Source organism: Eurosta solidaginis, chromosome 3 (assembly GCF_040869045.1).
Source record: "Eurosta solidaginis isolate ZX-2024a chromosome 3, ASM4086904v1, whole genome shotgun sequence".
Lineage (NCBI taxonomy): Eukaryota > Metazoa > Arthropoda > Insecta > Diptera > Tephritidae > Eurosta > Eurosta solidaginis.
Window position 1 is genome coordinate 71,428,393 of NC_090321.1, and position 256,262 is coordinate 71,684,654.

General features: G+C 40.7%; 5 protein-coding genes, 1 long non-coding RNA gene and 1 pseudogene across 11 annotated transcripts in view; 1 reads left to right on the top strand and 6 right to left on the bottom strand.

The window, feature by feature from the left end:
* ppk12 (pickpocket 12) overlaps positions 1-12,901 on the bottom strand; it is a 16,641-nt gene extending 3,740 nt beyond the window's left edge. The window contains exons 1-6 of the mRNA XM_067777099.1: positions 12,820-12,901; positions 8,211-8,394; positions 7,952-8,152; positions 4,592-4,715; positions 3,098-3,246; positions 2,830-3,037 (exon numbers count right to left, since the gene is read on the bottom strand). Of these exons, the coding sequence (XP_067633200.1) occupies positions 2,830-3,037; positions 3,098-3,246; positions 4,592-4,715; positions 7,952-8,152; positions 8,211-8,341 (813 nt within the window). The 5' untranslated portion in view covers positions 8,342-8,394; positions 12,820-12,901. The remainder of the gene's footprint in view (positions 1-2,829; positions 3,038-3,097; positions 3,247-4,591; positions 4,716-7,951; positions 8,153-8,210; positions 8,395-12,819) is intronic.
* Positions 12,902-22,717: 9,816 nt separating this feature from the next.
* On the bottom strand, positions 22,718-23,509 carry LOC137245909 (eukaryotic translation initiation factor 3 subunit I-like; annotated as a pseudogene).
* Positions 23,510-29,147: 5,638 nt separating this feature from the next.
* On the bottom strand, positions 29,148-143,504 carry rad50 (DNA repair protein rad50). Its single transcript, XM_067772231.1, has 12 exons — positions 143,293-143,504; positions 142,457-142,838; positions 142,210-142,395; positions 63,149-63,362; positions 61,904-63,082; positions 61,768-61,834; positions 51,301-51,657; positions 51,052-51,221; positions 50,731-50,991; positions 50,401-50,503; positions 47,327-47,555; positions 29,148-30,112 (listed from the first exon to the last, which is right to left on the bottom strand). Exons 1-12 carry the CDS (start codon positions 143,359-143,361, stop codon positions 29,403-29,405), a joined length of 3,927 nt encoding a protein of 1,308 aa, XP_067628332.1. The 5' UTR covers positions 143,362-143,504; the 3' UTR covers positions 29,148-29,402.
* On the top strand, positions 106,139-110,622 carry LOC137243912 (uncharacterized). Of its 2 annotated transcripts, none has more exons than XM_067772232.1 (2): positions 106,139-107,540; positions 109,932-110,622. In XM_067772232.1, exons 1-2 carry the CDS (start codon positions 106,415-106,417, stop codon positions 109,991-109,993), a joined length of 1,188 nt encoding a protein of 395 aa, XP_067628333.1. In that variant the 5' UTR covers positions 106,139-106,414; the 3' UTR covers positions 109,994-110,622. The 2 variants fall into 2 exon arrangements, with proteins under 2 accessions (XP_067628333.1, XP_067628334.1); XM_067772233.1 differs by having other exon boundaries at positions 106,140-107,540; positions 110,224-110,621.
* A 33,424-nt stretch (positions 143,505-176,928) lies between the features above and the next one.
* LOC137246440 (succinate--CoA ligase [ADP/GDP-forming] subunit alpha, mitochondrial-like) lies at positions 176,929-185,433 on the bottom strand. Its single transcript, XM_067777534.1, has 4 exons — positions 185,346-185,433; positions 184,742-184,947; positions 184,440-184,670; positions 176,929-177,375 (listed from the first exon to the last, which is right to left on the bottom strand). The coding sequence occupies exons 1-3, from the start codon at positions 185,392-185,394 to the stop codon at positions 184,554-184,556; spliced, it is 372 nt and encodes a 123-aa protein (XP_067633635.1). The 5' UTR covers positions 185,395-185,433; the 3' UTR covers positions 176,929-177,375; positions 184,440-184,553.
* Positions 185,434-230,949: 45,516 nt separating this feature from the next.
* qkr58E-2 (quaking related 58E-2) lies at positions 230,950-239,896 on the bottom strand. The gene is made up of 5 exons (XM_067772235.1): positions 239,455-239,896; positions 239,279-239,397; positions 238,721-239,214; positions 238,514-238,617; positions 230,950-234,657 (listed from the first exon to the last, which is right to left on the bottom strand). Exons 1-5 carry the CDS (start codon positions 239,666-239,668, stop codon positions 234,422-234,424), a joined length of 1,167 nt encoding a protein of 388 aa, XP_067628336.1. The 5' UTR covers positions 239,669-239,896; the 3' UTR covers positions 230,950-234,421.
* A 2,922-nt stretch (positions 239,897-242,818) lies between these two features.
* On the bottom strand, positions 242,819-246,246 carry LOC137243918 (uncharacterized). Of its 5 annotated transcripts, none has more exons than XR_010950673.1 (6): positions 246,120-246,222; positions 245,301-245,551; positions 244,432-244,660; positions 243,961-244,357; positions 243,777-243,894; positions 242,819-243,715 (listed from the first exon to the last, which is right to left on the bottom strand). It is a non-coding gene; the product is annotated as an uncharacterized lncRNA (long non-coding RNA). The 5 variants fall into 5 exon arrangements; XR_010950672.1 differs by having other exon boundaries at positions 246,095-246,221; XR_010950674.1 differs by lacking the exon at positions 245,301-245,551 and having other exon boundaries at positions 242,822-243,715; positions 246,120-246,207.
* Positions 246,247-256,262: the final 10,016 nt, after the last annotated feature.

Sequence of the window (256,262 nt, forward strand, 5' to 3'; positions counted from 1 at the left end):
TCATTTATGACGCTGTCGGAATGCATGAAGATTCCGACCAGCACAGCTCAACATATAATGTGAGGTTGAGAAGGACGTGTTTCTAATCCCCCTGTTCCAAATTTTGTTTGGCCTTATTTTATTTTATTATGAGTGGTACCTCAAAATGATGAGCAATGTTTATTGGAAGGTTGGAAAGAACGTGTTTCCAATCCTGTCCCGAACCACGCTGAAAGGACATTGTGTCCCATCAACGCAGCAACTGTCGGTCTGAGACTGCGATTTCGAGGTTTCGTCCCAAATCCCTCGTTTTTTTACATGATTTGTTATGAATTTTCTGTCGGGCGCTCCATTTTCGGTTAATCAGTCGGCAGCTTAAAGCTTAGCTGGTTGTGCATTCTATCTCTTTATATAGTGCAGTAGTGTGTGTAGTAGCTGTAGTACAGTTTCTCGCGGATAACTCTTGAACGGATAGTAGAAAAACTTTACCTCCATTTTTGGATTCTTTATATTGATATAACTACGCGTCTTTACATACCCGATTCTATGACTTTTGTAAAATTTTGGATATATCATATGGCATATGCATTGTATTTTATACCCAATTTGTCCAAAAAAATTTGCCATAACAGCAACCTATATCTGCAATTATTACATCCCTGCCATCGGGCAGCAACCCCGGTAATTTAGACACTTCGCTTGGCACTTAACTCCACCATCACTTCATCTAAGGTCGTGAGCAGCTGCAAGAGGTCGCTTCAAGCCGCCGCTATTCGCAAACATAACCCTCACATGGGTACCTGGTCACAAGAACATCGAGGGCAACGAGAAGGCAGACGAACTTGCAAAGGCAGGGAGGCTGCGGAGACAGTGGTGATGCATCATCCACTTACATCAATTAAAAGAAACATACATAGCAGATTTGAGGAGTTAGCTGTCTCCAGCTGGTACTCCTCGGACACTTGCAGGATAACCAAGCAAGCCTGGCCGAATTACGACAGTAAAAAAACGGAGGGTCTACTAAATAGGTCAAGGAAAGAAATATTTATGACCACTGCCACAATAACGGGACACTGGCCGCATGGCCTGCGTGCTGAAAGAATGGGAATCCCTTTTAACAGCATTTGCAGGAGTTGCGGCGAGGAGGGCAGCAAATAAACACTTGTGTGAATGCCCAGCTGTAGCACACACAAGGTTTGTAAGTTTTGACATTTATGTAATGCCGAAACTTAAGGAAGTAGCTAAGTGCTCTGTAGACGATATCAGCAGGTTCATCGTCCGCTCCAAATGGTTCGAACGGAGTACCGACTAGCCATACGATATCAGCAGCAATTTGTTCCAGGAGAAATGTGGCGATCCGCGCGCTACTTAGGGTAGGATCTTTGGTATCCGTCCGGCAGAGCAACGAACCAACCAAGCTCCTGTGTAATTAGAATTGGACAAGCTCATATTTTACGGACCATTCCCGAAAAGTTTCGTCAATTACATTATTCTACACCGCACCGCTCAACAAATTCTACATTAAGTATAATCCCAGAGAAATAGGAATGTGATGATAGCTCTACTTTAGACCCTTATTCAATGCCCATCTAGACGCTTGGCTTCTACCTAAACGGCCAGAGGCCACTCCTTAGCTGCTTTCTAAGAATCCACCATCCGTGTCAATTTTCTCTGAAAATAAACAGCGACCAATGCCCTCCAAGGCAAGTGATATGGGTCCCAGGTAACGGTAGTGTACCTGCACAGCTGACGAAATAGCGAAAAAGGACACTTAACCAAATAAGGTACATGCTGGTTTGTGTATACTTTCAGTGAGAATGTGAATTCCATATCGACACTGGAAATCCGAGGTAGGTCCCTCATTTATTTTAAATGCCAGTTTATTTGAATGCTATCGAGTCACAGTCTGATGGGTGCCAATCTACTGATATCTGTCGGACCTCTAGGGACAAAGAGCAGGTAAAAAGTGTTGAGCACGGCTCACTTTTCAAAATTGGTCTTCGATTTTTATTTACCAACAACGGACGGTGATATTGGTGCATGGTGATTCGGTAACCGGATACACAAAATCACCAGTCGCATCGGTAAACAGCGAACGGTATGTTTATTCACGCCTAGTCTTTGGTTATATTAAAAGTAGTTGGCAACCGAAGTCGTCAACCGGATTGTCAAAAGCGGAGGGCCGTGTCAGGTGTGGATAAATGTATGGAACTCACCTTCTCAATTGAAGTCGCGTCTTTGATACATTTCTTTAGTGCAAAATATTTCCCTTTAAGTCTAAGGTGAGCTAAACAATTTGAAAATTTTAAGCATAGAAAGCCTCAAGGTCAATGTGGGACTTTAACCAGCACTTAAACTCCTATCGTCTAAGCACCATTTCCCCCCGGTACTGGCGTCAAGTACTCCGTCGGACGGTAGGTGGAGCACCAGGCTCTACGTCCGTTGGGATCACGTTGCAGTACTTTCTCAGTCACAGGGCGTCGTATTAGCTAGGGTTGAAACACGTATACGTATTCGCCGTATTCTTCCCGCCCTTGCTAATTACATCTGTGTCTTAAAGGGTAAAGGACCATGAAATTCTTCCGGTAGGCGAGTGTGCCGTGAATGAAATGCTTGCAAGTGATCACTTGCGTTGTCTCCGTACCTTTCATTCGCTTATTGATCGCGTTTAATGTTAAGGCTTTTGTAGAGTCCCCTATAGGTATGACAGTTTGGAATAATGCTGAATCAGTGTGAGGTTGCATTGTTGGATAGGAAAGTAATTGCGCTGCAGTGATGTTAAGAACAAAACTTTAACGAAAAATTCACAATCCTTTGAATGATTCAGTGAAATTCGAGTCATATACTTACCTTAAACCCCGGCCCATTAGTTGTGGAACAGTAATATTCATCAAGGGCTGAATCTAATACCAATGACAAACCCATCGTCACGCCTGTTCCGGATGCTGCACGTGGTGTGTATTTGGGTGGTAAATCTGATGGATAACCAGTTTCTGGATTCCAATCGATCGGTTTTCTAGCTTTATTGGGTTTCCGCATATTTGAAGTTCTAACGGTACTGAAAATAACAATAACATTAACAAAGTTGTATGAAAATTAATTTCACTTATTCAGTCACCTGCGCGTTAATAGGAAATTAGGCTGCAAAATATTGAAAACGCAACAAAAACCTTCATCCGAAATAATCTCTTGAAAGAGATCTGAACAGTTTCCTCCATCCGCGCCATACGAGCAGGATAGCAACATTTTCGAACATGGTTGAGCGTGCTTGAAATGAAAAGATAGAAATTACTTCCAGTGTGGTGAGAGTGGAACAAGAGGGTAATATCGGAAAGCTGAAATACGTTCGTCATTTATTAGTTCTTTCAAATAGCTCATTCATAAAACTGGGTACAGGTTAAGTTCAGAATACGAATCAATCGATCTAAGTAAAACTTTATAAACTCATTCTTAACTGGACAGTCTATATAGTTTCTCCACATGGGTTGCTATTATTTCATTTATTACTTCCGACGGCAAGGCGGATATCGGGCCATTAGCAGCAAAATAGCGTTCACATGGACAGCGGCACATAAGGACAATTTCTTGAACTAAGTATTAAGTGCACTTGTCACTTGTTAAATCTAGTTCAAAGTTCACAAGCTGGGCAAACACAACTTTTGGATTATTTTGCGATAATTTGGTGACCATTTCAGGATTGTTTTTGGGGATCATTTCGGAAATGTTTGGAAGTAGGTTAGGTTAGGTTTAACTGGCCGGTCCATCAGAACCTCACATAGAGTGAATGAGTCTGTAGTTTTACCAAAAATTTATTTTAACGACAAAACTGAAAACCCCTATGAAAAACCAGGACCTATGTTATAAAATAACTCCGTCCTCTTGGCAAATACTAGAAGCTTCTTAGGACTTAAGCCACTTGCTGCTTCTAGATCTGACAGCTGTATCACTCCTAATATCTGGAGTCTTAGCCTGGCAAGTACAGGGAACGTGCACAAAACGTGTTCGATCGTTTCCTCCTCCAACCCGCACTTCCTACATCTGCTATCACTGGTCAAGCCTAATTTAAAGGCATGTGACAACAGGAGGCAATGTCCAGTCAGAATACCCGCCATGAGTCTACAGTCCTCTCTTTTTAATGATAGAAGCAACTTTGTTAGTCTAAGGTTGTAAGACCTACACATAATCTTCGACACTTTACAGCCCCGCGCTTGAACCCATGCATTTGCCGCTTGGCCGATCATTTGCACCTCTCGCCTTCTCTTAATCTTGCCGAATCTAATTGGGACGTCTACGGAGCAAGCCCTTTTTAGCTAGGTCATCTGCTTTTTGTTTGGAAGTAATTTTGACACAATTTCTTAATTAGTAGTTTTGAGGATAAATATACTCGGAGTGTGTTTGCCAAATCACTGCCGAGGGGTGACCCCGCTTATGTTTTTCTAATTGAAAAAACTTGTTCTAAATTTTTGATGGTGGTTTGCCCTATAGTGTCAAAGTTTTCGAATATTTCGGAGTCGACCTTGTTAAAATCGACTTCCTAGTTTACTAGATAAACTTTTCCCGGTCATCTCCGAAAATAAATACTTACTTTAATTTTGAACATTATGCAACTTACCTCGTTCAAAAAGTCCTCAAATTTCAAATTATTGTTCTTAAAGTTTGGCGCCTCCCAAACTTTATCCTCTGAAAACACTCCCGAGTTGCAGAAAATTTTGAGTAAGGCCCCTTCTTCCGACTCTCTGCAAAATAAAAAATTGTTTAAAAAATCACTCTCATATGATAGACTATAAACGAATAGCATGTTCACACTTCAGGAGTGGGAGCGTTCTCGGATGGTACTTTCTCATACAAAATTTTTACACTGTCAATGAATAGCTGTAAATATATGTAGGTCATACAAGGAACAAAGGAACGGGAACTCCTACCATAATACATGAGATAGCTAGAGTTGATTAGCTTTTTGCCTTTATTTTAAAGAAGGGTTTATGTAACTGCTACAGGGGTGATGACCCCCACCTTTGGTATCACGTTTACGGTAGAGGTTTTGGACGTGTCTCTGATCTATAGCCATCTGGCCTCACGTGTAATGGTTGGAATATTCTTTCATCACTTTTTTTGTGACTATCGCTACGTACAGTTCTCTCTTGACATATCACGTCCAAGGAAAATCTTTTAGAAACCCTAAACGAACCAACTGGGATTTGTTGCAAGCTCACTCTGGCTTATAGCAGTGCTTTTCTTTACTGCTTGCCACTGAAAACTCGTGTAGATAGGTATGAAAGTTCGTGGTGGACGGAGACAATATGTGACGTTTGTGACATGACAGTATGACCAAGACAAATGAACTTACCTTGCACTGGAAGCTCTTTAAGGTGGGGTTGGGTATCTTTAAATCTGAGATTACGAGAACCAAGCGGGACTGTTTGGCAAGCTTCCCTGAAAACTTGCAACAGTGCAATGAGCTGGCGAGGCTCACGAAGATGGTTATGAGTGTTCCTGTTCCAATGTGGCAGAATGGGCTATCGAAGCTGGAGGGTGAGGAGTCCCTTGTGTTTAATGGACACTCTTTTTCCGCGTGCCCCAGTTGTGCAGGAATCTGATTCGCTGCCGGTTATTGCCTGAACGCCATCAATTCCTCTTGGGTAACACTAACTTGCATGGGCCATCAACTCTTTTAAGCCTCGGAGCCGGATGGTATATTTCATGCGCAACTCTTAGAAGTTTTTGGAGATATTTTGCAGTAAATAGAATACTAGGTTTCATTCAAGAAAACTATCGGCAAACGAATAATTTCCCTCTATTCCTATTGTTGTTTTTGTAGCGATAAAAACACTCCACGAAGGTTTTGGGGAGAGTTATCGAGGTTGATGGTCCTCTGCCGGAAATACCGGTACGTTTCGACAACAAGCACCATCAAGTTACTAGCCCGATCATCTTGGCAACGATCTAATATGACCATCTTCAACCTTCTGAGGGGGTCATCAGAGCCTCGCCTGCTAAATTTGTGTATTATACATTTATATGTGCAACAGGATTTGCCGCGCGTAGGTGATTTGCTGAAGCTGGGAGGTGCACCTATCAACCCCTTTAATCCTTTCGCTTCTATTTCTCGAGACCTGTGGTAAATTAATAAGTTGTGGCTCATCTCAATGGTCCCCACGTACACATAAACTATAATATGATTTGAATGAGCCTGCATCGATTCTTCCTTGGAGGTATAAAATATTTACACCAACACGAGACTTCGTGGCGCGCTTTAAAAATCCAGGGAAGACTGGAAAAGCAACATATAAATTGCCAAGCTTCTTTAAAAAATACAACATTAACACAGCATTCAAAACATCGAACAATCTAGGGCGAAAACTAAGAACTAGCACTAACTCAGAGGATCCGTTTAGAAGCCACGGCGTATACAAGCTTACCTGCGGATGCCAACATAGTTACATAGGACAAACAGGACGGCAAATAAGAACGAGGTTCAGAAAACATATTAGAGATTACAACAAAAAAATACGGAATCCAAACATTATACCAGAGACTAACTTCGCGAATCACATGGTCTAGAATGAATGTTCCCCAGAAAACATCAATAAAACAGTTATGGTTCTTCACATACAAAAAAGGCCGACGTCTCGACGTACTCTTGCCAATAAATGCTACTTTGGACTAGGTAGGCAATTGAAAAGTAAAGTCCTCTCTCGGCGAACGAAAATCATACTCTACAAGTCACTTATCGTACCCGTCCTGCTATATGGGGCAGAAGCATGGACCATGACAACAGCAGATGAAGCGGCTTTGGGAGTGTTCGAGAGAAAAGTTCTTCGAAAGATTTATGGACTTCTACGCGTTGGCGATGGCGAGTACCGAAGAAGATTTAATGATGAGCTGTACGAGCTATACGCAGACATCAACATAGTCCAGCGAATTAAAACGCAGCGGCTGCGCTGGCTAGGCCATGTTATGCGAATGAAAGATGATGCTCCGGCCAAGAAAGTGTTTCTATCGGAACCCGCCTATGGAAGCAGAGGTAGAGGGCGGCCCCCACTCCGTTGGAAGGACCAGGTGGAAAACGATTTAAACTCCCTTGGTGTGACCAATTATTACACAATAATCGAGCCTTTAAAACTTGTTTACAAGAAACAAAGTAATCACATAGGTACAACGGTCAAGCACAAAACAACAAATAAACCCAAAACAATTAACGCACCAAAACAACAAACTCAAAAAGAAGGTCAAACGACTAAAATTACGGATTTTTAGCTGCCTCAGCTACACAAATCGATCAGTAGAAACCACCCTCAATTCTGAATGAACACACAGCACATACACATAAATAAATATACACAAGCATCAATTCTGACAATACCTGCTCATGTACCTACGAACTATAAATACAGGACAAACGACAACAACAGATCAGAACGAAAACGACACTGATGATGACACAACGCCGAAATCGGTTTGTCTCAAAACCAAATTTGACAAGGGATGACGGAAAATCGTTCCAATATACATCATTTATCCACCCTGTCGGAATATCAACAAAACAAAATAAGTCAAGAAGTCATGTTCCTTTCCCAGACGGGATGCATCCGTCGAGCTTAAGTATCTGAGAAGCTCCTCGCGTTTCATATACTTAAGTTCTGAGATGTTTCCTGAAAGGGATTTCTAAGGAATGAATGAATTATGAGAACGGAACTAGACGCTCCGGCGCAGAAAGTATTTTTGTCGTTACCCATATTAAGAAGCAGATAAAGGGAGAGAACTCCACTATCTTGAGAGCCGCAGGTGGACTTGAACTCCCTCAGTGCTCCCCATTGTAAATAGCCCCTTAAGGTACTAGACCGCTTGTCGCGAGACACATTTGATTTGGTCACATCAAATTTTCTAAGTCAAAAAATTAGTTTGAAGCTTAAGCTTCATAGTCTTAAGTATTCGCCCGTCTACTCAACCAGTCACACATGACCCTACTTACGGTGTATAATTTGCTACACGGCCCGCCAGCACTTGGTTCATATTACAAACGGTAATTGCAGGAAATGGTATATTCAATATGGATGTAGCATGTGGGCTTATACCAATGATAACTGGAGTACTTATCCATTTGGCATAAACATTGACGATCAAGTTGGCCGTTGTTATTATTGCAGCCAGAAATGCACACATAAAGAAAGATCTACAAAAATAAACAAGTTTTAGTCAACAAAACAAAATTTAGATAAGAGTTCACCAACTTTTCCCAGAGGGTAATGCTATCATCTGCCAAATATTTCAAGCCATGTAGTGTGGTCTCTCTGAGAAACCTTTTTAAATTTCCTCTGCAATAAGTTTTAATTATTTTTTTAGTTTCCTTCGAGCTCTCCATCTGATTTCCGCGCTTGACCAGTTTTCACAGCACACTTGATGTAAACTTAAGTACTTAACCAATTTTGAGCTATTAATACAAGGCAGGTGGCTCTTGTGCAGTGTTAATTGTGTAGGGGTTAATTGATTACTTAAGTAATGAGATTTTTGGCATGACCTAAGTGACTTTTAATTGCCCTATTTTATATGAGATTTCACATAAGTCAGTTTCTACATCAACAATGAAGTAGTGTAAAATGATTTCACCTCTTCTTGATCGACTACAGTAGCCTCATTTCCGACCCTTGCGTCCTCGTTTGTGTACTTCTTTGTATGAGCGCAGCGGTAACCAGCCTTTGTGAAGCTGCTACAGACAGAAAACGAACTTGAATGGGGTTAACCCTAAATTGCGTACTGTGTTAAACGCACCTCACCCAAGGACAATTTGTATATAATACTTAAAATATCTTGCCTAGGTCTGATCTTTCCGAATAATGCTCTGGCTGTTTTTGCTTACTACTCCCATACTTACAGCAGTCAGCTGGCTTATTTATTGCTCATAGTAGGATGAATAACTAAGGCTGATTCAGTAACTTCTATCGATGTCCAAATTTTTCCAATTAAATGACTATATGCTGGCGGTCATGGCAATTCGTTATCTGATCATGCAGTTGTGACTACCTGGAGCAACGTTCATATTTTCCCTCACATTCCACGGACATTTCAGAGTTCGGACGTTTGTCTTGAATGTTGTTGTAGTGTGCTGTCGAAACGACAAGTTGGGAGCGCAATGGTTGAGTAGATGAGGCAGTCTCCATGTCTCTTCCGCATTTGCGACAACGCTTCTCCACGTCTGTTGGGCACCTTTTGTGGCGTTCAGCGACAGGATGTTAAGACGTTACCGGTGTACAAAGCTCGAAGATAAAGTGGTTGGATTCTGAGGCTTTTCTCATATGCCTTTGGCATACCTTGACATCACAACGGTCACTTTGGATTTAGATCTTCGACTCCGATGAGGACCATATTCAGCGTAATATTAGGATCTAGCACTGCTTAGACCAGAGCGTCACTGACGGTTGCAGAAGATATATATGAACCTAGCTAAATCAAATCATGAAAAATAAAGAACGAGGAAAGCTGGGAGTAAGATTCCTGTGAAAAATGATAACACTGACATGAAGCAACCGCTAAGTTCTTAAAGGCATATTAAGAGATGGCTGTGATACGTTACCTTAAAGCGTGTACAGCTTACTAAATTACAAGGAGTAGACTACGCCTCTTGTCACCAAGCATTTTGTATTGCTTTTCGGATAACAACAGAAGCCTGGACTCCCAACGTGTGGTTCAATAACAAGGCAATGAAGGGAAGTGGTTCCCTGTTGGAGTTAATAGCTCCGCTCTTTATTCGCAAAAATGGAAGAGCTATCATAGCTGGGGTTTGCACTAAAGATACCTTTTGCGTTGGAGTTGCTGCTACTTTCGACCGATACTGTAGGTATTACTTGGTGAAGTGTCAGAGTAGTCTGATCCATATGGTTTTGTCGTCAACTAGGTCAAGGTAGAGCTAATCCTTTACACAAACGAGTACAAAACACCTATGTTAACTCCAACGAGATCCGCCATAATTGTGCAGACAAGCAGCCCTTCCGATGCTGCGTTTGAGGCAATAGTAATAGTCGTAGCGTTTTTAACCAGAGGGAATGGTTGCTGCTGTGGCGCCCGGGATCAAATGAAGGAGTTTGTGAAAATCTCAACAACTAATATCTTCTTTAGGATACACGTTTTTTGCATGGTCCTCGAGCCTACAGTTTTACTATTTTACAGGCGAATAATAATCTATAGTCTTAGAAAGGAGTATATTTATCTCTAGGGATATCCGATGTACCAGCAAAGCACTGTGTGACTTTTTGTGTATGGCAAAGCTCTAAATATACTATCGCCTGATCTCTGCAAGAGATGGTCCTACCGTTGACTTCTTGCAAGGCTGATGTCCTGCTCCTCGTGATGGAAAACGCTTGGGCCTTTCATTCCCAACATAAAATCTGGCGCTTAAAGAGCCTTGGGACCGCCAGCGGGATATTGGAGACCTTCTGTCTAGGTCGAAAAGGTGGCCGCATACCTGTTGCTCCGCTGCCGCATTCGAAGCCGAGGGACTTAATCTATTCCCATTATACGACCAAGCTGTCGGCCTTTGATTCACTGCAGTATGCACAAATCTGCGTGAAGCTCGATAAATGCCATTGGCACCATGGAAGTGACCATAAATGTCCGGAGAACTTTTCCCTCGAATACTTCAAGGGTCTTCTCACTTACTTTTGATCGGAAACCTTCTGTCTAGGTAGAAAAGGTGGCCGCATACCTGTTGCTCCGCTGCCACATTCGAAACCGAGAGACTTAATCTATTCGCATAATACGACCAAGCTGTCGGCCTTTGATTCACTGCAGTGTGCACAAATCTGCGTCTTCTCACTTACTTTTGACAACAGTCACGTTTCTGCCAAAGCGAGAATGACAAATTTTTTCTTTGACAATGCTTCCTACGGCAGCCGGTTCTATGTACCGGAAGGATTGACCTGAGATGGTCATACTCTTACCAGTGTGTCACATGTAAAAGATGGTTACATCGTTCTGGGTTAGAACCCAACGTTCGCCGCCCACGAAATTTCTACAAAACCTTTGTGGCTCTCTGCTGTTCACGTCCAAGAACGTCCTGCGGTTTACTCTCAAGCGTACATCCGCCACTTTCTATCACAACGCTGCCCAGCAGGCCACACTAACTGTCCGCTGTTACTCGCGCCTCCAGCTAACGCGGCCGCTCCAACCCACCACTACAATTTGCCTACCATGGACAGTAGCAATTCCGAGCAACAGCTTTTACCACCATCCCATCCTACCTCTTCCGACATACATACGTACTCGCGTAAGGAGGAGTCATCAACTCCTATCGCCCCACACCATGTACTCCGTATACCAGCTAAGAATATTTATGATCGCGACATCGGTTCAATGCAGTTCATACCTTGGCCAATGCCGCCTTGATAGATGCTCCGGGATTAGAAATGGCAACAGTCCGACCGTTGCATTCGTTGCACCGTGCTGCCAAAACACAAGTACCAACTCATCGACACCAGATACTACAGCAGCAATCGGACAGCACACTCGACAAAGTCTATATCCTTAAAGGCGTATCCTTTCGTCTCTAACTCACAGAGTGACGACTGGCCCCCCATCGCACTTCAGAATTCTGAAACTTAATTGTAACGGGTTAAACGGAGGGATCGCGGAGATAGTTGACTAAATGAATAAAAATAATATCCGTATAGCCGAAAGTTAAGAAACAACGCTAGCCACCAGATCGGACCTCCGAACTTGCGATGGCTACAACATCCATAGGAAAGATGGTGGTGGCCTTGCCTTTATCAGCCATCACACCGTGGAATATAATCTATTTCAACCGAACATCACCAACAAGGTCAAGTGATGTTGACTTAGAAATAATTAACATCTATATCCCTCCTGCCACCTGCTGTTCAAGTGGCTATCGCCCTGATATCAGTACGCTACTATGTGACGAAAACCAGAGAATTTTTTCTCTCGAATACCTCAAGGGTCTTCTCACTTACTTTTGACATTGTCGATGCATCCGAGCCATACATCAGGGTAATAAAAGACTGGCACTGGGTTGGCACTGCTGCCGGTGTGTTCGAGCCGCCAAATAATAACAGCAATATTGCTAAACTGCTACTTAATTGATGGAATGTAGTTGCTACTCAAGCCTTGATTGCGCTGCAATAGCGCAGAGAAAATTTGTATGATGCATTTGATTTGCTGGTGATGATAAATAGATTTTCAACATTTTATTCAATGAACGCGCGACGAAGCACGCCCTGCTTCTACTCTAAACGCTGTTTCCGAAATAGACGAAGTCCTTCAAATTTTAGGCTTTATATCTATTAACAGTGACGTTGTTGCCAATGCGGGAATTAGCCGATTTTTTTTTAACGACAGTAAGTACTTCACTTCGCTTTCGTTCACCGCAATACCCTTTGACTCACCTCTTTATCCAGGCCAGAGACGGCAGAAACGTTCGGCAATTTTGTTAAGGTTACGCATGTAAAGGAACTTGCCTGACTGGGAGGTCGACAATAGTTCCGAAGAGATGAAACTGGAGGCATCATGGGACGGGAGCAGTGATCCTTACTAGTGGTCTAAACAGCGGTATGTTGAAATTGCAAGCCTTCGTCAAGTGAAACCCACTCTGGGAACTCGTGACTCATCTCAGCCTTGGTAAAACCCCAAACCAATATTTGGCTGAAGTGGGAGCGTAGGGCAGTTTCTTCCAAGAAATGATCAGCGTAGCTTATGTTTTTACATAGCAGCTCTACACACTCTGGTCTTGGAATCAAGTTCGCAATCGGAAATCTTTTCGAACGAAATTTTCGAATCTAGAAATTTTTTACAATCGTAAAAGTAGAAGCTAGTTCAAGGCTAATTCAGTACCAGGTGTTGTTACCCCATCAGATGATTGCTTCTTCTTGATATTTTCCATACAACGCCTTGGTTCAACAATATGTAAGTTAATCGAAACCAATGCAAATTTTCTGACATTCTTCTGCACTACAAATTGGTTGAATTCGCTTTGACATTTGCACCTTTTTACATTTGCACCTGCTGTTATAGTTCGAATCTATGATCTGTCGAATAAATAACTCAAATATTTACAACTCCACTGTAGCAGTAGTACTTCACAATTACAATATCCGCGTACTTCACCTGTGGCTTGTTAAAATCAAACTGATTGACCGTTCCTCAACTTGCGCTGCTTTTATACTCTCTGTTGCCCCGTTCGCATATTTATCCAAAGGTCAAACTTTTAACGAACAATGTTCTCGAACAGCTGCTTATTTATTTCGCCTTTATGTATCTGGCGTTTTCTTTTGCTTTCTAGCGATATGCGTATGTATGTATGAATTAATAACTTCTGGTTTTAGGTTATGACTACATGTGTGTATGTGAAATAATCTCTTCGCTGTTTGCATGTATGTGTGGCTGCTTGCTTTGATGTTTACATGCACATATGTGTGACCACTTACTGTGCTCTTGTTGTACATTTATTTACTAACAGCACAGTGATGTATCGAAATTGCTAACATTCGCCACAATGTGTTAAATTTGAAAAGGTGCAATACATTTTTGAATCGAAGTTGAAAATATTAAATGTTTTTTTTTTTTGGTTCTAAAAAATCAACCAACATTTCAAGTAATTGGTTATATTCCACATGAAAGCTTAAATGAAAATTTTTTTTTTTAATTTTAGTGTAGCTCGTATTTCAAATCATTATAGGAACAAAACGTCCAATAACTTTGGCCATCAGTAAACTTCTCTTGTAAGACGTGCAGGCGTTATTAATAATTTCGAACCTATATTATTAAATTAAGAAAAAATATTTTGCGGTTTAAGTTTCAGCTTCGATTAGTTAGAAAGTGTCAGGGTGGGTGTTCCCCACGTTTGGGCGTCTGCAAGATATACGCTACCTTGGACCGCTCGTGATGCATGGGGTGGGGTGGCCGTCATGGGAAAAACACCAGGTTGATGTTGTTGTCACCTCCATGGCGTCTTATCCACCACCCAAGACAACATGGTCCATAATTGAGCTGATTTCAGCCGAGTTTACAGGCCATTCTGTTTTATAACTCTTCAGACACATCAGTGATTCCACGTCAAATAGCTTTGATGCTGCATCTTTGGATGCAGTAACAAACAGAATACCATTTTTATTTACCTGCATATCGTTTTTAACAGCCGTATGATCACTTATTGATGTAATCTCACGACCGCCCTCCCGTATATCCCAAACAGAAATTTGGCCATTTTCGTGCCCTATGATTATTGTTTCATCCAAGGGTCTCCACAGCATAGATGTGATTGTACATGCCAGCATAGGTATACGTGGCAATGGGCTTTGCTCGGCAGTACTTTCATCGGCTGTGCGTGCATCAATTGCGAGCCTCCGTTCTGGATTTTGTCCCGTGTCCTTGTCCGGGGAGGGGCCGCTGGTTTGCCGGAGTGACTGAGGCCGCATGTCCTCGCCTGCGACTTTGTGGTGTTTTGCATGTTTATTTATATATTTTATTTGGGGTTTGTGTTTTTTGCCGTGAAATGTCAAAACAAATGACAGCAACAACTTTCTCACCACAAGTAAGTTAAAAGCTCTATGCCAGAAGGTTGCCATATGACGAAATGTAGGTACGGTGGGCTAGGGCTTAGGAAAAGGATGGATATAGGGAGACATGGTCGTTGTTGGCTGGAATGTAAAACAATAGAAACTGCAACTAGAAACGGTGTTGCTGTTTAGCTATTGCCTATATAAAGGGGTTAGTTACCATTAAAAGAATATAATAGCTGTGTCAATAAAGGTGATTATGTTGACTGTGCGCAGGATCGCGTAAACGATTTTTAATAATTTGTATAGATATACATATATCCCTGGCGCGAGGTCCAGTAAGGACAAAATCGTAGTGTTTTTTTTTTGTGGTGTTCAAAATTTATGTGCGGCGTGGCAAAACGCTCATAAAGAAACCCGCGGTCGTCCGGAAAAGCAATTTTAAAGGCTAAAGGCCTAGGATTCCGGCCGGCACGAAAATTACAGATTTTTTGGCTAATGCGCATGATGGATGTGGAATACGCAGGGACAGCAGTTAAACAGTGGTAAGTCGGTGGATTTAATTTTTTTTTTAGACATATTGTCCATTCTTCCTTTTTTTTTTTTGCGCCTTTTGGGGGTTCATGTACCTAAAGTTTTTATTGCGGTGGCTTGTCACTAAATTTCTAATGTCTTTCTGCAAGCCCCAGGCAAACGTTTCATAAGTGTCTTCCTGTAAAATTCTTTTTGGTAAAAATTTTTTTTTGATAATTTTATTAGTTGCCGGGGTCACGAAATTCCCAACAAACAATTTAGTTTAATATCGACTCGATATGCCCTTGAGATCAAATTCCTTCCTCAAATCTTTAACGTTAATTCTCTGCATCATCGCAAAGGCTATTCTCTATTTGGGATCGAAGGCCATTAATTTTCTTTGCTGGTATTCACTTTTGTACTTGGGGTATACTTATTTATGATATGCAGATTGTTCGAATAACAAGTGTACATATTTTTTTTTGGCAATAAAAATGAACGAAATATAATTTTATATATATGTATTACATATATGTGGAAGTGCGGTTAGAAAGTTGTTCAAAATTCCTCAACTTCACCTCTAATACCGCGTAAGGTGATAACTTATGTTCGAGAATAAACTTGGCTGTGTTTGTTGGGTGTCTTCACATATTAATGAGTCAAGTGCACCCTCGAAGACTACGCGAGGTGCATGAACGCCAAACGGGCGCAAAAGCACCAGCCTTTTTTGTAACAGTTTAAAATATAGTTTCTATCTGTTAGTTGAACACCACCTCGTCAATAAACAAAAGCCTTTTGGTCTGCGCCAGGGAAATTTTTTTCGGAAATCTACCATGATCACTTTTCACCAGCATACAGGCATACAACAGTGCCTCTAAAACCACGTGAGGTGAAGACAGCGAAATTCGTGTAAAAAAGCTTTTGGTTAATGTAACCCAACAAGCAAATGAAGGCAGTTTCTGTTAAGATAAATAAAAATATATATATGTATACGTAGTGTATTAATTGTTGTAATTTTTGGTATTTGATGTCAAATTGATGATAGTCGGACACATGAAATCTCCAAACCGGGGTCCCAAGATCGCAAGAGTGTCCTTATCGCTGGAATATCCAGCTGCCCCAAATATCCATTTTCCACCGAAGAGAGCTCTTTTAGGTAGGCTGTAGGATTTGGGTGTTGTATTCAAAGTAGAGCTCATCTTGAGCTAGGCGAAGGGTTTGGTTTTTTTTTGTGCTGACACAGAAGAAAACAAACGATTGTAATATTTTATATAAGTTTTCTTTTGCATGACCATGGGTGTAAAGTAATTTTTTGTTGCTGAGACAGCACTCATGGTTAATAAATCATATAAAGAAAATCCGTTGAAGAAATTTTAAAATAATATATATATATGCTGTAGGATTGTAGATCCACTTATACATATGTGTTATGCGTAGGCATTTGTGATTAAGTATAAATGTCTGTTTAATTTATAATTGTAAGAAGATAAATCTGTTAAGTATGTTTCGGGTCGTGTTAATATACCTGTTTAAAGCATGAAAAGAAATTGAAATATGGTTTGCTGATTTAATCGGTTGGGGATGGGGATGATGGCAAAAGGGTAGGTAGTGTGGAATCCCGAGGAGAAAAGGTAAGAAAGGGGACCTGCTGAACTCCGAAATAAACGAGCGGTCCGAGGTAGGGTGGGCTTCTGGTGGGATGTATGGAGGCGTATGAGGATGATGATTGTAACATCCGCCTCGCATCAATGTGGCTAAAGGGTTGAGGATCCCGCCTTTAAACTGAGCTAGCTGAGGGTAAATCCACATTGATCGCGCAAAGGGGCGGATGCACTTTCAAGGTGTACGTTACAATTATTAATTATGGCGCCCAAACAAAAGAAAAATGGTGTCATGTAGTATATGACACACAACCGGAAGTAGGAAATTTAGTATATACCTATATTTATAACTCCTAAATGAAACCATAGGGTACAACACCTGCGCCTTAGCTTGGAATTGGCGCCCACTAATGAGCAAACATTCCGTGGAGTTTTACCATCTAATCCGGCGAAAAGGATCAAAGCTCACTCTCTCAAAATAAATATTTCAAGCTAAAGGTAAAGTCACCAGATACACAATCATCCAACTAAACGGGTCTGCCTCTGTGTGCCCATCAGTCCCAATTGGTGACTCGGAAGTTGTGTTAGTTTCACGAACCCAATCGCACCGATACGGAAGGATGGAATCACATGGGTAGATCCTATCAATAGCCCAGAGATGACATAGCCAAACCAAGAAGGTCAGGCCATTAGCATCTAAGTAAATTTTTTCAATTGATTTTTTTTTTTTGCTTTTTTTTAAATACAAAACAATCTACATAATTTTTTTTTGGGTTAAAATCAGGAGAATTGGAAGTGCAGTTTTTAAAATGTTATGGCCACAAGCATTAAGGCATGTAAAGCTTCTGCTGCATAACGAGCCCCCGAATTACGATGTTTTCATTTTTATATCCTTTTTTGGTAGCATATACAATTCTATACATCCTCACCGGAACGTAACTGTTGCTCCTTGGATCCCTCACAGAAACCGAGTTTTTTTTTTATTGCCCTCGAGTCATCTGAACCTGCTCCCCAACCATATACAGTGAAATTAAGAAAATAAAGAAAGTAAATTCGAAACTATTTAGAGTTGAGTCATAGATGGTGAAAAGTGGTATAGGAAAAAAATTGCGTAATCTAATGAATCGTAGACCAGCCCCTTATAATTTCCGATATACAAACAGAAATAAAATCATGTTACAGCCTAACGAACAGATCCCCAACCAGCCTAGTAGAAACGACCCTTCTTTTATCGATCTCTCGGATCGCATAGGAGGGGGTAACAATGCAGGAGCTATGGGCGGGGATACAAGACAGGAGGCAAGCTCAAATAGCACACAGATAGAAACCAACAAAAATACAGGCACATTGCCAAAGCCACCAAAAGAGTTCCAGCCAGCACGGCCAATAGTGGCCCCACCGCCCAACCTATCCTTTCCCCCACCTATCGTGTCCAACAATGGCGAACCCAATCGCTCAGCTAAAAACGGCTCGCGTGATATTCGGGAAGATATGGAACCAATTTTGAGGGAAATGATGGCGGAGGCAAAAACCGCTATTGTTAATGCAATGCGCGATATCATACCGGATTTGGTTAGAACGGTAAGAGATACAGATGCAGGAATAGGGAGTAATGGGTCGCGTAATAAAAATAAAAGAAGGAGACATAACTCCAGTATGGAATCCTACGATTCCAGGCGTTCCAGAAATGGGTTTGCGATACAGGAGAACCCAACCAACGCTCAAACAATGAGAAGCAATAATAGGCCGACATCGTATACGGCAACACATGCCTTCACTCGCCATGACCCACGATCAATTCGCCAACAACCTATTGTGGATGCAGGGGCACCCGCGGCTATCGCTACAGAACATCGTGCAACAGTAGCACGCGAAAACAGGGAGTTCGTCAGATCAGATCTTAACATCGAGAAGTGGGGCATTAGCTTCCAAGGGAATCGTGACACTATGACGGCAGAAGATTTTATTTTTAGGTTAGGATATCTAAAAGAACAATACGGGTGTTCATGGGGCGAGGTCATACTACTGGGTGGCGAGGCGCGTGAGTGGTACTGGCTCTATATCCGGTCCCATGGTAGAAACGATTGGCCAACCCTACAACATGCACTCCGGCGTCAGTTCGCGTCGCAACAAACTGATTTCGAGGTTCTAAGGGAATTGACGGAGAGGAAGCAAGGCCGAATGAAACGATCGACGAGTATTTTCACGTCGTTGGTACGTTGCGCTCGCGACTCCGGAATCCCATCCCGGAATATGAAATAATACGGTTGGTAAAAGGGAACTTGCGCGAGTCCCTGGCTAAAATGGTTTACCCAATTTCCGCGTACTCGCTGGACCAGTTAAGGATGGAGTGTAAGGAGATTGAACGGGTTTTTCCGCGTCGCGAGCGTATGCCAGCGAATGTGTTTACGACACGTATACAGCGCGTCGATGAGGTTAGCCAGGCACAAGAACAAGAGTATTTCACTCCCGGTGATGAGGGTCAAGTCGCCGTGGAGGAAATACATCATTCGTCAAGCAAGCAGGGTGTGGTTCAGAGAAAAGTATCGTGTTGGAACTGTGGGGCGGATGGGCACTTTTTCACCGAGTGTATGTCTCTACAGCGTCGAGTTTTTTGTTACAAATGCGGGAAGCGAGACGTGATTACCCCCAAGTGTCCGTCGTGTAATCCTTCGGGAAACATGTCACGGAGCGCGGTTGCGACGGGGGAATCGCGCGGTACCCAAACCCTGTCAAAATAGATGCGGCTACGAACACGCCCTCCGATAAGGAGTGTGCATTAACAAACGAAAAAGAAATTTCTATTTTTAAAAACACTACGACAGGTAGGCAACCGAAGGCGTTTAAGGAAAGTACGCCATCCTACGAGGAACGGTACAGAAAATATATTGAAACTCGGGAAAGAATCTTTGCAGAAAGTATAGTAATGGGACGTCGGGCAGTGTCGCGAAGAGTTCAGAAGGCGAGGCAGCGATTTCGTCAACGAAAATTACTCCGGCAAAAAGTAATAGCTTCGGTCAAGAAGATTAGTAGCATTGACCCGCGGGTGTTCGCGGAGATTGAAATCTTGGGGGTACAAACACGCGGCTTATTAGATACCGGCGCGTCCGTAAGTATTTTAGGCCGGGGGTGTAGGGAGTTCGTTGACGAAATAGCTGTGCCGATCGAGCGATATGTGTCCTCCGTCAGAACGGCAGGCGGTCGCAGGCACAATATTCTTGGCAAGATCACGGTACCCGTTAGATTCAATAGTTTAGTACACAAAATCACATTCTTTTTATGCCCCTACCTGGAGCAAAATATTTACCTTGGCGTGGACTTTTGGCGTACATTCCAGTTGGCCCCGGAGGTAATAGCTGCCGATGAAATCGATCTTACCAAGATAGAAGAGGAAATGGTGTCTGAAGAAGATCGAAATGAGAGACGCGTATTACACAGCCTTACAGCTGAGCAAAAACAACGCTTAGACGAAGTTGTTAGTGGTTTCAGGACGTATGAAAAGCATGGGTTAGGGCGTACCAACATAGAAAAACATACCATCAAGCTGGTCGACGACGTGGTGCCAATCAAGGAGCGGCACTATCCTCTATCCCCAGCCATGCAGAAAATCGTATACGAAGAAGTAGACAAGATGCTGAAGCTGGGGGTGATAGAGGAAAGTGAAAGCCCTTGGAGTAACAACACGACTATAGTACGTAAACCCGGGAAAAATCGGTTTTGCTTAGATGCACGGAAATTAAATGGAGTCACGGTGTAGGATGCGTATCCGCTACAAAACATCGAGGGCATTCTAAGTCGCCTCGATGACACACACTTTATAAGTAGTGTCGATTTAAAGTTCGCCTTTTGGCAAATCGAACTTGATGACAGTAGTAAGGCATACACAGCATTCACCGTGCCCGGACGCCCTCTCTATCAATTTGTTACAATGCCGTTTGGGTTGTGTAACGCAGCCCAAATGTTATGCCGTTTAATGGACCGTGTCATTCCACAAAAGCTCAAATCTAACGTTTTTATATACCTAGATGACTTATTAATCATCGCACCCGATTGTAAATCACATCTGCGAATCCTACAGGAGGTCGTTATATGTCTAAGAGACGCGAATTTAACGATAGGGTTAGGCAAATCCAAATTTTGTTTTAAGGAGTTGCCCTATTTGGGTTATATAGTAGGAAGTGGGATGTTAAAGCCAGACCCCGAAAAAATTAAAGCAATCCAGAACATTCCTATTCCCAAGTCAGTCAAGGAAGTCCGTAGTTTCCTTGGTACCGCCGGTTGGTATAGGCGATTCATAAAAGATTTCGCCACTATGGCAGCGCCTCTAACCGACTCTTTAAAAAAGGGAAGGAAATTTGAAATATCCACCGAAGCTCTGGAAGCAATCAATGATTTAAAGAAAGCTCTGACGAGTGCTCCGGTCCTTAAGCACCCGGATTTTTCGAAGCGATTTTGGGTGCAGTGCGATGCATCTGACTATGGTCTGGGTGCTGTACTATACCAGAAGGAAAACGATGGCGCAGAAAAGCCAATCGCGTACTTTTCGCAAAAGTTTAACGAGTGCCAAAGGAAGTACAGCACGACAGAGAAGGAATGCCTCGCGGCTGTGATGGCGGTAAAGAAATTTCGTCCCTATATTGACCTGATGCCTTTTACGGTAGTGACGGACCACGCTAGTTTAAAGTGGTTAATGTCGTTGAGAGACTTAAATGGGAGATTAGCTAGGTGGTCACTGCAACTACAAGCGTTTAACTTTGAAATCGAACATCGGAAAGGCTCAGACAATGTTGTGGCCGACACCCTGTCGCGTTGCATTGAGGAAATTTACACTTCACCCATCGCAAATATGGAAACAGTGGAGTTCGAATCGAAGGAGTACAAAGATTTAATAAAGACTGTAGAAAACAATAAGGAACGGCTTCCTGATCTCAAGGTAGAAGACGGGATGGTATTTAAAAAATTTGTATCTAAAGACATGGAATTGGAGGAAAATGAATGGAAATTATGGGTCCCTGAAGCTTTGACTTCGACTCTTCTCGAAAAGGCACATTGTCCCGAGATAGCTGCGCATGGTGGCATGGCCAAAACGTTGCACCGCCTACGGAGGTTGTATTATTGGCCGAATATGGTGGTACAAGTACGAAATTTTGTGAGGGACTGTCAGACCTGCAAGGAAACAAAACCAGCGAATGCAGTTTTGAAACCGGGAATAGGTAATGAGGTAGTAACGATCCGCCCATTTCAGAAAATATACATAGATTTTCTGGGGAAATACCCTAGATCTAAACGCGGAAACTCTTTCATATTCATTGTGGTCGATCATTTTTCTAAATTTATATTTCTAAAAGCCATGCGCGAAGCTACAGCCGGAAATGTGGTTAAGTTCATCACAGATATAAGTTGGGGGTACCGGAAGTTATCCATTCCGACAATGGAAAACAGTTTACTTCGAGTCAATTCTCTGAACTGTTAGGGGGGTTAAGCACCTAAAGACAGCTTTCTATGCTCCCCAATCCAATGCAGCCGAACGCGCTAACCAATCCGTACTAGCAGCCATCCGGTCGTACCTTGAAAACGATCATCGTGACTGGGATTTATATCTCACAGAAATAGAATGCTCCCTTCGCAGCGCGGTGCACTCTGCAACAGGAGTGTCACCCTATTTTGCATTGTTTGGCTTTAACATGTTTACGAACGGATCAGATTATGCACTAGCACGGAAATTAGATAGTCTATCTGACAACGAAATGTTCATCCTCGATCATAGTGATAGACTGAGGATAATACGTGAGAAAATAAGAGAAAATCTACATGAAGCATATGAGACGAACGCGTCCCGCTACAACAAAAGAATACGCCAAACACGCTTCATACCCGGACAAGAAGTATATAAACGCAACTTTGTGCTTAGCGACTTTAAGCAAAACATCAATTCGAAGTTTTGCAGAAAATTTACTAAATGTCGCGTTTCAAAGGTGTTGGGGAACAATATGTATCTTCTTGAGTCTTTGGCAGGGAAAAACCTACATAGGTGCTTGGCATGCCAAAGATATCAAACAATAACCTAACCGTTACCTGAGATGTTTCTGTCCGTCGATGAGGGTCAAGTCGGCGGGGAGACAGCAGCCAGGGAGTATCAGTACCGGGTTCACCTACAAAGAACACCTAAAGTAAAAAAATTCTTATATGCAAACAAAGTATGGCAAAAACTTCCCGCAAGTAGTCGTATACCAATCGATTCGACACATGCCCGGCTGAGCTCTCGTGGCAGGAGACAATGTCAGGGTGGGTGTTCCCCACGTTTGGGCGTCTGCAAGATATACGCTACCTTGGACCGCTCGTGATGCATGGGGTGGGGTGGCCGTCATGGGAAAAACACCAGGTTGATGTTGTTGTCACCTCTATGGCGTCTTATCCACCACCCAAGACAACATGGTCCATAATTGAGCTGATTGCAGCCGAGTTTACAGGCCATTCTGTTTTATAAGTCTTCAGACACATCAGTGATTCCACGTCAAATAGCTTTGCTGCTGCATCTTTGGATGCAGTAACAAACAGAATACCATTTTTATTTACCTGCATATCGTTTTTAACAGCCGTATGATCACTTATTGAGGTAATCTCACGACCGCCCTCCCGTATATCCCAAACAGAAATTTGGCCATTTTCGTGCCCTATGATTATTGTTTCATCCAAGGGTCTCCACAGCATAGATGTGATTGTACATGCCAGCATAGGTATATGTACGTGGCAATGGGCTTTGCTCGGCAGTACTTTCATCGGCTGTGCGTGCATCAATTGCGAGCCTCCGTTCTGGATTTTGTCCCGTGTCCTTGTCCGGGGAGGGGCCGCTGGTTTGCCGGAGTGACTGAGGCCGCATGTCCTCGCCTGCGACTTTGTGGTGTTTTGCATGTTTTATTTATATATTTTATTTGGGGTTTGTGTTTTTTGCCGTGAAATGTCAAAACAAATGACAGCAACAACTTTCTCACCACAAGTAAGTTAAAAGCTCTATGCCAGAAGGTTGCCATATGACGAAATGTAGGTACGGCTTAGGAAAAGGATGGATATAGGGAGACATGGTCGTTGTTGGCTGGAATGTAAAACAATAGAAACGGCAACTATAAACGGTGTTGCTGTTTAGCTATTGCCTATATAAAGGGGTTAGTTACCATTAAAAGAATATAATAGCTGTGTCAATAAAGGTGATTATGTTGACTGTGCGCAGGATCGCGTAAACGATTTTTAATAATTTGTATAGATATACATATATCCCTGGCGCGAGGTCCAGTAAGGACAAAATCGTAGTGTTTTTTTTGTGGTGTTCAAAATTTATGTGCGGCGTGGCAAAACGCTCATAAAGAAACCCGCGGTCGTCCGGAAAAAGCAATTTTAAAGGCTAAAGGCCTAGGATTCCGGCCGGCACGAAAATTACAGATTTTTTGGCTAATGCGCATGATGGATGTGGAATACGCAGGGACAGCAGTTAAACAGTGGTAAGTCGGTGGATTTAATTTTTTTTTGAGACATATTGTCCATTCTTCCTTTTTTTTTTGCGCCTTTTGGGGGTTCATGTACCTAAAGTTTTTATTGCGGTGGCTTGTCACTAAATTTCTAATGTCTTTCTGCAAGCCCCAGGCAAACGTTTCATAAGTGTCTTCCTGTAAAATTCTTTTTGGTAAAAATTTTTTTTTGATAATTTTATTAGTTGCCGGGGTCACGAAATTCCCAACAAACAATTTAGTTTAATATCGACTCGATATGCCCTTGAGATCAAATTCCTTCCTCAAATCTTTAACGTTAATTCTCTGCATCATCGCAAAGGCTATTCTCTATTTGGGATCGAAGGCCATTAATTTTCTTTGCTGGTATTCACTTTTGTACTTGGGGTATACTTATTTATGATATGCAGATTGTTCGAATAACAAGTGTACATATTTTTTTTTGGCAATAAAAATGAACGAAATATAATTTTATATATATGTATTACATATATGTGGAAGTGCGGTTAGAAAGTTGTTCAAAATTCCTCAACTTCACCTCTAATACCGCGTAAGGTGATAACTTATGTTCGAGAATAAACTTGGCTGTGTTTGTTGGGTGTCTTCACATATTAATGAGTCAAGTGCACCCTCGAAGACTACGCGAGGTGCATGAACGCCAAACGGGCGCAAAAGCACCAGCCTTTTTTGTAACAGTTTAAAATATAGTTTCTAGTTGAACACCACCTCGTCAATAAACAAAAGCTTTTGGTCTGCGCCAGGGAAATTTTTTTCGGAAATCTACCATGATCACTTTTCACCAGCATACAGGCATACAACAGTGCCTCTAAAACCACGTGAGGTGAAGACAGCGAAATTCGTGTAAAAAAGCTTTTGGTTAATGTAACCCAACAAGCAAATGAAGGCAGTTTCTGTTAAGATAAATAAAAATATATATATGTATACGTAGTGTATTAATTGTTGTAATTTTTGGTATTTGATGTCAAATTGATGATAGTCGGACACATGAAATCACCAAACCGGGGTCCCAAGATCGCAAGAGTGTCCTTATCGCTGGAATATCCAGCTGCCCCAAATATCCATTTTCCACCGAAGAGAGCTCTTTTAGGTAGGCTGTAGGATTTGGGTGTTGTATTCAAAGTAGTGCTCATCTTGAGCTAGGCGAAGGGTTTGGTTTTTTTTTGTGCTGACACAGAAGAAAACAAACGATTGTAATATTTTATATAAGTTTTCTTTTGCATGACCATGGGTGTAAAGTAATTTTTTTTGCTGTGACAGCACTCATGGTTAATAAATCATATAAAGAAAATCCGTTGAAGAAATTTTAAAATAATATATATATATGCTGTAGGATTGTAGATCCACTTATACATATGTGTTATGCGTAGGCATTTGTGATTAAGTATAAATGTCTGTTTAATTTATAATTGTAAGAAGATAAATCTGTTAAGTATGTTTCGGGTCGTGTTAATATACCTGTTTAAAGCATGAAAAGAAATTGAAATATGGTTTGCTGATTTAATCGGTTGGGGATGGGGATGATGGCAAAAGGGTAGGTAGTGTGGAATCGCGAGGAGCAAAGGTAAGAAAGGGGACCTGCTGAACTCCGAAATAAACGAGCGGTCCGAGGTAGGGTGGGCTTCTGGTGGAATGTATGGAGGCGTATGAGGATGATGATTGTAACATCCGCCTCGCATCAATGTGGCAAAAGGGTTGAGGATCCCGCCTTTAAACTGAGCTAGCTGAGGGTAAATCCACATTGATCGCGCAAAGGGGCGGATGCACTTTCAAGGTGTACGTTACAAAAGGTCTCCCCTCAAACTATTGCAAATCTATTCGCCTACGCGAGACGAATCGTGTTACAAATTTGTATGTAAGATACAAATATTTAGCAGGCCAGGCTATGGGGACCCTGGTGGGGGGCGTTATGGCCTTGAAGGTTCAATGTGTTCATAATAAATCGTTCCCGAGATGGTCGGGCTACTACCTTAATTTTGCTTTTTACCGGAACGTTCCGGATCTCTATCTGGCAAAGGACCATCAACATCGATAACATTCCCCAAAAGCTTCGGGGAGTGTCCTTATTCCTACAACAACAACAGCACAAACTTCGAAATAACTCTAATTTCGAATATTTCAAATTTACATAGTCAAAAGCTTGATCCAAAATGTTTGCAATAAGCATAAAGCTAAAGCAAATGCGAAACTGTTTTCAATTAGAAAATAATCCAAATTTCATAAATTGATTCTAATTTTTTAGAATTCTAATCTTTGTCAGGTTTAGTTCAGAAATTTGCAATTAAAACTCAGAAAGATACAATTGAATTTTCTTTTCTGGACTACAGATATAAATTCTGAAGTACAATTTTTCTGAATGTTGTCATCATGATGAAATGAATATTCAGGTGTTCTCATCCCGTTGACGTTTTCCCTTATTCTGACAAGTTCGGCATGCATAATTTAGAGGGTTGTCTATCATACAGAACTGTCTTTGAGTTCTACTACGATCGTAGTAGATTTTACTATACGTTTAGAAATATTATAACTATATAAGCCGGTACTAGAATTGTTTAGCCAAAAAGATTAACGTAACTTTGTATTCCCTAACAGCATTTAGATAAAATTTTGAGAAAACTAATTTATTTGAAGAATTTGTACGAAAAATTAAGCAATCCAAATTTATTACTTTTGAAATACACGTAAATACTGGCATTTAGAGCTGCCGAAAAAGTGAGGTTATGTTGTTGACATCACCTTTATTATTTCATCATGGTTCAATTACTAGAGGTTTGTTCTTCAATGATGACAGAGCTTTGACACTCCCAATTAAAAATCTGGACGAGTTGCTTTTACGAAGCAAGGAAAACGGGGAATAATTCAATCCCCTTCAGCGAAAATTGTAGTAGAAAAGTACCTTTAGTATATATTAGTAGTGATAATAAATTTGTAAATTATTTGGGGGAAACAATTCATTTTCTACTAAATATTTCGTGTATTGATAAAGATTTATGTTGGTTTGGCCATTCTTTCAGAACTTGTTGAAAGAATGCCGCACGTCAGAATTTATTCAAAATACACTATCTTAAAATTTGTTTCAAAAACTCCCTATGTGAGCATAAGTTCAATGCATTTTGACAAAAGAGGGAGTTAATGAAAAGCATTCTGCGATAAGGCGTTCTTCAACCTAATTCTGATATAGGGCGTTTTTGTGCCAAATCCTGAAATGGGAAATTTTTGAAATATATTTTGAGATAGGACGATTTCGACATGGGTGATACTCTACTCAGCAGCCGCAATAAACTGACAAAAAAAATAAAAGAAAATGGCTTATTGTCTTAGAACTTTATATTCCGGCCTTGACTTTGAAAGAAAAGTCTATTCTGAATTTTCGTAAAGCTCTCTTCCGTTTAAGTATTCATGGAAGTGCTTCAGATAAACCGTTAATTTAGAATATTCGCAAAACGTTCGTTTGATGCTACCTCACGAAGTACGAATATTCCAAATAAGTATATACATCATATTCCAAATATAAAACGATTCCACAAATTCGTAAATGAAGACGAATGTTCCGAACATACTTAATAAATGACTTAACATGCTCAACGAGTACATTTCGTTTACTACTCGAGTTTTTGACGTTGAATGATGAATTTTAAATTGGGTCAGGTTCCGTGCGTTTATAAGTTTACGAAAGTGCACGATTCCTTGGTGTCGGTAATTTTCATAAAATTACCTATGTTCAGCCTCACTAATAGATCATGACATATTTCGTAAATTCATCATAAAATTTAAAAAAATTTTTCTAAGGAATAATGCAGTTCAGTACTTACCGGGTATTTGTAAACTGATTGCTTCCTATTTCTACTACTAATATTTTTTGAGAAATCGTAAGGAAACAACACAGTTAATGCTGTATACATATACATCATTTATCCACCCTGTCGGAAAATCAACAAAACAGTTAACGCATGTAAATTCGATTTGGGAGCAAAATGGCTGCAATTGACAAAAACTTTGTCAGCCGAGTAAACCTCCTGTGATTGAATCATGGGTTGTAGTTTTAAAAAAGTTTGCATTCAATTCGAAAGCAGCTGAAATGGTTTCGTGCCTTTAAATCAAAGTAGTTACAGCAACAATATCAAAAAAATATAAACAACGTGACATCAGGACGGACAAGGCGACAGCTGTTTCGATTATACCGTTTAAATCTCTTCAAAGCCTTTTCTCCCGGGAGTGGAATTTGAACCCGCACTCCTACGATGGTTGAAGTGTAACAAACGCATTCAGCCACGTCATGCCTTAGTTGTTGTAAACCTTATCCCAATTGCCTTCTTTGCATATTTTCTTTATTCATAGTCCATACTTCGTATGGCATCATATGTGACCCGGCCTATGAAAAGGTGGCTTATGACTAAAAAACAGCTGTTAACAGCTGTTTTTCGCAATTTCTTTTTTGAGTCATAAGCCACCTTTTCATAGGCCGGGTCACATATGGTAAAGTTATGCGTTGGTAAGGCGGTTTCAGAGAAACTTGGTGTTGTTGCTTTATTTCTATTTATAGAACTACAACGAATTAACACCAATGTTTTCTATTTGCATGAGTTTTTAAGCGGGGATTACCCTTATTGCTTTAAATGTATGAAAACATTTATTTGAAGCAATTTTTAATTTATATAAATAGAACAAAGCAACAACACCAAGTTTCTCTGAAACCGCCTTACCAAATCATAACTTAACCATATGTGACCCGGCCTATGAAAAGGTGGCTTATGACTAAAAAAAGAAATTGCGAGAAACAGCTGTTAAAATATGCAAAGAAGGCAATTGGGATAAGGTTTACAACAACTAAGGCATGACGTGGCTGAATTCGTTTGTAACACTTCAACCATCGTAGGAGTGCGGGTTCAAATCCCACGCCCGGGAGAAAAAGCGTTGAAGAGATTTAAAAGGTATAATCGAAACAGCTGTCGTCTTGTCCGTCCTGATGTCTTTAAATTTTTCGCAAATTATTAAATAAATTATAAATTAAAAATTGCTTCAAATAAATGTTTTCAAGCATTTAAGGCAATAAGGGTAATCCCCGCTCAAAAACTCAATATCAAAAAAACTTTATTCTTTAGAAACTTACATGGAAGGTGTAGTCCCGCACAAAAAGTCTTCTTAAATATAATATTTTAATAAATGTAGCAAGATCATTTTACTCTTGTATACAAATACTTGGAAATAGCAATTTTTAAATATGAAAAAATGCATGTAGTAAAACAAATCACTTTAAACTGCATCGACTCTGTTTTCATTTCCTTTTAGTGTGCTGACATTTTTCGTATAACCGATTTGCCTTCATCATTACGAAATACCCGATAGTAAGTGGTTATCTTGCCCAATGTTGATATAAAATCTTCATCGTGTGTAATAATAATTAACATAAAATTTGATTGAGCACGTCTTTCATCAACAATACGATTCAATGCTTCACACAATGATAAAATATTATTACGATCCAAATTTGTAGTTGGTTCATCTAACGCCAATACACCACAATTACTACTGAACGTCTCCGCTAAAGCCATGCGTATTATTAACGAGGCTAAAACACGTTGACCAGCACTACAGCGACCACGCATTTCTATATCTGAACCATTTTTCGATTGTACAACTCTATAATTATAATTACGACGACGATCTGCGCTTGCATTTAGATCAACTTCGTCGGTTTGTATTTGTATATGATCAATATCGTTGCCACGATATATTAAACGCCAATATTCGCGTATTAAACGATTAATATGTTCCATTTTTTCAGCATGAAATTTCATTAGAGACCATTCCAAACTAATTTTACTTTCACCCAAATCTTTAATCAATTGTCGTGAAGTGTCGACTTCATAGTAGGCGCGTCGATAATTTTCAAGTGAATCCTTAAATTTTGGTTCATTAATTTCGTTGTCCAATTTCTTGATTTGATTTTGAACTTCACCAATTTTGCCGAGTAGTTCGCCTTTGCGCACAGTGCCTGTAAATAGAGTAAAATGCAATAATTGCAAGCTGATTCTTCGTAGGAGGGGGAATGATTCTAATACATTTTAAAAGTTATATTGATGGACACAAGCGCGTAAACTCCTCCAAATCATTATTTTGCATAATGCTTAAAATTATGTATTTGAGTATTGTAGAAGCCATATTATACGCAGCCCATGAAACGGTCATACCTCTTTTTTGAACGCCTAATATTACATTCACATTGCGCCGTAAACTGAGTTTAAGGCCCATTTTAGAGTTTTAGAGTTTAGCAGTAGCCAAACAAATAAATAATAATAATGAATAGATCAAATCAAATATAATTTTGTGACGAATATTACCATTGTAGGGTTGCTATTATTTTCATTTAACTTTGTGTTTAAGTTACTTTGTAATTTTAATATTGTGACGAATATTACCATCTCTAAGGTTGTCAAATAAAGGCACAACAAAATTTAAGCAAGCTATATAAACATATTAATCATCATGTACACGCACATACTTACAAGCAGCAGAGAGATACTCACAAACGCATGTCATCATCGGCTACTACTTCGCTCTCATATACACCCGCATATGGTTACACACTACAAATACACGTGCGTATGGCTGGTGACCAGGTACATGATTCTAGAAGAAGAAACGTCTAGACATTTGGGCAGAGAGTATAAAAGCAGCATAAGCTCAGTAGTCCGTAATCAGTTCGATTTAAGCACGCTATCAGTTGCGAAGTGAAGTTTAATTGCGAAGTACCTTCAAAGTAGTGTAATAAAGACCATTTTGTGATACAGATTATTGCAGTGTTTTATTCAACAGTTTAGCGATACGAACGTAAGCAGAAGGTTGCAAATAAGCGGAATTTCACTGAATTCGTTACAATTGGTGTCAGAAGAGGAATTGTTGAATAAATTCTGAAGATTTCGAATACCACTTGGACATGGCAAAGTTAAGTGAATTAAGGATCCAGCAACTGAAAAAGGAGTTGGAGAACCGTGGATTGAATACAAACAGCAATAAGATCGAACTTCAAGCACGGCTACGAGAGGTAATGGAGTTGGAAGGAATTAATGTGGACGAGTATGTTTTTTATCCTGATGTGGAAGAATCAGCGACTAAAATGGAGGAGAAGATACAGACTCCGAATTCATTTGCAAGTGTTGACACTAACACGATACTAGCAGTGTTGAAGCAAATGTCGTCACAAATATCAACCGAAATGTCATCCCAATTTGTGAGGACCCCAAAGCCGAGGACTTTGTATCCTCACAACATACACATATCTATATATTTTTGCAAATAACATACATTTGGAAATAACTTGGAATTTATACTTGAATTTTTATCACTTTGGAAATAACTTGGAATTTATACTTGAATTTTTATCACTTATATATTTTTTGCATGAAGCACCAGAAATATACATATGTATACCTTTATGAATTATGCCCTAAATACATATATTCTGTTGTACATTGAATTTATAATTATTAAATTGAAGAATAAATTACACTTGCGCACTTTTGCACGCAAGCCAAATATTTACATAAACTTTGAATATAGGATCACCCTAACATGCATTAAATATTTGGAAAGTAGATACGCACAAAACATAAAAATGCAGCGGTCGATCAACCCTTTACACACTCAAAATCCAATGTACCCAGTTACAAATACAACATACATAATAACTTAAGTGAACGGAGATCAGCAGCAAGTCGTCAAAATAAGCGCCGCTACTAATTGAAATTTCGTTATACATATTTACGCACTAGCATACAACACACCAACGCACGCCATACAACAGAAGGCAGAAGCATTGGGCAAAGCAAAACACAACATTAGAATCAGGTGACCACAAGCAAATATACAAACACACAATATATAAATCAAAGCCTGGAAAGCACAGTATGAGCAAGTACAAAGGCATTGTATTCGATAAGGAGCATTATGGTGCATGGAAATGCATGGGAAGGAAATATTTACCGGATTAACAGTTGTTTTATATTGTTAATACCATTAGTTCAAAGTTGTTATTATAAAATAACCGTTTGCCTGCGTGCAAAAATTAGTATATAAGGGCGACGAGTTCGCATTGAAATTCAGAGATTAGGAGGCAGGCATACGAGTCGGTAGGCTTTATCACTACCGACCAAGAGTACACCTGAAGGCTTTTTCACTTCATTTGTACTTAGAGTATACTCGTCTGGAGGCTTTATCACTCCATTCGACCGCAGAGGTTGGCCGAGGGCTTTATCACCTCCGTCACCTCTTATAGAGCAAGGAAATCAGCCTAGGAGTAGAAAAGTAGAATTTTATCAAATAAATAATTTTTTATAACGTTTTGTATCGAACAAAACAGAGTTATTCTTTCAGAAGGACCGTTAGGAATTTCTACTTCCAGGAACCCTGGACGGACTGAGACCAACCCCGGCAAAGTCAAGGAAAAGTCGGTCACATTTTGGCGCCCGAGCAGGTTAAACAAATCAAATTTTAAAATATACTTTCAGAGCATCAGAAACGAAGAGGGAAACAAGATCCACACACTTCTGGGTTAATACGACGAGGATATAAAGCAAAACAATGGTAAAGGTATCGTGGGTATACTATCTCACTCGAGAGGATCTGGTAGCCTACAGCACGGAATTTGGGCTAGAGGATGGCGGAACGGTTGACTAGCTAAGAAAACGATTGGCGGCATTCATCCAAGAGGAGAAGGATAACGAGAATTTACGGGATCGATTCACAGAGTTGGCGATTCGGCACGCGCGGCTAACAAATCCACAAGCGTCAAAGACAAGCAACGAACTAAATTCACCAAGAAATGATAAACAGGCAAGTGGTGCACCCAATCAATTGGAGGTCGGACAACCGCCGGTACATTTTATTCAGCAGCCTGGTATGTACGCAACGACAAATTATATTCAACAGCCTGGCACATATGCAACGACCATGGACAGTGTAAGGAAGTGGGGATTAAAGTACGACAGAGGCAAAGATCCCCTAGGATTCATCGAAAGAGTGGAGGAGCTAGCAGATGGGTATGAAATCAACCGCAACACAATTTCGAAAGCGCTGCCGGAGTTGTTGAAGGACAAAGCGTTGGTATGGTATAGAATAACAACCGGCACTGGCAAGAGTGGGACGCCTTCAAGAAGGACTTCCTGAAGTTCTTCCTAAGCTCCCGATACTTAGAGCAATTGGAAGATGAAATTCGTATGCGCGTACAACGACAAGGTGAGCTATTTAAAGATTATGTCTTGGCACTACAAGGAATCATGCGTCACGCGGGCTACACCGAGGAGCAGAAATTAACCCGCATCTACAGAAACTCGCGCAGAGAGTACCAACTATATATAAAGCGAAGCGAGGTCAGAAATCTTGAGGAGCTGGTAAGTTTAGCTCAAGACTATGAAAATAGCCGTGTTTTTTAACACGCGTATATCCGTTTACGCTTAAACTTTATATTGACTGCTAAGAGACAAACTATAAATACACCTCTGAAATTGCTGCGCATAAATTTTGTCCTACTAAATTTCAATACGCATTATACTCAGATGTAACTGAAATATGTGTCTTTGTTTCACCCTGTACACTAATTTTATGTATTATATGTGTGTCCACAATTCATCGCAACTGATTCAGCTATATGTTATACCCTATGGCCATCAGAGCGTTGCGTCTCCGCTTTTCGGTACACCCTGCTGCTGTAGCTAGTTGTTTTACCACAGCCGCTAGATGGGTCTCCTAAGCATTATCTAAGCGAAGATAGGCGTTTTTTAACACGCGCAAACGAAACGTATACGCGCGTTTTAAAAAACACGGCTAATATTACTCCTGACAGGGAACCAATGCGACCAACCACAAGGCCATTCATACCACGGCGGCAAGAAGGTCAGCACCAGTGTCTCCAGGCAGAACAAAGACAGGAAGAGCGAGTAGAAATCCAACAACAGCAGAGGTCAGAGCCACAACAAGAATATGTAGATACAAGAACGGCCTGCAGACGATGCGGAAGAGGTGGTCACTTCTCATACGGGTGCCGAGGCATAAGAAGAGAATTTTGCTGGATTTGTGGTAAGATAGGCGTGCTCACTCGTGATTGTTGTAGGAAGCCACAGGGAAACGGCCAGAGACCACATTGGAACCGGGGGATGGGGTCTTCGGAAGTGCAACCTCGGAGAAATTAAGCATGTTCAAATACACAAACGGCCGCATATTGGTAACAGCGTATGTGAACGGAGAAGAAGCAGTAGCAGCGATTGACACTGGAGCGACGAGGAGCTTTATAAGTGATGCAATGGCGAGAAGATTAAAAACTGGCAAATTCAAAAAAGTAAAGACGCGAGTAAGAATGGGCGATGGCAGAGCAATAATAGTCAAAGAAGCGGTAGATGCAGAATTAAGAATGGGTGATAAAGTACAGAGGAACGAGATGCTAATCTTACCGGGACTGGGCGATGAGGTGGTAATTGGCACGGACTATCTGGCGAAGGTAAACTTTGAGATGAGATGTGGTGGTCAAGAAATAACGTTGAGAGTAGACGAACGGAAGCAAGAGGTAGTGACATGTACAACTATGGTCGAAACAAATAGCGAAGATTTCAAGGAACACAACCCAATGGCGGCGATAGCAACTAGCAAGACAGAAGATGCGGTGAGTAAATTTCTGAGCCAAGAATTACAGGTATTTGCAAAGATGTCAGGAGTATCCAACGTGGCCACACACAAAATAGTTATGAGGGACGACCGTCCAATTAAGCAAAGGTACTATCCGAAGAATCCGAAAATGCAAGAAATTATCAACAAGGAAGTCGACGAGCTGGTCGAAAAAGGTTGCATCGAACCATCGAATAGCCCGCACAGCGCACCCATAGTTTTGGCAAAGAAGAAGAATGGAAAATGGAGACTCTGCGTAGATTACCGCCAACTAAACGCAAGATCAGTACCAGACGCATACCCTTTACCACGTATACAACATATCTTGGACAAATTAAGAAGCGCGAGATATATTAGTAGCCTCGACTTGAAAAATGGATATTGGCAAATCCCTATGGAAGCAAGCAGCAAGCAATACACCGCATTCACAGTACCTGGGCGTGGACTATACTAATGGAGGGTAATGCCATTTGGCTTGCACTCAGCCCCAGCAACTTTCCAGAGAGCACTTGATCGTGTCATAGGACCAGAATTGGAACCATACGCATTTGCATATCTTGACGATATTATCATTACAAGCAAAACATTGGAAGAGCACATTGCACATCTAACAGAAGTATTTCGAAGGCTGCATAGAGCGAACCTGAGGATAAACCCGGAAAAATGTGAGTTTTTTAAGAAAAGGTTAAAATATCTAGGTCATGTCGTTAGCGAGGAAGGCATCCATACCGACCCAGACAAGATAGCAGCCATCAAAGAACTGCAACCACCGAAGAATATACGAGAGTTACGACGTTTTCTAGGAGTCGTGTCATGGTATAGAAGATTCGTGCCGGATTTTTCACAAGTATCACACCCGTTAACATCTATGCTTAAGAAAGGTAGTAAGTGGAGGTGGTCTGAAGAGCAACAATCAGCATTCGAAGCACTCAAGGCAGCACTGACGCAGGCACCGGTACTCGCTTGTCCAGATTTTTCGAGGAAGTTTAGTTTACAGACGGATGCAAGTGATTTTGGTCTTGGTGCAGTACTTACGCAAGGTTCAGGCGACGAAGAGCGAGTAATAGCATACGCAAGCCGCAGGTTAAACAAGGCAGAGATGAACTACTCACCAACAGAAAAGGAGTGTTTGGCAATAGTGTGGGCAATACGAAAAATGAGGCCGTACGTAGAAGGATACACGTTTACAGTAATAACAGATCACCTAGCGTTGAAATGGTTGAATGCGATAGAGAGCCCGACTGGTCGGATTGCGAGATGGGCGCTGGAACTACAGCAATACTCATTTGACGTACAGTACCGAAAAGGAAAGTTGAACGTTGTGGCAGATGCATTATCAAGACAACCGATGGACGAGCAGTTGGGTACGTTGACGATGGACGACGGAAAAGACGAGTGTAAGTGGCTTAAAGCTAAGATGGAAGATGTAAGAAAGACCCCGGAGAAATTCCCAGAGTACGTTATCGAGGAAGGAAAGTTGTACAGACGCATAGGAAGTCAGGTGGATGGCGAAGATGCAGTGCCATGGAAGCTGTGTGTCCCGACTTCACAGCGACGCAGAGTGCTAGAGGAGATCCACGACACACCGAGCGCAGGGCATATGGGCATCCGAAAATCGATAGCAAGAGCAACAACACGTTACTATTGGCCAGGAATATTCAGCGATGTAAGAAAGTACGTACAGCAGTGTCACACATGTCAAATTTACAAACCGAGTCAACAGCCAGCCGCAGGTAAGATGCTAACGAAGATTGCAGAGGAGCCTTGGGCAACAGTCTGTGCAGACTTTGTTGGTCCAATGCCACGATCGAAGCATGGAAACACAATGGCACTAGTATTCTTAGACAAATTTTCAAAATGGGTAGAAGTAATACCAATCAGAAAGGCAACGACAGAATGTTTAATAAGAGGATTTCGAGAGAGGATCTTGGCACGGTTCGGCGTCCCAAAAGTATTTATTACGGACAACGGAGCACAGTTTATCAGCAGACGTTTTAAGAGATTTTTAGAGGAACTTGGCGTGAAACACCAATTAACGGCACCGTACACACCGCAGGAGAACCCGACAGAGAGGGCAAACAGGAACATCAAGAGGATGATAGCACAATTTACGGGAAAAGAGCAGAAGACATGGGATGAGTTGTTACCAGAGATAACGCTGGCATTGAATACAAGTGTATGTGAATCGACAGGTTACAGTCCAGCATACATAGTACAAGGGAGGGAACCGAGAATCCCCAACAGCCTTTACGATGAGCAGACATTTGGTACAGGTGAGAAATTAGCGAACCCAGGAGAGAAGTCAACGAGGATGAAAGAAATATTCGCGATGGTACGACGGAAGCAAGAGACAGCATCTATGGAGCAAGCGAAGTATTATAACTTAAGACGAAGGCAATGGCGACCGGCGATAGGCGACCTAGTGCTGGTAAAGGAACATCAGCTGTCAAAAGCGGCGGATAACTTTGCAGCCAAACTAGCGCCAAGGTACAGTGGACCTCACCGGGTAATGAACTTTGTGTCACCAGTGATCGTAGAGCTAGACAAAGTCTTCAGAGGAAGGAGGAGGACAGCCCACCTAAGTGAGCTGAAAGCATACCACGCAGCCGATGCCGCCGACAACAACGAATCCAGGAAGCAAAGTCATAAAGAGAGATACAAAAAGGACGCTAGTGAAGATCAAACCGCGTCAACATCGTCCAATCGAACAGCAAACAACAAGCCCGAGGTACAACAACAGAAAAATAACAGCGAGGTAGCCATTTGCGGTACGCTCACACGAGTCAGCGAAGAGACCGAGAGACAACACGGAGAGAACCAAGGTACAAGTCAACAGCTGATAGCATACAGAGACGGTCAAGTACAAAACATTGCGGAGAATCAGGTACGAATATTTCCAGAAAACAAATTACAGATCGCCAGAGAACCGGCGCATGGAAAAAGATTACACCTGGGAAGGCAGTTCGCTATGGCAGCCTTAAACGAACACACACCCCGAGACAACTGCGGAATTACAGACTATTTTGTAAGATTCTACTTCAATCCGGATGAAATCGGTAGTAACGGACATTGCCAACCGAGACAGTGTCAAATTATACACGAAGAAATTTCATATCAAGAAGTACCCGGAAGTCGGATCAACCAATAAAAACTCGGTAAACTCTAACCACAATTACATAAATATCCCGTAAACATACTCTTTAACTATGCGCATGATATACCACGTTTTTTTTTTTAAATCCACCACACATGGTGGGAACACCCTGAGGAAAATCCACCAGTTTTTCATTTATTTTATAGACTGGCATCACACATACCGCCGACGGGAAGGGCAGCGAAACGCCAACCAACGACGACAGCAGAATAATAAGCCGTAAGGCCAGCGGGGTCAACGGCAGCCTCAACGACAAAAACAGCGACATATTGAGCCTGATGGCCAGCGACGGCAGCGACGACGAATCAGCATGGGCAAACACCACTTCCGCGTACGGATCACGCGCACCGACCTGGTGACGGTGGGTCTCATTGCGGCAGGTGAGGGGGGAGTGTGAGGACCCCAAAGCCGAGGACTTTGTATCCTCACAACATACACATATCTATATATTTTTGCAAATAACATACATTTGGAAATAACTTGGAATTTATACTTGAATTTTTATCACTTTGGAAATAACTTGGAATTTATACTTGAATTTTTATCACTTATATATTTTTTGCATGAAGCACCAGAAATATACATATTATGAATTATGCCCTAAATACATATATTCTGTTGTACATTGAATTTATAATTATTAAATTGAAGAATAAATTACACTTGCGCACTTTTGCACGCAAGCCAAATATTTACATAAACTTTGAATATAGGATCACCCTAACATGCATTAAATATTTGGAAAGTAGATACGCACAAAACATAAAAATGCAGCGGTCGATCAACCCTTTGCACACTCAAAATCCAATGTACCCAGTTACAAATACAACATACATAATAACTTAAGTGAACGGAGATCAGCAGCAAGTCGTCAAAATAAGCGCCGCTACTAATTGAAATTTCGTTATACATATTTACGCACTAGCATACAAAGAGAAGAAAAGAAGCATTGGGCAAAGCAAAACACAACATTAGAATCAGGTGACCACAAGCAAATATACAAACACACAATATATAAACCAAAGCCTGGAAAGCACAGTATGAGCAAGTACAAAGGCATTGTATTCGATAAGGAGCATTATGGTGCATGGAAATGCATGGGAAGGAAATATTTACCGGATTAACAGTTGTTTTATATTGTTAATACCATTAGTTCAAAGTTGTTATTATAAAATAACCGTTTGCCTGCGTGCAAAAATTAGTATATAAGGGCGACGAGTTCGCATTGAAATTCAGATATTAGGAGGCAGGCATACGAGTCGGTAGGCTTTATCACTACCGACCAAGAGTACACCTGAAGGCTTTTTCACTTCATTTGTACTTAGAGTATACTCGTCTGGAGGCTTTATCACTCCATTCGACCGCAGAGGTTGCCGAGGGCTTTATCACCTCCGTCACCTCTTATAGAGCAAGGAAATCAGCCTAGGAGTAGAAAAGTAGAATTTTATCAAATAAATAATTTTTTATAACGTTTTGTATCGAACAAAACAGAGTTATTCTTTCAGAAGGACCGTTAGGAATTTCTACTTCCAGGAACCCTGGACGGACTGAGACCAACCCCGGCAAAGTCAAGGAAAAGTCCGTCACAAATTGGAAGGACAGAAGACATATATGGCATCCAGGATGGAATCACAGGAGACACGTATTGCAGTAATGTCGTCAGAAATAACATCGAAGATTGAAGCACAAGAAGCACGAATATCCGAAATGTAGGCGCAAATTTCAGCACAGACCCAGGGGTGGACCATAAGGAAAGGGGTGTTAGAGGCGTTGGTTCCACATTACAATTAAAGAGATGGTTGGTGTCATGTGGGGACATATTGCAAGCGGGTCATACATTTTCTATGTCGGGGTTGATTCTGGATAGGTAAGAGTTTAACCTGTTACAGTATCCAGAACGAAGTTGAGCAAGAGTGACACGCGTTTCCCTGGGGAGTATGCGTTCCTCTTCTGCGAGTTTTGGATACTTTTCTTTAAGTACTGGATTCACCGGGCAATTCCCGGCATAAAGGTCCGACGCCTGTTTATGGAGTTCACCAAGGACCTGCTTGTGTTTTTTCGCTTCATACGGCTGGGTTCTCAGGTGCCGTATTTCCTCAAAATGCTTACGGAGATGACTGCTTAAGCCCCTAGGCGGTGCTGGTTCATCAATCAGATGTCTGTTGGGATGCTCAGGTTTCTGGGTATTCAACAGGAACTGTTTGGTCAGCATCTCATTTCTCTCCCTGATGGGGAGTATTCTCGCCTCATTATGCAGATGGTGTTCTGGGGACATAAGAAGACAGCCCGTGGCGATTCTGAGAGCAGTATTTTGGCAGGCCTGTAGTTTCTTCCAATGGGTAATTTTTAGGCTTGGCGACCATATGGGTGACACGTAGCACGTAATCGGCTGGCTAATTGCTTTGTATGCAGTCATGAGCGTTTCTTTATCTTTTCCCCAGGTACTGCCAGCAAGGGATTTGAGGATTTTGTTACGGCTCTGAATTCTCGGAACAATTGCGGCTGCCTGCTCACCAAAATGTAGATCCTGATCAAACGTCACACCCAAGATTTTGGGGTGTAGGACAGTCGGTAGCGTAGTGCCATCGACGTGGATGTTCAAAATGGTCCACATTTGGGACGTCCATGTTGTAAATAAGGTCGCGGAAGATTTAGTCGGTGATAATGCCAGGTTTCGCGAAGCGAAAAAACTGGAGAGATCAGGGAGGTAGCCGTTTATTTTATTGCATAGCGCATCTATCTTTGGGCCTGGGCCTGTGGCCATTATTGTGCAGTCATCGGCGTAGGAAACGATTGTGACTCCTTTCGGTGGTGAAGGTAGCTTAGATATGTAGAAATTAAACAAAAGTGGGGATAGGACACCACCCTGTGGCACCCATTGTTTAATTCTCCTTGGTTTTGATGTTTCGTTTCGACCACCCAGATAATTTGCGGTCCACCTTTTAAGACATGGGGGAAGGGTAGATCCTTCCAGGTCTTGCAGTAACGAGCCATGGTTGACCGTATCAAAAGCTTTTGATAGGTCTAGCGCTACGAGTACTGTTCTATGGTGGGGGTATTGATTTAAACCACAATTTATCTGGGTGCTAATGGCATTTAGCGCGGTGGTAGTGCTATGGAGTTTTCTGAAGTCATGCTGATGGGAGGCTAGCTGCAAATTTGCTTGGAAATAAGGGAGCAAAATGGCTTCAAGCGTCTTTGCTACTGGCGATAGGAGAGATATCGGACGATACGACTCACCTATGTTAGCTGGTTTCCCAGGCTTTAGTAGCGGGACCACCTTGGCCATTTTCCATTTCTCGGGTATGGAAAGAGACAGGTTGAAGACATGCGCTAAATATTTTAAACCCTCTTTCCCTAAGCTTTTAAGCATCGGCATGGCTATGCCGTCTGGGCCCACGCTTTGGATGGTTTAGCGCGACCAATGGCGTCCTCAACCTCTTTAGCGGTGATGGTGATTGGTGACGCGCTGAATTTGTGTTTATGTGCGTGTCTATTGGCTCTCCGTCTATCTTTGTCGACCGTATGATGCATTATATATTGTCGGCAGAAATCGCTCGCGCATTTTTTCGCATCCGACAGCACTTTGTCGCCAAAGGCGATGGAAACTTTGTCTTTGTGCTTAGTCGGATAGGGACTTTACGGTGGACCAAAGTTTACCCACACCGGTAGAGAGGTTACAACCTCTTAAGTGCTCCTCCTATTTCGCCCGCTTGTGTTCGTCCACAAGCAATCTGATGCGTTGGTTTATATCCCTTATTTGGGGGTCGCCTGGATCAAGCTGTCTTATAAGGTCACGTTCGCGGCCTCCGCCGGGGAGTGGGGCCGGATTTCGGGAATTCTCGCGGCGGGAATGAAACGAGCCGAGGCGGATTCAATGACCTTGCGGAAAGCACGCTCCCCTTGGCGGGCATCAGTCGGGATAGGGAGTGCAGCAAAGCGGTTGTCTGTAAAAGATTTATATTCTTCCCACTTTCCTTTTTTGAAGTTTATGAAAGTGCGTTTTTCGGTGACGATGAACTCGGCGGTACGCTCGACCGAAATAAGTATGGGCAGGTGGTCGGATGCCAATGTTACCATCGACTGGCAGTTGACGCAGTTTCCGAGTTCTGCGCTCACGATTGAGATATGTGGCGAACTGTGACAGCTTCCTACCATACGTGTGGGGGCGTCTCCGTTTATTGTGCAGAACGTCGTTTCTTCTATTTGATCCGCCAACATCTCACCCCTACTGTCCGCCGGCAAGTTTGAATGCCATAGATCGTGATGGGCATTGAAATCGCCTAAGATAATGCGATTGTTGCCAGTGAGTAAGGCTCTGATATTAGGGCGGTATCCACTGGGGCAACAGGTGGCAGGAGGGATGTAGATGTTGATGATTTCTAGGTTTGCATCGCCTGACCGGACAGATAGGCCTTGACGTTCTAATACATTGTCCCTGCGGTCGATACCAGGATCAAATATATAATATTGCACAGAGTGGTGTATGATAAACGCGAGGCCGCCTCCATTTCCGCTCTCGCGGTCTTTCCTGTGGACATTATACCCAGAGCAGGTCTGCAATGCAGATCTTGCTGTGAGTTTAGTCTCTTGAATCGTAGCAATGCGGATGTTGTGCCGCTTCATGAAATCGACTATCTCCGTAATCTTCCCAGTTAGTCCATTACAGTTTAACTGCAGAATTCTGAAGTGCATAGGGGGAGACGTGGCCACTCTGGGGGTAAGTGACGGGTGACTACGCCTGGGTTGTGGAAGGCCAGGACGCAATTGCTGTTGTGGCCCTGGGGCTGGGCGTCCTTGGGCAAGCATTGGGGTACCCGGATGATTTGTGTTTGCGACCTGGCAACATGGCGCGATGAAATCCGTCGGGGGGTTGCCGTCGCGGAGACCAGAACATCTAGGAAAGTGGCACCACCCAAGGCAGAAGCTGCATTGGGCGGATGTCGCAAACCTATTTATTCTGTGCTGGCAAACGGTGCAAACGGAGGTAGGGACTAAGAGTCTATTTCCCTGACCTACACGATTGCTGCCGGAAAAGAGGGGGGAAGAAGACGGGGGCAGGGGCTGATGCTCAGCATTGCTACCGACTCTACTACGAAGGTAGTAGTTATGAGTGGTAGCAGCTATTTGAGTTCTTGGCGCCGTGAGGCGCGAGCAGCAGCGGGTACTTGTTGTGGCTTGCTGAGCAGCGGGGCTGCTGGACGGTAGGGGGGGGGGGGGGGGGGGGGGGGGGGGGGCGCTTAGGCGTAGACTACAGGACGCCCTTGGGCGTGAACAGCAAGGAGCCACAAAAGAGTTATAAAAGTTACGTGGACGTCGGGTTTTGGGATCAAGCCCAGAACAACCTCTCCGATGCAACCATCCCTTGCACGAGACACACTGAACAGAGTATGACCGTCCTAAAAAGATTCTTTTCCGGCAGATGCAGCAAAACCATTTCTCAGGACCGGGGTCAGGAGACGGACCCGGATTGGATTCGATGCCTTCCCGGAGTAAGAGAATATGGAGCAGTCCTGCTGCAAGGAGCTGCTGGGAGGATGACAATTTGTGGGAGGGACGTAACAAATTAAATGGGGTCACACTGAAATGACAGTCCTTGGTCGGGAAAAATCGCGAGTCGCTCCGGTACATAGAACCGACTGCCTTGGGAAGCGCTCCATGGAGCTCACTGGTGGTACTTGTGAAGAAGGATGGAAAAATGAGGTTTTACGTGGACTACCGCAAGTTGAACGACGTTACGAAAAAGGATAGCTACCCATTGCCAAGAATTTACGATACTCTGGACTCGCTCTCTGGTAAGAAATGGATTTCCACACTGGACTTGAAAAGCGGCTACTGGCAAGTGAGGATGAAGGAGGAAGACAAAGAGAAAACAGCCTTCAGTGTCGGTGATGGTCTTTGGCAATTTACAGTGATGCCTTTTGGACTTTGTAATGCACCAGCCAATTTTGAGACTCATGGACCAGGTACAGAAATGACTACATTAGAAAACATGCTTGGTGTACCTGGACGACATCATCGTATTGGGCAATAATATTGATGAACATCTAAAGAACTTGGAGGAAGTTTTCCAGAGTAGCTGGCGCTGGTCTGAAACTAAGTCCCAAAAAGTATTCGCTGTTTAAAAAGGAAATAAATTATTTGGGTCACAAACCAACGACAGAGGACATCTGCACTGCGAATGAAAAGATAGAAGCTGTAAAGGATTGGACAAGACCATAGAACTTGCATGAATTAAGAAGTTTCCTTGGGCTGTGCACATATTACCGCCGGTTTGTACCAAACTTTGCCAGCGTAGCACATAGCCTCCATGAGCTTACAAGAAAAAATAAAGCTTTTGAATGGAAGAAGGAGCAAGAAATGGCATTCCAAACATTGAAAGAGTGGTTGTGCACTGCCCCAATGTTGGCATATACTATTCCAGGAGCAACATTTATTCTAGATACAGATGCGAGCGGATATGCTATAGGAGGCGTTTTGTCACAACTGGTCGATGGACAGGAGCCGATCAATTAGAAAACCAGAAGGGAACTATTACGTTACACGGAGAGAGCTGTTGGCACTGGTAGAGTGCATTAAACATTTTCACAAGTACCTCTACGGGCAACGATTCCGCGTCAGGACAGATCACGCAGCGTTAAAATGGCTCCATAATCCAGAAGGTCAATTGGCACGGTGGATCGAGCGACTACAAAGCTATGACTTTTCCATTGAGCATCGAAAAGGTAGTACCCATGGAAATGCTGATACAATGTCACGAAGACCATGTAGTTTGGAGTGCAAACACTGTTCAAAGGCTGAGGCTAAAGAAGACATTATAGATGTCTGGCTAATGACTATAACGTGTACGGATGAATGGGACAAGGAACAACTAAGGAAGTGTCAGCTAGAAGATACAGATCTGTCACATGTTGTGCAAGGGCTCGAACGAAACGAAAGACCAAATAGAGAGGAGATGTCAGCAGAGAGTCCCATTGCGAAGCCATATTGGGCACAGTGCAACAGTTTAGAGTTGATATATGGTTGCTTGCATCGAGTATGAGAAAGTTAAGATGGTCAATGTAAGAGGAACCTGATAGTGGTTCCCAGGAAAAGGATTCCTGACGTTCTCAACGAGCTACATAATGGTCCAAGTGGAGGTCATCTGGGAATCACGAAGACGCTCGAGAAGATTAAGCAGAGATTATATTGGGTTGGTTGCCGTCAGTCGGTCACTAAGTGGATTGCGAACTGCGAGGTTTGCAGCAGATCGAAAGGGCCCAAAACCCGAAGTCATGGCCAGATGAAGCAATATAACTCAGGTGCGCCATTTGAAAGGATCGCTATGGATGTCGCAGGTCCATTTCCTACTAGCAACTGCAGAAACAAATATTTACTGGTGGTTATGGATTATTTCAGCAAATGGCCAGAGGTATACCCAATCCCAAATGAAGAAGCGGAAACAGTAGCAGAAGTGTTCATAAACGATTGGGTTGCAAGGTATGGTGTACCAATGGAGTTACATTCTTTCCAAGGGAGAAATTTTGAATCAGCTGTGTTCCAAGAAATGTGTAAAACATTGGGCTTTCGAAAAACACGGACAACTGCATTGCATCCTCAGTCCGATGGTATGGTGGAACGATTCAATAGAACATTGAAGGAGCACTTAAGGAAAGTAGTGGACAAGCTCCATAAAGAGTGGGATACACGCATACCATTATTCTTGATGGCTTACCGATCGGCAGTGTCTGAGACAACGGGCCAAACTCTCGCAAAAGTAATTTTTGGCAATGACCTTCGACTGCCAGCTGATTTGGAGTTTGGGACAAATGCCGATGCGGAGAGAAATGTCAAGAAATCCAATGGTGTCTTGGAGGAAGAGCTGAGGGAAATACATGATCTTGTAAGACAACGAACCAAGATTAATAGTGACAAGATGAAAGCCAGATATGGTTCATTTGGAAAGGCTGGCACCGTTTAGATCAGGAAATTTGTCTGATCGGGACGATCCGACTTAGGTGGAGGGCAGTGTGACGAATATTACCATCTCTAAGGTTATTAAATAAAGACACAACACATTTAAGCAAGCTACATAAACACATTAATCATTATGTACACACATACATACAAGCAGCAGAGAGATACTCACAAACGCATGTCATCATCAGCTACTACTTCGCTCACATATACACCCGCATATGGTTACACACTACAAATACACGCGCGTATGGCTGGTAAGCAGGTAGAGGAAGAAGAAACGTCTAGACATTTGGGCAGAGATTATAAAAGCAGCAGAAGCTGAGTAGTCCGTAATCGCACGCTATCAGTTGCGAAGTGAAGTTTAAGTGCGAAGTACTTTCAAAGTAGTCTAATAAAGACCATTTTGTAATACAGAATATTGGAGTGTTTTATTCAACAGTTTAGCGATACGAGCGTAAGCAGAAGGTTGAAAATAAGCTACAATATGTTTTACCAATATTTTAATTTTCAATATTGATTTTGTTAATTATCAAAAATTTTCATTACATACTAAATTGGGTTCTATAGAAACGATTTAATACAAATATAAAAATATATTAACCAACCATGTTACTCATTTTACTACAACCGTCTTTAAAATGTTACTAAGTAAATGCACAACAACAAAAACATTAAAGAAAGCTACATAAACGCATTAATAATCATTTACACATGTACATACAAGGCAACGAAGAGATAACTCACACGCAGATGTAATCATCAGCCGAAGTATGGCTATGCGAGAGGCTATAAACTACAAATATAGATGTGCATATATAGATGGTAACCAAGCATGAATTTCGAGAAGTTACTAGACCTTAGGAGAAATGGGTTGACGAGGCAACAGAGAGTATAAAAGCAGCGAAAGCTGAATAGTCAGTAATTAGTTTTGATTAAGCACGCTATCAGTTTGTGAAGTACTCTCAAAGTAGTCTAATAAAGACCATTTTGCAATACAGAATATTGGAGTGTTTTATTCAACAGTTTATCGATACGAACGTTAGCAGAAGGTTCCAAATAAGCGGAATTTCCCTAAATTCGTTACAATATGCTAACCCCTTTAGCAGTATTAGGGGCGTTTTCTCATGTAAATTTTCGGGTTTATCCGCACGATAAAAATATTTTTTGTATACAGAATTTGTATTTATGGGAAAACGGCCCCTAGAATTTCGTTCCGTTAATATTTGCAAATATGTGAGTGGGGTTGAATGAGTATTTTAACGGTATCTGTCGAACTCGGCGATTATTTGTTCTAAAACATTCATATTTCAAAAACTCACAGCTCTTCAAATTTCAAGCATAATACATTCGATTAAAGAAGAATATTAATTTAATCCTACATTTGAAATCATTCTGCTCGCAAAATATATAAAATAAAAATATGTAAAAAATTCCCCATACCTTTCTCACGGTCCCTTATTAGGTTTTTCTTTTCTTGTGACAATTTTGGAAAATCCATTTTTCCCAGTTGCTTAGCTAGAGCTTCCACCTTAACATCAATGCCTGCTTTTTTCTCCTGCAATGTTTTCAATTCACGATTATCCTTTAGATTACGCTCCAGAGTTTCTTGCTTCAGGCATTCCGTTTTGATCTCTTCAAGTTCGTTTGATATTTTCGAAATTTCTTCAGCCTAAAATATGAGAAATTTTAAAGTAAAACATTTGAAAAATTAAATAGAAATAAAATGATAGATGCTGTTTGCAAACAAACAAACAATGGGATCCGCACAACGAAACTTTAGGTCCCCACATAAGCCATACACCAAATCCCCAGTGTTAACTTAAGTCTCTTGAAGTAAAACTATAAACTCTGGCTAGTAGAGCTAAGAATTTCACATACCCCTCATTAGCAATTTTAACAATAATGAGTTTTACACAGTAAATTGATCTCCGAGTCAGCTTTCATATAAGACGTTATTCCCAGCTTTAAAACTTTGCTCAAATGGTATTATTTCTCAATTTGATAATTTCTCTATCAGCAAAGACATTTTTGTTTCTAAAGCAAAACCCTATATCAGCATAGATTTTTATACTCAAGTCTAATTAATAAAAAATAAAATGCGCGATCACCTCCAAAGAGATATTAGGCCGAACTTCTCTTCCTATTTGCGTCGTGCTCATTTTAATTTTTCCTACAAATTGAAAAAACTTGTTTCTAAAATTTTGATGTTGCTTTGACTGGGCCGTGAACACAGGATCTTCGGTGTGTTAGGCGGAGCACGCTACCATCACACCATAGCGGCCGCCAGTTATGCAAATGTATTATAACGCTGGGGTGCAATGGTTTAAAAAGGTCGAGATATACATAAATTTCCGTGTGCCAATATTTTCACGACAGGTCAGTCAGTCTGTCCGCCCGTCCGACGTTAAATTTTTTGATAATACCTGCCTTGAGAACAAACGATGCGGAACTCTGGATCTTACCCACTATTACAAAGCATGGTTCAACATAAACCCTCCATCCAGAAAACTAATATTTTATGTGCTCTGCAAAAACCCTTTCAGCAATATTTTTTACAAAAATAACTTTCATTCGAGTATCAAAAAACTCCATCTGACTTTTAAACTAAATTAAGCTGAGTTTAGAACAAAAAACTGATTTCATCAACCATTGGGGGGCAATACTGTTTTTTGCTATTCTAAACAACTAGATTTTCGTTGTTGTTGTAGCGATAAGGTTGCTTCCCGAAGGCTTTGGGAAGTGTTATCGACGCGATGGTCCTTTGCCGGATACAGATGCGGTACGCTCCGGTAACACGGCACCATTCAGGTTCTAGCCCGACCATCTCGGGAACGATTTATATGGCCACATTAAACCTTCAGGCCATCCCTCCCCCCCCCCCCCCCCCCCCCCCCTTAAGTTCCATTAAGAGCTTGGGATCGCCAGAGCCTCGTCTGTTAGTGAAACAGGATTCGCCGCAGATAGGTGAGGTTGACAATTGGGTTTGGAGAAGCTATATATTGCGCTGGCAACCTGAAGGGTTGCGCTGCACAGCCCCTTGAATCTGGTATTTTAGTCGCCTCTTACGACAGGCATACCCGCCGCGGGTATATTCTGATCCCTAACCCGCTGGGGTTTTTCGTTGTTGTTGTTTTAGCAGTGCTTCGCCCCACCTAACAGCTGCGACCGATCACAAATTGTCTCAATATCCTCTAACGGGAGTCCAAGGAAACTTGCTGTTTCAACAGGGGTGGACCATAATGAAAGGGGTGTTAGAGGCGTTGGTTCAACATTACAATTAAAGAGATGGTTGGTGTCATGTGGGGACACATTGCAAGCGGGGCATACATTTTGTATGTCGGGGTTGATTTTGGATAGGTAGGAGTTTAACCTGTTACAGTATCCAGAACGAAGTTGAGCTAGAGTGACTCGCGTTTCCCTGGGGAGTATGTGTTCCTCTTCCGCAAGTTGTGGGTACTGTTCTTTGAGTACTGGATTCACCGGGCAATTCCTGGCATAAAGGTCCGAAGCCTGTTTGTGGAGTTCACCAAGGACCTGCTTGTGTTTTTTTGCTTCATACGGCTGAGTTCTCAGGTGCCGTATTTCCTCAAAATGCTTACAGAGATGACTCCTTAAATCCCTAGGCGGTGTTGGCTCATCAATCAGATGACTGTTGGGATGCCCAGGTTTCTGGGTATTCAACGGGAACTGTTTGGTTGGCATCTCAATTCTCTCCCTGATGGGGAGTATTCTCGCCTCATTATGTACATAGATGGTGTTCTGAGGACATAAGAAGACAGCTCGTGGGGGTTCTGAGAGCAGTATTTTGGCAGGCATGTAGCTTCTTCCAGTGGGTAATTTTTAGGCTTGGCGACGGCTAGGGGACGCGTAGAATGCGATCGGCTGGCCAATTGCTTTGTATGTGGTAATGAGCGTTTCTTTGTCTTTTCCCCAAGTACTGCCAGCAAGGGATTTGAGGATTTTATTACGGTTCTGGATTTTCGGTACAATTGCGGGTGCGTGCTCACCAAAATGTAGATCCTGATCAAACGTTACACCCAAGATTTTGGGGTGTAGGACAGTCGGTAGCGTAGTGCCATCGACGTGAATGTTCAAAATGGTCGACATTTGGGACGTCCATGTTCGCGAGGCGAAAAAACTGTAGAGATCAGGGAGGTAGCCGTTAATTATAATTTGCGATAATTTGCGATCCACCTTTTAAGACATGGGGGAAGGGTAGACCCTTCCAGGTCTTGCAGTAACGTGGTCGGATGCCAATGTTACCATCGGCTGCCAGTTGACGCAGTTAACGAGTTAACTCGTTAACTGGATGTTCGCTGATAGGGGGTATTGAATATAACCTGATGAATTTTTTTCTTTGAGTGTCTTCACCAACTTATCTTCTCCGGCTTCGCACGCCGATTTCACTATTACACTTCTGAAATGGTTATCACAGGCAAATCCGCAGTTTATCATGTAAAATAATAATAAAATATCCCAGACGCTAAACAAGCTTTACAAAATTACAATCTTACCTTTCCATCGACTTCAGTTTTGCAGGCTATGAGCGATTCTTTGAGGGTTTCAATCTCAGTGGCAAGATTTAACTGTTTAAATTCAATTACTTCGTTATTTAATCTGTGAAAAATAATAACATTAATAAATACATAGATAACTAAAGTATTTAAATATCGATGGATGAACATATCGACCCAACTGCTAACAGTTTTCTTGTCGCAAAGTATTTTATGATATTTTTTGACATTCATAAATGTTCATATTAGCTTGATAGTCGCTACCGAATTCCCCTAATGCTGCTCGGCATTAGTTAACATACAGTTTCAGCAAAAGTTTTCATTACATACCTTTGTATATCGTGGTCGATCTTCTTGTACGAATTCAATTCGGCTTGCAGTTTGGCAACACTCTTACGAGAAACATCCAAAAGACGTTTCTTTTCAGCAGTTAAAGTATTCAGCTTTTGTTTCAAAGTAGGAAGCTGAGTTTTTAATTCTTTAATTTCTGTAGTTTTAGTTTCAATTAAATTTTGCAATTCTTTCTGACGCTCTTGTAATTGCGCCAAGGATTGTTGACCTTCTTGCAATTTCAAACGTTCGTCCTGATAACTGAAAAAATATACAAAATTTTTCAATTGTATATTTTTTGCGAATTTTATTTGTACTTACGCATTTTTCTGCTCCTGCATCTTATTAAGCGCAGTCACAATTTTTTCAAGATTCGTTTGCTTCTCCTCTAGAGCATTACGCTCCGTATCGAGTTCTTGAGATATGCTATCTTTTAACATTTGTAGTTCATCTATATTTGCGTCTGATTCAAAATCGGCTGGTAGTTTCGCCTAACAATGGTTTTAAAATAATTAATGTGTTTGAAAATTGTTTAAATTTCTTTCATATTCAATTTTATATCCTACTAACATTCAATTTCTCTAGGTCATTCTTAAGACGTGTAACCTCGCGCATCGCCTCATCCAACAACGACACATCACCCATCATCGTATCGGCCAACTCTAATGATGTCGTCGGTTCAACCAAAAGCATTTGCAGAGATTCACTATCTTCAACACATTTAGCTAATTTCTCTTCCATGGCTTTAAGTTCCTCCTTTTTCTTAGGAATATCAGTTTCAAGCTTAGCCACTCTATCTACTACAGATTTTATTTGCAACAGATTTTCGTATTTTTTCTGTTCGGCTTTCAGTAGCTTTTCTGTACGTTTGATATTCTCTGGCAAACGATTTATTTCATCAGATAACTCCATTTTGATATCTGTTGCCTTTTTTAGCATGAAAAGAGTAGAATTTAATCAAATTATTTCAGAACTCCGTTGTGTAACACATTTCGGGACGATATGAAAAATCAGAATCATTCAAAGTCAGTACGAAAGATTTACAAACATATACATACATAGGCAATAAGTTTTAAATTAGACCGCATTGTCGAGTAAATTTCCTTTTAATAGTCATACAAAGCTGGAAATTTTTAGTGCCTAAAAAGTTCAAATTGGCTAGTCATTTTCATGTGTGTTCGAATAAAACGTCCTAGATGTTAACATATTTTAATATTATTTGTTCTTTAAATGTAACTTGTCCAAGGCGTTATAAACAAATCAAAACAACCGACAAATTCTAACATAAGTCGTTATCAAGGTAATTGAATAATAATTTGGTAGGGTGTATATACGGTCGCCGTGGTGTGGTGGTAGCGTGCTGCGCCTACCACACCAAAGAGCTGGGTTCACGCCCCCGGCAAAGCCATATCAAAATTTTAGAAAAAATTTTTCAATCAGAAGAAAGTTTTTCTAAGCGGAGTCGCCCCTCGGCAGTGATTGTGCAAGCACTACGAGCATATTTCTGCCATGAAATGCTTCTCAGTGAAAACTCATCTGCCTTGCAGATGTTGTTTGGAGTCGGCATAAAATATGTAGGTCCCGTCCCGCCAATTTGTAGTAAAAATTAAGAGGAGCTCGTCATAAATTGGAAAGGAAGCTCGGCCTAAAATCCCTAATTGCGTCTGAGAAGATTTCAAAGCAGAAACACACTCGTGGGCGTTGAAAAGCATTTTTAAGAGAATCCCGAAAATTTCTGAGATTTTTCTTGTAAGGTTGTCAATGAACCTCTACGTAATCGCTCTTAAATACTGTACTCAATACAGTGACTAAATTTCTGGATCTCGGTGTGCTTTTTGACTCAGGTTATTCTTTGTTGTTGTTGTTGTTGTAGCAGTGCTTCGCCCCACCTAACAGCCGCGACCGATGACAAATTGTCATCAATATCCTCTAACGGGAGTCCAAGGAAACTTGCTGTTTCATCAGGGCTGGACCATAAGGAAAGGGGTATTAGAGGCGTTGGTTCCACATTACAATTAAAGAGATGGTTGGTGTCATGTGGGGACACATTGCAAGCGGGGCATGCATTTTGTATGTCGGGGTTGATTCTGGATAGGTAAGAGTTTAACCTGTTACAATATCCAGAACGAAGTTGAGCAAGAGTGACACGCGTTTCCCTGGGGAGTATGCGTTCCTCTTCCGCGAGTTTTGGATACTTTTCTTTGAGTACTGGATTCACCGGGCAATTCCCGGCATAAAGGTCCGACGCCTGCTTGTGGAGTTCACCAAGGACCTGCTTGTGTTTTTTCGCTTCATACGGCTGGGTTCTCAGGTGCCGTATTTCCTCAAAATGCTTACGGAGATGACTCCTTAAGCCCCTAGGCGGTGCTGGCTCATCAATCAGATGTCTGTTGGGATGCTCAGGTTTCTGGGTATTCAACAGGAACTGTTTGGTCAGCATCTCATTTATCTCCCTGATGGGGAGTATTCTCGCCTCATTATGCAGATGGTGTTCTGGGGACATAAGAAGACAGCCCGTGGCGATTCTGAGAGTAGTATTTTGGCAGGCCTGTAGCTTCCTCCAGTGGGTAATTTTTAGGCTTGGCGACCATATGGGTGACGCGTAGCACGTAATCGGCTGGCTAATTGCTTTGTATGTAGTCATGAGCGTTTCTTTATTTTTTCCCCAAGTACTGCCAGCGAGGGATTTGAGGATTTTGTTACGGCTCTGACTTCTCGGAACAATTGCGGCTGCGTGCTCACCAATCCTAATCAAACGTCACACCCAAGATTTTGGGGTGTAGGACAGTCGGTAGCGTAGTGCCATCGACGTGGATGTTCAAAATGGTCGACATTTGGGACGTCCATGTTGTAAATAAGGTCGCGGAAGATTTAGTCGGTGATAATGCCAGGTTTGCGAGGCGAAAAAACTGGAGAGATCAGGGAGGTAGCCGTTTATTCTATTGCATAGCTCATCGATCTGTGGACCTGGGCCTGTGGCCATTATTGTGCAGTCATCGGCGTAGGAAACGATTGTGACTCCTTCCGGTCGTGAAGGTAGCCTAGATATGTAGAAATTAAAGAAAAGTGGGGACAGGACACCACCCTGTGGCAGCCCTTGTTCTTGGTTTTGATGTTTCGTTTCTAAATTGCACCGATGCCTGTCGACCACCCAGATAATTTGCGGTCCACCTTTTAAGACATGGGGGAAGGGTAGCCCTTCCAGGTCTTGCAGTAACGAGCCATGGTTGACCGTATCAAAAGCTTTTGATAGGTCAAGCGCTACGAGTACTGTTCTATGGTGGGGGTTTTGATTTAAACCGCAATTTATCTGGGTGCTGATGGCATTTAGCGCGGTGGTGGTGCTATGGAGTTTTCTGAAGCCATGCTGATGACAGGCTAGCTGCAAATTTGCTTGCAAATAGGGGAGCAAAATGGCTTCAAACGTCTTTGCTACTGGCGATAGGAGAAACATCGGACTATACGACTCTCCTATGTTAGCTGGTTTCCCAGGCTTTAGTAGCGGGACCACCTTGGCCATTTTCCATTTTTCGGGTATGACAAAGGTGGAAAGAGACAGGTTGAAGACATGCGCTAAATATTTGAAACCCTCTTTCCCTAGGCTTTTAAGCATCGGCATGGCTATACCTCTTTAGCGATGATGGTGATTGATGACGCGCCGAATTTGTGTTTATGTGCGTGTCTGTTGGCCCTCCGTCTATCTTTGTCGGCCGTTGTTGTTGTTGTTGTTGTAGCAATGCTCGCCCCACCTAATAGCCGCGACCGATCACAAATTGTCATCAATATCCTCTAACGGGAGTCCAAGGAAACTTGCCGTTTCAACAGGGGTGGACCATAAGGAAAGGGGTGTTAGAGGCGTTGGTTCCACATTACAATTAAAGAGATGGTTGGTGTCATGTGGGGACACATTGCAAGCAGGGCATACATTTTGTATGTCGGGGTTGATTCTGGATAGGTAAGAGTTTAACCTGTTACAGTATCCAGAACGAAGTTGAGCAAGAGTGACACGCGTTTCCCTGGGGAGTATGCGTTCCTCTTCTGCGAGTTCTGGATATTTTTCTTCAAGTACTGGATTCACCGGGCAATTCCCGACATAAAGGTCCGACGCCTGTCTATGGAGTTCACCAAGGACCTGCTTGTGTTTTTCCGCTTCATACGGCTGGGTTCTGAGGTGCCGTATTTCCTCAAAATGCTTACGGAGATGACTCCTTAGGCCCCTAGGCGGTGCTGGTTCGTCAATCAGATGTCTGTTGGGATGCCCAGGTTTCAACAGAAACTGTTTGGTCAGCATCTCATTTCTCTCCCTGATGGGTAGTATTCTCGCCTCATTATGCAGATGGTGTTCTGAGGACATAAGAAGACAGCCCGTGGCGATTCTGAGAGCAGTATTTTGGCAGGCCTGTAGTTTCTTCCAGTGGGTGGTTTTTAGGCTTGGCGACCATATGGGTGACGCGTAGCACGTAATCGGCTGGCTAATTGCTTTGTATGTGGTCAAGAGCGTTTCTTTATCTTTTCCCCAGGTACTGCCAGCAAGGGATTTGAGGATTTTATTACGGCTCTGAATTCTTGGAACAATTGCGGTTGCGTGCGCACCAAAATGTAGATCCTGATCACACGTCACACCCAAGATTTTGGGGTGTAGGACAGTCGGTAGCGTAGTGCCATCGACGTGGATGTTCAATATGGTCGACATTTGGGGCGTCCATGTTGTAAATAAGGTCGCGGAAGATTTAGTCGGTGACAATGCCAGGTTTCGCGAGGCGAAAAAACTGGAGGGATCAGGGAGATAGCCGTTTATTTTATTGCATAGCTCATCGATCTTTGGGCCTGGGCCTGTGGCCATTATTGTGCAGTCATCGGCGTAGGAAACGATTGTGACTCCTTCCGGTGGTGAAGGTAGCTTAGATATGTAGAAATTAAACAAAATCGGGGATAGGACACCACCCTGTGGCACCCCTTGTTTAATTCTCCTTTGTTTTGATGTTTCGTTTCTGAATTGCACCGATGCCTGCCGACCACCCAGATAATTTGCGGTCCACCTTTTAAGACATGGGGGAAGGGTAGACCCTTCCAGGTCTTGCAGTAACGAGCCATGGTTGACCGTATCAAAAGCTTTTGATAGGTCTAACGCTACGAGTACTGTTCTATGGTGGGGATATTGATTCAAACCGCAATTTATCTGGGTGCTAATGACATTTAGCGCGGAGGTAGTGCTATGGAGTTTTCTGAAGCCATGCTGATGAGGGGCTAGCTGCAAATGTGCTTGGAAATAAGGGAGCAAAATGGCTTCAAGCGTCTTTGCCACTGGCGATAGGAGAGATATCGGACGATATGACTCACCTACGTTAGCTGGTTTCCCAGGCTTTAGTAGCGGGACCACCTTGGCCGTTTTCCATTTCTCGGGTATGACAAAGGTGGAAAGAGACAGGTTGAAGACATGCGCTAAATATTTGAAACCCTCTTTCCCTAGGTTTTTAAGCATCGGCATGGCTATGCCGTCTGGGCCCACTGCTTTGGATGGTTTAGCGCGACCAAATGGCGTCCTCAACCTCTCTAGCGGTGATGGTAATTGGTGACGCGCTGAGTTTGTGTTTATGTGCGTCTATTGGCTCTCCGTCTATCTTTGTCGACCGTAGGATGCATTATATATTGTCGGCAGAAAGCGCTCGCGCATTTTTTCGCATCCGACAGCACCTTATCGCCAAAGGCGATGGAAACTTTGTCTTTGTGCTTAGTCGGATTCGATAGGGACTTTACGGTGGACCAAAGTTTATCTACACCGGTAGAGAGGTTACAACCTCTTAGGTGCTCTTCCCATTTCGCCCGCTTGTGTTCGTCCACAAGCAATCTGATGCGTTGGTTTATATCCCTTATTTGGGGGTCGCCTGGATCAAGCTGTCTTATAAGGTCGCGTTCCCTCGCTAAGCTCGCGGCCTCCGCCGGGAAGTGGGGCCGGATTTCGGAATTCTCCCGGCGGGAATGAAATGTGCCGAGGCGGATTCAATGACCTTACGGAAGGCACGCCCCCTTGGCGGGCATCAGTCGGGATAGGGAGGGCAGCAAAGCTGCTGTCTGTTGCAGATTTATATTCTTCCCACTTTCCTTTTTTGAAGTTTATGAAAGTGCGTTTTTCGGTGACGATGAAGTCGGCGGTACGCTCGAACGAAATAAGTATGGGCAGGTGGTCGGATGCCAATGTTACCATCGGCTGCCAGTTGACGCAGTTTACGAGTTCTGCGCTCACGATTGAGATATCTGGCGAGCTATGACAGCTTCCTACCATACGTGTGGGGGCGTCTCCGTTTATTGTGCAGAACGTCGTTTCGTCTATTCGATCCGCCAACATCTCACCCCTACTGTCCGCCCGCAAGTTTGAATGCCATAGGTCGTGATGGGCATTGAAATCGCCTAAGGTAATGCGATTGTTGCCAGTGAGTAAGGCCTCGATATTAGGGCGGTATCCACTGGGGCAACAGGTGACAGGAGGAATGTAGATGTTGATGATTTCTAGGTTTGCATCGCCTGACCGGACAGATAGGCCTTGACGTTCTAAGACATTGTCACTGCGGTCGATGCCAGGATCAAAAATATGATATTGCACAGATTGGTGTATAATAAACGCGAGGCCGCCTCCATTTCCGCTCTCGCGGTCTTTCCTGTGGACATTATAACCAGTGCAGGTCTGCAATGCAGATCTTGCTGTGAGTTTAGTCTCTTGAATCGCAGCAATGCGGATGTTGTGCCGCTTCATGAAATCGACTATCTCCGTAATCTTCCCAGTTAGTCCATTACAGTTGAACTGCAGAATTCTGAAGTGCATGAGGGGTGACGCCGCCACTCTAGGGGTAAGTGAGGGGTGACTACGCCTAGGTTGTGGAAGGCCAGGACGCAATTGCTGTTGTGGCCTTGGGACTGGGCGCCCTTGGGCAAGCATTGGGGTACCCGGATGATTTGGGTTTGCGACCTGGCAACATGGCGCGATGAAACCCGACGAGGGGTTGCCGTCGCGGAGACCAGAACATCTAGGAAAGTGGCACCACCCAAGGCAGGAGCTGCATTGAGCGGATGTCGCAAACCTATATATTCTGTGCTGGCAGACGGTGCAAACGGAGGCAGGGACTAAGAGTCTGTTTCCCTGACCTGCACGATTGCTGCCAGAAAAGAGGGGGGGAGAAGAAGACGGGGCAGGGGCTGATGCTCAGCATTGCTACCAGCTCTACTACGAAGGTAGTAGTTATGAGTGGTATCAGCTGTTTGAGTTGTTGGCGCCGTGGGGCGCGAGCAGCAGCGGGTACTTGTTGTGGCTTGCTGAGCAGCGAAGCTGCTGGAAGGTAGTGGGGATACGCTTAGGCGTAGACTACGGGACGCCCTTGGGCGTGAGCAGCAAGGAGCCACAAAAGATTTATAAAAGTTACGTGGACGTCGGGTTTTGGGATCAAGCCCAGAACAACCTGTCCGATGCAACCATCCCTTGCACGAGACACACTGAACAGAGTATGACCGTCCTAAAAAGATTCTTTTCTGGCAAATGCAGCAAAACCATTTCTCAGGACCGGGGTCAAGAGACGGACCCGGATTGGGTTCGATACCTTCCCGGAGTAAGAGAATATGTAGCAGTCCTGCTGCAAGGAGCTGCTGTTAGGATGACAATTTGTGGGAGGGACGAAACAAATTAAATGGGGTCACACTGAAATGACAGTCCTTGGTCGGGAAAAATCCCGAGTCGCTCCGGTACATAGAACCGACTGCCTTGGGAAGCGTTTGTCGGCCGTAGAATGCATTATATATTGTCGGCAGAAAGCGCTCGCGCATTTTTTCGCATCCAACAGCACTTTATCGCCAAAGGCGATGGAAACTTTGTATTTGTGCTTAAACGGATTCGATAGGGACTTTACGGTGGACCAAAGTTTACCCACACCAGTAGAGAGGTTACAACCTCTTAGGTGCTCCTCCCATTTCGCCCGCTTGTGTTCATCCACAAGCAATCTGATGCGTTGGTTTATATCCCTTATTTGGGGGTCGCCTGGATCAAGCTGTCTTATAAGGTCACGTTCTCTCGCTAAGTTTGGGGCCTCCGCCGGAAAGTGGGGCCGAATTTCGGGAACTCTCCCGGCGGGAATGAAACGTGCCGAGGCGGATTCAATGACCTTGCGGAAGGCACGCTCCCCTTGGCGGGCATCAGTCGGATAGGGAGGGCAGCAAAGAGGTTGTCTGTAGAAGATTTATATTCGTCCCACTTTCCATTTTTGAAGTTTATGAAAGTGCGTTTTTCTGTGACGATGAAGTCGGCGGTACGCTCGAGCGAAATAAGTATAGGCAGGTGGTCGGATGCCAATGTTGCCATCGGCTGCCAGTTGACGCAGTTTACGAGTTTTGCGCTCACGATTGAGATATCTGGCGAACTGTGACAGCTTCCTACCATACGTGTGGGGGCGTCTCCGTTTATTGTGCAGAACGTCGTTTCTTCTATTTGATCCGCCAACATCTCACCCCTACTGTCCGCCCGCAAGTTTGAATGCCATAGATCGTGATGGGCATTGAAATCGCCTAAGATAATGCGATTGTTGCCAGTGAGTAAGGCGCTGATATTAGGGCGGTATCCACTGGGGCAACAGGTGGTAGGAGGGATGTAGATGTTGATGATTTCTAGGTTTGCATCGCCTGACCGGACAGATAGGCCTTGCCGTTCTAAGACATTGTCCCTGCGGTCGATGCCAGGATCAAAAATATAATATTGCACAGAGTGGTGTATGATAAACGCGAGGCCGCCTCCATTCCCGCTCTCGCGATCTTTTCTGTGGACATTATACCCAGAGCAGGTCTGCAATGCAGATCTTGCTATGAGTTTAGTCTCTTGAATCGCAGCAATGCGGATGTTATGCCGCTTCATGAAATCGACTATCTCCGCAATCTTCCCAGTTAGTCCATTACAGTTTAACTGCAGAATTCTGAAGTGCATAGGGGGAGACGTGGCCACTCTGGGGGTAAGTGACGGGTGACTACGCCTGGGTTGAGGAAGGCTAGGACGCAATTGCTGTTGTGGCTCTGGGACTGGGCGTCCTTGGGCAAGCATTGTGGTACCCGGATGGGTGCGCTTAAGCGTAGACTACGGGACACCCTTGGGCGTGAACAGCAAGGAGCCACAAAAGATTTATAAAAGTTACGTGGACGTCGGGTTTTGGGGTCAAGCCCAAAACAACCTGTCCGATGCAGCCATCCCTTACACTAGACACTCTGAACAGAGTATGACCGTCCTAGAAAGATTCTTTTCCGGCAGATGCAGCAAAACCATTTCTCAGGACCGGGGTCAGGAGACGGACCCGGATTGGATTCGATACCTTCCCGGAGCAAGAGAATATGGAGCAGTCCCGCTGCAAGGAGCTGCTGTGAGGATGACAATTTGTGGGAGGGACGCAACAAATTAAATGGGGTTACACTGAAATGACAGTCCTTGATCGGGAAAAATCCCGAGTCGCTCCGTTACATAGAACCGACTGCCTTGGGAAGCGCAGGTTGTTCTTTCGTTAATCATGTCAACTACATTATCCCTAAGGCCTACTCTAACTTAGGTTTTGTGGCTGAAGTGGCTGCAAAGCAAACCTAATGAAACACCTCTGTACTCTTTCCACTCTGAGGGAGTGTGATGCATAGATCGGGTTCCATATTATGGAAGCATACTCTAATTTAGACCGCACTAAGGAATTATAGAGCATATTCCTTGTGTACGGATCTTTAAAATTTTTAGCATATCGCTTTACAAAAGCTAAGTTAGAGTAGGCCTTTTGTAAAGCGATATGCTAAAAATTTTAAAGATCCGTACACAAGGAATATGCTCTATAATTCCTTAGTGCGGTCTAAATTGGAGTATGCTTCCATAATATGGAACCCGATGTATGCATCACACTCCCTCAGAGTGGAAAGAGTACAGAGGTGTTTCATTAGGTTTGCTTTGCAGCCACTTCATTTTAGTGAGCCTATCCCATCTTACCCAGGCCGGTGTATGCTTATTGATGTAAAGTCTCTAGCTTGCAGAAGGACTATTCATTCTTTTATGTTCATTATTGACATTCATAGTGGCTGCGTTGATTCTCCGGAACTTCTCAGGTTCCTAGACTCCAATATACCTAGTAGGATGTTAAGTTCCAATTTATCCTTCCATATAAAAATACAATTATTATAATTTTTCGCCCATAACTGAGTATAATAAAATCTTTAATAATCTTGATTTAGACTTTGCGATGCCTAGCTCCTAATTTTTGTCAAAGCTTCTATCTCCTTGCCATTAGTTTTTAAATGTATTTTAAGATGGTTAGTCTTTAGTTCTAAGTCATGTAATCTAGTCTGTAAGGTCAATGTAATCATAGACGCAGATAAAATGAAATGCAAATATCTGAGATTTTTCTTGTAGGGTTGTCAATGAACGATTTCAATATAAGGAAATTTCATCCAGAGAGGACACAAAAGATCCGGTTCGTTCGCCCAAGAAACGATGTACGTTGTTTAAATAAATTCAATCAGTTAACCTATTGATTAAATAGTTATCGTATTAAGCTTCAGGTAGATTTCTGTTCCTGATGATAACGTTCCGGACGTTTGTGGCACTTGCAGGCGAATGGTAGAAACGACCAATTACTGACCTGAGAAAATATTTGCCTCTTTCTTTTTTTGTCGTAAACTTAAACATACTTTGAACAAAAATTTTTTAACGCGCTTTTTTCCCCACGAATTCTCTAAAAAAATCTAAAAATTTAGTTAGCTACCAAATTTTTTCGAATTTTCCAAAAGGTGACGAAAAACAGTCAATTATATATCATTAAAAAAACACTGGCGAAAAGTTATATATCCACTCAAACGAATGATTAAGTATAAGGTGGCGTAAATTACATTACAAAATGAGTTTTGTGGTGCATTGTATGTATCCATTATAAATTTCCATTGAACCTAAGTAAAATAATATACCCATGAATGATATCTTTCTGGCTCTGTGCTTGAATCATTTTGCGGTTAAAAATATTATATTCCAATATGTTAATGTACCTCATTTTCATTCATATCTTTATGGCATAAAGGACAACATGGCTCCTCTGTAACTTTCGCTATATATCTATAAATTCATACAAGCAAATATAACTTTTAAAGTTTACAGGTACATCTATGTTCGTTACCAACAAACCTTTTATACATAGCCTCTGCAGAAAGTAGTGCACCATGTTCCAATTGATATTTTGACAAAGTCGCTTTACTCTTCGCCAACGTATCCTCGTATGATGCTGCATGACACGCTTCATAAACTTTTTCCTTTGACTCTTCCAAATCTTTTTCTAATTTCAGCACTTCAGTTTTCAAATTTTTTCGCTTTATTTCATAGGACTGTTGTTCTAATTGCAATTTATTAGATTTTTTATTAAGTTCTTTAATAGAAGCACGTAGTGCCTGAGCACACGATTGCATAGCTCGTTTGTAATTGGATTCAACTGGATTAGTAAGCAATTTTTTAAAATTATCTGCATGTTTGCCCTTAACACGGCGAACGTCTTGCTCTTTCTTATCCAACTCCTTTTGTTTCAATGCAATTTCTGCCGTCAATTTGGATAACATATTCAATTTAGTTAAACGTTCATCTAACTCACGAAATTGTTCTTGCAGCTTTGCAATTTTCTTTTTATTCTCAGCTATATCAGCCTTCATCGATTCTTGATTACATTTGCCATTCATTTCCTCCATCATTTTAACCAGACGATCTATATTATCTGATAGCACTTGAATGCGACGTGCAGAGCTCTCCACTTCAGCAATCTCTTTAGAAATTTTTCCCAATTCCTTTTCGTTAAGTTTCTTTTGCTTTTCATGCGTTCTTATACCCTCTTCCACTTTAGTGACTTCAACACGTTGTGTATCTATTTCGGTTTGGCGTTCACGATCTTCTTGATCTGTTTTTGCAACGTTTTCGGCTATAGTACATTCTTTATTCATTAATGCATTTTCTACCTTTTCCAAGACTTCTTTTATGGATTCGGGTTGAAATTCCAAATCGTCGGTAAGAGTTATACCCAATTGCTGGCAGAGATTTTTTAATTGCTCGGCACGTTTTGAAATGCATTCTTGTTCTTTTTGACTTTGTTGCATTAGCAGTATGCGTTTTTTATCTAAATCGGCATAGCGTTTTTGAATTTTTTTTTCTTCAACCTTTACTTCCTTTAACTTTTTATCCAATTCATTACGCTGTTTTCGTTTTTCTGTCATTTTTTCTCCAAACTCTGAAATTTGCTTTTCCAGCTCGTCGATTGTACCTTCAAATGGTATTTTTATATTGCTGCTTAAAGCCAATATTCGCTCCTGACAGTTTTTTTGCCTATGTTGTGTATTGGATGATATTAATGTTGGGTGGGTTTCTTAAGTTTAAAATTTGTATACTTACTCAGTTTCTACCTCGACCTTTTGTGCTTGATATTTGCCCACTTCAAACTCGACGTTTCGAATTTCTTCCAATCGTGCATCAATTGGTTTCATTTCCTCTTCCAATCGGCCGCAGGCATTTTTGATTGCTGCACATTTTTCTTGGGCTTTCTTTAAACTCAGCGACTTGTCATCCATCTCTTGCTTTAAATGAGCAAGTAGGCGTAAGTCGGCCTCTGCAAAAACGAAACAAGGTTAAAAGCACTGTAAAAGAAAGTATGTCTAACTTTTGATTAGTTCATAGGAGCTGAAGGTAGAGTACGGAGGGTATCATCGGATAAGTTAGTAGACAAAATATTGCATACAAAATTTAATAGTTTCGATCGTTCTTCAATCGTGAACCCTTCGGAGCGACAAATGTACTTGGGTCTTTCTCTCCTTCATCAATCTCCTTTAACGGGAGTCCAAGGAAACATGCGGTTTCAACAGGGGCGGACCATAAGGTGATATGGGTGTTAAGAAGCGTTGGTTCCACATTACAATTGAAAATATGGTTGGTGTCATATGGGGCCACGTTATATGCGGGACATACAAGTCCCTACCAAACTAGACTAACCACAACGACAAAATATCCATCGCCTTCGGCTTGCGACCGCTTTTTGTCGGCAATTCCTTAGTCGTCAAATCTAAACGGCAGGCCACTTAGATACGCACATAAACACAAACATAGCGCTTCTTCTATTACCATCACGGACACAGAGGTTGAAGGAGCCATCAAACTTGCTAAAACACCCAAAGCAGTACGCCAAGACAAAATAGCCACACCGATACTTAAAAAAAACTTGGCAATGAAGTTAGAAGTCCACGAAAGTCGGGAAAAGCTTCTAACCGCCATTCATACAGTTCAAGCAGCTCACTTCTACCGGTCGTTGCGGCCAAGTATCCTCTGGGTAGCCACTGAACATCCGTTTAGTGGTGAGCTAATGTGAGAAGGCGACAACCTGGCTAGGCCACTCTGACATACTCAGTTTAAGGGGTAACTGGGGGATCTTTCATCGGCAGCGTCGGTCCACCACGAGGAGCGGTTGCAAGAGGACGTCTGTCTTGGATTAAGCGGCTCGCTATATAAACGTGCAAATCATTCCCGCTGAACGATTGTGCGCTGGGCTTGGGAGCCGCCACGTCAAACCACACTCCAATAAAAGGTATCATCGGCCTGAAGACCGCGCGGTAGTTCTACTTACCCCAAACTGGAAAAAAAAAGCGGTAAAGATGGGCTTAATGGTGATGAGCTACTTTTGGCAGCAATAATTTCGAAATAGTAGTGGATTAATTGGGAACCAGCATTAACACCAACAACAACATCAGCTCTGAAATTCAGCGAAGAATCACTCTTGTGAATAAATACTACTTTGGACTAGGTAGGCAATTGAAAAGTAAAGTCCACTTATCGTACCCGTCCTGCTATATGGGGCAGAAGCATGGACCATGACAACATCAGATGAAGCGGCACTGGGAGTGTTCAAGAGAAAAGTTCTTCGAAAGATTTATGGACCCCTACGCGTTGGCGATGGCGAGTACCGAAGAATATTTAATGATGAGCTGTACGAGCTTTACGCAAATATCAACATAGTCCAGCGAATTAAAAAGCAGCGGCTACGCTGGCTAGGCCATGTTATGCGAATGAAAGATGAGGCTCCAGCTAAGAGTGTTTCTATCGGAACCCGCCTATGGAAGCAGAGGAAGAGGGCGGCCCCGCTCCGCTGGACGGACCAGGTGGGAAACGATTTAAACTTCCTTGGTGTGATCAAGTGGCGCCAGTTGGCAGAGCGAAGAAGCGAGTGGCGCGGCTTGCTGGACGGCCGTAACCGTTTAAACGGTTAAGCGCCAATTGAGTAGGTTAGGCAATGAGGGATTCAAATATCTAGCGCATGTTTTTAGCCTGTCTTTGTCTGCCTACGTCATCCCTGGAAAATGGCGAGGGTGGTACCGCTACCTTTGAAACCAGCTAACATAGGAGAATCATGTCGTCCGATATCTCTCCTATCGCCAAAAGCCAAGACTCACGAAGCCGTTCTGCTCCCCTATTTCACCGCAAGCCTGAGATGGTCGAACAGCAACTCTTTATTTACACTACTTTGGTGGTAGTACTTGACAATTAACATTACTCGCGTACCCTCTCTTATGACGTGTTAAAATGAAACTGATTGATTATTTCTCAGCTTGCGCTGTTTTTATACACTCAGTTGCCTCGTTTGCCTGTTTCTCCTAGGGCCTACAATTTTCACAAACAGCCCTCTCGCATATTTGCTTGTATATTCCTCGTTTCTGTATACATAGTTGGTTATTTAGCTATATACATTAGGCCGGGTCGATTTGTGGGGAGGAAAAAAAATCGCCCATTGCTCTGTGAAAATCATATTCTAGGGATCAAAATGAGAAACCTTGCCGAAGGAACCATACCTCTAAAACAAATTCTGATGTCCCCCAATTTTGGTCGAACTTTTGGGTAGGGGCAAATTTTGAAAAATCCCACTTTGACCCATTTAGAGTGCTCCAATCGAGTCCAAATGTATGACCGACCCCCACTAACTTTGGAAGCCCGACCCACCGATGCCAGTGGCACATCCCCTGGAACCCCCTGGGGGTTCACCATACAAACATTTCAAAAAATCGCCGGCTTTGCACTTTACATGAAAAAAATGATATAAATATCGTATTTGAACCACCATTCACGCGAAGCATTCCGTACGATACATTGAAAGAATATTTAAATCAAGATGATCCACCGTTTAATGATCCAAAAATTCCATCACACATATAAGGAACGGAACGACATGTTCAATTGCTAGCTAGCGTTTCCAAACGGGTTATACCGGAAAATGTAGAGGCTGTTATGGCGACGACATTAGAGAGCCGTGCGAAATTGCCCAGACTTGAAAGTAAGAAAGACGACAAACAATCATTTTTTTTAGTTTCTTTTCTATAACTCACTTAAATTAATTTTTTCATTTACATATGTTCTGACTAAGTAAATTTCTTAAGAGAAAAAATAGATATTATAAATAAATAATAAATATATATATAAAATATATTATAAATAAATAAATAAAAATAAAGAAAAAAACATAGCCATTTAGCTGATTTTTTCATGTAAAGTGCAAAACCGGCGATTTTTTGAAATGTTTGTATGGTGAACCCCCAGGGGGTTCCAGGGGGTGTGCCACTGGCATCGGTGGGTCGGGCGTCCAAAGTTAGTGGGGGTCGGTCATACATTTGGACTCGATTGGAGCACTCTAAATGGGTCAAAGTGGGATTTTTCAAAATTTGCCCCTACCCAAAAGTTCAACCCAAATTGGGGGACATCAGAATTCGTTTTAGAGGTATGGTTCCTTCGGCAAAGTTTCTTACTTTGATCCCTAGATTTTCACAGAGCAATGAGCGATTTTTAAATCGACCCGCCCTAATATCCATGTATATGCGTAAGTAAGGTCATATTCGATGTTGTTGTTGTAGCAATAAGGACACTCCCCGAAGGCCTTGGGGATGTTGATGGCCCTTTGCCGGATGCAGATCCGGTACTTTCCGGTAACAAGCACGATTTAGTATGACCACATGAAACCTTCTAGGCCATACTGCCCTCCCAACCTCTAGATCTATAAGGAACTGAGGTCGCCATAGTCTCGGCTGTTACAGAAACCGGATTCGTCACGGATAGGTGAGGTTGGCCCAATTGGTAGGCGAAGCTATATATTGCGCTGGCAACCCCTTGAGAGGGTTGCGCTACACAACCCCTTTAATCAATTTGGTATTTTAGTCGCCTCTTACAACAGGCGTACCTGCCGCGGGTATAAGCCGTCTAACTCGCTGGGGGTGTCATATTCGATCTTAGCTACGGACTACATGTACATATGTCAAATATTAGGGGGACTCATTAAACCTTATAAATGCCTTAAAAAGAGTGTAAACGCATAAATTTATCCAGTGCGTAAATGAACTGTCAAATTTTGTATGAAAATTCATCTACAGAATTCGTATAAATTTAAGCGCATGTTCCATCGTATAAGCGCGGTAAACTAAAAAAAAATGCCACTTTGCAGACATAACAGCCGTAATTTTCAGCAGAAAGCTCCAAAATCAGCAAGTCATTTTAAAGAATATCTTTGTAAAGGCGTTTAGAGTTTCGATTTTCATATTCATATTATGATTTTTTAATTTGTTTAATAATCACAATTTTTTTGACAATATTAAAACTGATCGACAATTAAGTTTTTCAAATATTACTAGGTGCGTTCATATAACAGTCCATTTAATATTCTTGGCGGCCATAATGGTTTTTTGATTTTTAAAAAAACTTTAAAATCACTCTCTTAAAGTTTGTGGAAATGCCAAACCGAAGTAAACACAAAAAAAAATTGTTGGTTTGACATTTTCATTTTTTTAATACCAAAAAAATAAAATGCTTATGAAATAAGTGAAAAAATATTTCGAAGTTTTGAAATCGGTTTTTATGTAATGGAAAAAAGTTAGTTACCAATATAATGCCTCAACAAGTGCTATTTTTGCAAAGGGCAAGAAGAACGAATGTTGGGACCACCCCTATTGATTTTTCATTCATCCTTCTTCACTTCGTTAATACATCTTTAACCCTTAAATATGCTGAAACTTCACTTTATAATAGATTACCAGTCTCAAGTGTCCCCGCTACTGCGGAAAAAAATTATCTTCGAGATATTCTTTGGTTTGTTTTGGTCCTTTTCCTCGCGGTTGGAAGATACATTTTTTAATTGGCGCTTTACCGTTTAGGTGATGTTGGTCGTTGCGTAACAAGTCACTCCAGCTAACCCTGTTTCGCGATAACTGACGCCAACAGGGGGCACCAAGAGAGATCAAAGTCTTCCCCACCTGCTTCTCCGAACCCAGTGGAGATCTTCACATAACTTGCCCACGTCAGCAAAAACTATGTAGCTCTTCGCAGCTTAGCTAAACATCATCGTCCAGTTGGAGTATGATAGTTCGTGGAGGCTGCATTTACCGGCTGAACGGTCAAAGTCTGCCGCCGTGGTGTAGAGCTAGTGTGTTGGCCTATCCATCAAAAATACTTAAACAAATTTGTTTAAATGGTATTGATTGCCCCTTGGCATTACCTTGGCACCAAAAGTTCGTCCGAATTAGCAGATAAATTGTTAGGTCGGCACAAAACATGTATTTAGCTGAGCCAGTTCGTAGAAAAACGAATACACGATAAGTAGTCTTCGAATTGGATGGAAAGCTAGACCTTAATCTCCTCAGATATATATCACATCAAATTGTCATTATTAGTAGATATGTATCTCTTCCGTATACCTTGGCGGTAAGTCGGGGTTTTCTTTTCGGCGCGCAGACGCTGATACATTTCTAAACAATTTGTTGAAGAAAATTCCTAACTAGTCACACACTTGCCAAGCGGTCAACTGCGCCACCTGTGTGTGAAGACATCTGTCCATCAGTTTATATTAAGGTGACCAGACGTTCATTATTGAATCTAAAAGTACCTTAAGTAAGACTTAATAAAATTCTTATATATTGCGATGTCTTTTGCTGCTCCCACCTCCGTTGCACCCAAGCGTAAACTGAGCACTGTTTCTCCAACTGCTAAGGTGGTTAAGCTTGATGAAAGTATCACTCTTGAGAAGGTCTTTGCCAAGCTGACCGAACTTGAAGTGACAGTTCAACAGCACACTGAACAATTGCGGCCTTTAATTCAAAGCGTAACGAATAGGTTGACAGAGGTGGAAAATAAGCTTTCTAAACGAATGGAGGAAGAAATATCAGTGTTTAATGCTACGATTGCTGAATCGTCTGCTCGAATCTCTGTTTTGGAAGCCAATGCGATGAAATTTGAAGAGGAAATGGCATGCATGAAAAATATGTTAGCTGGTGTCATTGAACAGAGTGCTGCGCCGGATATCTCCGCTGATGCAGTTGCTTTCGGCATCCCGTATCTTGAAGGTGAAGACTTAAAACGTGTATTTAACCTGTTGTGTAAATCTATCGACTTCCATTCTCCTCAAATAAGAGATATTTTTCGCACAAAACCTTCAAATTCAAATCCAAATAGTGCTATTATTATAAAATTTCACTCGCCTCTCGACCGTAACCGGACCCTGCGAGCTTTTCGTGAGCATCGGAAAAGAACAAAGTTGGCTATTCCCCTAAATCCTTTTGGTTGTGAGGGTTTTTTTCATATTTATGAAAGCCTCTCTAAAGAGAATGGACTTCTGCTGCAAGAAGCTGTCAAATTGCGACGAAATGGGAAGCTGAAGTCAGCATTTACAATTAGAGGTGCAGTGTATGTGAGGAGTGACAGCGCTGCGAACAGCCCGCCAATTGCCATAAGCTACGTAGACGACTTACATCAGTTTCGCTAGTTTAGTCTTAAGTATTTGTCCTAGTTGTAGTGAATTAATCTTTGTAAGGGTAGTTAAACTCATTTATTTCACTTTCTCGATATATTTACTTTCTTGTTTTCTTAAAGTTGTTTTTCACTTGTGCTGTCCTAATGTTGGTGGGTAATGATTCGAATAGCATTGGCGATAATAGTCTTGTACTTATGAATATTTTATGCAGTCGTCAAAAGGGTTTTAATGTCGTACACTTTAATGCGAGAAGCCTAAATATTGAGAAAATGGATCAGGTTAGGAGAACATTTGAGCAATCTTCGGTGGATGTTATATGTGTGTCGGAGACATGGCTTAGGCATGAGATAAAGGATGCGCACCTTGAGATAGATGGGTATACGATGTATCGAAATGATCGAATGAATAAAAAGGGTGGTGGGGTAGCCATCTACTGCAAAAAATATCTAAAATCGAGCATGGTGTCCCATGCAGGCGGAGTTACAACTGAGTACTTGTTGGTTCAGGTGTCCAGTCCCCTGTCTAAAGTCCTCTTGTCATGTGTGTACAATCCCAATAGATGTTTTAGTGTAAATGATTTCTTTAGTACGTTGACTGTAGTAGCTGTTGATTATGATGAAATAATAGTATGTGGTGATTTTAATGTAAATATGTTATCACGTGATATGTATAGCTCCCGCCTTTTAGATGACATGTCTAGTGTTGGTCTCTCTTTAGTAAATTCCTCTGTACCGACTAGGTATGGGAATAATTTTTGTCCTAGTATACTAGATTATTTCATTGTGTCTGATTTGTCTTCTGTCCTAAAGTTCGACCAAATTTCGTTTGTGTCTGACCATGATTTAATTTTCTGTTCCTTTGACATTACTTTTGATCATGGCAATTTAGTTTCGGTTCCTTCAAGTTTTCCTGACTATCGCTCGATCAATTTTAACAATTTGAGTACTGAGATATCTAGGGTAGACTGGACTTATTGCTGGAGCTTGCCATCGGTAAATGACAAGCTAAACTTTTTAAATAATATATTGTTATCTTTTTATAATGCTCATGTACCGATGCGCACAGTTCAGCGAAAATCTCGATCGTGCCCATGGTTCAACAAAACTTCTCGTGACATAATCTGTAGACGTAACAAAGCATATGCAGTATGGAAACGGAATCGCACTGATATAAACTGGCGTTCATATACGAATATACGAAATGTAGCTACTGCTACTATAAAACATGAGAAGCAGGCATACTTTCGAAAAATGTTAAATTGTGAACTTCCTAATAATGTGTTGTGGCGTAACTTGAAAAGTCTTCGTGTACATGTTAAAGGCAATCCTGATTGCTCGCTCGACTCTGAAGATCTGAATGCAGTATTCGTTAATTATGCTACCTCTTCCAATGTCCCAATCACCCACCCGATACATTGTCCTGTGAATTTTTCCCAGAAATTTGAATTTTGTGCTGTGTCGGAGCATGATGTGGTGAGATGCATTTATAAGGTACGCTCAAATGCTATTGGTGAAGATGGTATTCCTGTAAAATTATAAAAATTGTTCTTCCACAGATACTGCCAGCCCTGACCCACATTATCAACCACTGCATCACAACCTCGTAATTTGCTGATGTCTGGAAGATCGCATCTGTCCTTCCTGTAGCTAAAAATAAGTCCGCCTGCCGTCTAAGTGATTTTCGTCCCATAAGCATCCTTCCTGCGTTGTCGAAGACCTTTGAGAGCTTGTTATCAGAACAGATCCATGCTTATATTGACAAGTTCAATCTACTTTCCCCATTCCAGTCTGGATTTAGAGCAAAGCATAGCTGTTCAACTGCAATAATCAAAATCTTGGATGATATTCGGGCGCCCTATGATAGTAACAAGATAACTATGTTGTGTCTGCTCGACTTTTCCAAAGCGTTTGATTCTGTCAACCACACGTTGTTGTGCATGAAGCTAAAGTCTTATTTTGGTTTTGGGGACTCTGCCTTAGGGCTCATGAGGAGTTACTTGGGTGGTAGAGCGCAACGAGTGAAGGTGGGATCGCAAGTCTCTAGTCTTAAGATGTTATCAAATGGTGTCCCCCAATGTTCTATACTTGGACCGTTATTATTTAGCCTATTTATTAATGACATATTTACCACCTGCAGGTATGCTCAAATGCATGCTTATGCAGATGATATTCAACTTTATATGTCGGGAACACATGCGCAAGTTTCTGAACTCTGTGCCAAGTTTAATAGTGATTTGTCAGCTATTTCGTCTTGGGCGCAAACAAATTATCTTTTTCTTAATAGTGATAAATCGTATGTGCTACCTATATCTAAAAGGCAAATTAACTCATCAAATCTACCAGCTTTATATATCAATTATAAGTGCCTTAAGTACGTGTCTAAAGTAAGGAATCTGGGGGTTGTTAGTCTCTCTTGTGATGATCATATTAACGATGTTGTCAGTAAAGTTTACTACACTCTACGTAATCTACGAATGTCTGCCCCCTTCACCCCACTTGGAATTAGGAAGCGGCTTGCTATACAACTAATGCTACCAATTATCTGCTATTCGGATTGTATATACAGCAAATTAGATTCAAAATCGGCACATAAGATTGATGTCGCCTTTAATCATATCACGCGGTATGTCTTCGGGTTGGCTAGGTATGATCATATATCAGCGTGGCGAACGAGTATCTTGGGTTGTGAAATATCTGAGTATCTTAAGGCAAGGAACTGTATATTTTTGTGTCGTGTGATTGCTGATAAAATGCCTACTTATTTATATAACAAGCTAAGATTCTCTAGATCTGCTCGCATAAATGACTTGATCGTGCCCAGCTATAATTATCTAAACTCTGTAAGACTTTTCTTTGTCAATGCTATCCGCATTTGGAACTCTATCCCCAACTCGGTTCGCAATAGTTTAAGTAGAAGCAACCTTAAGAATGTTATATTTTCTTTCTTTGGTAAAGTTTATACAAATTAGAATCTGAGTTTAGCTACTTATTAATCTAGTCAAGCATTGTTGCTAAATGTCCTTGTCACAATTCTTGTGAAACTTATATATTATCACTTTTATTACTTTATGGAATAATATATACATTTTTAAGTTTTAAGTTTTAAAAACTTATACTCATTATTATGTAACCATTGTTGCACTATAAAAGATCATACAAGATCTTATTGTGCTAATACTGTCAATAAATAAATGAAATGAAATGAAAATGAAATGAAGAGGATCGTGGCCTGATGCTTCCTTTGGCGGGAAACCACAATACAATTCTTGAATTGAAAATTCTGGAATGTGGTTGGCCGTTGAGATTTCTTATTTTCTGGTTATTTCCACTAATAAAAAATTTGGTTTTGGATAAAATATCATAAATATTAATGTTAGAACGCAAAAATATATGGTAATTCTATACGACAGCATGAAACTGGTAATACGCGTCTAAAAATACCGAGAGAGGTGTCAAAGGAACGTATTGACCTTGACAACAATAATCCTAATGCGGAAAATAAAAGTTTTAGATCGTTCAAAAGATATTAACGAAAAACCGAAAAAAGACCCCGGAGTGCTCCGAAACCGAGGGTGGGATCCATAGTATTTTTGCGCAGAACACCTTTCCGCATTGGCGGCCTGTCGCCGCGCTTATAAAAAATTACCTTGAGTGGGTCCAACCCCGGTTTGGAGACCATAACTATATCCGCGGAAAACACTTATGTTCACAATTTTTTTTTGTGGGTACCACAAAATCATCAAAATTACAACAACCACATGAAAATTTTCAAAATTTCTTTTGCAAATATCTCTTGACAGACTCAAAATTGTTTACCTACGCTTTCGGATTCGCGATCCTGGATGCAAAACGCGTCTTCTGATACCCCTCTTGATATTTTTGGACGTGTATTAAGAGTGTCATGGTGTCGTACAGAATAACCAAATATATTACAGTTTGTTATATTTTTGTTATGAAAACAACACCAAAATAAAAAAATGAAAATGTGAGACCAGTGAGAATTTTAAAATTTTTTTAAACGTCATTTCGGCTCTCACCGGTTTTACCTTGTTATATTTATACCATGGATATAACTTAACACATTATAAATTCACATACAGTGGCCCACATCTTATTTCGAGCAGCTATAGAACAAAACTGTTGAGCTATATAGAAAGGAATCTAGTGACGGTGTCGAAAAAATTCAAATGCACAATTTTAATAAAAATATGCTTTTATTTGAACAAATGCTTAATTTTCATGTGTGTTCACGTTTGTGCTTATTATTCAGAGCTGTAAAAAGATTGAATCAATTGAGTGTGCATTCTCTCAGCATTCTTTTAAAAATTGCGATTCTTTGGTTGCATATCATAAATCTCCGTTCCTGAATGGCTTAAAATACTTTCAACTCAAAGCCAAAGTGTGTGTGTTATTGAATGGTAAAATATAATTCAATATAGATTGTGAATGTAGGAACCATTCCCAACCTTTATTGAATGTAAAGTTGAAATGAATGCACACTTTTTTTTCCATTCAGTACTAAATACTTTTTCCCCAAAGTTTTTTTTTTGTATACTTTCATTGCCCTCAGATATGTTAAATCAATTTAGGAGTTGGGTGCAAAAAAGGCGTAAAACTGGTCAATAGAAATATTAACCGCTTCTAATTATTCAAGTAGTTTATTATAAAACTAGAAAGTCTTAAATCATCTTCATGGTGTCCAAACATAAGACATACAAGAAATAGTACTTCATAGCAGATTTTGTATACATCATATTTGGGTTGATTTTTCTTTCATTAATCGTCTAAGATCAAAAAATTTTAGGCACTTGTGGGTTGACTGGTTTCCTTTTTAGGCATATCTCACGGATAACTTTCTTATATAAAAGCATAGGGCTCTTGATTATGTAAAGTGATATTTCGTAACGTGAAACTACAATACAACTGGCAATACACTTTTGCATTGACGTTTTACTTTACCCGTCTTTCGCAATCTGCCGCTTATTTTCGACGTCACTTCGTTTTTGCCTCCAACACGATAGCATCTTTAATTCCGCTTCAATTCTTTTATTTAATATATTAATATTATTGTAAATTGTAAACCAATAAAATAATCAACAATAAAGTAATATAGTGAAGTCGCAACATCTGGCGACGAGAAAAAATCACAATGGCTGAAGGAATAAAGGAATTGCTAGAACAGCAGAAAACGTTCTTCATAGATGTGCTAGGAGCACAACGATCTTGGATGGAGTCTCAGCTTGATATTCAAAGGAAAGAGTTCCAAAATATGGAATATAAAGCCGCAGCAACAGCGGGCGCGCCAGGTTCCACTAAGCCGTCGATAGCAGATAACACTCATATCGCCGTACCAGCATTTGCACCATTTAATCGCGAGAAGTAGCAGTGAGAGTCATATGTTGCGCAGCTGACTCAACACTTCACGGCATATAAAGTCGTCGACGTTGATCAAAAAAGGCATTTTTTCTTTCGTGGATTGGCGGCGAAACCTTTGAACTGTTGGTTAAATTATTCGGCAGCATAGATGTGCAGTCGAAATAATAAAACTAACCTCACATTTTAAAGCAAAAGTGCATGTGCTTGCATCTCGGTATGAATTATTTAAGCTAAAAATGAAAACTAATCAAAAATATTCAGAGTGGCTAGCTGAATTGCGCGGAGTGGCTCGTAATTGTAAATACGTATGCCACAATAAGGAATGCAATGAAGAATTTGTCGACGAGCTCATCAGAGACATAATTGTTTTAAATACACCCCATGAACAAGTGAGAACGTCAGAGCTCCGAAAGTTGCAGCCAACACTTGAAGATATATGTTGATAGCCGAAGCGTTTGAAGCAGCGCAAACCATCAAGAAACAGGTATCGGCTGAAAATTAAACGAAAAACGAGGTCTTCCAATTAAAACCATCGCAAACGCAAACACAAACTCATAAAGTCAGGAAAATGCCAGTCTTGCTCTGGATGTGGAACACATCATACACGAGAAAAATGTTAATTTAGGAACGCGCAATGCCGTAAATATAAGCGCTTTGGCCATATAGCGCCTGTCTGCAAAACTGGATCGAAGGTAAATGCCATACCCAAGCAGCGAAGCGGTCGGCAACAAAGTATACAAAAGTCGAAGAAAAGTCAAAACGGTGTTTTAATAATTAATCAAGTCAACCCCCTTGGCAATGCAGTAAACAAAGTTAATCGTAAATTTATGGTTGAATTTAGAGTGGCACACCTTTACAATTTCAGCTCGACTCCGGAGCAACCTGTTCTGTTATCGGGAAATAGGGCTACAAGAAACTACATAGTCCCCAATTGTTGCCATGTAATCAAAGTTACCTCACTACATACGGTGGTGGGCACGTAAAAGTTCTAGGGTTGTGCACTTGCCAAGCACAGGTTAGTGCCCTAACTTTAAATTATTCTGACGAACTTGTTAAAAAGTTCCCAACCGTTTTCACTGAATCGCTTGGTCACTGTAATTTTGTTTAAAGCGCAACTACAGCTAAAGCCAAATGCTGTACCTAGATATTTCAAAGCACGCCCCTTGCCATTTTCGCAGCTGGAGCTTTTCAAAACCGAAGCACAGCGTTTAGTAGATAAGGGTATCTGGAAGCCAATAAATTTTAGCAGCTGGGCAGCACAACTAGATATCGACCAGTACCCAATTCCACGTATTGAGGAATTATTCCAATCATTGCGTGGAAGTCAGTTCTTTGCCAAAATAGACTTGTCTGACGCATACCTTCAAATAGAAATGGACGACGCTTCGAAGATACTTACAGTCTCTTCGAGTACCAACGACTGCCTTTTGGTATAGCTAGCGCGCCAGCCATATTTCAGCGGCTTCTAGAGCAAGTAATTGTCAATATTCCCATGTGCGTTAACTACCTAGATGACATAATAATAGGAGGAAGATCGGTCGAAGATCTTAATTTAAATATGGAGCAAGTATTAAAACGCCTGGAGAAAAACGGATTTACGTGTAAGCAAACCAAATGCAGTTTTATGCAAAGTGATGTAGAATACCTCGGATTCGTCATCAATTCTAATGGAATAAGCCCCACCAGCTCAAAAATTGCAGCTATAAAGGAGTTGTCACGGCCAAGCAACATTAAAGAGTTGCAGGCATTTTTAGGTAAGATTAATTATTACACGTTTATTAAAAATTTTGCACAACTAGCAGCGCCACTTAATAAACTGCGCCGCATAAATGCAATATTTAAGTGGGCAAAAAAGAGCAAGAGGAAGCATACGTGGAGTTGAAGAAACAATTGTTAACTGCTCCATTACTTTCTCATTTTGATGACAAATTACCTATTGTGCTTGCGACAGACGCGTCATCACACGGCATTGGCGCCGTCTTGTCTCACTGTCTCCCTGACGGCTCAGAAAAACCAGCGGCTTTTGCTTCTAAAACACTAGACGTACATCAAAAGCGTTACAGCCAAATTGAGAAAGAGGCGCTGTCGATTATTTTTGGGGTTAAAAAGTTTCACCAGTACCTCTATGGCCGATCGTTTACGCTGCTAACGGATTATAAGCCATTGGTAACAATATTCAGCCCAGATAAACAGCTACCGGTTCTAACGATTCAACGACTTCAAAGGTGGGCCCTTATTCTTATGGCATACAGTTATAAAATTCAATACAGAGCCACTGATAAACATAGCAATGCAGATGCGCTATCACGATTACCTAAAGGCCCCGATATAGCCTTTGATGAAGAAAATCTATGTTTTCAATTGGGAATTCAGCAACCACTAGAGGAATTTCCGCTAAATGCTTCACACCTCCGCAAGCTAACTCATCGCGATGTAGTCATTAAAAGAGTAGGCAAGTTTATAGTAGATGGATGGCCGGAAAAGCTCTCAAAAGCCGACGTGGCTTTGCAGCCATATTTAACGCGCCGATTTTCCCTGAGCATCGAAATGGGGATTATCGTTTTGCAAACAAATTACAGTCGCGTCTTAGTACCAGAATGTGTCAGGGCTGCTGTTTTAGACCTGCTACATGAGGGACATTGGGGTGTTACCCGCATGAAGCAGATGGCTCGTAGACACTGTTGGTGGCCTCAATTACATTCAGATATTGAACAGCGCGTATCCAAATGCAAACCCTGTCAAGAAAATAGTGCTTCTCCAGTACGAGAATTCTCTTCGTGGTCTACTGCAGATCGACCCTGGAAGCGCATCCATTTAGACTTTGCGGGGCTCTTCTTAGACTCGATGTGGCTACTGTGTGTAGACGATACTCTAAATTCCCGTTTGTTGTAAGGATGCAAAGCATAACAACCAATGCGACTATAGAAGCTTTAAACTAAATTTTCGCACTCGAGGGGTTTCCAGAAACAATATTCTCGGATAATGGGCGACAGTTCACTTCCTCAACATTTAATGAATTTTGCAAACAGCGTGGAATTAAGCACCTCACCACTGCTCCATTTCATCCAGCATCAAATGGTGAAGCCGAGAGATTTGTGCGAACTTTTAAGCAAAGTCTTAAGAAAGCTATAGCTGATGGTAGAAACAAAACTGATGGCCTTATAACGTTCTTAACCACTTTTAGAGCTTCGCCAAATCCAACCACCAGTAAATCTCCAGCTCAGCTTTTACATGGGCGACAACCAAGAAGATTGCTAACGCTACTTCATCCGTCCCCAAATAATAATATTAGAGAGTGTAGTTCATCAGCAGTATTTGATACATCAGACTTGGTTTGGGTGAAGAACTTCGCGAGGGGTCCACCTTGAATCCCGGGCACCATTACTTCTAAATGTGGAAGTGTCATATACAAAGTAGAGACCGATCAAGGCGTACTGAGGAGACACAAAAATTAAATTAAAGCCCGAAAATCGAATGAAAGGTTTGTCTCCGTAACTAAAGAACAGTCCAGTTCAGATGAAGTACCAATACGCCGATCAGCCCGTATCAGGCAACGCAAAGGAACTCAAAAATAACTGCGGAGGTGATGATATATCGTAACGTGAAACTACAATACATCTGGCAATACACTTTTTCTGCCGCTTATTTTCGACGTCACTTCGTTTTTTCCTCCAACACGATAGCATCTTTAATTCCGCTACAATTGTTTTACTTATTTAATATATTAATATTATTATAAATTGTAAACCAATAAAATAATCATCAATAAAGTAATATAATGAAGTCACAACATAAAGTATTCAAAAAATGAAGATATAGTCGAACTTTGCTGAAACTTCGCAAAGACAATTTATTGCTTTCTTGCTATGTGTCAAAATGTTACTATATATCCTACTTATTTTGCTATTGTTGTAAATTGTGGTTATTTTTTGTCCATCATATAACAAAAACAGATACTTGAGTTTAAGTAATTTAAATACATCAAAGTACATTGGTCTATCGGCGATTTCATTGGAGCTTCCTAATTCCAAGAATTTCAATAAAATTATGTCTATTTCCATGACATCGTCCTACAGCGATTCAGGCTTTTCTATTCACCTCAGTCATCTTCCCCGTTTTCTTTCATCTGTGCCACAAAAATTGATAGAAACTCTTCAGAGGTTATTAACTACCCTCCCCACAAAGAGATTAACTGGCTCCATCGCACTACAGTTTTTTTAAAGCTGATGTTTTGACAGTGTTTAACGGGATATAAATATAGGACCCGAGTGATTGAGAAGGACCATTAGTCTATCTGCCTATTTGCACGGCATTGGTAAAAGATTGAAATTGCTGAATTCTATCTTACTTGAGTATATGTATATGTATTCAAAGACAATTTTTTTTGCTATCAAAAAAGCTACAACTACCTCTAGAGCCTCGGTTAATTGACTGTAATTGCAAACTATTGTGTTTAGAAGAATATTTTTCTTAGGAAATAAAGAAAAATAATATATAGCTGTTACAATTTGCACACCCACAAACCAGTATAGATACAGTATTTGACCATATACCCCTATGAAGAATATATGAAGGAACTTAAGAGCCTTTTTTTATTGAATTGCCTTTTGTTCAATTATTTAATCACCAATTGAGGACGATGTAGGTTAATACCTTTTCATGCAAGTACCTTTTATATGGAACATTGGCAACACTTATTTGAAACGATGACAATTTTTAAAACAGGGATGTTCAAATATTTGTCATTTGATTTTTTTATTATTAAATTTTTAGGAAATTTTCAATAAAAATACTTTTCCAGTTAACTTCTTTGTGCTTTATTACCATTTAAATAACGAATAAACTGGTCATCACGGACAATAATTAAATTTTTTTGTTGATATTTTGAAGCGGTTTTAATTAAATTTTCATTCAATTACTTCATTCTTTCTTCGAATGAGTTAAGGAATGCATTCTTTTTTTCCACTACTGAATAAAGAAGGGTTTGACTTTTAAGTCACATTCCTTAGCAAGGAATGAATGAATGAAGAGAAAGCATTCTTAAATCAATGATTTAAAATTTCAAATGATTGCACAGTTTTACAGCTCTGTAATTATTTAATAAAAACTAAAATTATCTCAAAAACTAATTTGCAACAAAAATTGTCTTTTCGTAAGGTTAAATACAATTTTTTGTCCCTTGCGCCACCAAAGAAAGTTATTTTGCCAACTCCAGAGGCAGCCAAGTAGGCCCAAAAACATCACACTTCCACCGCCATATGTTGTTGTTGTTGTTGTAGCAGTGCTTCGCCCCACCTAATAGTTGCGACCGATCACAAATTGTCCCAATATCCCCTAACGGGAGTCCAAGTAAACTTGCTGTTTCAACAGGGGTGGACCATAATGAAAGGGGTGTTAGAGGCGTGGGTTCCACATTACAATTAAAGAGATGGTTGGTGTCATGTGGGGACACATTGCAAGCGGGGCATACATTTTGTATGTCGGGGTTGATTTTGGATTGGTAAGAGTTTAACCTGTTACAGTATTCAGAACGAAGTTGAGCTAGAGTGGCTCGCGTTTCCCTGGGGAGTATGAGTTCCCCTTCCGCAAGTTTTGGGTACTGTTCTTTGAGTACCGGATTCACCGGGCAATTCCTGGCATAAAGGTCCGACGCCTGTTTGTGGAGTTCACCAAGGACATGTTTGTGTTTTTTTGCTTCATACGGCTGAGTTCTGAGGTGCCGTATTTCATCAAAATGCTTACAGAGATGACTCCTTAAGTCCCTAGGCGGTGTTGGCTCATCAATCAGATGACTGTTGGGATGCCCAGGTTTCTGGGTATTCAACAGGAACTGTTGGGTTAGCATCTCAATTCTCTCCCTGATGGGGAGTATTCTCGCCTCATTATGTAATAGATGGTGTTCTGGGGACATAAGAAGACAGCCCGTGGCGGTTCTGAGAGCAGTATTTTGGCAGGCCTGTAGCTTCTTCCAGTGGGTAATTTTTAGGCTTGGCGACGGCTAGGGGACGCGTAGCATGCAATCGGCTGGCCAATTGCTTTGTATGTGGTAATGATCGTTTCTATGTCTTTTCCCCAAGTACTGCCAGCAAGGGATTTGAGGATTTTATTACGGTTCTGAATTTTCGGTACAATTGCGGCTGCGTGCTCACCAAAATGTAGATCCTGATCAAACGTCACACCCAAGATTTTGGGGTGTAGGACAGTCGGTAGCGTAGTGCCATCGACGTGGATGTTCAAAGTGGTCGACATTTGGGACGTCCATGTTGTAAATAAGATCGCGGAGGATTTAGTCGGAGAAAATGTCAGGTTTCGCGAGGCGAAAAAACTGGAGAGATCAGGGAGGTAGCCGTTTATTCTGTTGAAAAGCTCATCGACCTGTGGGCCTGGGCCTGTGGCCATTATTGTGCAGTCATCAGCGTAGGAAACGATAGTAACTCCTTCTGGTGGCGAAGGTAGCTTAGATATGTAGAAATTAAACAAAAGTGGGGATAGGACGCCACCCTGTGGCACCCCTTGTTTAATTCTTCTTAGTTTTGATGTTTCATTTCTAAATTGCACCGATGCCTGCCGACCACCCAGATAATTTGCGATCCACCTTTTAAGACATGGGGGAAGGGTAGACCCTTCCAGGTCTTGCAGTAACGTGCCATGGTTGACCGTATCAAAAGCTTTTGATCGGTCTAGCGCAACGAGTACTGTTCTATGGTGGGGGTTTTGATTTAAACCGCAATTTATCTGGGTGCTGATGGCATTTAGCGCGGTGGTGGTGCTATGGAGTTTTCTGAAGCCATGCTGTTTACGCGGCGTAGGCTGCCACCCGTCCCATCTCCCCCTTGCACATACGTATATCCATGAACTTATATATACCCCATATCTTGTATTATATTCGATTATTGAATTGTATTGTATCCAATATCTATGAATTTATATATACCCGTATCTTGTACTGTATTCGATTATTGAATTGTATTGTATCGAATTATCCCCTAGAACTAAGGCATTGTATTTACCCTTATATTCCCTATTGGGTCTCGTCATGGCCGTGTGGCAGCCTCCACCGCGCAAAATGCACCAAATGGAATTCGCCGCAAGTACAGGATGGCGATCTGGCATGATCACCATCTGTCAGAAAGCCACCACCTTTTGGTCATCGAAATATTTCATTATTTTAATTCTTTATAACTTCAGTGAAATAAGAAAGAAAAGTACAATATAGTGAAATATTCCCTAAAGTCAATAATCAAATTCCAGTTTCGTTTTTTCGAGTAAAGTTGCGTTGAATTGGCCACGCAACCGAGTTTTTCTTGCTTCGGCAGAACATATACTAAAGTTGTGAAAACAGAAGTCCTTTCCATACCAAAAAACTATTATCTAGTTAAGCTTGTGCAAAGTGCAAAATTCCGCAACTAAACACTTCAGAACCCACTTAACACAACGCTACAAACAGGTAACAAGTTCCACCAGTAGACAGTCTTTCGCCACCGCCACCGTAACCAACCTTATCGCCACTTCAAAGCGCCATCACCGCCGCATTCGCAGCAGGAGTACCTATACAACAGGCCGCAACGCTCAACCTGCTCATCAGCAACAACTCCTGTGGACACTTTACCCAGAAGCAGCAAGAGCCATAATCGGCTATCCAGCCCCATCACTATAAAATCGGTGAGTACCAACCTCTCAAATAACTAATGGTCCTTCGTCGCCATAGACGAACCCAGCCCCTTGTACAATAATATAAGTTAAGGTATGATACCACCACCTACATAACAAAGGCACTTCCTTGCATATAACCTGCTGCAGAAATAGGCAATACCAGGGCAACAGAAAACTAAAGCGTCAATAGTCAGTTGATGCAGCTTACCAACAATCCAACTACATTAGAAACATAACTTGCCTAAATGCCTGACATCACAGCATAGCAACAACAATTGCACGAGTTGGGTACGCAGCCCAACAGGAACCCACAACCCGCTACCTGCCTTTGCCTAACAACCCAGATATGATATTATAATCAGCATAGCAACATCATATGCGTGAGCTCGTTTATTATCACAACAAAGGGTGATCGCCGCTTGCACTTATCTTAGCAACAGTAGGCTGGGCATGCAGCACATAAGCATTGCCTGCTTTACCACCCACTGCATAGCACGCAAAGCTTGGTTGACAAGCTTGTCAGGTAGGCCAGCAGCCTACGCCGCGATATGAAGTAATGTGGGTCTGATCAGCACAACTCTGTTGCTAGGTCGCTAGCAATAACATCAAAGCGACCTATTCTGCATAACAACATGATGGGCATACAGCACATAAGCATTGCCCGCTTTACCACCCACTGCATAGCAAGCAACGTTTGGTTGACGAGCTTGGTAGGTAGGCCGGCGGTACAAGAGGTTATGCCTTGATATGACTGATGCACGTCCGAAGCAATACAATTCTGTTGCTAGGTTGCTAGCAATAGCATCATAACGACCTTTTTCTGCACAACAACATCAACAGGTGAATACCGCTGATCACAAGGGTATTTAAGGCGGTATCATCGCCCTTCAAAGGCAGTTCTTCTTTGGAAGTAAAGTAAGGTTGCAAAGCAACCAATTTAATTTATTAAATAAAAGTGGCTAACTAATATAAAATAAAGTTTGTGTTTTATTTGGAATAAGCAATATGACTTGCTTAACTGGCGCCCAACTAGGAAAAGAACCAAGTGTTCTGTGAAAAAAAAATTTCCTTAAAAAAGGATAGTGACTTAACAGAAAATAAAATTTGATATCCTTACAAAAGGAAGTGTAAAAAATTAAAAACTTAACTATTCATAAATTATCCTTATAAAGAGGAAAAACTATTAAATTTTGAAAAGTGGAAAAGTGTAACAAAAATAATAAATAAACAATAGCTAGCTAAAAAATATCCTTTCGAATAAAAGGATTAAATAGTGAATGTGTGCGGAAGCATATTTGAAAAATATCCTTATGGAAGTTAAAATTTTTATTTTCGAATTCGATAAATTGAATAGAATTTAATTAAAGATACAAGTCGTAAAAGAATAAGGAATTAAATTGTGACTGCAAAAAAATTCGTTAAGAAAATTTTAAATCCTTTTAAGAGAAACCTTTGCGTTAAAAACCACTAAAAACAAAGCAAAATTTTGAAAATTAAATACAAGTGATGAAAACCTAAGCAATATTAACTATATTCAACTACCAATGGGATGTGGAAGCGGCCAAACCCAACTTTATCGAACGAGAGAGGAAAGAACCAGAAATTCTAGCAGCATATGTACATATGTAAGAAAAAATTTATGTTTAAAAATCATTTTTTTAAGTGTATTGCAGAAACAGTAACTAGGCGATTAAAAATTAACTAAAAGATTTATATTTTGGATTCTAAAAATAAAAACTGTAATAACTAAAAACTAAAAATGGATAGAAGTGCAGTGACTAGTTTATTAGAATCGACAGTAGAAGTAGTTGAACAGAATTTTAGGGAACAGTTGGCAGAATTAAAACGGGAATTTCAGAGAATTTTGCCCCAACAAATAGAAGTGCCCGTAACTATTGTCCAAGGTGTGCAAAGTACCCACACGGACCTTAATTTAGTTAAGTCTCTAATTTCTGAATACCCAGCGTGGAGAGAAGCAGCTAGATTCGCGATAAGTTATTATACTGAGGGCTCGGAGCCTTATTATATTGCCATGGGTATTTTGCGCAACAAAATAACTTCAGCTGCTAATGAAAATCTTAGCGCCTTTAACACCCCACTAAATTTTAAAGCTATCATAACAAAGTTGGACCAGTTATATGCGGATAAAAGACCACTCCACATATTAGATAACCAACTCAACACCTTGAGACAGGGTAAAATGTCTATTAGTGAATATTATGATGCAGTTGATAGACAACTGACATTGATTTTGAATAAAAATATAATGACCTATAGCAGCAATGAGCAACTCACTCATGCATTTAATGTAAAGGCAAGGGAAAATGCTTTAAGGGTTTTTATTTCTGGTCTCAAGCGCCCACTTTGCGATACCCTTTTTTCTGCAAACCCACCTGACCTTCCCAGTGCACTTGCCGCAGCGCAAGAGTTGCAACATAATCGTGAACGATATGAGTTCGCACATACATATGCCTCGGGAAGATTACCACAATTGTATCAAATTGCTCCATTGTCTAACACTTGGCCTCAACCGAATCGATCACACAATTCAGTACAATATCCTGTCCCGATGGAAATAGATCAGGGATCCTCTTGTTTCAGGCAAAATCCTCAAACAAGAACTAATAACTCGGAGCCATTCAACCATCAACGAGCATTCCACCAGTGAAATAGTTTAAATTATCAAAATTCTTATCAACAGCGGTCGCGTCAACAAGCCAACACTTTCGACCCATCACAACAACAGCATAGGAGACCTTATGCTAATAACATATCCAATCAGGCATCCTTGCAACGGCAAAAAGCCAACAACTTCGCCCAACCACAACAACAGTGTAAGAGACCTTATACTAATAGGACCTCCACTCAGGCTCCTGCCCAAAAACTTCAGCGTATCAATGCTATGGGAAACGAGCCACATTCTCCCGAATTGGACGAATATGAAGACCCATTTCAGATGCGATCAATTTTTTAGGCTAAGGTCCAACTTGCCCTTCATTACCCGAACGTTACCAAATGGGCAAGTTCTTAAAATTTTAGTAGATACGGGAACAGCGAAAAATTACATAAAAAGATATAACTTCTTGAAAGGTATAACCCCAATAAATTATCCCTTTCAATTGAGATCTATTAATGGCGTAAATACAATTTCTGAGAAATGTAAAGTAAATATCCTGGGATCGACTGTTACACTTTTTATACTTCCCCAATTAGATACTTTTGATGGAATCATTGGGTATGATTTGTTAAAAGATATCGAGGCAAATATTAACACTAAAGTTGGTCTCATTTTCCACAAAAACGGAAAAGAGAAACTTAACTTTTTTTAATGCCAAGAAGTAAACATGGCCCAAACTAAAACTCTTGACGAACCCTGTAGTATCAAAATATTGAAGCAGCGTAATTCGAATGCGTTTGCGAATCCCAATAGAGCTCTCCCATATAACACAAATGTTATCGCAACAATAGACACTTTAACTGATAAGCCAATTTATTCAAGAAGTTACCCTTACCCAATCTCGGTAGGAAATTTTGTTAACAATGAAATTGAATCTCTGCTTAAAGACGGCATAATAAGAAAATCCTATTCACCCTATAATTCCCCTGTCCATGTAGTTTCAAAGAAAGGTTTAGACGACGACGGAAATCTAAATTTAAGAATGGTTATCGATTTCCGGAAACTAAATGAATACACTACATCTGACAAATATCCTATTCCCGATACTACAGTAATACTTTCAAATCTGGGCAAGTCAAAACTATTTACAACACTGGACCTTAAGTCTGGATTTCACCAGATTTTTCTTTCAGAGAAAGACAGGTGCAAAACTGCATTCAGCGTAAACAACGGCAAATATAAGTTTTGTCGTTTGCCCTTTGGTTTGAAAAATGCACCGAGCATATTTCAAAGGACAATTGACGACATTTTGCGCGATGACATCGGGAAAATATGTCACGTTTACGTTGATGATATCATCATTTTTTCACCCGATGAAAGCTCTCATTACAAGCATGTCGATACCATATTGAAAAAAATTGAACAAGCGGGAATGCGGGTATCGTTAGAAAAATCAAAATTTTTTAAAAGTGAAGTCGAGTTTTTGGGTTTCACAGTCTCACACAGAGGAATCCAAACATGTCCTAGCAAAGTAAATGCCATCCTTAATTACCAACAGCCAAAGTCGTTGAGATCACTGCGGTCCTTTTTGGGTCTTTCCGGCTATTACCGCAGGTTTATAAAAGACTATGCGCATATATCAAAACCCCTCACAAAATATTTAAGAGGCGATAATGGCCACGTTAGCAGTCGACAGTCTAAAAAAGTTAACATCTCCTTTGATGACGAAGCAGTCAAGGCCTTCAATAAATTAAAAACTATTCTGGCCTCGGAAGACGTCCTTCTTCAGCACCCAGACTACTCTAAGCCATTTGAGATAACAACCGATGCCTCATCCGTAGCCCTAGGAGCTGTACTTTCACAAAACGGCAAACCTATTACGATGATATCTCGTACACTGTCTAAGGCTGAAGAGAATTATGCCACAAACGAACGCGAACTTTTAGCTATAGTTTGGGCATTCCAAAAGTTAAGGCATTACCTATAAGGTATTAAAAATATACATATCTTCTATGATCATCAGCCCCTCACATTTGCCATGTCGGATAAAAATCCAAATTCCAAAATCAAAAGATGGACTGCATTCATAAACTCATTCGCGCCGAAATATTTTTATAAGCCCGGAAAAGACAACAAAGTAGCTGATGCACTTTCGCATCAATATATTCCTAACCTTGACGACACAGATGATACAGTTCATACTGAAATTTCCCTTTCTCATACAATTAAATCAGCCAAAAACCCTGTCAATCAATTTAGAGCCCAATTGGTGCTGTTACCATCCGAGGTTAACAGCAAGTCCACCAAAATTTTTTTCCAAAAACTCCTTAGACACACCATACACTTTAAAACTGCGGAATATCTTCTACAAACAATCCGGGAAAAAGTTAACCCAAATGTAGTAAACGGAATCTGTTGCGATCTCGAAACCTTAGCAAGAGTCCAGTCGTTACTCCTGTCAAACTTCCCAGGTGTAAGATTCATCCACACAGAGAAATTCGTAATAGGAAGACCAAATCGAAGCTGCTACTATGGAGCACAACAGAGCCCATCGCTCAATCAAAGAGAACTATAAACAATTGATATCTGAATATTTTTTCCCAGATATAAAGAAAACTTTATTAACAATAGCTAAAATTTACAGTTTGGAAAATAAATATAATAGACACCCAATAAAAACTGATAACAGAAATTGCTCGATGCATAAAAGCCGAACAAAATATAACAGATATTAAAGAAGTAATCTTACTTGCAACATATAAATATAACAATTCCATACATTCGACTGTAAATTCAAAACCAATTGATATTATTAATGATTTCACCAAAGATCACCTTGACTAAGTTAAAGCAGCACTTACTACTGCCCAAGATAATATCGTTAAAAAAGGAAGTAACAATCAGAAAATATTTCAAGAAGGTAAAAAAGTATATGTTCGCCGCAATAAACGTTTAGGGAATAAGTTAAATAAGGTGTACGTTGAAAATACAGTTCAAAAAGATTTGGGTACAACTGTCCTAATAAATGGCAAAAAAGTCCATAAAGATAATTTAAGGCAAAATTTTATCACAAAATACCAATTGTTAAAAACAAAATTTTTCCAACGACTTCTACTGTTCGCACTAAAGCTAGTGTTAATCAATTTCGATTTAAACATGTTTCATTATAATTTTGCCATAACATTTTTTACTAGTAATTGAGATTTATGCTAGAATAATTTGAAAAGTTTGAAAAATCACAATTTTTTTAATAGGGGAGGAAATTATTATATAAACAAACGTACATGTGCATACGGCAGCTTTAATTTCCCTAACATTGATTAATAAAATTTAGAAACCATGCAATTAATTTAATAAATCATATTTAAAAATCTTTTTTATTGCCCAAAATTTATTCATTATTAAAAAAATGAAAAAAAGAGATTTTTACTAAGACACCGGATTTTTACAAATCATTATTATTAAATTGTTAATTAAAAGTATTTAATAGCCAAAAAATCGTACATATGCATACGACACGTATAATTTTGTTAACATATCCTAAGTGACCCAAAAATGTGTTAAATATGCTAATTAAAGCAAATTACGGCAGAATATTGTTGGCCGAATACAAATAGCTTTGTAAAAAAAAATATATGTATGAAAAGTTAAACATTTTCACTTAATACATTTTTGTTCAAGCGTGGCTTTTGCCGTTGTCATATTTAATAAGTACAAGAGCAACGCGAACGTGTAAGCTCTGATAATATAATTAAAAACCAAATTCTGAGTAGTCCTCAAAAAGCTAATTATAAAAAATACATTTTTTTTATTGAAATTTTCGTACGTTCATATATTTAACGTAGTAACAAAACTATAAATAATAAAAAAAAACAAACAAATTTTGAATTGTTCTCGACAACGCTAATTAAAATTTTTTACAAATATATTTAATTCAAGAATTAATAAAGTAATTACAAAACAAATTTTGAATTATAATTATAAAAACTAAACAACTAATTATTTTTTTTTTCTATATATTTAATTTAGTGAAAAAAACTATAAATATATAGTTATAAAAACAAAATTTTTTTTTGATAATTCGATATTATTAGATATTATTAAAAAACAACTTTTGAATTGTCATTAAAAACGCTAATATAAAAACCAAACAACTACACTTCTTTTTCTCAATAAAATTTTCGCACAGATACGTTTATATGTACCTATATGTAATTTAGTAAAAAAAAAATTATAAATAATGTAATTAAAAAATTTAGAATTGTCCTTAAAAACGCTAATTATAAAAAATTAATTTTTTTTACTTAAATGTTTACTATGAAGAATATAAACAAAACACTCATTTTTAATTGTACTTAAAAGGCTAACTATAAAAGAAAAAAATTTCTTTTTACTGGAATATTCGTATGCTTTTTTTTTTTTGATTTAGTAACAAAATTAAAAAAAAACTCCGAATATTATAATTAAAAAAAAACCTGAAATCTGAAATTTTCCTTAAAAATAATAATTAAAATTAATGTAAAGATATGTTTATTATTTAATTTAGTAACAAAAGCTAAAATTTTCAGCTTAATATTGCTCAAAATGTCAAACCAAAAGATTTAAAATACTTCGATCTGATACCAAAATTTTCATTTCCACAAGTCATTAGTAAACTTATTCACTTGCAAAAAAATCAATTAAGATATAGTTATAAGTTTTAGATTAAGCTATAAATAAAACAAATAAATGTAAGGCGCGATAACCTCCGAAGAGATCTAAGGCCGAGCTTCTCTTCCAATTTGCGTCGTGCTCCTCTTGATTTCTCCCTACAAATTGGCCGGACGGGACCTACATGTTTTATGCCGACTCCGAACGGCATCTGCAAGGCAGATGAGTTTTCACTGAGTGCTTTTCATGGCAGAAATACAATCGGAGCGCTTGCCAGACACTGCCGAGGGGCGACCCCGCTTAGAAAAATTTTCTTCTAATTGAAAAATCTTATTTCTAAAATTTTGATGTTGCTTTGCCCGGGAGTCGAACCCAGGGCATACGGTGTGATAGGCGGAGCACGCTACCATCACACCACGGTGGCCGCTATATGTATTTATAATTTCATCGTATCAGGGACGCTCCGAACTTAAGAAGGGGAGGAGTTAAGGTATGATACCACCACCTACATAACAAAGGCATTTCCTTGCATATAACCTGCTGCAGAAATAGGCAATACCAGGGCAACAGAAAACTAAAGCGTCAATAGTCAGTTGATGCAGCTTACCAACAATCCAACTACATTAGAAACATAACTTGCCTAAATGCCTGACATCACAGCATAGCAACAACAATTGCACGAGTTGGGTACGCAGCCCAACAGGAACCCACAACCCGCTACCTGCCTTTGCCTAACAAACCAGATATGATATTATAATCAGCATAGCAACATCATATGCGTGAGCTCGTTTATTATCACAACAAAGGGTGATCGCCGCTTGCACTTATCTTAGCAACAAGCTTGTCAGGTAGGCCAGCAGCCTACGCCGCGATATGAAGTAATGTGGGTCTGATCAGCACAACTCTAATGCTAGGTCGCTAGCAATAACATCAAAGCGACCTATTCTGCATAACAACATGATGGGCATACAGCACATAAGCATTGCCCGCTTTACCACCCACTGCTTAGCAAGCAACGTTTGGTTGACGAGCTTGGTAGGTAGGCCGGCGGTACAAGAGGTTATGCCTTGATATGACTGATGCACGTCCGAAGCAATACAATTTTGTTGCTAGGTTGCTAGCAATAGCGTCATAACGACCTTTCTCTGCACAACAACATCAACAGGTGAATATCGCTGATCACAAGGGTATTTAAGGCGGTATCATCGCCCTTCAAAGGCAGTTCTTCTTTGGAAGTAAAGTAAGGCTGCAAAGCAACCAATTTAATTTATTAAATAAAAGTGGTTAACTAATATAAAATAAAGTTTGTGTCTTATTTGGAATAAGCAATATGACTTGCTTAAATTATACATATATATATTAAAGTATATCACTCCTGTAAATTTTGGTGGATCACGACCACATAAACTTTTCCCGCCAAAAATACATTTTCCCGCCATAAAATATATATGTATATTCCCACCACCATATATACACGTACGTAAAAGCGGTGCATTACAAACCGGCAAATCGCACTCACACTTGCACAAAGTTAGCTCATTGCACTTTAATACTTGTGTCCTTTGCGGTATAATTTAAATACATATCCCCACATCTGTATTATTATTTGCGATACCCAGCAAAAAATTCAGCCCCATTCACACAGTTTGAAATTCCCAGCAGCAAATTCTGCAGGTCATCCCAACTGACCCCAGACTACTCCCAATTGAGTCTAACTGGTCCTAGCCTACTACACTCTCGACCAATAGGAAAACTGCTCCCTTTGGGTTTCCCGTATAAATAAACATAATCTCCAAAATAACCAAAATAGCTAAAATAAAATTAAGCAAGTCCCTCTTCAGAATGGCTATCGTGGTCGAAAGTAAACTTATATCCGAAACGGATCTCTTTACGGATTACTGCGCTCGGTTCGGCACAACACAGATCCAAGATAATACCGAGGCATCCCTAAAAATAAAAGATAAAAATATAGATGTATTCTGGGAAAGGGTACAGAGCGCATATGACGCCGCCGTAGATGCAGATGACAACGACCTTCCCGAAGACTTTAAGACCTCAGCTTTCGGTAAATACCGAGCCTGCCTTATAGCGTATGAGAACACAAAGGCAAGAATAGGTGATCAACTCCAGCTCATGGTAATAAGCAATCCCGTCCCCGCTACAACCACCACTCCCCAAGAAAATTCCGGGATGCATCTCAAAGTACCCGCCTGTGACAGCGAAATCTTTTACGGGAGTTATGATCAATGGCCGTCCTACCGTGACATGTTCACGGCGGTCTATATCAACCACCCAAAACTCTCGAGCGCCCAAAAGCTGTACCACCTCAGGTACAAAACCCAAGGAAAAGCCGGTCAGATAGTAAAGCAATTCCCACTAAGTGATGCCAATTTTGCTCTGGCTTGGGAAGCTCTGAAATCCCGATACGAAAACAAAAGAGTCCTGGTCGACAATCAAATCCTAATTCTCATGAATCTAAAAGCGATTCAATCGGAAAACAGTGATGAGATCCAAAGACTGCAATCCTCCGTAAACAACTGCCTCCAAATATTAGCAACCCAACAAGTCTCGACAGAGAGTTGGGATCCCATTTTAATTTATTTAGTAACCTCAAAACTCCCGGAAAATACAGTTGCGCTTTGGGAGCAATCATTAAGCTCCAGACGAGACCTACCGAACTGGTCCCAAATGGATCAGTTTCTGACTACTCGCTACGAGATAGTGGAAAGGGTGGATAAATGGCGACCAGCCAAACCCCGATATAATCCACCCTCCACCAATTTCTCAAAGCCTCCCTCAAGTCAAAACAATCCCCAGTTCAGGAAGGCTCAAACCCCTAACCAAAACCGCAACCCCCCGCAGAACAACAACTACTCCCAAAATCGTACAAATGCTCATGTGGCCGAGCATCAAAAAGTATACGCCTGCAGAATGTGCAAGCAGAACTCCCACACGCTACAAAGCTGCTTGCATTACAAAAAGCTGGCAATCCCTGAACGGAAAAAAATCGTGAGAGAAAGCAATCTATGCGAAAACTGCCTGTCCCAAACCCACCTCTTAAACGATTGCACAAGCACAAGAACGTGCCTCCACTGCCTCCACCCTCCACGACGCCGGAGTATCTCACAAAACCAATGGCCCTCGGAAAACAACAGCTCAAGTAGCAACTAGTCAGGACGTTGACAACACAGATCCCAACGAGGAACTTCCCACCACCTCAAACGCTGCCCGCATCCAATCTTTTCATGCAGAAAATGATAGCAAGGTCATTCTCCCAACAACGATAGTGTCCATAGAACACCGAGGGGACTGCTTCAGGCTCAGAGCCTTAGTGGATCAAGGGTCAGAGCGTAGCTTCATCTCGTCAAAAGCTCAAATCAAGCTAGGCCTCCCATATACCCACTCCCTATTTGAAATATCGGGCATGAGAGGCGGAGTAGTACAAACCTCCAACAAGTTATGCTCACTGACCCTAGTCTCAAATGACCACAAGGTGAAAATAAAGGCCCAGGCAATAGTGCTACCTCGGCTTACTAGGCAACTCCCAACACTCAGGCTAAATAACGACCAAATGCGTAAATGGTCACACCTCAAGCTAGCAGACCAGAATTCTCAGAATCCCTCCCAAATCGATCTGGTGTTAGGCAGCGATCTCATCCCTCAAATCATGCTAAATGGCATAGAAAAGATCTCGCCCACACTGCTAGCACAAAACACAATATTTGGCTGGATAATAAGTGGCCAAACCCCCGAAAAGGTCGGATCGCACTCCTCTCAAGCGTGGGAAGTGACGAATGTCCAGCTGAATGAACAGCTAAGACAATTCTGGGAAATCAAAGAAATGCCCAGAACGCGAGTGGAAACCCCAGAAGATAAAATGTGCGAAGAATTTTATCAAAGCACCACCACTCGCATGGATGACGGTCGATACATGGTCCGGCTCCCATTTAAATCAACATTCCCGAACGATATCGACCTAGGTCAATCCCGTACTGCAGCCCTACGACAGTTCCACGGCATGGAACGTACTCTCTCAAAAAAGGGCGATCTCAAGCAGCAATACGACCAGGTACTCGAAGAATATCTGTCCCTAGGCCACATGGAAGAATGCAGTCCCAATGAAATAGAATCCCTGGGTAAATACTGCTCATTCTATCTCCCTCACCACGCAGTCGTAAGGCCAGACAAGAAGACAACAAAAGTCAGAGTTGTATTCAACGCCTCTAAAAAGTCGGGTTCCGGTCACTCCCTCAACCATGTTTTATGTACCGGACCAACCCTCCAACCCGATCTCCGACTTATGTTGCTGAAATGGCGAACACATAAATATGTGTTTAATGGTGATGTCGAGAAAATGTACCGCCAAATTCTCTTGCACCCCGATGACCGAGACTACCAACGGATAATATTCCGAACCCCCGAACACAGTCCAATCAAGGACTACAAGTTGAAAACGGTCACCTTCGGGGTTAACTGCGCGCCTTTCCTGGCTATTCGCACCCTACACGAGCTGTCGAAAGACATAGCCGATTCCCATCCACGCGCAGCCCCAATACTAAAATCCGAGACGTATGTTGGGAGCCATGATCTCCAATCAGCCGAGCCATCCCTAACAGAGACTATAGACGCTCTTAATTCAGCCGGCTTTCCCCTAAAAAAGATCACGGCAAACCATCCCGACATCCTCTAAAAAATATCAAAAACTGATCTGCTGGAAACAAACTTTCTCGAGTTCGAAAAGACTAGCACCGCCAAGACCCTGGGCATCCAGTGGAACGCCCTAACGGATACATTCTCGTATACCGTCGACTCAAATCCGGCATCCACTGCAGCAACGAAGCGGCAAATTCTCTCCTCCATTGCCAAACTTTTCGATCCCGCAGGGTGGCTGAGGCCCAAGCGAAGATGCTCATGCAAGAATTGTGGTTAGACGGGGCCGAATGGGACGAGAGGGTTAAACCCATCCGTCTAGCCAAATGAGCGCAGTTCTCTCAAAATCTTCCCTCTATCTCAGCCATCCATATACCCCGATGGATGAATTTTACGCCCGATCAATATGTTGAGCTCCACGATTCCTGCGACGCTTCAGAAAAGGCGTATTGCGCAACCCTGTACCTAAGAAGTACCGTCGGTGCTCAGGTCCACTCTCACCTTATAGTGTCCAAAGGCAAAATGGCTCCTCTCAAAACTATTAGTTTGCCACGCCTATGCGGAGCGCTCTTATTAGCAAAATTAGTCGCAGTAGTCCAACCCCATCTCGGCCTAAGTCAAAAAAAATTAATCATGTGGTCCGATTCGGAAATCGTGCTAGCCTGGTTGGAAAAGCCACCCCACTCGTGGAAAACATATGTCTCTAACCGAACAGCGCAGATTATAGACCTCGTTGGAAATGTCCCTTGGCGACATGTGCGAAGCAAAGACAACCCCGCGGATCTTGGAACCAGAGGATGCAGCCCCGACGATCTCGCTAACTCATCGCTATGGTGGAATGGCCCAGAGTGGCTTTCCCGACCCCCCGAGGACTGGCCAACACCAACGGCCAGAAATATTGTACCCCCCGAACTTCGCCGAGTCGAATCACTGCATGCAGCGGAAGTCAGAAGACTTCTTAGAACGGTTCTCCGCCTATCCCCGCGCCCTACGCGTAACAGCGTACGTGTTGAAATTTGTAACTCGGCTTAGAAATGCTGTAGGAGGCAATCGTGCCCCTAACGATCCCGCTCTCTCTTACGCCGACGTCATGCGCAAGAAAATCCGGCTGCTGAGCTTGACTCAGTCGAGATTCTTCGCTTCCGAAAGAGCCTCCCTCGAAAATTCTAAACCAATCGGAAAGCGAAGTCCCCTACTGGCACTTGACCCCTTCCTGGATACAAACGGGATTCTCCGTGCCAATGGAAGATTAGTGAACGCCGACATGACCTACAATGACTGTCATCCCATCATTCTCCCCGAAAAGGCTAGATTTACTACCCTTTATATAAAGTTTCTACACGAGAGCTTCCTCCATGCGGACCTCCGCCTCCTGCAACAAGCTATGAGGCAGGAATTCTATACCCCCCGACTCAAACCTCAGCTGAAAAAATGTATTTTCCAATGTAAAGTCTGCACCATCCATAAGCGGCAAACGCAGTCCCAAATAATGGCAGCTTTACCCCCCGAACGATGCACTTTCGCGCCCCCTTCACTACTACTGGCGTAGACTTCGCCGGCCCGTTTCAAATCAAAGCTTCGATGCTCCGATCTCCAACCCTCGTAAAAGGCTATGTGGCCGTTTTCGTTTGCTTCACCACCAAGGCGATCCACCTGGAATTGTGTTCGGATCTCACCAGTAAGGCTTTTCTCGCTGCCTTCGCCCGGTTTGTAGGGCGTCGAGGGTACCCGAAACAAATGATGAGCGACAACGGCACAACATTCATTGGTGCTAAGCGAGCTACCGAAGTAGAGTTCGTCGCTTTCCTCAACGAAGTCTCGACAGATACTGCCCAAAAGTACGCGCCACAAGGCATCGAATGGAAATTTATACCCCCGGCGCACCCCACATGGGCGGATTATGGGAATCTGCCGTCAAAAGCTTTAAAACCCATTTTAAAAAGATCGCCGGAACACACAGCTTCACATTTGAAGAATTCTCAACGTTATTAATTCGCATAGAGGCCGTACTCAATTCTCGTCCTATCTCCCCGCTTTCCCAGGACCCAGCGGATCTCACCGCCCTCACACCTGGCCACTTTCTCCGAGGCGCACCCCTTCTCGCCATCCTCGAACCGAACTATGAACACCTCTCTATGATCAACCGTTGGGAACGTATGAAAGTTTTACATCACCAATTCAGCAAGCGCTGGAAGAATGACTATCTCATGGAGTTACACCCCATCGTTATCGATGGCAAACCGCTCAACCCCCCCCCCCCCCTCTAAAATCGCCGATCTAGTTGTCATCAAGGAAGACAACCTACCCCCCACTGAATGGCGCCTAGGACGCGTGGAAGACACCCATCTCGGAAGAGACGGCCATATTCGATTAGTCGACATACGCACCCAGAATGGCGTACTCACCAGGCCCATCACCAAATTGTGTTTTCTACCGACCTCTGAACCTGAATCAGCCCCTCAAGGCTCGGTAGCATCCCCAGAACGTTATACAGTCTACCCCTCTGTGCTATCGCAAAACTCACACCAATAAACATCACCCCTACCAACACTCTCCTCCCAACATCATGAGTGACTAACATGTACTTTATCCTATCTTCCTCAGATGGATCGCCAACGCTCCCCGGTTCCCACACCGCGCCGCTCCTTGGCATCGCAAGTGACAAGGCCAACGATCCCACCACGAAATGCCGATGCCGTCGCCGACTATAGACGATGCCGTTTGTGTTTGCGGAACCACGCGCTCTCGACTTGCCCACTGTTTACGGCCATGGAACCCGAACAATGCGCCTTGATTTCCAAGGCGCACAAATACTGCACCAATTGCCTGGCATTGTCCCATCACACGAGCGTGTGTACGTCCCACGAGCGCTGCCACGTCTGTGGGCTCCACCACCACACACTACTCCACCGCGACACCGGGAGTCGCCAACCCTCGCAGCCGGGGCACCATCATCGTCAGTCGCGCCGCCGCGAACCACCAAAACGCAGCACTCATCAACAACAACCGGCAGCACGAGCGCCCACACCCCGTTCCCGGCGTAACCAGCGCCCACCGACCGTGTCAGATCGCACCATCCGGTGCACCGCCACCGGTTTACTCACCGCCACGTACAAAAGCAAAGTGGGCAAAGCTGCAGCACACGTTAGGCGCTTAGTACGCCTAGGCGGGCCAGGATGTTTACGCGGCGTAGGCTGCCACCCGTCCCATCTCCCCCTTGCACATACGTATATCCATGAACTTATATATACCCCATATCTTGTATTATATTCGATTATTGAATTGTATTGTATCGAATATCTATGAATTTATATATACCCGTATCTTGTACTGTATTCGATTATTGAATTGTATTGTATCGAATTATCCCCTAGAACTAAGGCATTGTATTTACCCTTAAATTCCCTATTGGGTCTCCTCATAGCCGTGTGGCAGCCTCCACCGCCCAAAATCCACCAAATGGAATTCGCCGCAAGTACAGGATGGCGATCTGTCATGATCACCATCTGTCAGAAACCCACCACCTTTTGGTCATCGAAATATTTCATTATTATTAATTCGAGAATATATCTATCCCGGAATGATACGAGCTTTGTAAAACCTCTTTATAACTTCAGTGAAATAAGAAAGAAAAGTACAATATAGTGAAATATTCCCTAAAGTCAATAATCAAATTCCAGTTTAATTTTTTCGAGTAAAGTTGCGTTGAATTGGCCACGCAACCGAGTTTTTCTTGCTTCGGCAGAACATATACTAAAGTTGTGAAAACAGAAGTCCTTTCCATACCAAAAAACTATTATCTAGTTAAGCTTGTGCAAAGTGCAAAATTCCGCAACTAAACACTTCAGAACCCACTTAACACAACGCTACAAACAGGTAACAAGTTCCACCAGTAGACAGTCTTTCGCCACCGCCACCGAACCAACCTTATCGCCACTTCAAAGCGCCATCACCGCCGCATTCGCAGCAGGAGTACCTATACAACAGGCCGCAACGCTCAACCTGCCCATCAGCAACAACTCCTGTGGACACTTTACCCAGAAGCAGCAAGAACCATAATCGGTTATCCAGCCCCATCACTATAAAATCGCTTTGAAGTGGGGGAGCAAAATGGCTTCAAGCGTCTTGGCTACTGGCGATAGGAAAGATATCGGGCGATATGACTCTCCTATGTTAGCTGGTTTCCCAGGCTTTAGTAGCGGGACCACCTTGGCCATTTTCCATTTTTCGGGTATGACAAATGTGGAAAGAGACAGGTTGAAGACATGTGCTAAATATTTGAAACCCTCTTCTCCTAGGCTTTTAAGCATCGGCATGGCTATGCCGTCTCGGCCCACTGGTTTGGATGGTTTAGCATGACCGATGGCATCCTCAACCTCTTTGGCGGTGATGGTAATTGGTGACGCGCTGAATTTATGTTTATGTGCGTGTCTGTTGGCCCTCCGTCTATCTTTGTCGGCCGTAGAATGTATTATATATTGTCGGCAGAAAGCGCTCACGCATTTTTTCGCATACGACAGCACTTTATCGCCAAAGGCGATGGAAACTTTGTCATTGTGCCTAGACGGATTCGATAGGGACTTTACGGTGGACCAAAGTTTACCTATACCGGCAGAGGTTACAAACGCTTAGGTGCTCCTCCCATTTCGCCCGCTTGTGTTCATCCACAAGCAATCTGATGCGTTGGTTTATATCCCTTATTTGGGGGTCGCCGGGATCGAGCTGTCTTATAAGGTCACGTTCTCTCGCTAAACTTGCGGCCTCCGCCGAGAAGTGGGCCAAATTTCGGGAATTCTACCGGCGGGAATGAAACGAGCCGAGGCGGATTCAATGACCTTGCGGAAAGCACGCTCCCCTTGGCGGGCATCAGTCGGGATAGGGAGGGCAGCGGTTGTCTGTAAAGGATTTGTATTCGTCCCACTTTCCTTTTTTAAAGTTAATGAAAGTGCGTTTTTCTGTGACGATGAAGTCGGCGGTACGCTCGAGCGAAATAAGTATAGGCAGGTGGTCAGGTGGTCCACCGCCATATCATACAGTTGTCTTCAAATTTTTATTCTTGAGCTCTGAAATTGCTTTTTAAGCTCTGTATTTGCGTTAAACCACACTTTAATAATGCAATGTAAGCCAAATATATAAAAATTTTATTCAGATGTGATACGTGCGGTGTTAAGCAATTTCAGAGCTCAAAAATAAAAATATGGTTCAGATTGTTGTTGCATTTGCATGTTAAATCTCTACCCGTATCTGGTTTATGTTTCATTGGAACACGAGGATTATCAAATTATTTAAGGGACGTAACAACCGTTTTACAGTTGACACCGGCAGAACATCAAGGTACACTTCAAACTGTTTTAAGTAATCGGTTGCAGGGTAAAGCGTTGAGAGTAGTTGAGACATTAGTTAACCCTACTTTGGAAAGTGTAATTATAAAGTTAAAAGAAGAGTTTGGTATTAAAAGGACATTTTTTAATTTGAGAAGTGATGCTCTAAATGTAAATGCAAAAAATATTGAGGAGCTACATTTTAAATTAAGAAATATTTTAAGCCAAATGAACACAAAATTTAGTTCAGAACCAGATTATTTATATACTCCTGAGAATAATGAAAAATTAATATTTGATTTATATGTTAATTATTTGCTCATTCATATTAAATCATTATTGTTGCAAAATCATATAAGATTTATTAACACGGCATTTGTTTCTACAACAGCAATATTTTCAATGATATAAAGCTTGAAAGTTATAAGTATGGTTATAGTTTTCAAAATAATTTTAAAAATGAACATACTTTCGAAACTAAAAATCCTCAAAACAGAGTTAACTGTTCAAATTGAGACAATTTCTTAAATGAAAACTTTATTTCAAATCAAAATTCAAAAAGAAAAAAAATTATGATAACAATAATTATGGAAACTTTAATAAATCAAAATAACAGAAACAATTTTTAGCAAAATTTATAATAATGGAAAAGATGGATATCAGGAAAATTATAACTCAGATAATTTTAAGAGCTTACATCGAAAACCAAGTAGAAATTTTGTAAATGTTAAGGGTCAAGAACCGATGGAAGTTGATGTTATAAATGTCAATGAAAATTTTCATTTGCAGCCTCGGAATCAACATTACCAGTAATAATATGTACCATAAATAATATCAAGACAAAATGCTTGATTGATGGCGGGGCTACAACCACGCTTGGCAATTACACATTTTTTCAGAATATGCTAATTCGCAAAAAATTAGTAAAACCAATTTTATTGAATACGTTAGTCAGTGATAACATTCCTCGTGTTCCAATGAAACATGATCCAGATACATATGGATCACATTATTGTTGTTGCTTTTGCATGTTAAATCTCTATCCGTATCTGGTTCATGTTTCATTGAAACACCAGTATTATTACAGATGAGGTTATAGTAAATTTTTGAATAAAACTAGGTATAAATATTTTAGGACCAGTTGAAGCGATTATAGATTTTCAAAATAATAAATGGACCGTAAATAATGAATGCTTAAACCTTTAAAACTACGCAACGGATTTTGATGCGGTTTTTTTAGTAGATAGAGTGATTGAAGAGGAAGGTTTGTGTGATGTACATATATGGGGTATTCCATCCCATTTCGACCAATTTTGAACCCGACCCCTTTAGAATTGGCTGAAAGTTTTTCTTCTTTTTCTAGCTTACGAAAGACGTTTTTCAGAATTTTTTCAAATTTTTTCATCCAACTCAAAAAAAGTTATGAATTAAAAAAAAAACACAGTTTTTGTTTTCAAAATGCTATAACTTTTTCAAAAATTGACCGTTTGTGTTGGAGTACGAAGCTCATCGAGTGCAACCCTGTAAAATATACATTCCTCACTACTTAATAATACATAAATGTACATGAGCATTAATATTGCAACCCTATTTTGATTTGTGAATTACTCTTTACCTTCCTGTTCTTTTCCAATCTTCTTGAAATAAAGTACGTAAGAAATCACAGGTTATGGGCCCAGCCCTAACTAAAGCGCGATAAATTTAACTTTATAAATTTAAAAAAGAACAAGCGAAGAAATTAGGTGTGGCGAGTTATAAATAACGAGAAGTACATCTAATTCGAGTAACCATGTCGACCGCATCTGTTAAGATTGATCCGCTAAACGCGGATAACTACGACACCAGGAAATTACACATGCGGGCAGTTCTAAGAAAAGGCGATCTATGGAGTTATTCATCAGGTTCGACACCATGTTCAAGCGATGAAAGTGCAGCAAAATGGAAAGAGTTTGATCAGAAAGCATGCGCCGATATAACGCTTTCAATATCTCCATCAGAATTAGGATTAATCTCCGAATGTGAAACTTCGTATGAAATGTGGAAAAAATTGGAGTCTACATTTCAGTCAAAAGGGCCTGTGCGAAAAGCCACCCTATTAAAACGCATCGCACTTGCACGCCTGAAGGAAGGCGATAACATACGTGATCATTTGAACGAGTTTTTTCACGCAGTTAGCAAACTAAAAGAAATAAATATCACGGTTGGTGACGATTTATTGACAATTCTGCTGCTTTACAGTTTGCCTGAATCTTTTGAAACATTTCGTTGCGCTCTGGAAACTCGCGATGAGTTGCCCAAACCAGATGTTCTTAGAGTAAAAATTCTAGAAGAAGAGCAATCAAGAAAATCAAAGGCGGCAACTGCAGAACAAAACGTATTAATTGCACATTCGAAGTATAGAAATACAAATAGGCAGGCTGGCAACGTTCACAGCACTGACAAGCGAAAAGCAAATTCAGTTGAGAAATAAAGACTTGACAAACGCACTTGTTATAAGTGTGGCGAAGTTGGTCATATTTCTCGAAACTGCCGATCAAAACAAAATGCAAAATCTGCAAGTTCGAGTACACGACGATTAAATGAGAAAAACACAGAAAAAACTATGCTGGTGGAATCTGCATTTCTATTGAACAACACAAGAAACGATTATTGGTGTTTGGACAGTGGATGCTCATCACATATGTGCGCAAACAAAAGCAATTTCAACAGTTTCAAAGAAATAAGCAAGACGCAGAATTTAGCTAACAATGACACAGCTAAAATCACAGGCATCGGCGGCGTCAAGGTAGTTGTCGACGAAGAGGGACATGAGGAACGTATAAATTTTGAAAAGGTGATGTATGTAAATGAATTGAGAACAAATTTGCTGTCCGTATCAAAAATTACAGATAGAGGATATGAAGTAACATTTCGTCGTGGTGAGGCGACCATCACACTGAATGGCGAATCAGTGCTCACAGCAACACGCATTGGCGATCTATACTATATCAAAAGCACACAAACAACGGCAAGCATAGCAGAAACGAAACTTGATTTATACACATGGCACGTTCGAATGGGGCACCTCAACGAAAAGGACTTAAAGCGAGCGCTCAGCATGGTACACGGTATGCATTTTGACGCGAAAGAAAAGCTACAAAACTTGTGAAGTTTGCGTTAGCGAGAAGCAAGTACAAGAAAGCTTTCCGAAGCAAAATGAAAAGCGTACTACACAATTGCTCGAAATCATACATAGCGATGTGTGCGGGCCAATGAGAACTTTTTCTCACTCCGGTGCAAGGTACTTTGTTACATTTACCGACGATTTTTCTCGGTACAGCGAAGTTTATTTTATAAAACACAAGTCGCAAATATTAAATACGTTCAAAAATTTTAAGAACTCGGTTGAAAATTTTACTGGAAAAAAGATTAAAATGCTACAATCTGACAACGGATTAGATATATTAACAATGATTTTAACAATTACTTAAATGAATGCGGCATAAGGCGGCGATTGACCGCACCATATACGCCACAACAAAATGGTATTGCCGAAAGAAAAAACCGAACATTATTAGAAATGGCAAGGTGTATGTTAAAGCAGGCATGCTTACCTCCGATTTTTTGGGCTGAAGCTATTAATGCGGCCAACTATATTAGAAATAGGTATCCAACCAAGGTCATTAAAAATAAAGTTCCTTTAAATGTTTGGTCAGGTAAAACCCCCACCGTAATACACATGCGACCATTTGGTACAAAAGCATACGTTTTAATAAAAGATAAGTCAAATGGAAAATTTAGTTCACGGTCGGAAGAGTCTATTCTGGTCGGGTACTCAAATGAAGCAAAAGCTTATCGTTTATGGTCACCTAAAAAACGTAAAATTTTGATAAGTTGCGACGTAAAGTTTTTAAATGAGAAGTTTTATAAGCAAATTGACGAAAAGTCAGATAAAATAGAAATTACACACATCAGTAAACGTTGATGGTATCGAAGATAAAGAATCTTTTGAAGAATCTGAAAACGAACGCGAAAACGAAGATACATCGAAAAATGGTAGAGGTAGACCTAAACTACATAGAACGGGAAAGCGGGGTCGACCGAAGAAAATATACCAGCTATCGACGAATACCAAAAATAAAGAACAATGAATCAGACTCTAATGTTGAATACGAGGATTGCGAATTTGCCAACTTAGCTATGGCCAATGATCCCGAAACGATCAACGAAGCAATAAATGGCGAAGAAGGTTCCTTATGGCTCCAAGCCCTCGAAAACGAATTTATGGCACAGTTACTTAATAAGACATGGGACAACGACCTGCTCTACGAAAAATAATTGGCAATCGATTTGTTTTCCGAACAAAGGAAGGAAATGTAAAGAAAGCACGTCTAGTGGCAAAAGGCTGCTCACAACGTCCAGGAGAGGATTACAACGTTACTTTTTCGCCAGTTACGCGACTGACATCAATCAGGATGATGGCAGCTTTAGCGAAAGAATGGATTCTGGAAATTCATCAAATGGATGTAATAACAGCGTATCTAAACGGCGATTTAGAGCAAGACGTATTTATGGAAATCCCACAATTTTTAAGTAATATCCTCAAAAAGGTAATGTCAGGTAAGCATCTAAATGTTGATGAAGCAAAGGCTAAAATTATTAGAAACACTGCTAAAGAGTGGACAAATTCGTAAATTGTGCAAATCCTGTGTGTAGATTACGAAAATCTTTATATGGTTTACGACAATCTGGCTTCTAATGGTACCAAAAACTAACTAAAAAATTACGCGAAATGGGTTTTAAAGCATCTGCGTGCGATCCATGCTTTTTCATTATGAAGAAAGATTCAAAAACTATGCTAATGTCAATTTATGTTGATGATTTATTAATAGCCACAGACGATAAAATATGGCTTCAAGAAGTTAAAAACTCTCTTGCTAAAAGTTTTGAGATGAAAGACCTAGGTCCAGTCAAAACATGTTTCGGCATAAATTTCAACCAAGATCTTAAGAGAAATACTTTATACTTAAATCAAAGTGAATATGCAGAAGGAATTTTAAAGAAATTTCGAATGCAGGACTGTAAACCAGTTAAAACACCATTGGAATTAAACCAGAAACTGGAAAAACCGGCAAAACCTGATATAACCGAAATGGAAAAATACCCGTATCAAAGTTTGATCGGAGCTTTATTATATCTCGCTGTGACGACAAGACCTGATATTGCTTTCGCTGTCAATTTCTTAAGCCAGTTCAATTCTAATTATAACTCCGAGCATTGGCAGTCAGCCAAACGAGTACTAAGATACCTGAAAGGCACTTTGCACTATGGCCTAACTTACAAGAAAACACAAGCTGAAATGTATGCAGCAGCAGATGTCGATTGGGGCGCAAATCAAACAGACAGGCGTTCGTACTCCGGTTACGTTTTTATATTAGCTGGAGGTGCAATATCATGGGAAGCACGTAAGCAGAAGACAGTATCCCTATCTAGCACTGAATCCGAGTACATAGCTCTAAGTGAAGCAACGAGAGAGGCGATATACCTTCGAGAAATGCTAAATGAAATCGGAATGCAACAAAAAACCATACAAATATACAACGACAGTCAAAGCGCCCAAAAATTAGTAGAAAGCGTTGCATATCATTCACGTACAAAACACATAGACGTTCGTCATCATTTCATTCGTGACAGAGTTCGAGACGGAGATATCGTTTTAAAATAAATGCGAACCGAAGACATGCCGGCTGATGTTTTAACAAAGGGACTACCTGCGGTAAAACACTACACATGCATCAATAGCATGGGCGTATCGGATGGGAATTTTGAATAATATTGCACTCTTAATCCTTCGAGGGGAGGTGTTGGAGAGTACGAAGCTCATCGAGTGCAACCCTGTAAAATATACATTCCTCACTACTTAATAATACATAAATGTACATGAGCATTAATATTGCAACCCTATTTTGATTTGTGAATTACTCTTTAACTTCCTGTTCTTTTCCAATCTTCTTGAAATAAAGTACGTAAGAAATCACAGTTTCGGATCTTTTTTTTTTTAATTTGTTTTTAAATGTACTTTTCGGAAAAAATACAAAAGATTTTTAAAGTTTTTTTTTATTTTTTCAGTTTTTCGAGATTTTTCGAATTTCGCCATTTTTTTTTCTCATAAAAAACTTCAATCAATTCTGCAATCATCCCCACTAATCCCGGAGTGGGCTGATTTTTTTTTATATTTTTTTTTATTTAATTGAAAAAAAATTTTTCAAAAATAAAAATTTTTTTATCAATTTTATTTATATAACAAAAAAATGTAAGAAAATGATTTTTAAGTATTCTTTTCTTTATATATTATAGTAACTTACAAAAAAAACTTACATGTTTACTGTGTCAGTCATTAATCCTGGTAATTTTAATCGTAGATTACCATAATATATAAAGAAAAGAATACTTAATTAGTGTGAGATATCCACAATGAAATGTGAATAATCTGGCAACTCTGTCATTAGAACGTAAGAAACATAGAATGTAAGAAAGAAAAATAATGAAATAAAAGACACTTGGATTTTAACCTTAAACGCGTGCACACCACTTTCTGCGAGTCATATATAAATATATACGAAGATATAACAAATTGGCGACGACATGACTCCTAATCCAAGCGATGTGGTCTCAACTTCAAACATCACCTTGTTCCAGTCAGCAAGTATTCCGGAGTTCTCACCAACGCAAATGTCGTGGGACATATGGAAGGAGCGTTTGGAAATTCATTTTTGTGAGGTTAGGTGCACAGATGACAATGCAAAAAAAGTGATTTTATTGAAATCAATTGGTGCGGAGGCATACAGTGTAATACACAGTTTGTGCAGTCCTAGTAGCCCGTCGTCTAAAGCGTACAAAGATTTGTGCGAAATGATGCACACTCAATTTACTCCGCCCACAATAATTTTTCATGAACGCCGAAAATTCCACGTAGCCTGCAGACAAGATGAGGAAACCGTGGCCATGTGGTTTGCTAGAGTAAAGAAATTGGCTCTAAATTGTAAGTTTGGTCCAAACTTAGACGCCTTCGTACTGGATAAATTCATAGTGGGATTACCTAATGAAATTTTTGAGCGAATTTGCGAGGAAGACGAGAAGTTAACCATTGAACAAGCGTTAAGAAAGGCGCTGATCGTCGAAACAAAATTAGCGTCTCGTACCGTGGGAGTAAAAGCTGCAGCACACGAAGATGGTGCCGTAAATTTCGTAAAGAAGTCCGCACATTCAAGACAACAAACAACACGTAGCAGCAGCAATAACAATAAAACAACAGGCAATTCAAATAGTGGAAAGAATAATTCCAACAAAAAGAAACCGTGCTGTCACTGTGGGTGGCGAAACCACGAAGCTTCAGCATGTAAATATAGAGAGAGCAAATGTTACAAATGCGGTAAAACTGGGCACTTGGCATCAGTATGCAAAAGTAGACAAAACAAGAACAATGCTGTAAACTGTGTATCGGACTCAGATCATTTTTTATATACTGATACTGATAACGATTGTGTTTTTTCTAACTCTATTTTTAGTGTTCAGTGTACGAATAACGCGAGTGGAGCCTACACACTATGCGTTTCAATCAATAATACAAGGGTAGAAGCCGCATGTGACACGGGGGCTCCGTGCACCCTAATTCCGTCATCACTTTATCAACAAATTAAAGAAAAATCAATCCTTAGGAAATGTAAAGTTCCGTATGTGGATTACAGCGGCGAGCGGATTGCAATATTGGGTGAGTTTGATGCATTGATCAGATGCAAAGGTAATACCAAGATGATTGTTGTTGTTGTGACCAAGACGGAAAATCCTCCCTTGTTAGGACGTAGTTTTTTAAGAGCATTTGGCTTTGACCTAGTTCAAGTCAATGCAGCGTACCCAAGTAATGACCACAGTGTTATTGCGAATTCAATTAAAGAAGAATTTTTCGATGTATTTAGTAGTGGCCTCGGTGCCTTTAATGGCAAGACAATTTCCTTAAAACTAAGCAGCAATGCAAATCCAATTTTTTTTAAACCACGCCCCGTACCCTTGGCATGGAAAGACAAAATTGAAGCTAAGTTGAGTGATTTAGTAAAACAGGGTATGTTAGAGCAGGTAGACAATTCCGATTGGGGAACCCCTCTAGTTCCTATACTAAAATCGGATGGAGATATACGTGTATGTGCAGATTATAAAGTCACAATAAACAAATTTCTAGAGAACTTCCAATATCCACTACCAAGGATTGATGAAATTTTTGCTGCTCTTCAAGGCGGTGAATTATTCACGAAACTCGACTTATCGCAAGCGTACAACCAATTGTTATTGGATGAAAATTCGCAGAAGATTTGTACGTGGAGTACACATGTAGGAATTTTTAAGGTAAAACGTTTGCCCTTCGGTGTTAAGACTGCAGCGGCAATTTTTCAAAAAACCATGGAAAATTTATTTAGAGATATAAAACATGTAGTGGTTTATCAGGATGACATAACTGTCACTGGTCCGGACACGAAGACACATTTAGAAACCCTGAGAGCTGTGTTAAACAAATTAAGATCGGCAAATCTCAAGCTCAACATAAAAAAATGTCAGTTTTTCAAGTCAAAAATATCATATTTAGGATTTAATATTGATAAGCATGGATTAAGCAAAAATGATGAAAACATCTCCTGCATAATTAATGCACCTACTCCTAAAAATGTGTCGGAACTTCGAGCCTTCACAGGAATGGCCAATTATTATTCTAAATTTATCCACAAGTTTGCAGAAATAATGTCACCCTTGTATGATCTGTTAAAAAAGGACACAATATTCGAATGGAATCAGAAATGTGAGGAAGCATAGAGATCCATAAAAAGAGAAGTTACTTCTAATCAAATTCTTGCACACATTTCAATCCCAACTTAGAAATTATTCTAACCACAGACGCCTGCAATACTTCGGTTGCGGGTGTACTTGCTCACAAGTTCCCCAATAACGAAGTAAAACCCGTAGGATTTATTTCGAGAGCACTTTCCAAGACCGAAACAAAATATAGCACATTGGAAAAAGAAGCTCTGGCGATTATTTATTCCATAACCAAATTAAAGCAATATCTTTTAGGCCACCAGTTCACCTTACGAACAGACCATAAGCCGCTAACGACAATTTTTGGAGAACATAAGGGGCTACCTGTGATGGCTTCTGCTAGGTTGCAAAGATGGGCTTTGGTCCTATCGGGTTTCGACTACAAAGTTGAATTTATCAAAGGGACATTGAATAATGCAGATTGTATATCTAGATTACCACAAGCAACAACTGTGAGTGATCATTATGAATGCAATTACATAAACCTTATTGAAAGCAAAAATTATTTAAACCTAAATTTCAAAGCCATAGCTAAGGAAACTCGACGCGATCCAGTCCTTTCAAAGGTATTATGGTCTGTAGAAAGAGGGGCCTTAAATAGCTTAAAAGGTGATGAATTCAAACCCTTTAAAAATAAGGAATCCGAATTATCTACAGAACACAATTGTATCATGTGGGGATATCGAGTAGTAGTTCCAAAAAAATTGCAGGGCGCAGTTTTAGAATATTTGCACATATCTCACCTAGGCATGGTGAAGACGAAATCATTAGCGCGTTCATATGTTTGGTGGCCAGGATTAGACAAAGACTTCGAAGTTTTGATTAGGAACTGTGAGGCATGCCAAGAACGTCAAGATAGTCCTAATAAAAGCACATTGATTCCGTGGAAACCCACAGACGCTTCTTGGAAGCGCATACACATAGATTTTGCAGGGCCGATCAAAAGCCAATATGCATTTGTAATTATTGACTCGTTTTCCAAGTGGGTGGAAGTCTTTCTAACGAAACATATAACGTCGGACTTTACGGTCAAAACGATGAGAGAGCTATTTTCTCGCAATGGACTAGTCGACGTAGTAGTGAGTGATAACGGTCGGCAGTTCACATCAGCTGACTTTCAGCATTTCTTGAAAACCAATGGCATTAGGCACGTACTGACTGCCCCAGGTCACCCATCTACTAATGGTCAAGCAGAATGTTTTGTGAAGGTCTTAAAAAAATCAATTTTCGCAAACCTTAAAAATAATTGCAAAGATGACTTAAGCACCATTATAAACCGCTTTTTATTTGATTATAGAAATTCACCTCATTGCACAACTGGTGAAACACCAGCAAAACTTTTCTTTGGTAGAGCTTTGAAAACTAGGTTCGATATTTTGAAACCACCCACGACAAAAGACGCTATACTAAAAAGTCAAAGTAAAAGCATTGACTACTACAAAGGAAAACGTAATATTGAGTTTGATGAAGGACAAAATGTATATATCAGGGACTACAGGGACCCAAACAAGCCAACATGGTCTCCAGCAACAATACATAAGAAACTTGGCTTACAAGACGTATCAATGCATTTTCACTCACAACAATAGATCAATCAAAAGACATTCAGATCAAATAAGAAGGAAAGATATCAGTAGTAGTGATAAAAATGTGGATGCGGGCATGAGTAATACGGAGTCCACCAATGATCGCGTCACTGGTCCCGAATTGGAAAGCTGTGTGGAGGCTCCGTCGTGTGATGGCACAGATACACCAAAGCGCAACTTGAGACCCCGAAAGGCTGGCAAAGTCATTAGAGACTGATTGTTAATTTTCGATTCTTTTTTGGGTACACCAACCAATCTTAAAGGTTTGGCGTGTGAGATATCCACAATGAAATGTGAATAATCTGGCAACTCTGTCATTAGAACGTAAGAAACATAGAATGTAAGAAAGAAAAATAATGAAATAAAAGACACTTGGATTTTAACCTTAAACGCGTGCACACCACTTTCTGCGAGTCATATATAAATATATACGAAGATATAACAATTAGTAAAACCAATTTTATTGAATACGTTAGTCAGTGATAACATTCCTCGTGTTCCAATGAAACATGATCCAGATACATATGGATCACATTATTGTTGTTGCTTTTGCATGTTAAATCTCTATCCGTATCTGGTTCATGTTTCATTGAAACACGAGTATTATTACAGATGAGGTTATAGTAAATTTTTGAATAAAACTTTTGATTGCATTATAGGTATAAATATTTTAGGACCAGTTGAAGCGATTATAGATTTTCAAAATAATAAATGGACCGTAAATAATGAATGCTTAAACCTTTAAAACTACGCAACGGATTTTGATGCGGTTTTTTTTAACAGATAGAGTGATTGAAGAGGAAGGTTTGTGTGATGTATATGGGGTATTCCATCCCATTTCGACCAATTTTGAACCCGACCCCTTTAGAATTGGCTGAAAGTTTTTCTTCTTTTTCTAGCTTACAAAAGACGTTTTTCAGAATTTTTTCAAATTTTTTCATCCAACTCAAAAAGTTATGAATTTTTAAAAAAAACACCGTTTTTGTTTTCAAAATGCTATAACTTTTTCAAAAATTGACCGTTTGGGATCTTTTTTTTTTAAATTTGTTTTTAAATATACTTTTCGGAAAAAATACAAAAAATTTTTAAAGTTTTTTTTTTACTTTTTCAGTTTTTCGAGATTTTTCGAATTTCGCCATTTTTTTTTTTCTCATAAAAAACTTCAATCAATTCTGCAATCATCCCCACTAATCCCGGCGTGGGCCGATTTTTTTTATATTTTTTTTTTTATTTAATTGAAAAAAAAATTTTCAAAAATAAACATTTTTTTTATCAATTTTATTTATATAACAAAAAAATGTAAGAAAATGATTTTTAAGTATTCTTTTCTTTATATATTATGGTAACTTACAAAAAAAACTTACATGTTTACTGTGTCAGTCATTAATCCTGGTTATTTTAATCGTAGATTACCATAATATATAAAGAAAAGAATACTTAAAAATCATTTTAAGTATTCTTTTCTTTATATTTTTCTTTATATTTTTTATATTCTTTAAATTTTTTTTATCAATTTTATTTATATAACAAAAAAATGTAAAAAAATGATTTTTAAGTATTCTTTTCTTTATATATTATGGTAACTTACAAAAAAAACTTACATGTTTACTGTGTCAGTCATTAATCCTGGTTATTTTAATCGTAGATTACCATAATATATAAAGAAAAGAATACTTAAAAATCATTTTCTTACATTTTTTTGTTATATAAATAAAAATTTTTATTTTTGAAATTTTTTTTTCAATTAAATAAAAAAAAAAATACAAAAAAAATCGGCCCACTACGGGATTAGTGGGGATGATTGCAGAATTGATTGAAGTTTTTTATGAGAAAAAAAAAAATGGCGAAATTCAAAAAATCTCGAAAAACTGAAAAATTACAAAAAAAAACTAAAAATTTTTTGTATATTTTTGGTAATTTTATAGCCTTATGCGTTAACGTAAAAATACATTTAAAAACAAATTTAAAAAAAAAAAAAAAAGATCCCAAACGGTCAATTTTTGAAAAAGTTATAGCATTTTGAACACAAAAACGGTGTTTTTTTAAAAATTCATAACTTTTTCGTAAGCTAGAAAAAGAAGAAAAACTTTCAGCCAATTCTAAAGGGGTCGGGTTCAAAATTGGTCGAAATGGGATGGAATACCCCATATATATAAAAGAAAGGGGTGTTAGTTACACTATTTATAACTCAAAGAGCGTATGAACCGATTTGGCTGAAAATTGGTGGAGGGGGAGCTGAGAACCAGGAGACGGACATGGGATACTTTTTATCCCGTTCTGGACAGGGTCTTGAGATCAAAACGTGGACCTGGGTTGTTGTTGTAGCAGTGCTTCGCCCCACCTAACAGCCGCGACCGATCACAAATTATCATCAATATCCTCTAACGGGAGTCCAAGGACTCTTGCTGTTTCAACAGGGGTGGACCATAAGGAAAGGGGTGTTAGAGGCGTTGGTTCCACATTACAATTAAAGAGATGGTTGGTGTCATGTGGGGACACATTGCAGGCGGGGCATACATTTTATATATCGGGGTTGATTCTGGATAGGTAAGAGTTTAACCTGTTACAGTATCTAGAACGAAGTTGAGCAAGAGTGACACGCGTTTCCCTGGGAAGTATGCGTTCCTCTTCCGCGAGTTTTGCATACTTTTCTTTGAGTACTGCATTCACCAGGCAATTCCCGGCATAACGGTCCAACGCCTGTTTGTGGAGTTCACCAAGGACCTGCTTGTGTTTTTTCGCTTCATACGGCTGGGTTCTCAGGTGCCGTATTTCCTCAAAATGCTTACGGAGATGACTCCTTAAGCCCCTAGGCGGTGCTGGCTCATCAATAAGATGTCTGTTGGGATGCTCAGGTGGACCCGGGTAATCCTGGGATGTGTTTGTACAATATGGGTATCAAAGCTGTTTTTGATTACTTTGATACGGGTACCCCTGGGTGATTATGGTCTCGAGATATAGGCCAAAACGTGGACCCAGATACCCCTAGAATGTGTGCGTAATATGGATATCAAATGAAAGCTATTGCTAAGAGCTTTAAAGTAATTTTCATTGTGTTATTCGATTTAGTCGCATAAACCTGGCAAAGATGATAAATATGCATGCGAAGCCGAAATAAAGACATGAATTAATAATACCCACATACCTATTTACAATGTACGTCCTATTCGATTTGCCTGAAATTTGGTATATAAATTTGCCTATATTAGTATTTACGATCCTTTTTTCCGGGAAGTATACTAGAGACGGACTGGGACTGGGATAGGGACTGGGACTCGGAATGGGACTGTAACAAAATACATACCACCCTCTGGGACTGGCAATAAGGGATGAAGAAGAATGAGAACTTGAGAGAAGATAAAATAGGGAAGGAGGCTGAGAAAGAGATAGAGTGACACGAAGATAGAGATAGATGAAACGAAAAAGACGGAGAGAGGAGTGAATAAAAGGGTTAAGAAAATGTGAAGGGGAGGGAGGGCAGAGTTAGGCGGAAAAAGCTTATTAAAATGTATGCAGATAGATCAAATTTAGAGCAGAACAACGTCTGACGGGTCTGCTAGTATTAAATATGAAGAGGTTAATTATTTGGAAAAATTTTAAATTTCGGAACTTAAAGATTTAATTCCAAAAGATTTAAACATAGTTTTACAAGTATATGTATGAGAAGGAAACAATTTCTTTCTCTTTCTAACACACTACCGTTTGACACTTCGGTCAATGTCAAACTATTGTGGAACCTGCGTGGAACATGCGTTTGACACTTAACGAAGTGTCAAAATTACCGGGGTTGCTGTCGTGGAACGCGACGTAGGGAAACAAAAAAAAGAGCGGAATATCAGATATGGGTTGCTGTGATGGTAAATTCTTTTGAACGAATTTAGTATGAAAATGTAGTGCACCTATATGGGTCCTACAGAAAATTATACAAAAGTCTTGAATTGGGGTATTTGAGGACGCGTAGTTATTCCCGTATTAGGAATACAAACACGGGTGCTAAGTTTTTCTACCCGTTCAAAAGTTCTCCGCGAAAAACAGTTTGAAACCGAGGTCGACTGCAATAACCCGTCCAAAAATGTGGAGAGAGAAATAAAAAGACGCGTTTTGTCATGTTATCAATAGTCCAAAGGCGAAAAAGTATTCGAATTATTGGAAGCGAGGCAAAAACGCGTCTATTAATACCTCCCCCGACGGTTTTGGTCGTGTTTTAGCAATCGTCCCCGGTAATAAAGTATCACAATTTGTTAATTAAAATTGTCCAAAACATATGGATTTTAAAGAGAGATGTAATTAAGTGCTCGTATGAAAGGAAATAAGGATATGTCTTTGTAATTTTACAATAAAAATTTTACGCAGTTTTCGTTAGCAGCTACTACACTTTTCTTGGTCCTAAGAAGTACAACAGTGCCAAATTGCATCTACAAAAAAAACGAACAAGAACAAGCATTTTATCAGGTGATCGTGGCTGTGTATGTGCTGCTACATATCCTACTTGTAGACCTTTACAATGGATTTAAATAAAGAACAAAGTACATTGCTGAATTTTTTTGTTTAAAAATAAAAATCTATTTTTTTTAAAGGGTGAGAATTTGATGACCACTAATTGTGTTAAAAACAAAATCATAACCAATTAGCCAATATATTGTAAAAATTATAGGCATCCTCAATTTTTGGAAAAGGAAATTGAGTCGCAAATAGATGACATGTTAAAACAAAATATTATTCGAAATAGTTAGTTGCCATATAATTCTCCCTTGTGGATAGTTAAAAAAAAATCCGATAACTCTAAGAAACAAACATGGCGATTAGTTATTAACTTTAACAGTGGATGATAAATTTCCACTTCCAAATATTGAGTAATTATTTGATAAATTGGGTAAAGCCTAGTATTTTTCTTCGCTTGATCTAGGAAAAGGCTTTCATCAGATATTGATGGACGAAAGAGACATAGAAATAAAATAATTAAAAAAAAAAATTTTAAGTTAAACGGTTTTATTGAAAACAATACTTACATGAAATAATAATAATACGAAAAGCTAGAAAATAATTAGGTAGGTCCTAGGTACTAGTCATCACACTCCTTATCAATCTAGGGCGTTGATCAGACAATTAAATAAAAGCGTTGGGCGCGTGAAATTTCTAAAAATCTGAGGCGTAGCATAACCTGATTAAGGTTCAGTTGGTTTTACTTATGACTATCAATAGAAATATGACGCGTCCAACGCTTTTATTTAATTGTCTGATCAACGCCCTAGATTGATAAGGAGTGTGATGACTAGTACCTAGGACCTTGTCCCTCCTCCAACTCCAAAATATTTTGATGTCACTTCTACTGGACTTTATGCAATATTTGTTCCAAATATGAGCCAAATCAGGCATCATAGTTCGCTTTCTATTCATGTATGTATTATGTGTTCCAAATATGGACCAAATCAAATCGGACCACAAATACGATTTTTGTGAATATCTCGATCCTTGCGCCACCTAGCGGCGATTTTTTTTTTTGATAGGTCGCTTTCTATTCTTGTATGTATTATGTGTTCCAAGCATGAGCCAAGTCGGACCACAAATACGATTTTTGTGAATATCTCGATCCTTGCGCCAACTAGCGGCGATTTTTTTTTCATAAGTCGCTTTTTATTCTTGCATGTATTGTGTTCCAAATATGAGCCAAATCGGACCACAAATACGATTTTTGTGAATATCTCGATCCATGTGCCACCTAGGGGCGATTTTTTTTTCACAGGTCGATTTCTATTCTTGCATGTATTATGTGTTCCAAATATGAGCCAAATCGGACCACAAATGCGAATTTTGCGAATATCTCGATCCATGCGCCACCTAGCGGCGATTTTTTTCACAGGTCGATTTCTATTCTTGTATGTATTATGTATTCCAAATATGAGCCAAATCGGACCACGAATGCGAATTTTGCGAATATCTCGATCCTTGCGCCACCTAGCGGCGATTTTTTTCTTATTATGGCATTGTCATCGGATTCTGAACTATATTCCAAGTTTCAAGCTTGTAGCTTATCGGGAAGTTACTTAAATTTCAATTACAAGATTCGTTCACAATGGCCGTGCGGCCGTGCATGCGGCCTGCCTGTCAACTCAAGCTAAATAAAACCGTTTAATTAAAAACGGCATTTTCGACGTCGAGGGGACATTTTGAGTTCGTCAGAACGACTTTCGGTCTCAAAAATGCGCCTGCTACTTTTAAGCGCATGTTAAATTTTGTTTTGGCTGATTATCAATAAAATTTGCGTAATATATTTGGACGATATACTTGTTTATATATACTAAATGTGTTTCCATTACTAAAAGTCCATTGTTATCTCTCATCTGCTCTGTTGTTTTGTCCTTGAGAGTCTGAAGTATAACATATGCCCTTCTAATATAGCTGATCCGATGATCCGATCAAGCCGGATTCATTTATTGTAAACTAGCCTTTACCCGCGGCCCCGTCCGCAAGGAAAATTTTAAATATATGGGCTATTCGCGTTAGCCTGCTTATTATCTGTTTAAAATTTTGTTTTCTGTCTAATGCATTTTATTTTTGTAATTGAGTAAAAAAAAGAACTAAATGAGCTGATAACCTGATAGGATCCCAAATGATCCCGAAATTATCCAGAAAAAGCTACGAAATGACTCCAACGCTATCGCGGACGGATCCCGAAAACCATCCAGAAATGCCCCGAAAGGGTCTCCAAAAGTTCCCCGAATAGTCCCAAAAAAACCCGAAATGAGAGCGACACGATTCTAGACGTATCCAGAGAACCACACAGGAATGATCCCTGAATGTGTTCCAAAATGATCCCGAAAAGGTTCCGAAATGACCCTGACGGGCTCCCGGGCGGATCTCAAAAACTATCCAGAAAATATCCAGGAAGGGTCCCTAAATTATCCCGACTAACTCCAGAAAAAGTTCCGAAATGGCTCCGAGGGGATCCACGATGGATCGCGAAAACCATACAGAAATGATTCCGGAAGGATTCCAAAATTATCTCGAAATAGTCCGGAATGGACCCAGATGGGATCCCGCACAGATCCAGAAATGATCCCGGAAGGGTGCAAAAACTATCCCGTAAAAGTAACAAAAAATCCCGAAATGGCTCCTACGGCATCCCGGACGGATCCAGAAATGATCTCGGAAGGGTCCCCAAATGATCCCAAAATGGTCCCGAAATGACCCTGATGGATCCGGCAAACCATCAAGAAATTATGCCGAAAGGGTCCCAAAATGATCCCGAAATAATACAGAAAGACACGAAACGACCCCTAGAGGATCCCCAAATGATCCCGTATTAGCCCCGAAAAGGTCCCGAAATAACACCGACGGGATCCCGGACAAATCCCGAAAACCATCCAGAAATGATGCCGGAAGGAATCCCAAATGATTCCGTAAAAGTCCCGCATTGATTCCGACGGGATCCCGAACGGATACCGAAAATCATCCGGAAGTGATGCCGGAAAGGTCCTCAAATGATCACCTAATAGTCCCGAAATGACCCTTAAGGGGTCGTGGACGGATCCCATAAACCATCCAGAAATGATCCCGATATAGTCCCGAAGAAGTCCCGAAATGACCCTGACGGGATCTCGAACGCACCCCTAAATGACCCTGACGGGATCCTGGACAGATCCCGAAATCCATCCAGAAATGATCTTGGGAGGGACCCCAAATGATCCCGAAAAAGTCCCGCAATGATTCCGAGGCGATCCTGATCGGATACCGAAAACCATCCAGAAGTGATGCCGGAAAGGTCCTCAAATGATCACCTAATACCAAAATGACCCTGACGGCATCCCGGACTGATCCCAAAATCCATCCAGAAATGATCATGGGAAGGTCCCAAAATTATCCCGAAATAGTCTCGGAAAAGTTCAGAAATTACCCTGACGGGTTCCCGGACGAATCCTGAAAGCCATCTCTAAATGATCCCGAAAAAGTCCCGAAATGACCCTGACTGGACCCCGAAAGGATCCCGAAAACTATCCAGAAATGATGCCGGAAATGTCCTCAAATGATCACCTAATAGTTCCGAAAAGACCCTGACGGGATCCCGAACGGATTCCGACAACTATCTAGAAATGATGCCGTAACGGCCCGCAAATGATCCCGTATTAGTCGAGAAAAAGTCCCGAAATGAACCCGACGGGATGCCGGACGAATCCCAAAAACCATCCTGAAATGATGCCGGAAGGGACACCAAATGATCCCGAAAAAGTCCCGCAATAATTCCGACGGGATCCTGAGCGGATACCGAAAACCATCCAGAAGTGATGCCGAAAAGGTCCTCAAATGATCACCTAATAGTCCCAAAATGACCCTGACGGCATCCCGTACAGATCCCGAAATCCATCCAGAAATGATCTTGGGAGGGTCCCAAAATTATCCCGAAATAGTCTGGGAAAAGTCCAGAAATTACCCTGACGGATCCCGGACGAATCCTGAAAACCAATCTTAAATGATGCCGAAAAAGTCCCGAAATGACCCTGATGGGACCCGGAAAGGATCCCGAAAACTAACCAGAAATGATGCCGGAAAGGTCCTCAAATGATCTCCCAATAGTTCCGAAAAGACCCTGACGGGATCCCGAACGGATCCCAACAACTATCCAGAAATGATACCGAAAGGGCCCGCAAATGATCCCGTATTAGTCGAGAAAAAGTCCCGAAATGACCCCGACGGGATGCCGGACGAATCCCAAAAACCATCCAGAAATGATGTCGGAAGGGACCCCAATGATCCCGAAAAAGTCCCGCAATTATTCCGACGGGAATCTGAACGGATACCGAAAACCATCCAGAAGTGATGCCGGAACGGTCCTGAAATGCTCACCTAATAGTCCCAAAATGACCCTGAGGGCATCCCGGACAAATCCCGAAATCCATCCAGAAATGATCTTGGGAAAGTCCCAAAATGATCCCGAAATAGTCACGGAAAAGTCCAGAAATTACCCTGACGGATTCCCGGACGAATCCTGAAAGCCATCCTTAAATGATCCCGAAAAAGCCCCGAAATGACCCTGACGGGATCCCGAAAGGATTCCAAAAACTATCCAGAAATGATGCCGGAAATGTCCTCAAATGATCACCTAATAGTTCCGCAAAGACCCTAACGGGATCCCGAACGGATCCCGACAACTATCCAGAAATTATGCCGAAAGGGTCCGCAAATGATCCCGTATTAGTCGAGAAAAAGTCCCGAAATGACCCCGACGGGATCCCGGACGAATCCCAAAAACCATCCAGAAATGATGCCGGTAGGTATCCCAAATGATCCCGAAATAATCCCGAAATTACCTCGTCGGTATCCCGGACGGATACCGAAAATTATCCAGAAATGATGCCGGAAAGGTCCACAAATGATCCCCTAATAGTCCCGAAATTACCCTGATGGGATCCCGGACGGATCCCGAAAACGATCCAGAAATGATGCCGGAAGAGCCCCCAAATGATCCCGAAAAAGTCCCCAAATGACCCCGACGATATCCCGGACGGATCCCGAAAACCATCCAGAAATGATGCCGGAAGAGCCCCCAAATGATCCCGAAAAATTCCCCAAATGACCCCGACGAGATCCCACACGGATCCCGAAAACCATCCAGAAATGATGCCGGAAGAGCCCCAAATGATCCCGAAAAAGTCCCCAAATGACCCCGACATACTCCAGAAAAGGTTCCGAAATGGCTCCGAGGGAATCAACGACGGATCGCGAAAACCATACAGAAATGATTCCGGAAGGATCCCAAAATGATCCCGAAATAGTCCGGAAATGACCCAGATGGGATCCCGCACAGATCCAGAAATGATCCCGGAAGGGTCCAAAAACTATCCCGGAAAAGTAACAAAAAATCCCGAAATGGCTCCTACGGCATCCCGGACGGATCCAGAAATGATCTCGGAAGGGTCCCCAAATGATCCCAAAATGGTCCCGAAATGACCCTGATGGATCCGGCAAACCATCAAGAAATTATGCCGGAAGGGTCCCCAAATGATCCCGAAATAAAACAGAAAAAGTCACGAAACGACCCCTAGAGGATCCCCAAATGATCCCGTATTAGCCCCGAAAAAGTCCCAAAATGACCCTGACGGGATCCCGAAAGGATTCCGAAAACAATACGGAAATGATGCCGGAAAGGTCCTCAAATGATCCCCTAATAGTCCCGAAATGACCGTGACGGGATCCCGACAACTATCCAGAAATGATGCCGAAAGGGTCCGCAAATGATCCCGTATTAGTCGAAAAAAAGTCCCGAAAGGACCACGACGGGATCCCGGACGAATCCCAAAAACCATCCAGAAATGATGCCGGTAGGTATCCCAAATGATCCCGAAAAAGTCCCGAAATGACCTCGTCGGCATCCCGGACGGATCCCGAAAATTATCCAGAAATGATGCCGGAAAGGTTCCCAAATGAGCCCCTAATAGTCCCGAAATTACCCTAATGGGATCCCGGACGGATCCCGAAAACCATCCAGAAATGATGCCGAAAGGGTTCCCAAATGATCCCGTATTAGTCGCGAAAAAGTCCCGAAATGACCCCGACGGGATCCCGGACGGATCCCGAAAACCATCCAGAAATGATGCCGAAAGGGTTCCCAAATGATCCCGTATTAGTCGCGAAAAAGTCGCGAAATGACCCCGACGGGATCCCGGACGGATCCCGAAAACCATCCAGAAATGATGCCGGATGAGCCCCAAAATGATCCCGAAAAAGTCCCCAAATAACCCCGACGAGATCCCGGACGGATCCCGAAAACCATCCAGAAATGATGCCGGAAGAGCCCCCAAATGATCCCGAAAAAGTCCCCAAATGACCCCGACGATATCCCGGACGGATCCCGAAAACCATCCAGAAATGATGCCGGTAGGTATCCCAAATGATCCCGAAATAGTCCCGAAATGACCCCGACGGGATCCCGGACGGATCCCGAAAACCATCCAGAAATGATGCCGGATGAGCCCCAAAATGATCCCGAAAAGTCCCCAAATGACCCCGACGAGATCCCGGACGAATCCCAAAAACCATCCAGAAATGATGCCGGTAGGTATCCCAAATGATCCCGAAATAGTCCCGAAATGACCTCGTCGGCATCCCGGACGGATCCCGAAAATTATCCAGAAATGATGCCGGAAAGGTTCCCAAATGATCCCCTAATAGTCCCGAAATTACCCTAATGGGATCCCGGACGGATCCCGAAAACCATCCAGAAATGATGCCGAAAGGGTTCCCAAATGATCCCGTATTAGTCGCGAAAAAGTCCCGAAATGACCCCGACGGGATCCCGGACGGATCCCGAAAACCATCCAGAAATGATGCCGAAAGGGTTCCCAAATGATCCCGTATTAGTCGCGAAAAAGTCGCGAAATGACCCCGATGGGATCCCGGACGGATCCCGAAAACCATCCAGAAATGATGCCGGATAAGCCCCAAAATGATCCCGAAAAAGTCCCCAAATGACCCCGACGAGATCCCGGACGGATCCCGAAAACCATCCAGAAATGATGCCGGAAGAGCCCCCAAATGATCCCGAAAAAGTCCCCAAATGACCCCGACGATATCCCGGACGGATCCCGAAAACCATCCAGAAATGATGCCGGAAGAGCCCCCAAATGATCCCGAAAAAGTCCCCATATGACCCCGACGAGATCCCGCACGGATCCCGAAAACCATCCAGAAATGATGCCGGAAGGGTCCCCAAATGATCGCGAAATAGTCCCGAAATGATTCCGGAATAGTCCCGAAAATGTTCCAAAATAACCCCGACGGGATCCCGGACGGATCCCGTAAACTATACAGAAATGATCCCGGAAGGGTCCCAAAATGATCCCGAAAGAGTCCCGAAAAAGCCCGAAATTACCCCGGCGTAATCCCGGACCGATCCCGAAAACCATCCAGAAATGATCCCGGAAGGGTCTCGATATGACCCTTACGGGATTACAAATAAGGTGAAGCTAATTATAAAACCATGTTAATAAGGCAGCAGGCGCATTGGAGCGAATGAAAAGTTACATAGAAACATACAGGTAAAGCTAATAAAAGCGTGCTAATAAAAACAATTGTGGAGGGCGGATGGCGGGTGTAGAAGGAGAGGACTACTGATCGTTCCTCCAAAATTGTCTAGATCTCGATCTGTATGTGCTAGATACCAAAAACTATTGAAGTAGGAGAAAATTTATATTGAGTTATAACAATTTATAGACTTTACACCAGAGGGGGTGATAAAGGGGGAGGGGCGGCGGAGTGTTTCACTGCTTACTTTGTAAGCCCTCGACTTATTTGACCCCTTGAGTCTGCGATATTGGTGAAGGCCAGTATACGCAAAGTTATAATGTGTAAAAATTATTAAAAAGTAATTGCTCGAAAGGGTCGTGGGACCCCCACCCCTCTTTCCATGTTCGAAAAAAATTTCGCTAGTAGACTACTGTCTGTGTCCCAAATTTCATCAAAATCCGTGTAGCCATTCTGGCGTGATTCAGTCGCAAAGACGAAAAAATATAATAATTAAATTATAACTGTTCCTAGGGGGCGGGGACCACGCCCCTTTTGAAAAATATATAGCTAGTAGATCCTTCTAGACTATTGGCTATATGTGTGCAAAATTTCATCCAAATCGGTCCAGCCGTTCTTGCGTTATTGAGTCACAAAGACAAACGTCTGGACAAACATCCAAACATCCAAACATCCAAACATCTTAACATCCAAACATCCAAACATCTTAACATCCAAACTTTCCCATTTATAATATTAGACTACTGTCTGTGTCCCAAATTTCATCAAAATCCGTGTAGCCATTCTGGCGTGATTCAGTCGCAAAGACGAAAAAATATAATAATTAAATTATAACTGTTCCTAGGGGGCGGGGACCACGCCCCTTTTGAAAAATATATAGCTAGTAGATCCTTCTAGACTATTGGCTATATGTGTGCAAAATTTCATCCAAATCGGTCCAGCCGTTCTTGCGTTATTGAGTCACAAAGACAAACGTCTGGACAAACATCCAAACATCCAAACATCCAAACATCCAAACATCTTAACATCCAAACATCCAAACATCTTAACATCCAAACTTTCCCATTTATAATATATATTAGACTAGCCTTTACCCGCGGCCCCGTCCGCAAGGAGAAAATAAAATATATGTGCTATTCACGTTAGCCTGTTTATCAAGTTGTCTGTTTAAAAATCTTTTCTGTCAATGTATTTTATTTTTTAATACAGTAAAAAAAAAAGAACTAACTGAGCTGATGGGCACGCTTACATGAATAGTACAATACACTTTTTTCGAATTAAAAAAAATACATTTTGTTTCTAAGTTAAATTAATTGATATGACAGGGGTGAAAGAATTACTACTCATAGAACAAAGGAGTGAAACTACAATTAGCTAAAACCAAAAAGAAGTTTTTAAATAAAAGCAGTGTTGCTTTTTCGGGTATTTAGTTGGTTAAAATATTACAAAAATTTTAATTATAGTTGTAATAGTTCGTTACAGGATTCATTTAAAAATAGAACGAAAAAGCTGTGATATATTAAAGATAAAACATACCGAATTTTAATTACGAATAATTTGCCGTAAATCCACGGCCATGTGTGCTGAACCGGTTTCGAAGAGACCTAAAATGATCCCGGAAGTGTCCCTAAATGACACCAAATAGTCACGAAATGATGCTGACGGGATCCTGGACAAATCTCGAAAACTATCCAGAAATGATGCCGGAAGGGTCCCAAAATAATCCCGAAGTAGTCACGAAGTCCCGAAATGACCCTGACGGGATCCCGGACGGATCCCGAAAACCATCCAGATTTGATTCCTGAACGGTCCGCAAATGATCCCGATATAGTCCGAAAAAGTCCCGAAAAAACTCTGACGGGGTCCCGGACAAATCGCCCAGAAATTATCCCGGAGGAGTCCCAAAATGATTCCGAAATAGTAGTCACGAAAAAGGCCCGAAATGACCCTGACGGGATCCCGAAAACCATCCAGAAATGACTCTGGAGGGATCCCCAAATGATCCCGGAAAAGTCCACAAACCATCCAGAATTGATCTCTGAAGGTTCCGCAAATGATCCCGAAATAGTCCCGAAAGTCACGAAAAACTCAGACCCATCCCGAAAATCATGAAGAAATTATCCTGGAAGGGTCCCAAAATTACCCCGAAATAACTCCGACGGGATCCCGGACAGATCCCGAAAATCATCCAGAACTGAGCTCTAAAACGTCCGCAAATAATCCAGAAATAGTCCGGAAAAAGTCCCGAAAAACTCCGTCGGGATCCCGGACAGATCCCGAAAATCCCCCAGAAATTTTGCCGGAGGGGTCCCAAAATGATTCCGAAATAGTCCCGAAAAAGTCCCGAAATGACCTTGAGGGGATCCCAGACCGATACCGAAAACCATCCAGAATTGATCTCTAAAGGGTCCGCAATTTATCCCAGATAAAGTCGCGAAAAAACTACGAAGGGATCCCGAACAGATCCCGAAAATCATAGAGAAATTATCCCGGAAGGGTCCCAAAATGATCCCGAAATAGTCCCGAAAAGGCGCGAAATAACCCTGACGGGATCCCGGACGGATCCCGAAAACCACCCAGAAATGATCTTTAAGGGCAACTGACCCCGAAATAGTCGTGAAAGTCCCGAAATTACCCCGACGGGATCCCGAAAACCATCCAGAAATTATCCCTGAAGGATCCCCAAATGATCCAAGAACAGTCTCGAAATTCGCTGACATTTTCCCGAACAAGTAAAAAAATAAACCCGACGGGATCTCGGACGGATCCCGAAAACGATCCAGAAATGATGCCGGAAGGGACCCCAAATGATCCCGAAAAATTCCCGAAATTCCCCCGATGGGATCCCGGACGGATCCCGGATCATCCAGAATTGATGCCGGTTGGTACCCCAAAATGATCCCGAAATAGGCCAGAAATGACCCCGTCGGGATCCCGGACGGATCCCCAAAAGTATACAGAAATGATGCTGGAAGGTGAAATGATCCCCTTAAAGAAAGATGAAAAATAAAATGATCCCCTTATAGTTCCGAAATGATCCTGACGGGATTCCCGACGGATCCCGGAAACTATCCAGAAATGAAGCCGGAAAGGTTTCCAAGTTATCCCCAAATAGTCCCGAAATTACCCTGACGGTATCCCGCGCGGATCACGAAAACCACCCGGAAATGATGGCGAAAGGGTCCCCAAATGATCCCGCATTAGTCGCGGGTTCCGAAATGACCTTGACGGGATCCCCGAAGGATCCCGGAAACTATCCAGAAATGATGCCGGAAAGGTTCCCAAGTTATCCCCAAATAGTCCCGAAATTACCCTGACGGTATCCCGGACGGATACCAAAAACCATCTAGAAAAGTGGCCGGAGGATACCCCAAATGATCCCGAAAAAGTCCTGAAATGATCCAGACGGGATCCCGGACGAATCCCGAAAACTATCCATCTAGGTACCCCAAATGATCCCGAAATAGTCCCGAAATTACCCCGCCGGGATCACGGGCGGATCCCGAAAAAGTCCTGAATTGACCCCGACGGGATCCCGTACGGATCCCGAAAATCATCCAGAAATGATGAAGGTAGGTACCCAAATGATCCCGAAATAGTCCCGAAATGATCCCGGACGGATCCCGAAAACCAACCAGAAATGATGCCGGTAGGTACCCCAAATATTCCCGATGTGACCCCGTCGGGATCCCGAACGGATCCCTAAAACTATCCAGAAGTGATGCCGGAAAGGTCCCCAAATAACCCCCTAATAGTCCCGAAATTACGCCGACGGAATCCCGGACGGATCCGGAAACTATCCAGAAATGATGCTGGAGGAGACCCCAAATGATCCCGCTAAAGTCCCAAAATGACCCCGACAGGATCCCGGACGGATCCCGTAAACCATCCAGAAATGATGCCGGTAGGTACCCCAAATGGTCCCGATATGACCCCGTCGGGATCCCGAACGAATCCCTAAAACTATCCAGAAATGATGCCGAAAGGGTCCCCAAATGATCCTGTATTAGTCGAGAAAAAGTTCCGAAATGACTCCGACGTGATCCCGGACGGATCCCGAAAACCATCTAGAAATGATGCCGGAAGAGACCCCAAATGATCCCGCAAAAGTCCCAAAATGACCCCAACAGGATCCCGGACGGATCCCGAAAACCATACAGAAATGATGCCGGAAGAGACCCCAAATGATCCCGCAAAAGTCTCAAAATGACCCCGACAGGATCCCGGACGGATCTCGTAAACCATCCAGAAATGATGCCGGAAGAGACCCCAAATGATCCCGCAAAAGTCCCAAAATGACCCCGACAGGATCCCGGACGGATCCCGAAAACCATCCAGAAATGATGCCGGGAGAGACCCCAAATGATCCCGCAAAAGTCCCAAAATGAGCCCGACAGGATCCCGGACGGATCCCGAAAACCATCCAGAAATGATGCCGGAATGGACCCCAAATGGTCCCAAAATGACACCGACGGGATCCCGGACGGATACCGAAAACCAACCAGAAATGATGCCGGCAGGTACCCCAAATTATCCCGAAATAGTCCCGAAATGACCCTGACGGGATCGCGGACGGATTCCGAAAACCATCCAGAAATGATGCCGATAGGGTCCCCAAATGATCCTGTATTAGTCGAGAAAAAATTCCGAAATGACTCCGACGGGATCCCGGACGGATCCCGAAAACCATCTAGAATTGATACCGGAAGGTACCCCAAATGATGCCGAAATAGTCCCGAAATGACATCGACGGGATCCCGGACGGATCCCGAAAACCATCCAGAAATGATGCCGGAGGAGACCCCAAATGATCCCGCTAAAGTCCCAAAATGACCCCGACAGGGTCCCGGACGGATCCCGTAAACCATCCAGAAATGATGCCGGAAGAGACCCCAAATGATCCCGCAAAAGTCCCAAAATGACCCCGACAGGATCCCGGACGGATCCCGTAAACCATCCAGAAATGATGTCGGAAGAGACCCCAAATGATCCCGCAAAAGTCCCAAAATGACCCCGACAGGATCCCGGACGGATCCCGAAAACCATCCAGAAATGATGCCGGGAGATACCCCAAATGATCCCGCAAAAGTCCCAAAATGACCCCGACAGGATCCCGGACGGATCCCGTAAGCCATCCAGAAATGATGCCGGAGGAGACCCCAAATGATCCCGCTAAAGTCCCAAAATGACCCGGACGGATCCCGTAAACCATCCAGAAATGATGCCGGAAGAGACCCCAAATGATCCCGCAAAAGTCCCAAAATGACCCCGACAGGATCCCGTACGGATCCCGTAAACAATCCAGAAATGATGCCGGGAGAGACCCCAAATGATCCCGCAAAAGTCCCAAAATGACCCCGACAGGATCCCGGACGGATCCCGTAAACCATCCAGAAATGATGCCGGAAGAGACCCCAAATGATCCCGCAAAAGTCCCAAAATGACCCCGACAGGATCCCGGACGGATCCCGTAAACCATCCAGAAATGATGCCGGAGGAGACCCCAAATGATCCCGCAAAAGTCTCAAAATGACCCCGACAGGATCCCGGACGGATCCCGAACACCATCCAGAAATGATGCTGGAAGAGACCCCAAATGATCCCGCAAAAGTCCCAAAATGACCCCGACAGGATCCCGGACGGATCCCGTAAACCATCCAGAAATGATGCCGGAAGAGACCCCAAATGATCCCGCAAAAGTCCCAAAATGACGCCGACGGGATCCCGGACGGATCCCGTAAACCATCCAGAAATGATGCCGAAAGGTTCCCCAAATGATCCTGTATTAGTCGAGAAAAAGTTCCGAAGTGACCCCGACGGGATCCCGGATGGATCCCGAAAACCATCTAGAAATGATGCCGGAAGGTACCCCAAATGATGCCGTAATAGTCCCGAAATGACATCGACGGGATCCCGGACGGATCCCGAAAACCATCCAGAAATGATGCCGGAAGAGACCCCAAATGATCCCGCAAAAGTCCCAAAATAACCCCGACAGGATCCCGGACGGATCCCGAAAACCATCCAGAAATGATGCCGGAATGGACCCCAAATGGTCCCGAAATGACACCGACGGGATCCCGGACGGATCCCGAAAACCATCCAGAAATGATGCCGGAAGAGACCCCAAATGATCCCGCAAAAGTCCCAAAATGACCCCGACAGGATCCCGGACGGATCCCGAAAACCATCCAGAAATGATGCCGGAATGGACCCCAAATGGTCCCGAAATGACACCGACGGGATCCCGGACGGATCCCGAAAACCATCCAGAAATGATGCCGGATGTGATGATCGCGAAATAGTCCCGAAATGATTCCGGAATAGTCCCGAAAATGTCCCAAAATAACCCCGACGGGATCCCGGACGGATCCCGAAAACTATACAGAAATGATCCCGGAAGGGTCCCAAAATGATCCCGAAATAGTCCCGAAATTACCCCGGCGTAATCCCGGACCGATCCCGAAAACCATCCAGAAATGATCCCGGAGGGTCTCGATATGACCCTTACGGGATTACAAATAAGGTGAAGCTAATTATAAAACCACGTTAATAAGGCAGCAGGCGCATTGGAGCGAATAAAAAGTTACATAGAAACATACAGGTAAAGCTAATAAAAGCGTGCTAATAAAAACAATTGATGGAGGGCGGATGGCGGGAGTAGAGGAGAGGACCACTGATCGTTCTTCCAAAATTGTCTAGATCTCGTTCTGTATGTACCAGATACCAAAAACTATTGATTTAGGAGAAAATTTATATTGAGTTATAACAATTTATAGATTTTACACCAGAGGGGGAGATAAAAGGGGGGCGGGCGGGCGGAGGGTGTCACTGCTTACTTTGTAAGCCCTCGACTTATTTGACCCCTTGAGTCTGTGATATTGGTGAAGGCCAGTATACGTAAAGTTATAATGTGTAAAAATTATGAAAAATAATTTCTCGAAGGGATCGTGGGACCCCCACCCCTCTTTCCATGTTCGAAAAAAATTTCGCTAGTAGACTACTGTCTGTGTCCCAAATTTCATCAAAATCCGTGTAGCCATTCTGGCGTGATTCAGTCGCAAAGACGAAAAAATATAATAATTAAATTATAACTGTTCCTAGGGGGCGGGGACCACGCCCCGTTTGAAAAATATATAGCTAGTAGATCCTTCTAGACTATTGGCTATATGTGTGCAAAATTTCACCCAAATCGGTCCAGCCGTTCTTGCGTTATTGAGTCACAAAGACAAACGTCTGGACAAACATCCAAACATCCAAACATCCAAACATCTTAACATCCAAACATCCAAACATCTTAACATCCAAACTTTCCCATTTATAATATATATATTAGATATATTAGATATATTAGATTACAATCCATAACTGTAACATTCCTCTTATCTTAGTGGTCTGATTTTTAGCGCAAAACAACAAAAGTGTTACAATTTTTTGTAACTACATATATTTAGAAATCCCTTGTTTTATCGAAGTTTTTGCCTAAATAAGGTGTAATACGACAGTTTTGGTGTTCTTGATACAGGAATAACAAAAACATTTCTTGAAAGTTGTTGTTGTAGCGATAAGGTTGCTCCCCGAAGCCTTTGGGGAGTGTTATCGATGTAATGGTCCGTTGCCGGATACAGATCCGGTACGCTCCGGTACCACAGCAGCATTAAGGTGCTAGCCCGACCATCTCGGGAACGATTTATGTGGGCACATTAAACCTTCAGGCCATTCCCTCCCTCCCCACCCTCAAGCTGTATATTGCGCTGCCAACCTGAAGGGTTGCGCTACACAGCCCCTTAAATCTGGTATTTTAGTCGCCTCTTACTATAGGCATACCTACCGCGGGTATATTCTGATCCCCTAACCCGCTGGGGGAATTTCTTGAAAGTCTTCAGTAGCGCTGCACAGGCGAAAATCCTTGCTGGATGTGTCGTGAATACAAATAGTTTGTTTAAAAAAGACTTGTTTCAATTTTTTTGGAAAAAATTAAACATACATACATATATGCACGTAATAGTTTGGCTTATGGAAGCCAACACTAAAAATACCAAAATGATGAATCTCTGTAATTAAATCCAGTAAAGGTCCATTGATATTCACCTACTGCTTTATGTGAAAAAAGTACTATAACTACCATATTTTACTCCTGAAAAATGCACAAAACACACTTTTTCGGGGACAACATTGGTGAAAATCTTTCAGATAGCCGAATCACAGAACAAAGAAGAATTTAGAGCGATACAATTGGCGGCTTACTTCACCTGGTTATTCCATCATGCGACACGCCTTAGAAGTCAACCTAATATAAACGCACGCAAGTCATTTTCTGTCAAAAATGTCTCATGCACATACAACTCATGAACCAATAAACCAGGCATCGGCATTTAGTGGCACAATTGTGCACACTCAATTCACATGTATTCTTATTCTCTCTAGTTTAGTAGTCACTGAGCAATTGGCGCAGCAACATTCGATTGTGTGCGTCGCTCGCAATGTTATTAGCAAGCAATAAGCAAAGATCGTTTTTTAATTTTTTCAGTGCGCACAAGCGAAAAATATTTAATGTTGACCAACCCTTTTGCGCATATACAATCTATTTAATTGTATAAACCTTTTGCTTCCCATTGTGCGCATTAAAAATATAATAACAAATGATCTTGTCTTGTTGCTTGCTAATAAGCGAATGAACTAAGCAAACAGATGCATCACGTGATGTGCGCGATTATTGCGCTCTCACTAACACATCTGCATTTCCAATTTGCCGACGATTGCAATAAACAAATCCCGCATTAAAAAATGAGAGAGCAAAAAATCATAGTTACCCGTGAAATAAATTTTCTCGGCGTGACGTCACGCTTTTGACAACATGTTTCATTACTGACGCAGTGTTCAGACTTTATTCCAATCGGAGTATTTTGCTCCGCTCTTACCTCCTACTACAGTTTTTTATGTTGTTGTTGTTGTTGTTGTTGTAGCAATGCTCGCCCCACCTAATAGCCGCGACCGATCACAAATTGTCATCAATATCCTCTAACGGGAGTCCAAGGAAACTTGCCGTTTCAACAGGGGTGGACCATAAGGAAAGGGGTGTTAGAGGCGTTGGTTCCACATTACAATTAAAGAGATGGTTGGTGTCATGTGGGGACACATTGCAAGCGGGCATACATTTTGTATGTCGGGGTTGATTCTGGATAGGTAAGAGTTTAACCTGTTACAGTATCCAGAACGAAGTTGAGCAAGAGTGACACGCGTTTCCCTGGGGAGTATGCGTTCCTCTTCGGCGAGTTCTGGATATTTTTCTTCAAGTACTGGATTCACCGGGCAATTCCCGACATAAAGGTCCGACGCCTGTCTATGGAGTTCACCAAGGACCTGCTTGTGTTTTTTCGTTTCATACGGCTGGGTTCTCAGGTGCCGTATTTCCTCAAAATGCTTACGGAGATGACTCCTTAGGCCCCTAGGCGGTGCTGGCTCGTCAATCAGATGTCTGTTGGGATGCCCAGGTTTCTGGGTATTCAACAGAAACTGTTTGGTCAGCATCTCATTTCTCTCCCTGATGGGGAGTATTCTCGCCTCATTATGCAGATGGTGTTCTGGGGACATAAGAAGACAGCCCGTGGCGATTCTGAGAGCAGTATTTTGGCAGGCCTGTAGTTTCTTCCAGTGGGTGGTTTTTAGGCTTGGCGACCATATGGGTGACGCGTAGCACGTAATCGGCTGGCTAATTGCTTTGTATGTGGTCAAGAGCGTTTCTTTATCTTTTCCCCAGGTACTGCCAGCAAGGGATTTGAGGATTTTATTACGGCTCTGAATTCTTGGAACAATTGCGGTTGCGTGCGCACCAAAATGTAGATCCTGATCAAACGTCACACCCAAGATTTTGGGGTGTAGGACAGTCGGTAGCGTAGTGCCATCGACGTGGATGTTCAATATGGTCGACATTTGGGGCGTCCATGTTGTAAATAAGGTCGCGGAAGATTTAGTCGGTGACAATGCCAGGTTTCGCGAGGCGAAAAAACTGGAGAGATCAGGGAGATAGCCGTTTATTTTATTGCATAGCTCATCGATCTCTGGGCCTGGGCCTGTGGCCATTATTGTGCAGTCATCGGCGTAGGAAACGATTGTGACTCCTTCCGGTGGTGAAGGTAGCTTAGATATGTAGAAATTAAACAAAAGCGAGGATAGGACACCACCCTGTGGCACCCCTTGTTTAATTCTCCTTTGTTTTGGTGTTTCGTTTCTGAATTGCACCGATGCCTGCCGACCACCCAGATAATTTGCGGTCCACCTTTTAAGACATGGGGGAAGGGTAGACCCTTCCACGTCTTGCAGTAACGAGCCATGGTTGACCGTATCAAAAGCTTTTGATAGGTCTAACGCTACGAGTACTGTTCTATGGTGGGGATATTGATTCAAACCGCAATTTATCTGGGTGCTAATGACATTTAGCGCGGAGGTAGTGCTATGGAGTTTTCTGAAGCCATGCTGATGAGGGGCTAGCTGCAAATGTCCTTGGAAATAAGGGAGCAAAATGGCTTCAAGCGTCTTTGCCACTGGCGATAGGAGAGATATCGGACGATATGACTCACCTACGTTAGCTGGTTTCCCAGGCTTTAGTAGCGGGACCACCTTGGCCATTTTCCATTTCTCGGGTATGACAAAGGTGGAAAGACAGGTTGAAGACATGCGCTAAATATTTGAAACCCTCTTTCCCTAGGTTTTTAAGCATCGGCATGGCTATGCCGTCTGGGCCCACTGCTTTGGATGGTTTAGCACGACCAATGGCGTCCTCAACCTCTCTAGCGGTGATGGTAATTGGTGACGCGCTGAGTTTGTGTTTATGTGCGTGTCTATTGGCTCTCCGTCTATCTTTTTCGACCGTAAGATGCATTATATATTGTCGGCAGAAAGCACTCGCGCATTTTTTCGCATCCGACAGCACCTTATCGCCAAAGGCGATGGAAACTTTGTCTTTGTGCTTAGTCGGATTCGATAGGGACTTTACGGTGGACCAAAGTTTACCTACACCGGTAGAGAGGTTACAACCTCTTAGGTGCTCTTCCCATTTCGCCCGCTTGTGTTCGTCCACAAGCAATCTGATGCGTTGGTTTATGTCCCTTATTTGGGGGTCGCCTGGATCAAGCTGTCTTATAAGATCGCGTTCCCTCGCTAAGCTCGCGGCCTCCGCCGGGAAGTGGGGCCGGATTTCGGGAATTCTCCCGGCGGGAATGAAATGTGCCGAGGCGGATTCAATGACCTTACGGAAGGCACACTCCCCTTGGGGGGGCATCAGTCGGGATAGGGAGGGCAGCAAAGCTGCTGTCTGTTGCAGATTTATATTCCTCCCTCTTTCCTTTTTTGAAGTTTATGAAAGTGCGTTTTTCGGTGACGATGAAGTCGGCGGTAGGCTCGAACGAAACAAGTATGGGCAGGTGGTCGGATGCCAATGTTACCGTCGACTGCCAGTTGACGCAGTTTACGAGTTCTGCGCTCACGATTGAGATATCTGGCGAGCTATGACAGCTTCCTACCATACGTGTGGGGGCGTCTCCGTTTATTGTGCAGAACGTCGTTTCGTCTATTTGATCCGCCAACATCTTACCCCTACTGTCCGCCCGCAAGTTTGAATGCCATAGGTCGTGATGGGCATTGAAATCGCCTAAGATAATGCGATTGTTGCCAGTGAGTAAGGCCTCGATATTAGGGCGGTATCCACTGGGGCAACAGGTGACAGGAGGGATGTAGATGTTGATGATTTCTAGATTTGCATCGCCTGACCGGACAGATAGGCCTTGACGTTCTAAGACATTGTCCCTGCGGTCGATGCCAGGATCAAATATATAATATTGCACAGAGTGGTGTATAATAAACGCGAGGCCGCCTCCATTTCCGCTCTCGCGGTCTTTCCTGTGGACATTATAACCAGAGCAGGTCTGCAATGCAGATCTTGCTGTGAGTTTAGTCTCTTGAATCGCAGCAATGCGGATGTTGTGCCGCTTCATGAAATCGACTATCTCCGTAATCTTCCCAGTTAGTCCATTACAGTTTAACTGCAGAATTCTGAAGTGCATGAGGGGTGACGCCGCCACTCTAGGGGTAAGTGACGGGTGACTACGCCTAGGTTGTGGCCTTAGGACTGGGCGCCCTTGGGCAAGCATTGGGGTAACCGGATGATTTGGGTTTGCGACCAGGCAACATGGCGCGATGAAACCCGTCGAGGGGTTGCCGTCGCGGAGACCAGAACATCTAGGAAAGTGGCACCACCCAAAGCAGGAGCTGCATTGAGCGGATGTCGCAAACCTATATATTCTGTGCTGGCAGACGGTGCAAACGGAGGCAGGGACTAAGAGTCTGTTTCCCTGACCTGCACGATTGCTGCCAGAAAAGAGGGGGGGGGGGGGGGGGGGAGGGGGGAGAAGAAGACGGGGGCAGGGGCTGATCCTCAGCATTGCTACCAGCTCTACTACGAAGGTAGTAGTTATGAGTGCTATCAGCTGTTTGAGTTGTTGACGCCGTGGGGCGCGAGCAGCAGCGGGTACTTGTTGTGGCTTGCTGAGCAGCGAAGATGCTGGAAGGTAGTGGGGATACGCTTAGGCGTAGACTACGGGACGCCCTTGGGCGTGAGCAGCAAGGAGCCACAAAAGATTTATAAAAGTTACGTGGACGTCGGGTTTTGGGATCAAGCCCAGAACAACCTGTCCGATGCAACCATCCCTTGCACGAGACACACTGAACAGAGTATGACCGTCCTAAAAAGATTCTTTTCTGGCAAATGCAGCAAAACCATTTCTCAGGACCGGGGTCAGGAGACGGACCCGGATTGGGTTCGATACCTTCCCGGAGTAAGAGAATATGTAGCAGTCCTGCTGCAAGGAGCTGCTGGGAGGATGACAATTTGTGGGAGGGACGAAACAAATTAAATGGGGTCACACTGAAATGACAGTCCTTGGTCGGGAAAAATCCCGAGTCGCTCCGGTACATAGAACCGACTGCCTTGGGAAGCGCCAAGGTTTATTTGGGTCGAGTTGAAAACTAAATAGTATTACTACCTTATATCTTTTGGTTGAAGTTTTAATTGTATATGTATGAAAAGCTGATTGTTTACAAGTGACGTTTGGATGAAATGACGTGAATTCATTGTTCGTGTCTTAAGACATGTTTGTTCACATTATTATTATTATTATTATTATTATTATTATCTACCGGACATAGTCCTCACAGATATGTAACAACTTAAACAAAAATTATCGAGATAGAAAAATATATGGTAACAATTTATAAATACAACGACATTATAACAAAAAATTTTTGTAAAAAATTCGCTACTGCTTAAATAAAACTACATGTAAAAACATTTATATAGTAATACGAATACTGAAACATATTAATTGAAAAGAAAGTAATCAATAACATCAGCTTTAAAATGTTCTTTACATGAGCTAAAATCGGCATGATTGCAAACAGAGTTACATAAGGAGATCATTCTGTGAATAGGTTCATTATTTCCAAAATTCGTTCTACGCGTTTGGACGTAGAAAATGTATTTGTCCCTTAGACATCTTTCAGGTGCATAGAAGGGGAGAAGAAAAAGTAGTTCCGGAGAATCGATTTTGTTGTCGTAAATGTCTTTGATAAAGAAAATACCACAAATTTTCCTTCGAGTATTAAGGCACTGAATATTTAAAATTCTACATCTTAGTGCATAAGATGGCATCGATTCAAAAGTGAACATTCGTCGAAGCGCGAATTTAGTGAATCTCATTTGAACTCTTTCTAACCGGCTGGAATGTGTTACAAAGTCTGAGTCCCAAATGATGCAGGCATATTCCAAAGTGGATCTTACAAGGCTAATGTAAAGACTTTTCAGCGTTAGCGGATCAAAAAAGTCTTTGGAATTACGTTTGAGAAAGCCGAGTTTTGAATTGGCAGCACTGATTATGTACTCCCTATGAAAGTCGAATCTAAGCTTCGAGTCTAAGTATACTCCTAAATCCTTAACAGTAGTTGTACGATTGAATGTGTCGCTATCGTTAAAGTAATAGCTGTTCATTATGCATGCGTTTCTCCGAGTGAATGTGATAATGTTACACTTGGAGAAGTTCAAGAAAAGACCGTTACTATTACACCATTTTATCAATTCCAAGATGTCTTGCTGTAGCTCTATGCAGTCGCTAATGTGTTTAACTCTGTAATAAAGTTTTAGATCATCAGCGTACATCAGGCAACTACAAAATTTAAAACATTGGCAGATATCATTTATAAATAAAGAAAAGAGTAAAGGGCCCAGATGACTACCTTGTGGTACTCCTGATGTAACGATTATAGGCTTGGAAAGATTGCTGCCGATCTTTACTATTAATTTCCTGTTTTGGAGATACGACTCAAGCCAACTTAGGGCGTTGGAGTGGATTCCGAGTTTCTCGAGTTTATTAAGTAAAAGATTATGATTGAGACTATCGAAAGCTTTTACGAAATCAGTGTACAGAGTGTCCACTTGTTCGCCGTCCTCAATCGCATTAACCACACAATTAACAAATATTGTGAGATTTGTGCTGATGGATCTCCCTGGATAAAAACCATGCTGTTGAGGAACAATATAGTTTTTAAAAACTGCAAATAGCTGGTCATTTACAATTTTGTCCAGCAGCTTTGGGATGATGGATAGCTTGGCAATGGGTCGATAGTTGTCTACCTTGTTTCGAGGGCCAGACTTATAAATTGGCGATAAGAATGCCACTTTCCATTCGTCAAGGAAATTATCACATTCAAGGGACTTGTTAAAGATTTTAGTAAGAGGCGGATAGAGTGAAACCGCACAATTCTTTAAGAACAAGGGTGGCAGAAGATCTTATCCAGCCCCCTTAGATACATCAAGGTTCATAAGGGACTCCAGGACTTCTTCCTCTGTAACCGTGAACTGACCAATATTTACAGACTCCGCTATGGCAGTTGTATCACATGACGTACTAACTGTCCGGAACCTGTTAAATACCGACCCGAAGAAGTCGGCAAAGAGCTCACATGCTTCCTGAGTTGAGGAAGCAACTTTGCCTCCAAACTCCATTGATTTCGGCATACCGTTATATTTTCGTTTTGAGTTAACAAAAACCCAAAAAGACTTCGGGTTGGCTTTTATGTTAGTCTCAAGCGAATTAATATATTTATCATGAAGGAACTTGGATAGGCATTCAAATTTCTTCCTGCACTCAGCAAATTTTGCTTCGTCATCAGCAGAGCCAGTTTTCTTAAATTTTTTATGCGCTTTGTTTCGTTGGTTTTTTAACCTCAAAAGTTCTTTTGTGTACCATGGGAGATTGAAAGATCTCTTTTTTCTGTGGGCTGGGACGTATAAGTTAAGGCTTTCTTCTACTACGCTCTTGAACTTTATATACATATTTGATAAGTCTAATTGCTCAAAGATTAAATTCCAATCAATGGAGTCGAAAAACGCATTCAGAGCCGTAAAATTCGCCTTATAAAAATTGAAGTAGTACTCGGGTTCAATGGAGTTATTATCGTATTTATAGAAAGAGAACTGGATAGAGATTGCTTTGTGATGAACCGATTCACAGGTGAGTGGCATATCACACTTATAAATATCACAGGATATATCATTGTTTATAAAAATTAGATCTAACACTCTGTTTAAATCATTTCCAATGTCGTTAATTTGAGATAGGTTAAAGGAGTACAATGTATCACAAAGTAAGTCCTCGACATCCTTTTTAGATGTAAAGGGGGTTAAAAAGCCGTCATCAGGATCTCTCACCCATTGAATAGAACCCAGATTAAAGTCACCCAAAATACAGGGCGTTTGGTGAGGTAATAGAGAATCAATAATAAAGCTGATATTATCAATATGTGACTTGTACATTCCATAATTGTTATTTGGTGGGATGTAACTAGCAATAAAGAAAATTTCATTTATACTATCAAGGAACGTTTCTCCTATATTTACAGAAATACAAATTTGCTCAATGTTGGCATCATTAACGTGTAGTTGCACTTCACGACTTGCCAGAGAAGATGCTACAGCCACCAAAATACCGCCACCTCTTGTTACCCCCGGTTGCAGTACTCTGTCCCTTCGATAGACATTATAAAAACGATCAAAAAGCTCTGATGATAAAAAATCTGCAGTCAGCCAAGTTTCCACGAGTATGATGACATCAAAGTCGTGGGTTGCTGCCGATTGAAATAGCTCATTTGTTTTTGTACGCAGACCACCGGCATTGTGATAATATATTAGGAGCTTTGGACTTGTGATAGGCGCATCACTCACTGTCCTCCCTCTGTCGAGACAAACTTTTGAAAAAACTCAAACGGCCGGATTTTGACATTTGACGGCCACAGCTCCGAGTCCATAATTTTTGCTCTATCTGAGGACGGAACTCCAATTTTGAAGTTTACTTTACTTACTGTCTCTACCGCTACATCTTTTTTTATTAATTTATAGCATGATATAGAGTTTTCTTTGATGCAAGTATGTTTTGCTATATACGTAGCGATGTCAGTAGTTTCTACGGACGGTTTGAACGATCCTACATGAAACCGTTCCAGACGAGCAGCGACATCAAGCTCACAACTTGTTCTAGTACCAACAACAACTTTACGTGCATTATTGGTGTTAGCGGCAGCAGAATTATTTTCAAAAGCATTGGTATTGGTATTAGCAGTAGCAGATTTATCACGAGCACGCTCACTGGTGGTAGCGGACGGTGACGAAGCGACAGACGCAAATGAAGGAGGGATAGGTGCAGCGGGAGCTGTTGTTGTTGTTGTTAAAGACGATGTGTTATTAGCTGTCTGTACCACCGACCCAGGCCGAGAACTGTTGAGGGGAAGAACAGCAGACTGCGAACGTCGAGGAATAGGTGAAGGCGAGAAAGCAACTAAATCTAATGCACCATTGCAATTGTTATTAGCCGTGTTTTTTAACACGCGCGTATACGTTTCGTTTGCGCGTGTTAAAAAACGCCTATCTTCGCTTAGATAATGCTTAGGAGACCCATCTAGCGGCTGTGGTAAAACAACTAGCTACAGCAACAGGGTGTACCGAAAAGCGGAGACGCAACGCTCTCATGGCCATAGGGTATAACATATAGCTGAATCAGTTGCGATGAATTGTGGACACACATATAATACATAGAATTAGTGTACAGGGTGAAACAAAGACACATATTTCAGTTACATCTGAGTATAATGCGTATTGAAATTTAGTAGGACAAAATTTATGCGCAGCAATTTCAGAGGTGTATTTATAGTTTGTCTCTTAGCAGTCAATATAAAGTTTAAGCGTAAACGGATATACGCGTGTTAAAAAACACGGCTATTATTGTTACCGTTGTCCGAAATGAATGCATATGAATTAACAGCTGTTTTGAGCGCACTTATTTCGGCAGCGAGTACATCAATATTAGCCGTGTTTTTTAACACGCGTATATCCGTTTACGCTTAAACTTTATATTGACTGCTAAGAGACAAACTATAAATACACCTCTGAAATTGCTGCGCATAAATTTTGTCCTACTAAATTTCAATACGCATTATGCTCAGATGTAACTGAAATATGTGTCTTTGTTTCACCCTGTACACTAATTCTATGTATTATATGTGTGTCCACAATTCATCGCAACTGATTCAGCTATATGTTATACCCTATGGCCATCAGAGCGTTGCGTCTCCGCTTTTCGGTACACCCTGTTGCTGTAGCTAGTTGTTTTACCACAGCCGCTAGATGGGTCTCCTAAGCATTATCTAAGCGAAGATAGGCGTTTTTTAACACGCGCAAACGAAACGTATACGCGCGTGTTAAAAAACACGGCTATTATTATTGTTTTCAGTATTGGCTCTGTTAGATTTTGCTTTTGCCTTTTCTTTAGCGTTGTCTTTGTTTCGACTCTTCACTTTTTCACTACTCGCTGATGATTTGTTACTTGCAATTATATTCTTCAAATCGTCCACCTGCATGCACAAATCCTTGAATTTGCCCTCAAATGCGGTCATGATGGCTTCCAGCCCAAGTCTTTGCGAGGCAAGCACGGATTCGAATGCCTTAGATATTTTATCAGGCACATTCACACATTCAGGACACCAATATGGAATGTGGTAGTTAGCCTTAATCATCTTCACGTCGTATTCGGTGATTTGGCCCTCACAACAGTCGCGGTGAAAACGTTTCTTACAGAAGCCACTGCATGGTACAACAGTAGTGTCATTCCGGCCAAAACTCTTATCGCATTTACCACAAGTCATCCATTTTAAACAAATTGATCTTGAACTAGTTGTTGTTGCAGTGCAATTCAATTTTTAAAAGCACTAGTTATAGTTGTTGCAACGCAATTTAATTTTAGATTAACGATTATCTATTTTACAAGAAAAACGCCAGAGAGCAAAATACGTTCATTAACTTCCGATCAATAGGAAAGATATAACCATATATTTAGCACTTCTCACAATTGTTTGACCCTTTAAATTAATTAATTAAATTTTCAAGTAGACGAGCGAATACACTTTCAACTTGCTTAGCCAGAGTTGCCAGTTGTAGTACTTTTTTCGTACGGAATGAGAAAATAAGAAGTAAAATGTAAGCAAAAAATGTATTCGGGTGTGATCTGTAAATCCTGCCAAAATTTATCATACTGCACTTGTTCGTTGAGTCAGTGAGATCAGCTAACCCTGTTTCGCGATAATAGTCGCCAATTGGGGGACCAACCGAGGTAAAATCATCCTACAACTGTCTCTCCCAACTCAGTGCAGGTTTTCTCTTTCCTCTGTTTACAAGCTGCCGGAACGTATTCGTTCATCCGCATAACATGCCTTAGGTAGCGAAGCCTTTGGATTTTCAATAGCTGCACTATCGTCATGTCTGCGGAGTCCTAACGGCATTAACGTGGTGGGACTGCTATGTAATTTTCGGAAACCATGCTGGTGATTGGCTAGTTGAGATAACAACAATCCGCGAAGGCCTTGGGGAGTGTTATCGATGTTGATGGTCCTTTGCCAGATGCAGATCCGGTACGTTTCGGTAGCAATCACCATAAAAGTACTGGACCGACCATCTCGGGAACGATGTGGCATGAAACCTTCTAGGTCATACCGCCCACCCACCCCCTAGACCGTCAGCAGTTCGGGGTCGCCGGAACCTCGGCTGTTAATGAAACAAGATTCGCCACGGATAGGTGAGATTGAAAATTGTGTTGGAGAACCTACATATATATTGCGCTGGAACCCCTTAAATCAATTTGGTATTTTAGTCGCCTCTTACGACAGGAATACCTACCGCGTGTATATTATAAGCCCCCTAACCCGCTGGGGCGGTATTCTATTTTTAAAGAACATTTATGACAAAAAAATATTGGATTATCCAGAGGTACATTTTCTGTACTCAAACTCGTAGAACGAATTTCGCATATAATGAGTCTATTCCCAGGGAAATATGTGGGGACTACGTTGTTGTTGCTGCGATAGCAAGAAAAACAGTCCCGTAGGAAATAAATAATAAACATAAAATTTTCTATTTGTGTGTTTAATGGTGTGTTCAATTTTACTTAAGATTTTTAAGAATAAATATACTTAACACCGATAAATGATAATTGTTATTCAATTATTATATCTGGTTCTATTGAGAAAAACTGAAAGAATGTCTCAGGTTATGCGAAGGCTTGAAAATGGGATGAAATAGGCCAAGAAAGCAAATACAACACAATTTCCCAATGGTTGGCCAATTGTGATTTCAGCGGTTTGATTTCCGGTGAAACCTGTTGAATAAAAACATTGCGAAATTGCCTGATGATGATGACGTGGGGGTTTTCGAAATGATACCATCGCAATATGCCAGTGGGTGTTTCCAGCTTTTCAGTTTTTCCCAATAGAACCAGAGATAATAATTGAATAGCAATTATCATTTATCGATGTTAAGCTCATTAATTCTTAAAAATATTATATAAACCTTTTCGATAAACAAATTGAGTAACTTACCTTTAACTTTCAAATTATCAGCTTCCTCTTTGCGCATTTTTATAATCCTTTCAATCGTCTTATTAAATTCCGTAATACCAAAAATTGCATCGAATTTCTCCTTCAACTTTTTTGATTCATCCAAAGGCCAACTAGCGTCCTCTTGATGACAAAATAGTACATTATTTATAATGGCCTTCGATACACCTAGAAATACGCAAAATCTATTCATTAATTCACACTCCATTAAAATGACATATAAACTTACCCATAAACTGACACATAGCCACATCGACATCAACACAACGTTTACTAATGGAATTCGTTCCTCCTTTACCATCACTTTTATTATCCACATAATTCATTGTTGCATCCAGCGTTTCAAAGGTGTATTTGCCACGCTTATTCGATATCTTCATTGAACGACAAACGGATATATGTTTGCCCTGTAAATTACTTACTTCCAACTTAACTTGCCCCAATGTACCAGACTGATGAAATATTTTCGGATCATGAACAAAGCTTTTGCCGCGATCGCTACCGGGCGGCACTTCTCCAGTGAGCCCATATTTGAGACACTCAATTACTGTCGTCTTACCGCAACCATTTTCTCCCAGGATCAATGTAACAGGTGATGAGAATTTTATTTTCTATAAAGTTTAGTACGCATTGATAATTTTTTTTTTTTTTTAGTGTTTATCAAGAGGGTGCTCCAACTAATTTTTATGAAGCCAATGCGGAAAAAGACAAGAGCATCCGAAATCAACGGTAGTTTTCCAGGACAGCGTTGGCGACCCTCTACCGCAATTTAACAAAATTACCGACGGTCACACACCGGTTTGTGGATCAAAATTATATCCGCGCAAAACCCCATTCGCCATTAGTGTGCGTATGTGTACAACAAAATTTGGCAAAACAACCACGTGAAAGTTTGCACCGCTCATTTGCTTATATCTTTAGACAGAAATATAATTATAAATTTCCGCTTTCGGATTCTAAAATTTGAGGTCGAAAGGTGTCTTTTGATACCTCTTTATTAATCTTTAATAAAAATTAGGTAGTGCACAATCTTGTAAAGTTATTTTGTTAAACTTTTTTTGATACCTGCACATCCTCTGAATTAGAACCAAAGCTACGTATGCCCTGGATGCACAATTCTTCAATGGTAGACATGTTTTTTTATTTTTATTTAACTGCAACGCTAAATTTCACAATTCAAAAACGAGACACAACAAATCGCATGAAGAAATACAGAAATTTGCCGGGCATATTTTCTAGGGTGACCAGCAGCTACGCGATATTGCTTTTGCGAGTATTTTTCTGACGAGTACTTTTATCGGTTATCGGCATCGCTAATAAATTATGTGATGAGAATTTGAAGTACGTTGCCCTGAAGGAACACTGGCTGTCATTTGCAACATCTGAGAGAAAGCTCTCTCAGCAGCCCAAACAAACTTTGTAACCCATCAAATATATTCTGGGCGCTCATAATTGGATGCCCAATAAAGGTGAGAAATATTAGTTTCAAAATTGATAAAAATATACAATGTTAAAAGAATCACAGGACTGTCGAATAAATAAACACAAATGTTCAGTATATAAAATTCTCTTGATACACAGCACTACCATGGTAGTAACGCGTCACGATTTTATGTGCTCACCAACTTCACTTCTAACGTATTAAAATCAAACTCACTCAATCGCTTGGACTGCGCCGATTTTATATCGCTCAGTGGCCTCGTTCGACCATTTATTCCAGAGTCTAAGCTTATCGCGAGCAGCCTTCTAAATTAGTGGCTTATTGACTTGCTCATCTCTGAACATCTTATATTCACTGTTGGCTTCTATGCATATGTGTATAGTTAACTAAAAGCCATATGAATAATAGCCGGGTTTTTTATACACGCGTATACGTTTCGTTTGCGCTTGAAAAAAACGGCTATCCTCGCTTAGATAATGCTTAGGAGACCCATCTGGCCGCAGTGGTTAAACAACTAGCTACAGCTACAGGGTGTAACGAAAAGCGGAGACATAACCCTCTGTTGTATTTCTGTGTATAACATATAGCTGAATCAGTTGTGATAGATAGTGGACGCGCATAGAATACATGGAATTAGTGCAGAGGGTGATACACAGACACTTATTTCAGTTGCATCTGAGTATAATGCGTATTGAAATTTAGGAGTACTAATTTTATACGTACCCTGCAAAAATTGTTGGATTACGTGTTCCATTTTCTTCATGTTGGAGTACTCTAACAATACTCCTTTGCAATGCGTTTGCGGACCACCATCAGCCGATCATTGCTCGTTTTTTAACGACAGTGATCACAACACGATGACGATCGAACAGAGTTGCCAAAAGTAAAATATTGCATGCAAATAACTAATAATAAAATTTTACTTTGGCAACTCTGATAAAATGCAACAGGCACTGGTTTTATGTATACATACTAAAGTATGTATAGAGAAATATTAGTTTCTTTATTCACGCAATTGCTAAATAACATAAGAATATTCGTAGTATAAAATATAAAAGTTGTATTGCCCCTCTTCATTTACTTTCATTTTAAATTAAATTCACTTCGATAATTCTTTCCGACACAGTTCCTCTTGTTATGGTTTCGCATCTACTACGGAGCAGTAAGGAAGGCGGTCGGCATGATGTAGTGGTGCACAGTGGCTAGTCATTGTCGGCTGGGGCGGGTCCTTGCCAACCTTACTGTTCCTGCGCCATAAACAGAAAAAAGTTCCTATCATGCCTATCAAGACGAGCAGCTGTCAAATTCAAAAAACCTGGCAGAAGCGCAGAGACCGACTCAAAACGCTTATCAATACAAAATAAAACAACATCCGGCTGAACCGGATGTCACGGACAGACCGTTAACATTCCAAAATTTTAAATTCAAATTCAAAAAAAAACTGACGCAAAAAAAATACTACCGAACCGGACATGGCCGGTCACTAACGCTGAAAATCAAATTCAAAAAAAAACCGCTGAAAAACCAAACAATAACAAAAAAGCTGAAAAAATTAAAAATAAAAAAGAAAAGGGCCGAATATACATAGGGGGCGCCGCGGGTGGTGTTGCGACGCCCGGTGCTTAGTCCCACCCTCAAAATCCATGGCCACCGACGCACCTAAAATTTCGGTGGCCCCTTACCTGTATACCTTAGGTGCCCTCTAAAAGAAAGGAGACCTCAGCATTCCCATTTACAATTTAGATTTATTGACAATTCATACTAATTAATAACTTATGCATTAAATTTTTAGGATTCTATCGAGATTTTCTAATTTTCACTTGTGATGCTAGAGTTTACGTTTATTCCGAATTACATTTACATCGCATACAATTATTCGGATTCAACTCCTTATATGTCTTACAGCCTAGTGGTTTCGTATATAGTGTAGAAAATATTTTGAATGTACTAAATATCTTTTGGTTTTTAATTACTAGTGCAATTACATTAAATTCATTTTTATGTATTTCATTTAATTTGGGGAATTCTTCCTCTTCTTCCTTTTTTTTTTGTGCAAGGGTTCATTCGCGACGTTATTTGAAAATACAAAAAAAAACGTCTGAAACGAGTTTATTGTTCCGGGTTCAAAAGGACATCGCTCCCCAACCCCTGTTGCATCTAGGTTATAACTCTCGCAGAAAGGCCTATGTCGCTAATGTGTAATGCATTACCCATTTACATGGCTTTCGCCGGTAAGTATAAAAAAAATTTATGGTTCCGAGTGACACATTCAAATATGTAAGGTATTATATATATACTAGTGACACTATTCTGTAACTCGACTGGAATAATATTATCTGCAGAACTCACACTTTCATAATTTTGGTTTTCTATTTCTTGACTGTATTGACCTTTCACAAGCTTTACAGAACAATGGTTCTTATTCGCAAGATTGCAGAACGGGTTTTACATTGCACTTATCCGACGGGTCAACAGAGTTAAGAGCACCAAAGTGTCCGAATGCATATACCGTACGTTCGAATCGAGTTACAGAAAGGGGTCTTTAGGTTCATTAAGCGTGCTTGGAATGAATTACAAAAATTTGAAACGATAATCTGTAAGTGACGAATTTTATCACTTCACATAGATACATAATACAATTTCACCGAGTTGGAACGGACTCACCCAGTTTCAAACGTTGTTGTTGTAGTTGGTGTTGGTACTGTTGTTGTTGCTGTTGCTGCTGCTGAACCTGCTGCTGCTGAGTGTGCGTATGTTGCTCAGATGTTGCTGGCTGGCGTTGATGAGGTGTGATTATCGTGCCATTAGGTAGAATGTTATAGGGCAATGCTTGACCATTGGACACCACCCAATATTTGCTCAGCTCGTTTAGATGATGGTTTTGCGTTTGTTGTTGCAATTGTAATTGTTGCAATTGTTGTGTATCATTAATATGTTGCTGTGGTGAATGGCGCTGTGTTTGTTGATATGTCACTCTAGGAGTGGTACGTCTGGCGTCTTGGCATATGACGGTGCCGGGGTCACTGGATATGGTTGGTGCTATTGCAGTTGGTGTGGATGGAAATGACACCGCTAAGCCAACACCACTATTGCTAAGTTGAGGAACCGTGTATATTACGTGGCAATCGTTGGGAATATTCCAACATTCCCGCGCTCCTCGCATACGCGGAGAAGGCAACGCCGATGCCTTCCAATTACTATTTAGTAGTATTCACGATGTTCGGGAATTTAGCACGTCCTGAGAGTAGGTTAAAACGGTTTCAACGTGGCCACCGGCTAGCTGACTTCGTTTTTAATTGAATTCACTCATTTCGGAGACAATTTTCGGGTTAAAACGTTAAAATGTAAACTTCCCGTATGTAGCTCCTTAGCCTTTCAAAATTTGGCTATGTATATAAGCACGGCTTTGAGGAATTCCGAAAATACGATGAACATATGTAGAGGAGTGTTTTACGATTGCTATAAACCGCCCAAATTTTGATGGTGAACTATCTGTATTTGAGAACGCGCTCGTCAGTTCCACCAACTATATGTGGATGCACTTAAGTATCCTGTAATTTTTCACTTGACCACTTTTTGGTCACGAGGGTTGTGTGCTCTACCGCTTCAGACCGCCAGCAAAAAGGAAAAGGGAAGTTTTTTCTTCCTCGGAAACTCGTGGTGGTTTTTTTTTTTCTTCTTTTTTTCTTTTTTTTCCGTCTTCTAGTGATGGCCGGTCTGTCTGTTCCCTTCTTTTTCGATATTTTTCATCGCAACCCTTTCCACATCGCTAGGTGTGTTCCCGTGAACACGCTCCCAAGTGGGTCGTAGCCGTAGACCGTAGCAGCAGACCGTAACAAACCTGCTTCGCTTTGAAGACCTGACGATGAAGCGAACAGGGAACCGGATCATCTGTGGGAAGCTATTGCCAGGGATCTCCGATGACAAGCAACGTGGGGCACGACTCACCCCTGAGATAAGAGTCTCAAAGTCCTACTACGAAGCTAGCCGGGCAACATGGGTCCATCAAAAAAAGTTAAGTCAAATTTGGGAATTAATTCTGTTTCCTAGTTTAAAAGGGCTTTGCGGCAATTAGACATTTGTTATGGAGAACTCGTCAAAACTCCGAAAGGTTTTAGTGGTTATCGCCCCCACAAAAGGCAAGACAAAAAAAAATTTTCGTAGACATTTTGGTAAAGGAGAACTCGTCCAAACTCCGAAAGGCTAGTCCGACCTAAGCGTGGACTGCCAGGGTGTTCACGGTCCTCGGTGAGTACGCGTGTGAACAACCTATGAGGTCAGTGCTCGGGGAGAATACTGGGCGAGATGTCCCCGACCGCCAAAACGCCCAGACAAAAAAAAGGTCCAATTGGTGGGTGTATAAAAAAAATCAAATTGTAAATTGGCAAAAGAAACGTTTTCTAGTTCATTGCGGGCGAATGTCCGACGCGTGAAAGCGACCTATCAATTTCCCGTTTAGGTCCTCGAGATCATACAATGCGTTACCTATTTTTCGAAGCACGCGACACTTCAGGTATTTGGGTAGGAATTTGGCATTAATGCCCTGTTTAAAATTACTTAAGGCAAAGTTTCTCCGGAAAACTTCCTGACCTTCCTTATAGTTGACGTGTCTAGAGCGCTTGTTATAGGTGGTTACTCCCCTATCTTTGGCCTGATCTAAATTTCTGCGGATCTGCTCACGAATATTAGTCAACTTGTCAGCTCGGCTTACTACCGTAACCTGGTCTTCTCGAAGGCTGCCGAGTTTCCCTAAAATGTTGTACGTTGAGGCATGTTGGACCATGTTTTGGCCATATAATGCAAAGTACGGAGAACACTGAACCGCTGTATGAAAATCACTTCTCAAAACTGATAAAATTTCGGGTATATGCTTATCCCAATTAGTGTGGTCAGGTTTATCCTTCAGGAAAATCCTAATCTTAGAAACAATTTCTCTGTTGACGCGTTCCGATGCGTTCGCTTGGGGAGAATATAGCCCCGTCCTCACGTGCGTCACCCCGGAGTTTGCAAAAAATTGGTTCATTTCCTTCGAGATGAACTGTTTACCATTGTCACTGTGAATAAACTCAGGGACCCCTACAGCCGGAAAAATTTCTGAAGCGAAGTAATTTATAACGTTTACAGTGGTGGCTCTCTGCATGGGCTTTAGCCAAACGTATTTTGAAAAATGGTCTAGCACTATGAAAAGAAATTGATTTCGCCGCTTAGATCTCGGATACGGCCCTAGAAAGTCGCAATACAACCGCTGAAATGGCCTTTCGGATTCAAAGGTACTCCCTATAGGTGGTCTCGACTGCTGATTGGTGGGTTTTACCGTTTTGCAGGTGTCACAACGCTGGACGTAGTCCCTGACGTCCTTAGTCTGCTGCGGCCAGAAGTACTTCTGCCTAACACGTTCTAAGGTTTTCAGCCATCCGCCATGGTAACTCCGGTTAGCGTCATGTGCTAATCTCACTGCTTCCTCAGTCAACCCTTTTGGCAACCATAAACGCCACAGCGAGTCTTCTTCCCCTTCCATCCCCTTACGAAACTTAACTCTTTTGAAAATTACACCGTCCACCACTCGTAAATCCGGAAGTGATTCCTCGTTTTCGGTGACGGTCCGAATTAAGTCTAAATACTCATTGCTGGTAAATTCGGGAGAGACTAAGTCTATTTCTCCGGGTGTGGTAGTGAAAGTTAACTCGTCAACGTCAAAACGCGACAGCGCGTCTGGTACTACATTCAGGGTGCCCTTACGATGTTCCATTCTAAAATCGTATCTTTGCAGTAAGAGTGACCATCTCGCCAACCTCCCGCTCAAGTCTTTTTGTGTCATCAACCACTTGAGACTGGAGTGGTCCGTAACAATCCGAAAAGGTAATCCTTCGACATAGGGTCGGAAACGCTTCACGCTAATTATGGCTGCAAGACATTCCAGCTCGGTTACTGTGTAATTGCGTTGAGCATTATTCAGCTTTTTCGACACGAATGCGATTGGATGCTCAGCGCCATCATCATCGACCTGAAACAATACTCCGCCAACACCTATTTTGGAAGCGTCACATTGTATCACGAATTCCCTTGAAAAGTCTGGTTGGGCCAAGACAGGCGCCGAACTCAAGGCTACTTTTAGTTTTTCGAACGCCTCTATAGCTTCAGGAGTGAGTTTAAACGGGCCTGCTGACTTGCGGAGACAGTCGGTCAAGGGACCTGCCAAGTCCGCAAAATTGGTAATAAATGCTCGGTACCAATTCGCCATGCCCACAAAGCTACGCACTTGCCGAGGGGATTTAGGGATCGGGAAGTTTTGTATTGCTTCTACTTTTCCCGGATCCACTTTCAGACACCCGCTGCCTATCAAATACCCTAAGTAGCGTATTTCCTTCTGACAAAATTTACTTTTTTCCACATTTATTGTCAGACCTGCATCTCTCAAACAGTTCGCCACTTCCGCTAGCAATTTTAGATGATCCTCAAAATTAGTGCTACATACCATCAGATCGTCCAGGTAGACAAAGACGTTCTCTCGCAGACGCGAAGGGATCGCCTTGTCCATCAGCCTACTCATAGTCTGCGGTCCATTGCACAGACCAAATGGCATCACCTTGAAGTGGTACAGAGGCCTCCCCGGAACTGCGAATGCTGTTTTTTCCTTCGAGGACTCTGTCAATTTGATCTGGAAGAACGCGTCTTTCAGATCAATGCCACTAATAAAATGCGTATCTTTCAGTCTGCTCAATAAGCCGTTGATATGAGGCAGGGGGTACGAATCCTTCTTAGTCACCGCGTTGACCTTTCTCGAATCTATGCACAGCCTGACTTTGCCTGGTTTCCGGACCAGTACTACAGGACTACACCACGGGGAGTTGGATTCTTCTATAACTCCTAACTGTAGTAACCTGTCTAGTTCTCTAAAAGCTTCGGCTTGCCTCGGCGGCGAAAGAGGAAAATGCTTGCTTTTTATAGGCACAGCATCACCGGTGTCGATGTGATGCTCCACTAATTTAGTTTGCCCTAGGCCTAACTTCTCGTACGAAGGAAACGTCTCGATGACTTTTCGCAATTCTGATTTCTGTTCTGGTGACAATTCATGGAGGTTAAGTTCCTCTTCCTTTTCAAGCCTAGTCTCTAAGCACTCTACGCTCGGGAATATTTCGGGAGCTAACGCAAATGCTCTCCAAAAATCGACCCCGAAGTATGCTTCTTGGAGCAACGAGGGAACAAGGTAAAAACGAATAATCTTTGTGATATTTTTAAAAGTGACCGGTAGGGATACTGAGCCTAAAATTTTTTGCTTGTTGCCGCCCGCGGTATATACGAACGCATGTAAGGGCTGATATTCGAAGCCGTTATCCTCTAGGAATTCTACTCCATTTTTCCCTAAGATGGAGACGTTGGCTCCCGAGTCTAACAACCCTACAAGAAAACTATTTTTAATTCTAGCCTTTACTAAAGGCCTTTCGTCCTCTGTAAGCGTTAACGTGGTGGTTTGCAGCAGTCTACGCTCCTGTACTCTCCGGTGGTATCTCTTCCTACACTTCAAAATATTGTCCGATACCGGATATTGGTCAAAAATGGTATGTCTCATTTGTTCATACCTATCCTCCCTTTCTTTTAGGGTTGGGAAAAGTTGCGTTTGGCACGCGACATCCCTATGCTGGCGTCGCAGGATTTTGATTTGCTCGCCCATCGTGAAAGAGGACGTTCGACTCTCGGATTCAGAACTACTCGAATCGTCAGTACTATCGGGGAAGGTTATTATCACAGTCGAGGGTTCTTCTGCCAGGGTACTACTGCACCTCGGAAGCTCACCACCTCCATGCAGAGATTCGCCCTCCGGTTCAGCGCACGGGACGACGCCTCGAGCACTGGCTGATGTGGGAGCTATGAAGCCGAACGAGGTTCCCCCATCTTCTCGCTCGGGTACTGGTTTCCCTGCCTGCGATGGTCCCTAGGGCATTTAGGAGTGAATACACCCTTATACCCACATTTAAAACAAAAAGGACTTTTTATGGGTTCCTCGCAATATATATAGGAGTGCCCCATTCCCTGGCAATTCCAGCACTGGATTCCCGAGTAGTCCGGTCTTCTGCTGCGTCTATATTCCAGCGCCTCTATCTGCGGATCTATCTCGCCGTTCTCGCCTTCCATCGTCATGTCCGGGGTTGTCACGCGTGCCTCGCTTACCTGCCGTCCTGGGTAATTGGCTCCCAGCAGCTTGCTCTCTTTCAGCACTTGTTCACCTCGGCGTGCTACATCGCGCAGATCATGGAGGTTCCTTACGTCCGCATTAAAAAGCATTAGCTTAAGGCTACTGTTGACGTTCCTTTGTATTATGTCAATCAGTAGAAGCTCTGACATCGGCTCCCTTAAGCGCGCGTTCAAGGAGATTATGTCCGCGTGAAACACGTCATAACACTCACTTGCCTTTTGCTTGCGCATGGAGATCTCCATCATGATCTCGTGGTCCGTTTTCAAGGTGCCAAACTCTCTTTTTAAGGAGTAGCACAAAAAGGCATATGTCGCATTTGGGTTTTGTTTTGTGAACAGCCAGTACCATTCTTCGGCTCGTCCCGAAAGGAATAAGTGGAAACTGGCCATTATTTGTTCGTCAGGGCATTGTGTGCGCTCACACAAGGTGTTTAATTTGAAGAGGAAATCGCTTACACTCCCAGTGCCGTCGAATGCGATTTTCCACTCCTGCGGTTTTACTGTTATGCTGCTTGGAGTCGGGTACATTGGCGGTACTACCGATGGCAATGGGTTACGGTCCATCCTGCTTGCGTTCCTGTGTTGCTGGTGTGCTTGCTGCGTGGATTCGAGAGCGGCGTTGAGCTGGGCCATGTTGGCTCTAATTGAGCCCATCTCTCTCCGCATTTCCTCCTGCGAAGCCTGGAACAGTTGGTGTAGCACGTCCACCCACGAGCCTCCACGAGTGGCTTCGTCCTGCATTCCTAGGAGGTTCGCCTGATCGCTGGTAGCGTTCCCAAAATTTCCAACCTCTTGATTTGGTGGTAAGGCACCCGCTCCATCTGGTGCATAGTTCGACACATCGGTCATTATCCCCGAGATGTTGTGTGTGTTTAGCAGCGATGCATTTGAATTGCTGGTGCTTACAGGTATGTCCAGTTTGTCGCGGTCGTCGTTCGGGCCCGAGCCTATATGAGTCCCCGCGGGATTTCCGTAGGATCCTCCTACTGGGGTATGCACCACCAAAGGACGCTTGGCCTTGGAGGTAGCCCCCCTATTACCGACCCGGTTTTGGTTTCCCCGGAACCCTCCCGCACTCCCGAACGGAGTATTTCGCCCCGGTTGGCCGAACGATTGCTCGCGTGACATAATCAAAAATAATTATATAAAAAAAATGTAGCTCGTTACGTAGTAGTTAAAAAAAACTTTTGCCGCGTAGCGCAGTTAGGGGTCAACAAAAAAAAATCAGAATTCCCCCTTTTACCTTATATTTTAGGCGATGCCTTGAAAAAAAAATGTGCATATAAAAATTACGCGAGGAGTTGAGAAAACTTGGTAGCAATTGTAATGGGAACGCTGACATCCCATTCCCAGAAGGCACCTGGGCTACAGGTCGAGAAAAAAAAATTTACTACAAACACATTCATACTTGGCCCTAGTGCTCCCAACCGCAGTGCGAGGGGGTCTTAAGGTCCCCCTACGAGACTGGTCTGAGGCCACTAGGGTCACTCCAGGCACACACGGGTTGGTCTCAACACGCCCAGCCGCAACGCAGGGGCAGTCTCCAGGGGCTTGCCCCTGGGACTGGTTGGGGGTGTTGAGGCCTCCCGTTCATTTTTACTGGGCACCCCTCCTGCCTCCGCCGCAATGGGTGGAGCGGTTTCGGAACCGCTCCCCCAGTCTGGTGGGACAGGAAGGAGTGCCACTCTGAATCCCAGCTCAACCCATCACCATCCAGGTGGTATTCCAAGCTACCACCTGGGACGTGGGATGAGCTGGGGTCCTCACTACATGCGCACACACATTCACCCTGGACAACACAAATTCGGCTAATAAACAAAAAAAACTACTTTACAAAAAAAAAATTAAACCCAATTAGCGGACAAAATTATTCCATAGCCGACTAACGGACAACATTCCGGGAAAATAAAAACCCCAACTACAAAAAAAAATAAAGTGCGTGCAGCACTGCCTCATCGGGTGAATACAAAATCCCGATAACTGACGTTAAGTCACGTGGCTCCGTCAGCCACTGCCCCCGATGACCAGCCCGGACAACCTGATCCGTCTAACCATCCCACCGCAACGTAGGTGGCAGCTCTGTGGCTGCTCACTCGGACTGGTGGGATGGTCAACCTCACAGGTTGACCCGACTGACCCCCGCGGTCAGCGCTTCAGGCGCCACGTTGGGCGCCATCTGTTATGGCGCCCTCAGCAACTGTCATCGCGACAGTGCCTCGGACGCCAGATCGTTGGGCGCCATCTGTTATGGTTTCGCATCTACTACGGAGCAGTAAGGAAGGCGGTCGGCATGATGTAGTGGTGCACAGTGGCTAGTCATTGTCGGCTGGGGCGGGTCCTTGCCAACCTTACTGTTCCTGCGCCATAAACAGAAAAAAGTTCCTATCATGCCTATCAAGACGAGCAGCTGTCAAATTCAAAAAACCTGGCAGAAGCGCAGAGACCGACTCAAAACGCTTATCAATACAAAATAAAACAACATCCGGCTGAACCGGATGTCACGGACAGACCGTTAACATTCCAAAATTTTAAATTCAAATTCAAAAAAAAACTGACGCAAAAAAAATACTACCGAACCGGACATGGCCGGTCACTAACGCTGAAAATCAAATTCAAAAAAAGACCGCTGAAAAACCAAACAATAACAAAAAAGCTGAAAAAATTAAAAATAAAAAAGAAAAGGGCCGAATATACATAGGGGGCGCCGCGGGTGGTGTTGCGACGCCCGGTGCTTAGTCCCACCCTCAAAATCCATGGCCACCGACGCACCTAAAATTTCGGTGGCCCCTTACCTGTATACCTTAGGTGCCCTCTAAAAGAAAGGAGACCTCAGCATTCCCATTTACAATTTAGATTTATTGACAATTCATACTAATTAATAACTTATGCATTAAATTTTTAGGATTCTATCGAGATTTTCTAATTTTCACTTGTGATGCTAGAGTTTACGTTTATTCCGAATTACATTTACATCGCATACAATTATTCGGATTCAACTCCTTATATGTCTTACAGCCTAGTGGTTTCGTATATAGTGTAGAAAATATTTTGAATGTACTAAATATCTTTTGGTTTTTAATTACTAGTGCAATTACATTAAATTCATTTTTATGTATTTCATTTAATTTGGGGAATTCTTCCTCTTCTTCCTTTTTTTTTTGTGCAAGGGTTCATTCGCGACGTTATTTGAAAATACAAAAAAAAACGTCTGAAACGAGTTTATTGTTCCGGGTTCAAAAGGACATCGCTCCCCAACCCCTGTTGCATCTAGGTTATAACTCTCGCAGAAAGGCCTATGTCGCTAATGTGTAATGCATTACCCATTTACATGGCTTTCGCCGGTAAGTATAAAAAAAATTTATGGTTCCGAGTGACACATTCAAATATGTAAGGTATTATATATATACTAGTGACACTATTCTGTAACTCGACTGGAATAATATTATCTGCAGAACTCACACTTTCATAATTTTGGTTTTCTATTTCTTGACTGTATTGACCTTTCACAAGCTTTACAGAACAATGGTTCTTATTCGCAAGATTGCAGAACGGGTTTTACATTGCACTTATCCGACGGGTCAACAGAGTTAAGAGCACCAAAGTGTCCGAATGCATATACCGTACGTTCGAATCGAGTTACAGAAAGGGGTCTTTAGGTTCATTAAGCGTGCTTGGAATGAATTACAAAAATTTGAAACGATAATCTGTAAGTGACGAATTTTATCACTTCACATAGATACATAATACAATTTCACCGAGTTGGAACGGACTCACCCAGTTTCAAACGTTGTTGTTGTAGTTGGTGTTGGTACTGTTGTTGTTGCTGTTGCTGCTGCTGAACCTGCTGCTGCTGAGTGTGCGTATGTTGCTCAGATGTTGCTGGCTGGCGTTGATGAGGTGTGATTATCGTGCCATTAGGTAGAATGTTATAGGGCAATGCTTGACCATTGGACACCACCCAATATTTGCTCAGCTCGTTTAGATGATGGTTTTGCGTTTGTTGTTGCAATTGTAATTGTTGCAATTGTTGTGTATCATTAATATGTTGCTGTGGTGAATGGCGCTGTGTTTGTTGATATGTCACTCTAGGAGTGGTACGTCTGGCGTCTTGGCATATGACGGTGCCGGGGTCACTGGATATGGTTGGTGCTATTGCAGTTGGTGTGGATGGAAATGACACCGCTAAGCCAACACCACTATTGCTAAGTTGAGGAACCGTGTATATTACGTGGCAATCGTTGGGAATATTCCAACATTCCCGCGCTCCTCGCATACGCGGAGAAGGCAACGCCGATGCCTTCCAATTACTATTTAGTAGTATTCACGATGTTCGGGAATTTAGCACGTCCTGAGAGTAGGTTAAAACGGTTTCAACGTGGCCACCGGCTAGCTGACTTCGTTTTTAATTGAATTCACTCATTTCGGAGACAATTTTCGGGTTAAAACGTTAAAATGTAAACTTCCAGTATGTAGCTCCTTAGCCTTTCAAAATTTGGCTATGTATATAAGCACGGCTTTGAGGAATTCCGAAAATACGATGAACATATGTAGAGGAGTGTTTTACGATTGCTATAAACCGCCCAAATTTTGATGGTGAACTATCTGTATTTGAGAACGCGCTCGTCAGTTCCACCAACTATATGTGGATGCACTTAAGTATCCTGTAATTTTTCACTTGACCACTTTTTGGTCACGAGGGTTGTGTGCTCTACCGCTTCAGACCGCCAGCAAAAAGGAAAAGGGAAGTTTTTTCTTCCTCGGAAACTCGTGGTGGTTTTTTTTTTTCTTCTTTTTTTCTTTTTTTTCCGTCTTCTAGTGATGGCCGGTCTGTCTGTTCCCTTCTTTTTCGATATTTTTCATCGCAACCCTTTCCACATCGCTAGGTGTGTTCCCGTGAACACGCTCCCAAGTGGGTCGTAGCCGTAGACCGTAGCAGCAGACCGTAACACTCTTTAGTACTTTGGCATATCATCCTCTGTGGGTGCTCCATGGAGTACTACTGTGAAAGTACTTTCGAAAGTACTCTCACGTATGTACTCTATGGAATACTCACAAACAAAGCGAGAGTGGGATCACCTACTCCTCTCCTAGGACATCGCAATGTTAATTGTAGCACATTTTTTGTATGAATACAGATTAGATTTGGAGCAGTCCTATACTCCCAAAGGAGTATTCCTTACATTATTTATAGAGTACTCGCGTTTTTTGAAGGGTAGCAATTGCAGAGGTGTATTTAAAGTTTGTAGCTTAGCAGTCCATATAAAGTTTAAGCGTGAACGTATATAGACGTGAAAAAAAACACAGTTAATACCGCCTGCCCTCTTTGATGCTATGTACATTTATGCGTACATAACAAACCGGAAAAAGAAACGGTAAAAATGGGTTTAATTGGGAATGAGGACAAAACGAAGTACCTGCTGTCATTGAGCAGAGCGTCGGCGCATATGCGCCTTGGTAACCACGCAATTACTGGTAGGCATAATTTCGGAATAGTAAAAGACTTCGTTTATTTGGGAACCAGCATCAACACTAGCAACAACATTAAATCCAGCGAAGAATCACTTTTGCCAATAAATGCTACTTTGGACTATGTAGGAAATTGAAAAGTAAAGTCCTCTCTCGGCAAATGAAAATCATACTCTACAAGTCACTTATCGTGCCCGTCCTGCTATATGGTGCAGAAGCATGGACCATGACAACATCAGATGAAGCGGCTCTGGGAGTGTTCGAGAGAAAAGTTCTTCGAAAGATTTATGAACCTCTACGCGTTGACGATGGCCAGTACCGAAGAAGATTTAACGATGAGCTGTACGAGCTCTACGCAGACATCAACATAGGCCAGCGAATTAAAACGCAGCGGCTGTGCCTAGGCCATGTTATGCGAATGGAAGATGATGCTCCGGCCAAGAAAGTTTTTCTATCGGAACCCGCCTATGGAAGCAGAGATAGGGGCAGGCCCCCACTTCGCTGGAAGGACCAGATGGAAAACCAAAGGGTTTTTATTTATTAAGAGGCATTACTCGATACTTTGGCAAATTAGCCGATGTTTTCCCAAGGTAGTCGCTGCTTTTTTTTTGATGATTGTACGATATTAATTAACTCTTTCCAAAAATCGCAATTACGTATTCACCACTTACCACACCAAAATGTTTTAGCTACCGCTATATGTATGTATAATTTATATATTTTTTGTGCAGTTTATCTGTCGAAATTTTTAGTTTTAAGGCGGCGGCACAATGCCATTTTTCATATAGATGCGTTTAACACAATCTTATGCATTCCAATAACATCGTCACAATTAACCAAGATGTTGCGTTTGTAAATATGAAGGAACTTCAGACTTGGCAATTGTAGTTTACTACGCCTTGCCCATTCACATACAAAATTTCGCGAAGCGCTGTTGTAAACATTCTCCATATACAACAAAAATACTTGCTAACATATTTTGTGTCGTATTCGATTGTTATATTGCAGTTTTCAATTGCGAAAAATGTTATACTATTTTCACACAGACGGCTTATTGAATAATAAAGGCAATTTTCTACATTAAGACGCTTATTGAGCTCAATCCTCCCTACAAAATTCGAATCTATTATTATTTCATTAGTAGCTAATCGAATGCCTAATGAAGTCAAAAGCACAATGCAACTTTGTTGGCAGCGTTCCGCTTCCGTTTCCGCTTCTTAGTTTTTGGTGTGTTCAGTGCTTAAAAATGTCATTTGTCAAAGGTAATGTCATTGTCTGCATGGTGGAACGATACAAGGTGGCCGCATCGAACAGCTGATTATAACCTTTTTTATTTGATTTGATACATCAACTACCGGCGCAGTACGATTTTGACATTTGTCCATCGAATTTACTAGTACATGGAATTTTTTTTGTTTTTAGGTATATCACCATGCTCCCACCTTGTATCGTTCCGCCATGATTGTCTGTCTCATCCTTCATACTAATCGAGCAGTTACTTCTGTGCGAAAGCAAAAAATTTACGATTTCATTAGCAGGTGAAATGAGATCATTAAGTTTCTGTGTGAAAACAGTATTAGAAACTTTACCAACCAGTTTGAAAAATAATTTCACTTGTAAAGTGTGCCAACACCCTTAGCCAAAACAAATGTCAAATTCTTCTTCTTATGATATTCTTGGAACAATATTGGGGAGTTGGCTACTTTTCAATATCAGATGGCGCCAGTGTCGCTCATTCTACCGTTCTCCACAAAAATACGTGCAATCTACTCATAATGCATAAGCTTGAGTTAAACTCATCTATATGAAAAACCGCTCATGTGTCGGAGCTGTTATTCTCCAAAACTCCATTTAAGGCCTGAACACATAAGAATAACCTATTTGACGATCCCCATCCAATCACATGCAGTCAACTCATCTGTCAGCGCATGGTGCTGTAAGTTATTCTTATGTGTTCAGGCCTTAAGTATACTGCTGTGCTAATGGCGATTTCTCACAAATCACACACACAAGATTGCAAAAGATCAGCTGTTTTTATGGGCAATTTTTACGTCGTTTTCTTTAGCTCTTGTTTTTTCTCTTTCTTTCATTCGCTCAAGCAGTCAAGTGTGACGTAGTTGCGCAGAACGAAACAATTGTGAACTAGTGAATGTGTGTGATTTGTGGTGATTTCTATTAAACCAACACAAAACAATTAAGCTTGTTTTATTTGCCACAGTCAATTCTTCAAGAAAAGCAAATTAAATCATCAAACTAATATACCGTCAATTGATTTGCACGGCTTAGCAGGGTAAAAATATGCCTACTTCGGATTTTTAAGAAATTACCATTTTATGAAATGGGCCTTTTTTTGCTGGAAGGAAATCACGGAAACGTTTTACAAGACGGTGTGTTATGGAAACGCATCTTTTATGGATCAGCAAGGAAGGCAATCGGCATGATCTTGTGTTGCACTGTGGCTAGTCATGTCGGCTGGGTTGGGTCCTTGCCAACCTTGCTGTCCTGCGCCATAACAGGAAAAAAGTTCCTATTATGCCTATTCAAAATCAACTGATAAAAAGCGCAGAGACGACTCAAAACGCTCAAATGGACTAAGACCGGCTGAACCGGATGTCACGGACAGACCGTTAAAACATTCAAAATTTAAAAATTCAAAAAAAAAAACTGAACGCAAAAAAAATTACCGAACCGGAAATGACCGGTTACTACTACTGAAAATCAAAAGAAAAAAATGCTGAAAACTAAAGGAAAAAGGGGGATAAACAAAAAAAAGGCCGAATATATTTAGGGGGGCCGCGGGTGTTGTTGCGACGCCCGGTGCTTGTCCCACCCTCAAAACCATGGCCACCGACGCACCTAAATTTTCGATGGCCCCTTACCTGCTTTACCTAGTGCCTTCTAAATCAGAAAAACTGCCAACATTCCCATTTTAGAATACAAATTTATTCACAACTCATTATTAATTATTAAATAGTATTAGCAAGTTTATTATAATCTAGCTTATCCAAAATACTATCTTTCGTTTTATCTTGGTTTTACTTGATTTTATCTCGATTTAATTTTGTTTTATTTTGTAACGTCTTTATTCGTTACCATGTTATTGCAGTTAGGTTAATTTATGTATGTATAGAAATGTATTTACGTAAATGGGTTTGGGTATATAATAGGGTGAGAAATAAATGTATCCATAGATTTAAGTCCCCTATAAAAAAATTCCGGATGAGAAAAAAAAGCAGATAAAGCTTAATATATAACCAAATGCAGCATTTTGCCTTCACGTGCGTAGGTATGTATGTGTCACGCCTAATTAATAAATATTCCGTAAGGTTGTTAAAGACATACTAGATATTTTAAGGATGAAATAGAAAACGTAAGTTTCCAAAAAAAAAAACCCAACGATCTCACAGGCGTAGCGCGTGCATTACTATGTACTTATACTATTTACCTTTTTTTATGTAGTGTCTCTCAAGAAAAACAATTTTATTTATGTACATATATACAGGCTACATCATATATGCAAATAAGCTAATACGTTATATATTACTTCTAATCACATATCCCTTTCGCTACCATGTACATAATTTATTCGCATTAAATTTCAATGTGTAATCTCCCTTTTTTTTTGTTAATTTCCTCTCATAATTTTGGGTTGTCCTATCCTTGGTTCACCAAATATTGTTAAATTGTATGTGCAGATATATATATGAGTGTATTACATTGATTCCCAACGTATCAAGTTAACAGGAGTATATCTCTCTTATCCCCTAATTCTAAGTTGTCATAACATTAAAAAAAATGTGTGTATATTCGTGTTGAGTGGGAACATACTCACCCGGTTGTTCCTAAATTTGGTGTTTGTTGTCGTTGCTTGTAAGTTGTCGTTACCGGTACTGTTGCAGCGGGCCTATGCTTGTTGTTGTTGTTGTTTGAAAAAGCCTATGCTTGTCGGCCCTGCTGGTGTTGTTATAAAGTTGATGTTGCAGCAGGCCTATACGAGGCGGCCCTGCTGGTTGTTGTTACCAAAGTTGATGTTGCAGCAGGCCTATACGAGGCGGCCCTGCTGGTTGTTGTTACCAAAGTTGATGTTGCAGCAGGCCTATATGAGGCGGCCCTGCTGGTTGTTGTTGCTAAGGTTGATGTTGCAGCAGACCTATATGAGGCGGCCCTGCTGGTTGTTGCTACTAAAGCTGGTGGTGATGGTTGTGGCGCGCTTGGTTGGCGCTATTGATGGCGGTTGCGCGCGGCGTTGCCGCCATGGCGGTGGCAGCACGTGTTTCGTTGCGCTATAGCTGGTGGTAGCGCGTTTGGTTGGTTAGCGCTATCGCTGGGGTCGCGCGCGGTTTTGCACGCAATGTTGAGGTTAACGCGCGGTTGTTCGCGCGGTTGCGGTGGTTGCGCTCGAGGGTGGTGAGTGCAGCAGTATGTGTAGCTTAAATATTCTTGTTTTTTTCACAAATACGATAACCTTGACGTGCGAACAAGCAAATTTTGTAGATCTCACGTGGAGCCCGGCTTTTACAGCTACAACTCTATATATATGGAGGTGGGTATATTTACTCAATGTACGAGTTTCTGTTAACGGGACGACTTTGCAACTGAAGTCAATGAAAAGTTTATTTGCAGCTGAACTGCAAAATATTTTTGCAGTGAATATATTTGAGGTTGAGGTAAATATTCACGAATTCGATTCTAAGCAGAACACATGTCTACAATTTGTCTACTGCAGCTTTGCTCTACATACGATTCTGCCGATTATGACCTTTTTGGACGTAATCCTCTTAGCGCAGGATGGGGTATCGTTCTAAATACCATTGGTCACCGGACAGGCTCCTGAATAATCATGTTGTGTAAATTCATTTATGATGAGTGTACTGACAAATTTTATGTGAACCTTAATATATGTAAGAAGTTTTGCATCTACTCGTTCTTTGGTTTCTAACTTATGTTGGTAAATTCACTCCAAACCATGCACGTCGGTCACACATGTCTTTGAGATAGAATCAATTCTGAAAATTACAACAACGTGTTATGGAATCGCATTTACAGTGGAAGCAGTAAGGAAGGTGCTCAGTGGCTGGTCATTGTCGGCTGGGGCGGGTCCTTGTCAACCTTACTGTTCCTGCGCCATAAACAGAAAAAAATTCCTATCATGCCTATCAAAAAACTAAGCTGTCAGATTCAAAAAAAAACTGACAGAAGCGCAGAGACCGACTCAAAACGCTTATCAATACAAAATAAAACAACATCCGGCCGAACCAGATGTCACGGACAGACCGTTAAAACATTCAAAATTTAAAATTCAAAAAAAAAAAATAAATCTAACGCAAAAAAAATTACCGAACCGGACACGGCCGGTTACTAATGCTGAAATGCAAAAAAAAACGCTGAAAAATAGACTTGCAAAAAAAAAGCTGAAAATTAAAATGAAAACAGAAAAGGGCCCAATATAACTTGGGGGCGCCGCGGGTGTTGTTGCGACGCCCGGTGCTTATACCCACCCTCAAAATCCATGGCCACCGACGCACCTAAATTTCGGTGGCCCCTTACCTGTAGACCCTACGTGCCTTCTAAATAAATGGCGACGCCAGCATTCCCATATTATTTACAAGTTTATTCAGATATCATTATTACTAAAGTATGTATGCTATGAAAGAAATATTTAAAGCTATACCGTAGAACGTAGAGGAAGAGGTTTATCTCACTAAGTGTGACTGCGAACGCCGACCTACTTCAACTGGACCTTGTGTCCACACAACACAACCGGTGCAGAGTTTATTACCACCCAAAATAGACGCGTAGAAACGAGATTTGCCGGAAAGAACGGTTTCGGTGATTTGCGCTATCGACTCTTTCCTAGTTTCTGGACAATTACCTGCGTATGTGCACAGCCGGCGAGGATGTTTTGTGATCACCAAATTTTTCCACCCTTCCACTTTTTTATCTTGCCGGAAACTCATGGCAATTTTCGCTAGTGATCGCAAATCTGTCTTTTTCTTGTTTTCGATACTTTTGTATCGCAACTTTCGCCCCATCACCAGTCATTAGGTGTGTTCGCACGAACACGCTCCCAAGTCAACCGTAACCGTAGACCATAACAGCAGACCGTAACAAACCTGCTTCGCTTCGAAGACCTGACGATGAAGCGAACAGGAAACCGGATCCTCTGTAGGAAGCCACTGCCAGGGGCCTCCGATGCCAATCAATGTGGGGCACGACTCACCCCTGAGATAAGAGCCTCAAAGTCCTACTACGAAGCTAGCCGGGCAACATAGGTCCATCAAAAAAAGGTTAAGGCAAGTTGAGAATTATTTCTGTTTCCTAGTTTAAAGGGCTTTGTGGCAATCAGACATTTGTTATGGAGAACTCGTCAAAACTCCGAAAGATGATTTCTAGTGGTTATCGCCCCCACAGAAAGGCAAAACAAAAAAAGGTGTAGACATTTTGATATGGAGAACTCGTCCAAACTCCGAAAGGCTAGTCCGACCTAAGCGTGGCCAGCCAGGGTGTTCACGGTCCTCGGTGAGTCCGCGTGTGAAAATCCTATGAGGTCAGTGCTCGGGGAGAATATTGGGCGAGATGTCCCCGACCGCCAAAACGCCCAGACAAAAAAGTCCGATTGGTAGGTAGATATAAAAAAAATCAAATTGTAAGTTTAAAATAAAAAAAAATCAATTTATAATCTTGTCAAAAAAAAAATAAAAAAAATTACCATTACTCCCGGAAGGGGTGTGATGGGAATGCTGGCATCCCCTTCGAAGGCAGTAGGGCTACAGAAACAAAAACAACACAAACTCATTCATACTTGCCCCTAGTGCTCCGAACCGCAACGCATGAGGGGATCTCAAGGACCTGCCTCTGGGACTGGTTGGGGCCACTAGGGTCAATTTCCTACACACACAGGTTGGTCCCGACACACCCAGCCGCAACGCAGAGGCGGTCTCAGGGACTCGCTAGTGGGACTGGCTGGGGGTGTTGAGGCCTCCCGTTCATTCAACCTGGACACCCCTCCTGCCTCCGCCGCTATGGGTGGAGCGCTTCAAGGGCCGCTCCCCAGACTGGTGGGACAGGAAGAGGTGCCGCTTGGGATCCCAGCTCAACCCGTCACAATCCAGGTGGTATTCTGTGGTAGCACCTGAGACGTGGCTGAGCTGGGGTCCTACTATTCACTCACACGCTCACTCATACTGGACATCACAAATTCGGCAGAAAAACTATGTGAAAAAAAAATTTAACATTACAAAAAAATTCAAAATTCCAATTAGCGGACATATATTCTCCTAAGCGGACTAACGGACAATATTCCGGCAACGTAAAACCCCCAACTACAAAAAAAATAAGTGCGTTCAGCACTGCCTCATCGGGTGAAATAAAAAAAATCCGGATAACTTGACGTTCAGTCTCGTGGATCCCTCAGCTACCGGAGACGATGATCACTCCGGCACCCTGATCCATCTAACCAACCCACCGCAACGCAGGTGGCTGCTCCTGCGACTGCTCACCCCGGACTGGTGGGATGCTCAACTTCACAGTTTGACCAGGAGTGACCCTCGCACCCGGCGCCTTAGGAACCACGTTGGGCGCCATCTGTTATGGCGCCCTCAGCAACTGTCAACGATGATCACTCCGGACAACTTGATCCATCTAACCATCCCACCGCAACGCAGATGGCTGCTCCTGCGGCTGCTCACCTCGGACTGGTGGGATGGTCAACTTCACAAGTTGACCCGGAATGACCAGCGCGACAGCGCCTTGGGCACCAAATCCCGTTGGGCGCCATCTGTTATGGAATCGCATTTACAGTGGAAGCAGTAAGGAAGGCGGTCGGCATGATGTGTTGGTGCACAGTGGCTAGTCATTGTCGGCTGGGGCGGGTCCTTGCCAACCTTACTGTTCCTGCGCCATAAACAGAAAAAAATTCCTATCAAGCCTATCAAAAAACTCAGTTGTCAGATTAAAAAAAAACTGACAGAAGCGCAGAGACCGACTCAAAACGCTTATCAATACAAAATAAAACAACATCCGGCCGAACCAGATGTCACGGACAGACCGTTAAAACATTCAAAATTAAAAAAAAAATAAATCTAACGCAAAAAAAATTACCGAACCGAACACGGCCGGTTACTAACGCTGAAATGCAAAAAAAAACGCTGAAAAATAGACTTGCAAAAAAAAAAGCTGAAAATTAAAATGAAATCAGAAAAGGGCCGAATATAACTTGGGGGCGCCGCGGGTGTTGTTGCGACGCCCGGTGCTTATACCCACCCTCAAAATCCATGGCCACCGACGCACCTAAATTTCGGTGGCCCCTTACCTGTAGACCCTACGTGCCTTCTAAATAAATGGCGACGCCAGCATTCCCATATTATTTACAAGTTTATTCAGATATCATTATTACTAAAGTATGTATGCTATGAAAGAAATATTTAAAGCAAGGGTTATAAGCGCTTGGTGCAAAAAAAATTGTAAGTAAATGTGCTTATGAATAGTAGATAGATTACATACAAAGTAGAAATTTGGTTAAATGCCCTTTCCCTTTTCATTCACAAACCTATCTTAGGGCTGTACAGTTTGGATACAACTTCCGATAATTGGGGCCCCTTACAAAATTAATATGTTGTTGTAGTAGACTTAACAAAACATCAATTCGGTATAACACATAGTATAATGACACTAATATGTACTATGTACTAAGAAAATTGGTATAAACGCAACTAAGACTAAATTTGGGGTAAATCATACTCCTCGAAGAAATTGTTTCACATGTTCAAGTAAAACGTGAACTTTTAAATTCACAGAAAAATTAACGAAATCATTTACATGTTCAAAGAAAACGTGAACTTCTAAATTCATAGAAAAATTAACGAAATCATTTACATGTTCAAGTAAAACGTGAACTTTTAAAATCATTGAAAAATTAACGAAATCATTTACCTGTTCTGGTAGAACGTGAACTTTTAAATTTATGGTAAAATTAACGAAATCGTTTTACATGTTCAGGTAAAACGTGAACTTTTAAATTTATAGTAAAACTAACGACATCGTTTTACCTGTTCAGGCAAAAAGTGAACTTTTAAATTTATAGTGAAATTAATGAAATCGTTTTACTTGTTCAGGTGAAACGTAAACTGTTTTGCATGTACCAGTCAGTGCTGGTATTGTTTTGAGTCTAGTTCAACTCAGTCAAAAAAATAAAATTAAAATAATAAAATGAAAGAACAAAGAAAATAATTCAGATTTGAAAGGTTTCATGTATATATATAATAATATTACTTTAATATGTATAAATTTATTTTTGACATACATATATTCATGTAGAATGAAGCAATTTAAGTTCCACTGCAAATTTTATGATTTGTAAGTTAAACTCGACAATGCATTCACTTCTTGAGTTGAGGTTGATAATGAAAAAAAGCAATAAAGTAGATGCCATATTGATTATTCACAATTTACACGGGCATGCTGCAGTTAGTAAGATGGCAGTAAGCAATAAAAATTTGCATGTACTGTAACTTACATTATCACTAAATTTAACAGTTTACTGATAAAGATTATAGAAAATAGTATATATATTTTTTTTTGTTGATAATGTAAGTTAATTTGCATTACTCGTTAATTGCATCCCTTAATATAAATTTAATGCGTTTTAACTGATAGTGCAATTGAACTTGAATTACCAATAAAACTTTATTCCTTGCAGAAACAATATCAATACCTTTTGCTCATTCCAAAAACATATCCGCAACAATTGCATTAATTAAAAAGTAATAGTAAAATTTTACTGTAACGCAAAGCAACTTTTAATACCTGAAACTTTTTTTTTTGTTTCACGGGTAGTACAAATTGCCTACCTATGACCATTAAGATATGTTTTGTTTTTTCTTTCTTTATGCTTCTAAGTTAATTAAACCTCCTTACTTCACTTTACGTTACGTCTACTTTTTTTTTTTTTGCATGGTATAATAAGTTAACTTTACTACAAGTGGATGCAGCTTGCTAAAGAACAAGGTTGAGGCTACACATATGTATATTTAGTTCAGTATTGGAACGAACTCACCGCTTTAACCGCTGATATTCGTTGTCGCAATTGGCCTGGCCGCAGGCCTATGTTCGCTGCCTTGTGGTTGTCATTGTAGCTGGTATATGGTAGGCCGTATGGTCGTAGCTGATAAAGATGCGGCTAGTATTGTTGTAGCCGTTATGGTCGTAGCTGATAAAGATGCGGCTAGTATTGTTGTAGCCGTTATGGTCGTAGCTGATAGGGTTGCGCTAGTATTGTTATAGCCGGTATGGACGTAGCTGATAAAGATGCGGCTAGTATTGTTGTAGCCGTTATGGTCGTAGTTGATAGGGTTGCGCTAGTATTGTTATAGCCGGTATGGACGTAGCTGATAAAGATGCGGCTAGTATTGTTGTCGGTGGTACCGCCTGTTGTAGGTGTTAAAATTAGTGGCCGCAAGCCTATGTTAGCAGCCCCGCTGTGTGCGTTGCAACTGGTGGTGGCGGTACGTCTGGTGGTTGTTGCGCTCGTGGTTGGCGCTAATGGAAGGGTTGGGGGAGGTACTACTGATGGTGATGCCCGTGATAATAGTAGGCGCCGTTGGTGGTGGTGGGCGCTTTGGGTCGAGGTAACCGAGTGAACCGGGAGGCGATAAAGCTTCGCGCTACCCTGTACGAGCCGGTTGACTTGGCTCTTTGACGTTGATTGTATTACGTGGCAGCGTACTGCTGGCCCTGGAGGCGGAGGTGGTGTCGGACGCTTTTCCGCAGGTGGTAGTGTTCTTCGTAAACGTAGAGGAAGAGGTTTATCTCATTAAGTGTGACTGCGAACGCCGACCTACTTCAACTGGACTTTGTGTCCACACAACACAACCGGTGCAGAGATTATTACCACCCAAAATAGACGCGTAGAAACGAGATTTGTCGGAAAGAACGGTTTCGGTGCTTTGCGCTATCGACTCTTTCCTAGTTTCTGGACAATTACCTGCGTATGTGCACAGCCGGCGAGGATGTTTTGTGATCACCAAATTTTTCCACCCTTCCACTTTTTTATCTTGCCGGAAACTCATGGCAATTTTCGCTAGTGATCGCAGATCTGTCTTTTTCTTGTTTTCGATACTTTTGTATCGCAACTTTCGCCCCATCACCAGTCATTAGGTGTGTTCGCACGAACACGCTCCCAAGTCAACCGTAACCGTAGACCATAACAGCAGACCGTAACAAACGGTCTCAATTTACGTGTAGTTTCAACTATACCAGATTTTGTTTGCCTCAAAATATAATATTTTTCACTATTTAAGCGTCACTGATTTGGGCCGCAGCACATCTTTAAGGTTTCACACTGTTCGTATTCACTGCATTTAGTTCAATACGGAAGGCAATATTTCATTGGAGTGATTATATCTTTCTTTAAAATGTATGATGAATTATTTGTTTCTAATTATTAACGTAGATAATATCGTAAAAAACCTTTCGCCTTTTTCTTTTTCCACCAGCACACTGGCTCCAGGTTTTACTTTTTCCACCAACTTTTTTTTTCTTCTCTGCAGTATTGGGAAAACCCCAAGCACAACTCTCAGCACACGCTGGTTTTTTTCCCAGTCAATTTTTCTCGACTCCCGGCACACTCGCAGGTCTGTTCGACCACCACGCTAGCAATTTCTTAACTTTTTTTGCTTCTATCCAAAATGGCTGCACACGCCATGATATTGTAGAAAATTTTCCTTCCATTCAGGGATGGAAAAGCGCAGTTATCTAACTGTGGCGGTGATTATCGGTTCGTTCTGTGTTATGGTTGACTCATCCCTACAGCATTATGCGTGTCGCGTTCCGGCTGTCAATCCTTTGTGTTGAGGTTAGGTGAATGGAACGTAGAGAAAGCGTAAAACTTTGCGACTTTTGTGTTCTGTGGGAATGTTGTGCGCTAAATTAGGTAAAACTTTACCACCACGGCAGTGCATAATTGCCAATGCATCGGATGCATTTTACGTTCGCCATCTCCTTTTGACAATCTCTAAGTCAGTGCAATGAAACGAATCAAATCAGCTGATGAGATGAGCCACGTACACCATTGAGCCAGGTGTTATTGAAAGTTCGGCAATGTCATGGGAATTTTTGGCGATGCCACCCGCACGAAACTAACAAAATTTTGTTTTAACCACCCCAGGCAGACATGAGTGAGTGTGAATCCTACCTTTTTCCCTATCATCAGCCAACTGGTACGTTCCAAGGTTGACTCTCCCTAAGTGGACCATAACAAACCTGCTTCGCTTTGAAGGCCTGAAGATGAAGCTAACAGGAAACCGGTTCATCTGTCTGGGCGCCACCACCATCTGTTATGGAAACGCATCTTTTATGAATCAGCAAGGAAGGCAGTCGGCATGATCTTGTGTTGCACTGTGGCTAGTCTTGTCGGCTGGGTTGGGTCCTTGCCAATCTTGCTGTCCTGCGCCATAACATGGAAAAATTTCCTATCATGCCTATTCAAAATCAACTGACAAAAAGCGCAGAGACGACTCAAAACGCTCAAATGAACTAAAACAACATCCGGCCGAACCGGATGTCACGGACAGACCGTTAAAACATTTAAAATTTAAAAATTCAAAAAAAAACTGAACTCAAAAAAATTACCGAACCGGAAATAACCGGTTACTACTACTGAAAATCAAAAGAAAAAAATGCTGAAAACTAAAGGAAAAAGGGGGATAAACAAAAAAAATGTCGAATATATTTAGGGGGCGCCACGGGTGTTGTTGCGACGACCGGTGCTTGTCCACCCTCAAAACCATAGCCACCGACGCACCTAAATTTTTGGTGGCCCCTTACCTGCTTTACCTAGTGCCTTCTAAATCAGAAAAACTGCCAACATTCCCATTTTAAAATACAAATTTATTCACAATTCATTATTAATTATTAAATAGTATTAGTATTAGTTCATTATAATCTAGCTTATCCAAAATACTATCTTTCGTTTTATCTAGGTTTTACTTGATTTTTCTTGATTTATTTTGTAACGTCTTTATTCGTTACCATGTTATTGCAGTTAGGTTATTTTATGTATGTATAGAAATGTATTTACGTAAATTGGTTTGGGTATATAATAGGGTGAGAAATAAATGTATCCATAGATTTAAGTCGCCTATAAAAAAATTCCGGATGAGAAAAAAAAGAAGATAAAGCTTAATATATAACCAAATTCAACATTTTGCCTTCATGTGCGTAGGTATGTATCTGTCACGCCTAATTAATAAATATTCCGTAAGGTTGTTAGACATACTAGATATTTTAAGGATGAAATAGAAAACGTAGGCTTCCAAAAAAAAAACCCAATGATCTCACAGGCGTAGCGCGTGCATTACTATGTACTTATACTATTTACCTTTTTTTTTGTAGTGTCTCTCAAGAAAAAAAATTTTATTTATGTACATATATATAGGCTACATCATATATGCAAGTAAGCTAATACGTTATATATGTATGTATGCGCTTGTGATGTCCTACTGTTTAGGTCCGACACCTAAATATTTCGGCCCACCCTCGTAAATCAATCCGTATACCTGTTTCTGCCTGTAGACCAATAGTTTCGCTTTAATATATATATGCACTAACACAAACACGAATTTGTGTTTGCCGCTATGAGCTTTTAGCACCGGAGCCTTGTTAAGGGGAAACTTTTACGAAGGCTCTTGTACTGAAGGTTCAGCGCCTTTTTGCAATTGATTTTTCTTTTTCTTGGTTCACGACCGTCAACGGGAGCAATTCTAGCCATCCAGCGTCAAGGTAAGAGTTAATCACAATTCACATATCCGAAACACAATTTTATTGTTAAATGCTTATTATTTAAATCATTATTTGAATATATATTAATTCGAAACACAATTTAATTGTTACATTATTCTTCTTGAATTCCATAGAATCCTTACTCGAATAAATATTTATTAAAATCTTCCGTATTTTATAACTTTTCTTTTCACGGCGTTCAATTTTCCATTGGCGATTACGTGGGAGATTCGAATCTTTCACGTAATCACCTACACTATAATTACTTCTAATCACATATTCCTTTCGCTACCATGTACATAATTTATTCGCATTAAATTTCAATGTGTAATCTCCCTTTTTTTTTATTAACTTCCTCTCATAATTTTTGGGTTGTCCTATCCTTGGTTCACCAAATATTGTTAAATTGTATGTGCAGATATATATATGAGTGTATTACATTGATTCCTAACTTATCAAGTTAACAGGAGTATATCTCTCGTATCCCCTAATTCTAAGTTGTCATAACATTAAATAAAATGTGTGTATATTCGTGTTGAGTGGGAACGTACTCACCCGGTTGTTCCTAAATTTGGTGTTTGTTGTCGTTGCTGGTACTGTTACAGCAGGCCTATGCTTGTCGGCACTGCTGGTGTTGTTATAAAGTTGATGTTGCAGCAGGCCTATACGAGGCGGCCCTGCTGGTTGTTGTTACCAAAGTTGATGTTGCAGCAGGCCTATATGAGGCGGCCCTGCTGGTTGTTGTTGCTAAGGTTGATGTTGCAGCAGGCCTATATGAGGCGGCCCTGCTGGTTGTTGTTACCAAAATTGGTGTTGCAGCAGGCCTATATGAGGCGGCCCTGCTGGTTGTTGTTGCTAAGGTTGATGTTGCAGCAGGCCTATATGAGGCGCCCTTCTGGTTGTTGCTACTAAAGCTGGTGGTGGTGGTACGTCCGGTGGTTGTTGCGCGCTTGGTTGGCGCTATTGATGGTGGTTGCGCACGGAGTTCCGCGCAATGGTGGTGGCAGCACGTGTTCCGTTGCGCTATAGCTGGTGGTAGCGCGTTTGGTTGGCTATCGCTATCGCTGGGGGTCGCGCGCGGTGTTGCACGCAATGTTGGTGGCAGCGCGTGTTTCGTTGGCGCTATAGCTAGGGGTTGCGCGCGGTGTTGCACGCAATGGTGAGGTTAACGCGCGGTTGCGGTGGTTGCGCTCGAGGGTGGTGAGTGCAGCAGTATGTGTAGCTTAAAGATTCTTTTTTTTTTCAATTTCCGTCGTGCTCGATATGACGTTGCGTCTTTTGATGATGCTGTTGGATGTGCGCTCGGAGACTAAACTGAAACGCGCATCACAAATACGAAAACCTTGACGTGCGAACAAGCAAATTTTGCAGATCTCACGGGGAGGCCGGCTTTTACAGCTTCAACTCTATATATATATGGAGGTGGGTATATTTACTCAATGTGCGAGTTTCTGTTAACGGGACGACTTTGCAACTGAAGTCAATGAAAATTTTATTTGCAGCTGAACTACAAAATATTTTTGCAGTAAATATATTTGATGTTGAGGTATATATTCACGAATTCGATTCTAAGCAGAACACATGTCAACAATTTGTCTACTGCAGCTTTGTCCTACATACGATTCTGCCGAGTATGACCTTTTTGGACGTAATCCTCTTAGCGCAGGATGGGGTATCGTTCTAAATGCCATTGGTCACCGGACAGGCTCCTGAATAATCATGTTGTGTAAATTCATTTAAGATGAGTGTACTGACAAATTTTATGTGAACCTTAATATATATAAGAAGTTTTGCATCTACTCGTGCTTTGGTTTCTAACTTATGTTGGTAAATTCACTCCAAACCATGCACGTCGGTCACACATGTCTTTGAGATAGAATCAATTCTGAAAATTACAACAACAGTCTCAATTTGCGTGAAATTTCAACTATACCAGATTTTGTTTGCCTCAAAATATAATATCTTTCACTATTTAAGCGTCACTGATTTGGGCCGCAGCACATCTTTAAGGTTTCACACTGTTCGTATTCACTTCATTTAGTTCAATACCGAAGGCAATATTTCATTGGAGTGATTAAATCTTTCTTTAAAATTTATGATGAATTATTTGTTTCTAATTGTTAACGTAGATAATATCGTAAAAAAACCTTTCGCCTTTTTCTTTTTCCACCAGAACTCCGGCTCCACGTTTTACTTTTTCCACCAACTTTTTTTTCTTCTCTGCAGTATTGGGAAAAACCTAAGCACAACTCGCAACACACGCTGGTTTTTTTCCAGTCAATTTTTCTCAACTCCCGGCAAACTCGCAGGTCTGTCCGACCACCACGCTAGCAATTTATTTACTTTTTTTGCTTCTATCCAAAATGGCTGCCACGCCATGATATTGTAGAAAATTTTCCTTCCATTTAGGGATGGAAAAACGCAGTGTGGCGGTGATTATCGATTCCTTCGTTGTTATGGTTGACTCATCCCTACAGCATTATGCGTGTCGCGTTCCGGCTGTTAACCCCTTGTGTTGAGGTTAGGTGAATGGTTCTGTGGGAATGTTGTGCGCTAAATTAGGTAAAACTTTACCACCATGGCAGTGCATAATTGCCTATGCATAGGATGCATTTTACGTTCGCCATCTCCTTTTGACAATCTCTAGGTCAGTACAATGAAACGGATCAAATCAGCTGTTGAGATGAGCCACCCACACCATTGAGCCAGGTGTTATTGAAAGTTCGGCAATGTCATGGGAATTTTTGGCGATGCCACCCACACGAAAATAACAAAATTTTGTTTTAACCACCCCAGGCAGACATGAGTGAGGTTGAATCCTACCTTTTTCCCTATCATCAGCCAACTGGTACGTTCCAAGGTTGACTCTCCCCAAGTGGACCATAACAGGTGCACCACCTAATTTTTATCAAAAATTATCAAAGATGGTATCAAAAGACGCATCTCGCCCTCCGTTTTTAGAATCCGAAAACGAAAATTTAAATTTTTATTTCTGTCAAAAGGTATAAGCAAAAAACCGGTTCAATTTTTCATGTGGTTGTTGTTTATTGCCAGATTTGTTGTACACACACACACACTAATGCAGAAAGGTGTTCTGCGCGCATTTAGTTTTGATCCCCAAACCGATGTTGGACTCACCCAGGGTAATCTTTTATAAGCGCGGCCGGAGGCTGCCAACGCAGAAAGGTGTTCTATGCAAAAAAAAACTATGGATCGAGCCCCATATTTTGGACCCTCTTGGGGTAATTTTACGGGTTTTTGTAAATAACTTTCGACAGAAATAAAATTCTTAAAACGGAGATTGAGACGCGTCTTTTGATACCACCTTTGATAATTTTTGATAAAAATTAGGTGGTGCACCGCCTTGTAAAACGAAATCACAATAAATTATATTAGAATTTGAGTTAAAGTTATTGGGAAAATTTTCTGTTGAGTGTGTAGAATTTTGTTGCGATACGCTGCTTTACACGCATCTTCGCACACGCAATTTCTTCGATTTGCACAGTCTTCGCTGTACATATGTGTGCGCAGCTGTTTCTTGCATTTTAAAGGTCTACAAGTAGGATATGTAGCAGCACGCACATACACAGCCACGCTTACCTGATAAAATACTTGTTCTTGTGCGTTTTTTTTTTGTGGATGCTATTTGGCACTGTTGTACTTCTTAGGTCCAAGGAAAGTGTAGTCGCTACTAACGAAAACTGCGTAAAATTTTTATCGTAAAATTTCAAAGAAATATCCTTATTTACTTTCAAAGGAACACTTAATTACATCTCTCTTTAAAATCCATATGTTTCGGATAATTTTAATTAACAAATTGTGATACTTTATTACCGGGGACGATTGCTAAAACAAGACCAAAACCGTCGGGGGAGGTATTAATAGACACGTTTTTGCCTCGCTTCCAATAATTCGAATAGTTTTTCGATTTTGAACAATTAATAACAGGACAAAACGCGAAAACTTAGCACCCGTGTTTGCATTCTTAATACTGGAATAACTACGCGTCCTCAGATATCCCAATTCAAGACTTTTGTATAATTTTTTGTAGGACCCATATAGGTGCACAACATTTTCATACTAAATTCGTTCAAAAAAGTGTACCATCACAGCAACCCGTATCTGATATTGCGCTCTTTTGTTTGTTTCCCTGCGTTGCTTTCCACGACAGCAACCCAGGTAATTTTGACATTTCGTTCAGTGTCAAACGCATGTTCCACGCAGGTTCCAATGAGTTCCACAAAAATTTGACACTTACCGAAGTTTCAAACGGCAATGCGTTAGAAAGAGAAAGGAATTGTTTCCTTCTAATACATATCATACTTGTAAACCTGTACTATGATTTGTTGCCTCATCTCTTACATCATCTTACATTGCTCTTTCTATTGTGCAGCATATATATATTAGAGGCGTAGAGATGTATTCATAGTGTACAAGTACAAGTGTGTTGACTTATCTGTCAAGCATTCTGACAGGCACTCGCTGGATTCGGAATGACAGCGAATTCAAAATGGATACCATTACCGAGTGCGCCGAATGATTGAAAAATTGAAAAAGTCGATACGATTGGTAGTCAAAAATGTTGTCGTTGAGACCAAAAATGCGACTCTAGACCTGAGATTTCCATCAGGTGAGCGAGGCTGTTTGTAGTTTTGACGTTTATCGCTTAGTGAACACACTTGTATAGGTACACTATGGATGTACTGAAATTGGTAATATTCGCCACAATATAGCTGTCGAATGTCGAGTACAAACACACGATAACGGGAAGCTGCCGATAATATGCCTTCGTACAAAACTATTGACGTTATCGATATACCTGACAACCCATTATAGCTCCGACACATAAGCAGTTGTTCATATAGATGTGTTTAACACAAGCCTACAGCCGTGACATATAAGCAATTTTTCATATAGATGAGTTTAACACAATCTTATGCATTATGAATAGATTGCACGTATTTTTATGTTGAACGATAGAATGAGCGACACTGGCGCCATCTGATAATGAAAAGTAGCCAACTCCCCAATTTTGTTCCAAGCAAATCATAAGAAGAAGAATTTGACATTTGCTTTGGCTAGGGGTGTTGGCACACTTTGCAAGTGAAATTATTTTTCCCACTGGTTGGTAATTTTCTAACATTTTTCGCAATTAAAAACTGCAATATTACAATCGATTAGGACACAAAATATGTTAGCAAGTATTTTTGTTGTATAGGGAGAATGTTTATAACAGTGAATCGCGAAATTTTGTATGTGAATGGGCAAGGCGTAATAAACTTCAATTGCCAAGTCTGAAGCTCCGTCATATTTACAAACGCAACATCTTGGTTGATTGTTGCGATGTTATTGGAATGCATAAGCTTGTATTAAACGCACCCATATAAAAAATGTCATTGTGTCACGGCCTTTAGCTGATGTGCTGCTTCTAAAGCCAGGGCCCTACAAGACAGGTACCCGTTACCTAATCGATTACTAAATCGTTACCAATAACTTGGTCACCAATTAACGTCTTAATGACTTTTACATTGCTGTCGTGAAAAAGGTAACGCATGTGCTCTCTCAAAATAGTGTAAGTGTGACTCGCTTTCTCGCTCTTACCTGTTGTGTTTTCGACATTCCTTCTCGCTCGATGTTATTTACATTTTTAAGTTACTTCATCAGTTATGTTTTCGTTATCGCTAACCAAAACATATGCAACAACAACAACACGGCTAACTGGCCTATCGGTTACCCGTGTCGGTTACCTTCTGTCAAATCGTTTTTTCCATGAATGAAACGCGTCCTTTATGTTCAGATAATATTTAATTATAAATAATTCGTATATACAATGTTTTTGTACAATTTAAATTATTCCCTTATTACTCTAGTGTACTTTACATATGTGTATATTGATATGTACAAGCTAATTAAGTACAATAACGTCTATTAATAGATGTGCCCTCTGAAACTTTCGAAGCTCAGTGATGACGCCCAATTTTTCCTGCGCTGGTGGTGTTGTTCAACATCAGTTTGCAGAGCCATATGAGTTTTGTAGGGATAATACCGGAAGCCCCAATTCGTGCTATCAAAGTCGATTTATAGGTGATATTGATCCTTTGGTCTTGACCCTTCCCCATAGTATGCTTGTTAGCGCCTTATCTGTGGTACTAAAAAGGCGGGGGGATAGTTGTCGCAGTTTTCTTATAATTTGAGCAAATTTATGTTCTTCCTTCAGCTACAGCTGGAATATTTGGAATATTGCTATGCGCACATCGTCAAAATCAAATTACCTAGAATGAGAAAGAAACTAATATCAGTAAGGATAGATTAAAATTTTTAGTATAATTAACCCGAAAAGTGTTCTATAAATAGGGCTCCCCAATTGGCTCTTTTCTGAGAGGCCAAAGGCACAAGGGACTCAAGGAGATTTCAGATAACTAGAATCAGGGGTACCCGAAGATACTTCGCTGTTGCATTCATAGAGAACACAACATTATAACAAGGGATAATTGATTGATGTTACGAAGGAAATTAGACGTGCTACAAAAACAAACAAATGCAGATGACTGTTTAATTCAACAACAACAACAACTGTTTAATTCATTATCCGAAGTTCTTGTAAGGACGTGCAGTATGAAAAGTACAAAGTACTGCTAAAACTGATTTCCCCGAGTAACCCGGGAACGAATTGATGTGACTACGCCTATCCTTATTTAGCAGCAGGGTCTAGAACTAGTTCCCTGTTGGACAGGAAAGTAAACGTTTGGTTATCTCCAAGTTGATCATATGCTATTACAGAATATACTCGTTTGCTGCATCCGACCAGTAAATCCAACTTTCCCAGATTTTCTGGGCTCAGCAAGGGTATCCTCCTGAATGGTGCATTTGTTGCACGCTGCTGCCTGGCCGCTCACCCAACAACACAAGACACGACGGAACTTTCCTTGGGACACCCAAGGTCACTAACGCTTCTCAAGGCTCCAGCGGGTTAGGGGGCTTAAAATATACCCGCGGTAGGCATGCCTGCGTAAGAGGCGATTAAAATACCAAATTGGTTCAGGGGGCTGTGTAGCGCAACCCGTTTAATGAGTTGCCAGCGCAATATATAGCTTCTCCAACCCAATTGTGAACCTCACCTACCCGTGGCGAATCCTGTTTCTTTAACAGCCGAGGCTCTGGCGACCCCATGTTCCTTATTGATCTACATTTGAAGGCGCTTAGTTAGCTGACATCGCTTACTTAAACGGTTGATTCTAAAGTAAAAACCAAAACAAAATATAGGTTAGGTTGAACTGGCGGGTTCATGGCGACCTCACATAGACTGAATGAGTCCGTAGTGTTACCAGAAGATTGTTTTAACGACCAAGCTAAAAACCCTATCAACAACCACGACATGTTATAAAATAACTCCGTCCTCTTGACATATACCAGAAGCTTCCTAGAACTTAAGCCACTTGCTGCTTCTAGATCTGACAGCTGTCAGCTGGAGTCTTAGCCTGGCAAGCGCAGGGCACGAGCACAGAACGTAATCGATCGTTTCCTCCTCCAACCCGCACTTCCTACATCTGCTATCACTGACCAAGCCTAATTTAAAGGCATGTGACGCCAGAAGGCAGTGTCCAGTAAGAATACCCGTCATGAGTCTACAGTCTACAGTTTAATTATAATGAAAATATAAGAATCAGTGTTTATGAATAACATATTTTAATTAATCTCTTACAACAACGTGATCGTTGGCTAAATCGCCATGTAGATAGTGTGGTGTTCCACCTTGTATAAACGTAGGTACCGTATGTGCTCAACCGTGCAAATGGACATAAGCAGTAACATTATTCACATAAACATAGCTTGGTATTTGTGCAGGCATCAATATAGCATACATTGGTCCAGTTCGGTGTGCACCAGTCACTGGTACAAACACTTTTGAATGCATAGCTTTCATATAGATTGGATGTACAGCAGTGCTCCGGTTATGCCAAAATGTAATGGGCTGCTCAGTCTCTTGGTACGGCTGTATAGGTATGGGCGGGTGCAATGTATTACTAGTCTGCTCAAGATCGTATGGTACATAGATGGCTCGAAGACGCCAGAGGGGATTGGAGCCAGAGTTTTCGGACCCAGAGCCAAAATATCAGTAACTCTGAAAGCACATCCGAGCATTTTCAAGCGGAAGTATTCGCCATACGTTAGTGCGCTAAGCTGAACCTTCAGCGCCTGATACCCCAATGAAACAATTGCCATACTCAGTCAGGCAGTCAGGCCCCACTAAAGGCATTTGCGGCGTTCGAATAAAGTCAGCACTGGTCCTTCAGTGCGTAGAAAAGCTAAATCAATTAGGAGCACACAACGTAGTACTGTTGCCCTGGGTCCTAGGCCACAGGGGAGTAGAGGGTAATGAGCAGGCGGACTCAGTGTTTAAGTTATTGCGTCCCTCCCACAAATTGTCATCCTCCCAGCAGTTCCTTGCAGCGGGTCTGCGCCATACTCTCTTCTTCCGGGAAGGTATCGACCCCAATCCGGGTCCTTCTCCTGACCCCGGTCCTGAGAAATGAGTTTGCTGGAAAAGAATCTTTTTAGGACGGTCATATATATAAGGGCCTGAAATATTTCAATGAACTTCCTTATCACATAAAAAGTAGTAATAACTTCAATACTTTTAAAAAAGTTTATTGGAGCATTGTAAAACCCTTCCAATAAGATAACGTTTTTCTCCTCTTATTTTTTACATGATATATCCGATACTGGAGCGCGAAAAGGGAATGGTAATATTGGAAGCAGCAAAATACAATGCATCCGGCCCTAAGGAAAAGAAAATCGGTCGCCACCTGTAACTCCAGACATTTCCAACAACTAATTTCGCTGGAATTCGGTATTTCCAGCTGGTATTTACTGTTGCTGCTCGGAATCACTCGCATTCCGACAGCATTAATATAACAATAAAATTATATAATGTGTAACAAAAATAACGAAAATTATATAACGAAAATAAGGCCAAATAAAAGTTGGAGCAGGGTGGATTGGAAACATGTCCTTTTCAACCTCCCATTATATGTTGAGCTGTGCTAATCGGAATCTTCATGCATTCCGACAGCGTCTTTACTAAACAAAGTTGAGGGGTGATTGGATACACGTTATTATCAATTTCCAACATCCAAAGACATGTTTAGCTGTGTTGATCGGAGACTAATACATTCCGACAGCTTAAAATACACATATAATTGAAAAATATAAGTTCCAAATTTTGTTGCCTTTAGCTGGGAGCACTGGAGGATTGGAAACGCGTCCTTTCCAACCTTCCTAAAATGAGTGGCTCCCAGACTCGTCCCTTTGTCACGCTAGTAAATATGCTGATCGGAGTCAAATGGCATTCCAACAGCATATTCAATAGAAATAAGTGATTATAACAATGAATTGTACTTAGTAGTTTAAGTTTTAGGCCTAAACAGCCGTAATAATAAATAAATTAAATTAAAAAAATAAATACTCTTGTCAGTGTTTCAAGTGCAACGGATGGTTGCATCGGACAGGTTGCTCTGGGCGAGATTCCAAAATCCAGCGTCCTCGTAACTTTTATAAATCTTTTGTGGCTCTTTTTGTTCACGGCCTCATTACATTATGAGGAAATACGGCACCTGAGAACACATCCGTATGAGGCTTAAAAACACAAGCATGTCTTCAGTGAACTCCACAAACAGGCGTCGGATCTCTATGCCGGTGATTCCTGTACTCAAAGAACAAAACTAGCAGAGGAGGAACGCACTCTCCCTAGGGAAACGAGAGTAGTCACTCTAGCTCAACTTCGAGCTGGATAACGTAACAGGTTAACCTCTTACCTATCCAGAATCAACCGACATACAAAACATTGTCCTGCTTGTAATGTGTCCCCACATGACACCAACCATCTCTTTAACTGTATTGTGGAACCAACGCCTCTAACACTCCTCTCATTATGGTCCACCCCTGTTGAAACAGAGTTTCTTTGGACTCCCGTTAGAGGATATTGATGACAATTTGTGATCGGTCGCACCTATTGGATGGGGCGAAGCACTGCTACAACAACAACAGCAGGCGGACAACACGGAAAGAGAGGCAGCAACTGCATGACCCATCGATCTCGAGCCGTTCCTGCCAGTTGGCCCACAGGGGCATTTATTAGCAGAAGGGTGGGAAAAGAGAGAACACTGGCGCAATATGCCAGGGGGCCTACTCTGTATTGCGATGCGAAAGAAAAAATACGCGAAATCGCAAAATCGGTACTCTGTATCTTGACATTCGCATGTATATTTTGACTTTCGCATTCACATTTTGCCCATTCGCAATTTTTCTCCCTTTTCGCATTGCCGGCACTCTGTAAAGCGAAAGTCAAACAGCATTCATTTTCGCATTTTTCTTGCTACAAGTAATAGGCATTCGCATTGTTCAAATATGTAAGTATTAATTGACGATTTTATAAATTGATATCTTTATATTCATTTAAAAATATATAGGACAACTCGAAAAATAAAACAAACACAAAAGCAACAATTTGTAATCCTAGTGGACTTAAAATACATAAATAAATAACAATTAAATCGAAACCACTTTTTTATAAAGCATTTCTATTGGAAATCATGTCATTTTTTATTTGTTCTCTGATACAACTAGCAATATTTCCCATTCTATGATTTTCCACGTTTTCTGTATTTATCACGTTCAATTCTTCCAGTTCAATTTCTGAACTGGGAGGATTTCTTCATTTAAATCAATCCTTTCTTCATTTAAATCGTTCCATAATGCTACAGAATCCTTTTTTTAATTTGTTCAACAAAAATTAATCGTTTGCGAAATTGTAGTCGCCTTGTTTCTTTTGTTCTTTTTCTTTGAGTTTGGTCAGTGATGCATACTCAAGCAAAAAATTTGCGAAAAATAAAAAAGCGACATTGTTAGCGATGCGATAGCGCTACAGAGTTCCAATTACCTTTCGCATCGCAATTTATTTTCGCATCGCACTGCCTTTCGCATCGCAATACAGAGTAGGCCCCCAGGCCTGAGTCAATCTAAGTTCATGTTAGGGGGTTACAGCACAACTCGATATAGGGCCTATCAAAAGCTTTTGATACGGTCAACCACGGCTCGTTACTGCAAGACCTGGAAGGGTCTACCCTTCCCCCATGTCTTAAAAGGTGGACCGCAAATTATCTGGGTGGTCGGCAGGCATCGGTGCTATTTAGAAACGAAACATCAAAGCCAAGGAGAATTAAACAAGGGGTGCCACAGGGTGGTGTCCTATCCCCACTTTTGTTTAATTTCTACATATCTAAACTACCTTCACCACCGGAAGGAGTCACAATCGTTTCCTACGCCGATGACTGCACAGTAATGGCCACAGGCCCAGGCCCACAGATCGATGAGCTATGCAATAAAATAAACGGCTACCTCCCTGATTTCTCCAGTTTTTTCGCCTCGCGAAACCTGGCATTATTACCGACTAAATCTTCCGCGACCTTATTTACAACATGGACGTCCCAAATGTCGACCATTTTGAACATCCACGTCGATGGCTCTACGCTACCGACTGTCCTACACCCCAAAATCTTGGGTGTGACGTTTGATCAGGATCTACATTTTGGTGAGCACGCAGCCGCAATTGTTCCGAGAATTCAGAGCCGTAACAAAATCCTCAAATCCCTTGCTGGCAGTACCTGGGGAAAAGATAAAGAAACGCTCATGACTACATACAAAGCAATTAGCCAGCCGATTACGTGCTACGCGTCACCCATATGGTCGCCAAGCCTAAAAATTACCCACTGGAAGAAGCTACAGGCCTGCCAAAATACTGCTCTCAGAATTGCCACGGGCTGTCTTCTTATGTCCCCAGAACACCATCTACATAATGAGGCGAGAATACTCCCCATCAGGGAAAGAAACGAGATGCTGACCAAACAGTTCCTGTTGAATACCCAGAAACCTGGGCATCCCAACAGACATCTGATTGACGAGCCAGCACCGCCTAGGGGCTTAAGGAGTCATCTCCGTAAGCATTTTGAGGAAATACGGCATCTGAGAACACAGCCGTATGAAGCGAAAAAACTCAAGCAGGTCCTTGGTGAACTCCACAAACAGGCATCGGACCTTTATGCCGGGAATTGCCCGGTGAACCCAGTACTCAAAGTAAAGTATCCAAAACTTGCGGAAGAGGAACGCATACTCCCCAGGGAAACGCGTGTCACTCTGGCTCAACTTCGTTCTGGATACTGTAACAGGTTAAACTCTTACCTATCCAGAATCAACCCAGACATACAAAATGTATGCCCCGCTTGCAATGTGTCCCCACATGACACCAACCATCTCTTTAATTGTAATGTGGAACCAACGCCTCTAACACCCCTTTCCCTATGGTCCACCCCTGTTGAAACAGCAAGTTTCCTTGGACTCCCGTTAGAGGATATTGATGACAGTTTGTGATCGGTCGCGTCTGTTAGGTGGGGCGAAGCACTGCTACAACAACAACAACAACAACATATAGGGCATTAATAGACCTCTCAAAAAGATAACCTAAGAACCCTAACGGCTATTCTTACAAGACACAATAGGCTGAACAGTCACATGCAAAAGCTGGGTATAATATCGAACAACACATACCGATTTTGTGATGGATCAGCAGATCCTTCTAGATTGCGGCGCAATTTCAAGACGTAGGGCTAAGTTTATGGGCTCACCATGGCCAGAGCATTCCCACATTTAATCCCTCAAGCCAAGAACACTGCTGGGGTTCATCAAGGAAGTCGGCTAGGATGAGGTGCTGTGAAGGAGATGTGCAAGTCACTGTGCAATCCTCAATAAATTATCTATCTATCTACGTTCCGGTAACAAGCACCATTGTGGTACTAGCCCCACCATCTCGGGAACTATTGATATGACTACATTAAACCTTCTAGGGATTGAATATTAATAATGCCGGCAATGCGAAAGTCTGCTAAAATGTACCATTCTCCATGGAATGCTCGATATATAACTTTCCACGTTTTGAAACAGTGATGAAAAGAGCAAAATTTACTAAAATTATAACTGGCTGTGTGTAGTAAGGTGTTGATATCCTCTCTTAACGCAATGTAATGACAACTGCGATGCAGGGAAGATGACTAAAATCTTGCAAATCTACTGATAATAATTAATTTTTCCTCCGCTTCCATGCAGTTCTATGCATACATACACTCCCAAACGCTAATTAAAAAAATTAATTGGTTTTCACATGAACTTCGAACTCTGTCGTATTTGCATTCTTCAGTTGATTATCAACAAAAGCATGACAAATTATCACTAAAAAATTCATACATGTTCCTTATATATTTAATATGGTAGCCAATTTACTTACCCTTTCTGGTGCGATGATTCCTGGACAATCGAGCCTGACTAGACGCGATTTTTTTTGCCTTAAGAGAGCGTGCTTAACGCGAGCCATATCATGTTATGGCACACCTTTGGTGATTCAAAAAATCAAAGACATTTCTGCTTCTAATGCTTCTAGGATAGCAGCAGCAGCTCCCGGTGGCGCTACATAAATACCAGTTGCATGCCGATCAGTTGCCTTTTTTGCTCCGGCTACCTATTCAATTTTAATTCACATTACATTATCTACTATTGCAATTTTAATCACTACAAATCAATATAAATTACCGAAGCAAATACTGGCAAACCAAGATGCGTAGTTCCACTCTTTTTTAGGGAAATACATCCAACCAGTTTGGTACCGTATTCCAAAGCATGTTGCTTGTAAAGTACCTTGTATCCTTGGCAAATGACACGTGAATCTGCATTTAATTGTAGATTTCCTCTGATTTTGCCATATTCTGAGCTGAATCGCAACCCGGCGGAGATGCTATCTATTAGAATAATATAACATTTTTTTTATTATTTTAAAATGCACATATGTACGTATGAATGAAAATCAGAAAGTAAATAATGTTGTTGTTGTTGTAGCGATAAGGACACTCCCCGTTATCGGCTTTGTTGGTCCTTTACCGGATGCAGATCGGGTACGTTCCGGGAACCATTAAGGTACTAGCCCGACCATATCGGGAGCGATTTAGTTGGCATGAAACCTTGTAGGCCATCCCGTCGATTCTATACAACTTAATATGGTAACGATTTGAAAGACGGTGCACCACCTAATTTTTATCAAAAGTTATCAAACGTGGAATCAGAAGACGCGCCTCGAGCTCCGTTTTTATTATTATTTGATATTTTTAAATTGGTGGTGTACCGTCTTGTAAAACGTTACCCTTAATATTATTTTGGGCAGGCATGCTTAACGAACGAAACGATATCATTTCGTTACGATAATCAACGTTAATAAACGAAACGAAGTCATTTCGTTTCGTTTATTAACGTTAAGAACGTCAAATGAACGTTAATTTGACGATCTTAACGTTAATAAACGAAACGAAGTGACTTCGTTTCGTTTATTAGCGTTGATTATCGTAACGAAATGATATCGTTTCGTTCGTTAAGCATGCCTGATTTTGGGCGAAGGCCGCCAACGCAAAAAGATGGTCTCTGCAGCAAAATTTTTAATTTCCGTCACATGTCACAACTAAAATTAACTTAATGTTATTTTGAGCGAAGGCCGCAAACGCAAAAAGGTCTTCTCTGCAACAAAATTTTTAATTTCCGTCACATGTCACAACTAAAAGCACAAGATATTTTTCGTTGTAAACAAATATATTTTTTTTGCGTTTCAATGTTTTCCGGAATAATTAATGAACTGTCATTTCGATGACAGCATGAAACGTCGATGTGTTTGTGGAGAGCGAAAAAAGTTTTGAATGTGTGTGTGAACTGGTTCCCAACGTCTTGTAGGGGGGTTGGGGCGGGATTCACTAACTGTGAGCATTGTAAAGGTTCATGCACATTATACGACGCGACATGTAGCGACAAAATATTCGTTGCATGTATTTTTATGGAGCCCAGTTAGGGGCAGTCGTGCGACACGACACGACCAAGTTGACAAAATGCCGCGAATATTTTGTCGGAACGTGTCGCTACATGTCGCATCGTATAATGTGCATGAACCTTAAATCTCTATCCGTGTCTAGATGAGGCTTCAATGGAATGCGAGGAAAGTCTCGTTTTAATCGATTATACAATTATAATTCGATGTTTAGGAAGAAATCGATATTCGGCACAAGCTGAAATACGATTTATCATCCCTACTGACGCTAATTGAAAAGAAAAATGGATACAACCGCAAGAGGACTTGAGAATATTACTGCCGTTCTACTTTACTAAATTTTTGAGTATGAATGGCGTTGGGTTTACTATTAAGCAAACATAAAGCAATAGACGTCTTTAGAGAAGTGAGGCCGAACAAATATTCTAAATGCATTGAAGAGTTAAAATTGAACATAAGATTATTGGAAGGCAGCAATGGAATTACATAAATGGCTCTAATCAACATGCATATATCTGTAAATGGCAACAGTCGCAAGGAGTTTGAGTCACTACCTCAGTTTATTGAATACCTTTCATTTGTACAAATTTGCGGTAAATATATATGTTAATTGAAAACGAAAAAATAAATGCAAGTGTGCAAACAACTTCTTTTATTTAATTTGTAAAGAGTTTACCAAGTTTATCTAAACGCATTCTGGTAGTTCTCAAAAATGTACCTACAACTTTTATTGGAGTGACCCAAAATTGGTAGCGGTGTACAAGAGGGTGCAATAGCTAATTTTTGTTAAACATTGTCGATAGCAGTGTTCTCAGAACAGCTATATGCACAAAAAATAGCTCGATAAAATTTGAAAAGCTGAAAGTTTATTAAGACAACTTTTTAAACTTTTTGCTCATAAAAAAAAAGAACAGTAAAAACATTTCAAGCATCTACATAGTAAAATATTAAAATTATTTGTTCTCCAATTTCATAAAACAGGATGTGTTTTGTAAAACGAAAACTGTCCAGCGTAGGTTTAAAATAGCTCGGGAGTTCCTGAAAAGAGGACAGTTTTGCCAAATATGCATACTTTTCCAAAAGTTGAAAATTTAATGAAATGTGGTTGTTACAATTTTCCAATAGTTCTGGAGTTCCTGAAGATAGACATAAATAAATCAACGCAAGGTAACCTCCCAATTGATTTTAGGCCGAGCTTCTCTTCCAATTTGCGTCGCGCTCCTTTTAATTTTCCCTACAAATTGACGGTGCGGGACATACATGTTTATGCCGACTCCGAACGGCATCTGCAAAACAGATGAATTTTCACGGCACCGGGGGTGTTTGCATCACTTCAGAGAGGCGACCCCGATTAGAAAATGTTTCTTCTATTTGAGAAAATTTTTTCTAAATTTTGATCTTACTTTGTCTGGGAGTTGATCTCAGGCCCTTCGGTGTGGTAGGCGAAGCACGCAAGTTCTGCAAAATATTGGGCGTAATTTTGCAGAACTTTTTTCTCCTGTTTGGCGGCTGCCATGGTGTGGTGGTAACGTATTTCGCATATCATACCGAAGATCCTGGATTCAAGCCCCGGACAAAGCAACATATAAAGTTAGAAAACAGTTGTTTCAATTAAAAAAAGTATTTATAAGCCGGGTCGCGACTCGGCAGGGATTTGGCAAGTGTAATTCTGCCATCAAAAAATTCTCAGTGAAAACTTATCTGCCTCGCAGATGGCGTTCCAAATCGTCATAAAACATGTAGGTTCTGTCCCGCTTACATGTAGGAAAAATTAAAAAGAGCACGACGCAAATTGGAAAAGAAGCTTGACCTAAAATCTCTTCGGAGGTAATCATGCCTTGGATTTATTTATTTTTAGAACTATAAACCTACTCAGAACAACAATTTTTTTTAATTTGGAGTTTTCTTTTTAATTTTCGACTTTTGGAAAAATGTTAACTCTTTCGCGTAAATCATTTCCCAACTGTTCGAGAACGTCCTTAATGGCAGCATATAACATTGCATAGCTTTTTTGTGTAGTTGCGAACTTAGGAAACCAGTTAAGTGTTTCTGCAATCAGAAATTCTCTTTCGCTCGGAAATAGTTTTCAAGCAGTTGAAACAGCCAATTCAATCGAATTTCAAACACACGGAACTAAAACGATAATAGGTAGACGTAACGCTGTCGTTATCTGTTCTTAAGCCCCTCAAATTTTTATACCCATCTGTACTTGCACACAGGTTATTATAAGTTTGATTGGATAACGGAAGGTTGTACAGGTATAAAGGAAGATAGATATAGACTTCCATATATCAAAATCATCAGCATCGAAAAATAATTTGATTGAGCTATGCGTATATGGTACATGAGCTTATCTGGACCCAGAATAGATTGGTATTGAAAATGAGCGAAATCGCATGATAACCACGCCCACTTTTTATATATATAACATTTTGGAAAACACAAAAAAACCTGATTATTAAGTAAATAATACACCTAGAATATTTGAATTTGACGTGTGGACTCACATTGAGACTCTTGATAATAATTTATAAAAACTTTTAAAATGGGCGTGGCACCGCCCACTTGTGACAAAATCAATTTTACAAATATTATTAATCATAAATCAAAAAGCGTTAAACCTATCGTAACATAATTTGGCAGAGAGGTTGCCTTTACTATAAGGAATGCTTTGAAGAAAGCTTAACGAAATCGGCTAAAGACCACGCCCACTTTTATATAAAAGATTCTTAAAAGGGTCGTGGACGAATAAAATAAGCTATATATTTGCAAAAAAAGAGCTTTATATCAATGGTATTTCATCTCCAAAGTGGATTTATAACAATAAATAGGAAAAACTTCAAATTAAAAAAAATGGGCGTGGCACCGCCTCTTTTATGAATAAGCAATTTTCTATGTTTCGGGAGCCATAACTCGAAGAAAAATTTCTTCAGAAATGTACCATATTGTTACGAATATTAGCAACACTAAGGGGTACAGCCATCTCTAAGCCGATGCTAAGCAGTGACTTGATGCACATCAATAATTCAATTTATGTCTACATATATGCACGTACACGCAGCGGAGAAGCAACGCACAAACACATGCAGATATCTTATCTGAGATATGCAATATAAGTGTCGCTCACAAACACACGCGCATGAGCTGTGAGATTTAATGTGAAGTACTTTAATAAAGACCATTTTGCATTACTGAATAGTGGTGTTATTTATTCAACAGGTTACTGATTCGAACTTAGCAGAAGGTTTCAAATAAGAGGATTTGCAGTAAATTCGTTACAATATGTTATGTGTTATTGCGCAGCCTTGTAACACTATTAAGCACACAAAACAAACAACAACAGCATTTCAAGTGTACAGCTGGGTATGTAATGTTCGGTTTCACCCGAACTTAGACTTCCTTACTTTTTAACATTGGGCCCAAATTTATTCATTGTTTTCAAAATTTAATCTATACCAAACTGTTCATTTAGATTTTCTAAAATTTAAAAAAAAGCTAAGAAATTTCTGAAAACAGCTTAAAACTAAATGGCAATTTTCCAAGCTAAACGGAGAAAAAAAGCTAAATCTAGCATGAAAACAGCTAAAATGGCAAAACTGGTCGGTAGGGGTATCAAATTACCCTGAGTGGTTCCAACAGCGGTTCGGGGGCAGAACACCTTTCTACATTCGTGTGTTTCGCTTTTGGATTCTTAAATCGGAGGCAAAAACGCATCTTTTGAAACTCCTTTGACAATTTATATTAGAAATAAGGTGATGCGCCGTCTTGTAAAACGTTAACCCTAAACAATAGTACAGGTTTACAAGTATGATATGTATGAGAAGGAAACAATTCCTTTCTCTTTCTAACACACTGCAGTTTCACACTTCGGCCAGTGTCAAACTATTGTGGAACTCAGTGGAACATGCTTTTGACACTGAACGAAGTGTCAAAATTACCGGTGTTGCTGTCGTGGAAAGCGACACAGGGAAATAAAAAACGGAGCGGAATATCAGATATGAGTTGCTGTGATGGTAAATTTTTTTGAACGAATTTAGTATGAAAACGTAGTGCGCCTATATGGGTCCTACAGAAAATTATACAAAAGTCTTGAATTGGGGTATCTGAGGACGCTTAGTTATTCCAGCATTAAGAATACAAACACGGGTGCTAAGTTTTTCTACCCGTTCAAAAGTTCTCCGCGAAAAACAGTTAGAAACCGAGGTCGACTGCAATAACCCGTCCAAAAATGTGGAAAAAGAAATGAAGACTCGTTTTGTCCTGTTATCAATAGTCCAAAGACAAAAAGTATTCGAATTATTGGAAGCGAGGCAAAACGCGTCTATTAATACCTCCCCCGACGGTTTTAGTCGCGTTTTAGCAATCGTCCCCGGTAATAAAGTATCACAATTTGTTAATTAAAATTGTCCAAAATATATGGATTTTAAAGAGAAATGTTATTAAGTGCTCGTTTGAAAGTAAATAATTTGTAATTTTACGATAAAAATTTTACGCAGACAAAAAGTATTCGAATTATTGGAAGCGAGGCAAAAACGCGTCTATTAATACCTCCCCCGACGGTTTTGGTCGCTTTTTAGCAATCGTCCCCGGTAATAAAATATCACAATTTGTTAATTAAAATTGTCCAAAATACATATATGGATTTTAAAGAGAAATGTAATTAAGTGCTCGTTTGAAAGTAAATAGGGATATTTCTTTGTAATTTTACTATAAAAATTTTACGCAGTTTTCGTTAGCAGCTACTACACTTTTCTTGAACGTAAGAAGTACAACGGTGCCAAATACGGTGCCAAAAAAAACGAACAAGAACAAGCACTTTATCAGGTGAGCGTGGCTGTGTATGTGCGTGCTGTTACATATCCTACTTGTAGACGTGTACTATTCCCTAAACTATGGAGTAAAGAGATGACAATGCAATAATACGAAAAAAAATCGTCACTAGATAGCGCAAGGATCGAGATATTTCCAAAAATCGTATTTGTGGTCCGATTTGACTCATATTTGGAACATATAATACACACAAGAATAGAAAGCGACCTATGAAAAAAATCGCCGCTAGGTGCGCATGGATCGAGATATTAACAAAAATCGTATTTGTGGTCCGATTTGGCTCATATTTGGAACACATAATACCTACAAGAATAGAAGACGACCTATGAAAAAATCGCCGCTAGGTGGCGCAAGGATCGAGATATTCAAAAAAATCGTATTTGTGGTCCGCTTTGGTCCATATTTGGAACAAATATTACATACAGTCCGGTAGAACATAGTGTTGAGGTTTTCACTTTTAGCAATTAAATTGTATCTTACAATGTGGCAACTACATTTCGTTTCCTGTATGTCATAATTAAAAATATTGCGAATTCTGTAATTCTTCTTCCGTTTTTGTTATCTCTCTCTCTCTAAAAGATCTCGCTAAGGTGAACACGTTTCTTTTGATACGTCTTGTATATTTCATAAATTGTAATCAATACTCATCTATTAATTACTTGAATTAAATCATTTATCACATAGCATAAACCTTTGTCGTTATTACTTGGTCTGTTCTACGTTTTTATTTTGGGTGATCCTGAAAAATCTTCATTATCTTAACAGGTTATGGGCCCAGGATCCTAACTGCACAAAACGAATAACATTTTTATATGGAAAGTAAATAACCATCTTCCCATATAGATTCTGCGATTGGAACGGAGCTTACAGAGAGTTTAATCGACGGTGATAGGTCTATTCAAGCCGAGGGTGAAGACATTACTGAGACAAAGATGAGTGAATCGAAGGTGTATCACATACATCGTTTTAATGGGCAAAACTACCAACTATGGCGTAGACAAATGGAAATATACATGGCTGAAAATAAGCTAAAGAAATATATCCTGGGAGCGGAAAAGCGAACGGACTCAAATGCCACAAAATGGGACGAAAAGGATGCAGAAGCGCAAGCCTTCATCATGAGAGGTATCGAGCTTGAACAATTAAAGTATCTTACAGAATGCTCTACAGCAGCCGAAATGTGGTCTAAATTAAAAGCTGTCCATGCCGAAAAAAGCGAGCAATCAGCGCAGGTTCTCTTAGAAAAATTTATGAGTGCTAAAATGAGCGATGAGCAGCCAATTGTCGATTACGTCGCAGATATTACATCCGTAGCACAACGACTTAAAGATATGGAGTTAGAGCAGAAGGAGCCTATGGTAATTGCAAAAATCTTAAGCAGTTTGCCAGCTAGATTTGACCATGTACGCACAGCCTGGTATGCAGTTCCACGTGAAAGCCAAAATATTGAGCGGGTAACAGAGCATCTAGTAAACGAAGAAAGTCTCATGAATTCCCGATCAAATGTAGACACCAACAATGTGAGCAATTCGGTCTACTCAGCAAGTAAATTTAGAGACAACAACAACAACTATTCAGCAAACAAAGGTAAGAACAACAATAATGCAAAACGAAAAGGCAATTGCAACTATTGTCATAAGCCTGGCCATTGGGCTCGCGAATGTCGAAAACGTCAAAAACATCAACAAAACGTAATAGAGAAGAAAAATGAGTATCAAAATCTATTACTTGAAAGTAAAACAAATGACAGAAAAGGGCAAACAAAAGAAACAGCTGATCGTCAAAGCTCATATTTATTTATTTTGAACGCATCAAAAAATGCAAATAAAGTTGAGAATGTTTTCTATGCAGATTCTGGTGCAACAGATCACATGTCATTTCAGAAAGAACTCTTAACGAATTTGAATAACAAAGTGAGCAACGTATATGTAAAAGTTGGCGACGGCAGGCGTCTCAAAGTTGAAGGTAAAGGCGATATCGAGGTACGTGGCTACATGAACTGCTTGCACATAATCAAGGACGTTTTACTAGTTCCAGATTTAGACAAAAATTTCATTTCAATATCTAAAGCAACCAGAGGTGGTGCAAGTGTAGTATTCGAATCTGGTGGTAAACACGTTTACTTTATGAATGAAAATAATGTAATTACTTACTTACTTAATTGGCGCTTAACCGTCTAAACGGTTATGGCCGTCCAACAAGGCGCGCCAGTCGCTCCTTCGCTCCGCCAACCGGCGCCAATTGGTCACACCAAGGGAGTTTAAATCGTTTTCCACCTGGTCCTTCCAACGGAGTGGGGGCCGCCCTCTACCTCTGCTTCCATAGGCGGGTTCCGATAGAAACACTTTCTTGGCCGGAGCATCATCTTTCATTCGCATAACATGGCCTAGCCAGCGCAGCCGCTGCGTTTTAATTCGCTGGACTATGTTGATGTCTACGTATAGCTCGTACAGCTCATCATTAAATCTTGTTCGGTACTCGCCATCGCCAACGCTTAGAGGTCCATAAATCTTTCGAAGAACTTTTCTCTCGAACACTCCCAAAGCCGCTTCATCTGCTGTTGTCATGGTCCATGCTTCTGCCCCATATAGCAGGACGGGTACGATAAGTGACTTGTAGAGTATGATTTTCGTTCGCCGAGAGAGGACTTTACTTTTCAATTGCCTACCTAGTCCAAAGTAGCATTTATTGGCAAGATTGATTCTTCGCTGGATTTCAGTGCTGATGTTGTTGCTAATGTTGATGCTGGTTCCCAAATAAACGAAGTCTTTTACTATTTCGAAATTATGGCTGCCAACAGTAGCGTGGTTGCCAAGGCGCATATGCGCTGACTCTTTGCTCGATGACAGCAGGTACTTCGTTTTGTCCTCATTCACCATCAAACCCATCTTTACCGCTTCTTTTTCCAGCTTGGAGTAAGCAGAACTAACAGCGCGGGTGTTTAGGCCGATGATATCAATGTCATCAGCATATGCCAGTAATTGCACGCTTTTATAGTATATTGTTCCAGTGCGGTTAAGTTCTGCAGCTAGTATAATTTTCTCCAGCATCAAATTAAAGAAATCGCACGATAGGGGGTCACCCTGTCTGAAACCTCGTTTAGTTTCGAACGGCTCGGAGAGGTCCTTCCCAATTCTGACTGAGCTGATGGTGTTGCTCAACGTCATTTTGCACAGCCGTATAAGTTTTGCGGGGAAACCAAATTCAGACATAGCGGCAATATAGAATTTTCGGGCGTTATTCCTGGTGGCTAGCAGCTCAAGCTCCTCGCACTCACGCCTTCTGCTTCTGCTTTTTTCTTCCTGAAAAGGCGTCTCGCTTCCCTTTTCAACTCACGATAGCGTTCACACACTCCTCTTGTCGCGCTCGCTTTTAACGTAGCCCTGTAGGCAGCGTCTTTTCTTTCGGTTGCAACGCGGCATTCTTCATCATACCAGTTGTTTTTTCGTGGCCGCCGGTAACCAATTTTTTCCTCGGCGGCAGTATGAAGTGCTTTGGAGATATGCTCCCACTGCTCCTGTATTCCTTCAGGATGAGTTGTGCCCTCAGAGAGCAGGTGTGAGAGTCGAGTTGCGAAATCATTGGCAGTCTGTTGTGATTGAAGCTTTTCGACGTCTAGCTTTCCTTGTGTTTTTTGTTCCTTGTTTTTAGCCGCGTTGAGGCGGGTGCGTATTTTGGCTGCAACGAGATAATGGTCCGAATCGATGTTAGGTCCTCGGATCGTTCGCACATCTAAAACACTGGAGGCATGCCGTCCGTCTATCACAACGTGATCGATCTGATTGCGAGTATTTCGATCAGGAGACAGCCATGTAGCTTGATGTATCTTTTTATGCATGAACCTCGTGCTTGATATGACCATGTTTCGAGCACCGGCAAAGTCAATCAGCCTCAGTCCGTTAGGAGAAGTTTCATTGTGTAGGCTGAACTTTCCGACTGTAGGGCCAAAAACACCTTCTTTGCCCACCCTGGCGTTAAAGTCGCCAAGCACGACTTTTATATCATGACGGGGGCAGCGCTCGTATGTGCGTTCTAATCGTTCATAAAAAGTGTCTTTCACCTCATCGTCTTTCTCCTCTGTCGGCGCATGGGCGCAGATGAATGATATATTAAAAAATTTTGCTTTTATTCGAATAGCGGCGAGACGCTCGTCCACAGGCGTGAACGCCAGCACTTGGCGACAAAGTCTCTCTCCCACCACGAATCCGACGCCGAAACTGCGCTTATTCGCATGGCCACTCCAATATATGTCACAATTTTTGATCTTCTTTCTTCCTTGCTTCGTCCAACGCATTTCTTGGATGGCGGTGATGTCAGATTTTGCTTTGACGAGGACATCAACCAGCCGGGCATCTGCACCAATCCCATTCAGGGAGCGGACGTTCCAGGTGCATGCCCTCAATTCATTGTCCTTCAAACGTTTGCCATGGTCGTCATCAATAGAGAGTGTATTTATCCGAGGCTTGTTGTTATATTTCATTGGAGTATGGTTTTACGTGACGGGTCCCAAGCCCAGCGCACAACCCGCTCAGCGGGGGTGAAAATATTAATTGGCACGTTTATATAGCGAGCCGCTTGCTCCAAGACAGACGCCCGCTTGCAGCCGCACCTAGAGGTGTACAGACGCTGCCGATGAAATCTCCCCCGGCTAGCCCTTAAACCGATTATGTCAGAGTGGCCTAGCCAGGTTGTCGCCTTCTCACATTAGCTCACCGCTAAACGGGTGTTTAGCGGCTACCCAGAGGATACTTGGCCGCAAGCGACCGGCAGTAGTGAGCTGCTTGAACCGCATGCAAAAGAATCGCTCTGGCCATTCCCAGGTGAATGGCGGTCAGAAGCTTTCCCCACTTTCGTGGACTTCTACACACGGCCCCACCCTCCAATATTGTAATTAGCAAAGGTCAAATTGAGAGCGGCTTGTATCGTATGGACTTGAAACCAGAGGTGGCATCAGCTGCAAATGTTCTAACATCTGAGACTGCAATGTTATGGCATGAGAGATTGGGTCACGTGAACTTTAATACACTTCAAAAAAATGTGTGAGAGGAGTGTGGTAGATGGGCTGAATCTAACCGATATACAAACAACCAATGTATTTTGTGAGGGCTGCGCATACGGAAAACAGCACAGACAATCTTTCCCAAAAAGCGGTGCGAAACGTGCCCAAGTACCCGGAGAAGTTTTTCACATGGACCTATGTGGAAAGGTGAGTATTCCATCGGCTGGTGGGTCCAATTATTTTCTTCTTTTGAAAGACGACTACTCACGTTATTGTTTTGTTTATTTTTTGAAAAATAAAACAGATGTTTATAAAAAACTTTCGCAGTTCTTGGTAGACGTTCGAGCAGACGGACATTCTGTACAGCGCATACGTTCAGATGGTGGTTTAGAGTTTTGTAATGAACACATTAATCAATTGTTCCTGAAAAACAGCATAAAACACGAAGTTACTACGCCAAGAGCGCCCGAACAAAATGGTTTTATTGAAAGGCAAAACAGAACCATAGTTGAAAGTGCAAAATCAATGCTTCACAGCAGGCAGCTACCTTTGCATTTATGGGCTGATGCTACACATACAGCAGTTTATTTAAAAAATAGAACAGCTTCGAGCGTTATTGGTTGGCGTACCCTATATGAATTGTGGTTTGGTGAGAAACCGTCAGTGACACATCTTCGGGTTTTTGGTGGTGACGTGTATGTTCACATACCGAAAGAACAGCGTACAAAATGGGAGAGAAATGCTTTTAAGGGTATTTTAGTTGGCTACAATGAAGAGAGCAAAGCATATAGAGTATATGATCCTGAGACCAGAAGGGTCCTAGTCCGGCGCGATGTTATTTTTAATGAAATACCTACAACAATCAACGAGGTATGTGAAAAGAAAATGGATGATAGTACAGTGTCAGAGGGAGTGGGCACAAAACCCACAGTATCATCCACATCACCTGAATGAAGAAACTCGCTAGAAAACGAAAAACAACAAACATTAATGAGAAGTCCATATAATAGGAGAAGTGTAACAAAGACTAAAAAGCAAACTGCTAACACAGTGGTTGCTGAATTATGCATAGCATCTATAGAACCTTCATCATTAGAAGAGGCTTTGTCAAGTGAAGACTGCGACAAATGGACTGAAGCGATCCAAAGTGAAATTCAATCTTTGAGAGCAAATAATACATGGATTTTGGTACCACGTACGAGTGATATGCACGTTATCACAAATCGTTGGGTTTTTAAGAAAAAGTTTAAAAGCAATGGAGAGATAGACAAGTTTAAGGCTCGATTAGTGGTAAGAGGATGCTCTCAAAAATATGGCGTCGACTATGAAGAGGTTTTTGCTCCCGTTGTCAGACATGAATCAGTAAGAATGGTTATAGCCGTTGCAGCAGCTCGTGGTTTGGATATGGTTCAATTCGACGTCAAAACTGCTTTTCTACATGGGAATTTAGACGAAGTCATATACATGGAACAACCGTATGGTTTTGTCACAGATGATCGAGTTTGCTTATTAAAAAAGAGCTTGTATGGCCTCAAGCAAGCTTCAAGGCAATGGAACAAGTGCATTGAAAAGTTTTTACTGAAGTTTGGGTTTAATCAGTCACGGGTTGATCCATGTGTATTCATCTACCAAACCGAAAAGGACATCATGTTCCTATTACTCTACGTTGACGACGGGCTAATATGTGGCAGCGATAAAGAAATAATGGAGAAGTTGTTACATAACCTACATCTTGAGTTCGAGATAACATACAACGAGGCAGAGTTTTTTGTTGGCTTTCAAATTGAAGTGAATAAACACAATCACGTGTTGAAGTTGCATCAAAAGGTGTATGCAGAAAAGGTACTGGAACGTTTTAATCATATGCAATGTTGTCCTGTGTCAACACCAGCTGAAGTTGGAAGATATTTTTCAAAGGATGATGCAACTGAACAGAACCCTAAAATACCATACCGCGAAGCCATCGGGTCACTAATGTACTTAATGGTGTGTACCAAACCAGACATTGCTTACAGCGTGGGTGTGTTAAGCAGATATCTCGAGAGGCCTTCCGAAACGCATTGGCAAGGCGTAAAAAGAATTTTAAAATACTTGAAAGGTACAGTAGACCATGGCATATGTTTTAATTTGTATTCTGAGCATTTGCAGTTGACGATGTATTCTGACGCTGATTGGGGGGGTGACTTAGAAACAAGGCGATCTATTTCTGGATGGGCTGCTTTCTTAAATGGTGGTCCAATTGCATGGAGCTCACGAAAACAAACAATCACTGCTACGTCAACTACAGAGGCCGAGTTCGTTTCGTTATGTGCAGCAGCAAAAGCGTCGAAGTGGCTTAGGGAGCTTATGTATGAGTGTGGGCATGAACAGCAATCACCTACAATATTGTATTCCGACAATCAACGTGCTATAACTTTGGTTAAAAGTCCCTCGTCGGCAAGGCGAACAAAACACATTGACATTCAATATTTTTATACATGCGACATGCAAGCTCAGGGCGAAATCGATGTTCAGTATATGGAAACAAAGGAACAACTAGCCGACATATTCACCAAGCCACTAAGCAAAGAAAAATTTCTTCATCTTGTCAATAAGTTTGTTCTATCCTAACATATGTTTAATTGTAAAAGCGAGAGGGAGTGTTGAGGTTTTCACTTTTAGCAATTAAATTGTATCTTACAATGTGGCAACTACATTTCGTTTCCTGTATGTCATAATTAAAAATATTGCGGATTCTGTAATTCTTCTTCCGTTTTTGTTATCTCTCTCTCTCTAAAAGATTTCGCTAAGGTGAACACGTTTCTTTTGATACGTCTTGTATATTTCATAAATTGTAATCAATACTCATCTATTAATTACTTGAATTAAATCATTTATCACATAGCATAAACCTTTGTCGTTATTACTTGGTCTGTTCTACGTTTTTATTTTGGGTGATCCTGAAAAATCTTCATTATCTTAACACATAGTGTACCTATACCAAGTGTGTCAACTAAGCAATAAACGTCAAAACTACAAACAGCCTCGCTCACCTGATGCAAATCTCAGGTCTAGAGTTGCATTTTTGGTACGTAAGAGTGCTTCAAGCTGAGTTGCATTTAATAGTTAAATAAAACTTTGTAGTATTTACAGATGTAATAGTTGCATATATTTCCGCGGAAATAAGAATACTAGATTTGTAGCCTGCAACAATGCGGAAACATACGGAAAACAAAATTTATTTAAATTAGAGTCAAAATATAAAGCGCCACACGTGTAACATGGAAAAATTTCACTTCTAAGGCTGTTTACACAAATGCATAAGGGCAAAATTATATAAAACGCTTTGGTCACTTCAAAAGCATATATGACACTATTTTATTTTTGCTTCGATTTCAAGCTAAAAAAAACTAACGAAACTTTATCGGAACTTCAAAACACAAAAAAAATTTCTATCATGAAAAATCGAGGCCACTATTCCCCCATAATTAGCGAGTTTGTCATGTTTTTGTTTATGTTTTACATTTTATTTTTACATTAACATTTTTAACAATAAAACAAAGCAAATAACACGCGCAAATTATTTCTTTCTCTAATGGTTCACTTTTTTCACAAGAAACTTGATTCTAATTGTGTTTTATGCACCAAATTTTCAAACTAAAAAAAAACTTTCATTTGTCTGAAAAAAATAAAGAAAAAACGGCCGAATGTCAAAAAAACATATCGAAAAACAAACTGGCTCGTTTGTTTTTAATGAAGGGTTGTATTTTTCTTGTATTTCGTTAGTTTTTTGAAATATAGTTTAGCGTAGGCACGCAACCAAAGCATTTATGTAAATTTTTCGATACTTCGCCCGACAGATGAATTAATGAATGCAACACAACCAAAGCGTCTGTTTAACTCCGCCTTAATTTTTGTAGCTGTGAAAGCCTCCTGCAAATATAATGGTGCTGTAATTGCAATCAAATCAAACTCCTATATGACGCTACTTTATTTTCTATGTATTTTTCTTGTATTTTCTCTTATATTTTTTGTCGAGGGAGCCAATAAGGTTTCAATACTGGTGAAAGTATGTGAACTATATTTGAAAAAACTAACGAAATACAAGAAAAATTCAACGTAGTTCATTAAAAACAAACAAGCCAGTTTGTATTTCGATAGGGTTTTTTGACATTAGGCAGTTTTTTCTTTATTTTTTCTGACAAATGAAAATTTAGTTTTTAGTTTCAAAATTTTGTGCATAAAATTACAATTAAATTCAAAGTGTAAATTGTGTGTGCAAATGAGTTTTCAATAAGTGTACGTTTTTCAGTTTTTCATAGTAAACTTGGGTACAGAAATTCAAATTAAAAAGTTTTTCACAATAATTTGAAAAACTCTACGTTTTCTCTGCTTTTTACAATTAAAGGAGTAACCCTCCGTAATAAATTAAACTTTTAATGAAAATCAATAACTCTGAACTGAACACTTTTCGCCATGATATAAAATTAAAATGCTGTGGAACAGGAGCAACACTTTTGTGACTACATAAACCCTGTTTCAATCTTTTACGTCTCTGCACAGAACCCTAATTGAACTTTTTCAACCGAAACAACAATGGCAACCCAGAAAGAAGTCAACACACTTGTACTTGTACACTATGCGGTAGAAGTAACATACAAATATTTTGATAGTTATATACATAGTGTACAAGTACAAGTGTGTTGACTTATCTGTCAAGCATTCTGACAGGCACTCGCTGGATTCGGAATGACAGCGAATTCAAAATGGATACCATTACCGAATGCGCCGAATGATTGAAAAATTGAAAAAGTCGATACGATTGGTAGTCAAAAATGTTGTCGTTGAGACCAAAAATGCGACTCTAGACCTGAGATTTCCATAAGGTGAGCGAGGCTGTTTGTAGTTTTGACGTTTATCGCTTAGTGAACACACTTGTATAGGTACACTATGGTCATATATAAGACCAACCGAACCTTAATCAGGTTATTCTACGCCTCACATTTTTAGAAATTTCACGCGCCTAACGCTTTTATTTAATTGTTTGATCAAAGCCCTAGATTGATGAGGAGTGTGATTACTAGTACCTAGGACCTACCTAATTATTTTCTAGCGTTTAGTATTATTATTATTTCATGTAAGTATTGTTTTCAATAAAACCGTTTAATTAAAAAAAATTTTTTAATTATTTTATTTAGCGTAGTGCCATCGACGTGGATGTCCAATATGGTCAAATAGGAAATCTCGGTTGCTACAGCGTATACGTACACTTGATAAATGCTCGGATATCTACCCAAAGGTAATCGATATATTTTCTATTGGTCAGAAGACCCTAATCCAATCAAGTGATCGGCGCTGGTGTCATTACTCGGAAGTTGATTGAAGGGGATCCCCTCTATTTGGAGATGTTGTTGTTGTTGTTGTAGCGATACGGTTGCTCCCCGAAGGTTTAGGGAGTGATCGATGTGATGGTCCTTTGCCGTTTACAGATCCGGTACGCTCCGGTCACACAGCATCATTAAGGTGCTGGCCCGACCATCTCGGGAACGATTTATATGGCCACATTAAACCTTCAGGCCAATCCTGTATTTTAGTCGCCTCTTACGACAGGCATACCTACCGCGGGTATATTCTAACCCCCTGACCCGCTGGGTTACTCTATTTGGAGATATTTGATGGCAGTACTAAGTACAGATTTTTCATAATTCGGAGCGTACATTTTCTTTCTCGTCAAATTTTGCTGCTTCATTTGCCAATTTATCGATTAAATTCCTGAATTTGCTAAAAAATATTATGACCGACTTTTCACTGTCACCGGCTTTCGAATCGCATTTCTTTTCACATTGCGATACAAGGTTTTACAGAAATTTGTTTTTGTATCCTAAAGGTAAAGTAGTATCGTAGTTCGGAAAATCGGGTGGAGCTTAGCCAAATATGAAAAAGAAAACCAGAGGGATGGATAGATAAGATAATTTATTGAGGATTGAACTGCGACCATTTGTCTATTATGCCACAATCAGCACCTCATCGAAGCCGCGCTTCCTTGATGAAGCTTAGCACTTCTCTTGACGTGAGGTTTTGAACGTGGGAGTTGGCCATGGTGAGCACAAAAACTTACCCCCACCTCTTGAGATTGCGTCGCATTGCAATAAGAGTATACGTTCCCTCGACCCAGGCCAGCAGTACTACGTTGTGTGCTCCTAATTTCACTGACTTATGGCTTATATTTGGGCTCTGGGTCCGAAGACTCAAATCCCCTCTACCGTTTTCAAGCCACCTGTGTACCATACGATCTTGTGTAGCGGTTGGATGCTGTTTAGTTTCCTTTAATTCCATGTAATCTTGTCTCCTAACGCAACTTTGTACCTTTTTTCAAATCCTACGTGCCTGAGGATATCATCCCTCGGGAGTTGAGAGATTTGAATCCTCTCTCTCAGTTCCCCCATGTTCCGGGATGAGATAACTTTACGTTTGCCCGAGCCCTTCTTAGCGATATTCTATCGCTATGTATAGTGGGGTTACATCGAGAATAGCATCAAGCGCTGTTGTGGGGCATGTGAGAATAGCTCCCGTGATGCACAGGCACGCCAGTCATTGAAGTTTTAAAACCAGAGGGAAAGGAAGATGAGAGAAGAGGAATAGAACAGGCAGAATGGATCGGAGTGTTAAGATGGAGAGGAACGGACAAAGGACCAAGTTGTTCCGAAACCCTAGCAGCAAAAGTTTTAAATTAAGGGGCAGTTTTATACGGCACATTTTAATGCACAAAGTACATAACGACCGCTGAATGGCATATTACCCTATTTTGGATATCAGTTTGAAAGCGTTCTAATCACTCTATCTCAGGATTTGTTTCAAAAACGACTCGATTTTTTTTCATTAACGTCCTATCTCATAAATTTTAAGGTCGATCAGTGTGTTTTTGAATAAAATTCTGAGGTAGGGCTTTCTTGAAACATATTCTGTGATGCCATGTGTCAGTTAACACTTTGTAGTATTTGTACTTGTATTGAAATGTAAAATCTAGCAACATTTTTGTAAAGCGACTTTTGTCATATTTTTTTCGAAATCATAAAATTATTCTTGAATTTGTAATCGTTTGAAGGAGTCGTTTATTCTATTAAATATTGTCACGGATATTAGCATCACTAAGCTATACCATCACTAAGGCCATGCTAAGCAGTATTTACGTCAATAATCAAATCAAGTATACACATATATAAGGCAGCCCAGAGAGATGTCACACACAGATGCATTTACTTATACGCCTATGTGTACTCGAGAGACTGTAAACTACAAACATTCACATCAATAATTCAATCATTATGTATCTACATAAACATAAATAATTGCGTCTACACATATGTACGTATACGAGCAGTGGAGCGGCAATGCACAAACACATGCATATATCTTATCTGAGTTGTCACAAGAGAGGGCAATAATTTGTGCACGTAGTTGTGGCTGGCGATTTTGTAGCCGAAAGTAACTAGTAAGTTCTGGAATGGAAAAGCCTAGAAGTATGCAATTAGAAATCAAAAAGTATAAAAGGCGCGACAGTAAAGGCGAGGAGTTTGAGTTTGATTTGAGTTGTCAAGCAGTTACGACTAAGACGATATCTAGCGAGCAATAGCAGTATTATTTTGAGTAGTGGAGTTTCATTTGAGCTATCAGTTTGGTTATTAAGCTATTCGTTGCACAGTTTGAGTGTTATTGTGAAGTATTTTAATAAAGGCCATTTTTCCATTATTCAATATTGGAGTTATTTATTCAACAGTTTAGCGATACGAACCTAGCAAAAGGGCTAATAAGAGGAATTTGAAAGTAAAATCGTTACAGTTGGTGTCAGAAGAGGAATTGTTGAATAAATTCCAGAGGACAACAAGGACATGGCAAAGTTCAGTGAATTGAAGATCCAGCAACTAAAGAAGGAGTTGGAGAGCCGTGGATTGAATACAAGCGGCGTTAAACTTGAACTTCAGGCAAGGCTACGAGAGGCAATGGAAGCAGAAGGAATTGATGTGGAAGAGTATGACTTTCATCTTGATGGCGAGGAAATAATAAAAATGGAAGAAACACCGCAGACAATGGCGAACACAGACTTGAACATGATTTTGGCTGCAATATCTGCTCAAACATCGACAGTGGCTTCTCAACTGGAATCGCAAAAGACAGATATAACATCTCAACTGGCATCTCAACTAGAAGAACAGAAGACGTATATGGTATCCCAACTGGAATCGCAGGAAACCCGTATAACATCACAATTGGAAGAACAGAAGACATATATGGCATCCCAACTGGAATCGCAGGAGACACGCATAACATCAAAGATGGAAGAACAAGAGGAGCGCTTATCATTGCAGGTGGCACAAATGTCTTCACAGTTAGAAGCACAGGAAGCAAGGGTAACATCAAAGCTGGAAGCGCAGGATGCAAAAATCGCTCAATTTCAGGCAGAAGTCGATGATTTGAAGGGTCGTATGGAGCAGTTACAATTAAATCGTCCAGCAGTTTCAGCGAGTAATCCAAAGGTAAAAACACCATCCTTTGACGGTTCTGTTCCTTTCCAGGTCTTTAAGCTACAGTTTGAGAAGACCGCAGCAGTGAACAACTGGAATGCGGAAGATAAAGTTGCTGCACTGTTCGTGGCATTGAAAGGACCTGCAGCGGAAATCTTACAGACGATTCCAGAGTACGAACGGAACAGTTATGAAACATTGATGGCTGCTGTAGAACGAAGTTATGGAAGCGAGCATAGGAAACAGATATTTCAAATTGAGTTGCAAAACCGTTACCAAAGAGCGAATGAGACTTTGCAGGAGTTTGCCTCGGATGTTGAAAGGTTAGCTCATCTCGCAAATGCGGACGCACCCGTGGAATACACCGAGAGGGTAAAAATCCAGAGTTTCATAAATGGCATACGGGACGTGGAAACGAAGCGAGCTACATACGCAAACCCAAAGCTGACATTTGCTGAAACGGTATCACATGCATTGACTCAGGAAACGGCCTCACTATTGAGTAAACCAGCATACAAAGCTCATCGTGTGGAAGTGGAAAGACCAGATTGGGTAGACACAATTTTGGAAGCACTGAAGGGATCACAACAGAAAAATTCCGGAGTTATTAAATGTTTCAAGTGCGGCAACCCCGGTCATATTGCACGACATTGCAGCAGCGGTCCCAATAGCTCCAACAATGTGGGTAGTCGTAAACGCAGAGCAGAAGGTGATGAGCAAATCTCCAAGACCACTCAATCGTAAAACTAAATCGAGTCAGCCGCAAGGGGCGACAGCTGACTCCCGCATTTGAATGCCCCATAATCTCTATCTCGCAGATTGGAAGAAGATCGAGCAATCTTACTGTTGGAGGACATGTGGACGGAAAGGAACGTTTACTGACTTTAGATACGGGTGCATCTAATTCCATCATTCGAGCGGATTTAGTCAACAAAAAGATAAGACCATTGCTTGGAGCAAGATTACGTACAGCCACGGGAGAGGACACCCAGGTAATTGGAGAAGTAGAATGTGAAGTCGCAATTGGGAACGTCACGGTAGTACACAATTTTATAGTGGCAGAAATTGTTGATGAAATCATAATTGGAGTGGACTTCTTAATCGACCAGGGCATCAAGATCGACATGCAAAGCAAGACGATGCGATATAAAAACATGGATGTACCACTTAATTTCGGCTACGAGAGAGGCTACAGCAGTAAACGATTGCTGGTGGAAGAGCGTCAGCAAATACCACCAAAATCCGAAGCAGTCATCTGGGCAAAGGTTGATGGAGATTGTGGGACAAACAAATTGTGGGTTGTCGAAGCAGCAAACAAATCAGCACTAAACATACTTGTAGGAAAAACCCTGGCTATGACAAAACAAGATGGACGTATTCCGGTAAGAGTACTCAATGAGTTCAAGTCACCACTCAAACTGACTAAAGGAGCTATTTTGGGAAGATGCCAAGAGGCTGAAGTAGTTATTAACTGTGAACAGCTCCAGGAACACGTTTCAGCTAGTAATACTGATCTTTCAAATGACATCACGGCATGGACGCAGGGGCTAGAGGAAGCATATCAGAGTAAGGCAAAACAACTGCTCCTAAAGTACGCGAACATATTTGACCAGGATGATTCTAAACCAGGCCGCACCAACGTTGTGAAACATCAAATTGACACTGGAGATGCGAGGCCGATCCGTCAAGCTCCACGTAGTGTTCTACTGGCGAAGCGGCAAGTTGTGAGTCAAATCATTCAAGAAATGAGCGACAGCGGCGTCATCGAACCATCAGCTAGTCCATGGAGCTCACCGGTAGTACTTGTAAAAAAGAAGGATGGAAAAATGAGATTTTGCGTGGACTACCGGAAGTTGAATGACGTAACGAAAAAGGATAGCTACCCATTGCCAAGAATTGACGACACTCTGGACTCGCTATCTGGTACGAAATGGTTTTCCACACTGGACTTGAAAAGCGGCTACTGGCAAGTTGAAGTGAAGGAGGAAGATAAAGAGAAAACAGCCTTCAGTGTCGGTGATGGTCTTTGGCAATTTACAGTGATGCCTTTTGGACTTTGTAATGCACCAGCTACTTTTGAGAGACTCATGGACCAGGTACTGAAAGGAAAACATGCTTGGTGTACCTGGACGACATCATCGTATTGGGCAAGAATTTTGATGAACATCTTAAGAACTTGGAGGAAGTTTTCCAGAGAATAGCTGGCGCTGGTCTGAAGTTAAGTCCCAAAAAGTGTGCGCTGTTTAAAAAGGAAGTAAATTATTTGGGTCACAAGGTAACGACAGAGAGCATCTGCACTGCGAACGAAAAGATAGAGGCTGTAAAGGATTGGCCAATACCACAGAACCTACATGAATTGAGAAGTTTTCTTGGGCTGTGCACATATTACCGCCGATTTGTACCAAATTTTTCCAGCGTAGCCCATAGCCTCCATGAGCTTACAAGAAAAAAATAAAGCTTTTGAATGGAAGAAGGAGCAAGAAGTGGCTTTCCATACATTGAAGGAGCGTTTGTGCACTGCCCCAATGTTAGCATATCCGATTCCAGGAGCAACATTTATTCTAGATACAGATGCGAGTGGATATGCTATAGGAGGCGTTTTATCACAACTGGTCGATGGACAGGAAAAGCTAGTTGCATATTACAGCCGTTCGATTGGAAAACCAGAGAGGAACTACTGCGTTACGCGGAGAGAGCTGTTGGCATTGGTAGAGTGCATTAAACATTTTCACAAATACCTCTACGGCCAGCGATTCCGTGTCAGGACAGATCACGCAGCGTTGAAATGGCTTCTGCAGTTCCGTAATCCGGAAGGACAATTGGCACGGTGGATCGAGCGACTACAAAGCTATGACTTTTCCATTGAGCATCGAAAAGGTAGTACCCATGGAAATGCTGATGCAATGTCACGAAGACCATGTAGTTTGGAATGCAAGCACTGTTCAAAGGCCGAGGCTAAAGAAGACATTATAGATGTCCGGCTAATGACTATAACGTGTACGGATGAATGGGACAAGGAACAACTAAGGAAGTGTCAGCTAGAAGATACAGATCTGTCACATGTTATATAAGGGATAGAACGAAACGAAAGACCAAGCAGAGAGGAGATGTCAGCAGAGAGTCCCATTGCGAAGTCATATTGGGCACAGTGGAACAGCTTAGAATAGATATCCGGTTGCTTACATCGAGTATGAGAGAGTGAGGATGGTCAATGCAAGAAGAAACTGATAGTTGTTCCCAGAAAGAGGATTCCTGACGTGCTCAGCGAGCTGCACAATGGTACAAGTGGAGGTCATCTTGGAATCACGAAGACACTCGAGAAAATTAAGCAGAGATTCTATTGGGTTTGTTGCCGTCAGTCGGTCACCGAGTGGATTGCCAATTGCGAGGTATGCAACAGAGCGAAAGGGCCCAAAACCCGAAGTCATTGCCAGATGAAGCAGTATATTTCAGGTGCACCCTTTGAAAGGATCGCCATGGATGTCGCAGGTCCATTTCCTACTAGCAACCGCGGAAACAAATACGTACTGGTGGTTATGGATTATTTCAGTAAATGGCCAGAGGTATACCCAATCCCAAACCAAGAAGCAGAAACAGTAGCAGAAGTGGTTAAAAACGAATGGGTTGCAAGGTATGGTGTACCAATGGAGTTACATTCTGACCAAGGCAGGCATTTTGAATCAGCTGTGTTCCAAGAAATATGCAAGAAGTTGGGCATTCGAAAAACACGGACAACTGCATTGCATCCTCAGTCCGATGGTAAGGTGGAACGTTTCAATAGAACATTGGAGGAGCATTTAAGGAAAGTAGTAGACAAGTACCATAAGGACTGGGATACACACATATCATTATTCTTGATGGCCTACCGATCGGCAGTACATGACACAACGGGCCAAACTCCCGCAAAGGTAATTTTTGACAATGACCTTCGACTGCCAGCTGATTTGAAGTATGGGATAGATGCCGATGCGGAAAGGAATGTCAAGAAATCCACTGATGTCTTGGAAGAAGAGCTGAGAGAGATACACGATCTGGTAAGGCAACGAGCCAAGATTATGAGTGACAAGATGAAAGCGAGGTACGATAAAGCAATTAATTCGGAAGGGTTTCAGGAAGGAGATTTGGTGCTGCTATACAACCCACAACGAAAAAAAGGTTTGTCCCCGAAATTGCAGTGTAACTGGGAAGGCCCATACAAAGTTGTAAAACGGATCAACGATGTAGTGTACCGCATACAAACCACTACCAAACCACGAACCAAAATGAAAGTGGTTCATTTAGAAAGATTAGCAGCGTTTAGATCGAGAGATCTGTCTGATCGGGACGATCAGACTTAGGTGGAGGGCAGTGTCACGGATATTAGCATCACTAAGGCCATGCTAAGCAGTATTTACGTCAATAATCAAATCAAGTATACACATATATAAGGCAGCCCAGAGAGATGTCACACACAGATGCATTTACTTATACGCCTATGTGTACTCGAAAGACTGTAAACTACAAACATTCACATCAATAATTCAATCATTATGTATCTACATAAACGAATAAATAATTGCGTCTACACATATGTACGTATACGAGCAGTGGAGCGGCAATGCACAAACACATGCATATATCTTATCTGAGTTGTCACAAGAGAGGGCAATAATTTGTGCACGTAGTTGTGGCTGGCGATTTTGTAGCCGAAAGTAACTAGTAAGTTCAGGAATGGAAAAGCCTAGAAGTATGCAATTAGAAATCAAAAAGTATAAAAGGCGCGACAGTAAAGGCGAGGAGTTTGAGTTTGATTTGAGTTGTCAAGCAGTTACGACTAAGACGATATCTAGCGAGCAATAGCAGTATTATTTTGAATAGTGGAGTTTCATTTGAGCTATCAGTTTGGTTATTAAGCTATTCGTTGCACAGTTTTAGTGTTATTGTGAAGTATTTTAATAAAGGCCATTTTTCCATTATTCAATATTGGAGTTATTTATTCAACAGTTTAGCGATGCGAACCTAGCAAAAGGGCAAATAAGAGGAATTTGCAAGTAAAATCGTTACAATATTATAACGTTTTTATAAAATTATCCGCCTACAATTTATTTAATTTTGGCCAACTCGCGACAGTCAGAAGTGGGATAAGAATTAATTTACGTTTTATTTCGTGTAAAATGGAGCTCGAGAAATGTACGGACGTGCGATTGCAGAAAGCATTAGGTAATGCGAAAATGAAAACGTCGGGAACAAAAGAAGAACTTATTTTGAGGCTACAAGGAATTCATCTTCGACTAGTGGACATATTGATGGTGACCAATTGCACACATCATGTCTAGCAACATCGACGACTAGGACTCCGACTAGGACTCCGACTACGACGTCTATAGCAGCGACGGTAAATTTTATTTCGAGATATACCAATAATAAGCAGATTCCTTTCGTTTCCGCAAACAGAAGTGGTGTAAGTAGTGAGGCTGTTGTACGGACACAATGTCAGAACCATGGTACTTTTCCTACTGTAACAGCAAATCAAATTTCAACGTCTTCTTGGGGTGTCAATAAGAACACCAATAGTTAGAGAAAGTGAACAGGTGAGAGTATCAAACGAAAATATGCTTCATGTAAATTCATCACAGGGTTATGCGAATTTGCGTGGAGAAACTTTTACTTTAAATAGAAAAAATGTGGTTTAAAAGTAGTAGAAATGTTGCCAAGCTTTGATCCTTGGAAAAATGATATAACATCTATACAGTTCGTGGAAAGGGTAGAACAATTAAAAGATGTTTATGGTTGGGACGAGAGACTGGTGACTATGGCAATGCTGAGTAAATTGAAAGGTGTTGCAAAAGGCTGGATAGATTCTCAGCCAATATTTAGAGTCTGGACTGAATTTGTATGTGTATTTCTGACAGATTTCCCGTGTATTATTCACACAGCAGATATACATATTAAATTGATAAATTAGCGTATACGTAGAGATGATTCTCGGATTGAATATCACTACTACAGAATGCTAGCACTTGGGAAACGCGGCCAAGTTGAAGATATTCAGTGATTCAATACATCATAAATGGGTTAAATGGTAAAGAACTCATTCGAATTTTATCAACAATGAATTTTGGGTCAGCTTTAATGTCTTTAAATAATAGTGGTGGATAGACATATGGTTTTAAAACAATTAACGAAAATAAAATATGGACCGAAGTAAATAATAAAGAAAGTATGTCAGTCGGAAAGTCATTAAATGTATTAGAAGGTCCAGTATGTTTTAAATGTAAAGAGAAAGGGCATATTGCGAAAAATTGTAAAACAAAACAAAATCCAAGGGTTAATATTATTAAAAAACCTGAAATTAATAATAAAAAAATTATAAGACCTTAAAATTGGTAATATAGAGAGTAAAGGACTAACTGACCCTGGAAGTGGAAGCTCTTTAATAAAAGAAGAACTGGCAAAACATTGTGAAGGTGACCTGGTGAAATGTGAAGTAAAGTTGAACGGTTTTGCTGGTGGTGTATGTGAATGCAAAGAAGCATTATCGACAGTGGTCACAATTGAAAACAATAAATATTTGTGACAACTTTTTATAGTCAACAATGAAGCTATGCCTTATGATGTATTGGTTGATCGTGATATTTTGAACCAAATGGAAATAGTAATGGAAAGTGGAAATTTGTAAAATTTTCCCACTGGCTGAACAATATACATACATATGATATTAATATAATATACTGATTTTTTCGGTGAAAAATTGCCAGAATTGGTAAATGCAAAAATTTGAGGATAATTCAATTCAATAACAGAGAAACAGCCATGGCCTATGCCAATCGTAGATGGTGTTTTGTCAACGTTGACTGGTAAACAGTATTTTTCAACATTGGATCCTATGTTTGGCTATTATCAAATTGAGCTAGCCGAACAAGCAAAGCAATACACTGGTTTTGTAACTCATCACGGTCACTGTGAGTTCAACAGAATGCCGTTTGGTATGCGCAACGCACCAAGTGCGTTCCAAACAATGATGGCTAAAGTTATGGAACCATTACGGGGTAAGGTAGTCAGTTATGTTGATGACGTTATAGTGGCATCAAATACGGTTGAAGAGGGAATCAAGTTGCTTAAGGAATTTTTAAAAACTATGTGTTAACGTTACGTTTGTCAAAATGTTAATTAATGAATTGAGTAGAGATGGTTTACGACCGAGTAAAACAAAGAACTTAGCAATAGAAGAGTTTCCGGCACCTTAAAATGTGTCAGAGGTACGACGGTTTCTAGATTTGACTGGGTTTTTCCGTAAATTTATATTACAATATCCTCACATTGCAAAACCAATTACACAATTGACTAGAAAATTGATTGTATAATATTGGTCGGAGGAATGTGATAAGGCATTTAAGCGATTAAACAACTGATGATGGAAGAACCAGTGTTAGGTATTTATGATGTTTTGAAACCACATCAATTGCACACGGATGCTAGTTCGGTAGGAATTGCTGCAATTTTGTTGCAAGAAGAGCGTGAAGGTAAATTTAAACCAATCGCATTTTACAGTAGGTTTTGTTCAGATATAGATAATAACGAATTAAAAGTTTTAGCAGTAGTCGAGGGGTGTGATCGTTTTCGTACATATTTGTAAGGGAAGTCATTTACTGTAGTAACGGGTTGTAGCGCAGTTACTACAATTAAAACAAAAACACCTTTGATACCTAGAGTTGCTAGGTGGTTGTTGAGGTTAATGGAGTATGATTATATTATGGTACACAGAGCAGGTAGTTATATGTCTCATGTAGAAACTTTGTAAAAAATTATTTAAAATCGTGTGTTGAGTGTTGTTTCAATAGAAAACCATTTGTAAAAGAAGGTAGATTATATGGTATGGATATTCCTCAATTTCCATTTGAAGTTTTACACATGGAGCAACTTGGGCCTTTTATTAAAAGTAAAAGGGGATATGAGCATATTGTTACGAATATTAGCAAAACTAAGGAGTGCTGCCATCTCTAAGCCGATGCTAATCAGTTACGTGAATTCACATCCATTGATCAATCATTATGTATCTACGTAAACGAAACAATAATTGCGTCTACACATATGTACCATGTACGTATACGAGCAGCGGAGAGTCAATGCACAAACACATGCATATATCTGAGATACTCCTATAAGTATGCAATGAGAAAAACTATAAAATTGTGCTATTGTAGTTACAGCTGAGAAGTTTGAGAGCTGCTGGACTAGTCGATTCTGGAAGCGCCTAGAAGATGCGAAGGTTGAAATCAAAGAGTATAAAAGGCGGCAATTGTAGAGGCGCTGGAATTCAGTTTGATTTGAGTTGTCAAGCAGTTTCGACTAAGACGCTATCTAGCGAGCAAGAGCAGTATTATTTTGAATAGTAGAGTTTCATTTGAGCTATCAATCAGTTTGGTTATTAAGCAAGCTATTCGTTGCACAGTTTGAGTGTTATTGTGAAGTACTTTAATAAAAGCCATTTTGCATTATTACAAATTGGAGTTATTTATTCAACAGTTTAGTGATTCGAACTTAGCAGAGGATTGCAAATAAGAGGATTTGCAAGTAAATTCGCTACAATTGGTGTCAGAAGAGGAATTGTTGAATAAATTCCAGAGGACAACAATTACATGGCAAAGTTCAGTGAATTGAAGATCCAGCAACTAAAGAAGGAGTTCGAGAGCCGTGGATTGAATACAAGCGGCGTTAAACTCGAACTTCAGGCACGGCTACGAGAGACAATGGAAGCAGAAGGAATTGATGTGGAAGAGTTTTGTATATGTATATTTACTCAGTTTATTTAATATGAGTGAATATGAACATTTCAATATAAAATGTGTTGAGTTAATACTAAAGAATAAAAAAAGAACAAAAAAAGAATAAGCAAAACAGAGTTGCCAAAATGATAGTAAATTAATTCAGTGTGTGGCGTTACCACTTCGTTTCATACATAACATTTTCCTTCCTCTGCAGGAGTTAAGGTGAGAATGGAACTCTCGGTTTCCTTTGTCTGGTCGACCGCCGAGGGGCTGCCGGCGTCTCGCTTAGTTCCGGATCTCTTTCCGGTGTCGCTTGCCGTGCTGGTGTTGAATGCGATGGCGGTGTATCGTCCTGTATTATTGTAGTGTTGGGAGTAGAGAACCCTTCCAAATCTTCTTCTGATCCCAATGATATATTTTGTGGTGATTCTATGGGTGTTTCGACTTCTTCGTGGTTTTCTACTATACCCGATGCAGCTGTGCCGTTCTCTTTAGCTGCAACCCTCGTTTCATGATGATTCACTTCCGGTGTTGCTTTATCGGGCCCCGCGTGTGACTTCCGTATTTGGTCTACATGTCTTTTTATCATTTTCCCATTGAATTGTATTTGATAGTGAAGATCCCCTAGACGGGCGTGTATTGTTCCTTTGAACCACTTAGAAATTCGCGGGTTACCCGACAGGAAGTATACGTTTTGATTTACCTTGAACTCTCTTCCCTTTTTCTTGAGATGCATGTATTGTTTTTCCTCTACTTTCCTCGAGATTTCCTCTGGTCGAATCAAGTCCAATCGTGTTCGTAGCTGCCGCCCCATAAACAATAGTGCTGGCGAGGTGCCTGTTGTTGAATGTGGTGCATTTTTGTACTGTCTCAAGAATTCGTTTATGTTTTCCTGCAAAGAACTATTCGTGGTACCCATTGATTTCAATGCGTTATTGACCGTCTGTACGCTTCGCTCTGCTTGTCCATTAGCTGCCGGGTGATACGGTGTTGAGTATTTGTGATATTTAACACCGACTGTAGTCAGGAAGTTGTTAAATTCCGCGGACGTGAAATTTGTTCCATTATCAGATACAACCGTTTGAGGAACGCCATAAGCCGCAAATACGTCGTCCAGCAAAGTAATTGTCGCGGCCGCCGTAATTGATTTATTGATTTTCACCTCTAACCACTTGCTATACGCATCCGAGATTATCAGTAGCATTGCTCCTTCGAACGGCCCCGCATAGTCAATATGAATGCGTTCCCACGTTCCCTTGGGATACTCCCAATGATGATCGCCACTTTTCCCGGGTTTGTTTGCCTGTTTTGCACATGATTCGCATTTGTTCGCCATGTTCTCGATATCATTGTCAATGCCCGGCCAGTATATGAATGAGCGGGCGATTCCTTTCATCTTGACAATCCCTAGGTGTGATGTGTGTAAATTGTCAAGCAGTTTGGCTCTGTACTTTGGTCCTGCCCTCTTCAAGCATTGACCTGTTTCCAGCAGTTTAATTATTTTACCCAGTCGCTCGTCTTTTCTGGATTCGTTTGCAATTTTGTCGGATCTTAATGGTAATTGGTTGATTTGGCGAATCACAAAGTTGTCGAACTCGTCGTATTCGTCTGGATTATCCGTATATGCCTGCCGCACATGCCCCACCTGTAATGGGTGCTGTCGTAGAGGGTGGGCCCGTGAAAGATAGTCGGCGTTAGCGTTTGCCTTTGAATTTTTATACACCACTTCGAAATCAAATCTACTCAGAAAGTCTGCGTAATTAGCCATTCTGCTAATGCAAAGTACTGGTAGAGACTTGTCTGGTTGTAAAATTTGTGACAACGGTTTATGATCTGTGATTAGCGTGAAATGACGCGCGTACAAATATTTGAAAAATTTCTGAACTGCCCATACTATTGCCAGTGCCTCTTTGTCCATCTGTGGGTATCGCTGTTCTGCAGTGTTCGACTTGCGTATGCAATGGGTCGTTCAGTTCCGTTCTCTAAGCGATGTGGTAGCACCGCTCCCAACCCTGTTTGACTCACATCCGTCGCTAGTAGAACCGGTAGTGCCGGGTTGTAGGGTATCAAGACTTGTGGAGAAACCAGCGCCTGTTTTAGATACTCAAAGGCTGAGTTTGCCTCTTTGGACCAGTGAAATTTTTCGCTTTTCAGCATATCGCGCAATGGTCGCGCTCTCGTCGCCAGGTCTGGGATAAATGCACTATAGTAAGTAGCTTTTCCTAAAAACAGCTGTAGCTCCTCCACATTCGTTGGTTTGGGGCTATTCAGTACAGCTTCAATGTGTTTGTCAGATTTATGCACCCCCTGTGCGTCGATGCGATGGCCTAAAAACTCCACCGATGGAGTAGCAAAAACACACTTTCGACTTATTTAAGCGTAGACCATTGCATTTGATGCGATTTAGCGTTGTCGTCAAAACCCTCAGCAGCTCTTCAAAATTTTCCGCGAACACCAAGATGTCATCAAAGAAATTTAAAACGTTTGGCACTCCTTGCAGGAGCGTCTCCATTTTTCTTTGCCAAATAGCTGGAATATTTGCTGCCCCATATACCGCACGAGTCGGTCGTACTAGTCCGTGTGTAGCTGTGTTTAATGTCAAAACATGTGCGAAATCATCGTCGATCGTAAGGTGTGTATATGCGTCGGTTATATCCAAGTGACAAAATATCGCCGCTTTTTTCATTTTATTGAACAAGTCTTCCGCTTTATGAATCGGATGTTCGTCAATAATCATTCTTGGATTAACCGTTGGCTTGTAATTGCCAGTGATGCGAATACCTCCATTTTTTTCGCGACTACATGTGTTGCTGAAGCCCATTCCGAATGCTCTACTCTCACGTAAAAGCCAGACTGGATTTTGCGATCTATTTCCTTGGCATACGCCTCTCTCAATGCCATTGGTATTTCGCGTGCTCGTGCGAACACTGGTGTGGCTCCCGCCTTCAGCTACACTTTTGCAGGCGGCCCTCTCAACTTACCCGCTGTCGTGTCAAAGACTTCTTCGTAACTTGCAAGGAGATTTTGCAGCCGTTCTCGTTGGTTTTCTGAAAGTTTTGGCGCGGTTGAACTTATAGAGTTAATTTGCCTGGCTGACGAAAATAGCTCCGAAAAGTTAATTTCACGTGCGAATTGTGAGATCCATTCTCTGCCGCAAAGTGTATCGAAATCTTCTTGGACAACATACAGATTCAGGCGCCGCTTAGTCCTCGCCATTTATGCGGTTACTACAACCCTACCCATGCAGTTCACTCTATGCCCCGTATAGCTTGTAAATCATCTATCTGTTTTTAATAATCTAAAATTCGGTTTAATAGTGCGAAGAGTTTTATAATTAATAATGGCGCATGGGGCACCCGTATCAAGCTCCATCTGTATTTGCTTTCCATCGATATTTACGTGAAGCATTTTTCTGTCTACTGCTTTACATACATTAATGCTGTTCAGCTGCTGAACTGGTTCGAGGTCATCCTCTGAAATCTGATCTAGTTTTGCCTTGCACACTTTTGCAATGTGGCCCAATTTTCCACACGAAAAACATTTGGAGCTACTGAATTTGCAGTCTTTTTTGCTGTGTTGGCCCCCACATCCGTAACAATTTGCGGATTTTTCTTTTGGCTTCTTGGTCAACTTTTCAGCATTTGCATTTCTTTTTGTTTTGACTGGTTCGTATCCCAGTTTAAACGTTGGTTCACTTGGTTGTTCCCACTCTGTACACTTCAGATCTGTTGTTGCACTTTGTGTTAGTTCGATTGTGTGCGCAATTTCGTATGCCTCAGTAAAATTGTTTGGTTTTTTACTTATAACCTCATTGCAAATATAGCGTGACTCCACGCCATACAGTAACTGCTCTGTTAACATCCTATCCAAAAAGTCGCCATATTCACAATATGCAGCGCCCTTTTTTAAACGAAGTGCGTACTCGGCAATCGATTCGCCTTTTTCTTGCTTACTTTGTCCAAATTTGATACTTTCAGCATACTTGTTCCGTGAGCCATCAAAATGGCGAATTAACACGGTTTTTATTTCATTGTATTTCAGCGAGTCAGGCGTCTTTGGGCTAACAAGTATTTTTAGTGCGGCGTTCAGCTCTGCCCCCATATGCACGAGTACGAATTTGTGTTGTTCCTCTTCTGGAACTTTGCTCAGCTGTAAGGCCCAATCTACGCGTGTGAAAAAATCCTGCACTGAGGATTTGTCTTCTGACTTGTATTCTGCAATACTAAACGGTGGCGGTTTGGTTGCTGCCCGCTGATTTGCATTTTCCCCAGCACTGTGGGACGCCCCCTCTACAGCCTCGCGAATTGCCCCTGCCAATGCATCCATCACCCTCTTCAAATCTTCCGGTGTGAGGCTCATCTTTTTAATCCCACTTTTGGCACCACTTTTGTATATGTATATTTACTCAGTTTATTTAATATGAGTGAATATGAACATTTCAATATAAAATGTGTTGAGTTAATACTAAAGAATAAAAAAAGAACAAAATAAGAATAAGCAAAACAGAGTTACCAAAATGATAGTAAATTAATTCAGTGTGTGGCGTTACCACTTCGTTTCATACATAACAAAGAGTATGTCTTTCATCTTGATGGCGAGGAGACAACAAAAATTGAAGAGAAAAACGAAACATCGCAGACGGTTACCAGCACAGACTTGAACATGATATTGGCTGCAATATCTGCACAAACATCGACAGTAGCATCAATGTCGTCGCAATTGGCATACCAACTGGAAGCGCAAGAGGCACGTATAACAGAAATGTCATCGCAAATATCCACCAACATGTCATCTCAACTAGAAGAACAGAAAACGTATATGTCATCACAGATGGAATCCCAAGAGACACGAATAACAGCGAAGATTGAAGCGCAAGAGGCACGGATATCCGAAATGTTGGCGCAAATTTCAGCACAGATATCATCGCAGATCTCTGCTCAACTGGAAGAGCAAGAAGGACGTATTTCCTCGAAGTTGGAGGCGCAAGATACAAAAATTTTACAGTTTGAAGAAAAAATCGAGAAGGTAAAAACTCCATCTTTTGACGGCTCTGTTCCTTTCGATGTATTCAAACTTCAATTTGAGAAGACGTCAGCAGTGAACAACTGGAATGCTGAAGATAAAGTTGCTGCTCTATTCGTAGCATTGAAGGGGCCAGCAGCTGAAATCCTACAGACGATTCCCGAGGGAGAGCGGAAAAACTATGAAGCGTTGATGGCCGCTGTCGAGAGACGTTATGGAAGTGAGCATAGAAAGCAGATATACTAAATTGAGTTGCAAAACCGTTACCAAAAAGCAAATGAGACATTACAGGAGTTTGCTTCGGATGTTGAAAGATTGGCTCATCATGCAAATGCGGACGCACCCGTGGAATACACTGAAAGGGTAAAGATTCAGAGCTTTATTAACGGCATACGGGACGTTGAAACGAAGCGAGCCACATACGCGAACCCAAAGCCAAAATTTGCAGAAACGGTATCCCATGCACTGACTCAGGAAACAGCGTCACTTTTGATTAAGCCCGCATACAAAGCTCATCGCGTGGAAGTGGAAAGGCCAGATTGGCTAGACACAATTTTGGAAGCACTGAAGGGATTACAACAAAACAATGCCGGAGTTATGAAGTGTTTCAAGTGCGGTAACCGAAGTCACATTGCACGTCATTGCAGCACCGGTCATGGTAGTTCCAACTTGGCTGTTCGTAAACGCAAAGCTGGAGGAGATAAGCAAGAGCTAGTCAAATGTAAAGATCGAGAACTTGCCCCAGCTATTGAATGTCGTTTGATACCTATCTCGCAAACTGGAAGGAAATCGAGCAGTCTTACCGTCAAAGGAAATGTGGATGGCAAGGAGCGTGTACTGACTGTAGATACGGGCGCATCTCATTCCTTGATCCGATCTGATTTGGTCAACAGGAAAGTAAAGCCATTACCTGGAGCAAGATTGCGTACGATTACAGGCGAGTATAACCAAGTCCAGGGAGAAGTGATATGTGAAGTCCTAATTGGGAAGGTCATGGTTTTACACAAATTCGTTGTGGCGGAGATCGTTGATGAAGTCATATTGGGAGTGGACTTCTTGGTTGACCATGACATTAAGATCGATATGCAGAAAAGGGCGATGCGTTATAAGAACCAGGATATACCACTTAACTTCAGTTTGCAGAAAGGATTCAGTAGTAATCGAGTACTGGTGGAGAAGACTCGACAAAAACCACGGAAGTCAAAGGCAAAGGTTAATTGGTCGAATGGGCCAAATAAAGCCAAATCAAAAGTACCTGCGAGAGAAACACTGGCATTGACAAAACCTAATAGACGCAGGAAAACGAAGCAACGAATTTCCGAGAAAGAATGCGAGGGTAGTTTCAAGCCGGAACGCACTACTGTTGTGAAACGTGGGACGATACTGATTACGCGAAGCCAATCCGTCAAGCGCAAGCTCTACGAAGTAGTTCATTGGCCAAGCAACAGAGTGCGAGGGAACGATCCAGGATAATGAGTAAGATGAAACACAGGTACGACAAGGAAAATATTTCGGAAGGTTTCCGGGAGGGAGATTTGGTACTGCTATACAACCCTCACCGGCGGAAAGGTCTTCCATCTAAATATCGGTGCTGTTGGGAAGGCCCGTACAGAATTGTGAAGACGATCAGTGATGTCATCTACCGCATACAAGCAATTGGGAAATCACGAAATAGAAGAGTGGTACATTTGGCGATGCTAGCAGTGTTTAGATCGAGAGATTTGTCTAATCGGGACGATCAGACTTAGGTGGAGGGCAGTGTTACGAATATTAGCAAAACTAAGGAGTGCTGCCATCTCTAAGCCGATGCTAAGCAGTGACGTGAATTCACATCCATAGATCAATCATTATGTATCTACATAAACGAAACAATAATTGCGTCTATACATATTGTAACGAATTTTCTGCAAATCCTCTTATTTGCAATCCTCTGCTAAGTTCGAATCACTAAACTGTTGAATAAATAACTCCAATATTGAATAATGGAAAAATGGCCTTTATTAAAGTACTTCACAATAACACTTATACTTTGCTACTCGCTGGCTTAATAACCAAACTGATTGATAACTCAAATGAAACTCTACTATTGGCCGCCAGATCGCGTGCTTAATCAAACTGATTGATAGCTCAACTCAAACTGAATTGCAGCGCCTCTACATCTGTTGCCTTTTATACCCTTTGGTTTCCTCGTTCGCATTTTTCCAGAATCTACTAGCATTGTCCATGAGCTCTCAAACTTCTCAGCTATAACTAAAATTGCACAATTTTATACATCTTTTAGGCGCTTCCAGAATGTACTAGTCCAGTAGCTCTCAAACTTCTCAGATATATGCATGTGTTTGCGCATTGACTCTCCGCTGCTCGTATTCGTACATGGTACAAATGTGTAGACGCAATTATTTATTCGTTTATGTAGATACATAAAGATTGAATTATTGATGTGAATGTTTGTAGTTTACAGTCTCTCGCGCGCACATAGGCGTATAAGTAAATGCATCTGTGTGTGACATCTCTCGGCTGCCTTATATATGTGTATACATGATTTGATTATTGACGTAAATATCGCTTAGCATGGCCTTAGTGATGGTATAGCTTAGTGATGCTAATATCCGTGACACTGCCCTCCACCTAAGTCTGATCGTCCCGATCAGACAAATCTCTCCATCTAAACGCTGCTAATCTCTCCAAATGAACCACTTTAATTTTGGTTCGTGGTTTGGTAGTGGTTTGTATGCGGTACACTACATCGTTGATCCGTTTTACAACTTTGTATGGACCTTCCCAGTTATACTGCAATTTTGGGGTCACACCTTTTTTTCGTTGTGGGTTGTATAGCAGCACCAAATCTCCTTCCTGAAACCCTTCCGAATTAATTGCTTTATCGTACCTCGCTTTCATCTTGTCACTCATAATCTTTGCTCGTTGCCTTACCAGATTGTGTATCTCTCTCAGCTCTTCTTCCAAGACACCAGTGGATTTCTTGACATTTCCTCTCCGCATCGGCATATATCCCATACTTCAAATCAGCTGGCAGTCGAAGGTCGTTGCCAAAAATTACCTTTGCGGGAGTTTGGCCCGTTGTGTCATGTACTGCTGATCGGTAAGCCATCAAGAATAATGGTATGCGGGTATCCCATTCTTTATGGTAATTGTCTACTACTTTCCTTAAGTGCCCCTCCAATGTTCTATTGAATCGTTCTACCATACCATCGGATTGAGGATGCAATGCAGTTGTCCGTGTTTTTCGAATGCCCAATGACTTACACATTTCCTGGAACACAGCTGATTCGAAATTCCTGCCTTGGTCAGAATGTAACTCCATTGGTACACCATACCTTGCAACCCATTCGTTTTTAACCACTTCTGCTACTGTTTCTGCTTCTTGGTTTGGGATTGGGTATACCTCTGGCCATTTACTGAAATAATCCATAACCACCAGTACGTATTTGTTTCCACGGTTGCTAGTAGGAAATGGACCTGCGACATCCATGGCGATCCTTTCCAATGGCGCACCTGAGTTATATTGCTTCATCTGGCCATGACTTCGTGTTCTGGGCCCTTTCGCTCTGCTGCAAACCTCGCAGTTCGCAATCCACTCAGTGACCGACTGACGGCAACCAACCCAATAGAATCTCTGTTTAATCTTCTCGAGCGTCTTCGTGATTCCAAGATGACCTCCGCTTGGACCATTATGCAGCTCGCTGAGCTCGTCAGGAATCCTCTTTCTGGGAACAACTATCAGTTTATTCTTGTATTTACCATCCTCACTCTCCCATACTCGATGAAGGCAACCGGATATCAATTCTAAACTGTTCCACTGTGCCCAATATGACTTCGCAATGGGACTCTCTGCTGACATCTCTTCTCTGTTTGGTCTTTCATTTCGTTCGAGCCCTTGCATAACACGTGACAGATCAACATCTTCTAGCTGGCACTTTCTTAGCTGTTCCTTGTCCCATTCATCTGTACATGTTATATTCATTAGCCGGACATCTATAATGTCTTCTTTAGCCTCTTAGCGTGATCTGTCCTGACACGGAATCGCTGGCCGTAGAGGTATTTGTGAAAATGTTTAATGCACTCTACCAATGCCAACAGCTCTCTCCGCGTAACACAGTAGTTCCTCTCTGGTTTTCCAATCGAACGGCTGTAATATGCAACTACCTTCTCCTGTCCATCGACCAGTTGTGATAAAACGCCTCCTATAGCATATCCACTTGCATCTGTATCTAGAATAAATGTTGCTCCTGGAATCGGATATGCTAACATTGGGGCAGTGCATAAACGCTCCTTCAATGTTTGGAAAGTCTCTTCTTGCTCCTTCTTCCATTCAAAAGCTTTGTTTTTTCTTGTAAGCTCATGGAGGCTATGGGCTACGCTGGAAAAATTTGGTACAAATCGGCGGTAATATGTGCACAGCCCAAGAAAACTTCTCAATTCATGTAGGTTCTGTGGTCTTGGCCAATCCTTTACTGCCTCTATCTTTTCATTCGCTGCACAGACACCTTCTGTAGTTACCTTGTGGCCCAAATAATTTACTTCCTTTTTAAACAGCGTACACTTTTTGGGACTTAACTTCAGACCAGCGCCAGCTATTCTCTGGAAAACTTCCTCCAAGTTCTTAAGATGTTCATCAAAACTCTTGCCCAATACGATGATGTCGTCCAGGTACACCAAGCATGTTTTCCAATGTAGTCCTTTCAGTACCTGGTCCATGAGTCTCTCAAAAGTAGCTGGTGCATTACAAAGTCCAAAAGGCATCACTGTAAATTGCCAAAGACCATCACCGACACTGAAGGCTGTTTTCTCTTTATCTTCCTCCTTCACCTCAACTTGCCAGTAGCCGCTTTTCAAGTCCAGTGTAGAAAACCATTTCGTACCAGAGAGCGAGTCCAGAGTGTCGTCGATTCTTGGCAATGGGTAGCTATCCTTTTTCGTAACGTCATTCAACTTCCGGTAGTCAACGCAAAACCTCATTTTTCCATCCTTCTTCTTTACAAGTACTACCGGTGAGCTCCACGGACTAGCTGATGGTTCGATGACGCCGCTGTCGCTCATTTCTTGCATAATTTGACTCACCACTTCCCGCTTCGCCAGTGGAACACTACGTGGAACTTGACGTATCGGCCTCGCGTCTCCAGTGTCAATTTGATGTTTCACAACATTGGTGCGGCCTGGTTTGGAACCATCCTGGTCAAATATGTTTGCGCACTTTAGGAGCAGTTGCTTTGCCTTACTGTGATAATCTTCCTCTAGCCCCTCCGTCCATTCCGTGATGTCATTTGAAAGATCAGTGTTACTAGATGAAACGTGTTCCTGGAGCTGTTCACAGTTAATAATTACTTCAGCCTCTTGGCATCTTCCCAAAATAGCTCCTTTAGTCAGTTTGAGTGGTGACTTGAAGTCATTGAGTACTCTTACCGAAATAAGTCCATCTTGTTTTGTCATAGCCAGGGTTTTTCCTACAAGTATGTTCAGTGCTGATTTATTTGTTGCTTTGACAACCCACAATTTGTTTGTCCCACAATCTCCATCAACCTTTGCCCAGATGACTGCTTCTGATTTTGGTGGTATTTGCTGACTCTCTTCCACCAGCACTCGTTTACTGCTGTAGCCTCTCTCGTAGCCGAAATTAAGTGGCACCTCCATGTTCTTATATCACATCGTCTTGCTTTGCATATCGATCTTGATACCTTGGTTGATTAAGAAGTCCACTCCAATTATGATTTCATCAACAATACCTGCCACTATAAAATTGTGAAGTACCGTGACGTTCCCAATTGCTACTTCACATTCTACTTCTCCAATTACCTGGGTGTCCTCTCCCGTGGCTGTACGTAATCTTGCTCCAAGCAATGGTCTTATCTTCTTGTTGACTAAATCTGATCGAATGATGGAATGGGATGCACCCGTATCTACAGTCAGTAAACGTTCCTTTCCCTCCACATGTCCTCCGACAGTAAGATTTCTTGACCTTCTTCCAATTTGCGAGATAGAGATTATGGGGCATTCAATTGAGGGAGCCAGCTGTCGCCCCTTGCGGCTGACTCGCTTTAGTTTAACGATTGAGTGGATTTGGAGATTTGCTCGTCTCCTTCAGCTCTGCGTTTACGGCCACCCACATTGTTGGAACTATTGGAATTGCTACTGCAATGACGTGCAATGTGACCTGGGTTACCGCACTTGAAATATTTCATAACTCCGGCATTTTTCTGTTGTGATCCCTTTAGAGCTTCCAAAATTGTATCTACCCACTCTGGCCTTTCTACTTCCACACGATGAGCTTTGTATGCTGGTTTACTCAATAATGACGCCGTTTTCTGAGTCAATGCATGGGATACCGTTTCAGAAAATGTTTGCTTTGGGTTCGCGTATGTGGCTCGCTTCGTTTCGACGTCCCGTATGCCATTTATAAAGCTCTGAATCTTCACTCTTTCCGTGTATTCCACGGGTGCATCCACATTTGCAAGATGAGCCAATCTTTCAATGTCAGAAGCAAACTCCTGCAAAGTCTCGTTAGCTTTTTGGTAGCGGTTTTGCAATTCTATTTGAAATATCTGTTTCCTGTATTCGCTTCCGTATCGCCGTTCTACAGCAGCCATCAATGAGTCATAACTGTTCCGTTCGTACTCTGGAATAGTCTGTAAGATTTCGGCAGCTGGTCCTTTCAATGCTACGAAGAGTGCGGCAACTTTATCTTCCACGTTCCAGTTGTTCACTGCTGCGGTCTTCTCAAACTGTAGCTTAAAGACCTGGAAAGGAACAGAACCGTCAAGGGATGGTGTTTTTACCTTTGGATTACTCGCTGAAACTGCTGGACGATTTAATTGTAACTGCTGAATCCGATCTTTCAAAGCATACATCTCAGCTTCCATTTTATCTTGTCGTTCACTAAAACCCTCCAACTGCGATGATATGCGATCCTCTTGCGCTTTCAACTGCTGAGCCAACTGAGATATCATATATGTCTTCTGTTCTTCCAGTTGCGATGCCATATATGTCTTCTGTTCTTCCAGTTGAGATGACATTTGCGACGACATTTCTGAAATACGCGTTTCTTGTGCTTCAATCTTCGATGTAATCTGTGTCGACATTTCTGAAATACGCGTTTCTTGTGATTCCATTTGTGATGACATATACGTTTTCTGTTCTTCTAGTTGAGATGACAGTTGAGATGTTATATCTGTCTTTTGCGATTCCAGTTGAGAAGCCACTGTCGATGTTTGAGCAGATATTGCAGCCAAAATCATGTTCAAGTCTGTGCTGGTAACCGTCTGCGATGTTTCGTTTTTCTCTTCAATTTTTGTTGTCTCCTCGCCATCAAGGTGAAAGACATACTCTTCCACATCAATTCCTTCTGCTTCCATCGTCTCTCGTAGCCGTGCCTGAAGTTCGAGTTTAACGCCGCTTGTATTCAATCCACGGCTCTCCAACTCCTTCTTCAGTTGCTGGATCTTTAATTCACTGAACTTTGCCATATCCTTGTTGTCTTCTGGAATTTATTCAACAATTCCTCTTCTGACACCAATTGTAACGAATTTTCTGCAAATCCTCTTATTTGCAATCCTCTGCTAAGTTCGAATCACTAAACTGTTGAATAAATAACTCCAATATTGAATAATGGAAAAATGGCCTTTATTAAAGTACTTCACAACACTTATACTTTGCTACTCGCTGGCTTAATAACCAAACTGATTGATAACTCAAATGAAACTCTACTATTGGCCGCCAGATCGCGTGCTTAATCAAACTGATTGATAGCTCAACTCAAACTGAATTGCAGCGCCTCTACATCTGTTGCCTTTTATACCCTTTGGTTTCCTCGTTCGCATTTTTCCAGAATCTACTAGCATTGTCCATGAGCTCTCAAACTTCTCAGCTATAACTAAAATTGCACAATTTTATACATCTTTTAGGCGCTTCCAGAATCTACTAGTCCAGTAGCTCTCAAACTTCTCAGATATATGCATGTGTTTGCGCATTGACTCTCCACTGTTCGTATTCGTACATGGTACAAATGTGTAGACGCAATTATTTATTCGTTTATGTAGATACATAAAGATTGAATTATTGATGTGAATGTTTGTAGTTTACAGTCTCTCGCGCGCACATAGGCGTATAAGTAAATGCATCTGTGTGTGACATCTCTCGGCTGCCTTATATATGTGTATACATGATTTGATTATTGACGTAAATATCGCTTAGCATGGCCTTAGTGATGGTATAGCTTAGTGATGCTAATATCCGTGACAATATGTACCATGTACGTATACGAGCAGCGGAGAGTCAATGCACAAACACATGCATATATCTGAAATACGTATGCAATGAGAAAAACTATAAAATTGTGCAATTGTAGTTACAGCTGAGAAGTTTGAGAGCTGCTGGACTAGTAGATTCTGGAAGCGCCTAGAAGATGCGAAGGTTGAAATCAAAGAGTGTAAAAGGCGGCAATTGTAGAGGCGCTGGAATTCAGTTTGATTTGAGTTGTCAAGCAGTTTCGACTAAGACGCTATCTAGCGAGCAAGAGCAGTATTATTTTGAATAGTAGACTTTCATTTGAGCTATCAATCAGTTTGGTTATTAAGCAAGCTATTCGTTGCACAGTTTGAGTGTTATTGTGAAGTTCTTTAATAAAGGCCATTTTGCATTATTACAAATTGGAGTTATTTATTCAACAGTTTGGTGATTCGAACTTAGCAGAGGATTGCAAATAAGAGGATTTGCAAGTAAATTCTTTACAATATATTAGTAGTATTATAGTTGATGCCTTAACCTGTTATAGCGTTTTGGCTCCAGTTAAATCTACGAAAACTAAGCCAGTTATAGAAGCTCTTGACCGACTTACTGTATTTGTTGGTTTGCCGAAGACGATTGTCACTGATAGAGGCACATCGTTCACATCAAACAGTTTTGTTGATTATTGCAATAATAATGTTATTGAACACATGAGTTCGTACTCGTCGAGCAAGTGGTATTGCTGAACGAGTAAATCAGTCAATGTTAGCATATATAAAGGCAGCCGTTACTAATTCTAAAGATAATAGTAGCAAAAATTCCACCACTAAGCATTCGCCGTTGGAATTAATTTATGATTTTCCATTGCGAGATATAATTGGCAACAAAATCCTTGCTGCTATACATGATGATGATAATAAAATATCACTTTTAATGTTAAAGAAAAGCTCGGGGATGCAATTAAAAATATTGAAACTGCAAGAAAAGTTTGGAAGAAAAGGTTTGATGCAAAACATAAATTGCCATATCAATATAATGATGGTGATTTGGTATTATTGGAGTCAAAAATACACAGTACCGGTGAATCTCGAAAATTTGAGACTAAATATAAGGGACCATATGTTGTTAAAAAGAAATTGCGATACGATCGGTACATTGTGGGTGATATTGATAGTATCAACAGCAAAAATCGTCGTAAGTTTACACAGTTGTAACAAGCGACAAATTAAAAGTATGGCGTGTAGAATTTCCCGAAATCGATGAAGTTTACGAAGGGGAAAATGTTGAAGATAATATTTAACAGTGTACCAGCCCGAGGACGTGCTTGTCTTCAGGAAAGGCCGAATTGTCAGTTAACACTTTGTAGTATTTGTACTTGTATTGAAATGTAAAATCTAGCAACATTTTTGTAAAGCGATTTTCGTCATATTTTTTCCGAAATCATAAAATTATTCTTGAATTTTTAATCGTTTGAAGGAGTCGTTTATTCTATTAAATATTATAACGTTTTTATAAAATTATTCGCCTAATATTTATTTAATTTTGGTCAACTCGCGACATGGGGTTCATGAGATAGGGTGTTTTCGAAGAGTGATAATCTACTCAACAGTCGATATTTATTTATGTATTCATGCATGAGTTGGGTATATCATATGTTTTGAGATTTATTTTCATTTTTAATTCAACGATTATTCATACATGAACGTATCATTTGTGTTATTTTATAAATACTTACAATTCTAATTAAACTTGAAATCTTTATTTCATGTATCTTTACAGAGGCATTCTGATGTACAATAAACGTATGTATGTATGTGTATATTTTGTATATATAATAGTGGCAAATCTGGTACTTTTATGCGCTCAGAAAATCTAATTTGGCTAACATAATTTTATACATATACTTTTACGTAGCTGCATATGTTGTTTTTTTTTTACTTATAAACGTTCTGTATAATTTAGATAGAACCTAAATGCCATTTGTTATTATTAAATGTATAAGTGTATGTGTGTATTTGTTTTTATTCATCTTATGAACAGTAATAGTTTAAAAAACATATTAATTTTTACAAGTAAATATAACAAAAAATTCAATGTCAAATTATTTTTTATATAATATATATATTTTTTGTGTATGTATTTATTTAAATTTTTTATTTTATAAACGTTAAAGTGGTATAACGCTACAAAAAGGCAATAAGATAGTTTTATATATGCCAAAAAAGTTGATTTGCGACAAGGCGTAAGGATTTATAACGACGGCTGAGTGGAAGATCGCTTTATTTCTGTGCGCACTTGCAAAGTTTTGTTGAAGAGCGTCATGCCTCCAAATTTTCTTCAAAAATTTCGTATCAAAAGAAAAAAACGCAGGGTGAGACGGGTAAGAAGGTCTTTAGCAACGTGGCATTCTCAAGCCATCCGAAATTCGTATATGTACATACAAATCGATAACGGTATACGCCCCATGTGAAAGTATGGGCCTAAGCTGATAATATAGCGTGCTCACTTGAAATAGGCAATTTTCGACCATCAAATGTTAAAATAATTTTTTTTTATATTATATTTTCACTGGCGTCAAATGCTTTGCTTCCAAATGAGTAATTTGAAAGCGTTTAAATTGGTCTCATTCGAATTACGCTTAACCTTAACTGCAAGACTCGACTGCGAGGACACCAATTCAACGCAGGATAATGCACTGGCATAAATGATTAAACAATAGTACGATAAAAAGAAGAAGAAATAGCAAAAATAAAAAAAATAGTTTCGGGTAGAATCGTCAGTTTTGTTTTAAAAAACTAGTAGAAACTGCTTTTCATAACTGGTACACAGCGCTAAGATTTTGATACGTCGTTTAACCATCTTATCGGATTTCTTTTAGTAAGAAAATGAAATTCATGAATGGTTTCTGATCAATCGGTTGAAAAACTTGGCCGATGAGGTTTTCTCTAAAATAAATATGACATATTCAACTTAACGTATAAGTCATAAGGTCAAACGAAATTTTTCAAAATAGCCATAAAGTCAAAATTAAAAAGCAATCGAGTATGTATATGACCTTATCACTATTAAAAGTGTTCATAAGGTCAATTGATATTATGACCGTTGACCTTATGTTACGACCCCAGCGGGTTAGGGGGCCTTAAAGCGAAGTCATTGGTGCCGTTTGTCGTATCGCTGTAGTCGTATCCCTAACGTAACCCCATAGGGCGAATTAATGGTGAATTATAACCATAAAGCCATAACCAGATAAAACAGCTGATCGAACCCACCTTATGGAAATCAATGTAATCGATTAATGGTGACATACCATAACGCTAACGCCATAACCATACCATAGCCAACCAATTGGTTTTTGGTTTCTCGCCATATCCATAACCAAAAATATTTGAGTTGGTGAATTTAATAACTTTTTGTATATTTTATTCGTTTTTTTGGATACCTTATGACTAAGAGACTTATTTTTTGTAGAATATGTTTGTAATTTTTTGCGTTTTCTTCATTTTTATGAAATTTTGACGATTTTTAGGTTAATGCACCATTAACGAACTGGCATTTACAAAATTACTATCACTACTAGGGCTGGGACTATCCGCATATTCGAATATCCAGATATTCATACGGATATCCGTTGACACGGATAAAATCCGGACGGCATGGATATCCGGTTAATATTCGTTTGGATATCCGGATTTATCATTATTAATTATTTTATTTATCGGCTGATATTCTGGCGCAGATTCAGAGAGAAAAGCTGCATACACTCTTGCAGATGGAAAAACCGATGCTTTGTAGCGTTTTTTTTTCCAATATAAACAAATGGCACTGTTATTTTCACTTTTTTTTAGAAATGATCCCAAATCTTGCTGACCATTTTAGCACTCATTATTAGTTTAAATTAACACTTTGTAAAATTATTGATGTTTGTAAAATTCTAGCTTTTTAATTTTTGATCTACAAACATATTTTGTGAATAATTTTTCGATGTTTGCTTGTTGAATTCTGATATGCAGATATTCAACTTTTATATACCAATATGCGGACTTACAGATATCCGGATTTTCTTTTTACTTATCCGGATACCCGAACAGCGGATATCCGGATTTTCCATTTACGAATCCGGATAGCCGGATTTTTTGCTTAGATATCTGGTTATTCGAATATCCGGTTTATCCGGATAGTTGAAAAATCCTGATGCAGTTCACAGCCCTAATCACTACCAATACATATACTATTTAATGTACTTTTCTTCTCAGCTTTCACTGAAAGGAACTGAATTTTTCCTTACCTGGTAAAAGCAACCCGTCTTAATTTTTGAACTCGGTAGTCCTATGTCGACTGCCGTTACGAAAATGTAATTAAGATTTTTTTTAAGTCCTACCTGGCCCTAATTACACTACATTTTAACATGAGATAGGACGTTCTTCAACCGAATTCTGAGATGGGATGTTTTTGAAAAATATTTTAAAATAAGGGTTTTTTAAACTTTCGGGCGGTATGTTGTTGTTGTTGTAGCGATAAAGACGGTATATTAAAGTTAATACAACAACAACAACGGTATAGGGTAATATTCCACTCAGCAGTCGATATGCTCGTATCTATTTTCTTTTATTAGTTTTCAACATTTTTTTTTAATTGACGCAAAACAACTCAAGTCCAAGAATTAGCCATCATATGAACAGAAAAAAATTACTTGTTATATCAAACATCAACAAATAATGTTATTGTTTTATATTTTGGCAACATGGCATAATAAACAGTTTTAAATGATAATAGGCAAGAGTTCTTTGAATCTTAACACAAACGCAAGGAAAATATATATGTGCCTTTGTATGTATGTTAAAATATAAAAAAAATGATGTATATATTTAAGGCTATGCATGATGGTACATAGTATATATGTATGTAGGTAATTCTATGTACACGCAAATTTTTTTTTCTGCACGTTAACTGTTAGTAATGGTTGTTTTAATATATTATGTACATTAGACTGGGTCGATTTATTAACCAATATCCCACCATCGATTTTTAGATAGGATTTGGGCTCATCAAAGAAAAGTTCCACTACGCATACCCAAAAAAATAATTATCGAGCCTATGCAATTTCATTTTCTTGACTTTTTTGGGACTTTGATTTTTAAGGTTTTTTTCGTGACCTACTAAAAAAATTTTCATTTGATTGTAAATTTTTCATGTATACCCTGTCCGACCCAAAAATATCCGCTGAAAACGTTGGCGATAACAGTTTAAAAAAAAAAAAATATATTTTTTAGCGGAGATTTTTGGAGCGGACATTTTTTAGTAGGTCATGAAAAAAACCTTAAAAATCAAAGTCGAAAAAATTCAAAAAAATTAAATTGCGCAGGCTCGAAAATTATGGAGGAGCTTTTTTTTCCTGAGCCCAAATCCCATCGAAAAATCGATGGCGCGATATCGGTTAACTTTCGTCCATACAAATCGACCCACCTTAATGTACATATATATATGTTAGGGATGTTGCAAAGTGAATTTACCCGCAGCGGCATCGGTAGTTACATACTTAATAGAATCGGAACCGTGAGTAAAACTCGGATAAAGAGTTATTATTCATAACAAGTGTTGCCAGAGGAAGTAGTCCGAATATCATAATATTTCAAGAAAATATCTTCAATTTAAAAGCTCAGACACCAATCATTTTTTATACGTAAAAGTCCTTTCTTATTAGTTTCTCAGTATAGATCAGTCCAATGCACACTTTTTGTTTTTCTAAGTTAACCAAGTTACCTACAAATTATGTTTGATTTGACCTTTTTAACGTTGGGAAACTTGATCGTGGGTAGTGATCATAGATTATACTGAGAGTGTTAGATAAGAAACGGTTGTTTCGAAAGCTGGTAACATAATATTTGCAAGCAATTTCACAAAAAAAAACAAATCGAAACAATTGAAAACGAAATCGCAATGAATAGACAAAATCACTCGGAACCATTTATATAAATCGGGATCAAAGCTTCGTAACATCCCTAGCATAAATGTATGTATGTATTGTAAATAATTTTTTGTTAAGTGGTTTGTTTATGTGATATCGACCTATTCTAGTCGAAAGGTCCCAACTTAAAAGTGTTATGGACGTATCTCAGACATTCTGTTAATAAGGGCGTATCTGAGCGAAGTCTCAGGAGAACGGTTAAAAAGCACAAATCACACACAGGGTAAGTGATTTGTGGTTAAAAAGGTTGTAACTATAAAAAATTATACTTATTATTAAGAATGCATGAGTTTAACACCGGCTTATAATAATTGAATATTCAATTATTATGTTTTTCTAATACTATGTTCAAACAGAAAAATAAATTGAGGCAATTTCGATTTAAATTGAGTGGTGTTCATACAACTCAATTTAGCTTACCCAATAGTAATTTGATAGCTAGTTGGCTCATCTCTACAGCAGCAACATAACTTTGTTCAGACTGTCAAGATGTGCGTGTTGGTATTAGTCGAATGGAACGGAATGAAAACATAAAACTTTGAAATTTTTGTGTGTTGTAAGGAAATGTGTTCAATGTTTTGGTTTCATTTTGAGTTTGCCATCTTCTTTTGACAATCCCTACTCCAGTGAAATGAAGAAAATAAAATTAGCTGATGAGATGAGCCAACCATATAGTTGAGCCATGCATAACTGACGTTTAAGCGGGAGTCATTGGTGCCGTATGTCGTATCGCTGTAGTCGTATTCCTACCGTAATCAGCTGTTTATCGTTACGACTGTTAAGCTGGAGACATTGGTGCTTTATCGGTAACCGTATCGGTAACCTTATAACAGCTGATTCGACCAATCTTATGAGAATCAATGCAATCGATTATTGGTGCCGCTAAGGTCGTAACCGTATCGTAGCGAACCAATTGGGTTTTGGTTTACCGTCGTAACGATAAACAGCTGATTACGTTAGGGATACGGATACAGCGATACGACATACGGCACCAATGACTCCGGCTTAAACCAAAAGCCAATTGGTTGGCTACGATACGGTTACGACCTTAGCGGCACCAATAATCGATTGTATTGATTCTCATAAGGTTGGTCGAATCAGCTGTTAAAAGGTTACCGATACGGTTACCAATAAAGCACCAATGTCTCCAGCTTTAAATCTACTCAATAAACACACTTTACAAGGTTGCATTTGCAGTTTGAAAGAATTTATTAAGCAATTTTTTTTTAAATTGGCAATTTATTATTACAATTTATTATATGATACATTGCGTAATAAATTGCCCAAATGGTATAAATTGCCAATTTGGTGTGTGTTTGTACATAGTATAAGAGAAACTGAAAAGAAAGAAAGAAACATTTCCTGGCATATTGTACTGTTACATACTGTTTCTTCATTTATTTTCAGTTTCTCTTAGAAAAACATAATAATTGAATATTCAATTATTATAAGCCGGTGTTAAGCTCATGAATTCTTAATAATAAGTATAAATTGAACACACCATTAAAACCAACATATGTAAATATAAAAAATTATTTTTTTGTCATAAATGTATTCCTGCTCACAATTCGCAAAATAAATAAATAAGTTAACCGGAATATAGACCCATGCGTCTTCTGTAGTTTAGTTAGGTTAGGATTTTAAGTAGTTATCGAATTGTGAAAAGAAATTAAACTAAATTTTGTTCACATCTCTTCTGTGAATTTTTTATTTTTATTTAAATTACAACCTATTTAACCGGCCTCCTGAGACTTCGCTCAGATACGCCATTATTAACAGAATGTCTGAGATACATCCTTTTCAACAAAACTTTTCAGTTACAGTCTTTCTATTAGGATAGGTCGATATATGTGTATAATATAATATGTATAACTACGCCTATATAACTTTATATGTATGTAACCACAGTACACTAGTTAACAAATGAAACAATGGCCAGTCGTAATGTTCTTAATTACATTACAAGGGTAAACAAGTGTATGTAAAGAAATGTATGTGTGTATATGCAATTGCATAACTAGAATATAAAAAATATGTATGCATAAATAACGAAGCAACATAAAATAAACTTTTCGCAATCCACAAACATGTTATTTCGCTTTCCATTATTTTTTTACAAATTGATACGGCGGCAATGACGTACGATATCGCAAATTATTAATATTATTGGTTGGTGGCACACCACCACCACCAACGCCACTACCACCACCACCCCCACCACTATTCATAACTGATCCACGCCCACTATAGCTTGGTGCATTCGATATTAAGCCCGATGGTGAAGCATTCACAATTGCTTGTGGTGGCATTGCTGAGTGCATCATATTTGAGCGTTGGGCAGCTGGAAATATTTAACATATATGTACATATCAATAAACAAATTAATACATTTTTAATACATATTGTGTATATAGGAAACATTCAGAGTATGGATGTTTCGTAAATGAGCCCCATTGGGAGTATTCGAACATAATATGTTTCCGCTTTCTTATCTGAGTCCGATCATCGCCTACGATTCTAGTCGAAAACAAATTTCAATCAAACGATGAATACGAAGTTGTCAAATTATTTTTAGAAACGGTATGTATATGGCGGCCGCCGTGGTGTGATGGTAGCGTGCTCCGCCTACCACACCGAATGCACTGGGTTCACACCCCGGGCAAAGCAACATCAAAATTTTAGAAATAAGGTTTTTCAATTAGAAGAAAATTTTTCTAAGCGGGGTCGCCCCTCGGCAGTGTTTGGCAAGCACTCCGAGTGTATTTCTGCCATGAAAAGCTCTCAGTGAAAACTCATCTGCCTTGCAAATGCCGTTCGGAGTCGGCATAAAACAAGTAGATCCCGTCCCGCTAATTTGTAGGAAAAATTAAAATAAGCACGACGCAAATAGGAAGAGAAGTTCGGCCTAAAATCTCTTTGGAGGTGATCGCGCCTTATATTTTTTTTTATATATAGTAAAGGTCCCAATGAGTACTCGTTTCGTACTGTATGCGATGCTTATGCTCTGCATAAGATATTTATTGTAGTTTTCGCAAAAACTCTCCCGAAGTTTTACAGGGGTGTTGCGAATGTGGGAAGTTCTTTACCGGTTGCGAATCATTCTTTCTTCACCGAAATCGGAACATTGGCCCTGTGAATTTCAGTCGCCTCTTACGAAAGGTATGCCTACCGCGGAAATATTCTAAGCCTTCCACCTTTTGGGGTATGGCACTATTTGGTCATACTAAATCGTACCCGATATGGTCGGGCTAGAACCTTAATGGGGCTTGATACCGGGACGTGCCGAATATTTGCCCAGAGCTTCTATTCCAATTTGAGACTTTATATTTTAGTTGCCTATAAACTGGCGGGTATCTGCAATGTAAATAAGTGTTGCTGAGAAAATTTTTATGAACGCCGATAGTTTTATAAAAATTATTTATCGAAAAATGAGCGAATTCGCTTGAACATTAAAATTGAAATTAAACTGAAAAATTATGAACATGAGGGAACAAGACAAGGTGGCAGCATGGGACCGCTGATTATAAACTTTTTTTATTTGATTTGATACATCAACTTCCGGCGCATCCATCGAATTTACAAAACCAAAGTACATGGAATTTTTATTTATGTTTGTAGGTATGTCACCATGCTGCCACCTTGTATCGTTCCGCCATGATTATGACAAAACCTAAATTCATATTCGTAGTCTACTTGATAGTCCGTGATACAATATTTTATCAAATCCTGTGACACAGTATCTTACAGGTCGGCCTCTCCTGACTTCAATTAAGCGGCCTCGATTAATCGTCGGTTGAGCTATCGACGCTGTTTTGTATCTCAAGTTCTGGACTAAGTTGGCACCAACGTTTCATTTTATCACTTGAAATAATTCCAGAGTAACGTATTTGAGTTACAGGTAGATTTTCACATCGGCTTCAAAATTATATATTTTGAAAACGCACATACCAAAACAATTATATGCTGATTTCCTTTCTTGTTCTTGGGAAACGGCCCCAAATGGTCCATATGTATTGAGCGAAACGGTATTGGCGTTATCTCTGTGAGAGGCATTTGCCCCTCGGGTTTGCCTCCTCGTACCTTATATATGCAACATTCTGGGCATGCCGCTATGTATCTTTTAACATAATGCCACATACGATGAAATCACAAATCTCGTTGAAGTCGTCATAATGCCTTCTCAACACCAAAATGCTCGGAATCATCATGACAAGTCTTCGTGATACGCCATCTTACGGCCCGAGGAATTACCAAACGTCGTCCACCCTCAACTTTGCGGTATAACCTACCCTTGTGGAACTCGTAAGCTTGTTGAATTTGCTTTACTGATACTGAACTGGATTTCAATGCTTCCACGATATCCTGAAGTTTCTTATCTTGCATTTGCATTGTATGCACCCAAACTAGGTGATCTGCTCATACAGTATACGTGCTGCGGGTTAGGGGATCGGAATATACCCGCGGTAGGTATGCCTGTCGTAAGAGGCGACTAAAACAACAGATTCAAGGGGCTGTGTAGCGGAACCCTTCAGGTTGTCAGCGCAATATACATCTTCTCCAAACCCAATTTTCAACCTCACCTATCCGCGGCGAATCCTGTTTCACTAACAGACGAGGCTCTGGCGACCCCAAGCTCCTCATGGAACTTGGGGGTGGGGAGGGAGGGATGGCCTGAAGGTTTAATGTGGCCATATAAATCGTTCCCGAGGTGGTCGGGCTAGCACCTTAATGGAGCCTTGTTACCGGAGCGTACCGGATCTGTATCCGGCAAAGGGCCATCACATCGATAACACTCCCCAAAGCCTTCGGGGAGCAACCTTATCGCCACAATAACAACAACTACGTGCTGCATTTTATGACCCTGTCGACGAATTGTTTTGATGTCAAATTCTTGTAATCTCAACACCATCTCGCAATACGTTCAAAAAGTGGTGTTTTAGCTTTCGATGTAACAATAGCATTGCAATCAGTTACTACTGTGAATGCTTTTTCCAAAAGATACATACGGAAGCGTGTTAACGTTTCAACTATCACTAATACTTCCAACTCGTGACTCGGAAATCTCGACTCAGGCTCACTACATTGCATACTATAAAAGAAACCTGTTTTTATACCTTCATCTCCATATTGGAATAAAATTCCAGAAAGGCCCACATGACTAGCATACCTCGTACCTGCTGCTTATGAGGATCGTATAACGCCAACACTGGCTTGCTTTATGTAGCACCCTTAAACTGATAAAAGCTTGTTGCTGTGAAGAACCCCACTCAAAGCCGGCATCCTTCTTTAACAACATAGTGAGTGGTATTGCGATATGAAGAAGAAACCTGTTAATCCAAGAAAATGAGTAACAGTTGTCGCCTGAGGAAACTCCTCAACACATATCGTCTTCTTTTTCCCCGGAGCTACAGCTGCTTCAGACACTTCGTGACCCAAGAAAATGACATCGTTCGCCAAGAATTGGCACTTTGTACGTCGTAACCTAAGACCATCTTGCTTAATCGCTTCCAACACCTCTCGTAAAACTATTATTCCTTCCTCGAATGACGGGGTAGCTTCATCAACGTAACTGATTACATTTTTTCTGTGCTTCAATGACGATATCATCGTACTGCAATTTCTTGAAATATCATCCGTGCATTTACTAACCCAAAAGGCATCACATTATGTTCATACCTAAATAATATTTATAAAACTATCGGCGTCCATCCTTGACATATTTTTGGAGGTAATGCCAAAAAACTGCCGAGTGAAAAAAAAAAACAAAATGGAATTTTACAGTAATTACGAATTCGATTTTATTGCTCTTTTAGTAGCTTTTTGAGGTCATGAAAAGTTTTTTTGAGAAGAATGATGCTTTTTGGTAGAGATTAGAGATATATTCTGGCTTGTGACTATTGACAAGTTTTATTGAATTAAGGCCCTGTTCAGAGGGTGTTTTAAATCCAAAGTGGCAAGGTTAAGGTTAGTCAACATTTAACTGTAATTTATAGTCGCCTCTCAGCCTTCCCTTCAAATATTTACAAAAAAAAACTTTCAAATTATAATCCTAATAATCCGATAGTCGGGAACGGCTCTCACATAACTCCTATTATTTATTACTAATGTGATCTGACTTCAAATTGGCTTACAAGTCTTTTATATATTCTTATTAGATTCCCATCTATATTGTATGTATATTTATGCATAATTATCACCTGGCACATAAGGTTTTGGTTGATGGTAAGTATTGTTTTGCGAACGGTAATAAACAGTATCATCGTTGTAATGGTAGTTATGAGATTGTTGCTGGAATTTGGGCCTAAAATATAAAAAAATAGATAAAACTTTATTATTTAACAACAAATATGACTAAAATTACGCATTATATACTAATAGAAACTTCATTTTCAATTATATTTTACCTGTACATGCCACTACCGCCCACCGCAATGCTACCACCACCACCACCTTGGCGATGGTTAGCGTTATTGTTGTTAACACCAGCTGAATGCATATTATTTTGCTGCTGTTGTTGTTGGTGCTGCTGCTGCTGTTGTTGTTGTTGCTGCTGTCGTATTGTAATTTTCTTAGCTGCTTCTGGATCTTCCATTAATTCGCGAAATTGCTCTTGCCGTATATCATCATGTTTGTCTGGTATCAAATAACGTCTTATCTCGGCCAAAGCATATGCAATGCGTGCATATGCTTCAGCGGGTGGGGCAACAGTTGATACTTCGACATGTAATGGTAAATTTAAATGTGCATATTTGGCATCAGATGAATTACGCAATTCCTCTTCACGGACTCGATCTTTCATTGAGAACCGTCCCAATATAACAATTTTACATTGTGTTTCTTCTTGCAGTCGGCGCAATGAATTGCCCTTTGGTCCAAGTAGTTTCCCAACATAGTTAAACTGCAATGATAAGCATATTGAAACGATGTGGTTTAACAATGACTTTGTGAGCGTATGCACCTACCTTTTTATCTTTAATTGGAACATGCACCTTTTGCGATAATCTAATTGTTCTTTGCTGATAGACATCAGCATATTGTTCGCGCGTTGGTATGCGTCCATTTAGTTGAATACGTTCAAGTGCTTCAATAAGAAATATTGAGATTTTTTCGCAACATCCTTATGTTCAATTATGCTCACCTTCATCGATCACCTTCACAGCCAATGGAAAATGATTCTCCATTCGTGAACGTTCGGCGAGCAGTTCTTGAATATACTTTTGTGCAGTCTCATTTAGACGGGGTGTACCCTTGATGTTCTCCTGTCCTAAATCGTGCTCATGATTACCATTGCTGGTATAGTCGCCTACTTCAGCACCGCTGCCACCTCCTAGCCGCATACCATTTTCTGCCATACCGTTTCTGCACTATACCCCTCAAAATCCAAAGCACTTGCCCACACAATAGAACTTACACACTTCTTTTACGTTATCCTTAACCTGCTATTATCAATACATTTATATAAATTCCGTTCTATAGCTGTTATTAAAAACACATATCCAGCACTAATAATCCAATAACTTAAAGAAATACAACCATTGTAAATTTTACCAAGTAGCGCAACTAACAGCTGATCGTTAAAAATTCGCACATTCACACGCACAGTTCTCGACTCAGTTTCAAAAAAAACAAAATTATTTAGCTCAAATTTTAAAGTGAGATAATCCTTACGAATTTATGTATATATAGAATAATATTGTTTTAATAACAACAAAAACGCCGGTAATAGTCTAGTTGAGGGGTCGACTAATAATACGCTACCAAAAATATCGAGAGAGGTATCAAAAGACGCGTATTAATCTCGAGAAAGATAATCCGAAGGCGGGAAAGGAAAATGTTATCTCTATCCGGAGAAATTTGCAGTTGAAGTTGTCGATTTTAATGTGGTTGTTGTTGTGTTTGTAGCCACAAAAAAAAAATGGGGATCACCGTGGCGGTAGCCACGGTTATACCACACACCCGGACTTGGCATGGCGTAGTCCAGGGTTATTTTTTATAAGCGCGGCCGAAGGCCGCCAACGCAGAAAGGTGTTCTGCGCAAAAATACTATGGATCCCACCCCGGTTTCGGAGGGTCCAGCGGGTCTTTTTTCGGGTTTTCGTTAATATCTTTTGAACGGGTGAAAAAAGTTAACTTCCGCTTTCGGATTCTTGATCTAGACGTGAATACTCGTCTTTTGATACCTCACTCGATAATTTTGGCCCAAATTTCGGTGGGTACCGTAAACTGCACTATTACCAATTTTTCTTTTCCGCCTTCGGATTATTGTTCTCGAGATTAATTCGCGTATTTTGACACCTCTCTCGATATTTTTGGTAGCGTATTAGCAGTCGACCCCTCAACTAGACTATTATCCAATATTTTTATTTATATTAAAGCTTTTATCATTTTTTTTAACTTTGAAAAAACTCCGAACACCATTCCTTCATTATATGCATTCGACTGCCTATTTCACTGCCTTCCACTCTATTCGCAACATAACCTCAATTCAAGCTGCCAAACTACCCTACAAGAATACTGACTTTCATATGACTATCATCTGATTGTCAGCAATGTCAACCTAAAGCCGGAGTCATTGGTGCCGTATGTCGTATCGCTGTATCCGTATCCCTAACGTAATCAGCTGTTTATCGTTACGACGGAAACCAAAACCTAATTGGTTGGCTACGATACGGTTACGACCTTAGCGGCACCAATAATCGATTGCATTGATTCTCATAAGATTGGTCGAATCAGCTGTTATAAGGTTACCGATACGGTTACCGATAAAGCACCAATGTCTCCAGCTTAAAGCTTAAAGCTGGAGACATTGTTGCTTTATCGGTAACCGTATCGGTAACCTGTACCAGGTGTCCGAAGCTTTCCCAGTTTGAGTCCTTGAGTTTTTTCCCATTTCCCATTCCCGCTATCACAAACGAACTTCAAAAAGGGGAAAAGTGTTTTGGGAGAAAAGTAGGCATCACGAACGCAATAAAAAATTTGAATTGATTTGTTCGTTTTGGGAGTTAATTCCCTAAAGATTTTGAAGGGAGAAGAACATTATTTTATTAACAAATTAAAAATCATTTAGTTTTCTAGTAGCAATTTTAAATAAGAGAATTTGAAACATCACTCGAAAGAGCATCGAATAAGCAGCAAATTAACGAAAAAAAATGTTAGTTTTTTGTTTAATTGGTAACGTTTTTCAAGAGGGTGCACCACCTAATTTTTATCAAAAATTATCAAAGGTGGTATCAAAAAACGCGTCTCGACCTCCGTTTGTAGAATCCGAATGCGAAAATATAAATTTTTATTTCTGTCGGATTCTTAAAACAGAGGTCGAGACGCTTATTTTGATACCACCTTTGACAATTTTTCATAAAAATCAGTTGGTGCACCGTCTTGTAAAATGTTGTCGTTTAATTTTTCAATTTACTTAAATAAAAAGCCTTTTTGTGTGTTCAAGGTCGAAGAAATCCACAAATAAACAACAGCTAAAAGTACTCGTTACTTAAATGGAGGGTAGGGCGGACATAGCCCGAAATTGCAACAAAGGCGGCAAGGAAGAAATAGCTCGCTTCTGGAAACAGGCAGAAATTGAATTGAATGCCGCAGGGCCACCAATGAAAACAATAAGCGATTGGAAAAAGGTTAGTATTAGAGTATAAAAAATGTATTTAACAATTTCTTTATAAATAAAATGCTTTATCTTCTTTTTAAGTTTGGATCGACCAAAAAAATATGTGCGACAGAAAGCAGCGGCAAATGCTAAAGCGAGCAAAGCAACAGGTGGTGGTCCAAACACTCAGCAAGCCTTCTCGGATATAGAGGAAGCTATATATAGCCTCATATCCCTGAAGTACGATGTGGAAGGAGTCGAGGCGAAAAAATAGGGCTCCCCTCGACATAAAAAATTACTGAAGACGAGTCCGAACTCCCAATTGAGTATTTGGAAGTCCTGACTGATGACAACTTAGAGTTGCCATTCAGCCCACCAACCACCCCTCCACGGGCAACTCGCGAGCTAGCGGAGCCCTCAAATGCGGCAAAAAGAAAGAGGAAGCCCACTAGATCCTCTGCAGATGCTCTCGAAGCGGAGCTTGGAGTTCAAAAAGAGCTTCTGGAAAATATTTCGCTAGCTGTCAACAGTATTGTCGAGCACAATGAAGTTGAAAAACGACATTTTGAGGCGATGGAGAGCCTTAAAATGCAGGAAATTGAGGAAATGCGGCGGCACAATGCAGTTTTGGAAGAGCTGTTACGACTGAAGATGTGACTTGTGTCGACGGACTTCCTTTGATTTTTTTCATTCATGGGGCTCTATCACCATAAAACGTCGATTTAAACATCGCTATACTTAGCTAAAATATTTTCCAGAAGCTCTTTTTGTCTTATCTAGTTGTAAGGGAATTTTTTGCAAGAAAAGCATTTTTTATCTAGTCTTAAGAATGAAAAAATGGAAAGTGATGTAGAAATCAGAACTGAACTATTGCTTTGATTTTCTACATCACACTTTTCCATGACTGAGCAATTTAATTATGCTGTGAATTATTTGTTGTGTTCTTTTTATTTTTGCTAATATAATAGAATGTATATGTATGTATATCTCACCCTATTTCAAAATTCTTTTCAAAAACGCCCCACCTCAAAATTTGGTTCAAACCCTATCTCAGAATTTTATCGAAGAACACCCTAATTTAGAATTTGTTTCGAAAAGCACCGGAGTATAAATTCAATATATTTTGACATTCTCATTTCAAAAACGTCCTCTCTCATGTCAAAATATATTGAATTTATGCTGAGGGCCTTTTTGAAACAAATTCTAAATTAGGATGTTCTTCGATCAAATTCCCAAATTTTGAGATGGGGCGTTTTTGAAAAGAATTTTGAAATATTTTATACACCACTATTTTTTTAAAATTTTGTTGCTGTGAATTATTTGTTTATTATTTTTAATCTTATTTAGTAAAAATTACTGAAATATATATATAAGATCGAATTTGTTTTGTGCTCTATATATCCATGAAATAAAAGATCGACAATCCAGTAACTAATTTTACATAATGGTTATAATTTTGCAATTGTGGTAGTAGTACAATCCACGTCGACCGCTATACTTGGTTGTTTTGATTCTTGTGTAATCAGGCGACATACTATAGATGGTATTTGACCTGAATTTATATCAGTGCCATTATTAGCCTTTTTCGATGGTTTAAAAATGGAGACAACTTGATCCTCAGTGGTGACTGAAGCCTGGCCGCATGAGCCGCAGTCTGACGATGGTCCAGCAATGCGGTTCGCCTGGACTTTTAGCCTGTTCACGTCCACGTTGCCGTCGCCGTCGCCGTCGCCGTTGCTGTTGGTGTTGTTGATCGCCAAATTGATGATGATTTGAAATGTTAGTGGTATTGTGGGAATGAGTACTATTTGAAGGAGAGTGAAATATTAATATCATTTCATTTTTCTGCCGATTTTAATACTAACATATGGTTTTCTTTTTCGCCACTACATTGACTTTCGGCAACATGTGCGTTGTAATGGGCGATTCATGAATTTTCAAAAATGTTTGATCTCCACTACTATCAACCCAGGTGCCGAAACTCTATAATATAAAAAAAGAATCGTTATTTATCAGTGAGTATGTTACTGTTGAGTTAAAACACCCTACCACATCATTGTTGAATTAAATAGTTATAGACTATTTCCTATGTTTGCTCTTGTTGCTTGCGCCACAGTCGTGTATTGCTATGTAATTGTTGAAATTGGATCCGCGTTCGAAGGATCTAAAACCTCACACTCAGACACATCATGATTCGACTTATAATGTATGCATACATTATGTAAAGCATAGCAAACGTTCACTATTTGCTTAGTTTTCTTCGGCGAATGGTGAAGCTCTCGTGCACCTAGGATACACCTCCAGCGGTTTTTCAGCACACCATTCGTACGTTCAATAATGTTTCGAAATTTTGCATGCGCTTCTTTGAATTTCATTTGATTTGAGCCTTCCGCTGGCGACTTATGAGGTGTCATCAACCCCGGTTCTAATGGGTATCCAACGTCTCCTAATGAAAAAATGAAAATATATATTTTTGTGGCATTAGAAAATGAATATTATTGACCAGGTTGTAGGACCTACAATCTTCGACACTTTACAGCCCCAATATAGATGTATGCTTCTCCCTGTCCTGATTCCCTCCAGGGAGTGCTTACACTCTAACACGCATTTAGATGCTATGCTATGCGAGATTATTGCCTTAATTGCTGCTTGGCTGTCAATATAAAAGTTGACACGTCTGCAGTTTAAGCTATTCTCTTCCAGTGTTTCTACTGTTTTGTTTACGGCTCATTATTCAGCTTGGAAAACACTAAAGTAATCTGGCAGCTTGTAGGATCTGTTTATATCCGGATCAGCTCAGTACGGATCAGCTAATACGCATCCAAAAATATCGAGAGAGGTGTCAAACGACGCGTCTTGACATCAGTATTAATAAACCGAAGCCGGAAAATAAAATTTTAACTCCTTCAAAAGATATTAACAAACAACCGAAAAAAGGCCAGCGGATACCTCCGAAACCGGGGGTGGGATCCATAGTATTTTAGCGCAGAATACCTTTCTGCGTTGGCGGCCTTGGGCCGCGCTTATAAAAAATAACCCTGGGCTACGCCATGCCAAGTCCGGGTGTGTTGTATAACCGTGGCTACCGCACGGTGATGCACAATTTTTTTGTGTGTGTACTAACAACAACAACCACATGAAAATCGCCAACTTCAACTGCAAATATCTCCGGACAGAGATAAAATTTTTCTTATCTGCCTTCGGATTATTGTTGTCGAGATTAATACGCGTCTTTTGACACCTCACGCGTATTAGCTGTCATGCTGTCGTATAGAACTTCCGGCGATTTCAATGCATGCAACTGCAATTGTTCCTAAAATCCAGAGCCGTAATAAAATCCTCAAATCTCTTTCCGTAAGCACTTGGATTAAACGCTCATTACCACTTACAAAGCAATTGACCGGCAGATAACATGCTACGCGTCCCCGATATAGTCACCAAGCCTGCCAAAAATACTATCCTTTTGCCCCATGGACTTTGATGGGTCGAAGCACTGCTAAAACAACAACAAAAACCACTTCCACAACTGATCACCACGCGAAATAGCACTGCATTTAGCAAAAAAGGAATATATTCCGTAACACAGTTTTGCTTAAAATGCCGCGCACAAAAAAATTTTTAAAATTTTACGAGTTTGGGTCTAGAAAAGATAGAAACCGTAGAAAATATGGTAATAGTCTAGTTGAGGGGTCGACTGCTAATATGCGTCAAAAAATATCTAGAGAGGTTTCAAAAGACGCGTATTAATCTCGAGAACAATAATCCGAAGGCGGAGAAGAAAAATTTTATCTCTGTCCGGAGATATTTGCAGTTGAAGTTGGCGATTTTCATGTGGTTGTTGTTGTTGTACCCCCAAAAAAAATTGGGCATCACCGTGGCGGTAGCCACGATTATACCACACACCCGGCCTTGGCATGGCGTAGCCCAGGGTTATTTTATATAAGCGCGGCCGAAGGCCGCCAACACAGAAAGGTGTTCTGCGCAAAAATACTATGGATCCCACCCCCGGTTTCGGAGGTACCCGCAGGTCTTTTTTCGGTTTTTCGTTAATATCTTTTGAACGAGTTAAATTTTTTCTTTTCCGCCTCCGGATTATTGTTCTCGAGATTAATACGCGTTTTTGACACCTCTCTCGATATTTTTTGACGCGTATTAGCAGTCGACCCCTCAACTAGCCTATTACCGAAAATATATTACAAGTGTATTACGTTATTGCGGGTACGCGCAGTCGACCAGACGTGAGTTGTAATAATTTACTTGTAGGTAAATTGACGATTTTATATTTTTTGATAAATTAACTCTTTCTCGCGGTAAATAAAAACTTTTAAACGAAATGTCAAATTTACCCAAAACAGCTGATTCAAACTTCGAATTCTTCTTCCCAAACCTTTTGGGAAAAATATTCTCCCAGGGAGTTTATAAATGGGAGAATTTATTTTTGGGAGAAACAAATTTGTGGGAGATGAACTCCCATGGGAATATTCAGAATTGGGCACGATATTTGTTTGAACATTTCACCAATTAGAGTTGCCAAGTGTGGCGGTAGCATATCGAAAGTCGGGGTGGGGTAATCCGTGTACCTTTTTTAAACTTGTACCCAATTTTGAAGTGGGAGTAAGAATGGTCAGTTGTTATATGGGTGGCTGATACTTACATTCTTTAGTACCGTGTTGGTTGGCAATATTCCATTTGCTCTTGTATGATACTTCTTCGACTTAAAAAGCTAATTACGAAAGAAGAGTTGTAAGGGCGGGTAAGATAAATTGGTTCACTTTTTTGGCGCATGCTGGAGTCGCTATGTTAAGGAATACAGTTTAAGCAAGCAGCAAAGCTCTGGCCACCCAAAGTTCCTTGGGATGACCTAGAAAGACGAGTTCATATCAAATCGTTTACGCGGCAGTCAAGATAATAACTTAAGCTGCGAGTATTGGAGCGAACGCTTCCCAGGGCAGTCGGTTCTATTTACCGGAGCGAATCGGAATTTTCCCGACCAAGGACTGTCATTTCAGTGTAACCCCATTTATTTTGTTTACTGCTACAACAGCAACAACAACTGGAGCGTACACTACCGATTCTGGTTAAGTGGCGGGGAACATCCACAACACCTCTCAAAACCTTCGAGGAGTGCTTTTGTAGCTACTACAAACAAATATGGCTGAAGTACGGATATGCTACCTTTCACCTCACGTTATAAATGTTCTGCTTATCTTTCACCTTAGGTGACACAAATACGCTGGTTAAAGTAAGCTAGGAGGCGAGAAGTGGGCATGTCCAATCACTCCAATGTACGGCATTCTGACAACACTTTCCATAAGCTTCGAGAAGCGTTTTTGCAGCTAAAACAATAACACCAATAAACTGAACTTTGTTACTATCTATATAAGAGAAATTCTTTATAACTTAAGCTTGCCATCGCCAACGAAATAAGATATACATAGCTGTATACTCAATTGTCCGTGGAATAGATATATCTATCCTATTTGCTTAAACTGATTGACTCCTTGCTTTACTGAATCTCTGTAACTGCGCTCACACGACATATGGTTAGGTTAGGTTGCAAGGGCTGAGCTGGACACTACGGTAACAGCTCACTACTTAAGCCACCATTGGGCCCATTGTAATACCCCATACGGTCACAAAGAGGACCCCTACCCTGCCTAAAGCGGGTTAAACCACTTCGTGGAATTTATATTCTTACGAATATTAGCAACACTAAGGGGTACTGCCATCTCTAAGCCGATGCTAAGCAGCGCCTTGAATGCACATCCATAAATCAATCATTATGTATCTACATAAACGAATCAATCATTATGTGTACACATATGTACGTACATGCAGCGGAGAAGAGATGCACAAACACATGCAGATATATTATCTGAGATGCTCCCGAAAGTATGCAATTGTAATTGTGGAAGTGTCGCTCACAAATACGCGCCCATATGAGAAGCTATACACGTGCATCTGTAGTTATAATTATATGGCAGTAACTAAGTAAATTCTGGAAGCGCCTAGAAGATGCAACGAGGAAATCACAGAGTATAAAAGCACCAAAGGTAGAGGCGCTACAAGCAGTTTTGACTAAGATTAAGTACTTTAATAAAGGCCATTTTTCCATTATTCAATATTGGAGTTATTTATTCAACAGTTTAGTGATTCGAACTTAGAAGAAGGTTGAAAATAAGAGGATTTGCAGTAAATTCGTTACAATTGGTGCCACAAAATCAGAAGAAGAATTGTTGAATAAATTCCAGAGGATAACAAGGACATGGCAAAGTTCAGTGAATTGAAGATCCAGCAATCGAAGGAGTTGGAGAGCCGTGGACTCGAACTTCAGGCACGACTACGAGAGGCAATGGAAGCAGAAGGAATTAACGTGGAAGAGTATGTCTTTCATCTTGATGTCGACGAGACAACAAAAATTGAAGAGAAAAATGAAACATCGCAGACAGTTACGAGCACAGACTTGAACATGATTTTAGCTGCAATATCTGCTCAAAAATCGACAGTGTCATCTTAACTGGCAGAACAGAAGACATATATGGCATCTCAATTAGAATCCAAGATGGAAGAACAGAAGACACGTACTGTAGAAATGTCGTCAGAAATAACATCGAAGACTGAAGCACAAGAAACGCGTATTTCAGAAATGTCTACACAGATTACATCCAAGATGGAAGCACAAGAGGAGCGCTTATCATTGCAAGTGGCACAAATGTCTTCGCAGTTAGAAGCACAGAATACAAAAATTGTACAGCTCCAGAACAAAATGGATTCCGAGATAGAAGCTTCGAGAGGTCGTATACAGGAGTTGCAAATAAATCGCCCAACTATTTCAGGGAGTAATCCAAAGGTAAAAACACCATCCTTTGACGGTTCTGTTCCTTTCCAGGTCTTTAAGCTACAGTTTGAGAAGACCACAGCAGTGAATGACTGGAATGCTGAAGATAAAGTTGCAGCTCTATTCGTAGCATTTAAAGGGTCAGCAGCCGAAATCCTACAGACGATTCCCGAAGGAGAGCGGAACAACTATGAAGCATTGATGGCCGCTGTCGAGAGACGTTATGGAAGCGAGCATAGAAAACAGATATTCCAAATAGAATTGCAAAAATGTTACCAAAAAGCTAATGACACTTTGCAAGAGTTTGCTTCGGATGTTGAAAGGTTGGCTCATTTGGCAAATGCGGACGCACCCGTGGAGTACACCGAGAGGGTAAAAATCCAGAGTTTTATAAATGGCATACGGGACGTAGAAACGAAGCGAGCGACATGTGCAAACCCTAAACCCACATTCGCAGAAACGGAAACAGCGTCACTTTTGAGTAAGCCCACATACAAAGCTCATTGCGTGGAAGTGGAAAGGCCAGACTGGGTAGACACAATTTTGAAAGCATTAAAAGGAACGCAGCAGGAAAACGATGGTGCCTTACTTACTTAATTGGAGCTTAACCGTCTAAACGGTTATGGCCGTCCAACAAGGCGCGCCAGTCGCTCCGCCAACCGGTGCCAATTAGTCACACCAAGGGAGTTTAAATCGTTTTCCACCTGGTCCTTCCAACGGAGTGGGGGCCGCCCTCTACCACTGCTTTCATAGGCGGGTTCCGATAGAAACACTTTCTTGGCCGGAGCATCATATTTCATTCGCATAACATGGCCTAACCAGCGCAGCCGCTGCGTTTTAATTCGCTGGACTATGTTGATGTCTGCGTACAGCTCGTACAGCTCATCATTAAATCTTCTTCGGTACTCGCCATCGCCAACGCGTAGAGGTCCATAAATCTTTCGAAGAACTTTTCTCTCGAACACTCCCAAAGCCGCTTCATCTGCTGTTGTCATGGTCCATGCTTCTGCCCCATATAGCAGGACGGGTACGATAAGTGACTTGTAGAGTATGATTTTCGCTCGCCGAGAATGGTGCCGTCAAACGCTTTAAATGTGGAAAGCCAGGGCACATTGCACGTTATTGCAGTACCAATTCTAACAGTTCCAGCAATGTGGGTGGCCGTAAACGCAGAGCTGAAAGAGAGGAACAAATCTCAAAACCCACTCAATCGTTAAACTAAAAGGAGTCAGCCGCAAGAGGCGACTGCTGGCTTCTCAATTGAATGCCCCATAATCTCTATCTCGTAAATTTACAACAATCTTACTGTCGGAGGACATGTGGATGGAAAGGAACGTTTACTGACTGTAGATACGGGTGCTTCCCATTCCATCATTCGATCAGATTTAGTCAATAAGAAGATAATACCAAAGAGGATAAATATAATAAGAGCCGTCACTCGTTATTTTTTAGGCATTTACTCGATGTAAACTGTTAGGTAGTCGCTACTTTTTTTTGAGCGAGATGCTTATAAATGTCTTCTATAGATTTTCATCGGGTATTTGTGTTTATTTTTCCGAGTGTATGTAATTAATTATTTAACTCTCTTTCCAAAAAACACATTTGTATAAAGTGACAACACCGTATGGATAAATGGGAAGCAATTCAAAAATGTCCCTCATAAAACAAAAGTAGCGACTACCTCACAGTTTACATCGAGTAAATGCCTAAAAAATAACGAGTGACGGCTCTTATTATATTTATCCTCTTTGCTAAGACCATTGCTTGGAGCAAGATTACGTACAGCTACGGGAGAGAACACCCAGGTAATTGGAGAAGTAGCATGTTAAGTAACAATTGGGAACGTCACGGTACTACACAATTTTATAGTGGCAGAGACTGTTGATGAAATCATAATTTGAGTGGACTTCTTAATAGACCAAGGCATCAAGATCTATATGCAAAGCAAGACGATGCGACATAAGAACATGGATGTGCCACTTAATTTCGAGAGTGGCTACAGCAGTAAACGAGTGCTGGTGGAAGAGAGTCAGCAAATACCACCAAAATCCGAAGCAGTCATCTGAGCAAAGGTTGATTGAGATTGTGGGACAAACAAATTGTGGGTTGTCGCAGCAGCAAACAAATCAGCACTGAACATACTTGTAGGAAAAATTCTGGCTATGACAAAACAAGATGGACGTATTCCGGTAAGAGTGCTCAATGAGTTCAATTCACCACTCATACTGACCAAAGGAGCTATTTTGGGAAGATGCCAAGAGGCTGAAGTAGTTATTAACTGTGAACAGCTCCAGGAACACGTTTCATCTAGTAATACTGATCTTTCAAATGACATCACGGCATGGACGCAGGGGCTAGAGGAAGCCTATCAGAGTAAGGCAAAACAACTGCTCCTAAAGTACGCGAACATATTTGACCAGGATGGTCAAGCTCCTCGTAGTGTTCCACTGTCGAAACGGGAAGTTGTGAGTCAAATCGTACAAGAAATGAGCGACAGCGGCGTCATCGAACCATCAGCTAGTCCATGGAGCTCATCGGTGGTACTTGTGAAGAAGAAGGATGGAAAAATGAGGTTTTGCGTGGACTATCGCAAATTGAAGACGTCACGAAAAAGGATAGCTACCCATTACCGAAAATTGACGACACTCTGGACTCGCACTCTGGTACGAAATGGTTTTCCACACTGGACTTGAAAAGCGTCTAGTTGAGGTGAAGGAGGAAGATAAAGAGAAAACAGCCTTCAGTGTCGGTGATGGTCTTTGGCAATTTACAGTGATGCCTTTTGGACTTTGTAATGCACCAGCTACTTTTGAGAGACTCATGGACCAGGTACTGAAAGGACTACATTGGAAAACATGCTTGGTGTACCTGGACGACATCATCGTATTGGGCAAGAACTTTGATGAACATCTTGAAAATTTGGAGGAAATTTTCCAGAGAATAACTGGCGCTGGTCTAAAGTTAAGTCCCAAAAAGTGTGCGCTGTTTAAAAAGGAAGTAAATTATTTGGGTCACAAGGTAACGACATAGGGCATCTGCACTGCGAACGAAAAGATAGAGGCTGTAAGCGATTGGCCAAGACCACAGAACCTACATGAATTGAGAAGTTTCCTTGTGCACTGCCCCAATGTTAGCATATCCGATTCCAGGAGCAACATTTATTCTAGATATAGATGCGAGTGGATATGCTATAGGAGGCGTTTTGTCACAACTGGTCGATGGACAGGCGAAGGTAGTTGCATAATACAGCCGTTCAATTGGAAAACCAGAAAGGAACTACTGCGTTACACGGAGAGGGCTGTTGGCATTGGTAGAGTACATTAAACATTTTCACAAATACCTCTACGGCCAGCGATTTTGCGTCAGAACAGATCACGCAGTGTTGAAATAGCTTCTGCAGTTCCGTAATCCAGAAGGGCAATTGACACGGTGGATCGAGCAGCTACAAAGCTATGACTTTTCCATTGAGCATCGGACTACTTTGTACTCTTTACTTTAATTTTTAAAATAATTTTAATTGAGTTTTCGTGTTAACTTAAAATTTTGAATAACTTCAAAAAAAGAAAATTCTAATTAGTTTTGGAAAATATTTAAACTCAAAAATAAACAAAAATACATTTTTAAAAATAAAATAAATATTTGGCTTATTACCAAATATATTGGCGATCCTACCAACGATCCTGCGCAAATATTTTATTTCATTAATGACTGTAATGATTACGAAAATTTCCATTCGCTAATTTTTAATTAAAATACATTTATTATCTGAAACTATATCTGTCCGTGCTTGTATATATAATACCTCGTGCTTGTGATAAATGATTTTTTGAACAAAAAATTTCGCAATTTTAAAGTAACTACTCTGTCATTTTTACAACGACTTAAATAGTTGTGCGAAACAGACTAAACGAACAGCCATCAGTTGGTTTACTTAAAATCCAATTTGGAAATACATTCGGCATCAACAAAAAATTATGAATTTAGTGATTATAATACGAAGCTATAATTAGCTTTAAAAATATTACGTTTTGAAAGTGCCTAAAACATTTACTATTGTGAAAATAAGTGAAAGTCCATAGACATTCATAGATGTGACTGTGTGGAAACACCCGAAAACGGAAACCAAATTTTAGCAGATTTGATGAACAAAATAGTTTAACCAATTGTTAAAACTTTTAAAGAAAAAATAAAAAATTAAAAAGTAAAATCATAGTACCAAAATTGTAAATCGCACATCGATAAAAAAAATGAAACTTAAATATACTTCAATTAATAAACAATATTTTGTGCAAATTGCATATAACAGTCGCTGTAAATTCTATTTACGAAACAAAAACAAAAAATAAGTGCGGACAATCAAATAAAAACATAAAGTACTTATAGCAGAAATTTACTAGTAGACATGCTATAAATTTTATGCAACATAAATAAAAATAAAATTTTTCTACGAATCGTTAATTAATAAAGAACTCTAAAAAACAACATACTACGCTTAAAACAATGGTTAAGTTTTCCACTTCACTACAACAAGAGCTATTACAACAATTTTACGCAAAATACACACAAGAACGGATTTAAAGTATAAGACATCACGATTAAAATGATGAGATTTATAAAGAAAACAACAAAGCCATTGCATAAACAGCAACAGCAATGAATTTAATTGTTATCACGTCCAAAAAACGCCATTTATTCCCTCAAAATCTGTACAATCATCAATCAAATACTTATTAATTTTAATATTTTTTTACTAATTTAATTTTATGTAAGTATAATTTTTATTTTAATATCATATTACAAATTTTCCAATTATAATTTAAATTAAAATTTTAAACCTTTTAAACTTTCAAATTTATTTTAAGATTATTTTTATATTTTAACAATTTTAATATAAATTATTTAAATTTACTTATTTTTTATATAAAATTAAATATTTTATTTAAATTGTTAACTCCCTTTCCAAAAAAATCTTAAATATTTCCTAATTTTCAAATTTTTCATTTTATTTTATTTTTTTTTTTTTTTCATATGGTTCTACGTTCACCAATACGAACCCGTAATTTTACAAATTCGGAAAATCGAAATAACCATACAAATAACATCATGACTCACAATACAACTCAAAATTCTAACATTAATACAACACAAAACAACATCTCTAATATAACACAAGATACTTTAATACAAGATAACTTTACAAATTTTCCTTCTACTACATCTATTAAATTTCCACAATTTTGGCAAGATTCTCCTGATGCTTGGTTTTTACTTATTGAAGGACAATTTGAAATTAATAATATCACTGATGATAATTTAAAATTTCAAAATGTTCTAGTTACCCTTCAACGCGATACTATTTCTAAAATTTTAGATGTTATTAACCCTCCTCCTCTTTTTAATAAATATGATACAATCAAAAAAAATTCTATGTGAAAGATTTTCTCTTAGCGAAGAAAAACGATTAGAACAATTGTTTTCAAAAACTGAACTTGGTGATCGTTCACCATCTGAATTATTCAGATTTATGAAATCACTTATAGGTTCTGACTCCATAGTTAGTCAAGAATTACTCTTTAAATTGTGGATTCATAAATTACCACAAGAAATACAAATTCATTTGACTTCCAATAATAATCAAAACAGAGATGAAATTATTATTTTAGCTGACAAACTTTTTGATTTAATCAATAAACCTCATTCTTCCAAATCTCCTGTAGTCTCAAGTATAAATAATAATATTTTAGAACAATGCGTTAAAAATTTAACTGAATTAACCACGGCTATTTTTCAAAATTTAAATAAAATTTCTAATGATATTAATCAATTACAAATCCGTTCAAGATCTAAAGATAGAAATAGATCTAAATCTCGAAATTTTTCAGGATCAAGAAATTTTTCAAACAATCGTAATTTTAATTCACAAACAACTATTTGTTGGTATCACAAAAAATTTAAGAATAACGCTCTCAAATGTATACCCCCATGCAATTTTAATCAAAATCATAATTCAAATTACGAACAAAATTTAAACTGAAACGATCCATTATGACGGTGACGGATAATGGAACTATTATTAAACCTACTCGTCGCCTATTCATATTTGATAAATTCAATAAACTTAATTTTCTTATCGATACCGGCGCAGTTGTATCAGTTATTCCTTTTTCTAAATTTAAAATTTATAAAAGAAATTCGGATCTTACTTTGACTGCAGCAAACGGTTCTTCAATTGAAACTTTCGGTACAAAACTACTTAAAATTGATTTAGGTTTAAGAAGAGATTTTGAATTTCCATTCATTATTGCGAATATTGATACACCAATTTTAGGAGCAAACTTTTTAGAAAAATTCGGAATTATTGTCAATATTAAAAATAAAGAAATAATTGATTCTACTACAAAAATTAAAGTTGCTGGATCTTCTGGATTTTCTGATATTTTCTCACTCAAAATTCCTATTGTCGAAAATAAGTTTTCAAAATTACTTAATGAATTTCCGTCTATTACCTGTGAACCAGATTATACTAAAAAAGTTAAACACCATACGGTTCACAGGATAGAAACAAAAGGTATTTTACCATTTTCGAAACCCAGACGTCTTGATCCAATCAAACTTAAAATTGCTAAAGCTGAATTTGAATTTTTAGTTAAAACGGGTATATGCAGACCCTCAAATTCTCCTATTGCATCTCCACTTCATCTCGTTCCTAAAAAAGAACCAAACGATTGGAGACCTTGCGGAGACTATCGAAGACTTAATTTTATTACTACACCAGATCGGTATCCTTTACCACATATTCACGATTTAACAATTGATTTAAAAAACAAACAATTTTTTTCCAAAATTGATCTTGTGCGTGCTTACCACCAAATTCCAATGGCAGAAGAAGACATTCATAAAACTGCAATAACTACCCCTTTTGGAATGTTTGATTTCGTAAGAATGCCTTTCGGTTTACGAAACAGTGCTCAAACTTTCCAACGCTTTATTAATGAAGTATTTTCTGATTTCGATTTTGTATTTACATACATTGATGACATTCTTATTGCCAGTGATAATGAAGATCAACATATAAATCATTTAAAATCAGTTTTCAAAAGACTTGAAGAATATAATTTAAATATTAAACCTTCAAAATGTACTCTCGGTGTAAATAAATTAAATTTCTTAAGTTACGAAATTTCTGGCGAAGGTATTAAACCATCTTTAGATAGAATTGAAATCATAACAAATTTTGAAAAACCAATTTCTATAAATAAATTACAAAAATTTTTAGGTATGATAAATTACTATCACAGATATATTAAAATGTTAGCAACAGAACTTAGTCCTCTGCATGAAATGTTAACACATGCAATTAAAAACAAACTCAAACAATTAAATTGGACAAATGAAACCACAACAGCTTTCGAAAATGTTAAAAAACTTTTTGCTAAAAATACTTTACTTACACATTTCGACAAAAATGGTACTTTATCATTAGCAGTAGATGCATCAAATGTTGCTATTGGAG

Excerpts from the sequence above, each read along its gene's own strand:
- LOC137243912 (XM_067772232.1), top strand. The coding sequence starts at position 106,415 with ATGACTCCTAATCCAAGCGATGTGGTCTCAACTTCAAACATCACCTTG. Across the intron at positions 107,541-109,931 it reads CGAGCGGATTGCAATATTGG|AAATTCACCTCATTGCACAA; the intron begins GTGAGTTTGATG and ends ATTTGATTATAG.
- rad50 (XM_067772231.1), bottom strand. The coding sequence starts at position 143,361 with ATGTCTACCATTGAAGAATTGTGCATCCAGGGCATACGTAGCTTTGGT. Across the intron at positions 63,363-142,209 it reads TGATAATTTGAAAGTTAAAG|AGGCCGACTTACGCCTACTT; the intron begins GTAAGTTACTCA and ends TCGTTTTTGCAG. Across the intron at positions 50,992-51,051 it reads ATGCAGGAGCAGAAAAATGC|TTATCAGGACGAACGTTTGA; the intron begins GTAAGTACAAAT and ends ATATTTTTTCAG.
- LOC137246440 (XM_067777534.1), bottom strand. The coding sequence starts at position 185,394 with ATGATATCGTTTCGTTCGTTAAGCATGCCTGCCCAAAATAATATTAAG. Across the intron at positions 184,948-185,345 it reads TGCCCAAAATAATATTAAGG|ATAGCATCTCCGCCGGGTTG; the intron begins GTAACGTTTTAC and ends TTATTCTAATAG. Across the intron at positions 184,671-184,741 it reads GTTTGCCAGTATTTGCTTCG|GTAGCCGGAGCAAAAAAGGC; the intron begins GTAATTTATATT and ends AAAATTGAATAG.
- qkr58E-2 (XM_067772235.1), bottom strand. The coding sequence starts at position 239,668 with ATGGCAGAAAATGGTATGCGGCTAGGAGGTGGCAGCGGTGCTGAAGTA. Across the intron at positions 239,215-239,278 it reads TTCCAATTAAAGATAAAAAG|TTTAACTATGTTGGGAAACT; the intron begins GTAGGTGCATAC and ends TTATCATTGCAG. Across the intron at positions 234,658-238,513 it reads ACCAAAACCTTATGTGCCAG|CTGCCCAACGCTCAAATATG; the intron begins GTGATAATTATG and ends AAATATTTCCAG.